Source organism: Thermobia domestica, chromosome 6 (genome assembly GCF_964235325.1).
Source record: "Thermobia domestica chromosome 6, izTheDome1.hap1.1, whole genome shotgun sequence".
NCBI classification, from domain to species: Eukaryota; Metazoa; Arthropoda; class Insecta; order Zygentoma; family Lepismatidae; genus Thermobia; species Thermobia domestica.
This window is the reverse complement of record NC_137459.1, coordinates 103,381,954-103,631,378: the sequence shown is the minus strand read 5'-3', so window position 1 is coordinate 103,631,378 and position 249,425 is coordinate 103,381,954. Positions and strand designations below refer to the sequence as shown.

Here is a 249,425-nt window from a genome sequence, read left to right as displayed (position 1 = left end):
CAATTAGTCATGTTAAACTTGGATAGCAAAAATTCGGAGGGATGAAAAGTATTATTATTTTAGCCTGTACATTTCTACTGAGGGACTAGAGAGGTGAAAAGTTCTAACAGAAAGGAGATAAATTTGGAGGGATTTGCGCCCTTAAATTGTAAAAACCAGTAAAAATGATCGATCCCCCCCCCAAATTTTACACTGCGATATTCCATCTCCCCTCATCCTCCCCAAAACACCCAGAAATTCGGGGGATTCACTGTACCACGTTTGCGCGCTCTATACCTCGCGCTTGCACACAGTTTTATGTTTTGACAAGTTTAAACTTACGTTAGTCATGTACTGTAATCCTTACCTTTCCCCATGACATCTTTATTGATCGTAGAGACAACTTGTTGGTTGCTAGGAGGGAATTATGTTTTTCCAAATTGTTGAAATTATGTAAGACGGTAGATATTTTTCTACTCTGGCGCTGTTCAAGTGAATTACAATACGCAAGTGGGAGTTGTGATTAATATCAAGCATTGATTTACTCTTTAATTATGCCACGCGAGTGGAAAAATCATCCCGATAGCTTCTCTTATGTTTGCAGGGAATTTACTTTAAAGGCGTAACGAAAACTCCTTTCTCCGCTTCTTAAAACTGCTTATAAATTTTACTATGATTACGAAGTAGTCCATCAGGATTGGGCTCCTAAAGTTTGCTGCACTACTTATTACAGTAGCTTGACAAAATGGCTCAAAAGATTCCGTAAATCAATGCCATTTGCTGTTCCCATGGTTTGACGCGAACTTCACTGTCATCTCTCAGATTCTTTTGTATGATTTCCACCATCGGGTCTCTAGCGAAAGTAAGCATACAATTCAGTATCCTAATATCCCTTCAGCTCTAAGACAAGTTCCTCACAATGAATCTTTGGCAGTTCCAGTGCCTCCAGAAACTTATACTTTGCAGCCAGAACCGGATTTGAAAGACCTGAAGCCAAAGCCTGGACAATCAAATGATGATATGCCCATCGATGATAAAATGTGTTCATCTGATTCAGCTCAACAACCACCTCACCTCATTACTCAGTCGGAATTGAATGATCTTATCAGGGATTTGGATTTACCTAGGAGTAAATCTCAACTTCTTGGATCTCGACTTCAGCAGTGGAATCTCTTGCAGGACCAGGCAGCCAACCCTGAAATTACTTTTTGCGGAAGGTGAAGGCTTACAAGTAAAGGGTCCAAATGGATTAATCGAGTTGCGGAATGAGACACAGTGCACCTGATAGAGGATGTGAAAATATGTGTATTTGCAAAGTTATAGCGGCTTAGCGCCATAAGAAACGGACGGGTTTGGGGCCAAATTTGGGAGAAGGGATATGCTATGTTAGAAATATATCAAATAAACTATTGAATCGTAAAAATATGGAAAGATAGACAATGCAAACGGTGGCCGTTTCACATATTGGCAAATCACAGGTTTCAAGATGGCCATGGAGGTTCGTGATCTACTCTGCCCATTCTTCTTTTGCCAATATGAATGAATTGTAATTTGTGTACACAAATAAGCCATTAGTAATACAAGTATACATTTTCCATAACTCATAATTTTCCACCTTAAATCTGGAATCGGGTTTATTTCCTGTTGGTAACTTTTTCGTGGTAAATCATCCGCAGCGGAATGATGTCCATCCTTCAACCAAGAAATAACTAGCTCGTCTACTTTGAGCTTGTCTAGCGGTGGGCCATTAACATTGACGAACAACAAGTTAGACAATGTTTGAGCACTTAGTCTATTTCTAATATCAGTATCTGTAAATTCATAAGGGGAAATCCCCATTCGCACTCTGTTGTGGAAATTGATAATACTCCTCATCGACAATCTGCTTGTTAGACTTAAGTCTGATAACGTTTTTTCTTGGTCTGTTTTGAAATACTCAGCAAGAAGTATAATCTCTCTATCACCATACATCTTTTCCATATCGACCATGTCAGTTGGCAATGTCGACTCATGGAGAACAGAAACTTCATCTACCGCGCCTTTAATAGGGAATCTTGTGAATAAATTATCAATTAAAGCCTGATAAACTGATGATTTCTTATTTGTTTATAAATTTAATTTTTGTAATTACACATGAAGGTTTGATGCCATTACCAAGTTCCCTCCCCCGTCTAGAAAGCGAAAGGGAACGAGGTTCCTGGAAAGTGTTGAGAGGTGAATGGTAATTTCCCTCCTTCTTCCCCTTCAATTACCACACTGATGTTTGCCATGTGCCAAATTACGATGAATTTCAATTAAATTATTATAGTATAATTATTTCCTTGTTGAATTATCGATACTTTTCAGTGGAAAAAAGGATGAAATTTGAAAGTTCCAAATCAAGGTAAGTAGACCAACGTAAAGGGGGAAAAAAAGTGTAAAATTTTCCATATAATTATACGTACAATCCAAACTTAAAATTTCCATGTAATTAAGCTTACAGTACAAATTTTCGTGTAATTAAGCCTATTTTTCTCAACTTTATGGGTTGATTGCCCTGTGCTGTAAGCGCTCCAAATAATAAACATAAGCTTCAGCAATTATTATAGTGGAAAGCAATGGGTATATGAAGCCAAGCACTGTATTTTTTTTGTTTGATTTTTTTCTTAAATAACATCGATCGTTTTCGATAATTTTTACAAACCAACTCTCTACCAATTTTCCATTTATAGAAAGTGGAATAAAGGAGAATTTATAAAAATGCTAGGACACATTCTGTTTATTTTCAATAAAGAGTTAATACACTCAGTTTCAGCTCCGTAAGTTTAACGGCGTGCGAGATACTCATTTTTTTCCGCAAAAATTCGGATCCTCACTACCTCCTTAGGATATTATGTATAATGAAAGCAATATAACATACCAGTTCGGATTAAGGCCTAACTATATACCAAAAGTAATTTCATTTGACTTTGCAATTTGACCGTGATGATCAGGTACACCTACTTATATTCAATTTTTATATAATAATTTATGTATTACAGTGATTCAAAAATGTATTTTTTCCAGTAGTTAGCTCCTCTAAAAACTCTCAGGTCTCGAAAGCGAAGTAGTAGTATAAGTCCTATTGATATTATTACAATTAAAAATATCAATATCCAAAAGTGTCTGAAGTTCATTTTTTTCACTTGGTTAGATATACTTACCTCAGGTAAGTAGACAGAAACAAGTGGAAAAGGAAGGGAAATGAAGGTCTTGAAAGTAAAACGAAGACAAATTTATCAGCCTTCAGAAGATACTGTCTACAATGCAGTGAGCAGAGTGGGTCGGTAGATCATACTGAGTCGGTGGGTCGCAGTGGGTCACATGCTGTTGACTCACTGACCCACTTAGAAAACTTGACCCAGTGACCCACTCCATCTCTGCATCGATCTCAAATGCTCAGTGATGTCCACGAACAGCAATATAGCGATTTATTCGCTGCACAAAATTGTGAGCAACAGCTTCAAGCTTGGCCATGTTGATGTTCCGGAATGCGGTTGTAATACTTTGTTTTACGTTCGAATTGTTGATTTGTTGATATAAACGAGATCGTTAATTCGGACCCAGAAAAAATAGTCAATACAAGTCAAGTCGGGAGCCCTCGGAGGAAATTGTGCTTTGGAACTTCTCTCGATCCAGATTTTCGGAAATAGAACTTTTTAACTCTTTCTTACAGATGGCAGCATTATGTGCTGGACAACCATCTATTTATTTCTTGGCTATGGAAGCTTTATATCTCTTCATTCTTACGCAAAAGGATATACTTTTCTTTTTAAGGAGAGGGGTAGATTATCCGCAGTTACACTTGGGAATATTAGCTTGTTTGTACTAACAATAGTGTGAGAGCATATTATTAGTCTAATTTATTGACACAAATATATTTTAGTCATCTCGAAATTACATAAAATAAATACAGGGTGAGTCAAAAGTCTTTGGACACCTGCGTAAGTTTGAAAATCGACGGGAAAAGTAAAAAAAAAAGTGATTATGGGAACAGAGGTTTGATGAGAGGCCGCAACTTTTGGAGTGTATGTCATTCATGACCGCCATCTTGAAATCCGTCATTTTGGATTCAAGTCATTTTTTTTTAAATAGGAAGGGGGGTGTATGACACATCAAATAACACTAGCTTGAGCTCAGAAATTTAGTGTTGTAATTTGTTTTTTCTATCTTGTACAGTTTAGAAGTTATTAATGTTCAAAGGGGGGAAATTACCTTGATACTGACCCAGTTCTCTCTTTGTTCCAGGTGACCTAAAATGGGTCTGACATGTGAACAGAAGATCGAAATCAACCTTACATCAGGGGAACCCAGCTACCGAACAATAGCAGCTGACTACAACAGACGGCACCCAGACAGAGAACCGGTATCGCACAGCACGGTGGCTCACGTGATCACCAAATTCCGGGAGACGGGCTCTGTTCAAGTTAGGGCACGTAGTGGGCGACCAAAGACTGCCACCATTGAGGAAACTGCAACGGCGGTTGTTGCGTCGTTTGTGAAAAGTCCTAAACGAAGTACCCGTCGTGTGTCCCTAGCATGTGCAATAAGCCAATCCTCCGTTGTCCGGATATTGCACGCCAATCAATGGCACCCTTACAAGCTGCACTGCAACATAAACTGAACGAGGATGGCTCTGATCGCCGGTTGGAGTTCTGCATGTGGGCTACTGAACAACACGAACTGGATACTGCGTTTGCCAAGGGCATACTGTTCAGCGACGAGGCGTATTTCACTTTGAACGGGGAGGTTGATCGACATAATTGTCGATACTGGTGTGACGCAAATCCGAACTGGGTTGATCCAAGTCGAGAACATAGTCCAGCGAAGGTGATGGTGTGGTGTGGCATATGGGAAACCCGCATCATTGGGCAATTTTTCATTTACAACACCTTAACTGCACCACAGTATCTGATACTGCTGCAGGACCTTGTGTTCCCTGCTACATTGAACGCTGACGGCATTTTCCCATTTTATTTTCAGCACGATGGAGCCCCTGCACACTATGGATTTGGTGTCCGTGAATGATTAAATGAACAACTGCCAGGGAAGTGGATTGCTCGCCGTGGTCCCGTGGAGTGGCCGCCCAGATCCCCTGACTTAACGCCCCTTGATTTTTATCTATGGGGACATCTTAAGCAGATAGTGTATGCTGAGACAAGCCGTGATTTGAGACACCTGGAGGAATGCATCCAACAAGCCTGTGACCAAATTTCAGGAGACATTCTCCTCCGTGTGCAGTCAGAGTGGTTGCGGCGACTACAGTTGTGCATTGCACGGGATGGACAACACGTAGAACATGTGTTGTAGCATTCAGTATCAAGGTAATTTCCCACTTTGAAGATTAATAACTTCTAAACTGTACAAGATAAAAAAAAATTACACCACTAAATTCCTGAGCTCTAGCCAGTGTTATTTGATGTGTCATACATCCCCTTCCCATTTAAAAAAAAAATGACTTGAATCCAAAATGGCGGATATCAAGATGGCGGCCATGAATGACATACGCTCCAAAAGTTGCGGCCTCTCATCAAACCTCTGTTCCCATCATCACTTTTTACTTTTCCCGTCGATTTTCAAAGTTATGCAGGTGTCCAAGGACTTTTGACTCACCGTGTATATTTTCTATTGAAGAATACAAGAGAAAATTTATTTATTTTATGTAATTTTGAGATGAGATGACTAAAATATCTTTGTGTCAGTATATTAGACCAATAATATGCTCTATTGTTAGTGAGGTCTAGTATCTTCATACCGCCATGGAAGGAAAGATGGAAGGAAAGCGAGGACTAGGAAGAAGAAGAACACAGTTGATTGATGATTTTAGAAACAGAAGAAAATATTGGGAGTTAAAAGAGGAAGTAGAAAATCGAAAAACATGGAAGAAACATTTCCAGGCCTAAATCTAAAATTGAAAAAAAAAAAAAGAAAATCTGAGGGGGCGCGTGTGGTCGATCGAGGGTGAGTCACTAAGCCACGGAAGGTTTATACAGCTCACAGATGACCAGAAGAACCCTAACAGAAGTAGTGTGACGTAGGTATGGGCTCGACCACTTTTCGCACGGGGGTTTCAAATGACACCACGGAATAGCACACTTACAACTTTACCCGGAGTGGCAGACGACATGTAAGTATAGACCACACCTCAAAAACCGATAATGGACTTGACCGTGTCGTTGACCTTTCCCCGCTGTCCCTGTTTTAGGGTTCTTCTCGTCATCTGAGCTGTACATGTCTCTTTATTCTTGCGAAAAAGGGTCGAAGGTCCGAAACGAAGGAGGGGGTGGGGGAGAGAAAAATTTTACCCTCTGTAACGCTTGGGAATATTATCCAGTTTGTATATACTAACAACATATTGAAAGCCTATTATTGGTCGAATATTCGACAAAACGTACACTTTTGTGGTCTTTGGAATTGACACAGAGGATTATATTTTCCCTTGAGGCGGCCTGCGCTTCCTTCTGGATCCGCCACTGGTGGGTATATAAGAGATAAGGTGGTAATATATCAAATGGTTATAATAGAGGAAATAGCTATAACTTGTCTAATATAAAGGTAACCAAGAAAGTTGTGCCGCTTTTTGTGGAGGTCTGTTCAATTGTTCCTCACACCGCGAGTTGAATGCAAATGGAGATAAGGCGAAGGTCAGTTGTTGGTGTGGGTATTATACAACATACTACCTGGTTGTGGCAGTTCAGTTGCACCGTGAACTTGCGTAAGGTCAGAGCGAACATGGGACCTCCACAGAGCGTCATAAGGGCATGTATGCTGTACGAGTTCCAACTGGGGTCAAACGCCGCTGCAGCGGGACGGAAGATATGCTAGGCCTTTGGTGAGGGTGTCTTGACTACGTGGACAGTGCAGCGGTGGTTGAACAAGTTTAAGGACGATGACAAAACATTCGAAGACGCACCACGTGCCGGAATACCAACGCATGTACAAAATGAAGATCTTCAGGCAGCAATTGAGGCGAACAGTGGCCAGACATGTGAGGAACTGGGCCTAAAATTCAGTGTGAGTGGAGAAACAATTCTACAGCATCTCCATCAACTTGGGAAGCACTACAAGTTGAGTCGATGGTCCCACATGATTTGACTGCGGGCCAGAAGGCAACACGAGCAGACACCTGTGTCTCTTTGCTGTCTCGTCTGAGGAAGCAACCATTTCTGGGCAAGGTGTTGTCATGTGATGAGAAGTGGGTCCTGTACAAAGCTCCACGGCGCCGTCGTGATTAGTTAGTTGCCGATTAGTTATTTCCACTTTTCCCCCTGTTCCTTTTATGTTTAGAAACAAATTTGTCTTTTCCTCATATTACCATCCGTTTATTTTGGGCCTCCGTTTATAATTCTCTCTCTCTCTCTCTCTCTCTCTCTCTCTCTCTCTATCTATCTATCTATCTATATATCTATATCTATCTATCTATCTATATATATATCTATATCTATCTATCTATCTATATATATATACAGGGTGGTCGTGCATGAATGTCGGAAAATTCGGGAGATGAATCTACAGGTAAAAACAAGCAAAAAATGTCATATGAACATTGGGTGAATGCGGCTTCGTTTGGACGCTAGAGGCGTCTGAAATGTCACCTTCCGAGGCGGCAATTTGCAATATCTCAAGAACGGAGAGAAATACGAATGTCGGGTCAAAACATATCAAAGGAAACCCCATCCGAAGAATCCAATTATGCATAAGTAATGGCGAAACAGTGGCGGCGCTAGAGGGGGGCACAAAGAAAGTGAATGAAACATGGAGAAAAGTGAACAATTTACACTGAAAAATTGTAGGAGGGGATGTTACTTGGAACATGCAACAGCAAATGTTAATGAACAAAGGCAACAACGGCTAGTCTGTAGGGACATTATGGGAGGCGGATTGTAGGAATACAGTATCTTTGTAATCGTGAGAAATATGAATGTCGGGTCAAAAGATATCAAAGGAAATCCCATCCGAAGAATCCAATTATGTATAAGTGATGGCGAAACAGTGGCGGCGCCAGGGGAAGCATAAAGAAAGTGAATGAAATGCGGAGAAAGGTAAACAATTTACACTGACAAACTGTAGGATCGGATGTTATATGGAACATGCAGCAACAAATGTTAATGAACAAAGGCAACAATGGCTACGCTGTAGGGACACTATGAGAGGTGGAATGTTGAAATACAGTATCATTTTAATGCAGAGAAATAGAAATGTCGGGTGAAAAGATATCAAAGGAAATCCCATCCGAAGAATCCAATTATGCACACGTACTGCAGAACAGTGGCGGCGCATGGGGGCTGCAAAGAAACTGTTAAACACTCTTAGTGATGAAACGTGCAGATCGTAAAAAACACGTATGGAAGATGAGACCCAGTGTACTGTAAAAACAAGAGGTATTGTACTTACCATGGTCATAACATAATGCCATTCTATAGCAGCTGTTCAATATGTCCTCCTTGTTCTTCGAGACAGACAGTTACACGATGGCGTAAGGATTCTCTGACTGGTGCCAATATCGCTGGCGTTTGCCGTAATGTGGCAAATGCAGTTCATACACGCTGGCGAAGATCTTGAACATCATGCAGGGGCCGTGTATACACGAGACTCTTCACGTAACCCCACAGGAAAAATTCTAGGGGATTCAGGTCGGGTGAACGTGGGGGCCATGCTTGTCTTCCACCATGACCTATCCACCTGCGTGGAAATGTTTTGTTCAGATATGCACGGATGGTGTGACATGAGTGGGCAGGGGCGCCATCATGCATAAACCACATACACTGTCGTGTCCTCAGTGGCACATCTTCAAGCAGAATAGGTAGGTTCTGAGTCAGAAACTGGAGATACGATATTGCGTTCAATCGCTGTGGTAAGAAGTGTGGTCCCACAACGTTGTCGCCAATAATACCAGCCCACACATGCAATTGGAAACGCTATTGATGTTTCGTCTCTACAATTGCATGCGGGTTGTTGAGTGCCCATCGATGGTCATTGTGGAAATTTGTGATACTATCCCGTGTGAATAATGCCTCATCCGAGAACAATACCTGTGTTAGAAAGGCTGGTGATACACGGCAGCGGCGGTATAACCAACGACAGAAACGTCGTCGCGTTTCATAGTCACCATCGTATAACGCATGCGTTCGTTGCACGTGGTATGGTCTGAGATTATTACTATGCAAGATGCTTAGCACAACTTGATGCGAAACGTGTTCCTGCCTTGCTATTCGTCGGGTACTAATACTCGGGTTCCGGGTCACATGTCAGAGTACCCTCTCTTCCAGTGGGGGTGTTCGAACACGTCGTCGTCTCGGAATGTCTGTGTGAGGAAGGAATGACCCAGTGTCCCGCAATCGCTGATGAATACGAATAAACATCCCCGGTGCTGGAATTTGTCGGTCTGGGTAGCGTTCCGCATATAACCTACGTGCTTCTTCTGCATTACCTTCCGCTAAGCCGTACATCAAATGCATATCTGCCATTTCGGCGTTAGTGTATACTACCCTATTCATTGTGGTGCATTACACGTAGCACTTCTCCGTCCCGCGCTTGTCAACATCAACACTGTTTCACACGACACAAAGTAAACCACATTCACATACACATGAATCACTGCCCTGCCTGTAGAGTTTACACTAAAACGCTTGTGCTGTTACTGTCATTGCCCCATTCAGTACGAATGAACTGTGCGCTGTCCTCTGCACCTTCGATGCGAACGCTGTCGTTACCAACGCTTTCACTACTCCTATAACTAACTCTACTACGCGACGCTCTGCACGCCCCCTTGTTCCACCTACTGTAGCTACGCGCCCTGTGTCATCGGACATGTATCATACAGTACACCTAGAGTTGTATTCCTTGTTTCCTGATTGCTTTCAAATAGTTGTGTTTTCACCAATTTCAACTTTTCTCCGCGTTTCATTCACTTTCGCTATGCTCCCCGTGGCGCCGCCACTGTTTCGCCATCACTTATACATAATTGGATTCTTTGGATGGGATTTCCTTTGATATCTTTTGACCCGACATTCATATTTCTCACCATTACAAAGATACTGTATTCCTACAATCCGCCTCCCATAATGTCCCTACAGACTAGCCGTTGTTGCCTTTGTTCATTAACATTTGCTGTTGCATGTTCCAAGTAACATCCCCTCCTACAATTTTTCAGTGTAAATTGTTCACTTTTCTCCATGTTTCATTCACTTCCTTTGTACCCCCTCTAGCGCCGCCACTGTTTCGCCATTACTTATGCATAATTGGATTCTTCGGATGGGGTTTCCTTTGATATGTTTTGACCCGACATTCGTATTTCTCTCCGTTCTTGAGATATTGCAAATTGCCGCCTCGGAAGGTGACATTTCAGACGCCTCTAGCGTCCAAACGAAGCCGCATTCACCCAATGTTCATATGACATTTTTTGCTTGTTTTTACCTGTAGATTCATCTCCCAAATTTTCCGACATTCATGCACGACCACCCTGTATATATATATATATATATATATATATATATATATATATATATATATGATACGCGCTACGATTACCAAGCAAAGCCTTCAGGGACAGAAATAGAAAGGATCATTTGCTTTAAGAGCTTGATGGGAACTTTCTAAAACGGCTTCTGCATTCAAGTACGAGGTTTTTGCGCCGTGTGCACCACTGTGGTAATTGAAGGTGGGAAAGTGGGGATATTCCCAGGCACCTCTGAACACGTCCCCGGAACCTCTTTCCTTTTGTGCTTTCTAGGGAAGGAACTTGGAAATGGTATGAAATCTTCATGTTTAATTACAAAAATTAAATTTATAAGCAAATAAGAAATCAAATCATCAGTTTTTCAACTTACTACTAAGGAATCTGTATCAAAATGGATTTTATTCCAAGAGGATAAAGTTTTAGTACAGTTAGTTATCCGAAACGCTGAAAAGTAACATCTCCTGAACAGTGAACAGGTTGAGATGTGTTGCACTATCTCAGGTTTAGTTCTGTGTTTCGTTAAAAACTATTTCACTGTGAACAATGGATATAAGATACAATGGATACTTTTTTTGTATAATGCACCTCTTTTAAACTAGAAGGTTAACTACTTTGAATAAATAATAATCATAATTGCAGTTATGCATATTGTAACTTAAATTTAACGTGGTGTTCTAGTGATTACACAAATTGTAATTATGAGCACACTTTATGGAGCGCTTTCACAGAGGGTACCCAAGCACCTTTATACGATATGTAGGGGAAACCGGGGTTGGTTGAAACATTTTTTACATTTGCCCACATAACTTTTGTAATATGTATTTGAAATTCACAAAAAATGAAACAAATTAAAGTTTGAAATCTTACCTCGGATTATGTACAGTTTCATCCTTTTATTAGTCCACATTACGGAGTAAAACACGATTTTCTTCAGGTCTACAAGTGTTACAAACAACCCGTTGTAACGCCCCTATCCAGGCCAAATCACTGCAACGCAGGAAATACGTCGAACGATCTAGCCAACAGAAAGGGCTTTGCGCGGACCAGATACATGCTCAAGGATTACTGGTGGAATGAAAATCCAGAGGTTTGGTAATATGGCAAAATCACAATAAAACAGTATAAATTCAATAAGAAACACAACAAATCAGATTTATAATTTTATTTACAATTAATAATACAGATTCAAAAAAAATATTCTCCTTCTTCCTGGTAAACTTTAGTCAAAAAAATTATTTTTAAAAAAGTAATTGTATTGAAATAATTATGTCAATTTCTTCTTGGATGAAATTTCAATTATCATTGGAAACAAAGCACACAAAGGCCAATCCAGGACCTGTCTCATTAAAGGTAACAAAATTCCATATTCAGTTTACAGACGTCGGAGGCCAGTCTAGGACCTCTTCCATTAAATGCAACAAATCCAGATTATCCACTAACGTTTGAGGCCAGTCCAGGACCTCACCTTCAGATCTAAATTTTACCTTTAAAGCTTCCGAACTATCAAGTTTAATTTATTTCTATCTTTTTTAGTAAAGATTTCCTTCCTGTATTTGTACTCTCTGATCAAGTCAAGAAACTATCAAAGCAGCTAATATTCCAACAAATAAATTAATAACTTCCTTAAATCCAGAAAAAAATATCGTTTTCAATAATTATATTACTTATATTCCGATGCCTGAGACTCGGAATATTAATTTCCAAACAAGTTATTTCCTCTCTAATTATTTTTAATCAAAAAATATTAATGTTTTTCTTTAACTTCACGCGTAATAATTCCAATAAAATAATTTTTGAAATCGCAGATTCTGGTGACCAAACCTGAAAAAGACAACATTCATATAACTGAGGTTTTGGGTCCAAACCCTCCACCTCGCTTCCCCTGGATTTTCAGTTGGAACAGGGACAACCGTAATGAATCCTTATTCTTTGATAATTAAGCAAGCCAATTACTCTCAATTTTGGAGGCAATAACACAACCCACACAAGACGTCACAAACATTGGACTTAAACAGGAACTAACTTAGTACAAAGTTTTAACACTCACCTCATTTTTTCCTTAGTAATATATTACCTCTCTGGAATAATTCCTGGCTTCAACTGGCTTTGGACTACTCCATGCAAACAAGAATAATTTTCATTTATGAGGAGAAAATAGCACAAAGAGAAATCACCGGGCCTGGGGACCACCGGAGTCCGAAATCCGATACACTTAATATCCCAAGAGGGAAAAGAATTAGTTACCTCTCATGCATACAGTTCCATTATTAATTAAAAAAATTAATATTTTTACAAATCACTCAAAAAAATTATTATATTTCGTCAAACCACTCTAGGGCAATAGCTGCTATATCAAACCAACAGCAATTAACATAAGCACACGAAAAATTGCTTACTTCTCACAATTCCAATACGTAATATATTAACTCGAACAACACTTCACTCCTCATAGAACAAATTATTCTTATTTTGCACTGTTCTTCAAAAAATAATATTGCGTCGAAAAATCCAATAATCTTTATCAACTGACTGGATTCCCATTTCACTACAATCCATTTTGACAAGCATGGAAAGCGAGACCACATAGAAACATGCAAGCACACAAAGCGAGGTCACAAGCAATCCAACAAGTACAAAATTCGTAACGAGCACAGCAATCCTCAGCCATGACCCGATCCACAGGGCAGCTTCCTTCCAAGTTACCACACAAAGGTGGGAGCTTGGAGAAGTCAGCTGCGGTCATGCGCAAAGAACCAAAGGTCACCACTAGTAATCCTAACTCGACCGTAAGGTCGCACGGGAGAACAAAACTCGACCGTAAGGTCGCACGGGAGAAATGAAATCTTTTTACATTTTATATTTTTCTTTTTTTTTAAAGTCTTGATAATGTAAATTAACAGTAGTTAATTTCCTTAGTGTTTTAAATACATAATACAAACAGCAACAAAGAATATTTTTTTTGAAAAGTGTAACGGTACGTTACAAACTCGGCGGCCAGGAAAAAGAAAAATTCTGACTCCGGAATTTTTCGTCAAATCACTCCTCCTCTGGCAAGCTACGAAACATAAAAGATACATTATAGTTATACATATTTACATATTGACATACATATCTTAAAATATATAACTCATTCAAGTTTTAATTATACACAATTTATTATTCAATTAATTTATCAATATTAAATTCATATTAAATCTGAGTTTCACTATGAATAACTATATCCAACATATGTAATTTAATTAATAGGAATGACTTTCACTTCACTAAATAAATAAAATTTTGATTACTATATTCAGAAGCTAAATAAGCCATCTTACGCCTGTTTGATTCCTTCATCTTCTGGCAAACGTCACATGTTGAAACAAACTCTTTAACTTCTTCCTTCATCTTCTCCCACGTGAATTTTCGCATCAGTTTTCTTAACGTTCTATATGTTCCAGAATGTCCACCCACCAGATTATCATTGTGGTGATATTCTATGAGAACTCTTCGTAATCTTTTCGGAATTACTATTTTAAATGGATTAAGAGCAGATTTTGTCCTTTTCATAAGAATCTTATTATTCAAATGATACCCTACTACTTGTTCTCCTTTTTCAATCTTCTCAATAATCATCTTCAGTTCTTCATCCTCCCTTTGTAGTTCGTCCAACGAATTCTCCACTATTGGTAATTTCCAATAGTTCGCAGCTCTCATATTTCCTTTGAACACAGCCAGGCCAACAGGTCCATCAATAATATTGAATTCGAATGGATCATACATCCTCGTTAAGAAATCTGCTACGGTATTGTCGGCTGATCTAATATGTTTGACTTTAAATGAAAATTGGCATAAGGTTTCAACCCAAGGTCCGTACTTCAACAGTCTCTTACTATTTCCCAAGATCCATATCAAAGCTTTGTTATCGGTCAGGACTTCAAATTCATTTACAAGATAATGCTTGTACCTGGATATCGTTTTCACAAGACTGATGAACTCGATTTCGTAAATGCTTCTATGCCTGTCAGCCTCTGACGGGCGTTTACTGAAATAGGCGACAGGTACCAAGTTCCCTTTATCGTTTTCTTGTGACACGCATCCAGCTACGCTTTTCCCTGATCCGTCGACATTAACAACAAAGCGCTTGTTTAAGTCCGGAATTTTTAAAACAACATTTTCTATCAAGATGTTCTTCAATTTATCAAGAATTCGCTGATGTTCTTGTTTCCATTCAAATTTTACCTTTGGTGATTTCAATGCACTTAATGGCCCCATCAACTCCTGGAATTCGGACGCGAATTTTGAATAGTAGTTGAATAAACCTAAAATTTTCATCAACCCTCTTCTATTTCTTGGCGGAGGTATGTTACGAATCGCAGAAACTCTACTGGGGTCGATTTCCATTTGATCTCCCTCAATTAGATAACCCAAATAGTTTATCTTTTTACAAAAGAAATGACATTTATCAGGTGACACTGTAATGTTGAATTCTTTAAATCTTTGTAATACCTTTTCCACTAGAATCATGTGTTCTCATAAACTACGTGACGCTATTAAAACATCAAAAAATAGTTTGACACCATCATCTATCATGTCACCAAGTACCTTCTCCATAGCCCGAGACAAAATATTACTACCTGTCTTTATCCCGACTGGTAACCGCGTATAACGATAACAGCCTTTAGGAGTAACTATGGTAGTTATATCCCTTGACTCTTTATCCAGTAAGCACTGGAAATATGCTCGGCGCAAGTCAATTTTTGTGTATACGGTCTTATCTGCAAGCCCCGTGAGACATTCCTCTAAATTAGGTGAAGGAAAAACATCATTAACAATAAGTGAATTCGCCCTAATGTAATTTCCTACAATTCTATGCGTATTGTTCTTGTTTCGCACCAAAAACAACTACTTGTGAAATTTGAATGATCAACCTCCTCAATTATTCCCTCGTCTAGTAACTCCTGAATTTGTTCATAGAAAATTCGTTCTTTGCCCTTTGGTATCGGAAAAGGTGTATCTTTAAATGGCTTGTGTTCTTTCAAATATAATCTAGCAACAAAATTCTTAATACACCCAACTTTGTCAGTTATTACATCCTTATACCTCTCCTTCAAAGAATCAATGAAAGCCATGATCTCCGGCTCAGTGAATTTCCAAGAATCATTTTCAATAATTTGGTTTTTCACCTGTATATGTTTATGGTCTTTCACCTGCACAGGAGTCTGTTCCTTTCCATCACTAGATTGTCTAATATACTCATCAATGTACTTCTTGTTTCGTTTAATAAGTTTATGGAAGTTCTCAGCTTGATCCAGGTCGATATCCGACGCCACTGAATCACTTTCACTTTTGGATGCACAACTTTGTTTTGTACTAGCGGTTAATCCATCACTCCTCTTAAGATCTTCTGCACAATTCACCAATTTGATTTCCGATACATTAATGACCTTCTTCCGGGAATCACGTGGTTTCCGACGTTTCTTTCTTGATTTAGGTTTATTTGCATCTTCAACAGTCTTTCCATCTTCAATCATCTCCTTAGAATTTAAGTTGTTGTCGCAACCCAAAGATTCTTCCTTGTTGTTAACAGCTAAACTATTAGATGATGTCAGTCCAACCACACATGGTAGATTCACACTGTCTGTCGCACTGGACTCCTTAATCTTGGACGGTGTCATAGCCTTTAATTTGGTTTGTTTCTTGTTGATCCTTTCCAAGGACATTTCACTTGGACCACCTCCATAATTTCCTGAATTATCAATTACTGATCCACAATCTATTCTTCGGTTTAGTCCATCAGTCTCCGATCATCTTGGTTCTTGAACTCCTAAGTCATGTCTTAATAGGTAGCCTTTGATCACCACTACTTCGAAGAGCTCCTTCACATCTCACCTCAATTGAATTCTCAGGTAGATCAGCCTTGACTTCAGAATCAAAGATCTAAGTTCCTTTAACTGCATTACACTCGGTGCACTTATTTCAAGCATCTTTAATTCAATGTCCCGATAGTCCAATTCACATTGAACCGCTAATGACTTTACCTAGAGACAAACCCATCCTCGCATATAAATAATGACGCCATGAATCCAGATAAAACTCCTAAATCCGCCTTTTCAGCAGGTGAATTCCCAAAAGATTTTTGGTCCTCAACGTTCTTTATATCTTTTAACTTACCGTTTGGTTGAACCAATCTCTTGTACTTTAACTTCAATCTTTTTAGTCCACCACGCAAATTCAAGCAATTCCTAAAGTAGTCAATAACCGAGTTCGTCGATCTCAAAAACGGTGTACCCAGTAAACACGAACAGGGTAACTCTTTAACCACCTTAAACCATACCCTCTCAAAATGACCTGAGATTTACGTTCACTAGAATTTCCATGTTCGTATAAAAATTAAGTCCTGATGGTGCATTAACCAACTTCTCTGGAGTAGATTTAATAAATCTCTCCAACCAACAAGCTTGAACCAAGTCTAAACGTATTATATTAAAGCTTGAGCCACCATCAATACAAATATGGGACAAACGTCCATGAATCCTCCCAACTACAAAAGAAGCCACAGTGTCAGACATCTCACATGGAATGGTTACTGCTGAATTTTTAATTTTCTTTGAATAATCAGACTTTTCAAAACGATCCTTGTATAATCCTCGAGCCTGAGACTTAACTTTCATCTGACTCTGAACATCAAATGAATTAGGTTGATCAAAATGTACATTAGTATTATGTTTTCCAGATTTTTCAAAATTTTTGGAATAACTAACATCAGGATTTTGGTTAAACATTACTAAATTCGATTTCCTTCTAGAAATGCCCATCTCATTATATTCCGTCTGATTTCTAAATTCTAAATCATACCTTTCAGCAATTTCCAATAACTCTAACCTAGACACTGGAACATAATTAACATTTTAAATTTATGATTTGGGTTCATCCCACTAATCATTACATTAACCATGTCGGACTCATTTACCCCGAATTGCAAAATATTCATAGCAATAAATACTGATTTGACATACTGATAAACCGATTCTGACAATCGCTGACGCCTATATATTTTCTCAGAAATAAATTGATGTAAACAAACTGGGGTAATAAACAGACCCACAAGCCTGCCTCTTAATTCGCTCCAACTCATTTGATTATTTAAGGCAAATAATATTTCTTTCAAAAAAGCTCCTTGACACTTTCCAATTAACAATGACAGAATCATATTAAGAGAGTAACTAGTGTCTAGTAAAGTCTCTTCAATTTTAGACAAACTATCAAATACAAGTACGCTATCGCTACCATCGGTTAACTTAACATCCTTAAATTTACATTCCAGAAAGTCGTTCGTTCTCTTAAAGGTATATTTCAACAAAAGATTATGTTCGAAATGCGAGTCTTCATTAATATTACCAAGAGTTGGCAACCCTGCATTTACATCACCCCGTAACGGAGGTTCTCTAGTGTAATATAAATGCCTATTATTATGACTTAACCTAGGTGTTAAATTTCTCATCAAAGAAACTCGCCTATAATAATCTCTCAAATTTAGATAACCAGATGGCGATGATAATCTATAAGGCTCTGACGATCTAAATTCAGATGGAACACATCGACCTAATTGTCCTGAATTATCAAAGGGCTCATTAAAATTCACCTGTCTGTGATCACGAGCATTTTCATTTATACTGCCAACATTAGCTACTCTACTAAAATTATTACCAAAATTCTGAGGGCTCACACCAGATTCTAAATCAACATTCAAGGTTGATGAGCGTCTTCTAGCAAAGCTATCATAAATGGGTGGAGTCAAAGACATATTCACCTGACCACAGTCAGACCTAGTCTCAAGGTCCATAAAACCGGTACGGTCAAGGGTTACAAATTCTAAATTCTGTTCAGGAATGTCAATAGATACATAATCCCTTGGACTACACATGATATTCAATAATAGATAAATAAATATTACTTCAAACATTTAACAACCAATTATCATCACAAATGTACCCACTAACTACTGACACTACAGTCGAACCAAACATAAGATCAAATGGAATCAACCTAACAACCACCTTCCTTGCTTACCTTTGCTAATAATGAAAATTTATTACAAGCATTTTTTTTATCAAATCACAAAGGCTGTATTACTTAAACTGATGACGAAAGATACTCAATAACACATTAAAAAAATTTCATATATCGAAAAAAGTTAATATTAAATTCAAAATTTATTATGACATCGCTAATAACTATATTAACCACAAATTAGACGCGTAATATAATTAAACTCTATATTCATATTACCAGACTTAAACAACACAAAGTTATTTTTTTTTAAACTTGGAACAACACAAAAGTTATTTTGAGAACTTGGAACAATACAAAAGTTGTTTTAATAACTTGGAACAACACAAAAGTTGTTTTGGAACTGGAACAACACAAAAGTTTTTTTTGGAACTTGGAACAACACAAAAGTTGTTTTGGAACTTGGAACAACACAAAAGTTGTTTTGGAACTTGGAACAACACAAAAGTTGTTTTGGAACTTGGAAGGAAGCCACAGATGTAACGCCCCTATCCAGGCCAAATCACTGCAACGCAGGAAATACGTCGAACGATCTAGCCAATAGAAAGGGCTTTGCGCGGACCAGATACATGCTCAAGAATTACTGGTGGAATGAAAATCCAGAGGTTTGGTAATATGACAAAATCACAATAAAACAGTATAAATTCAATAAGAAACACAACAAATCAGATTTATAATTTTATTTACAATTAATAATACAGATTCAAAAAAAAAAAATATTCTCCTTCTTCCTGGTAAACTTTAGTCAAAAAAATTATTTTTTAAAAAAAGTAATTGTATTGAAATAATTATGTCAATTTCTTCTTGGATGAAATTTCAATTATCATTGGAAACAAAGCACACAAAGGCCAATCCAGGACCTGTCTCATTAAAGGTAACAAAATTCCATATTCAGTTTACAGACGTCGGAGGCCAGTCTAGGACCTCTTCCATTAAATGCAACAAATCCAGATTATCCACTAACGTTTGAGGCCAGTCCAGGACCTCACCTTCAGATCTAAATTTTACCTTTAAAGCTTCCGAACTATCAAGTTTAATTTATTTCTATCTTTTTTAGTAAAGATTTCCTTCCTGTATTTGTACTCTCTGATCAAGTCAAGAAACTATCAAAGCAGCTAATATTCCAACAAATAAATTAATAACTTCCTTAAATCCAGAAAAAAATATCGTTTTCAATAATTATATTACTTATATTCCGATGCCTGAGACTCGGAATATTAATTTCCAAACAAGTTATTTCCTCTCTAATTATTTTTAATCAAAAAATATTAATGTTTTTCTTTAACTTCACGCGTAATAATTCCAATAAAATAATTTTTGAAATCGCAGATTCTGGTGACCAAACCTGAAAAAGACAACATTCATATAACTGAGGTTTTGGGTCCAAACCCTCCACCTCGCTTCCCCTGGATTTTCAGTTGGAACAGGGACAACCGTAATGAATCCTTATTCTTTGATAATTAAGCAAGCCAATTACTCTCAATTTTGGAGGCAATAACACAACCCACACAAGACGTCACAAACATTGGACTTAAACAGGAACTAACTTAGTACAAAGTTTTAACACTCACCTCATTTTTTCCTTAGTAATATATTACCTCTCTGGAATAATTCCTGGCTTCAACTGGCTTTGGACTACTCCATGCAAACAAGAATAATTTTCATTTATGAGGAGAAAATAGCACAAAGAGAAATCACCGGGCCTGGGGACCACCGGAGTCCGAAATCCGATACACTTAATATCCCAAGAGGGAAAAGAATTAGTTACCTCTCATGCATACAGTTCCATTATTAATTAAAAAAATAATATTTTTACAAATCACTCAAAAAAATTATTATATTTCGTCAAACCACTCTAGGGCAATAGCTGCTATATCAAACCAACAGCAATTAACATAAGCACACGAAAAATTGCTTACTTCTCACAATTCCAATACGTAATATATTAACTCGAACAACACTTCACTCCTCATAGCACAAATTATTCTTATTTTGCACTGTTCTTCAAAAAATAATAATATTGCGTCGAAAAATCCAATAATCTTTATCAACTGACTGGATTCCCATTTCACTACAATCCATTTTGACAAGCATGGAAAGCGAGACCACATAGAAACATGCAAGCACACAAAGCGAGGTCACAAGCAATCCAACAAGTACAAAATTCGTAACGAGCACAGCAATCCTCAGCCATGACCCGATCCACAGGGCAGCTTCCTTCCAAGTTACCACACAAAGGTGGGAGCTTGGAGAAGTCAGCTGCGGTCATGCGCAAAGAACCAAAGGTCACCACTAGTAATCCTAACTCGACCGTAAGGTCGCACGGGAGAACAAAACTCGACCGTAAGGTCGCACGGGAGAAAGGAAATCTTTTTACATTTTATATTTTTTTCTTTTTTTTAAGTCTTGATAATGTAAATTAACAGTAGTTAATTTCCTTATTGTTTTAAATACATAATACAAACAGCAACAAAGAATATTTTTTTTTTGAAAAGTGTAACGGTACGTTACACCGTTCACTGGCCAGGTTGAAACACACCGTGGGGTTGATTGAAACAATGGGAATATATTATTCTAAGTTTTATTTTAGCCTTTCTAAAATGTAATTAGCTATCATATAATGTGTATTCTATAGAAATTATGAAACAGATCAAAACTATGTTCATAGTCATACAGAAAATATGCTTGTGACAATGATAGAACATAGCACTGTAGTACTGCATTACTTGTTATTTAGCTTCGTGAAAACTGCATCCTTAATCATAGTCAGAATTGCAGTTCTGGCATACGAAAGGAACTGTTCCATCAGTGCACATTTCATGAGCCCAAAAATGGCATGATGTACATTTAACCCACTTTTCACGAGGTTTGCTGTTAGAATATGTATTCCAACAAAAAATACAAAAGTATTCATCTTCTGAACTGGAACTGGCGTCATGTTTTTTCTTTAATTTCTTGTTTGGAGGGAGTTTCTTTGATTTATTAAACAGTTTCTTTTTCGGCAGTACTAGTAAGCTTGTGCTTCTTCATGTTTGTAGTTTCTGAAATGACTAAATTATTTCAACCATACGAACTCAAATCATTTTTAAAAAAATAAGTTCATCGTTTACATAGCCTAAGCCTTGACTATATGGAAATATAAGCGAGATTGGATGACACACTAGAAAATTTGTGTTTTAACCAACCCTCTGCTGTCCGTCATGATAAGAATGAAAACAGTGACACACACAATTCGTTAAATCAAAATGTAAGCAATGCAAATTGTACATGATACTTCAAATCACTTCCTAAATACTACTTATATTTCCGTAACATTGTTGTTCTAAAATAATAAAAGAAAAATATCTTAAATGTTACTCAACACCTTCGAAAACATTTTTCATGATAAACTGTGAACGATCACTGCAACCTTCATGAAATTCGTACACAATGAAGACAGTTGACTAATGCTGCTGCACTAAGAAGACAGAGTTGCTAGGCCCTTTTCTTCGTAATTTTTCGCTACTGTTTCAACTAAGACGGTGTTTCAACCAGCCCCGGTCTACCCTATATTAGAAATACTGATTTTTTAGTCTTTTGTGAGGAAAATACTGTAAACTGGGAAATCATTACCTTTTCCACATTGTACAGGAGTATTTTTCTGTGAGTAAAGGTTCCTTTTGGAATGCGTTGAGAAATTAACACTTAGTCTGGAAGACAGTGGCGTATTTTGTGGACTACCGGGCCTACCGGCGTAGCCCTAGAATATTACAAAATAAAGTTATTATAATATAAACTAAATTATATTAATAATTTTATACTTAAGTATCTTCTTTCAATGATACAAGTTTCTGAGAACTGTATTATTTAGAAAGGTCCACTAACTTCTTTGCACGCAGCCTGTCTCGCGAATTTAAAAGGTCTTCGATATGACACCTCAGCAGAAACCCTCTCTAGCTACTACAGCAAGAATCGTATCAGAGCATTCTCCTTCGCTCCACCTCCGCCCACAGGTACGAAAGGGCTGCCAGGTAACAGCAGTTGCCTCTAGAGAAATCAGTTTCTTGGGCGTGAGCGAGCGAGTAAAGGGACATTATACGAGTAATGACAGTACATTTTGGAGGTGTCTGTGAGTTGTTTTGGGTATCATGAGTCTCGCTCCATAACGATTTGCGTTAACGCAACGAAAATTTTGTGTTTTACAGCAGTTTGCGAAGCTCTTACAAACTGAGGCTCCTTCTTTGCTAATCGCCTATTTCAGAGATCATTATCACTCGGACATCCTTCATTTACTCTGGTGAGTAGAGTTAGCACCTATCCAATAGGAAATGTAGCGATACTTCATGCTACAATTAAAGGTAGAAATGTGCGATCGTTTCTCTGTAAAACTAATAAGGTAATGTAAGTCTTGCTAGTGAATAGAAAATATTTATCTACTTGATAAAAGGGTGGTGCAAGTTTTTTTCTTATTTTGAAGACCGTATAACGTGGAAACTAAACTACTACTACTACTACTACTACTACTACTACTACTACTACTACTACTACTATAATAATAATAATAATAATAATAACGATAATAATAATAATAATAATAATAATAATAATAATAATAATAATAATAATAATAATAATAATAATAATAATAATGTAGGGTGTTACAAAGGTTAGTGGTAGCCCAAGCCATCAAAGCAGTATACGCCACTGCTGCAAATGTACTCTCTTAGTACAAGTATATTTTAGGCACACACTAACTCCCCCCCCACCTCGAAGTGCTTCAATTACCACACTGGTCTGCACTCACTCACACACACAAGCTCGGACAGTACTGAACCAGTCTGAATTTCTTTTGGGAACAAGGAAATTGTTGGGGGCGCAGACCCTGCATGTCTGTAGGCAGTCAGGGGCATTGACGGGAGCGGCTCATTCCCTTGCCTTCTCTAGTGTTGTCACATCCTATGTTTTTATTCTAGTCAATGTGTCTTTCTAACTTGCTTATTTCTGCTGTTCTTAGGGGCCTTGGGACCTCATTCCGTACCAGTTTCGGAAAATTTTGCGTACCGCAACGCAACACTAAAACTGTCAAAATTATTGTGGCTGCTGGTATGTCGATTATTGAAGACTAAATCCCAAATTTTGCGTTGCATTGTCGCAAACCGTTACAAGATGTTCCCGTTGGTCACAGTGGTTTGCGGAGCTGTGTTGCTTCTTTTCTTCTTACTGTTCTTCCATTCTCTTTAAATTTTACAAATGCTGGGTCAATCCAATGAGTCGTTCTTCGTGTTGTATTTTTAATGGTCAGAAGTGTATTGTGACTATTACGTTATTGACATGTGTATACCAAGTTGCATACATTTGATTTGTAAGGATGAATACAGGATAAAGATAGGTCTTATACTTAGTGTATTCTAATCATTTAGGGTTATTCCAAAGTTGTTGCACTCAGTTTCATAGGTATGAAGTTTTAATTGAACGGCTTGGTGGAAGATTTGAGTTGATTTTGAAATTAACGACCCTTTCAGCAGCGAGGCTATACAAGACGGGACCTACAGATTAACATGGAATCCGAACCACATGAGCTCCCGCCGGGTATCGAACCCTGGTTTTTCAAGCCAAAGGCGCGTACGCTAACCGCTTAGCCACGAAGGAGCTCAGGTTTGGTGGAAGATGGGAGTATTCCGCATATAAGGAGTGTATCGAAAAGCAGTTAGCAACATTGGGGTGTCGGTGTGCACTTGCGAGGCTGCATAGATGGCAAAACCTGGAAGCACCTGGTCAGTTGAAGTCTTGTAAACGGATAGCTGCGTGCTTGTTGCTGTGTTCCGAGTTGAATGGAAAATGTCGCGTGTGAAACGAGAAGTGAAGTGGGAAATCCTGCACAATTGGTGCACCGTCAAAGGCATAACATACAATCAGAGAGGAAAAAAGTGTGGGGTTCATCATACAACTGTGAAATCGGTCATTGAGAAATTCGTTGAACATTACAGCTTTGAAGATATGCCAAGATCCGGGTGAAAAAGGGTCCCAGAAACCCTGTACTCGACCGTGAAGTTGTGTGGTTGATACACCAAAATCCATCAATGTCTGTGCGGGATTTGGCTACCAAAGCGAGAACGTCCATAGGAATGATTCAGCGAATCAAGGCCAGACATAATTTGAAGACCTATAAGAAGCAAAAACGTGCGAAACAAACACCAAAGCAGAGACAAACGGTACAAACAAGAGCCCACAAGCTGTATGACAACATCGTAAAGTCACCAGAGCGATGTGTGTTGATGGACGATGAAACGTACGTAAAAGAGGACTCAAAAACACTTCCGGGACCCCAATATTATACTGCACGCAATGCTGAGGATGTATGTGCTGCACAGAGGTACGTTGACGTGGAAAAATTTAGGAAAAAAGTACTGGTATGGCAGACAATCTGCTCCTGTAGTTTGCGCTTCGGTATGTTTTATGCAGAGTCCACCATAAACACAGAAATGTACCGAAAGGAATGTCTGCAAAATAGACTGCTGCCATTGTATAAAAGGCATGCAATCCGCCCCTTGTTTTGGCCCGACTTAGCAACACCACACTATGCTAAGACGACAGTACGGTGGCTCAATGAACAGAACATCGAGTTTGTAGGGAAACGCATGAATCCACCAAACTGTCGACAACTCCGTCCAATCGAAAGATATTGGGCAATTGTCAAACGCAACTTCCGAAAGAATGATAAACCAGTGCGCAACATGGAGGACTTCAAGAGAAACTGGGCTGCAGCATCGAGGAAATGCACCGTCGAGACTGTGCAACGGTTAATGGCTGGAATTAAACAGAAACTACATTCATATGTACGACGGGACATGAAAGTTGTCTTTTCTTCGTCATGTAGATACATAGAGGTTCTCTATTAATAAAAATGTGGGTTTGCTTCACTTTTTATCATTTCTTCTGACTGTCCTGACATATGCAATGTTGCTAACTACTTTTCGATACACTCCTTAGAACTTTGTGAGGAAAAAAAGGGGTATAGGTTTCAGAACTACATGTTTCTATAAATATTAGATAACAAATTACAGAATTCTGTACCCGCGTACGCAAACATTGCGCAGTTTAACGAAATGCAAAACTTGCAAAAGTCAATTATAACTGTTATTTCTATCATTGCAAAGGACCAAGAGAGTAGTTCCCAATCTTTTTTGACTAACGACACACTTTATTCAGTGACCACGACATTTGACACACTTCTTTGATATTTTAAAGTAATAGTATAAATTATAAGAGTGTGAGACTATAAGTTTCTATAAAATAGTCACTATGTTGTACTGATCATTGTTCAAGGATGTTATAAAATAGAGGATCTGCCCATAAATATCTTCATAATGTAAACCCAATGAAGCCAAGAAAAAACCGAGCATCGTCTGAGCCGGCACATCTGATTGGCTACTCTCGTTTGCGCCATGATTGTTGGCTCTGTGATCTTAGTGGCGAGGAGTGGGCAGAGTAGGTGTGGCGAAGCTGTGACGTATGACTTCACGTTTTTCTTGTATGGGCAGATCCTCTATTTTATAATATCCTTGGTATTGTTGCTGCTGCCGAAGACGTTGACTTATGTTCCTCTCAAAATGGTTTTAACCAATTATTAAATGCTTCACGATTTTTAAATTCTAAAAATTTGTGACACACCCTGTGGAACTGTGTAACACATCAGTGTGTCGCGACACATCTTTTGGGATCACTGGTCCAAGGCGTAGCATATCTCACAGCAAAAAGGTTCAAATCACTTATAACAGATGACGTCAGCTTTCGCATGGGAAGTTCAACGCATAAGGAAATCAAGTCCGCTCTTTTCATTTTGAACTTATTTCATCTTTAAGATCTCTATCTAAAGCTCCTTTCAGAGCTTAAAATTTAATGTCAAATATTGTAAATTATGTATACCGTACAAACCTTGTCTCTTTTTCTCAACTTTGGTAATCGGACTTTGATTCCCTTGTGCTGTAAAATCTCCATATAATACATGAACATTTCTGTGGAGGAGTGGGATAGACCCTTCCTACATCATACAATTTTATCCTCATAACAAACATAAATGCTTAAAAACTATTGTCATTACGAGCTTTCTTCGCGGTTAAACATGTTTATTCTTGCTTCAGTCTTCCCAAGTATATACATATTCGAGCCAATTTAAATTCCTCCCCTAAATGCAAAAGCAGTCATAAATACAAGACGAATGTCAAAAAAGGCAGATTTTTTTTTTTAAATGCGGGATTGACAAGATTAATGAAGTTGAACAGGAGCATGCCCTCGTATTCTGTACTAGCAGCAGAGATAGAATCGTCCGAGTAAAGTTGCGTACGTGCGAGTATAAGTAAGGTGAAATGGCTGCCGTAATACAAAATCCCACCAAATGTGAAGTGAGATCTGTCATACAATTTCCGAACACCAAGCAGTGCAACTGACATCTATCGGGAATTGTGTTCCATTTACGGACCGACAGTAATTACTGAAGGGAACATAAAGCAATCGGCAGAGAATTTCGGGAAAAGAGTTCAAATGTTCATGACGATGAGTGTAGCGAAGGCCTAGTGTTCAGACGGACGATTTGGTGTAACGCGTTAACAAAAAGTGCGATCTAATAGTCGGTTCACAATAACTGAATTGGCCAAAGAGTTGCCAGAAGTGTCTGCAAAAACAGGGCATCGAATTGTGAGTGACAAGCTCGGTTACCACAAAAAACTCTGTGCCAGATGGGCGCCAAAAATGCTGAAACGTGTTCACAAAAAGTAAAGGATGACAGCTGCATGTAATTGTTTGGTCCGTTTGGGAGAGGATGTGGATGATCTTTTTTAATTGCATAGCGACGGGGCATGAAACTTGTATATTGTACGCCACTGGGGAATCAAAGCACTAGTCAATCCAGTGGCGACACTCTGGTTCTCCTAAAGTGAAGAAATTCAAACATCATGGCAGCCGTGGTTTGGGACCTAAAGAATGTGATTCTTGTATAATTCGTGAAACCAGGGCGAACAATTACTGCAGATATGTATTGTCAAACATGATAATCTGCGACGTGCCATCCAAAATCGGCGGACAGAAATGTCACAGTCTGGAATTATTTTGATCCATGACAAATCCCGCCCTCAATGGCAGATTATTACATAGAGGGTATAAGAAAGCTTGTGCCACGCTACTATGTTTGGAGCTTCATGGTGACAACGTCGATAAATAGCCACGATATTTACTTGTATATCAATCTTAATAAATTTCTTTTTCTATCATTTTCTTATTGAAAAAATGCCGACCCTTTGATTTTGATATGCGCCTCGTAATTTTACTGCTAGCAATTGATTTACAGCCCTCCATCGAATCGCGTTAATCTCCACCATAGCTATCACCATAACAACAACAACACAGATATGACGTCTGCTCTTAAATAGTTCTTTATTTCATAACAATCATGGATTTTTTGAACCTTCTCAGATGTACTTGCGTCACAAAGACATTTATTTCACAACAAATAGACACAAAAGAAGTACACAGGTAACTATAACATTTAAATCAAGAAAATGCACATTAAGTATTGTTCACAAAGTATGCCACAGCTACAATATCTAAACATGAAGCTCATTTATATCGTCAATCCAAATTTCTTACAGCGAGTGATCAGTCTGAACTAAACTGTTGCTTTAAATTCATCTTAGAATCATGAGACACAGAATGCGGGGAAGCAAGAGCGTCATTTCAGATTTGCTTGAGGTGGGCAAGACCCCCTTGATATAAGTAAAATTTCGCGTTTTTCACTGATTTTCTACTATTCTATTGATAAAATCTATATAAATCTCAAACTCAGGGGGGACAATTGCCCCTCCCTGCCCCCTAAATGACGCCCCTGCAGGGAAGTAAATGAAAAAGAGATGGAAACATGAATAAATTATTTGAAAGAGAAACTAGATTATATTAAATAAGTGTTTGTTCTAAAAAAAAAAAAAAAAAAAAAATCAGTACAAACTTGAGGTTTGGACTGATCTACAGATGTTAAAAGAATTTGATAGGAGGTTTTCAAATTAACTGTTTTAACTGATAATTTCGAGTGATTGTGTAAAGAAAGCTTAGAGAATCAATTGGTCTTATGTACAACCAGGACTACAAACGTTTAGCAAAATTTTAAATTTAGTTTATGAACTATATTTTTGAACTATCTCGTGGTGAAAAGATTATACAAAAAAATATATTTCACCATTTCCTGGTTGTTTTTTTTTCTAAGTCTCTAAGACTGTAAATTATCACTATACCACATACTTCACCGTAGTAAATATAATCCTGTTCAAAACAATCTGGCCAGTCATCTCGTTTTGAAAACCCTTGTATTCTTACCCACAATTGGAATTAAATTAAACAAATATGAATCTTCTTTGGGTAATGGAGGTATTTATTTGGAACAAAAGAACTAGAACTTCTTGTGTACGGTTGCTAGAATATAGTCTTGTAAAGCAAGGTGAGTGGCCATTTTGTAAAACAAGACTATACATGTAACGCAATTTTCTTTTTAATCTTGTATAATAGTTATAGTAGACTAAAAATTCATGCCCGTACTATAGACAATTTCCCCAGACTTCTTTTTACAGAAACTTCACATTCTTTCCTTTGAGCATTATACAGTACATTACAACAATTTGTGCCATAATGATTTCAAAATAAATATACACATTATTAATGATATCCACAACTACATTATTTCTACACATTTTAATTACAGTCATTACGTATGGACAAGGAAAAATATTTTCGTGCCGGAACAACTTATTCCTGTTGTGGTAAACATGAACCTTACGAGTAACAGAGTAATCATAACTTCACTGCTACGATCAACGTATGACAGATATTCACTCGAAATTCAGTGACTTTTTTATGTACGATATATTGAGATTCACTTTTAAAAGGACAGAATAAATTGTAATACTTAATGTACAAGAAGTGTTCACTTTAAAAAGGAAGGAAAAGTTAGGTCGTTATACACATTGTACTCTGCGTTTCGGTTTTAGTAATTTCCCTGGATATTGTGGAGTTCTTGTATGGAAGTTTCACAGTCGTAAATGTGAGATTCAGCTGTAGAGGAAGGGCTAGTCCTTCGAGTTGAATATGACTGAATGTTATTACAGGATAAGAATTGCGATGTTGACTGATTGTGACGGAAGTCAATCGACGAACTTATTCCTAGCTCATATAAACCTGCAATAACAGAAAATAAACAATTACATTCTAATTGAACACTATGCTACTTTGAAAAATACAGTGACTGCCGGTTTCACCATCGAATCATTTAATTTTTGAAGACACAATAACAAGAACTAATAAACGTTAGAGAAATTACAATATCTCGGCAAATTTTGAGCGATAATATGTCTGTGGTGAAACTAACAGTGAAACTTATTACGTTCTAAGCTACAGTCTTATCACTTAAAATTAAACTTTTTTCAATAATATTACATTGGTGACAAATATCCATACTTATAATGGAAGCTAACTTCTCTGTTGCATTTCATTTGTATCTTATGATTCAGTAGAGTACGCGGTATTTCAACAAAAGTGGGAGGGGGACAAGCTCCTAAGTTCATATCATTTCAAGTGTTACAAAGTAAACTAATTATAGAATTGTATTTATAAGAATAAAAATCTGTACAACAATACATTTAAGGCAGTGGCGGCTAATGCCAGTGTTGCGCAATGACGGAAGTTTCTGAAGAAAAAAAATATTAGCAATAGTAGTAAAGATGTGAAGAGTTTTACTTTCTATCACTCCCTTACATACCTTAATTAGTATTTTTGACAATTCTATAAATGCAAAATCCACTAATCCATTTAAAAAACACGAGGAGAAAAAATTCGTCAGAGAGTGTTTAATTTATGTTACGTTGCAGTGAGCATACAACGTCCAGTTTTTTACAGCACGGACAATTAAAGTTAATGTTAAGTATCCTTTTCCTTATTTCAAAACTTAAAGACTCTGATCGTTGCAGTGCTCGTGTAACGTGGCACGGTTCCATGTCGGTCCTGGCGTCCCCCACAAGGGACAAAAAATATTACGATATTATTCTTTCTTTACAACTTTAAAATCAGAGTGGCAACATTGAAAACTGTTTACAGGGGATGATCATAAATGAATTCAATGTTGCCAGTTTGATTTTAAAGTTGTAAAGCAAGAATAATATCGTCATATTTTGTCTCCTGTGGGGTCGCCGGGACCGACATGGTTAGCCAGAAGGCTGTTCGGGCTAGATAAGACCTCTGAATGTTATTTCACTATCAATTAACAAGTGGAGTTCAATGGAATTAGTGATACAAATTACAAAAAAAAAAAAAAAAAAAAAAAAAGATCGCAGAATTGCAAAATAGGAAAGAAACTATGTAGAATTGCAGAAAACAAATGAAAATAAACAAGCATTTACAAGTTCGTTATTAGCTTATATAGATAATGAAGGCTTATTGTACAGTAATTTTTGAACCAAATAATAAGACTATATATACTATCATATTTAAGAATTAGCAATATGATTCCTAATTTCCAAAGACTAAGCGAAATTCGTTGAACATTAACAATGCGTGATTTTGCTTCTGACAAGGAAAAATTCTAGTAAACCTTAGAACCTGAGTTAATGCATTGAAATATCATATTTCTGCTTTCCAAAATATCATCAGAACAGACGTTTAAGTTAAAAATTGTACAGCATCTCCCCTCTGTACATAGTATACATACATACATATATATATGAGTGGTCCTTAATTTTCGATTTCCGAATTTCTTTGCTCGCAACCCCTAAATTGATTCCATTTCGGACCAAATTAACCCCTGAAAAGATTGGCTCAATTGAAAATATTTAACTGACCCCCAAGCGACAAAAACTTCTACTTACGTTTACAGTATATATTATATGGCAAAAATTTGGAATAGACCCTTGTAACTTTGAAACGACTGGAGGGAAAGGTATAATATTTTGCATAGAGATAATAGAGGTAGATCTACATCTGAACCTGAGTAGTATTATGATGGCGGCCATTTTGGAGTCCGCCATCTTGGATTCAGACTAAAAATTTTAAATGGAAATGGCGTCATGTGACATATCATTTGGGGTATTTTTTCACCACTAACACACGTCTGCCTTTATTTTCCACTTATCTCTGATCTTTAGCACCTTTGGCACATTAATATACATGTGGATCATTTTCTGTAACGATACCGGAATGCGCTAGTGTTGAAAGTTTAAATGTGCGGGTACCCCAACTGCAAGTAGCATAGAATAAGTTTCTGGCTTGATGTGCTTTTGTTTGAAAGGTTTATCTAATCCTGGTTGTCCATCGACTAAAGCAATTATCGAACTGAAATAGAGGATGTTACGGATGATATCCGTGTCAGTATGCTGAAATTTATACAATAGATACACCAGAAACACCATAGAGATGGCTATGTTGTTTCTCTATTGAATTTCTGGTGAATCTGTTGTTGATTGTGAGATGGCTGTATTCTTCCTAGGTAGCACCCTTCCACAAGGGGTTTCATTTTGCGTTCCTGGAGTTGTAAGCCATGGTCGGTGGGTGGCAAAGGCTATTTCAATTGAACTGACGAGAAAAGAGAAGAATTGAATCAAGAGACTATGCATTTTCCTTGTGTGAATCTATTCATAAGCTTGGTTTCTTGCACCATTGGCTGTGAAAGTTCTGTATTACGATTACAAGTTTTTACAGAAATTAATCGAATACAAGAAAGTAGATCCAGAAATTAGTAATTGTGTTGTGTAAAAATCGCTAACCATTTATGGAAGCTGTCACCAGAAACTACGGCATTCGCATTCTTTGATGATGAACACGTGACGGAAAAATGGTTTCTAATATAACGGGGAGTACAGAAGAATATGATGCACAAAACGAAGTAAAACAATGCTTTATAAATATTGAAGAAGTCAACAGTTTCAAAGAAAAAGAATTCTCGCATTTCGTTTCCGCAGGTTCGAAGACATGCTTCTCAAGATTTTCTACAGATACAAATTGTCTAAAAACATGCCCATCTTCTTGGAAACAAGATACAATCTTTCAATGGGGGTTGGAAGTATTGAAAGTCATTATATTATGTTGGTGAACGATGTGGCAGAGAGAGGAGTGAAGCTGATACAAGAATACGGGAGCATTCTAACCAAGGCCTTGCAAGGACGAGAAAGAAAATATATGCTGCAGATTGTCAGTGAACACAGGAAAAATACCCAGGTGGTGGGAAAATTGGTTTAATCAGGCCGTAGAATTTGGGTAGTTATTCACAGCCTTCAGATTTTATTATTATTGTCATTTTAAACTTTTACTGTATTAATTATGTTTTGTTTATACGTACTTCATGTAAATAATTTCAACATAGGTTGGTGTGCATTGGGACGGAATTTGCTGTTATACAATAACATTTATAGTTGTTTTCTTCTTACTTTTTTGTAGCTCATATTAAATACTTCTGTAAAGTACGAGAAAAGATAATATTAAGGACATTAAACTGTTATATAAAGGTAATAACTATTACATGATCAGGGATAAGTGAAAAATAGCGACAGATGTGTATTTGTGGTAAAAAGCTATCCCAAAACCATATGTCGCATAACCTTATTTCTATATAAAATTTTGGGTCTGAATCCAAGATGGCGTACTACAAAATGACCACCATCACGCTACTACTCAGTTTGAAGTGTGAATCTATCTCCACTACCCCTGTCCAAAATATGATCATTTTCCCTTCATCCGTTTCAGAGATACAAGGGTCTATTCCAAACTTTTGCCATATACATGCAAAAGTTTATTTTAAAAAAGTATGTCGCTTGGACGTGGGTTAAATATTCTTCAGTTCAGACAATATTTTTCATGGATTAATTTGTTCCGACATGGAACCAATTTAGGAGTTGGGAGTAAAGAAATTCGAAAAAAAAATTCCATATAATTAAGGACCACCCTATATATATATATATATATATATATATATATATATATATATATATATATATATATATATATATATATATATATAATAAATGTGTCATATACATTTGATAACTTTCCATATGGAAGCACAGTGGCTTAGTTGTATAGCGCTTACGTCTAGCGGGTCGGGTCCCTTGTTCGATCCCCGATCAAATAAGTTTGTGGTGAACAACATCGTGTCCGTGGGTTTTCTCTAGGTACTACAGTTTCCCCCACAATCTCACTCCACCAATTTTGCCATCATCATATCTAAATCATCCGTCTCCCTTAGCCTAAAGGGCATAATCGTGATTCGTTACAGCTTCCATAAGATTTAACTTTCCATATTGTAAAATTCTTTCCTTTGTAGGGGTAGGTAGAGCTAGGTTGAGTAAATCAGAGTCCGGAATCGACTCCCACTACCGGTTTATTATAAAAAAAATCTTGTAATAAAATACAACAATATTTATAGAAATATTAAAATACAATATAACTTTCGTTAATGTGAGGTAGAGTAAAAGTAGGCCAAGATCTTATAACCTTAGGACAGGATCTCTATAGAACTCCTGGCAAGCTAGGTAGAGTGGTGTAGAAAACCCCAATGCTCCGAAGCAAGGTGTGATGAGGTTAAGAGTCAGAGTGCCCCGAAGCAGGCTAAGGAACTGAGGTTGGGGTCCCAACAGAGCTCCGAGCAAGCTAAGACGGCTGGAAGGGAAGCCTAAATTTCCGTAACAAACTAAAGGCTTTGAATTTGGGTTTCTCTAGAGCTCCAGGAAAGCTAGAAGAGGGGTGACTAGTCGCAGACTGGTGACTGTCCATTGAATCATCTTCGTTATATAGTTGCTCCGGGCGGCGGTGGCGCTGCTACACTCTTCTCGTCATGTGACTTGCAGGTGGTGCTGGTGGTCCGTCGTCTGGCTCGGTAATAATCCAATGTGAGGTTTAGTACTCCATATACATGTGGTTGTTGTTTACAACCAGGAGCATGTATTACGTTTATAAACACAAGCAAGTGGTACGTTACAATATATTAGTCCAGTCAATTTAGGTGAAAAAAGCGCTTAATATCAAACTAACTGTAAAAGAAATAAAGTAAGGTTTTTTAGACTTGGAATAATATCCCCAATAACATATCAAAAGTCTACAGAAATCCGAGCATGGGAAAGCAGCCATGTTGGCCGCCGTCTTGGATTTACTCTTAAAATCTATAAAATGCAATTATTGTTCCAATTAACTTCAAATCTCTATCGAAAATAAAGTTTTCGGAACTATGAACGCTATTTTAAGACATTTACGAACATTTTAACCAGTAACAATCTTGAAAAAGGCATTTGATATGTTTGTTGAGGTCGTTTTCTTGATTATAACTTAATACCCTGCAGTTTCTTTTTATTTCTTACCACTGTTAAAATTTATTCGTTTTCGTTTTGTTTCACGTGCTGATTATTTTGAGCTGTTTAATTATCATGGATGAGAATGTAATAGTGAAATGTGCCTTTGTGACAAAAAAAAAAAAAAAAAAGTTATCTGAGGAGCGAATAGTGACGTGTCGAGCAAAGAAAGTGAGTAAATCAACAAAGCAAGTGAATGAAGATGAAGTGATATACAAACTCAAGAACAGAGTGTTATTTTAAACCACTGAAAAAAAAACTTTACCAATAATAAACTTGAGAAAGGTTTTTGATATATTTGTTGAACTCTTTTCCTTCATCATAATCCTATGCAGTTGCTTATCATAAATATTGTTAACGATTTTTTCACCTATTGTTTTTTATAAGCTGATGTAATTATCATGGATAAAAGTGTAGATGTGAAACGTGTCCTTTGACAAGAACTTATCGGATGAACAAACTGTGACATTACGAAGCAAAGCAAGTGAGGGAATAAACAAAGCAAGTGAATCAAGAGGAAGTGATATACGAACTTAAGAAGGACAATCCGTTCATGTGAACTGTAGGATAACATGGTGTAATCCAAAGAACATTAAGGCTTTCAAAAGGAGAAAGTCATTTGTTGGTACTAGTAATGAACCTGTGCTTCCATCACAAGTGGGGAAGTTTCAATTCAATAAGCATTGTCTGTTTTGTGGACAGAAAGCCAAATTCGATGGTAGAAAGAGACGATATGATGTTTTCCCAGTTCGAACTCATGCATTGCATGCTACCATAATGAATGTATGAACCAGTAGGGACGATGAATGGAGTAAATAATTGTCTGCAAGACTTCTGTTTGCTAAGGATCTTCCAGCCGTAGATGCAGTTTACCACAATCAATGTAACGTAAACTTCAGAAACGGAAAAGCAATTCCAACGAGGTATGTGCCAAAAAGTGAAGCAACAAAAGATAAACTGCAACTGAAAGGCCGACCCCAGGAGGATGTAAGAATGAAAAGTTTCTTTGCTGTCATGCAAGACCTCAAAAATAATTATGAAGACCAAATGACCATATGCGACTTAGTGAAAAAAGTGGAAGCAAATCTGGAGTCTTCTGGTTCCGAATATCTCGCATATTCTGAACAGTATATGAAAGAGAAAGTCACAGAATTATTTGGGGATGATGTAATATTTACAAATATGAAAGGACGAGTAAATGTTGTAACACTTCGAGCAAATGCTTCTTCAATTCTTCAGCAATACTAATACTCCAAAAGGTGAGAATGAAGAAGATGAACAACATAGGATAATTGAAACACCTGAAAAATTAATTAGAAACGATGTGAAATCGTGAAACACCTAATGATCATTATCCACTGACTGAAGATATGGCTTCTGTAGACAAAGCAATGAATCTGTTGCCTGACTGTCTTCAAGCGTTTATGAAAACAGTAATTGGAGTAAAAAACTATAAAAAGTCGGCTTCTATAGGTCAAGCAATAATGCAAGCAATATAACCAAGATTCTTTGTAGCGCCTCTCCAATTGGGACTGGCAGTTCAAACGCGCCATCATTTTGGTTCAAGGATTTTGACAAGATTCTTTACACCAGCATAGTTTCTGCTTCTCCTATAGCGAAGTACAGAAGTATGAGAGGAGTGCAGCAACAACGTCACACTTTGATACATTGATAGATTCGCATCAGTTTGTTCAGTATTTTGCAGACAATATAGACCAGAACATTAACACACTAGATGGTCATAGCACCTTCCGTGGTATGAGCTCCATAGCAGTATACAGAGCAGTTCCCAAGAAAGTACTCACAACACACCATTTTTGTACTGCAAGAAGAATAAAATTTACACAGTATCAGACACCCAAATTACTTACAAAGTTCAAGTTCAAAGAGTTAGAATGCATGAGGTCTTCAGAAGAGCCTCTGAAACTACAGTCTGATACCCTTTGGAAACTATCACCATATGTAGCATATCCAAGACCAGGATGGCCTGGTTTTATGCACATGATTCATAAAGGTCACCAGCACCCAGACAAGTTATCAATTGTATTCTTGCCTATTATTGATGTAGAACCCCAAATATATCTTGTATATATTATACTCTTCTCTTTCTGAATGACCAAACAAATAGGAACAATTGCACATCAATCATAACATTCGATCAACTGTTGCGAAGGAAGGCTTTAAGCATTATTAAAAATGAAGCCGAAAGAAGTAATCCTTCTACTTTGAGGTTTACATACGGCTTTCTGGGATGTATAGGTTACATGATGATAAACTCTGGTTTGAAAGAAATTTTCCAGCAGATATATGGCAATAACGCAGTACTTCATATGCTTAGTGGGAAGGCTGTATCAAGAGCAAGAAGAGGACACAGGTTAGTAGATGCTGATTTGAACATATTATCAATATAAGATGTTTTGAAAATACCTTTGCCACATCAATGGATAACTCCTACCAGTCAGGAACAGTATGACACAAATCAGGAGCTGCCAGTTTCTGCAAGGGATGAGATGAATGATCTTATTGTCAGTGTTGGAGAAATATATAATAAAGTAATGTCTGATGATGGTGAAGATCAATATTTGGAAGATGGGTCAAGTACCTTATTACTAGATATAAATAGTAAACTAGAAAATGCAAGTACAAGGTGGTAAGCAGAACCGGTAGATTATGGGTGCAGTACATGAAAATGGTCGACATTTTAAAGAATTTCCTTCGGGGAGAGCGCACCGGCGACCGGAAACTACATTTGTTAACTCTAGAGAATGTGCTACCATACTTTTCTGCAGCAGAGCACAATTTGAAGCACAGTCTATGCACACCTTCAAAAAATTCCAGAGATTAAGAAGTATCACTAGATCGTGTACGGCAAGTTCCAAAAAGGTTTACATGTAGCTCGTCGTAGTAACGAGTATTGGGCATATTTTTTCAGTGATCTTATCATAGATCAGGCACTGATGAGAAGCATGAAATCTACAGGAGGGTTAACTAGAGGAAGAGGAATGCCAGAAGCACAGAGACAAGTATGGGTTCAATCCATGATTCCTTGTACAGAGGTCAACAATGCCATGCAACAATTCACTACTGTCTTGTACAATACCAGTGAACAACACAAAGGAGCTTCATACACCAGACAGACAAGGGACTGCTCAGATACCAAGAAAATCTTGACATTTCTATTAGATCGAAGCCCATTCATTCCTGACGAACCTTTGCGTAGTTTGGCATCAAGAGTGGTTCCTCATAGTAATGCCAACGTTGACAAAGCAAAACAAGTTGGTAATCTAATTGTTCAGTTCAGGCATTGTCAGAACATTTGGAACTATTCATTCAAACGAAATTTACAGGCTGTTACAATGGGATTGAAGAATGTTAAAAAGTACGTCAAGATGTCAATATTGACCCACAATTGCTATTCCAAAGACTTGCTTTTGTTTCTGAAAAACAGAACATAGATAAGAGGAGCATATTCAAGTATGAACTCTGCAGCTATCCAACATCTTTGTTTGTCGATTCAGTTCTTCCACAGGAAGCAAATAAATCGCTTCTGGCCAATACCATTTGGGCCAAGGTGGAGAAATGTCAAATGTCTGCAGCAGAAACACCACTTTCAGCACCCCTCGATGGAGGTGCTTTACTACATCGATTATCATGGTCAGTTGGTATGCTGTTCTCAGACATCTGTAATAGCTATACAAACTACGTTCTGGAAAGGTATGGTAAATCGGTTGTGATTATGTTTGATGGATATTTGGATGGTCCTTCCATTAAGGACGTAACTCATATTAGAAGGAGCGAAGGTAAAAGTTCCCCTAACGTTTTATTTTCTATGAACATGAAACCGATAATGAAAAAGATCTACTTCTGTCAAACAAAATGAATAAGCAGTGTTTTTTAATGATGCTTAGTGAAAACTTTGAAAGTATTGGATGCTAGACAATACATGCACGAGGAGATGCAGACCTTCTGCTCGCCCAGACAGCAGTTCATGCGTATGAACAAAATGATGTTGTTGTCATTGCAGACGACACTGATGTCCTGATACTCCTGTGTTTCTATGTTAAAATGGATAGTAAAAAAGTTTTCTTCAGACCAGAACCAAAAGCGTGGTGCAACCAACATCCGAGAATGGAACATTCAATCTACAAAGTCGTCATTAGGATTAAATGTCTGCAGTGGCTTGCTTTTTATTCACGCGATTTTGGGATGTGACACCACTTCACAATTGTTTGGGATTGGCAAAGGTCCAATGAAGATAATGAAAAATACATCATTTATGGAGCATGATGAAGTATTCAACAACGCAAACAGTCTGAAAGAAGACACAATTAATATCGGGGAACATGCTATTTGTGCCATGTATGGAGGAAAGACATCTGGTACCTTAGATGAACTCAGATACATAGGTTTCAGTACAAAGGTTATTAAAAATATGGTTCAAGCTGTTCAAGCCCAGTCACTTCCACCGACTTCAGCTGCTGCTAAATTCCATAGCTTACGGGTCTACTACCAAGTTCAGGATTGGAAAGGCAATACAACTCTTCTACCTGAGGATTGGGGTTGGCAGTTACAGGGTGGACAACTACTTCCAGTACTCACTGATCTTCCACCAGCACCACCAGCTCTGCTTGATATCATAAGATGAATGCAAGACAGATTGCAGTACAAGGTGCTCATGTAGAAAGCATGGTTTGGAATGTTCATCAGTTTACAGTGAATGTCATGGTATACTGTACTGCAACTCCAATACAGAAGATAGTGTATACAACGATGGTGTTTCTGATGGAGAGTGATAATGATGGAAGTGACAGCAGTGTCTTACTTGTGTTTTGTTAGTATTTTTAAAGAGTGTCTAGAAATTTAAACGAGTCTGTACAAGTTTAATCATCTCTTACAAACACTGATAATGTATCCTTATAATGTTCAGAACTTTACTACCTATAGACCTATTATTATCATTTTGTAATAAATTTAATATGAATAGAAACACGATCGGATGATTCCTGGTTTAAAAAACTATCCATTTGATGTATATTTCACGTAAATTGGAACAAAATTGGAAATTTATAGCGGCCAATACGGCTGCTTTCCCATGCTCGGATTTCTGTAGACTTTTAATATGTAGTTGGGAATATTATTACAAATCTAAGAAACCTTACTTTATTTCTTTTACAATTAGTTTGATGTTTTCACCTAAAATGACTGGACTATATGCATTGTGACAGGAAACGACACAATGCATTTGGGACTAGTTAGTAATGCTGTCTTTTTTGACATTCTTTGACTTTTGGTTCCTATTACATGCTGATCCTACATTTGGTAGGTTCCAAAGTTTGCTTTCTGGAACGTATGACTTTGACAAGCATTGTTTCGCATCATGTGGTATTATCTTCATAGTGCATTGCTTGCAACCAAGACAGATGATTTGGAATGTACTTTTCCTTTCGCGCATTCGTCTGTGGGTGCATATGTGGCATTCGTGATTCGTGCACCTCTCGAGTGTTTTGAATCAGAAGTTTTGCTTTTTACTTACTAGATTTACCTGCGTTTTGTGTGTTCTAATTCCTGACTTACAAATTCTGGATGAATACTATACCACGAATTCTGTAAATAATTAAAAAAAAGAGCCATTTTCCCAGCTGTCCCCTGAGAAATAACTTGCAATCAAGGAATTTGGAAGGCCATTGTCAGAGTCACAACGGACGTAGGTGAAGTTATGTTATAAATCTATATCGTTCGAAAGTTCACACAGTACACTTCATGTGTGAAATATCTCGCTTGAATGGGAGATGTAGGGGACGTGGCGACCATTTGAAGATCCGAACAAGGCACGCTCCGAAACACCAGAAAACTTGGATAACATAGAAAGCTATGATGCATTTTATTTTGGGATGTGGTATATATAGGTGCAAAAGGTAGCTGATACGAATCTCATATCAAATGTTTACAAATCAAAATGGCGGATCCAACATGGTAGACACCAATTACAAGAAAACAAGTTGTGGATCTGAAATTGGATATATAGATATTTGACGTCGCTATATATGAATAGGATACCAAACGTGTAAAATTCAACATGCGGGATCCAAGATGGCGGGCGAAATGTAAAACACTGCTATGGAACTGAAAGGTAATTGGCAGAGGTTTTAGCGGTTGCGGAGTATGAATTCAATGCTAAAGTGCGAAATGCAATATGACGGATCCAATATGGCGGACAAAAAGATCAAAAAATATCTACAAAACGGACATATGTGTATCGAGAGAGTCTAGGCTAGGTCTCGACCTCGCCTCGATTAGGAAAATCAAATCTCAGTCTCGGATTTGAGACGAGATCGCGACTAGTCTCGGTGTCGGTATAGTCTCTATTCATGAGAGTGAACATTTGTCATACATATGGTTCACAAGTGTACGTGGCATATTGTGATACAGGAAAGAAAGTTGTGGAAGCATAACGATGTTTCAAACTCCAACGAGCACTTTTCACTATCCTTGTTCGAATCTTCAGGTGGTATCTCCAAATAATCGCACGTACCCTACAAGCGTACCCTACGCCATTCATGCGAGATGTTAAAGATGTAAAGTATAGTCTTTGTGAGCTTTTCAACGATATATAACATGTTGATTCCCGCGTATCTCTTCTAGAGCAGGGGATAGAGGGGTAGGGTGTGAAATAATTCTTGTCTATGATTGATCACAAAACTTTCATGTGCGCTATGAAATCTGCTCTGCATTCTGTGCCTCAATTTTTGCATGATTATTTAGGAAAACACGCTCACTGTTTATTGTAAAATATCGCCTACCCCTACTTGCCCTGTTATGCACTGTAAACATTTTTATACTACATTTGTAAGAATCACATATTCCGTTCTGTACATATTTTCTGCACTTTTTGTCCGCCATATTGGATCCGTCATATTACATTTTGCACTTTTAACATTGAATTCGTACTCCGCAACCGCGAAAACCTCTACCTATCCCCTTTCGGTTCCATAGCAATGTTTTTCATTTTGTCCATTATTTTGAATTTTACACTTTTGGTATCCGATTCATATATAGCGACGTCAAATAACTCTATATATCCAATTTCGGACCCACAACTTGTTTTTTGTAATTTGTGTCCACCATGTTGGATGCGCCATATTGATTTGTAAAGATTTGACATCAGATTCGTATCAGCTTCCTTTTGCACCTATATATACCACGTCCCAAAATAAAATATATCATATCTTTCTATTTTATCCAAGTTTTGTGGTGTTTCGGAGCGTGCCTTGTTCGGATCTTCAAATGGTCGTCACGCCCCTAGAGGCCCCATTCAAGCGAGATATTTCACATGTGAGGAGTACTCGGGATGATCTTTTCAACGATATATAACATATGCATATCTCCGCGTACCACTTCACCTACTTCCCTTGTTAGTCATTGTGCAGAGCATCAAAACAAGCAATAAAGTCAAGTCCTCAAAACTGGACCGGCTTGTAAGGAGGATCAAAGTAAGAAAAGTGAGATGTTTGACCAACAATTGGCACTCCTGTGTTCCCGTGTCCAGCCACATCGAAGCGTTCAAGACCATTTGAGTTAATACCTGTATTGGAGTGTATGTGGAGGCGTCTGTCGCATAGAGAATCGGAAAGAAAGTTTGACGTCCATTGTTAGAACAAAAGTTGCTTCCGAAAGAGTAGTAAAAGAAAAACTTAAGGTTCTGCGGTAAGTATTTTTAGCTCAAATTGGACATTTTTTTTTTTGTTCATTAAGATAACCATTGTGCAACAATTGATGGAATTCAATGACGCCTCGTCTTTCTCTTTTGCTGCTCACAGCTAGTGATGTGAGGTGGAAAATTTTCCGTTATATTTTTTTCTGGAAAATTTTCCGCACTAATCAAATATCAGTGATCAAGTAACATTTCGTCATTAATCATGATATTGATTGGATTCATGTATAGAAATGTTAGAAAATGAAAGATCGTTTAAAGAATCTGAAAATTATCACGGCTCAGAAATTTCCAGTACTATGTAGGAACAAGCGAAACAATTTTTCATGAATCGAAAAATTTTCTGTCGTGTATGGAAAAATTGAAATACTTTATATGAGTCGGAAAAATTTTCATAATAGTAAAACAACATTTTGTGAATCGGGAAGTTTTATTGGTCTGTAGAAAGAAGTAAAAGAAATTTTCATGGATCGGAAAATTTTCGTTACGATGAAGAAACAAGTGGAAAAACTTTTCATAAGCCGGACAACTTTGAATATTATATACAGTGATGTTAGGGGGGGGGGGATTTTCCACTATACTTTCCACTGTAGAGGAAAGTTAGACACCAGCAAATTATAATTTTCCAATTAGCTTTCTGCAACCGGACTAATATTTGGAGTTGGCAAGTAAAAATTTACTTAATGTTTCTCTCGCTCGTTCTTTCTTTCTCTCTCTCTCTCTCTCTCTCTCTCTCTGTGTGTGTGTGTGTGTGTGTAAAGTGGAGGGAGCATAGATCGAGTTCTTAGAGTACAAATATCCCATCTCATTGCTTAGAATGTAACAAGAAAGCAAAAAAAAAAAAAAAAAAAAAAAAAAACACTTTGTGAATTTTTTTTATTTATTTCAAAAACAGAAGATTCCACTATTTTTCACATATAGGCATGTCTATGAAAATTTACTTATGAAGATTATTTTTGTAACAGAAAATAAGAAGAAATGCTTTGATTTTATTGTGTTTAATACTCGTAAATTATAACTTCAATATTGGAATTTTGTATAATCAATATCTTAAAGCAGATATTTTGTATTGTAAAACTACCATTAATATGTATAAAAGATGTATTAGAAATAATAACTATTCGATAGAACAAGTACATATATAACAAAAAAGAAAAATATTTTTTTATTTTGTAAATTAAAATGAAATTACTTGTTGCTTGTATAATGCAGTGCTAATAGCGAAGCTTTTTACGTTTCTTTTATTATTTTATTGGAAGAACAACTACAGAAGTCAGCCTGCTTATTAGTTATATTTTACTTTCTCTTCTAAATGAATATATAAATAAATAAATATTTATTTCCAGAAAATGTTCAGTATTTGTTTTCATGAGTTATTTAAAGTGGAATTTTGGGTACTCAAAATTTACAGCAGGTACTTTAAATTATATCTACTCTTCTATATATGTTGAAAGTATGTATATCCAGAAAATTAGTAAAGCTATGAGAAAACTTCATCTTTCGCGTATTAAACTGACGAAATATGATTTTGTAAGATCAAAGGTGAATTCTGAGGGAAGAACACATTGAAGTTTTTGAAATATTTTTGTAGAAATGAAGAATCGTTAGATTTTCACTTTATTAAACTTTTTTCAGACAATATTTATTACTAGCATAAATTTACCCGCTTCGCTCGGTTAAATTAAGAAAAAATAGTAACATGTTCCGTTAGTCATTCACTTTTTACTATCACTAAACGCTCTTTGGTATCGGTCAGTTTCGATGAATTTTATATATCCTCCTCCCCTCCCCATGTTGTGGGGTACGGCATCGGGAGTGTAATTGTTTACCTCAGCGACCCCGAAAACTGAATTTGACACTGATATTGGTCATTTTGATTATATATATATATATATATATATATATATATCCCTCCCTCCCCTCCCATAATTTTTGCAGGGCTGAATTTGGATTTAAATGGCATCAAAAGTGTCACTGTTCATCTCAGCGACCTCAACAACTATAGATTTGACACTAATATAGGTCATTTTTGATCATTTGTAAATGTCTTTCCCTTCCTTTAAGTTACACATCATCAAAGTGATATGACAAAAATCATCTCAGGTTTAAACTTCATCTAGGTTGAAAACTTGATCGAGATCGGTTCGGTGGTTCAAGAGGTATTACGTTTCATTTATTTTTATATATATCTCCCCCTCCTACCTCCTCCCATAAGTTCTGTCGTCAAAGTGAATAGATAAATACCATCCGAAGCCCGAACGTCATCTATGTTGAAAATTTGATCGAGATCAGTTGGGTGGTCCAAGAGCTATTAAGTTTTATTTATTTTTATATATCTGTCCCCTCCCCTCCTTCTTCCATAATGTCTAGCGTCAAAGTGATATGATAAATACTACCCCAGGCCCAAACTTTATCCATATTGAAAATATGATTAAGATCGGTCCTGTGGTTAAAGCGTGATGAAGTCACAAAGACAGTCACTTTTATTTTTATTCTTTTCACACACACACACACACACACATATATATATATATATATATATATATATATATATATATCCTCCCCTTCGTTGTACTGTAAAAGTGAAATGAAAAAACATCCCAGGCCCGAACCTTATCCATGTTGAAAGCTTGATCGAGATCGGTTGGGTGGTTCAAGAGTTATTAAGTTTTGTTTATTTTGGATGGCATTTAGTATCTCCCCCAACTCGTTTCATGGTTCCAGAACCGAGTTCCTTGTTTTTTTTCTAAATTGTGATAAAGGTAGAAATACAAGGGCTCTGGGGGCTTCTAACTCCTTTCGCTAGCTGTCCCTAGCTCAGCTATATTTTGTAAAGTAAGTAACACACTGTAAATCTTAAATGTGCAAGATTGGGGGAGATACTAAATATCAGCCATTTATTTTTATAGACTCCCCTCTTCCCTCCACTTCCCCTAAGTTTTACAGTTAAAGTGATATAATAAAAACCACCTCAAGTCGGAACCTCATCTGTCTTGAAAATTTGGTTAAGATCGGTCGGGTGGTTTAAACGTGATGAAGTCACAAAACAGTCATTTTTATGTTTACTTTTTTGACATATATATCCCCTTCCCCTTCGTTGTACTGTAAAAGTGAAGTGAAGAAATCATTCAAGGACCAAACCTTATCTATTTTGAAAGTTTGATCGAGATCGGTCTGGTGGTTCAAGAGTTATTAAGTTCTATTCATTTTCATATATTTCCCCTCCTCTCCTCCCCCTCCCCTAATATCTACTGTCAAAATATAATGATAAGAAACTCTTCAGGTTTGAACTTCATATATGTTGAAAATTTATTGAGATCGATCGGGTGGTTCAAAAGTTATTAATTCACGAACAAAGTCACTTTTATTTTTATATTATTGATTTTTGTATATCTCCCCCTCCATCCTTTTCCCTACGTTGCTCCGTCAAAGTGAAAATGATAAAAATCATGCCAGTCCCGAACCTCATCTACATTGAAAATTTGATCAAGATCGGTTGAGTGGTTCAAGAGATTAAGAGTCACAAACAGAGTCAGTTTCAATTTGATAATATAGATACATTTTACAACGAAACAACGATGTAGGAAGAAGTGGAGTATGTTTTTATAAATCGGAAAATTTACATCACTGCTCACAGCTGAATGTTATGCGAAAGGTTGTCTTGTAAACAGGATCGTTTATAGAAAGATGCCATAAAGTGGATCCCTAGAAAGCATTTGTTTCTCTTGTGAAACAAAAATATTTTCATTTAAAAAAATAATTCATTTTATACAATTTTGATCAATTGCATGGATTTGTAATTAAATACGTCAGGACTTATTGTTATTTTTAGCAGCAAACCATCCTTCTCTACCTTACAAAATGTGTACCAATTTTGCTGCACACACACACACACACACACACACACACACACACACACACACACACACACACACACACACACACACACACACACACACACACACACACACACACACACACACACACACATTTCGCACTTCATACTAGACAATAAATGGATAACGTATTTAATTTCATATTCCCCCTACCAGACTGATAGTTGTGAGTATGAGCTACGAAGATCCGTGGTGACAAGTTCATAGTGCCCGAGGAAAAAAGACATTCCTTTGTGGAAAGTACTTTGATTCAGAAAAACTTAAGAAGAAATGATCCAATGCAGCTCGTGTATCACGTGGTTCCATGAAGACTTTGTTGGTGTGAGAGGAATGGAAACATTCCTTTCTGGACAGTGCTTTGTTTCAGAAACACTTAGGAAGAAATCATTGTAGATACTAGGAAATGATTTCATTATAGATTGAGCTACTTATTACATCTTGCTTTCCATTTATTATTCATTTAGATTTTTTCGTCTTTCCATGCTGTTAGAAATAGGTTATGTTCCACTTAGCAGGACATATGATCCACTTTAGAAGTCAAATTGCTTTATTATTTATCTTCTGTACATGTTCAATTTTTTTTCATAATACATATATGTTTAATCAGAAACAAACAAAACTTCTTTTTTTTTTTTTTAAATAATATATCTTTCCATCATATGAGTATAAAATTTCCTTATTTGTATTGTTTTCTTCCGAGTTGCAGCCTGTTTTCTTAAAAGTGATCCGGTTTTGAGGACTTGACTATAGTTAATTCAAGAGTTTGTTCAAAAAATATATATACACAATAATAATGAATAGTTTTGTGGGTGTGAAATAAAGAATAAAGTTTTGCTTTCCGTGTCTATTGTTTGGTGGTGAAGAATTATGAATACAATCAGATATAACAGATTTAAATCATTTATGCTCAAACTTAATAAATAAATAAATAAATAAATAAACAAATAAATGAATAAATAAATAAATAAAAAGTACAGATCTTAGACTTTACATTTGATTTTGAAAGGAACATTAATGCAATAAGACATCAAATTGATAATAACAGAAGCAAGGGAATGGAATCTACTAAGAGAGAGAATCAAAAACAGGAAGAGTGACATACAAAATGGACCATAGACAGGGTCGGACCAGGCCAAATTTTCACCCTGGCAAAGTGAGTTTTTGGCGCCCTCTCCCCTAGTACTAGCCTATATTTTACATTTTATCGTAGTGTTTTTAATATTTTAAACCCATTTTTCAAAAAGACATTCATTACCTAGGAAAACTTCATAAAGTATATGGCCCGCTATAAACAATACCAACTCCGCCCCCCGCTTGGTCTAGTGGATAGCACGCCTGCTTTCTGTGGCCCGGCTCCAATTCCCGGAGGGTTACTGTTGAACGATAAAAGCTGTTCGGATTCCACTATAATCTGCGTCCACACCTCCTTCGGCCATTAAGGCATAACCGTGGAACGCTAAACTCAAGCAAACAAACAAACAATACTTACTCGCCCTCCACTCTTTATTCTACACACCATCTCTCCATTTGTCGATACAGCCCCCTTAGTACTATGCAGGGCCGTGCCGTGGAGGGGGGAGCGGGGCGACTGCCCCGGGAGCCGAGGTAAGGGGGCGAAAAATCGGGAGAAAAAGGGGCAAAAGAAAGGAAGAATTACTTGGAATATATGTATGGGGGCGCCGTCGTATACTCTCGTCCCGGGCGCTGATTTTCCACGGCACGGCCCCTTGTACAATGAAACTCTCTTCTTCCATGGTGAAATGGAAAAAGATTATGTAATTGCCGCTACTCTCGTACAAGAATATAAACCAAAAATGTCAGTAGAAAACACATTATAAAATTTACTTTTTGAGGCTCGTTTTGGCGCCCCTCTGACTCTGGCGCAACGGGCTGTCACCCGGGTTGCCCTGCCCTTGGTCCGCCCCTGACCATAGAAGCCAAAGAATTGTGCGATCTTATAGTTTGTGAACTTAAAATCCAGTTTAAATTCATAGGATATTTCATGGCAGCAATGTTGTTTGCACCAGATATGTTTCCACAGTATACTTTAAATTTTCCTAGATAAACTGTGAATAAAATGTGTTCAATTTAGAGATTTTTTAATAACACTAATCTCTGCCACGTACTGTCTTCAGTATATGCTGCAGATAAATTTCGGCCATTGTCAGGGATGTGGGTTTACTAGAATTAATTATTCGGAATAATCTAGGAAAACCATTTAGTGAATCTACAAAGCTTCTGAAATTGATATTGACTGTACCTATGACGTCAGCAGAAGGAGAAAAGTGTTTTTCTACATTAAATAGAATTAAAATACTTTTAAAGAACTCGATGTCCCAAGAAAGATTGTCAGCATAGGCATTAATCGAAAAGACTTCAATCAGCGAGTAATAGACAAATTGCTGCAATCAAAAGGAGAATAGGCTTTCTATTTAAATAAGCTGAGTGTTGGTTTAATGTTCTATTTTTTTAATTTATAGTTTTTTTTAACAAAATCTTATTTTCACATGTTACATAGTATTTACGTCCAAATGTTTTTGATTAGTGAATGAGTCCAATTTCTATATTATGTTTCCGATCGTTCGTACTACAACACCCGGGACCACAATTCCCTACCGCCACTGACTTCAGGTAAAATAGCAAAATAACTATACATATTTAACGATGCATATTGACTAACAAAAAAGTGCTCTTGATTTGTTCCAGTACAGAAAAAAAATATTACATAGCATAACCGAGCACATTCCAATACAGTTTGCGTCAACGCAACACAAAATTTGCGAATTAGGTTGCAATAATCGGCATAGCAACTATGAAGATTTTTTTTTTCATTTTTCTGTACGCAGAATTTTGTGAAGACTTGTAGCTACGGAATGACAACCAACGTCAGCAACAGAAGTGGCTCTTGAGGGTAGTGAAATTGGTAAAAATTTAGATTTTATCGACGCAGTCCACAAGAAGTTAACTGCTCACAGGTATGATGGTTCCTCATTTACGGTGCGATATATTAGTAATAGTCTGAAAACTAAACTTCAACCAAAGAAACCGACCACTATTTGTTCATTGCTACGAATATTTTGTATATTATTACTACTATTACCACCACTGCCAATAATAATAATAATAATAATAATAATAATAATAATAATAATAATAATAATAATAATAATAATAATAATAATAATAATAATACACAAGGTCAGTGGTAGAGGTAGACCACGTTGTCAAACCAATATACGCCGCTGATTTGAGCACTAACATTTAAGTATTTCTACACTAATATATTGTGACGATTTAATTGCAAGTTAAGTTGTATTGTTGCAATTTGATTATATTGACAATTGATAATGCTAATACAGAACATGAACACAATTCGCTGTTTATTATTACGACAAGTGCCGTAACCATATTTAGATTTGAGTATTTTATTTGTGGAACTGCATGTTGCTTGGTAGGCATATGAACAAAAGAAAAAAAAATACCAACTAAAGTTATTGATTGAGCACCATTTTAACCTTTAATGTACAGCATGCCTAAGGCAACAACTAGTACTAAAAATGATGGGCCGTATGCAGAGTCGTTTTGTAACGTGATTAGTGACATACTAAAGAGTACGACTAACATATGTTTCCTGCAGTAGTCAAGACTTTAGTATGACGCTAATAATGCGTCAAAACGACTCTGCATAAGGCGGCATGACTCTTAGAAGTAATGATGATTTAACTCCAAGTTTTGGACTTACTTTCTTTCATTGTTGATCATGCACTTGCTCATTTTCCTCGAAAACATTAGTTAATCATAATGAATTGGCTCTGTTAACGTTATTTATTTTTATGGTATTGGAGGAAATCTACTTTTTAGATAATGCTAATGAAGTTTACCAAACATTCTCGTAGAAGTTCTTTCCTCACTTATTATAAATTCTTCAACTTATGTCATTTTGTGATGGCTTTTATGATGAGCTGTGCCAGTATTTCGCGATCTGTAATGAGGTAATTGAAAATCGTTTCTTCCCTCTCTCATTCAAGACAAATATCTAGGGCTTTTCATGATTAATTTTCTGAGAAGAGAAAATACAACCTTCTAAATCTATTAAAATGACACATTAAATATTCCTCAACAAAAAGCAATCGCTTGTCAAAAAATGCTTTAAGTGACAGAGATTTGACGTTCTTGAAATATCATCTGCAGAAACTAATTATAGCGAGGCTGGCATCTTGGATAGAAAACCAATAAATTTTCATAAATATAGGGAAACTGGAATTTAATAAGCAGAATAGTGGTGGTGTTTTTTTTTTTCAGAGCGAATTCTAAAAGCGAGCTCTCTTATCAAAAAATGTTGGAAATGAAATATTTATTTTTATTTCCAACGATAAACTTGTAACATTTTATCCAAACTAGAGGGTTCAAAGTCTTAAAATGTGATTCAAAATTTAGTGAACTGTGTTAAATTTTATTTTGGAATAAATTTAAAATATTTTGCTCTAGAACTTGAATAATTTTTAATACATATAAAAATATAAAATTATTTCTATAAAGAACCGTTTAACACTTCGAAATTAATTTTGTCCAATAAAGCTCAAAGTGTTAGCGAGTTCTTTGTAGGAATAATTGTAATTTGTTTAGAAAAATCCACACTAGGAAATTCTTCAGTTGATTTTTTAAAAAGTTTTCACATGATCTCTTTCTTGAAGAAATTATGCCTTTTCTGAATTTATTGAGAGTTACGCATGTTCTTCCTCCTACACTTCTGTAAAGTACGCCCAAAGAAGCAATATGTTGCTTCCTATTTTCTACGACAATATTCTATTACACATTATTATAGAAAGGTATGGCAAAGAAAATGGCCGTTTGAGATAAATAAAATGGTCGTCGTAAGGACGAAACCTCTGCGTTTTGAAAGATGTACAGTTATTTCAAAAACGGCATGCAGTTGGAGAAAAACGATGTTGAAAATTTAAGTAGTGGTTTTTCGTACAAAAAACAATGTAATACAATGTAGCAGCATTTTATTCCGATATTGAATTGAAATGTTACCAGAAGGCTAAACAAACATGGCAAAGTCACAAATGCGTTTGATGCAAAAAGGGCGTAAATTCGCTTACGCCCTTATTACATCAAACTCCTCAATTAAAGTAAGTACAACACTTGGCTGTGTATAGAAATTTGAAATATGTTTCATATAAACGCACCGTTGAAAAATTGATACAAACTGCCTCTGCCTTTATTTCTTGTGCTTAGAAGTACAGTGCTATGAATGTGCTTAGAAGTCGAGTTGTGGTTCTATTTTACACTGAAAACAACAATGAAACATGGGAAAGGAATTTTGGACCGAAGTCTAGACACTATTTCAGCATTTGCCTTGAGAAATTGACAAAATAAAGAAACGTAGAAACCTGGAGAGACATCAGTAAGCTTGCCCAGCCGAAGAGTTCAAACATAGGAATGCCAAGTTTTAAAGTAGGAACACAAACGCTTCACCTACGCTGTTTAATAGTTCCACCTTCTATTCAGCGTGGTATTTTCTGCTGTAACATATGCTATTACTTAAATCTCTTGGTATATTGTAGACTGCCAGTTCTAACTACTACTACTACGACTACAAAAAAAGTCCGATCACAAACATAGTTTGTAGGAAACGAAACAGATTTCGTGTAGCACTTTTGTTGTGTGCTTTTCGCATACTTGTACTAACTAAAACCAGTTCTGAACCAAACTTAAGCAATGCTCTGCTTATCCATATCCTTTAGGATATAAAACGCAATAACTAAAAAAAACTGTATTAACTTTATCACAATTTAATAGATTGCTAATATCATAGCATTAAAATTAAGACATTCATTGTTGTAACTTTAATAACAAAAATTGAGAATCAGTATTTTCTGTTCAATTAAACTAAAAAAAATATATATATTTAAATATCTGTTAGAAAAATGAAATAGAGACTGATTAAAAGAGGAACAAAAAGTAAAGAATATTTTATCACGTTTTCATAAATTGGTGTATTATTATAAATGTTGCTAATACTATTTCCTACAACCAACGCAGAACACTTCTATTTACGATGGAGTGCAGAAAAATTCCTGGCTTCTCCTTCCGCCAAATAAAACCTTGAGTGCAGATTCATATGAAAGCTTACTACCTTGGTACATATTGGTACAGAAAGATATAGTTTCTTTCTGATTAGTATAACTATTTTTTTTTCAGACTTGAATCAGTTCATTGACGTACAGAGCCGTCTGTGACTACCGGACTTACCAGATAGATTAATACGCATTTTTGAGACAGTCTCAGTTGTGCGTTAGACTGTCTCAGCTATTGATGCACTTTTCTTTTACTAGTTTTCTGTCAATAGATGAAATGACCTGTTTTACACCGTTTCAAAGCTGAAAAATAATATTTTTAATGGTATGTCATACACAAGGTAAAAATAGTATGCCAACAGGTTAGGTAAATTTCACAGCTTTTTAATATCGGACTATCATGAAGTTTCTGTTTCTCCAGGAAAAGTCTGCAAAGAACATCACACTGAGAGATTACAAACACTGAGGGAGCAATGTACTTCCTACAGCACTACTAAAAGTTGGATAACTCGTTTCAGACTGGCCGTTTCACCATTGAAGATGAGGCCCGCACTGAGTACTCTCTAACCTCAAATGACTTGGCAACATGTGGTGTTTTCTATGAACTGATTCTTGAGGACAAGCGAGTTTCAGAAAGAGAAAATATCTTACGGATGCGTGTTGGGTTCATTATCGGCACAATATTAGACATGTGCAAGGTCTCAGTAAATGCTTGAACAGTGATAAGAAGGACCGGCTTACAGCATCAAACGTGGTCGTGACCCGTTTGTAGGCCAGTGCTGTGTATATTTTGCGTATATTTTGTGGGACTAGATCAGTAACTGAGGATGAAACCTGGCTTCATAACTTCATACCTATGATTCTGAAACCAAAGATCAGTAATTTTGTGCCACAGTCCGAGCCTCCGCGGCCAAAGGAATTTTGCACTCAGAGATCAGCAAATAAGATCATGGCTTGAATTTTCTGGGACAAAGGCGGCATTCTGCTGCTGGCTACCTGCCTCAGAATTCTCATATGACCGACAAGTGTTATGCTTGCCTATTGAGCCAGCTTCACAAGAAAATTAAGAGGAAACGCTGCGGAAAAGAGAAGAAAGTTGTCCAAAGAATTATTATCATTATTATTATTATTATTATTATTATTATTATTATTATTATTATTATTATTATTATTATTATTATTATTATTATTATTATTATTATTATTATTATAGCATTGCCAGGCTCTAACGTCTGGGGTTCCAATTTGCTTTTACTCATTTCACTGGCTCTCTGATTGCCATTTGTTCTCAAAATTGAAGAGATAATTCTGAATACATTTATGACATCCAACATGCTACGGGGACGTGGTTTCAGGTCCAACAAAACACTTATTTGTCAAGATTAGAAAATCTGCAACATCACTGCACTAAGTGCATCAATCTCAAGGGGAAATATGTTGAATAAATGTGTAATTTCATCCTTCTAGCTCTACTCTTTCTCTGCAAAGCCAGGAACTTGTCATCACCTTTTCGTACTTCCCGCAATCAAGCCCAAACATACCTAATGCACACATTGACAAAAAATTAAAGTAAATTGAAAATTGAATCAAATATATATAGTATAGGCCGACAAAAAGTATAGACCAACCTGGGTGCACAAATGCTTCCTTTCGGAGTTATAGGCTGCCTAAAACACGCAAAAATGAAATCTAAAGGTGTATAGCTCCAATACTATAGGACCTACCGTAGTCGGGTCGAAACTTCACTTAGAAACTAGTATATGCCCTATGCAAATATCCAAGTTTCAGAATCCTGCGGTACTTTTAAAACAATTTTTATAGAGGTAGTTAGTGAGTACTTCAAAATATATGCCCGTAGCGAAACTCCCTGTAGAGAAACTATTGCAAAAGTATCGAAGGATTCCGAAACATGGATATTTGGGTAGGGCACATATTATTTCCTAAGTGGTCTTGATCCGACTACGGTAGATCCCATGGTATTGAAGCTTTAGACCTTTAAATTTTATACCTCCGAAAGCAAGCATTTGTGCACCCAGGTTGATCTATACTTTTTGTCTTATCTTAATGTAAGGAATCACCTCCCAAACGTTGTCGGTGCTGTTTTGAAACATCCTGTTTATATATATATATATATATATATATATATATATATATATATATATATATATATATATATATATATATATATATATATATATATATATATATATATAGGGTGTTTAATAAGTAATGGTAATAAATTAAACTGTAGATAGTACACGCCAAAACTAACAAAAAAGTCTTAGTAAACATGTGTCCGCAAACGCTTCGTAACGGAGATAGGGGCTGTCGAAAGTGTGGGAAAATGAAGTTTAGAGATGAATATCTGAAAAGTATGAATCGGACAGGGGGCGGTCCAATGAATGACTATCGAAGTCAGACCTGCGCTATGCAGAAATGCATGGTTGATAACTCGTCTTAGGAATGTGCTCTGAAGTAGTTCACAACATGCACCACCACCTTTCTTCGATTGCCTCTCTCATTTCCTGCTGGTTATGCAACCACACACAGCACGTAAACGTTGCCCGCCATTTTGTATCTTTTCAAGCTTTCGACCTGTTACCACGACTTATGAATTACTGGTGGATAGACTCGCCCTCGATGTTCATCTCTAGCCCCCTATCCTTGGACAATTTTCCGGGAATCCCTTCGTTTCTTTGGGGAATCCCTTACGCGCGCATTGCAGAGTTATCAACCATGCATTTCTGCATAGCGCAGATCTGACTTCGATAATCATTCATTGGACCGCCCTCTGTCCGATTCATACTTTTTGAGATATTCGCCTCTAAACTTCATTTTCCCACACTTTCGACAGCCCCTATCTCCGTTACGAAGCGTTTGCGGGCACATGTTTACTAAGACTTTTTTGTTAGTTTTGGCGTGTACTATCTACGGTTTAATTTATGACCATTACTTATTAAACACTCTATATATATATATATATATATATATATATATATATATATATATATATATATATATATATATATATATATATATATATATATATATATAAAGTTGCGATCAAATTTTATATAAGAAATACATTCACACTGCTACTATACATTCATGACATACACTAATCAGCCAAATCATTATGATCACCCGCTACTTTTTGAACGAAGTCGTTGGGCTGAGTTAAGAATCACGGGGCACAGCAAAATTTCTTGCCAGACAATGACAAGGATTTTACTTAATTAAGCAGTATGGTGCTTGTGCATAGAATCAGGAAGGTCGGTGATATATCAGAGTTTGATAGGGGCCATATTGTGATGGCCACACGACTGGGAATGAGCGCTTTGAAAGCAGCGAGCCTTGTTTCGAAAACAACCAAACTTGTCGGGTGTTTGCAAGCTGCTGTTGTTAGTGTTTTCCAAAGGTGGGAAAATGATTTTAAAACCACCACCAAACGACAAACCTTGGGGCGACCACATCTCATAAAAAGATGTCAGATGTCGTAGGTTTTTGATGTTGGTAAAACATTATATGGTGCAAAAAGTGGCACAATTAACAGCATTCTTTAACAGTGGACAAAGCACAAGTGTGTCTGAGAACCCAACACACTGTGTACTGTTAGATATGAGCCTACCTAGCCGACGTTCCACACTCGTACCCGTGTTAGCCGCACGGCATCGTCTATTACGACTGGAATTGGAACTTGCTCATCGTCATTGTATCACCGAGCAATGGCACAATATTACATAATCCGATGAATCACTATACTGCCTTCATCACATTGATAGTCGGGACAGAATCCGTCATCTTCAGGGGAACATCTACACGAGACGTGCACAGTAGGATGACGATAGGCCGGGGGTGGCTGCACTAAAATTTGGGAAATCTTTAGACGCTCATCCGTGGACCCAGTAGTGCGTGTGGAGCAGGGGCGTTATGCAAGGCGTTATGCGTTGTCCTAGTTATGCAAGATTATATGTTATCTGAGCTACATCCAATTGTCAGGAGTTCAACCCTATCTCATGTCTAATTGACTTTTAAGGTCACGCTTCTTTCCGATTTTATATTGGTGGTGGAGACGTAACATTCTCAAATATCTTATTCACGATCGAACTCTGGATCTCAATTTGGGTAAAATAATATTATGACCTCAAACGATATGGATATTACATATTGTAACACAATGTTTCCTATTGATATTTGCGTGGTACACAATTTCAGCATTTTATATCTATCAATTTAAATGTTACAATTACTTTTCAATATAACGCCGTATGAGAACTGAAGGAATCTAACTCCAAAAGTGGAATTTTTGTTTTCTTTTATTATGAACATAATTCTGAAAGCCTCACTTGGTGTCATTTTAAAGTGTTATTGAACCTAACTTTGTCATACTTTGTCTGCTATGCAATAATTTGTTTACCATCTTATTAAAACAACATTTGTTTGAAAACAAAAGCGTTTTTTCTCTCTTATGTAAACCTAGGAAAATGGAGTTACGCTACTCTGGTTCTCGTAACACGATTAGTGTGGTCTACTCTGTATGTAATTTTGTTTTCTAATACTTGAATTAATTACCATCAATATCTTTCTTGGATGCTTGCCAGAGTGCAAATGTATTGTATATTTAAATTTATTATATATTCTTCCCCTCTCTGTCGTTTTTTCAGGCTCTAGCTGTCTCTACTGGTTTTTCGTTTGTTAGTATGTGTATTGTACGTGTTTGGGGAATGAGGGTTAAGTTCTCATGTGTTTGTTGTAGGCGTTTTCATTAGCAATAATATGCTAGTCTATATAGATATGATGGATTTCTAGCTTCTATCTTTTCGCCTTTATCTCTTTCGACCTCTATCTCGTGTTTCCAAAATATTATGTAGTTATTATACAATTTGCTAAACTTAATTGAACAAAGAATGCTCATTTCCCTTTTCATTGAAGTTTAGCGATCTTTGTACAAAGAATATGAGATATGAACCTACAGCTTAATTTGTAATTCAAATTAATGCATTTAATGCTCTCCAAGAAGAATCGAATTCGGATCCATGTGCACCAAAGATGATCGCCCTAACTACTATACAAGCGGGGAGAGAGGGGTAGATTTTACTTTTTGCTTCCAAAGTGCAGCGCTAGTTTCAATCCTAAGGCGCTAGATAATCTTTCCATAATGTATGTCCTTGGTCTGTTACTTTATTATTATTATTATTATTATTATTATTATTATTATTATTATTATTATTATTATTATTATTATTATTATTATTATTATTATTATTATTATTGTTTTTTGTATCCTTGTATCCCATAAGATATGTAGACACAGCAGAGCATACTGAATGGTTGCATACTGAATACATTACAGTAGAAATGTAAGTTAAAAGCACATAGGCAAAATCTTACATAAATCTTATTAGTTTGCTTCATCGCAAGGTGTTCAAACGGAAGTTTAAAAAAAGGCTCTACACAAAGGGTATGGTTAAAACACTTAGACAGAAGGTATGGATGAAAAGTAGTGACAACACTACTACAGAGTTGTTACCTGGATTTATTGGCAGAATAAATAGCAGCTACATTACTTAAATGTAGTTGTCCGCCAGATTGATTACCTTCTGTTACACCTGTGAAGGCATTGTATACCATCAACACTTCAATTGTTGATGTTTTCAAGGGTAGTCTTACAAAACAGATGACATAATGCTTCCCGCGAAATAGTTCTCTGACTTTGACGAAGAGATCGTAATCGCACGGACTTATATCCGAGGAATACGGTGAATAGGTAAATACTTTTCATCGCTAGTTACATATAAGGTCTTGCGCAGCGGTGAAATTGTCAGCAAGTCGCTTTCTCCTGAGCGCAAGAAGGTGGTGTTGCAAGAAATTTGCAGAAGTAGACTACATGGAGCACCTGCTCGTGACGTGCAGAGTGGTCCAGAATTACCGCATGGATGTCGTGTGTCATAATAAACATCATTTTGCAAATACACCTTGTCTTTGGTCAAGAAGGTTCACACTGTTTTTACTCATTGCATTGCCACTTGTAATGTTCTTCATATAAATGAGCGAGATTTCGTTCATAGCCAAAGGAAGTTATTACTTTTCCTCTTACAGCGATGCAGTAATGATGTGTAATTGCATAGCGTAGCAATTTTTTTTACCAAGGCGATTTAATGGAATACCCATCGAAGTGATATGTTTTGTAACACTATAATTATGGAGGATTTGGAACAGAGTTTTGTGGCGTATTCCTTTTCTCACGACTAGTCTGTACGCAATCCGTCAGTGATCCAACTTCAACACGGAAGGAGTTGCAGAACTATGTGGTTACCAGTTTAGGATTGTCCTCACTTGCACCCTTTCCTATCCGAAACACTTCCATCGATGATCACGATGTTTGCTTCGTCACCAAATGGCTCATGCAGTCTCTTAAAACAGTCATGTGCACTCCTAATTTTAATCCATATACGTTGTTTCGCTTTCGTAAACATCTGCTAGGAAGCTTGAAATCTTCGCCTTCATTTTAAGGCACTGCAGTATTTAACTGAATAACACCATTTTCTTTTTCTATATTTGTTCGTCTAACCTTCTGTTATCATCTACCAAACAACTGTCTATCTGTCTCACGCATCTCACGTGACAGCAGTGTTGCCACTATTTTTTTATCCAGCCCATTTATTTAAATGAAATCATTAAATACCTTCCAATGCCAGTAACGAGATTACTCACGACATAAAATGGATTTTATTAATAACGTATGTAGCACATACCTCTTCTTTGCCTACGCTGACGATCTGAGCTTCCACAACAAAGGGACGATACTACAGGTGCACAGACTTGATGAGTGCAAGACCGTACCATTAACCTCCTGAAGTTACTGGACATGAAACTGAAAAGTAAACAAATAAATGAAAAACTAATTAGCACAGGATTCGTCTATGTATTTCCCGTTGGAAGTAATTTTCTCTAAGAACATTCTTCATTTTTTGTCAATGTAGGAGACAGGTTACTAATAGGTTGCGAATGCTACTTTTTTAAAAGGAAGGATCATTTACGAATGACTTAAGTGAAACAAACAAGTAAAGTTTGCGGCTGAAATTTTTGACATATAATTGGTACGAATAGTGACTTAAAAGGCAGAGATAGACGAATTGGACAATGTTGAATTTAAAACTTTTTATCAAATACATAATAATAAAAATACTATCTTAAAAAGGCAGTCATTTAATGAGTTTCTAGCGATTTTTTCTTTTCTTTTTTTAACGCCGCACATCTAGACTTCTGTTTCCAACTTCATGTAACAAATGCTAGTAGAGGTCAGTAAACCATTATAGTCAACCAATACTCTTTGAGGAAAAAAATCTCTCAAAGGACAAGGAAAGAAACACGAAAGTTGAGGCTACCAAAATAAGTAAAATCATAAATTGCAATACATAGTAGAACTCGGCTTGTTTTCTCAGGGAAAGAGCTATTTGAGGTTTCTGGGACCCTCCAAATATACCTGTAAGAGGCATTGTTCCCAACAACTTATAATTGTATACTCATCGATACTTTGCAATCATTTAAGCTGCAATATAATTTGTAATCATATCAGAATGAGCAAAGCAGAAACGGAAAGTAAATATGTTCTGCAGGGAAAGGCAGCTAGAAGTGGTCCGGACATTATTATTGATTTTTTAAAAATATTCTTTTACTGTTTGTGGGGCTGCTGTTGTTTAAAGTTTTACTTTTATTGTTATATTACATTGCATTACAGTACGATAATCGCAACAATAGTAATATTGCAATTTGCAATTACAAAAAGATGTTGAAAGTGATGCCCTTCTTGGAGCAAACGAATGTCAAGATGAAAAGGTGTTGTTTGTAACCTGCCATAACTCATATGATGTTATCGTTAGAAATATTTGCTTTTAACTTGTCCAGTGTGTGCAGATTTTTTTTTGTATACATTATTCTTTAATGCCCCTACAGAAAAGAAATAACGTCGAAAGTTTCTGCAATCTGGGTAGCCACAAACTCTTTGATACTGTCATCTCGGACGATTCACGCACTCCACTCAACTTTGGTTTGTATGCACTATTGCACCATCTTAGGTGAAAACTTGCATAACTTCGTTTTATCTCACTTAGTTACTACACAAATAGATAAAGCAGTTGTTGCAGATAAGGATCTCAGTTGATAGTGCCAGTAAAGTAGAATAGACAAACTATCCTGTATGCCGACACAGCACACCAAACACCTATCTTACGATCATAAAGGGGGAATTCAAATGTTGGTCTGCGTTAGTATGGTCCAAATCCTGTTATTCTGGCTAGTAACACGGAAAGAAAGGTGAACACATGGACTAATGTGACATTCTTTCCAATAACTTATTATGAGCTTTAGTAGAAAAATAATAACTACTATAACAAGCCCTTTTACAAGGGGAGTTATTGAACAGTACATCGGTAGAGTACACGGTTACGCAGGAGAATATTAACTATTTAAATTAGTAAATTTAAATTATAACTCATAAAGTGCGCACCAGAATGATGCAGGTTTTCTGAATAAAAGATGGTGTTTGGATTTTGTACTTTTATTACATAAAGGATGATGATGAGTTAATGAAATGAAGTAATGGAGATCCGGGGATTTACTGAAATTTAATAACCGATTAACGCTTTGACCTGAAGGGTCCCGGTATAGATCGGCAATCTCATTAACTGAAGGCTAATAGCTGACAAGGAACTCCTTGAGTGCGAGGTCGTAAGTGCAATCTCTAGTAAGGCTCATTTGAAAGTGTAGTGTAAACAATGATGACAGGAAAAATATTAGCTGCTAATGACTCACCATGTACATCGGGAGGGCGACAGAAAATACGTCTTCGGGAGTTGCAGACATAACCCTTCTATGGGATGTATGTATTACACTTCACAAAATGGACATCGTCGTCATTCACGAAATATTCAAAACAGACCATTAACTTGCACCATAAACACCAAATGAAAAACGACGTGCCACAATGATCACAAACGCTCGCACAATCAAGATCGAAGGTGAACTCCTTGGAAGTTACAAACCGTTCAGGACGTTAAGCTAGGTATCCACTCCTGAAAAATGCATATAGAATCATATTCGTATAACGGATACCATCACATTCCATCAGTTCTTATCTCCCCGTTATACCAATACGATTCTGTATGCATTTTTCAAGAGTGGATGCCTAGCTGAACGTCCTGAAAGTTTGTAACTCCCAAGGAGTTCGCCTTCGATCTTGATGGTGCGAACGTTTGTAATCACTATGGTGCGTCATTTTTCATTTGGTGTTTACGGTCAAGTTAATGGTCTGTTTTGAATATTTCGTGGATGTCCACGATGTTCACTTTGTGAAGTGTAACACATACATCCCATAGAAGGTTAATGTTTGCAACTCCCGGAGACGTATTTTCTCTTGCCCTCCTGATGCGCATGGTGAGTCATTAGCAGTTAATATTTTTCCTGTCATCATTGTTCACACTACACTTTCAAATGAGCCTTACTAGAGATTGCACTGACGACCTCGCACTCAAGGGGGTCCTTGTGAGACTTTAAGAGATTAACATGCCAATGTAATGCTATATGTGGTAAATAGAGAATTGTCTTCCTTTTTCTTTAAAAAGAACCTTTTAGAGATCATTGAAAGATGGTATTGCTTACTCATGTGCGTTAGCTTGCTGATGTCCACGGACACAGGATCTAGGTGGCATTTTCACTAAATATTGTGATAACGACGCAGTTACTTGTGGAAGGGCTAGGAGTCGACTGCCCAAGTCCTTGGATTGAACTCGCCGGAAGGTCTTTGCTCTTTTTTCTCTGGGGCACTGCCTCACAGTCTCGACGTTCCAGTCGCTGATCGGCTCTTGACGCTGAAGACCCAGGTTAGTTCTCGCTGGTGCCCATCTCTGAAGTCTCCCTCTTAGGATCTGGGCTCTGAACCAGAAGTTTTCCGTGGACGTAGTCTGGAAATGGACGTTATTTGAGACATGGACTCTGGTCAACTTAGCTTCGTGGACTTCTGGGCGTCGAACTCTACAGCAATGATGATAGGCGTCGTGATCCATGGGCGTTATGCTGCGCGGAGTGACGTGAGTGGCCTCGAACACTTTGAGTGGCATACACTCAACATGAACTGACGATAATGGACCCCTGAACTTTTTAATCGCTAGATTTTATACAGAGTAGTTCCGTGTTTACTAGGCTGAATGTTCAATTCTAGCCAAGAGAAAGTATGCTTTTGTAGGACATCCGCATATCTGTTGTTGAATTTATAATGGTTGTGTTCTTTGAATAACTCATCTATTCTGAAATCACAATACTGTCCGGATGTTTTTCTCGTCTTTGGAAATGTACCACTTTCTTGATGATAAAATTATTTTTCATAAACGTATAATTCAGTCCATTCCGGCTGTATGTTCGCTACACTACGATGAGGTTGCGATAGAATATCTGACACGATCACACGAGTATAATTTAACATAGTTCCTAAAATTCTTATACTTCTGTACTTCTTCATTGAAATGTCTCAAATCTATTACACCTGTTCAGGTCCGCTACTAATTTTCTCCAAATAGCAGGGAAAGACACCAGAAAAATGATATTTTCATTTCATAATCCGTTAGCTATTTATTGTTTCCGTAAAATCAACTTTGAAATTTCGATATGTACGCATTTTTGTTTCACAGCTTGATGATGCCCTTCATGCTGGTCTAGTAGCTAGCGCGTGAGAATTTGGTGCACGTGGTCAGGAGTTGGATACTCGATACCCGGTGGGAGAGCACAAAAAATTAATTTCATAATCAGTCGCTTTCGTTGATCATTTCTCTGAGTCTAAAAAGCATAACCATAGGACGTTAAACTAAATAATTTAATTTAATTTATCTCTTGATGATAGTAAACTTGAACCGATGATGCCCTAGATTCTTTCTAATCTTACACATTCTCTCAATGCATTAAGTGACACAGTAGTTTGCAACCGCTCAATAATTGTCTATGACTTACTTGCATTGAGAGAATATTTTAGGAAAAGGTAACACCAGAAACCTAGCATGGATGTAATGAAGGATCTATGGGAGTATGTGATGTATACCCACCCAATATTTTTGTAGTTCAGCGTATAGTTACTTTAAATCAGGATTATGATTGAGGGTATACGTATGAGTGGAACGATCGGGAGTATATCTACTAAAATTTCTACCAGTACATAACTGAATCCCATGTAAAATATATAATAAATGCTAGCAAATGTACAAGGTAGTTGCAAAGTTGTTTTCCAAATATGTGAAGGAATAAAATAAAAGAAGATAGGTGACTTGGCAATCTTCATTGTACGTACAAATACTGTTCTAACTGTCTTTCACAAATTCCAATGCGCAAAGCACATCTCTTCAGCACTGATTTGCAAATATCATGACACACCAAGGATTGATATCGAATCTTGAGAATGGTTGGTCCGTTAGCCATTTCAAGTGATTCAAATTCTCTCGTTATCCAAAAAGAATCATCATCATCTCTTCTTTGACAATACACCACATGGTGTGAGATCACATGAATGTATTGTATTGTATTTATTTTCGTCCTTTTTCATACATTTAGCACTGTATTACAATGGATGTGGACATGTCATTTATATACAAACACAAAAGTAAAAAGAATTAATAATAATGTAAATTACATGCATTAAGTTACTAATTATGGTTACATTTTGGATGATATCATTATTACAAATAAAGTTGCAGTAAGTAATTATTACTTGCAGTGTATGTAGAAATTCTTCCATATATATCTAATTCTAAAGACAAGTAATAACAATGATTTAATTAGATCATAGATTTTTTCAGTTAGCTATTCATGTATTCCTCTACCGAGTAAAAGCAATGTTGTAATAAAAACTTCTTAAGTTCTTTTTTTTTTAATTTAGCAACAGAGTCCTGAGTCTTTATATTTTTTGAAAGTTTATTGTACAGCATGATACCCGTATATTTACACACTTTCTCCCATAATACAGTTGTATGTTCTATAATGGAAAGGTTTCGTTTGTTTCTTGTATCATAATTATGTTGTTGTTCTACTCGCGTAAGGATACCCTCCAGGTGTTTCTTTTCAAATATCAGTAAATTTAAGATATACAAACATGGTACTGGAAGTATACGAAGTTTTTTAAAATATTATTTGCAGTGATCTTTTGGTTTAACAGTTGCCATCATTCCTACTATTGGTTTCTGTATTGTAAAAATTACTTTGGATTTCTTTGAGTTTCCCCAAAATATAATGTCATATGTTAAATTTGACTGGAATAATCCAAAGTAAATTGTGTTTAAAGTAGAAACTTTTAACACGTTTTTAAGTACTTTAATTGCGGAAAAAAATATTAATTTCTTACTAAGCTTTGTTATATGCACATCCCAGGAAAGATTCTTATCTATCCAAATTCCTAAGAACTTTGTTGAATTTACGTAGTCTATTTAATTATTTTCAATTAACATATTCACGGGCTGTGCATGTTTGTTGCGCAGATGATGAAAATTGATTGCGTGCGTCTTTTCAATGTTTAATTTAAGTTTATTTTTTAGAATCCAGTGAGATATTTTATAGAGGATTTCGTTTGCACTACCTTTAACTTCCTCATTTGTTTTCCCTTTTACTATAATATTAGCATCATCTGCATAAAATGATAGTTCTGCTGGAGCAACATTACTTGGTAAGTCGTTAATGTATATAAAAAATAACGGACCTAATACGGATCCTTGTGGCACTCCACATGATTTCTTGTTTCTCTGATATATGGTATATAGTTTGGTTTGTTTCTGTGTTACTGTATTTAATTTCTACTACTTGCTGCCGATTTTCCAAATACGATTGAAACCATTTGCACGCAATGCCTCTTATTCCATACTCTTGAAACTTTGAAAGATTTTTATGTGACACTAAGTCAAATGCTTTGGAAAGATCGAGGAAGACACCTGTACATTTCTCCTTACTATCTAGACTTTTATGTACAATTTCTAGGAAATTATATATATTCCAGTTTCATGCTATTCGTCTGTTATTACATCATATTTGAGTAAAAAAGATGCTACTCGGACACTCATTGTGGTTTCTATAATTTCTGAGAAAGTTGAGAGAAGTGAAATAGGCCTATAATTTGTAACTGGATGTAGATATATTGTATTGTTGCAAATTTTTGAGAATATTTCCGAAGTGGGCAATGCTGGCCCATTATTGAATGTTTGTGATAAGTTGCTGTAATAATTATTAAATACGTCAACTATTATACAAGGATCTTTTATTACGTTGCCATTTTTAATTATATCTAAATTATCGTCAAAATTACGACAGTTTATATTTAATTCGCTCATCACTAGTTTCCACAACGCCTTCAACTTATTACCTCAATTGTTAATGATTGTGTCGTTGTATAACTTTTTAGCTGCTTTTAGCACTACTTTATATATGTTCTTGTACCTTTTGTAATATGTCTCTGTACATGGTGATATATTTCCTTGTGATTTAGCCTTGTTAAAAAGTCTCATTTTTTTGCTTGTTATTCTGATTCCTTGTGTTGCCCAGGGTTTTGACTCTTTTCTTGAAGTTACATATTTTACAACAGGGAATGCTAGATTGAAATAGAAAGTTATGGTGTCAATGAAGCAACTGAAAACTTCATTAACCTGGTTACACATATAGATCTCGTTCCAATTTTCTTCCCTGAGAAGGTGATTAAAATATTGTATATTTTCATTACTAAATTTTCTTTTGTAAGTTACGTTAGTTGCTCTTGTATAACAAAAAGTTTTATTGGGGGTTTTATGTATATCAAGTACTTGGACAAGGTGGTCTGACAAACCAGTGTTGAGGACTTCTACTGTGTTGTATTTAACATGTTTTTTTACTATGAACTGGTCAATTGCACATTCGGAGTATTTTGTAATACGTGTGGGAACTTTAACAATTGTGTCCATATTAATTGAATCTAGAAAATGATTTATCTCGTGTTTTATCGGCTGTAAAAAATCAATGTTGATATCAGCAACAATTATAACATTCTTCTTGATTTTTAGAAAATAGTTTAGTATGGCACCCATCTTATTTATAAAAAAGTTTTATATCACTGTCAAGAGTTCGATATACACATACAATTACAAGGTTATAATCTATAATTTCTAGTGCACAACTTTCAAATTGTTTTTCTACATTCAAATATTTAAACCTAGTGCATTCTTTCATTTTTAGGCCCCTTTTTGCATATATACAAGCCCCTCTCTATCTTTATTACTTTTGCAGTATCCTGTCCTTAGCTCAAATTGCGGAATGCTTAAGTATTCTAAATAACCTGATTGTAACCAGTGTTCTGTTATACAGATTAAATCTACTCCCACCAACTTGTCCGAGAGTAGTTCTTCTAATATGCTCTTTTTATAAAACGTAAACCCTTGTACATTTTGATGAAAAATAACTATGTTATTGCTATTACTTTTGTGATTGTATTTGTAATTACTATTATTGCTGTTACCAGGGGTGTAGCCCCTGGCTGTTACTCAATACTACATGTGCTCTTAAGCGTTTACCAGCTTCAGGATCTGCTACCATTAAAATCATTTGATAACACTTTTGGTATTCTTATCCGTTCTGGCATAATTTTATTACTTTCCAAGAGCTCTTCTTGAGCTCAGTTGCTTTTCGAGCTCAAGCTCGGTTCCACACACGAATCAGTAGTTGTCGAGAGTTTATTTTTGGCATTTATTTGTTGACATGGAATTTTACTATTTTTGAAATTTATGAGAAAATTTTCGCGTACTGTACAGTCCGCGGCATAAAATTTGTTACAAAAATTTTAAGTCCAAATGAATAACAAACTCTTGCACAGTTTTCTTATGCATTCCCGCAATACATGTATCAATCGATTAGTTGCTTCTAGTATTTATTCCAACTCCTCCCCGTCCTCCACCTCTCCTTGTCTAAAGCAGCGTGTGTGACGTAGTACACTCTTTCCATTCAGCTGAAAAAGAAGCAGGAATCAAGTTTACAACGTTATAGCTTTAAAACAGTCTTTTCCATTCGTTTGTTCTGAAATATTTTTAAGAGCCTAAATTAAAGGAAAGTCACACAATCTTCCCAGAGCTTTATAAATATCTTTAGTTTCATTCTTTTCTTTCTTTAAAGAGTGCAAGCTAGTAAGATGCTCCCTAAGAAATCTATGGAAATTGCCAAGAGCTCTAAAATATCTACGGACAGAAACGAGTTTTATTCAATGATTCATTTAATTTCTTTTCAGTAAGTGCAAGCATGTTTCAGGGGCGTCATTTGGGCAGGACAGGAGGATGTAATTTCCCCTCTCTTGAGCTTCATAAGTACGTATTTTTATCAAATGTATAGTAATACACTAATAAAAAGTGAAAATCTTATGTCGACGGAGAATCTCTTCCTTCTCCCCCCCCCCCCGAATAAAGTCTAAAAGACACTGGTTTTAACAACAAACCTATAGAGTTACGACAGCACATTGCTAAACAGCTTACATTTGGTTTCAAGAGTCGAAGATTTGATCTCAAGCCATATGACTTCCTGGGTGACATTGAGAGAGAGAGAGAGAGATTCAAGTATGGAGACAGAGAGGGATGATTTGTATACACAGATTTAGAATTGGGGAACAAATGATCGGACAGCATTCGTATTATGACGAAAATTCTGATTTTGTTAAAGATAAGAAGGGAAGTTTTCGAACTGCGAGGATCACATTAGGCAGTTGTCGAATTAATGTGGAATACTCTTTTTAGAGCATCAGATGATTACGAAAGGAGACAAAAATCTTCAGAACTGAGGAATTAAGATTTTAAAAAATCTGATTTCGGCGACGGGTTTCGAACCACGAACGTTGTGGTTATCGAACCATGACTTTATCCATTCTGCTACGGAGAACTGTATTACTGGTTTATATACGTTTCCCTTAGCTGCGTTGAAAGCTACCTTAAGGGGATATTCCAAAAGTTGACTCGGTGGATGCGCCGTTCAATTAGGACGTAAACCTCTTGTAACTTTGTTACAATGTGCAAAATGAACTTCCTCTTCTTCAGGAATCTTTTTAAAGCTTTCAAATTTGTTACTATTGTTTTAATTAAGTTACATGTGATAGAACCATCTGATAAAGTAGTGCCAAGCCCTGTGCGTCATTGTCTGTTAGGTGAATGGTTAATGTAAGTTACTTTTACGTGGATGGTCCGAGCTTCCAATCAAGACCATTCTTATTGATTATTTTATTTGAGCTACGCTCATACTGTATATTCCACAAGTTCAAGTTTGAAGTAATGTAGTCACAGCTAGTTTAATTCGAAATAATTTTCCAATATTATATTTGTTACTAAATTTACATGGCACTCCTCACTTGTTTGTAGCCCTGCATAAATGCAAAATTATTTTAAAAGTATATTTTACTTTCAAGTTTTATTGTTTTTTTAATTGTCCTTCAACTTTATTTTATAATTATTTTCTATTTCTTAATTATAACATATTTTCTATTTATATTATATTCTATGTTACACGTTTATTATTTATATTTTATGTCTTACCTTTGAAGAGGAGCTTTTGACAATTCAGAGCAGCAGGGACATACACAGGATGCAGGCCTTTGCAATCCAGAGCTTTTGCCCCCTTGAAATCACTACTTTTTTTTTTTTTTTTGTAAATTATATCTAATTTTAGAGATGATGATAGCAGGGGCGGATTCAGGGGAGTGCGTTCGGGCGATCACATCCCCCAGAATAGGGAACTTTTTATACTTTTTATTTTAAAAATAAAACATATCCTAAGTATTTTTCATCTTTGTATTATAAACTTAAATTAAAACCTAAAGTAGATAGGCTTTACTTTCTTAAGAAAGTTAATTCTGCAGAAGAGGTACTTCTCCTTTTCTAAATTTGTTTTTTTCTTTTCTTTTCTTTCTTTCTTTTCTTTTTTGCAATCCGATCTTACCTTGATTTGACTTCGAACGACCGCCCCTCCCAAACAATCATCGTTGATCCGCCCCTGGATGATAGACATTTTAGTAAAATATGCCCTCAATCGCTGAAATAAATTCCTGTCAAGCTTTCGATCGCTGAAATAAATTTCAGTCTACGGCCCTGCAAAACAGTGACGATTTTAGGGAGTGATCAGTTAGTAATGCCTCCCTGGAGCAACGACACTTCCCCGGAAGTCATATCTCCGATAATTCAGAATGCGATTTGTGCATTATCACTTTTCACTCTCAGTGTCTTGAAACGCACCAAAAAGGAACTGTTCTGAAGTATTTACTTGTTCTCCCTATGACCCCATTTCAATATGGCCAACCTTGGACATATACACATCTGAAATATCACCTTTTATGTCAGTGATCCCGAAAACTATCCATTCGACACAAATATAGGATATTTTCGATTCTTTATTCCTGTCACCCTCCCATTGTCAACTCGAAGCCAACCAAGGCTTATTTTGGACTTACGCTGCATCCACAGTGTCACTTTTCATCTTTGCACATGAATTCGACACTAATTTCGTTCGTATTTGACTACTTTTACATGTCACCTTCACCTCTTGGTAGGGATTTTTTCAGTATCTCGCCCCCACAACTATGGAGAAATTTCAACCAACTAAGTATAATTATAAATTATCATCTGAAACACAACAGTACGGGTGATCTTTTTCGCAGAGGAATTCGTTAACTACTTTTTCAATATCAATGTATTGGCATTTTTTGCTCTGCATGCTGGAGATTGCCAAAGAGCTAAACTTCATTCTGTACTATTGTGCTATGAATATAGTGGTTTAATTCACTGAATACTCGCTTAGATGATGCTCTCGTCACAGGAAAAGTGAGATACAGTTATAAAAGAAAAACGAAACGAAATATTTAAGTTTTACGTCCCACTTTATGCCGACTACGCTAATGGAGACAGTGATGGTGAGAAACGAATGAAATCGTTTGATGAAGAAAGTGGAAGGAAACTGGAGAAACCCGAAAAAACTCATGAACACGCTGTTTGTCCATAATAAAATTCATTCAGCGCGAGCTGGGATCTAACCAACAACTCCATGCACCATAGGTAAAGTTATAAAAGAATAGGCGTCTAAACAAATACGGAACACTACTATCAATGAGAGTTGTATAAGATTAGATTTTTATTTATTTCATTCTAAGTTGAAATTTCAATCAATCTTGATCTTCATTACTGTTCGAAATCCGGAACAACCAGTATTCCCTACTAGGGTAAAGATTAATTGATCGCCAACAGAAATCCAAAATCCTCTGTATAACCCCACGTTCCATTATTCCATATACACAATTAAGAGTCGAGCGTAACCTACCAGTTAATAAGTTTTCTTCTTCTTATTATTATTTTTAACACCTCAAAAATATAAGCTCATAATTGAACCACTGATTGGAAAAAGGGAATAAGTACATAAAAATATTTTTTCCACTTTTAAGCTTTTCTCACCAATTGCAGTGCTACAATACAAGATTCTTCTTCTTGTCTTAGAGTTTGTTAGTTCTTTTGCTTCAATTAATCAGTTATACACGTGTTAAAACAAATACAAATACGCCTCGGGAAGGTTTTTTTTAGCGTTTGTGAAAACTTAGGTCTGATGTACTTATTCCCTTTTGCTGGAAATAGTTGCTGCAAGGACGTGATAAATCTTTTCGGTAGACTTCACAGTCTATAGCTCCTTCACAACTTCCTTTTCATCTAAGGCTAAGTAGTTACATTTTAGACATTGAGGAAAAAGTGTGAAATTAATTAAAACCCTTCAAAGTGGAGTTACGAATCTTCAATGGACCCCATTTTGCTGTTGGCCTCGCTCAACGCACTCCCGTCACTGTTCAGGGTACACGATGGAATTTCTCCCTTTTAGGAATACTTTTTAAGACAGTAGTAGCTTTTTTACAGCTGTTTCAATTGAGTTGTATTTGCTAGAACTGTCGGTTAAGGAAACAAAAGATCCTATACTCAAACACAAATCACCTCTCTAGAAGCTCTAATGGAAAACGAAACGAATCGTCGTAAACATGTTACGTTCTTGAAGAGGAAAACAGCAAAACATTGATTGCACAAACGTATAATGGTATCATTTGCTTGCAAATTTAAAACTTATAGAAGTTGATGGCTTGTTAGGTGAGGGGTTAGTGAACAGGATTTTTGTACTGGTGGTCCAGGGTTCGAATCTCGTCCGTTCTTCTTACGTTTTGTTTCTTTAAGCTACACTGAGTTTGTTCATTCCAATTCTTTAAGCTTGAATTAAATCTAATACCAGTTAGTGAATTAAAAGTAGCTAACATTATTTTCAAATACGAGACGTTATTACATTCTTGTCACTAGCTCACAATACTCAACTTTGATATAAACTCTTGCAGCCTTCATTTAACTCATTTCTTGACGTGTTTTGTTACAAAACTCATGAATCGTGGCGAACAAAATTGCTTTACCAGATAATGGTGACTGCTTTGAAACCAAATGACAAGTATGAGAATTAAACGTATCATATCTGTAGTTTGGTGTGGAGAAGAAACCAAATAGCGAACGAAAGGTTTAAGAACAACCACGTTATTAATATAAACTATGCCAAAGATTATTGACTTATATGATTTAAAAAAATCGAAAGAAATTTTGAAAGAACGAAAAATACTAACTTAGAATTTTGTAACTGGAGGCAAGGAAATCTAATTTAAACATACTAAAACATACCATTTAGCGCATATAGAGCGTGGATCTGTGCTCAAGGCGCTAGCTAATAATCTGGAGGTTCTCAAGTCGGAACCATGTGTGAATATTTTGTTTAAATTTAGAATTTTTGGTGATCATTAGTCGGCGATGACACACGTTTAATTGTCTTAAGGTATTTGAATATTTTGATCTTTCAATATTTGAATGATCAAATCTTCAATAATAATAATAATACTAATACTACTACTACTACTACTAATAATAATAATAGTTATTATTATTATTATTATTAGCAAAGTAATTCAATAACACGTTAATATCTAATTATTTCTCGATAACTACTCGAACTTAAGACGTCGCCGAATCTAAGTCGCACCCCGACTTCGCTGGGCTAAATTAAAGAAAAATAGTAATATGTTATGGTTTTACTATTACTAAAGCACTCTTTGATATTGGTCATTTTCGATGATTTTATGTATCCCTCTCCCCTCTCCATGTTGGGGGCACGGTATGACAAAAATTATCCCAGGCCCGAATGTCATGTACGTTGAAAATTTGATCGAAATCTGTTGGATGGTTCAAGAGTTGTTCTGTTTATTTTTATATATTAATCTCCCCTTCTCTTATCCTCTCCTATGTTCTACCGTCAAAGTGAAAATATTAAAACAAAAGTTTCTAGACCCGAACGTCGTCTATCTTGAAAATTAGAACGAGATCGGTCAGGTGGTTCAAGAGTTGTTAAGTTTTATTCATTTTTATAGATATCTCCCTTCCCCTCCTCCTGCCCTACGTTCTACCATCAAAGGGATATGATAAAAACCACCCCAGGTCCGAACTTCATCTATGTTGATAATTTGATTAAGATCAGTTCGGTGGTTTAAGCGTGATGAAGTCACCAAGACAGCATGTTTATTTTTATTTTTTTACATAGTTCCCCCTTCCCCTCCCCTACATTGTGCCGTCAAGGCAAAAAATGAAAACATCCCAGGTCCGAACCTTATCTATATTGAATGTTTGATTGATTGGGATCAGTCGGATTGTTCAAGAGTTATTAAGTTTTATTCATTTTCATATATTTACCCTCCCCTCCTCTTCCGCAAGTTCTAATATCAAAATGAAATAACAAAAAGCTTCCCAGGTTTGAATTTCATCTAGGTTCAAAATGTGATTGAGAACGATCGGGTAATTCAAGAGTTATTCACCACCGAACATTGTCACTTTTATTTTTATATTTATAGCTGTTATGTATCTTCCCCCTCCTCTCCATCCTCTACGTTATTCCGTCAAAGTGAAATGGTAAAATCCATCCCTCGCGTTAATCGACACGAGGACATATAGCCTCATTGCTGACGTCCCCATTAATCCCCCTACTCATACCCTTTGTTTTAGTTAGTTTTAGTTAGTGTGTTTAAGTGTGTTAGTGTATTTAAGTTAGTTTTTTTGTCTTCAGTTGCAAATTTCTAAGTTATTTTTCTTTGTTTCAAAATTCTCGCATTTCTTGTATGATAATGCAAGTTAATAATCTTTGACTTGTTTTATATTAATAATCTGAGTTGTTCTTAAACCTTTGGTTTCCAATTTTGTTTTGTCTCTACACCAAACTACAGATATGACAAATTTAATTCTCATACTTTACATTTGATTTCAAAGCGGTCGCCATGAACTGCTTAAAAGCACTTTTTCCGTCACGAAACACCCAGCAGAGGGCGTACGATATCGTCTACAGCAATGAGAGGAAACTCCGCCTTGTTACGTGACGTCACATGAAGCACGTTCCGTTCAAACACCTAAGCAAAGCTATCATTTTGCTTCTGGTGTGAAAATGGCTCACTACGAAGCTTCTGTTAAAAGCAGCGTGATTGCTTTAATTGAGCATGCGGGCATGAACTATAGCGAGGCAGGCGCGAGATATGGCGTTAACCGTGCTACAGCACGGAGGTGGTGGAGGAGATATGAGGAAACAGAAGATGTAAGACGTAAAAGAGGAAGTAGGCGACAAAGAGTTTCCTCTGCCGAAGAAGACCAGAGTGTAATTGCCCAATGCCGTGAGCACCCTTTCATGTCTGCCCGACAGTTACGAGAGGAAACCAATTTCCCAGGCGATGTTACGACTGTCCGTCGTAGACTCAAATCCTTTGGTTTGAGATCATACAGGGCAGCTGTTAAGAAGCGACTAACAGAAGACCACATGGTTGACCGTCTGGCGTTTGCACAGTTAAATATTGCACGTGTGTGGGACGAGGTCGTTTTCACAGACGAAAAAATATTTTCCAGTGCAAACTTCGGGCCGAAGCGTGTTTACCGCCCCCCTGGAAAAGGTATGCCTCTGAATACGTTTCCCGTTCTGGTCGAATGAGACATGCAACTGTCCACTGTTGGGCATGGATATGCAAGGCTGCAAATTTCGGAGGAATCTACAGGATTCCTGGTCGCCTAAACGCCCACAAGTATGTGGAACATCTGGATGAAACGCTTCCGGAAATAAAAGCTCATGTAGGTGACGGCATATTATATTTGCAACAGGACAATAGCTCGATACATAATTCAAATGTGGTTCAGACATGGTTGCAGAGGCAAACTGATGTCAAAATAGTTGACTGGGTTCCTCATGGAGGAGATCTGAACCCTATTGAAAATATGTGGGCCTCTGTTGCAAGAACATTGCGGGAAACCTGGTCGAACAATCCTCCACGAACATCTAATTATCTTTGGGAGCGTGTTGAAGATGCGTGGTCGATCTGTTGCATCCAACGCTATATCTCTCGCATGGTGGATTCAATGCCACGGCGTATGGCAGCTGTAATCGAGTCCCAAGGGGACTATACACACTATTAATAAATGCTCGCCCACAACACCATCAGCCCTCTCGAGGGCTACCTAATTCGCCCCACTTATTAACACAATTTTATGAAATACATTACGCGACTCCAGTGAATTTAAGTGTCTCAGTATGTTCTGCATTAATAAAGAGGCTAACGTGCGACACTTGGTGGCCGAGTGGTACTATGTTTGCTATGTAAACGAAAACCGCCTGTAACAGTGGTTCGAATCTAGTGAAGAAGACCCCTACTTTTTATCACCAGGGATATTTGCAATACGCCTTCTGCTATGTCCGCCTTCGTACGGTCTATTATATGACACATAATGTGGACCGCCAGAAGTTTTTACTTAGTAAACAATTTATAAATATATGAACAAATACCTAGGTATATTAGAGTAACAATCGAATATAGTACTTTCGTCCGACTGACGTCGCTCTGTAAACGTTCATTGTATTACACCGGAAGATGAATTAAATAAAGACTGGAAAATTTGATATAAAAATTGATACGTAATAAGTTAAAGACAAAATATGTAATTATAATCTCATATTTGAAACTAATTTCGACTACAATTAATTCTCTACCTGCTTTCATAAATAATCCAAACCAAACTTCGAGGTTTGGAATGCACAAACTAAGTGTAGCTAAGAGAAAAAAGTAACAAGAAAAGCAGAGATTCGAACCCACGACCACCAGCGTAAGAATTCCTTTTACTAACCCTTCACCTATCAAACCATGACGTGAACATGACTTTTGTAAGTTATAAATTTGTATCCAAGAAACACCATTAAGCATATGTGCAACTACTGCTTTGCTCTTTTTCTCTTCAAAAGCGTAACATGTTTAGGACGATTCGTTTCGTTTTCCATTAGAGTTTCGAAAGAGATTATTTGTGTTTGAGTTTGGATCTTTAGTTTCCTTTAACCGACACTTCTAGCAAATACAACTTAATTCACACAGCAGTTCAAAAAAATCTCGTACTGCCTTAGAAAGTATTCCTAAAAGCAGAAGCTGCATCATGCATCCTGAACAGTGACGTAACTAACGGCAGTGCGTTGAGGGAGCCCAGAGTAAAACGGGGCCCATTGAAAATTCGTAATTCCACTATTTTTCCTCGATGTCTAAAATGAGACTACTTTAGCCTTACATGAAAAAGAAGCTGTGGAGGGGACTGCGACGTCTACTGAAAAGATTTATCACGTCCTTGCAGCAACAACTTTAAGTTTTCGAACAGTAATGAAGAACAAGATTGATTGAAATTTTAACTTAGAATGAAATAACTAAAAATCTAATCTTATATAACTCTCATTGATAGTAGTGTTCCGTATTTGTTTAGACGCCTATTCTTTTATAACTTTACCTATGGTGCATGGGGTCCTTGGTTCGATCCCAGCTCACGCCGAATGAACTTTATTATGGACATACACCGTGTGCATGAGTGTCCTCGGGTTTCTCCCGTTTCCTTCCACTTTTTTCATTAAACAATTTCATTTATTTCTCACCATTACTCTCTCCATTAGCATAGTCGGCATAATCGTGGGACGTAAAAATTAGATATTTCATTTCATTTTTCTTTTATAACTGTATATCACTTTTTCTGTGACGAGAGCAACATCTAAGCGAGTATTCAGTAAATTAAACCACTAAAACCTATATTCATTGCACAATAGTGCAGATGAAGTTTAGCCCTTTGGCAATCTTCAGCATGGACAGCAAAAAACGCCAATACATTGATATTGAAACAGTAGTTAACGAATTCCTCAGCGAAAAAGATCACCCGTACTGTTGTGTTTCAGATGATAATTTATAATTATACTTAGTTGGTTGAAATTTCTCCATAGTTGTGGGGGCGAGATACTGAAAAAATCCCTACCAAGAGGTGAAGGTGACAAGTAAAAGTAGTCAAATACGAACGAAATTAGTGTCGAATTCATATGCAAAGATGAAAAGTGACACTGTGGATGCTGCGTAAGTCCAAAATAAGCCTTGGTTGGCTTCGAGTTGACAATGGGAGGGTGACAGGAATAAAGAATCGAAAATATCCTATATTTGTGTTGAATGGATAGTTTTCGGGATCACTGACATAAAAGGTGATATTTCAAATGTGTATATGTCCAAGGTTGGCCATATTGAAATGGGGTCATAGGGAGAACAAGTAAATACTTCAGAACAGTTCCTTTTTGGTTCGCTTCAAGGCACTGAGAGTGAAAAGTGATAATGCACAAATCACATTCTGAATTATCGGAGATATGACTTCCGGGGAAGTTTCGTTGCTCCAGGGAGGCATTACTAACTGATCACTCCCTAAAATCGTCACTGTTTTGCAGGGCCGTAGACAGAAATTTATTTCAGCGATCGAAAGCTTGACAGGAATTTATTTCAGCGATTGAGGGCATATTTTACTAAAATGTCTATCATCCAGGGGCGGATCAACGATGATTGTTTGGGAGGGGCGGTCGTTCGAAGTAAAATCAAGGTAAGAGCGGATTGCAAAAAAGAAAAGAAAAAGGAAAGAAAGAAAAAAAGCAAAGAAAGAAAAGAAAAAAATAGAAAATGAGAAAGAGCTCTTCTGTAGAATTAACTTTCTTAAGAAAGTAAGGCCTATCTACTTTAGGTTTTAATTTACGTTTATAATACAAAGATGAAAAATACTTAGGATATGTTTTATTTTTAAAATAAAAAGTATAAAAAGTTCCCTATTCTGGGGGATGCTATCAACCCAAACACACTTCCCTGGATCCGCCCCTGCTATCACCATCTATAAAATTAGATGTATATACAAACAAAAAAGTAGTGATTTCGTGGGGTCAAAAGCTCTGGATTGCCAAGGCCTGCATCCTGTGTATGTCCCTGCTGCTCTGAATTGTCAAAAGCTCCTCTTCAAAGGTAAGACATAAAATGTAAATAATAAACGTGTAACATAGAATACAATATGAATAGAAAATATGTTATAATTAAGAAATAGAAAATAATTATAAAATAAATTTGAAGGACAATTTTAAGAAAATCAATAATACTTGAAAGTAAAATATACTTTTAAAACAATTTTGCATTTATGCAGGGCTACAAACAAGTGAGGAGTGCCATGTAAATTTAGTAACAAATATAATATTGGAAAATTATTTCGAATTAAACTAGCTGTGACTACATTACTTCAAACTTGAACTTGTGGAATATACAGTATGAGCGTAGCTCAAATAAAATAATCAATAAGAATGGTCTTGATTGGAAGCTCGGACCATCCACGTAAAAAGTAACTTACATTAACCATTCACCTAACAGACAATGACGCACAGGGCTTGGCGCTACTTTATCAGATGGTTCTATCAAATGTAACTTAATTAAAACAGTAGTAACAAATTTGAAAGCTTTAAAAAGATTCCTGAAGAAGAGGAAGTTCATTTTGCACATTGTAACTAAGTTACAAGAGGTTTACGTCCTAATTGAACGGCGCATCTACCGAGTCAACTTTTGGAATACCCCCTTAAGGTAGCTTTCAACGCAACTAAGGGAAACGTATGTGAACGAGTAATGGAATCCTCCGTAGCAGATGTACAAGGCCTATGTCCTTCTCCATCATCTGCATATTAAAATGCAGATGAGGGGCACATTTACCTATCAATATGTAAATAGAGTATATTGTGATAAAATTAATTGCTTGAATATTAGCATACTTTTTACATATATCAAGGTATTATGATTAAATTGTGTAAAACACTGGAGCGTAGTATGGGAATATTAATACAATATTGTATCATATTGTATTATATTTATTTGTGTTATTTTCGTTTATAGGCTTGTTATATTGTAATGAAATGTTTGCATCTAATTACTGGGTATTGGACAATGCATAGCATACATGGGGATGAAAGAAGAATGATATAAATATGCATAGAATGGATAAATAATTGAAGAAATAAGCATATTCGATGAGAATCATACATTGGATTTTGGCTGGAAGACAGAGCAAGCGCTCACAGAGAATTTTTTTTTCTTCCCGACTTCTCGTCGCCTTAGACTTCGAGATGTGGGGTCCTCACAACTCACCATGGAAAGAAATCACTAGTTGTGGGAATAAATAAAGCTCACAATACACAGGAAGGATTCTACAAACTTCCTTAGTGGTACCACTCTGGTTTGGAAACAGTGGGTAGAGACACACAGCTTCTATTGTGTAAAAAGTCATAAAATTTTTAGCTTCTACATGTGAGTTTTTAGATTTCTATAGGTGTGAGTTTGTGCGACGCTAGGCTCAAGCTTCGCTTCCGCCCCCACTTCCCCCATGACCAGTACGGGTCAGCAAGCGGACCTAGACTCCTTTCCCAAGATGCAACAGCAGTTTGAATGTTTACTCTATTTTGACTTATTGTTCTATGTTAATTATTAATATTATCGTATTACGCTCAAAAACGTTCTTGGAAATACCGTATAAAATTCCTGACTTATTTATCATCGTGTATCCCTTATCGAACAAGACACTTGGATCTTGTAATTGTAAAAAGTAAATATTAACAAAGATGTTTCCTCTATCCCTCTCCAAACAAACATGGATGCATTAGTAGCAGACAGTTTTGAAGGACAGCCACAGGAAATTGGGCTTACTGCTGCTTCTGATAGAGATGACAGTTCATGTATTTCATAACTATGTATTCTTTGTATATTTTCCTTTATTTTTATGTATAATAACATATGTTTCTCATATTAATACGTGAGTAACAAGTGAAGATAAACATAATTGTGTTGAAAACTCTCATAGACTTCTGCTGGGAGCAAAAGCTTTCGTGTTGACCGTCCTTGGAGTAAGGGCAGCACCTGTCAAAAGGGTGAAGGTGAAAATTGGCAACGGAAGGTAGCTGAACAAGTGTATTTGCAGATAGGACCACCCGGAATATAGCCAGAAGGCACACAACCTTTTGTCAAAGGACTCGAAAGGGAGCGAGTTTCTTCCTTTCCTGGTTTTGTGCTATTGATATACTTGTTTCTACAGAGAAACGGGTGAGTTCAACTTAGTATCTAGAGGTGAGAACATATAGCTTTTTGTCGTAAGGAAGTCATCTGACTTCGCTTACATAGTTGCTGATAACCCGGGAAAACGTGAGGACAGTGCCGGTCCCCGTGGATATTCCCGTGAATAACAGTACTACGCGAGTGTGTAGTGAACTCTACTTGTGCAAAACACCGTCAAGTGAAATTACAGAATGTGTGAAGCCATGCACATATCTTCTGTGTTGGTAAATAAGTTGTATAAAGTAACGACGAGTGGCAAATGGAACTAACAGTTAATTTTTTTTCTCTTTTCGTTCTCTAAGTGCTAACCGTCACTCAAAAGAGATTGCTAACTTTGACATTTGTCAAACACCCCACCGTTAATATTGGTGAAACAAATACTTCCAGTATGGGAGAAAACAAAATGTGCAATATCTCCAGTAGAAATATTGCCATAGGCCTGTAACGCTTTTACACAGTGCCTTTCCTTGGACATTTGAACAAGGAGTTCAAGCAGTTTAAATTGCTTGTTTGAAGGACATACTACATGTCTACTTCGTGAAACTTCACAAGCCAGTGTAACTAAGCTCATAAGGAACATTTCCCTTCACCGTGAAATGGAAATGCGGAAGGACCTTGTGATGTTCATCTAGAACTGTGTGCGTGACATCCTCATCTACAACAGAAACTGTGTTTCGACAGAACAAAGATATTATATCAGTTTAAATTCTGTTTGTTTCTTTATCATCGTGTTTATTTTAAATGATATCTAGTGTGAAATTATTCTCTCCTCTCAAAACTGTGTAGAGACCATAAACTCACTAAAATGAGGAGATAAGAAAGTTTGTATATAAATTGTTTTTCTTTTATCAAAGGTCAGACAGATCTTTATATCAAGTTTAGTCCCATCTACTTTTGTTATTTATAAAAATGAAATAGTGATATGAATATAAATATATATATATATATATATATATATATATATATATATATATATATATATATATATATTTGCAAAGTGTATGTGTGTGTGGTAGTGCACTACGGAAGAAGGAGTTAAAGTATCCAGTGTATTGGAGTGTAAGCTATTCATCTCTCATCTTTATGTCCTGTTCTATGAGAATAAAACTACCATCTCTAACCAGAATTCTTGGTCTACTCAATTTGCTGCAGGGTGAGTACCTAATACTAATCAAATGTTTGTTTTCAGGAGTGTGATATCAGGAGGCATTTTCCCTTGCCATATGTATGCCTGACCAGCTCTCTTTATGGGGCCCAGAGAGTATAATTGCCCATAGAACCAATAAACAGTCATGAGTATAGTGGGTTAGATAAACAGGCTGCTACCTGTTATTATTTTAAAGTAGATTTTTTTTATTTTTAACCTTTTTGATACTTAACAAACAACCCACTATAGTAGCTTTCGACCATGACTGTAGACCAGATAACCCTGAGATCTGTGGTTCGTAGTAAATAAAAATTTATTTATGCTCTACCGATTTACCAGTGGAAGTGGCGGCTCTTGCAGGAGAACACTATCATCTCCAAGAGGGAATAGATTATGCAGATGTTGGTAATTTGCATTTCATGTAAATTTCATGTTTAATTTGAATATTCCCAGTAACTCCACCTTATTTATTTTATTTTATTTGTGTTGGTGTTGTAGTAACCTTAGTTTCGGCTCAGGCTACCTGCACCTCACACAGAGTGGCAGTTCAGCGCTCGCAACGAGGCGAGTAACATCGTCTCTGCTGTCGCTCTAGTTTTGAGTGTTTGTTTACATCGCTATTTTTTTGTGTGTGAGAACTTGAAGTTTCAGTGTGACTTATTTTCAGTTTAAAAGTTCTAACTTTATAAGCATTTTCAGGGCATATTTATTTTGTTTATAGTTTGGTGACGTGTATCGTCGAATTAGGCTAGTTTTCGACGAAAGCATTTATCGTAGCATTTCTCGTAGCAGATGTGCTGCCAAAAATTTCGTATAATATTCTATGGCATCAAAAGTATATTGTGCTTTTACACGGTAGCATTTTGATAAGCATTTTGTCGTGACGTAGGAAACAAATCACTGCAGAAGAGCGCAATTATGGCTCCAAAACTAAAAACAGACATTTCAGTCACTATTTCTTCTAAAGCCCTTTTTCACATATGCTTATTATGATACAAAGGACTTTTAACGGTACAGTTATACTATACAGATCCATAGATTTTAAAATTTACAGAAGAAATTTCTAATATTTTAATAGAGTAGTGTATAAGTAATGGAAATATGGTGTGCACTTACATCTGAAATGCGTATTTACGTGGAAATATAGAAATTAAAGTCGAACCTGAAATGCACATAATCTTCAATAAGCTGCCATAAAATTTTGGCAAGTCTGTAATTTCCCCATTTTGTATCGAGAACAGAACCCAACCAACCCCTTCGGGGCTTCTAACCCGTTCCCACTACTACTACTAATACTACAACTCCTATTCCAACTACTACTACTCCCCTTCCTACTCCTACTCCTATTCCTACTACTACTACTACTACTAAAATACTACTACTACTATTACTATTACTGCACCTACTGCTACTGTTACTAAGTACTCCTACTTCTACTCTTACTACTACTTACTCCTCCTACTCCTCCTCCTACTACTACTACTAGTATTACTCGTCCTTCTCCTCCTCCTCCTACTACTACTACTACTCCTACTCCTACTACTACTACTTACTCCTCGTCCTCCTCCTCCTACTACTACTCCTACTCCTACTACTACTACTTACTCCTCGTCCTCCTCCTCCTCCTACTACTACTTATACTATGGATCCGTATAGTAAAACTACACGTTGCCACCTGTTAAAGTGAACCTGCACCGGAGAATGCAAGAGCACACATCAGAAATGATTGCTGAAGGTACAATAAATGAAACGAAAAGTTTTTTTAAAAATGAATTTCTGTGTGGATTCGTATAGTGAAACTGTACGCTTTTAACTTTGTACAAACAAGGATGTTCTTCATATTTTTTAATCAACATAATAATAGTATCCCTACTCCCTCATTTTTCTTTATTACAATTCAATTTCCCACACAAAACAAAGAGCATGGATATTTGACACACAATCTTTCGCTTCCTTTTAACACATCACGGCACTGCAATCGGAGCAGAAATTCTGTGGAAAATGCTACGAATTAGAGCAGGTTCTATCGACAAGAAATGCTATAGGATATGCCATGACATGGGAAATGCTATAGCATTTGCTACTTTACACGGTAGGATATCGATGATACGATTTTTGCTACGAGAAATGCTACGATAAATGCTTCCGTCTAAAACTAGCCTTACTGCCATGAGTTGCATACGAGCTAATACACTGCGCATCAACTTTGTTACGGTGAGTCAAAAGCCCACGTCTATTGCTGTTCATGAATGGATACGTAAGGTATTTAAGTTAACCCTTGATCAGGTGTTGTCCATTGAAATGGACTTTCTACGTAAGAACTTATATCTGAAATTAATTAACAAAGTGTTATGTGAACAAATCCTAGCTAGTACTAATGGAGTAGTGACCTACTCCGATAATAATGGGGAACATGTGTTGCCTATTGATTTGGCGGATAATTCTGTGGTGATAGTCAAGGTGTCCTTATGTCCCATGGAACTTAGTGACATGCAATTTACGCGTGTGCTCTCCCAATATGGTGATGTTACTAGTATTGTCGACGAACAATATTCAAAGGAACATGTTTATGCTACCCGAACGGGTCGTAAGTTTGTTAAAATGACTATTAAACGAAACATTCCTTCTTTTATCACGGTCTGTGGTTTACGTTTGTTTACCAGCTTTCCTGGTCGAATTCAAACTTGCGCCATCTGCAACTCCTCCGACCATTTTGTTGAGGGATGTCCCAAGAAGATGAATTCACGTCTTACTGTGCCATCTTCATCAACCAGTTCCATTTCTCCCATTGTGCAAGTACCTCATAATTTACCAGTGGATCCATCAGCTCCTGATACCGGTAGTTACAGTGTTTTTCCCGTGCTTCGTAAGAATGTTCTGGAATCGACTTCTTCAAATCCACCGAACGAATCAGACAACCAGCCAGCAGATCCCCACATTCACTCCGAATCGGCTCCTGCAGAACCTGTACCATCTAATACCATGGAAGTGGAAGAAACTCAGGATACTAAAATTATTCCAGCACCCATAACACCCAACACCGCGCCAGCTGTTTCAACAGTCGTCACATCAGTTTCTACGGTAAGTGATACTGGTTTAGTCGAAGAGACTTGTTCCGTCTCTCAAACCGTACCTTTAGCTGTTCCACCAGAATTCACTCTCAACTTAACATCACGCTCTTGCGGTAGTGACTCCACAAGTGACTCAGATACAAAAATTATTCATAGTGATAAACGCAAACTCAGTAAAGAAAAAGTACTCAGTAGTGTATGTAGTAAGGACTTGCGTCCTATACACGATCTTTCTGTCAATCATGCACGCCAAACGCGAGCTTTCACAAAAAAGTTGAAATCAGTGGTTAATTCCGAAAAAGGGGTACCTAAAATTGTAGTGGCATCATAATACTGTATTGTGGTACTTTTCTTTCTTCTTTCTGCAGTGATATTACCTACTATTTATCATGTGTTGTAAAGCTCGCTTATATTTCTTGTCTCTCCTCGTTTTTATGTTTACTTTCCGTTTAGCGACTGTTAATCTCAATAAGTTCACTTCTTTACTTAAGCACCATGCCCTAAGTGACTTTATACATCAAGAAGAAATCGATGTTTTGTTCGCTCAGGATGTCGCAGTCACGGAATTCCATTACCTACCCAATCATTCTCATGTTACCAGTGTTAGTGAAACAGCTTCAGGAACCGCCATTATTTACCGCAGCGATCTCAATTTTGTGGCACCTTTACAACATCCTAGTGAGCGTATTACCACCGGAGATTTACAAAATATTCGTTTGTGCAGTGTCTATGCTAAATCTGGTTCTTCGTATAAAAGAGAACGAAATAATTTCTTTGCTACTGAACTCCCCCCGGCTTTGTATAATGGTCACTCCCCGTGCATTCTTGCCGGGGATTATAACTGCACACTTTCTCCCCTCGATGCTTCTCCTCATTTCAGTGATTCGTCTGCTCTCCGTCAACTAATAACAACTTATGACTTAGTGGATGTGTGGCGCCATTTTCATCCTAATGAACCAGGACATACATTCTTCACGTCTGGATCGTCTTCCGCTCGATTGGACATATTCTATATAAGTAAATCTCTTCTTCATGGGGTTCGAGATGTACAAATTACACCCATCTGCTTTAGTGACCACCTGGCAGTTACAATGACCATTGATCTACCCGTCTCAAAATTTTTAAAACGAAGTGGCTTGTGCTATTTTAATACCTCCATCCTACAGGAGCCTGACTACATTCATCTTATTCACGAAGAATGGGCAGATCTTTTACACCGTCATCAATATTACAAAGGATCCCTAATGCATTTCTGGGAAAAGAGAGTCAAACCGAAGTTTCGAGTGATTACTCAACAATATTGTCGGAATCGGAATGCTTCATATTGTACTCACAAGTAAACCTTACGTTTGGGTGAATCGAGTTGCTGACTGAGACACATATGAGAAAGTAGTACTAAATGTGATCAGTATTTCAGTGAAGTTGTAGGTGCGAAGCTCCAGGGGTTTAGGAGATACAGCTACCAGAACATCGCATGGAAGTACAGGATAGTTTTCATACAGTTGGAGGTAAAAGCCCTGTAAGACCTCTTGTAACGACAAAAGGTGAATAACAAATATATGGGTACATATTAGGACTAGGGGGAAGTCATATAGTAAGGGTATACCTGACGGCGGCCATCTTGAAATCCGCCATTTTGAATTAAGGTTAAGTTTTTAAAATAGGAATAGGGTCATGTGATACATGATTTAAGGCGCAAATTTAATCAGAAGAACAATGGTGACGTTAATTTTGATTTACGCGCAATTGGTAAAAAGTTACAGCGAAATTAAATATTGTTGCAGCATATGTATTAGTCATTTACCCCACCTTGTAAATTTTGTGTTAATGATAATAATTAAATAAAAAATAGGTGGATAAATATTAGGTCTATGGTAAGAGTTGCCTTGATAACGGCCATGTTCAAATCCGCCATTTTGAATCAGACAAAAGTTTTAAACAAAACGCATAACAGTGACACCTTATTAATAGCAAATTTTACCATAAATCCAACGGTATAACCATTTTTGCTTTATCATTAACCAGCACAAAATTAAATGGGAATAGAGTAATGCAATAGATGACTTCGGGCTAGAAGTTAATCAGAAATACAATGGTGGCGTTACAATGTTAGTTGTTTGATGCTGTACTTGCATGCCATTTCGTTGGATCGCTCCAGAACCTGGACGTTGGATCGCTCCTTACGACTACTGCTTTGACGGAATTGTCAACGACAAATGTGTCAAGTGTAACTCGATTGCCTTTGTCAGGTGTGCTCACTGTGAGCAGAGCATTTGTGCAAGTCATGCACTCTTTTCTGAACTACATATTGATTGTACTAATTGAGGACTTTTCTGGAAGAAAGACCCAAGTTCAATTATCACTCAATTCCACTTTGGTCATTTTTGCTTAAATTATCAACTTGTTTATGCGATAACAAATGCTGGTTAATGATAAAGCAAAAATGGTTATACCGTTGGATTTATGGTAAAATTTGCTATTGAAAAGGTGTCAATATTATGCGTTTTGTTTAAAACTTTTGTCTGATTCAAAATGGCGGATTTGAACATGGCCGCCATCAAGGCAACTCTTACCATAGCCCTAATATTATCCACCTGTTTTTTATTTAATTATTATCATTAACAAAAAATTTACAAGGTGGGGTAAAGGACTAATACATATGCTGCAACAATATTTAATTTCCCTGTAACATTTTACCAATTGCGCGTAAATCAAAATTAACGTCACCATTGTTCTTCTGATTAAATTTGCGCCTTAAATCATGTATCACATGACCCTATTCCTATTTTAAAAACTTAACCTTAATTCAAAATGGTGGATTTCAAGATGGCCGCCGTTAGGTATACCCTTACTATATGACTTCCCCTAGTCCTAATATGTACCCATATATTTGTTATTCACATTTTGTCGTTACAAGAGGTCTTACAGGGCTTTTACCTCCAACTGTATGAAGACTATTCTGTACTTCCATGCGATGTTCTGGTAGCTGTATCTCCTAAACCCCTGGAGCTTCGCACCTACAACTTCACTGAAATACTGACCACATTTAGTACTACTTTCTCATATGTGTTTCAGTCAGGAACTCGATTCACCCAAACGTAAGGTTTACTTGTCAGTATCAATATTACACCACTCTCTTAAGAGACTACATGAAAGAACAACTTCAAGGTAGCAATTTTCGACCTCAAATTCAAGAAATTAAAGCCCAACTATTAGCCATGCACAAACGCCGGATCCAAGGTTTCACGACTCGCAGTAAAATACATCAATATGACGACTTAGAAACTCCCAGAATTGTACAAATCAACAAAGAACTCATGCGTGGAAAGCATAAATTTATATCTCAGCTTAAAGATGCCACCGGTCATGTGTATGTAGGTGAGCAAGTAATACATTGTGTCACAAATCATTATAAACAGCTGTATGCTAAGCCTACTTTCTTCTGTGACAGTCCTGAACTTCTCAACTATCTTCCTACAGTCTTACAGAAACAGGATCAAGAATATCTATCTAGTCCATTTACAGTAGAAGAGGTTAAATCAGCCATTGCTTCCGGCCGTCGAGGAAAATCTACGGGGATTGATTCCCTACCTCTAGAATTCTATATAACCTTTATCGATATTTTAGCACCCTTCCTTACGAACCTTTTCAATGAATATAGGCAGACTCTTGTTCTAGGTGAATCTCTCCGCACACGTCTTACATTTTTAGTACCTAAACATTCTCGCACTTACAGTGTTAATGATTTCAGATCTATTTCCCTTCTGTGTACGGATTTAAAAATTTTAACACGCTGTCTTAATGCACGAATAAAAGTGTTTAGTGACAAACTGCTAAATTCACATCAATATGGAATAGGCCAAACGAACCCAATCTATAAGGCTTTATCAAATCTTAGACATTTTATTTCCTACCACGAATCCACTGCTCCTTCACCCGTTGCTGTTTTAGCCACGGATTATTCTCAAACTTTTGATAGGATTAACCATGACTACTTATTCAAAGTCCTTGAGAAATATGGTTTTGGGTCCTCCTTTATTTCTCTTGTACGAGGAATTTATACGCATAGATTGTCAAAAATTAAAGTTAATGGTGGCTTAAGTAACCCAATAAACATTAATAATGGTATTTTGCAAGGTGACCCAATGTCAAGTTTATTATTCAGTTTGTCTCTTGCACCACTTATGTACGCGACTGAACGTTTACTCCCTGGTGTGTCTGTCTACAATACCAAACTAACTATACAAAGTTATATAGATGATTCCCACTATTGTTTACAAAATCCGGCCGACATGAATTGCCTACAACGTTTATTAACCTTGTATCAACAGGCTTCTGGAGCTCAACTCAATCACAGAAAAACAAAAATATTATGTATTCATCCAGAATACAATGCTTCATATAGCAACTACTATGATACGGTTCAAAGTGTCAAAATACTTGGTGTATGGTGGTACAATAATATCAACCAAACCGTAGAACAGTCATATCATCTTACAGCAAATAAAATCCGAAGTATTCTCATTACTCATAGACAGCGAAATATGAACATTTTTAGTAGAAACTTATTTCTCAAAACGTCTGTTTTTAGCATTTTCAGCCACATTGCACAGATTTTACCAATGCCAGTTAAAATATCTAACCAGTTAACCAGTCAAGCTTTGTTTTTCTTATGGCATTCCAAAATCTTACGCGTGGCTAAGAATCAACTCTACCTCCCCTCACGTGAAGGAGGCATAGGCTTTATGCACATAGAAGCACAGGCACGTGTCCTTCTTATGCACAGAAGTTGTAAGCTGGTCTGTGAGCACGAGACTTCGATTACGGCTGCTGTTATCAATGTCTGCTTCCACTGTTTAGACCTTCAGGCGCCAGTACACGTGTTTCCTTGGAGCTACAAATTTCCTCATTTACGTGATGTCATACTTGATGATATACGCCTTGCTAGCAAAAGATCCAATTGAAACTGCTTCGGTCAACAACTTTTACTGGAGCTATGTTCGCTTGTGGGTTACTAGTATACCGAATGTTGTCTTAAAGCACCCACACAAAAATTGGAATGCTATATGGAAAAACATCAACGCTTCCTTTCTCACCCACAACCAACGTACTACCTGGTATTTCATAGTCAATAATGTATACGAAACATTGGAAAAACTTCACAATATAGGTATTGTAAATAGTAATATATGCCCATACTGCAACAATCTTGATACACTAGCACATAAGTTTCATGCCTGTTCCAACGTTCCAATCATCTGGACGTATTTTTGTATTTTAATTAGTAAAATTTGTCGTCTTTCACCTCATAGCTTTACTGTAACAGAACTTATTTTGTGGCCTGCTTTTAATTATTTTCCGACATTTAAAAACAATGCTGTTATCTGGATTACTATACAGACAATTATGTTTCTTGTGCATACTAATCGGCCTTATCATATAGAATTATACAAGCAACATTTGCAATATCAGGTCAGCCTTCTCTCACCTGCACGAAAAAGGAAATTTTTTGCTAACTATTTAACTGTTTTTACAGAGTCTTTGTCCATGTATGTAATGTTATAAAAAAAATTAAAAAAAAAGAAAGAAAGATGAAAATCTGTAATACACTTTTGTCACATCAGCTCATGATAATGTAGAAATAAATCGTGGTAAATCTACTAATAATAATGTAACCTGCCTGCCCCGAGCAGACCCCTATGTATATATGCATTGTCTTTGTTGATTATGTCAGTTTTTTTCTTCTTTTTGTTTTTACTGTACCATATTTTTTTACAAATGTATTAATTCATTTTTTTAATTCTTAATATGTTCATGTACTTTGTTTGTTCTTCTCAATAAAGAAGGTTAAAAAAAGAATGGATAAAGTCATGGTTCGATAACCACAAGGTTCGTGGTTCGAAACCCGTCGCCGAAATCAGATTTTTTTAAAATCTTAATTCCTCAGTTCTGAAGATCTTTGTCTCCTTTCGTAATCATCTGATGCTCTAAAAAGAGTTCTCCACATTAATTCGACAACTGCCTAATGTGATCCTCGCAGTTCGAAAACTTCCCTTCTTATCTTTCACAAAATCAGAATTTTCGTCATAATACGAATGCTGTCCGATCATTTTTCCCCAATTCTAAATCTGTGTATACAAATCATCCCTCTCTGTCTCCATACTTGAATCTCTCTCTCTCTCTCAATGTCACCCAGGAAGTCATATGGCTTGAGATCAAATCTTCGACTCTTGAAACCAAATGTAAGCTGTTTAGCAATGTGCTATCGTAACTCTATATGTTTGTTGTTAAAACCAGTGTCTTTTAGACTTTATTCGGGGGGGGGAGAGAAGGAAGAGATTCTCCGTCGACATAAGATTTTCACTTTTTATTAGTGTATTACTATACATTTGATAAAAATACGTATTTATGAAGCTCAAGAGAGGGGAAATTACATCCTCCTGTCCTGCCCAAATGACGCCCCTGAAACATTTGCTTGCACTTACTGAAAAGAAATTAAATGAATCATTGAATAAAACTCGTTTCTGTCCGTAGATATTTTAGAGCTCTTGGCAATTTCCATAGATTTCTTAGGGAGCATCTTACTAGCTTGCACTCTTTAAAGAAAGAAAAGAATGAAACTAAAGATATTTATGAAGCTCTGGGAAGATTGTGTGACTTTCCTTTAATTTAGGCTCTTAAAAATATTTCAGAACAAACGAATGGAAAAGACTGTTTTAAAGCTATAACGTTGTAAACTTGATTCCTGCTTCTTTTTCAGCTGAATGGAAAGAGTGTACTACGTCACACACACTGCTTTAGACAAGGAGAGGTGGAGGACGGGGAGGAGTTGGAATAAATACTAGAAGCAACTAATCGATTGATACATGTATTGCGGGAATGCATAAGAAAACTGGGCAAGAGTTTGTTATTCATTTGGACTTAGAATTTTTGTAACAAATTTTATGGCGCGGACTGTACCATTTGTATCAATGATTATGGGTATTTCACTTCCACTAATTTTTACAGTAAGCTCTCGTATCATTACGCTAAGTTTCTCGCATATTTGTTTTTTTTTTACCTGTATTGCTTAAGTGCATACTATGCCTTGTGAAATACCTACGAGGAAAATCCTCAACATTTAGGTGATATACATGACTATACCGTTTACTTAAAGTGTTATGTTTTTTATTGAAGGTTTTTACCTCTTGGTTTACACAAGAAGAGCTAACAAGATCATAGCGATGTGCAGGACTTACAACTATCACGTTTGTGTGAGTTAGGTTTGATAATACTGAACAGAGATTGCTTATAGCGGCATCAGCTTCATTTCTAGCAATATCATTTGTCTCTCCGATAATAAAAAAGTACATCGTTCTTGGTTAGATTATTACTATTTGAAGCCACTGGCTCAACTACGTTATCTACTCTTGCTCCTGGTTTAACTAAACTAGTAATTTGTTTATCTACCAATTTGAAGTTTAAAATACCGGACAGTCACCTTGCATGACTCTCACCATGTATTACCACTTTCCACTTGGTACTTTTGAGTTCCCCGTCAAGATATCACTACCAAATTTTACACTTGCACTTCTTGTCTTTTCTTCACTGCTTGCCCTCAAACTATGTCGCTTTGCACTCTCAGTTTTGCCAGCGCCTTTATCATGAACGCTTGTGTGAGCACTACCATTTGTACATTTTTATTTAGTTTCACGTACTTGCTTGCAGCATCTAAATTTTCACTTACACTGATATCACCTGAACTTTTATGTACATTGCTTGTATAATTTTCACTAATTGCACTTGCACTATTCACATCTGATAGGTCGTGTAGAACTGTGAACCTGTTTTATGTGGGTATTTCCTGTCATACACCATGCGGACTGGTATTGTTGTTGCATTGTTTCTGAAAATTTAGTTTCTTGTTACTAATTGGGACAGCACTCTTCGATGTTTCTCGATGCTTAGAAGAAGTTTATTTGCTGTAATTTGTAGGTTGTTGTGTACTTATTTTGTTTCTATTTTGATTCCTCTTCTCTGCTACTACGTCACAATAAAGCGGTGCGCCCTTTTTTACACTAAGGAATTTATCTTTGTATTTGTCTTGTTGCTTTTGTCTACGAACATCCTCACATTTTTCATCTGTTAATACTGAAATAATTTTACGCAGTGAATGTATTTCTTCAATTAGTTCAGTTATTAGTTTACTCTGCGAAGATTTATCCCAGCATGTTAGATCGTCATTTGTTTTCACCTCACTGATTCGAGTTTTGCAGTAACTACAATTTTCTAATTTAATGTTATTAATGTCGGTTATACTATTACTGTTTCTATTTAAAGAACTGTTTCTTGACTCATCATCAGATACCTTATCATTACTAACTTGTTGATTTTCAGCCAAATTTTTGTTGTTACTTCCACCACTGCAAGCGCCACCATCTTTACTCTATTCAATCTGTCGTCGTCTATGGGGTGGCTAATCTGTAGTACCACGACAATAAATACGTTAATCGAAATATTGACACAAAACTCCTTCACAACCTCACCAAACGGATGCGGTGCTCTTTCGTGTTGCTATGTGAAATGTGAATGCAATGTTTTTGTAATAAGGATAATTTTCGAGATCTGGAATGACACATCTTGCAACATCTCAAGGTTATCAACGGTAAAGCTGTGGACTTTATCTGTAAGATTTATTTTATGTTGAATGTAATCTATTACATTAGTAGAAATTTAACATTGAATGCTGAAACATTGTTCAGTTTGATTTCTCAAAAGACTTTCTTTTCTTTCCAGCTATTATTTTGTCAATAGCTTACCAAACACTGACACCAGAATTTTGGATGCATTATCTTTTTCCATACCTTTTTCTCAACTTTCTCAGATTTCTTTGAATATTTTCCTTGACACCTTTCCAGTACTGAAAATTATTCAGGTAATAATTTACTATTGGCTCTAACTTTAAAAAAGTGCTTTTGATAAACGATAAAAGTAAACTGAATATACACGTACTGTGCCATGTTTAGATTGCTCATCTTGCAAAAGTTTCGTTGCTACTGGTATTGAACCCTCTTATTTCTTGGTAAACTGTTTCTTACTGCTGCAACTTGGTCACTTAGGCCACCAGGGTCTCATTGTTGCTTTCCAGAACTAGCCTCGCACGGACAGACCCAGCGACCCAGATATACCTAGTGACCCTGGCATAGTTGATGGCCCGAAAGTAACCAAAATATCAGCTCTATAATATTTCATAGCGCTTGTCCAGATCTCCCGAAATAACGACTTTTTTGTAAGTGAAGTGCAATTTTAGGGATGATGTTGCAAATTTTCTCATGCGCAAATGGAATCCATATCTATCGAAATGTGTAGATCTCAAGTTTTTTTCTTTTCCTGTCCAGTAAAAAATAAAGAGTATAAAGTTCCATAAAATCCTTCACCACATTCTCTATTCGCCACATCCTTGTTAAAAAACGAGAGACTCATAGAAATGAAGACTGAAAATAATTGGAAGGCTAAACCCACAACAACAAAGCATGAACAATTCATAAGAGTTTTACCTGAAAGGGATCAATGCTTAGCTGCTCCAAAACTCAATGATGATTTAAATGAAATACAGGATACTCAAGTGTTCAATACTACGACTGATTTTTTTTAGGTTCTTAGCGGATGTGTAGTTGCTACGAAACAAAAATTAATAGCCAAGTATGTGAAAAACAGATTAAGATAGGGAAAAATACACATAAGATAATTATAGACCAATAGAAGTAAGGTATGTTGAAGTTGATTTAAATTCCAGTTATTTTGTTGTAATAGAAGCAGGGTTGTTTTGTTTAAAACAAAATGTTTAAAACAAATGATTAAAACCTGTTTTAAACAATTGATTTTATTTAAAACAAATTTTGTATACGTTTTAAAAGTTTTGTTTTAAACACTTGTATTTTTTAAGACTTCTTTTAGACATATGTTTATTTTCATTTTATTTTTGTAAAAAAATGCTGCCAGAGAAAGAAAATTGTCAAAAGTGCTCCCGATTCAGAAAACTATTTTCTTTCCATGTGAATGTTTTGATTTCTCGTAGCTACAGCAGGGCAATGTGGTGACCCACAATTTATATTGTCTCTTTTCCCCCTTATTTTTAACGTATATTGTATTGTCTCAATGCTTCTCAGTTAACTTGGGAGAATGTCGTAGTCGAAGGTTTGAATACCTGCAGAACTGACAATAAAAAATGAATAAAGTAATTATCACGGAAAACAATTTTTTGTGTTGTATTCAGAAAACTAACAAAAAGTTATTTGCTAAATTTCAGTTTGGAAATTAAAATATAACATACATTCTTTGATACAATAAATGTTGGTTCTTGGTAACGATACAACTTGGAGTCGTTTAACATGAGTTTTAAGGGAATTAAAAACGACAAAATTTGGAGCAAATTTATTAAAGTAACTCAAACTCCGTCAGATAAGAAAACGACCATACTAGCTCGTTGCAAAACGTGTAAGAAAGAAATGGTTGCTTTAGTTCAAAGAATGGAGAATTATTATGAAAAATGGAATGCTGTGAAATACTGGAAACCCAGACAAATGAAAAAGTGTTGATTCGAAAACTGCTTCTTATGATTATAAGTCAGTGATGTGGTTGAGATGCAACTGGAAACTTCATGTAAGAATTAATTTTGTATCAACAATATCTTTTCATTATATTATGAAAATTTTATTTCGTCACTCTTCTCTACATCAGTACTAAATTTTCTTTAAAAAATTTACACTTTGGCATAGCTTGTATGAAAGGACCAGGCAAGAAAGCGCAAGATATGGCAGTCGCCCGCGTAACTAAACATTAAACCACAACACTTATTGTAACAACAGTGCCGAACCTCAGTATCTGGGACAATTTGATCTCAATTTGTTCGTTTGTTTGTATGTATGCACCACGCTACAGGGCGCAATCTTCGGTCATTAACATTAAATTTTGAGGGAAGAGGCACGAGACGTCGAAATTTGTTGTATAGATTTTGACTGTGATCCAACGTAAAATTTCAAAATTAGTAGTTGGGGTCCCACTTTAAACAAAACTTCCTATCTCATATAGCCTTGCTACTTATGTAAGACTGCAATCAATCAAATTAAACAAACCAATTTTATGCGTTTCGAACTAACTTGTGTTGCGGGATAAATTTGGCTCCAACTCAGCTTTTATAAAATATTTTTAGATATGGGTCATCCAGAGCACAAGGGATCCTTGTTCATTTTCAGAAAGGTTCGCTTTTGCTCAGCAAACGTAGTATCTTCGTAGCCAATTGTACGAAATAAATGAAACAAAAACCACGTGAAAGAGTGTGGACTAGGGTTTCATAGGACAACTGCTAGACCAGGGCATTGATGTAATGGGGAGGAGGGCTAATTTCCCCCTCCATGCTCATAAATTTAAAATATTAACATTATATTGTGAACGCTGTAGCATGGGAATGATTAACAAGTCAAGCTCCGAATGCCATAATCAATGATGCATAACTACGTTAAATTAATGCAGGGTGTGTCCAAAAGAATACGTCATACCAACGGAAAACGTCATATTTTCACACCCACGAATCCGAGATGAAAGAAGGAAAAACTACATGACAAGATGTAATGTAGAATTTTATATAATTGACGCTAGAGAAGGGCGTTCGTTTAGAGGTCATTGGCCCCTTACACCGAATTTCAGATTTTGGGGGCACTAATGCAGATTTAGAAACATTTTTGCTGAGCAAAGACCAATATACAAAATTTGAAGTCCTTACGGATTTTGATAATTTATAATATTTTTCCATTGGCTGTACGGAGCTATAGGCGCATATTGTTCTGTTGTAGTTTTTGGCCCAAGGATTCCAAAGGTGACTCTACTTTCAAGTTTCGGGCCTGCTTAAAATTCTGGAAGTTGGGCCTAAGGAACTTTCCAGTTTTAATCATCTGTATGTTTCTTCTCCGTATTAATTCGGTCTAAGGACCTCAAGCTTGTTCTGCTGTACTTTGCTTATCAAAAGATTTCTAAAACTGCCTTACGGCCCTCAATATCTGAAATTCAGGTTGGGGTGGGAAGGCTGCCCTCCTGTCTCACTGATGTTCCTGTCTAACTGCTGTCATATGAAACTATCCCACACCCTTTCGCATGGTTTTTGTTACATTTGGTTTCATAACTGCGAAAATATTACGTTTTGAAATACAATTCTTTTGCTGAGCAAAACTGAACTTTATTGAAAATGGATTTGTATCCATTGCTGTCTGAATGCCCCAAATATTACCTTTCTTTAATAAACTGTGGACTGAGAAAGCAATCAATTACATAGGCTTGCAGAAAATATTCTAAAGTTGGCATAACATGAAGTGTGCTTCAAACATTATTTTTCGAAAATTTATTATTTTACAATAATTTTATTAGCATCAGTGTTCTGAAATAGTAATCATTTTTTTAACAAAAATCTCACCTGCCTCCACGAGACGTGAGCTTAGCCCCTAAAGACATAATTAGAAAATTTTCAGAACTGGTAACTCCGAAATGACTTGCTTTAGGGCTTAAATAACCGCACAACCGTATTTCTGGTTAAATTCTAGCCTTAAAACATGTAACATGACTCCCGTTGCATTTGACATTTCGAATACCAAGCAAAGATATTCGCCATGATACTTGATAGCACCATCTGATGTGTCAGACCACTTCCAAGTTTCACCATTTTTCCTCAACCCGTTCTCAATACACACGGTTGGTGAGGACTTTTGTTTTACTATGTATATTGGTACATTGTGTGAAATCTCTATTAGGTAGATTTTAAAATCTAATTAAGAAGCTTATTACAACCAAGAAAGTACTTACGAGAGTCACTGGCAAGAGGGTGTAATAAAAGGGGGTCGTGATATAAAATAAGTTGAGATTTACTAACCTATACTGAAATATTCTGTACCCATCATACTGTAGTCTTAACAACAATAAAATAAATGAAAAGATTGGTTGTAAGAGCAAAAAAAGTCTTAATAAATACGTTATTACACGAGTTTGAAATAAGTTTAAAATCATGTTTTAAACTGTTCATAAAGTGTAAAACATGTTTTTTGTCTGTGTTTTAAAACATGTCTAAAACATTTTGAACACTTTTTTCATGTTTTAAACACATGTTTTGTTCTTTTTCAAAGAAAACTGTATTTTTTCCAATCCTGAATAGAAGGGTGTTTGTGCTCTATCGAGCAAACGAAAGGATATCTGTAATGTATGGTATCAACTACTAAGCACAAGGAATTGATCAATGATTTGAGAATGTTTTGGAGGCAATAAACCTGGCAGTCTGATAAAGATAGGCAGATTATTATAAAAATGATATTAAAAAATTTCTTGAAGACCATGCTAAACTCTCTGGGCAAAATATTACTGGCCCTAGTTTTGAATAGCAATAATATGATAACCTAAAGAATGCTTCTAAACAGTGTAGAGGATTACTAGAACACAAACAGGACAAATGATTTATACAAATCATGAAATAGCCATCACAATAACCCGAGTTACCTTGAATGGAATTTATAAGGGATGAAATAGAGAGAGGAGTGTAAAGTTTGTTTGTAATTACTGTCAAATAGTTGGGGGGACTACTCACAACTCGAATGGAAACAATTGAATTGCACTTTCTTTAACAAATTAATCAATAGAATATCAGAAATTTATGTCAGTCACTAAACATTAAGGTGACTATTCTGACAAGGCTAGAATTAAATTTCTCTGTTTGTAAGTTCATTTCCGAGTTTACTAATTTTCTTTAAGCATTGTTTTGCCATATGGAAAAGTGTTTTCTTTATTAATAACTAGCAGCGTTCACCCCGCTTCGCTGCGGTCACCCCGGAACGCAATAAACTTTGTTACTTAGATAATTTTTACTTTTTCGCTTTCAAGTGATTTATAGCGCCTGTTAGTTATGTTAACCCGCCGAGTCACAGGGTCATGCGGGTTGCATATAAATACGTTTATTTTTATACCTATGATGAACTAATAACAAAGGATTTCTACGTATGGACACCTGAATGATCAATTATCTCAAGACACTGGTAATTGAAAATTAAAGTGATATGATAAAAATCATCTAGGGTCCACATCCTAACAACCCCCCAAAAATGAAAGAAATCGGTTCAGCCGTATTAGCGTGATGAGCGGACAAAGGATTTTTTGTACGTATTGACACCTGATTGGTCAATTATCTCAAGACACTGGTAATTGAAAATTAAAGTGATATGATAAAAACCATCTAGGGTCCAAATCCTAACAACCCCCCAAAAATGAAAGAAATCGGTTCAGCCGTATTAGCGTGATGAGCGGACAAAGGATTTTGTGCGTTCTCTTTTATATATATAGATTTTCATGTTGATTTTTTCTTAATTGGTTTCCATTCTTAATGCATCCAAATTTTTAGACGTTAGTGTATATCTATCTATCTATCTATCTATCTATCTATATATCTATCTACAATATCATTTGTTATGATTGTATTCTATTACTTTACAGCAGCATGCAGATGGTTTGTTGTTTTTGTACGACAAGCATATTACTCTGTGGCAGAATGGAAATAAAATACATTTCTCTGCAAGCAAAGGTACAAAGGACGTAAGGATCTGAGTTAAATTACCTGGAGTTACCTTTTGGAAGGCTGTCTAGGTTTTTATGAACATTAAGTGTACAACCTGCCCAATATGAGCTCTGCAAAGTGATTTTTTTGAATTATAATAATTGGAAAATTTTATGTTTGTGTTTCTATTTTTAAAATATTGTTGATTATACTCCTATTGCACCCTGATCCACATTTTCAAGTTAGATACATTTTATTCTTTTGCTTCGTTAAAGAACATGTATTTTTATTTTAAAAATGAGATTTTTGTTCCATCTGGTAATCTCACATCTTTAGTGGAAACAATTATACGCAAGAAATACAAATTCAGCCATTAGGGAAAAAATACACAAATATACAATGCTTTATTTTTCTCGGATTTAAATAACTAGGTAATGTGCATCAAGAAGCAACATTTATTATGTAATAAGGACATGGAGCTAACGACGATAATGGTTTGTCAATGTCACTGGTATGTGACAAAATGACATTTGCTAAGAATGTAACGCTTGTGTGGCTACCTGTGCGTGGGAAATAATGAAATTTCTTTTCTTGGAATTTTAATTATATATATATATATATATATATATATATATATATATATATATAATTATAAAACCTAAGAAACCTTGAACCCAATCCAAAAAAAAAAAAATTCCTTCTTTTCATACTTTTACTTAATGCTATAAAAGTAAGTTGGAAAAGTTTCCCGAAGAAATCTACCTAGAATATTTGTGTCAAGAATGAGTACGCAGAATTGAAATAAATAAATAAAGTGAAGGGTAAGGGGAAAAAACAAGGAATGTCCATGTGCAGGCTTTTTCGGGTGCTTTGTCCTATCTGTTGGTGACTCTTGGTACTATTTGACTGTATATGCCATTCATGCGTAAATGTAGAAATATCCATGTAAAAAGGGGCAAAAAATTTGACTAACCCTATTCTTTTTACGCTGTTTTCAATATTAAAACGCCCTATTCTCGAAAATGCAATTTTGTGACATCCCTTCTTTTTTCTCCTTACCCTTCAAGTTATCGTGAAAATAAATTTGCAGATATGATACATATTTCTCGGAGACTGTACAAGATTCTAGTATTTGTTCATTTAAACCCACTGGTTGAAATTTAAATTATTTAAAATCGTTAATTAATGTATTCTCGTTAAATAACATCTATACAATTAAGTATTTGATTCTGTAGTAAACAGATTTCCGAAAATTTCAATTATTTTACCTCGATTTCAGAATATCATAGTTACAGTATTTTGCTAATGCAATTTGTTTTGAGAAAGCTCAGTAGTAAAGGACTAGTAGGATGGATTCTAGACCAAGAAATATTGGAAGTAGCGGAAAACATTGCGCTCATTTTTCTGCATTTGCATCATCATTACAACATTTTACAACTATCATTCGGTAAGGTAACTTCACTACTTGGTAACAACGAGCTGCGATCTATTGGCTGATAAAAACGAAATATATTATTTCGCTCTAATTACTTCAAGCGATATGGGTAAAAATAATCTGTCTCTCTAGGATGCTGGGACTTGATATGATGTACTTAAGTAAGGCAGAAATTACTTTAATAAGAGGTCCCGAACATTACCTTCTATTTACAATTCCTTTGTTTTATTAATGTTAAGACATTATTACAATTATAAATATGTTTGGGTTTAGTTGAATAGTTCAGAATAAAAACCACAACACCATTGTATTGTAAAGTTCCTAATGTTAATCTAGTTTTGTGGTAACTTAAGAAAAGCTTACCAAAGGGTTTACTTAAAATGTGCTTGGAAAATTATAAATGTTAGGTTGGTGCTAATGAAATACCCATTTAGGCGTCTGGTGAGAAACTCACGTCAGTAACACAAATACAGAGATGAACTTAGGGCACGCATTTAACGTCACAAATTATGTATACGTCCAGGAAAGGAATAGGGTCCATGTGGTTGGGGGTGTTTGGCTCTAATGAGTTAAATGTTATGGGTTGGGTATTTATAAAGTAGGATCGTTAGTATAAAAAATGTACACAAATTAAAGCCAAAAGTTTATAATAACCTAGGTGAATACACTGAAACATTCTTAGTGCAACAAATCACAAAAACGTAAACCATTGCTGTAGCTTGTACAATAACCAAATAAACTGTATAAAAGCTTACGCAGTAATTAGTCCGACCCGTCGTCACAGCGTTCTGCACTTTCAGACCAATAAGAAAAGTCAGTATAAATGATATAGGAGTCGTGAGGAAGTAAAGAAGGACCTGACGCTTATAAATATCTTTGATAACCCAAATACAAAAATACAGCGGACAACGTCCAACCACCCGTGCATCAACCTTGCATTCGCAATACCAACCACGAATTGGAGGTGAAACACCAGTGTTGTACTGAATCCATACGTTGTATATGTTGGAAGACGTATGTGATTGTAATTGGGCACGAACAATATCATCGCGCTCTTTGTGAACAAATAGTTGATAAAGACCGAATTCACTCAAATACTTCTCTGTATAAGACTTGGCTTGCTTAATTTGACACACCCCAGGCGTCATATCGCGCAACTTCTGAATGGTCTATGTTGGAAAGTCCGTTGAAGTGTCAGCGGACATGTTGTGCCAAGTACTCTTGCGTTTTACCAGTTATCGGATTCTACTAATATTTGTAAGTGATTAGGTTGGTTCACCAAGATTAACATTTGTTCGGCGATGATTTCGTTTTCCGTATCACTTGAGATCACAAAACATTGCACATAGCACAAATAATTCGAAGAAACTTGCCAATCATGGGGATCTATGTGTTCGACATTATCTGTCCTAGAGCTTTCCATCTTTGATTAAATTGTTGACAGCTTCGATCACCCACCTAATACATGTAACCAGTCATGACTCATTCGATTCATTTGCTGTATGCTGCTTTTTGCTTAGTAAGAAATGTTGCATTTTTGGAATAAGTCCCTCTAGACTCTTCAATATTTTGCACCACACACACATCTCTACAACTTCACACAACGTTACTACAGTACTTTCTGTTCGCCTATAATCACTGCATGGACCTGCTTTCTCTCACAAATGCACACTCCGTGCGATCAAATGCGGTTTCGTTTGGTCTTCAGAGTCAACTTTCTGCTACATGACGTCAGTGCAGCAACTACCAATTGATACGCTTTTTTCTTTTTTTTCTATGAGCGCAATCGTGATACACTTTGTTACTTATATATCTCATGTGTTGTTACATGCTTAGTATTATATAAATAGGAAAGTGTATCAACGTTGCGCTCATAGTTTAACAAGCATGAAACTAAAATAAATAAATAAATAAATAGTATTTTTTGTTGTTGCAAAAACCCTCCAATTACTCAAGTTTGGAACTCTAAAATAAACGTAAATATAGATAGCGTGAAACAAATATTTATTGCATCGTTACGTATGTATATTCTATATTTAACAGGGGTAGTTAGAATTGTTGTAGTACTAATTTATTTTTTAGGGATTTTTAGAGCCAAGAAAAACCTTATTGGACTCTCATCGTTTGTTAGGGAATAAAAAAGTCAGGAGCCAGTGCATTGTTGAACAGAGTCATATGAAAGTGCACCAAGAAGACTAAACAATTGTTCTTTACGAATTTAAACTGTGATGTTCTGTATATCAAACTGAGAAAAAAAAACAAACAATAACAATGCATTTGGGGCCGGAACGGCGAATGAACGCACCATTTGACATATTTCGTTCCAATATCACAGCATTGCAAAAGGAGCCCATGGGGACCGACCAACATCTTCGGATGAGCTCCTAATGAACATCATGGAAATTTGTTCGTGCCGTTGCAGATATGGTAGACATACACCGTACCCAGGTATACACAAGCATGCATCTTGTAATTGATTCGTTAAACAACATGGTCATTAAATTAAGCAGTTAAAATTTTATTATTTTTAAATTTAATCAATTAAATGTTTAGTAGTTAACTTTTAGTTGATAAATCGTTAAAAACTCGTAATGATTAAAATTTAATCCTTAATTTGTTTCTTAGAAACCAGGCGAAATTAATATTTCTGATTTCTATAATATTTTAATTTTACTGATTAATAGTCGCCAGTTTTTATTGAAAAGAGTAACTTTTAACATTAGCAAATCAATTTCCCCATGCCCTTAACTTTATCCATGAAATTTTGAATTAACTATCAGAACTCAAGACAATCTCAATGTATAATAGTGGCAATTGTAATATTTAATTTTAATTTTAGTCAATTAATTTTGAAGTTAATTCTAATTTTAACCATTACTGTTTTTCTCATAATAATATTTAATTTAACCAATTATATTTTTAAAGTTTTAATTTTTAATTTTAATCCTAACTTTCTTTATTGTAACTTCCAACTGTGACTAGAGTACGTTTGTTTTATCTTTGCACGCTTCCTGCCTAAGGGATGGATCTGTCTGCAACGCGTCCTTGCCACTTCGCAGTTTAAGTTGCGAGTTACATACGCTAGGAAACAACAAAAAGCCACACCACTCACAAATCGCTATAACACACTTGTTCACGTGTGGCAACTAAGCACTTCAAATACCCCCCTCATTTGATGGGCTGGCTGACAACTAACGTTACCTGCACGACAAAACCAATTAGACGTCTATTGGATTAAAACGTTTACGTGAGTGCTAGCAAAAAGTACTTTAAAAGCCAACCATGTGCTCTAGCGGGAAGTGTGCCAAGATAAAACAAACGTACTCTATTAACAGGGTATCGAAGCTATTGAACATCGCTGGGAAAAGTATATCTAACTAAAAGGAGATTATAATGAGAAATAAAGATAGTTTTCCCAAAATTTTTGTGTTCTCTTTGTTGGGTCGGGTACTTTTGGGACTACCATCGTATTAGCAATAAATGGTTGGATCTCTCAACGGTTACAATCCATAAAAAAGCTCCACACTAGCTGCAGAAAATTTGGAAAGAATGGGATTATCGAATGTATATGCGTAGGGTAACATGTTATTGAATACCCTTAAGTTCATTACAAACTTCACGAACATAAACTACGAACTTCATTCTGTCAAGTGGCGTGTTTTACTTTTCTCCCTTCAGTATTGATCAATATATAACTATACAAGATTAAACAATAATTTTCCCACACACTGTAATTTATAAGTTTCAGTTTTTCGTTACAAAGATACTGGAACATGTCTGGAAACAGAATTTTGTAATAACTAGAGGAGAAATTCTCTGTACAAAATATAAAATTACTTCCAATAAGAAATGGTGAAGCAGTTTAAGAGAATAGGCTATGAATTAACAGCTCGTATATTCAAACTTCTAGGTTGGTGATATTTCCTTTCTTGTGCTCACGCATTAGTTGTAAATCATTGTTAAAAAAAAATAAAAGTGGAGACTGCAAACTATTCCTTTCCTTCTTCAGCAATTTGTAGGAAATGAGGACCATAGCCCATCTTACATTGTTCTATTGCGAATTTAAATACGAATTTCCATATTTAGATTATTTTATCTTTTCCACATGCTTTCTATGCATGTAGTTCTGGTTTGTATCCTCAGTGGAGCATGCAAGGATAAAACGTAAGTCGTCTTCCATATTGCCTCGTGCTGGAAAATAATATTGAGCTGGAAAGGATAAAAAAATACAAATTTTCTTTCCTATTGATTTATAAAAGACTATAATTGAGAATTTAAAATTCCAGAACTAAAACAAAAATATTAAACACGATAAACTACTGTATTACTGCATCTGTAATATATCTATCTATCTATATAAAAGTGAAATCTACTAATTGACTCACTGATTCACTCCCCAAACGATCTCCGAAACTATTTTGCCTAGAACCTTGACATTTTGCACAAATGTTCCCTTTGGGTACTAAGCAGTAGATAAGACAGAATTTTGTGAAATACGGTCCTTAAAGGGAATAACGAGGCTTGAATAATATTTTTCTGGAGCCCCTTCGTGGCTAAGCGGTGAACGTACGCGCCTTTGGCGTGGGAGACCCGGGTTCTTATTACAAAAGTGCTTTTTTAGGCTTATATTATCTGAAATAGTAACAAAAAGTATGAGTCTTATGAAGGAAACTATTATGATTTAGGATGTTAATAAGTGGTTTTAAGTTTGCCTGTCATCGATTAACAATACTGTAATTTGACCTATCAACACATGCCAAGATGTTGGCTATTTTTTCTTTAGCCTGTACTGCAAACACAAAGCATGTCCTGAGAAATTAAGTACTTATCTGGTGGCAAATGGAAACAAGATGGTTATAAAGTGTTATATATATATATATATATATATATATATATATATATATATATATATATATATATATATATATATATATATATATATTAAAAAAATAGGACAAAAGCTATTCAATGTGCGTATAATAATGTCACTTGGATATGACGATTTAACCTTCATTATACAAGGATTATGTACATCATAATGTGTTAGATTAATAGTTATAATGGGGAGCTTCTACACTAGTGGTCCTAAGTTCGATTCATGGGGATAATATTTGTATCTTTTGCTTTCAGCAACACTGATTTTGAGCGTTCCACAAGTTCAAGTTTGAACTAAATGTAGTCACAGCCAGTTTTAGACGGAATTGTTTCCAAAATGAAATGAAATCTTTGAGTTTTACGTCCCACGGTTATGCCGGTTAGGCTAAAGGAGACGGTGATAATGAGAGATGAGTGAAATGGTGGAATGAAGAAAGTGGGAGGAAACGGGAGTACCCCGAGAAAACCCACGAGCACGATGTTTGTCCACCACAAAGTTCACTTGGCGGGGGCTGGGATCGAACCCGGGACCCCAAGCACCAGAGGTGAACGCTCTACCACTGAGCCACCGTGCCCCCGGAATTGTTTCCAAGTATGAGTTTTTTTGATACTTTTTTTTTTTGAAAGTGTGCCACCGACAAAGAATATGTTAATACACGATTATTTATTAAAAAGCATGAAAACATTATTTTTTTGAATACACAGTATTTTTCATTCCGTCGTTAATGTATAAATCCATATATTAATTCACTATGGGCGGGGGTATATTTTCGGCACTTTTCAACTTCCTTTTATCATATATTACTAAGTACAGGGCCTATCAGCGTATTTATCTCTCATGGCGCTAAGCATGTTAGTTTCAGAGTTGTTGCAGTTGTAAAAAGGCGGGTGTCCACTAAGAAGTTCACGCTTGGGTTTCGTTTTCTCTTCTTCTGAAAAACTAGGTTTTGGGACAACTGCCTGTGTGAACTAAGGCAGGAAATACGTTTTGTAGCTTCCTAACTGAAAGTGACCAGTTGAAAAATACTGTGGGTGTATTAAATGCGATTTTACCAAATAGCAATTTATCCGATTTTTTCTTTCTACCAGAATTGGACTAAGGATCAATGAAAGGAAAATGTATTACACTTTAATTTATTTTACAATTGGTATTGTAATGCTGATATAGTTTTAGAAATAAAATAACAGACAAAACTAAATAGTTGAAATATCCTGTGATATGTCGCATCAAATACATTTGTAGAAAAAAAAAAGGTTTAAAAACTTAATTCTTAACTGTAAGTGAATAATGTGCCATTAGGTTTAAAGTCTATAACTGATAATGTGCGAGCGACGACAGATGCTCGGTTTACAGGTACTATATCTTCTTACCGATTTTACAAATTCAGAGTAAGTTGTAATCTATCATTATATTGAAAAAAAAAAGTTTTCAAAACGTTTCTGTGATCAGTTAATATAAAAATCCTGAATAATTTACGTTCCATGCATATCTTTTTCTTTTATATCCAGTATATATTTCCTCGTAGAATTTGTATAAATATAAATTAGTGGTTGTTTAAATACGTGGGGAGATAGATTTAGCAGACAGGCGTAATGCAAATGTCCTTGGTGATAAGAAAGCATTCTCCACAGGATTCGAAATATCTTTCAGTTTTACGTCCCACGATTATGGCGGTTAGGCTAAAGGAGACGGTGATTATGAGAAATGAATGAAATGGTGGAATGAAGGAAGTGGGAGGAAGCGGGAGAACCCCGAGGAAACCCACGCACACGGTGTTTGTCCACTACAAAGTTCACTTCCCACAGGATTCGAACCATCGCTTCAATTTATTTCGGTTTGTCAAGTTCGTATTATACCATTCTATCACTAAGTCTCGCCCGTGATTCTGGTACTTATAGCAGAATACACTGAGACACAGACGCTCACTGGTGTAATGTATACTATTTGATTCAAAATTTGCTTACAAGTGGGAAGAATTGCATAGCTCTCGAGAGGGCTGGTTGTGATGTAGGCGAGCTTTCATTAATAACGTGTATAATCTCCTCGGGAATTGATGACAGCCGCTGTTTGCTGTGCCATTGAATCCACCAGTCGTGATTTATGGCATTATATGTAACAGGTTGATCACGCATCTTGAACATGCTCTCATAGCTCACCAGATTTTCGGTCAGGTCTACTAGAATGTTCTTGTAGGAGTGGTCCATATGATTTCAACAGGGTTCAGATCAGCTCTAAGAGACATCTTGACATCAGTTTGATTCTAAAGCTATGTGTGAGCCGATGTAAATATACACTGAACTATTGTCCTATTGGCAATAGATTATGAGGCCACTTTCATGAACTTTTCTCTCTGGAAGTACATTCGAAAGGTAATAAAGTATGCTTTTGGGTGATGTACAGATTATTGCAAATACGCCTAACGGAGGGAAGTAATAGAGAGAAAATTTAAAAATATGCCTATGTAATTCCTATATTTTTACAATTATATCCTGTTATTGAATGGAAACTGTCACTAGGACAACATTAAAAAAAAACTGGGCGAATACTACATTTTATGCCTAGGATGTTGTTAAAGATTCACGTTGTTGGTATGAACAGCAGTTGATAAAACATCATAATGTAACTGTACGCCGGTAAAAGTAATGTTGCTTGGACCTTGCGACTGCTTATTTCAATATGGTAATTTAACAAATATGGAAGGGAACGAAAAGACAGCTGAAGAAATTCATAAGAGACATAGGGAATGAAAAGAAAGACATTAGACTAGAGAATGAGATAGTGGCATGCAAGAAGATAAACTATCTAAGTATCAAAATAAAGAAGTCGGTAGAAGGCGAATTCATTACATGCTGATACCAGAAACAGTGTGCAGAGGGAGTATATTGCTACAAAAGAAATGATGTGAATAAGGGTACAAAGAGAAAACCCATAAAAAACGGAGGAAAGAACAGGAGACCTAAACACAGGAAGAATAGAAGAAACGAAATCTAAGGAAGTTTTCGACACAACCAAGGCATGGATATAATGAAGAGGATAGAGTAAGAAGAAACGTAGCAAAAGAGAAGAAGGAAGAGGAAGAAGGCAAGACCAAAAAATAGTTTGGTATATAGAGCCTAGGTAAAGAAACAGAGAAGATAAAGAAGATACTTCGGAAAGCAGACATTAGAACATACATGAAAGGAAGAAGCAGAAAAATTGAAGTAGTTAGGAAAACCAATAGTGGACAATGATCAAAGCGGAGTAATATATAAAGTGGATGCGCGGGGTGTAACAAAATTTATATAGGAGGGAAAAAGGATGGAAGAAAGGATAAAGCAGCACAAGGATGACGTAAGATTGAAAAGCGACAAGCAATATATAAGCATCAGAAAGAGACAATCTAGAGGGCAGGGTGGGTAGGAGCAGAGGTCATGGAAACATAAAACAGGAATTTGGTAAGAAAATGGGAAAAAGCCAGACAAATCATGAAGGCGAGAGATAAGATAATGAATTGGTATTTAGGATTTGTGATAAAGAAAGAATGTGAGATGATTTTACTTAAAGATGAAGAAAAGGAAGAAGAATGAAAGAGAATAAATGCACAAGAGTACATAAACAAGAATAATTAAAGGGCAAGAATGGATCGAGTAAAAATGTATATTTTTAATTGTACAAGTGAACAGTGTACTTGTACAAGTGTACAATTTCAGCTGAACAAGTGAAAGTGGAAAAACACAAGTGTCGTTTTTGAACGAAGAGGCGGAGCCTAATTAACAGTTTATCTCCGGAAGGAATATAAGAGGTGACCAACTTCCAAGAAGCCAAACGGAGTGGAAATCTGATGAAGACACCCTTAGTATGTTGAAATTGTTACGTGATTATGTCAGTGGTGCCCCCCCCCCTTATGTCTATGACGCACCCCCCAATTGTCTATCCGTAGGTGTTCTTCCATGAAAAAAATCTTCTTTTCGATTAATTTACCCCCCCCCTCATCACACATATTTATATAGATTTTAACCCCCCCAAATATTTCAATGACGCAGTTTGCGTCATAACCCCCCCTTGTGGGCACCCCTGATTATGTATATATATATATATATATATATCACAGTCTTGCTCAGTGTGTGGATGTGTTTATTTTGACAATATGGAAACAAGACGTGTTAGAATCGTTGTACGATAAATAAACTATATTTTTCTTATATTTTCTGTAACGTTATCTACAGTTGCAATATTAGGCTATTCAGTTAGACATGTTAAACATACATAAGAATTTTATGGAGCTTCTACCAATTTTGAAAATTCTCTTCTTGTTTCTTCAAGTGATCAACCACTTCAACGTTTCGCATATCAACTTCTTTTTACATGTTCAATCAAATGTAGCAGGTCTCATAACACATCTCTCAGTTACCTTGTTTAGTACCCATTTGTAGGCAAATTCGTATAGTGTATGCTGTCTTTGCGTGTTATTATGCATTTGATCCCCTTTGGGTAGAAAGTCATGCATAAAGCCCGATCAGTTCTTTTGGACTTCACTTTAATCAGTAAGACTCGTCTTAAATAGAGTGCAGGAGAGGAATACTCCAATTAATCTACCAGGTCCCTCATTGTAATAATTTAAAAATATTATCAACTATTTTCTCTTTAAAATCCTTACTATATTTCTGACGAAAGTTTTACGTAATTATTGGATAGATGGTTTATAACAAAATGATACTGTACTTGGCAATATTTCGATTTTTGAACATAAATATTTTAATTCTTGACAGATTTCTCACTTAAGACGATTGAAATAAACATTTTTTTAAAAAGTAATATTAAACAAAAAATAGAAAAAATAAAAGTAAAATGTTCCAACTAGAGTAAAGGCATTTTTTTTATCAGAAAAGTACTTAGTCTTTTGATAAGGAAAATATATATTTAGAAACTGATTATATGCATATGTCACATGAAAATTTTACATACATACGTTTCATATCAACAGACCTGGTAATAGTTACACAAAATTTGATTTAGATTTAGAAAATTATGTTGAAGAACACAATAAAATTCTGTATGGAAATGGTCAGATTAGAAAGTTTGTTCTAATGTAACTAAAAGTGCCATGAACATACGAGTTTGTTAAACCCTTTTTAGTCTTTTTCTCCATTCCATTGGGCATTTATTTTATCCAGTTATTTCTCATGGTTACAATAATATGTTTTAGTTGAAAACATCTAGTACCTTTGATATATACCAGATGTTACTGTTAATAGGATAACTTTATATCTGGCAACACTACAGTGGTCTATAAGAGTCTTGAATTGAAGCAGAATTGTTACAATGAAGGGTCGCGGAAAAAATGAGTTGAAGTAATCCAAATTTCTTGTGTTCTTTGTCCAATTATGACATCATTTTGATTGTTTTACATAGTTAAATAATCAAACCTTAGCAGCCTGTAAAAGTTTGCTTCAAATAGTATTATATAGTATGCCATATTTATCTGTTGAAAACTCTTGTTCATTGCAATGTATAAATGGACTCAACGGTAATTTATTGTCAGTTGCTAAAGCCTGGTCGTCCATTTATATGGTTTACATTTTTTGGATGTATTTTCTGAGTTCCATAAACAACAAGTAAAATGTATATTTTCGAAAATCATATAATTATTATTTATAACAACTAAATAATTCATATTTGAGTTGGTTTGTGTGGTTAGGTTGTCTTTCTTTTGTACAAATTTTGAATGATGAGATGAAGCAGATACCATTTTATACCGATTGATGACATGAAATATTTCTGATTTGTATTAATTTGAGAGTTTGTATTAGATTTAAGCTGCTGTTCACAACATATTTGAGTAAATAGTTAAAAAAAATAGTATACACAGTTTTTTTTATTAAAGAAAATATTCCAGTGAGAGGGATGGAAACTTCGGAGAAGTCACTAGTAATGTGATAGTACCCATGTCAATTTGGCTAATTACGAATCACTACAAACAGAAGAAACATTTTAGGGGATAGCAACCACCCTAGACTCATTTCTTCCTAAACGAAAGCACCACGGGCGAAGTGTATATGCATTTCACATGGACCTTTATTTCTTGTTTCCTTATTTCCTCATAATATGTATAAAGTAACTTTTTGAAACATCCGCTATATACCTTATTTAACCTCTCAATAAGGACAAAGGTTTTTCAGATATATGGAAAGAATCAATAATATGCCCAGTCTCGAAACCCGGCAATAAAAATAGTATAGAAAACTATCGTCCAGTAGCTATATTACCAACAATTGCAAAAGTATTTGAGAGTGTCATTTACGATCAAGTGATGCATCATGTTAAACCTGCAATTTCAATGTATCGACATGGCTTCCTACAGAAAAGATCCACGGCGACTAACTTAACTATAATTTCAGATATCATAACCTCCTCTTTAGATAACAATGGACGAGTAGATGTTATATATACGGATTTAAAAAATACATTTGACACTGTGATACTGTTAGTCATGATATATTAATTCAAATACTTGCCACGTTCAATTTTAGTCCCCAAATGATTTTTTTAATCTTACTTACGTGAACGTAGGCAATCCGTTTTGTATAAAGGATATAAAACTAAAAGTTTTCGCGTAAATTCTGGAGTTCCTCAGGGGTCTAATCTTAGGCCTCCATTGTTTTTATTGTTTATTAATGATCTGCCACGTTATATTAAAAAATCTCATAAAATACTTTTTGCAGATGATTTAAAAATATTCGTAGATGTGAAATGTATAGATGACTGTCTACTCTTGCAACAAGATATGACTAACTTACTAAAATGGTATACTAGCAATAGACTTACAGTAAATATTAATAAGTGTATAACCATGACATACAATAGACGTGAGAAATGTGTATCTTTACTTATACGATCAATGGAATAAGTTTAGAAAAATTAGATACAATTAGAGATTTAGGTGTGATATTTGACAAAAAATTAACCTTTTCGAACCATGTGGCAAATATTACTAAGGATGCACATAGAAATCTTGGGTTTCTTATCAGAACTACCAAAGAATTTACGAATGTTAACTCTCTGAAAATGCTTTACTTTTCTTACGTAAGATCCAAACTTGAATATGCCTCACTTATTTGGAACACTTCGTGAAAATACGTAGTCAAAAAATTGAGCAGATACAAAGCAAATTCATACGTTTTCTCACATACAAAAGGACAGGAGTTTATCCAAAATACGAATCATATGATAATTTACTTGGAAACTTTACACTTCAGACACTTGAACAAAGACAGATGTCGAACGACCTCATTTTCTTGCACAGACTTTTGCACAACAAAATAGACTGTACAGACATAATTGCAAAGATAATGATACAGGTTCCAACCCTCAAAACACGCAAGGGAAATAGTGGCCTGTTCTACTGCAGGAAGGCACTTACAAATGCACTGCATATGTCACCTACATGGAGAATTTGTGCTACATACAATAAAATCAGTAAGGATTATAAAGATGTAGATATATTTAATAGTTCTGAAAAGTTGTACAAAACAGTAATACTGCGTATTTTGTAAAAGAAAAATCAAGTAAACTGTATTATTTTAATTCAAGATTTTGTATTAAATTATGTAATTATGTATTAATCAATTTTAATTGTATCAATTTTAAAATTATGTATTATATGTAGACACTGTAATTGGGCAGTAATGGTTGTTGTGTCGATAAATAAATAAATAAATGAAATTTCTATTCTGTGCATCAGAAAACAACTGGATTAATATCAAGTTGATTAGTTTTACATAAATGCACTTAGGTGTTAAAAGGCAGAATGGGACGGGCGGCGTCAAAGATTTAAAATAAAGAATTAAAGAAAATTATTTTTTCATAACTTATTGCATTATAAGTTCTATTCTATGGAACGCAATTCAAAAATCAACATAGCAAAGGTACTATTTTCAAGAATGTTCTCACCTAGATGTTATTTACCTATCTGAAACAGTTAATTTTAGTCATAACTCGTAGTATTATACCTTCACCTATCTTGCATACAAAAAGAAGAAAAGCAGAAGAAATGCACAATTAAATGCCGATTAGCGGCAAGGTGACAGCGCCACAAATTTTCAGAGATAATGACTACAGAAAACTTAGCACTTTTCCATAACTAACTGCGTTATAGTTTCTGTTCTATTTCTTTCTATATATTCTAGTTCTTTCTATAACTCAAATGGAAGGAGTTTTCTTTCTTTAATTATCTTCACTTATGTTGTAATAAATTTTTATATCGGCAACTTTATGAATGCCCTCTATTATATTCCAGACGTTGATACAGCCACAAATTGCCAGGATATGGATGCCATGAAAAGAATATTATTAGTAACGAAAAAGCAACAGCAGAAGTAACAAATTGAATTGATTTTTGTAAAAGAAAAGGATATATAATTGAATAAGAAACCATTCGTTTCTGTACCGTAGATTTGAATACTCCAGAGAACAACTGGAATTTAATTCAATTATTAGCAAGTGAGATTTATCCAAATGACAATTTTCTATAATGCATGTGAGATTTTTGTGTAGATAATATGCTTGAAATTACCAACCTGTATGCCCTGCAGTTAGGTAAAAGTCATTCAAATTTACAAATAAAACATAAATTAGTTCTTTCATAGGGCTATATTTGATGACAAGTTATCTGAAATATCAAATTCCTCGTGATTGATTTCAGAGTTTTAGAATGGAAAAAGACAAGTCTCTAGATAAAAAAATGACAGGATACAGTAAGAATATCCACAATTATTACCAAATATGCTTTGTACATCTCTGTCTTGCTTAAGACCAACAGTGCTTCAAGAACTTCCGTAAGTATGAATTCACACCCCTTGAGTCAGTTTGTCAATTACAATAGAATGGATATTCTGTAAAATCTAAATAAACACATTTTCTCAGTATTATTTTTGCTCCTTTCTGTTATTTTCATTCGTTTTCATTTCCTCAAGTGTCGAAATGTTTTATTTTAGCAGCTAGAAGAGAAAGATCAAATCTGAAGGAGTAAATTTTATATCAGAAGTTAGTAGAAGAGAGGGAGATCTGGCAATGTAGTTCTGGAAAATAACATTTGAAGCAGAACAAAAGGACAAAAATTATCAATACATTATAAAATGGAAATAGTAACATTATTTTCATTTTATAGCCTATTCGTTCTTTCTATCTTTCCCTTTCCCAACTTCATACTCCATTTCCTGAAACTACATTTTCGGATTTGCCATTCTATTTCAAGCTTCCAATATAATTTTGTTTTTGTGTATAAAATTTGATAACAATTGGTCAACAGATAGAAGATACTCTTTATGTGTAACAACCATTTTTTGTCTCGACAATCAAATTGACAAAAGTAAGTCTTTATGTTACAATTGTCACAAGTATATAACGGCACAACAAAAACAATATAGCAAGATCACTGAGTCTCAGTAGTAGAGGGCTCCCTTCTTCGAAGAGATCTTTGGCTCGATGTAATGGACAGCAATAAGCGTGTGACTTTATAATGAACAACACTGAGTTCATGGACTTTTGTTTAGGATTGCCCTGTTTATTCCCACTTTACCTACATAATCACATTTACTATTTGACTCCATTACTCTACAGGACATAACTATGGGTACATTTTAATTTCAACTCTTTTCATGTCGTGACAGTATACTTACTTAGTTTCCACCTGATTAACAAAGTAAACGTAAGGTCCTTTACAATTATCATACACGCTTGTGACGCGAAAGACTCAGATTCGATTTTCGGTTGGAACTCATGTAAACATTTCAAACAAGGTTTAGAGTAAACATGACCCAACAAATCTAAAGTAAACTTGACCTACCACGATTACAATAAACGTAACGTAATAATATTTTAAACATAACTTATGCTTCTAATGAAGCTAGAACTTATGCTTCTAATGAAATGCTTCTATTAAGCTAGCAGAATACTTAATAATTTACGAATAAATTCACTATATCTTGTATGTCAAACTCAAACGCAACCAGCAGAATAATTTAAGAAGCGGAAATAAATGTATTTAAGGTCCAGAAAATAAGATATGGTAGGCAATTTGGTATAAGAACAGGGAAAATTTAGAGAGCCGGTATTACTGTGTCTCTGTCAAACTAGCATCAAATATGATATAGCATTCTTTGACAACTAGTTCATTGATCCAAATCTGTCATGTATATACACGCTTCCTATCAGAAACTTGGAAGTTTGCACATTTATAAGAAATCTGAATTAAACTTGGTATATTTTCTTTTATGAGGAATTTAACTAAACCAAAATATTCAAGATAATCTGTATTTTGATGAGAAAACTAGACACATAAATACAACATTAGTACAGCATAAACAGATAATTCTTTATATATATATATATATATATATATATATATATATATATATATATATATATATATATATATATATAACTTGCTTACTGAACTCACCTGTAAATGATGGGGTTCAGGCAGGAATGAACAAATGGAAGCAAATGGAACGTTACTCGCAAATTGTAAGTTGTGTCAGAGTAGTCCGCCAATCCATATTTGATTATGGTATCCATGATAAGTCTCGGACCCCAGCATATCATGAAGAGAAAAATGACTAAAATAAGCATCTTGATGACCTAAGAATGAAAAATACTCCTAAGAACAATATTTTAACAATAAATTATATCCTTAGCTATATGCATTTGCCATGTTTAGAAGAAAATTTAAGCCTAAATGTACAGGGTGTATCAAAAGTCCGGGACCATAGCAAGAAACTAGAAAGAGAGAAAAGTTGTTGGAAATAGGTGGTTTTCAATTTTAAATTGTGGTGGATTTTTTCCCAATCCCACCAGTCGTTTGGGCCGATCATTGATAAAACGCCCCATGCTAGATGAAAACCTAACGTTTCCACTTCAGCAGGCTTTTCGAACGGAACGTAAGGGAACGAAAATATTAAACGGGAAAAATGCATGTTGTTGTTGTGTGTGCGTGTGGGGGAAACCTAGAACGCCTCGAATCCATTTTCCAACAATGCTGTATTGTCGGTATGGTGAGAGGCTAAAGAAACAGCCTTCTGAACTTATAATACAGGGCAGACGTTGCTTTTTAAGCTAACACAGGGCACCTTACCAGTGTGACCCATGGTTTAATTAAAAAAAAGACACCATTTTATGTGTATTTAAAACCTCCTGTTTTCATTAACTTTCCTCTTGTTCTATATTATTGTATCTTACCTCATAAAGGAGTTGATTTATGACCCTGGACTTTTTGTAAACTCTGTATGTTTTAATTATGTTGACGAATACACATTTTCTTAACATAATTCAAACATAATTTTCTTAAAATACTTCGTTGTGCACCTCATACGTAATATTCATTTAGACAACTCATGTTAATACCTAAAGCTCGGTTGCAATAGGCATATTGACATAACACTGTTGTTGATGTGCGTGTGTGTCGTATACACACATTCACCCCATACATGCAGGGCGAACACGAAAGATGTGCACAAACTCCGGGAGGTGATTCGTGACATCAAAAGAAGATAGAAAGTTCTGTTGCATGTTGTCGAATTCCGCGTCGTGTACGAGTGACAGGAGTGCCAACTAGGAATCGAGAAACGAATCCTGAGAATTGGAACGGAACAAGAAGATATGCACGAACTGCGGGAAGTGATTCGTGCCATCAAAACTAGCTAAATTTTAGTATGAACAACAGCAAAATCGTGCATTAGACAGTTGCACAGACAGAGATAATTTGTACACATCTTTCTGTTCCGTTCCAATTGTCAGGATTCGATTGTCGATTGCAAGTTGGCACCTCTGTCACTCGTACACGAAGTGGAATTTGACAACATGTAAGAGGACTTTTGGTCTTCTTTTGATGTCACGAATCACCTCCTCCTGGAGTGTGCACATCTTTCAGGTTCATCAGAAACAAATCACGGGAGAGTTTCCTGCATCGGATTGTGATTTAAAATGCAAATTGGGTCTGGTATGACGACCGCAAAAGATCAGGACAATGGTTAAATCGTGATCAACGTCCAAGATTGTTTTTCTAAACTACTTGTCCACTCACAGAAGGTGCTGTTGCTGGTACATTGGTCTATGGTGAGAGTGATCCTCAATTTCTTTCTCAGGAAATGACCTATCATTTCTTTCTTTATCACTGCGGATCGTTACAGTACTGAACTCCACAAAATTCATCATAAACTTGTCTACAATCATACAGCAATGGTCAACAGATATGTCATGTTGCAGAACAAAGCTCGCCCACATGTGGTGCAAAGGACGGTCTAGGCTAATCATTGTTGCAATTTCCGGGATATGTCTCTCACTGATTACCATCCATCTTTTCCGGCATCTAGATCACTTTCTGGGAGGGAAGAAAGAAGACATCTTGATTCTTATATTGATATTTCATGATAATCTGGCAATGCAACGTGAGGCTGAGGACTTCTTAGCATCACAGATCCAGATTTGTTTCGCTACGGGATCCAATGGTTGATTTAACAATGACAAAAATGTGTGGTTGAAGGCAGACGGCTACTATTTTGTTTTGATTACCAAGTATTGAAGTTTTGATTTTTAAAGTCTTTGAAAATAACGTAGCTGGGGAGGATATTTCATTTACACTAACCTAATGCTACAATAACCGAATTATATATGAAAGGCAAGGAGGAATACAACGGTAAAAAACATTGATTTTATTGTTGGTTATAACTGTATTTCCTATACCCTTGATAATAAAATTACTATATAGCTTACTTTCAAACATGCATGTCGCCACTTACCTGCTTTCTTGCTTGTTTGACATCATCACAAACTCCTTGTCTCTGAGTTGCATCGAGCCTCTGTGAAATAGATCGAACGATTCCACTGACAGATTCTCTTTCAGGTGAGTGTTGAACTGATACTCTCATGTGGACAGATATACTACTTCTTGAGTCAAAGCGAGAGTTACTGAAAAAAAAAGCAGATCTACTCAGTTTCTTTTTCTTTTTTTTCTTTTTTCTTTTCTTTTCTTTTTTTTTTACGAAGAGGTAAGTGAACTAGCTTCCTATGTGTAGAATTTGTTCACAGACTACCTCAAATACATGTTATTATTTGATTATTTGTCGACGTTTTAACATTTTAAATCTCTGTAAGGTACAGCTGTAGTTCAGTGACGAGTTGCTGTTCAATTGTGCTATATAGTGATAGGACATGTAGTCATGTGCTGTGTTGTGCTGGCAGTTAGACGGGGGTTTGGTTTACTGCTTTCATGTGGTTTGATTTTGTGCAAGTGACTATATATTGTAGTATATCACGATGTCTCAACTTGTTAGGAAAATACTATGCAATGTCTATTTGACAAGGAGAAACGTAATAATCGCCCTTCGTCCAAAGCTATGTATAAATGGGTCGAAGTTTATTTAAATAGGACGGCAATGACATTATTGCTCTCCAACTTCACTCAGACAATTATGCTATGTTTGTGAAATTTAATGCTGATGCTAGATTATATCGTAACATTCACCCATAGTGACAGACCTACGTCCAATGTGCAACTCGTTAATGTGACAGAAACTGTTACCAGCGTAAGACTTATTAATTTACTTTTTGATAGATATTAACATCATTGTTCAAGTTTTTAATGAATATGGAACATTGAAACATATAACAAACGAGACTTGGTCTCAAATTCACCTGCTTTCAGAATCTAATGGACTCCGAACTGTGAACTTGTTATTAGGAAGCCGGTACCTTCCCGTTAGTCTTTAATGGCTCTCGAGGCTTGATATATGAAATACAGCCTGCCATTTTTTCTGTCGATCCTTAAGTCATAGAACTAGTGAATGTGACAATAAAAGAAGGAACTATCTGAATGACTCAAATATCCAAGAGGAGCTCCTCTGTGGCTAAGCGGTTAGAGTACGCGCCTTTGGCGTGGGAGACCCGGATTCGATTCCCGGCGGGAGCTCATGTGGTTCGGATTCCACGTTAATCAGTAGGTCCACGTCTCATATAGCCTCGCTGCTGAAAGGGACGCTAAACTAAAATCAACTCAAATATCCAGGACATCTGTCATCCGATTTACAGACTTTTGCCCCCATTCCCCGCCATATCTTGCGAACTACCATTGCCCTTACAAATGTTGCACGTAGGTACTCTCCCCCCCCCCAAAAAAAGGTGAACAATAACTTTGGAACAGATATATTGGTGAAGGAAAGGATAGAAATACTTTCCTTAAAATGTTGGTGGATGGAAGAGGAATAACACTATATTGCAATCATACAGTGGTAGTCAGGCCTGTAATATATACAGGCATTCAGTGTATCAAGGTACCGAGGGTAAAGAGTCCTTAGGCTAGTTTTAGACGGAACCATTTATCATGGCATTTCTCGTAGCAAAAATCGTATCATCGATATCCTACCGTGTAAAGTAGCAAATGCTATAGCATTTCACATGCCATGGCATATCCTATGGCATTCCTTGTCAATAGAACCTGCTCTATTTCGTAGTATTTTCCCCAGAATTTATGGTCCAATTGCAGCGCCGTGGTGTGTTAAAAGGAAGCGGAAGATTTTGTGCTAAATATCCATGCTCTTGTTCTGTGTGGGAAATTGAATTGTATTAAAGAAAAATGAGTTGGAGTAGGGATGCTATTATTATACTGATTGAAAAATTAGAGGAGCATCCTTGTTTGCACAAAGAACTTTTCGAAGGCTTCATTATCCATACGCACAGTATGCGAATTACCGGGGGAATGAGGGGGATTTTCTTTCCCAATCACATTTTGTTCTCCCCCAAAAAATCAACTGAAGTATCCCCACCAGGGATGCTCGCTTTCCCCCCAAACTATGCTTAGTATAACGCCGAAAGTTTACTGATTTTTGTCATTTCTTGTAAGTTTAATCTGCTAGTTGTGTGGAAGATCTCAATATGAGCGGAAGAATCAACATATGGTTATGATCGTGGTTATCGCTCGGAAAGCTACGGGTACAGGAGTGAGTACAACATTTAAACACGTTCAGAAAGGTTAGGCATGGTGTGTGCATGTCAGATAGTATATACATAGTTATTGTCGGTAGATTTATTGAATTAATCATATTTATGTGTGTCGGGGTCACGGGCCTCTCTGGCGAGGGGATAGGGGGGACGTGTCCCCCAATATTTTGGTGAGGAGATGAAATTGAGCAATGCTGGTCTATATGGAAAAAGTACAGAGATGTAGAATAAATGGATTTATATGTGTTGTTATATATGAGATATAACATAATAGTGACATTCCCCTTAAGAATGTCGGATATGTAGCTTATTTATCGCCCCCTCTCTTACTAATTACCAGAAACTTTAGTGTGGATCCTATATGAGAAACGGATACACGCTGGATTTTCCCGTTCACCTGCAAGTGTACATACTTGCACAGGTCCGCCATTGTGTTGAAAACAAAAACTACTCTCATCACTGAATATAATAACACTAGCCTGCGAATTTTAACTTTTGGATCATTGCATGAAGTATAGTATGCTACGTTTCGTATTTCGGGTGTACCGAATTCAGAACAAAAATCGGTTTAGTCATTGCACATCAGGTTTTCTTGCAAATTGCATATTAATATTGCCAATATCAATGTATCTAATGGTTTATTGCTATGCATAACACTACTACGAATACTGGTACACTTACTAATATAAACAACATTAATATCTTATATTTGTATTTCTAGTGCTGTATGCGACAGTAAGTTAACTCGTAACCACGTTATTAGAAACAAACAAGGCAAGAAAATGGGGGAAAAAGAAGCGATGTTTACGGATAAGCATTCACTATAAAACAGTAAGACTCTTAGAGCAAGCAAACGTAAACTCCATAATGTTTTTGAATTTGTGTTCTCATCTGCGCTATTTTAAACGAGGAAATAACGCACCCATAGGTCATGCATGACATGCCGCACAAAAAAATCCACAGTAGTGGGTTTTACGCCTCTTCTCTGAGAAAGTGCGTCTTGTCGCTGCACGCTTGTGACTAGTAGCAAAATCGTCTCTCTGCAACAACCAGCAGTAGTAGTCTGCAAATATGTTGCAATTTCACTTTCCTTGATAACAACGTTCGAGTTCCTTGAGGTCCTGATGAAATTTCTCTCCTTGTTCCTCACTCACGACTCCAAGATTGTCTGGAAAATAGTCCGAATGGGAAAACAGCATATGCACTTTCAAACTCATGTTACAACCCAATTCTTTAAAACACAGTAGCATTCTTTCCACCATGTCTTTATAGTTTGGATCCTTTCTGTTGCAAGAAAGTTTTTCGCTACATCTTGGAAAGCTTCCAATGCTGAACGCTCGTGCGGGTTCATGACATTTTCAAAATTTGTGTCACCAAAAAGTTTCCTAATATCTGCACCATCGAAGATGCCCTCTTTAATTTTTGCATACTAATGCCATGGAATTTTTGACACATATATTTGAAGTACTCGCCTTCAGTATCTAGAGCCTTTACAAATTGTTCCATTAAGTCAAGCTTAATGTGAAGGAGAGGTCACAGTACAATCATGTGTATTAACAAGACTTGTGCGTTGTAAGTTTTTCGAAACAACATTCCACTGCCTATCTGGCCATTCCTTTTTAGTCCAGTGGACTGCTCTTGCCCGACTGTCCCACTCACACAGAAAACATGGGAATTTTGTATAGCCTGACTGTTGACCCAACAGAAGACCGATGACCTTAGAATCCCCACATATTTGCCATTGAAATTCCTGGTACTTTATCTTGTTCAACATCAAATCAAGATTTTCGCAGCTTTTCCTCATGACAACAGAATAAGCAACTGGAATGTATGCTAACTTCTTTCCGTTGTGTAGGAGTACACACTTTAAACTCCACTTGGAAGAAACGGTGAAAAGTCTCCATTGGGATCGATCATCCTAATCCTAATTCTAGTACTAACTCCGGAATGTTGATGGAAAATACTGTATTATCTTCTCCAAAAGAAAGCAGCAAATTCTCGTTCACGATGCCTGTACCAACAGTACGTCGTCTTAGGCATCAAGGCCTTTAGTCGTGATCCTAGTGGTTCGGTAGATTCCTTTGTGAGACCAAGGTCACGAACTAAATCGTTTAAACCACTCTGTTCGAAAAGTATAGACTTTGTTGATTCTTGTGGGTCAAAGTCCGAATCGACATTGTTGCCACGAGGAGATTCGGAAAAGGCTTCGTTTAATTGGTCTGATGGCTGTGGAACAGGTATGTCTGGACCATGGGATGCTGGTAAACTGACGGATGGAATTGTAGTTGGATAAGCAATTTTAGCCCTGTTCCTACCGTTGAAACCTTTCACATTCAAAAAACAAAAGTAGCAATTGGTACTGTAGTCAGTAGACTCATGCCACACAGTGGAAATTCCAAACGGCAATGCTCGTCTTTCACCTTTCATCCATAGCCGCAGTTGTTCAATGCATGTTCGACCAAACTTATGTGGTGCCCACGACTTGTCCTGATCTCCCAATGCCATACCACAATACGCAAGATAAGCCTTTCGACCAAGGAAGTTATATTGCGCCGTTGTTTCATTGGCACGAATGTCCCACATATGTAACAGAATATATCTGGATTAGTCTTACAACCTCGCCGCTGCATTCCGAAAAGTCTGCAAACAAGCACTTCACTTTCGTCACTAAATACTAAGCACAAACAACGATATTAGGGACTTCAAAGCACTGAGCACAATTAAGTAGTTTACAACGAAAATACATAAATCATTCGCAGGAAAAGCAATATACTAAACAAAACAATGCCGCTATAAATATACCGCATTGACTTGATACCTAATCTTCCATTCCAAGCGCTGCTATCGGTTGAAGGAATTCCACTCGCTTTCCCTACGACTCTCTCGCTTAACAACAGCTGGACCCTTACTGGCTCAACGCGTGGGTGTGTAGCGGGTGAGCTTTAGTTCACATTTGTGTCGCGGCTCAAGACATTTTGGCAGCATTATAGACGTTACTACCATACCGTACCGCTAGGCGGACATGATAAGCTGTTGTTTAGCTACTGCTACAACATTGCAGCCATGAGAGTAATAGCTTTTCAGCCAATCAGGATGTTTAGTCCTCCTGGCTTGAGACGCATATGAATGAATAGGTAAAATAATTATCACGATTTTGTCACAAAATGTGATGTGATGAGACAAAACTAACCTCACTTTTAGGCTTAGGTGGCAATCACCACATCACAGAAATATATTGCACTTATGCAATAAAATCATCGCAGGCTAGTGTAATATTTCATTTGCCTTGCCACTACAGTCTCTCCCGATATATATCACAGAACATAGAATTCCAGCAAGTGACTCGAATACAGGTACTAAAGAAGCTGAGGTTAAAATATCAAAGTTTCGAAAAAAGCGTGCACATGAACCAAGTATTTAAAGTTGGAATACTGCAAATGATAGAGAATGATGAAATGGAAAGAGGTGATTGATTAAAAAAATAATCTCCAACTAACATCACTTAGAAGTACTATCTAAAAGAATATCGAATAACAGTTTGATTGGGAAACATATTGATTGTAGGAGGTAGAAGGACTAATGATGAAATGGTCGTTACCGCAGAATATGAATCGAAAATTAACATGATGCCAGAGAACATAAGGAAAGTCTCTGAACATAATATGAGATGAAAATAAATATGAAAAAGATTAAAGCAGTAATGGGTAGATGATGGAGGCTGTGATATACGTCTGAGCAAGGCAGTAGTTTAGGTGCCTATTACAATACCTACTTAGTGTTATTAACGTAGTTCTAAAATGTAAACTTTAAATAGAAACGACAGGTAAGATGATTGTGAAGAAAAGCATACTGTGTGAGTCACTGAATAAAGAGTTACAGAAAAGACTGGGATGAAGAGTATTGCGTTGTAAGAAGCAGAAACGTTGCATTACGATAAGATAGCACAAAATACTCGAGTTTTCGAAATTTGTACTTTGAGGTGAACTTAAAATTTGGAACAATGAACCAATGAGGTACATTGGGAATAATGAGTAAAAAGAATATAAATAGAAGTATTTAAGAATTTATTAAGATATCACCTTTAGTTTGTAAGCCCTGTTGGACTAATTGTATCCCCCCAATATAAATTATCTAATTCGCACACTGCATACGCAGGAAGTTCTTGAATGCAATAGGATCCTCAGGCTTCAGTTCTTTCTCTACCATAGAAAGAGCTGAAATATTATCATCCCTCCCCCCCGCAACAACAAATTCTTTGGCCACATACTTCTTTGTGGTTTTCCTTTTTTTAATATAACCGTCGAGAACTGTTGTTACAACCACTATAGCTTTAGATATTTCACACTTTATTTTCGGAGCCATAATTGCTCTCTTCTCCAGTGATTTATTTGCTACGTCCCGACAAGATGCTTATCAAAATGCTACCGTATAAAAGCAACATACGTATACTTTTGATGCCATAGAATATCGTACGCGATTTTTGGCAGCACATCTGCTACGATAAATGCTTCCGTTTAAAACTAGCCTTATACAACGTATTCTCAAGAATTGTTGTGTCTGCTTTCTGAACTTTTTCATAACATGTTACTCATTGATGAATTTAATTGCATGCTTCAAGAATGTAATTGTATTGGTACCCCATCTGATAGTCCTGCACTTCAGTCTTTCGTTACTCTGTCTTGGCTGGTTGACTGTGCTATTTACTGTAGAAACGACTATATATTTACTTAGGTGCACAGCAATGCGGGATTAAAAATCGACCGTTATTATGCTAATGAATAATTAGCTAGATTGCTTGTTAGTTATCATATTTGTATAACCTCATTTACATAACGACTAAAAACCTTCACAATTTATTAGATTCATGACTGTCAACATGACATTGTATAAACATTACAAAGTGTATCGAAAAAAATCATAGTCAGTAAATATAGGGAGGAGGTAGGAAAATGTCACCAATTATAGAATGACTGCTATTTAATTGTATTACAATACCGCAATAATAATAATAGGCCTAATAATAATAATAATAATAATAATAATAATAATAATAATAATAATAATAATAATAATACTTATCATCATCATCATCATCACCATGGGTTTTGTAACGGTGCTCAATACAAAAACTAACACCTACAAAGATGGTTTGCTTTTGGATTATATTTTCAATTTTTTATTAACTGGTATACTTTTACATTTAAAATGTCTCGTGAAGCCCACAACCCTGTGATAGGGGTAACTGTGGGGCAAGAGGAACATCCCACTTGATGTTCCTTCTGACGTTTCCCTATCTCACTTTTTTGGATCAAAGATCCAATATATTTCAGTCAGAAATTTTCTTGTACGTCTTATATCCGGAGAACTGCATATAGTGTATCCAAACCAAAACTACCGCTTAACTCAGTATGATGTGCTTATTCCGCAAAAAAAAAAAAAAAAAAAATCTCGATTTAGGGGCCGTTCAAAAATTTTGTGGACCCTGATCAAAAAAAATCCACGTCTTATATCTGAAGAACTACATATAGTATATCCAAACCAAAACTACCACTTAACTCAGTATGATGTGCTTATTCCGTAAAAAAATACGAAAACTGGATTTAGGGGCTATCCAAAATTTTTATGGCCCCTGTTCCAAAAAATCCGTTTTTCATTCAATTATAAATTTTCTTGTACGCCTTATATCTCGAGAACTACATATAGTGTAGCCAAACCAAAACTACCACTTAACTCAATATGGTGTGCTCATTCCGTAAAAAAAAATGTGAAATCTCGATTTAGGGTCCATTCAAAAATTTTGTGACCCCTGATCCTAAAAATCCAATATATTTAATTCAATCAAGTATTTTCTTGTACATCTTATATCTGGAGAACTGCATATAGTGTATGCAAATCAAAACTACCACTTAACTCAGTATGATGTGCTTATTCCGTAAAATATACGGAAACTCGATTTAGAGGCCGTTCAAAAATTTTGTGGCTCCTGACTCAACATCTAATTATTGACCAAGATCGCAATCTTTTGATCTATTTTTGGATCATTCCTAAAATTCTTATTGTTACATCTTTCTATCTTAAGGTTCTTCTTTACTTAAGTCTTATTTTGCGGCGAACATAGTACGTCTTTTGGCCACCAGATACTGCTTTTTTGTTTTTTTTTTTTTAAAAAAAGAAATTATTCTCACTACTAGCTACTCTGGTGAGAACAAGAAGAAACTTTGTAGCGCTGATTTTGAAACTCAATGAACAAAATCGAAGGGCTTATATAGAAATAGACATACGTGCGTAGAAGGAAAATTTCCTTCCTGCCCTTACAAAATTATGGCCTTCTTCTGAAATATTGACAACAGATGTGCAAAATATCCTCGTAGGTCGGGTCTCTGCGGCTACGACGTGTTTCTTTAAACAATATCCCAATGACAAGTCATAACTCCTGTTAACCTGATGTCCGCTAAATCACAGCTGAATTATCTATGGCTATGTATTAGCAACTGAATTTCTTCACTAAGTGTATGGCTACTCCAGGAAACGTTTCCGATGCGTTACCCCCCGCAGCGAATGCGACCTAGGTGGCTTCTCCATAATTTTACTTTCTCCAGCGTTATAAATCATACTGTGAGCAAGTCCTTACAGTCATACCCCTATTCTCATTCATGCGAATCACGAGAAATAACCCTATGTATTACATAGATTTTTCTGTGATTAACTAATTTTTCGGCATTTCCTTGTACTTTTGTATATTTTCTTTTGTTCGTAGACGCACATACTTTATAACAGCAGAGTTCCAATACTGTGTACAAAGCATCTTCCAAGCATCTGTTTCTTGCTAAAATCCCATTGCCTGGCAACAGGTATTTCCTTTTTTCTTTCCTTTACACATCCTTTACTGATTTCGAAACAGCAGGCGGTCTATTATTCCGAAACGCACCAAATACGCTCGAGCCAACGTATTCTGCGCGTTTTTATTACTTTCGCGTTTGCAGCCCATTGTGATTAGCCATCCACATTTAAATATATAGTCAGTGTATTCCAAGCGTACGCATGAGCCATTTAAACGCGTTCCGAACGCATCGAATAGCCATGCACTAAATTTGCTTAGTGTGTGATGTGCTTTATTTCGTTATTATCATTCATTTCTAATAGTTTCTTTTAGCTTAAAAGACACAAACGAAAGTCGTAAACCTCAAATATACAATATAATACTGTATTTTCTCAATTTTTAGAAAGAATATTGACTAAGTAAAGCAGCCCTGCCCCCTTTCTCTCTCTCTCTTTCTGAAAGGTGAAAGGATTGAACGTATTTAAGCTTCAAGCTAAGCAGCTCCAATGGCAAGACAAATTAGTTCAGGTCAACTTAACTTTGTAAACGGACTAGTAAACAATTGTTCCAAAGAACCCGGTCTGTTTTCTACAATGACTGACGACTAATCAGCCTAGATAAGACTATACATTTTTAACTCTTTTTGTCTTTCATAGGAGAGATTTAACCATATAGCCTTGTCTACAAAACTTAGTAAAGAAGAACTACACATTTATTTTTCTTTGTGGGAAATGGTTCCTTCTTTCTCAGTATGTTTCTTCATTTTCTACGATCTCTACAGTTCAAAGAATGTGTGTTTACCATCAAAATAATAATAGTAGTAATAACAAAAAGGTTATATCTTACAAATGTAGATATACTTACATTAAAACTTAGTTCTGCGTGGCCTGGTTACAGATTCACAGACTTGTGTGATATTATTATTATTATTATTATTATTATTATTATTATTATTATTATTATTATTATTATTATTATTATTATTATTATTAATTATTGTTCCGACTATTCGATATATTATTACTTTTCCATATATATTTGGATGTATGTGTATGAATGTATATTCCAGCGTAACTGCGGAACGTATGCAACTTTAATCAAACTTGGTACACATATGACTTTCAATCTAAAAAACATATATACGGTGACTGGTAATTTGATGCATTCCTTGCAAGGGGATATTCTACAAGTATTTTGAAACATTTTCACCTATATGAACCTAGAGTCGCAAATCAATAGTTTCTGAGTATTTTGCACATGTATGATTTCTTTGAAATTTGCTGGCTAGCGACAGGTGCGTGAGAAAGTTTTACTCTGACCCACTTTCACGCATTGTAGAGCGCTGAAATTTTGCATGTGTAATTCTGCCTTCCTATGTAGGTTATCTGGTAATGTACCGCTCATAACTCTGCACCTTTGCTGTGTTGAAGGTCCGAACATAAAGTAAGGTGTACTGGTTCAAATTTAATTGCTGCACCTCAGATATCAGCTGGGCAACATCGTAGAAGCACTTGCCCCTAGGAAATGACTGCGTGGTTGGGAAGAGTTGGAATAAAGATAGTGGGCGGTGAAGAGAAAACGCGAACTATGACGGATTTCATACCCAGAGTAGTGAATCTGTCTAGCTATCATTTGAGCAGTGAACGAGTGCGTTGTTTTTCAGGAGGCAAACACCTTTTGTCAGCATGCCACGCTCTGGGATTTTACAGAATCCCTCAACGCATGCAGCAGTGAGGCATAGTATATCCTGCTAATTGTGGTACATTTTGCTTGGAAAGCAAGCAATAATACTCCATGTTAATACCAAATAAACGTGATCATCACTTTGGTGGCTGAGATTTGAACACGAACTTCCATTGGTGGTGGTACGTCGGCACACTGTCATTGGTTTCGTTTACTATTTATTTACTTATTTGTATATTTATTTATGCAAGGGAACAACTCAAAGAAGGATTCGGAACTCCAACTCCGGGGTCACATTGGTCTTTTAGGTGGGTCTATAACACAGCAACATGCAGAGTTACGAGCTGAACATTACTAGACGACCTACACACGTATGCATAATTACACATGTAAAATTTCATTGTTGTACGGTATGTGGAAGCGATTCAGGGTAAAACTTTATCGTGCACCTGTCGTTAGCCAGCAAATTTCAAAGAAATCATACATGTGCAAAATACTCAGAAACTATTGATTTGCGACCCTAGGATCGTATAGGTAAAAATTTTCCAAAATACTTGCAAAATATATCCTTGCAATATTATATATATATATATATATATATATATATATATATATATATATATATATATATATATAGGATGTCCGAGGAGGAAGGGGCAATATTTTGGGAAATAGTAGTATGGATAATTCTAAGAAAAAAAAGTTCATATGAACATAGTTCCTAATCTCAAAGGTTGAGAGTTACAGGTTGTGAACCATTTTCGATTTTATGTTGCATATTGCTCACCTTGTATTTACTCTGTAGAGGGGAGACATAGCGAATTTGAAAGGTGATGGAATGGCTTTTCGAACGGTATGCAACATGTGGCAGCGGTATCTTTGGAACAAAAGCCATTTAGGGAAATTTCGGAAAGTTAAGGTTATTTAAAGACATTGGATGGCAACACTGATTCCCAAATATCCCTCAATAACTTTTCTTCCAAAGACACTACTTCTACATATTGCATATCTTTGGAAATACCATATCATTGTTTTTCAAATTCTTTATGTCTTACCTCTGTAGAGTAACTACAGGGTGAGCAATATGCAATGTAAAGTAGAAAATGGTTCACAATCTGTAGCTCTCAAACCGTTGAGATTAGGATCCATGTTCATATGAACTTTTTTGCTTAGAATCATCCATACTACCATTTTCCGTAGTACTGCCCTTTCCTCCTTGGACACCCATATATATATATATATATATATATATATATATATATATATATATATATATATATATATATATATATATATATATATATATATATATATATATATATATATATATATATAGTGTTTCAAAACAACACCGACAACGTTTAGGAGGTGATTCCTGACACCAAGATAAGACAAAATATATAGACGAACCTGGGTGCACAAATACTTCCTTTCGGAGTTATAGGCTGCCGAAAACATGAATAAATAAATTTTAAAGGTCTATAGCTCCAAAACTATGGGACCTACCGTAGTCGGGCCAAGACTCTACTTAGGAACTAATATGTGCCCTATTCAAATATCCATGTTTCACAGTACTGCGGTACTTCCGTAACAATTTTTATAGAGGTAGTTTGGCTACGGGCACATAATTTGAAGTATTCACCAACTGCCTCTATAAAAAAAAAAGTTTTGGAAATACCGCAGGATTCTGAAACTTGGACATTTGGATAGGGCACATACTAGTTTCTAAGTGAAGTCTTGATCCGACTACGGTAGGTCCCATAGTTTTGGAGCTATGGACCTTTAAAGATCATTTTTACGTTTTCGGCAGCCTATAACTCCGAAAGGAAGCATTTTTGCGCCCAGGTTGGTCTATACTTTTTGTCTTATCTTGGTGTCAGGAATCACCTCCCAAACATTGTCGGTGTTGTTTTGAAACAACCTATATATATATATATATATATATATATATATATATATATATATATATATATATATATATATATATATAGTAAGACACCCCAATGTGATAAGAAAGTATGGAAATTGGAAGAAGTAACATGTAAAAATAATGAAAAACGATTGATAGTAGTGTGGAATCCATAATTTTCTGGGTGGCTGAAATGACTAGTGACGCTCGGAATGGCATTTAAGACCAAGTTCATCCCATCGGCAGAGAATGCAGGGGAAAAGCGAAAAATAAGATGTCAAAAATTACTGAATTTTTTGTCGAATTCATCGTTTTCGGGTCGGGAAGACGTCTGACCGGTTTTTAATGACTTTTGCAAGAGAGTTCAGCTGAGTTATTTATTTATATCAATTTGATTAATGGCGTATTGTGTACGGGTAGGGTGTTTCAATATTTATGCTAAAAAGTAGAGTATCTTCTGTATTTTTATCGTTACACTTTCAATCTAAAAGGAAGGTGATTCTAATAATTCCGACAAACTTATTTACCCCATGAAGAGAACGGGCAATTTCAGATAAATTGGTATGTATATGCACATGTTATTATGTTTCATTATTAAATTAGTGACAGCGAACATTTGTACGGTTTCGTTCCTACAACCCTTTTAAGTTTTAATGTCAGGTTTCATATGTTTGATTATGATAATTTTACTTTCTACAATTGCGAGATTCCCAAATTCCGAAATCTCGAAATTCTGGAATTCGGAAATTGAATTAATGATTTCCTAATGCTATCTATCCCACCACACCTGGTTCTTATACAAGCTATGTCACAAAACCTTAAACTGAAAGTGTTTAAAGAAGTTCAATTATGTATGTTTCTCTAGATTAAAGTGTGGGTGGAAATGCAAATAAATTCAAAAGAGTAGAGCATACAACTTCACTCAAATTATCCAATAAATAGTGCATTTTACTTTGTATGACTGTGATAATGCTCTAGACCAGTGGTTTCCAACTTGTGGAACGTATTCTGGGGGGCATGATGAGCGAGCAAGAGGGAACGCAAGCTACGAAAGAAATAAAATATGAAATTATGAATAAAACGCAACTTGTAATATGTCTTTACATTTTAACTTTAGCAAATTCAAAACGCTAATACAACAACAACAACTACAATAATAATAATAATAATAATAATAATAATAATAATAATAATAATAATAATAATAATAATAATAATAATAATAATAATAATAATAATAATGATTCCATTAGTGGAGTAGTGATGGGACTCTTATGTGATAGCACAGAAATTGCAATATTGAATTATTGTGTTTTTGTTTGCTTGTGTATTTCAAATCTACGTAAGACAGCACGCTTACTGACTTCAGTCACAATTGTAATTGCTTGGTAATAATAATTTACGTCTTTTTCGGCACCAAGGCTATATGAGACTTGGGTCTACAGCTCAACGTCGGATCTCAACCACATGAACTACCACCGGGAACCAAACCCGAGTCTCCCGCGCCAAAGGACACGTACACTACCGCGAGGGAGCTCCGTGACAATGTAGGTGTATTACCATAAATTATTTATTTAACCGCTTCATTTTAAATAATTACAAATACATCACCGCTACACACTCATCGTCTTCAATTCCATTAATGATTTTATCTACCAACATTGCATAGGTCTACAAAAGAGAGTAAGAGCTCCTGTCTGATGAGGGATTAAAAAACGCAAAAAAAGAAGAAGAAAAAACTATAGACGACTCCTTTTTGTGTCTGATGCAATTACATTGGAAATAACAACACTGTTGTAGCAGCTTTTAGTCGCGTTGGTGAAATTCTCTTATTCGAGTGTTTGCAAGGAAACATGTTTTTTGTTTGTTTTTAACCAAAAACGCTCTAACACAAGTGAGATTCAAAACACGTGAACCCCTACAGATAATCGTATCGAGTTTCGTATACCGAAGGCACGGATGCTAAGAAGTAGTCCTGAGAGACATGTCGTAATCTGATTTCCTCGATCTTACAAAAAGCAGTAATTGATAGCTCAGTGATTTGTTTAAGTGAATTGCATGAAGACACTGAAAGTGTCCTATTCTTAGCTGCTGTTTTTTTTCAAGAAGACTAGATAGTTTACGATCAAAACACAATACAAGGAGCTAGGTTTGCATTGAGAGGAAGTTAAGCAGGCCAAAATTGTACATTTTGTTACTTATTTGCCTCGTTTCCACCAGTGGCGGATCTAGGCTAGGGCCGGGGGCCTAGGCCCCCTACTTTTTTCAGTGACAAAATAATTTGAGCTATTATTTATATATTTTTTAAAGTTTATATATACCCTTCATATATATGCCCTCCAGTTTTTACCTTCTAGATCCGCCATTGGTTTCCACCAAATATTGAAGAATTCATGAGCTTACCTGGCATTAAAATTGGAATCAAGATCAAGAGCTTAATTTCCAATGTGTAATCTTTATATATATATATATATATATATATATATATATATATATATATATATATATATATATATATATATATATATATATATATATATATATATATATATATATCGGGAGTTACATATATATCGGGTGTTCTAAAAATGGCGCCCATGGAACACATAGCACTATTCTACAAGTCGAAATAAAACAAAAGAACATATACATAATTGTATACCTTTCGGACCCTCGTCCATAGACAAGAATTGCACTATGTAGCCATGTCGCAAATAAAGAACCACAGAGAAAATCTACGAATCCATCTAATAGTTACATCGATTCTTTCCAGACGGATATTAAAGTCGAGACATGTTGACTAGCACCACATATTAGCGTAACAATTGTTGCGACTGTTTGATGGATTTGTAGTAGAGCAATGCTGAAGATTCCAAGGTAGTATGAGACGTTGCCACATAGTGAAACTTGATTCCCTATAACTGGTGTGGGAGGCCTCGGATGGTATGATTCCGTGCAATTTCCCACGGTGCTTATTATTGAGCAATTTCGCACTGTCTTCCTTATAGGATTAATCATTCTGCAGGTGTGGTGTATTTTCACACGGTCCACCTGTCAATCATGTGATTCATCCTGAAACCGCTTTCACTTAGGCGTGGGATGGGAGAACAGAACAAATGTCAACTAAATAAGAACAGAAAAAGGGCAGACACAAGTCAAAATAAATAGGAACAATTGAATTAATACTAGCTTCAAGTATTTTTCCAAATTGTACACCATACATGCAGATATAGGCACCACACATGATAAGACATTGGTTATACCATTCGCGTATGCATTGATGTCAGATAAAATAGAACGAACATACAAGGAACTGCTTACATTTCTTAAAATGTGGTCTGGCCAGAGCAAATCTCGAGTGCTGAAAGTGGATTTTGAGCTTGCTGCAATCAATGCATTGCATGCGGTGTTATCTAATTCACAGGTTTCTGACTGCTTCTACCATTTTAACCACAGCATCTGGTGGAAACTTTTTAGGACTTGTCGAGGGATTCCTCCACAGTGAAGATGTACGTCATCATGTTCGTATGTGTAGTGTCTTAGCATTAATATCATCAAGCAGGATCTATGAAGGTTGGCTCATGGGCATGGAGGACTGTCCGTCTGGCCAGAAAATCGAAGAGTTAAACGATTATTTCATTAGACAACGGATAGACATTCCAAACATTCAGAGAACTATAGAACTGCAATGTCAAAGAGACAGAACAAACAATTCAGAGGATGGTTGGCGCAATAAGTTAAACCGCAACATATCTAAGCGTACACCACGTATCTTGGAGCTTGCGAGTGTACTAAAAACATATGCAATGTCTAGTTTCATGCTTTTGGGAGACAGGGCTTAAAAATTGCAATCCGGAGAAGCGTAGAAAATCAACTTACATCCATCTTGACCACAGATAGTAATTAGTCATGGAGAAACTAGAAAATGGGGTGGACTTTAAACAAATGCTTGAAAAGCTCGAGTTTAAGGATGGGCACGAGTCTAGATAAAACTCGACTCGAATTCAAGTCAAGTTTCGGGTCGAGTCGAAGGTAATTTTCTCGAGTTGAGTTTGATAAATAGCTGGCATGCTCAGCTCGTTTTAACTCGTTTTGAAATCAGGACCTAATTAGACTGGAAAGTGAAACCATGAGATTTGAAGCAATAAAGTCGAATACTTTCAGTGTTATTCACGAGAGTGGACACTGCTCGCATCTCGTCTCGTCGTGATAACGAGACGACAATAGATTTTTATAAACGAGACATCCTCAAATATGAGCACTAATATAAGTATATACTGTAGTTCTTACCATCAAAAATGAGATCTGCAGTGTCGAATTGTTGAGCACAAGCAGAAGCCCAACCTGGGTAGTGATGTCAACCTGCTCTGCTTGGTCCAACTGAGCGAACAACTCTAGTCGACTCATTTGGGATGAACCATCGGCTTGGTTCAATTGAGCCGATGGCTTCAGCAGGCTGGGTTGAAAAGAATCCATCGGCTCGGTTTGACTCGGCTCAATTGAGCCCATGGCTCGAACCGGCTCGGTTGGAGTGAGTTATCAGCTCGGTTCGGTTCGGCTCAGGTGAGCCATCGGCTGGGTTCGGTTCGACTGAGCCGAGGGCTCGAGCCAGTTCGGTTAGATGAGTTGTAACCTCGGCTAACTTCTCGGTTCGGCTCGATAGTCAGTGAGTTGTGACCCGAGGCCTCAAGCCGTTGACAACCCTGAACTCGGTTTGAGTAGTTTTGAACATGTTTGCCCGACGCCCTATAACTTTTAACGACTTTTGGGTCCAGTCCGAATACTTGCTCCTCCAGAACTCAAACCGAAAAAAAATGAAATTTTTGAGTTTTACGTCCCACGGTTATGCCGGTTAGGCTAAAGGAGACGGTGATTATGAGTAATGAATGAAATGGTGGAATGAAGAAAGTGGGAGGAAACGGGAGAACCCCGAGAAAACCCACGCACACGGTGTTTGTCCACCACAAAGTTCACTTGGCGGGAGCAGGGTTTGAACCCGAGACCCCTAGCACCAGAGGTGAACGCTCTACCACTGAGCCACCGCGGAGAACTCAAACCGAGAACCTCGTGAACGATGTTCTTGCTTCCTACACTTCACGACTACCGAGGTCGGCAGTCAACTAGTTTTTGGTATTCAGATATAAACCGCCTGTCTTTCCTGTTTATATGCTGTGTTTTTATAATAATAATAATAATATAATAATAATAATAATAATAATAATAATAATAATAATAATAATAATAATAATAATAATAATAATAATAATAAAGTTGTAGCAGTAGTAATATCATTGATAATAATTATATTGTCTATGTAGAATACTTGAAGAGAGTACTTGAAACTACACAGGATTTGGCTCGATTTGGCCCAACTAGACTCGAAATTTGTCCTGAATTTGGGTCGAATTCAAGGAAATTTTTCGAGCCGAGTTCTGGTGTTGAGCTCGAAGATATATGTTTCGAGTCGAGTCAAATTCCAAAAAGCTAGCTACTACTTGCTCCTGCCCATTTCCAAAAGCTGGAATAATGAGCTATGGATTGACGATGTACAGAAGTATGAAAGTATAATATTTTCTCTTTATTTTGACTAAAAAGTAGGGTCCGTGGGTGCCACTTCTAGAACACACGATAAAATAATAATAATAATAATAATAATAATAATAATAATAATAATAATAATAATAATAATAATAATAATTATTATTATTATTATTATTATTATTATTATTATTATTATTATTATTATTATTATTATTATTATTATTATTATTATTATTATTATTAAGTATTCTGAATTTCGGCAGGTCCTGGAATTAATGAGATTTTTTTTTTCAATTTTAGATTAGGGCCTGGAAATGTTTCGTTTACGATCTTCAGCTTCTACTTTTAACTCAAAATATTTTCTCTTATTTTTCAGCTGTATTCTTCTTCCTATTTCTCGCTTCGTTTCTATCTTTCCGTCTATGGTGGTGTGAAGAACACAACTTCTTCGAAATATGTGTCCAAACCAGTTAGCCTTCCTACGAAAAATGCTGGATAGAAGTGTCCACTTCTCCGATCCGTTTTAAAACATCTTCGTTTGTTGCTCTCTCTCTGTCCATTATATATTTCCCATTTTCCTCGAACATCAGATTTTGAAGCTCTCCAAATATTTATTCTCTAAATTTGTCTGTGAACCATACAGTCCAATGCTCCATATATAGTATAGTTGATCAACTTCGTAAGTCCAATATTGAGCCTGCTAGTTAAGAGTGATCTTTTCTTGATGAATGCTTCTTTAGCTATGGCAGTTCCTGAGCTGGCCTGTTTGGTGCAGCAAGTGTCTCTCGTCAAAATACTTCCCAGATACTTGAAATTATCGACCTATTCAAGTTCTCTTTATTCTACTCTGATCCGTAAGGGCGTGTTTCCATGGGATATTCTCACGACATTCGACTTTTCGCTGTTGATTTCCATTCCATGTAGTTTTCCAGTGTCAACTATTTTGTCAATCATCTCCTGTAGTCCTTTTTTACCGTTCTAACTATAATAACCGTATCATCTGCATACCTGATCTTGTTAATGATCTGCCCCAGGGGTAAAATTGAGAGAATCGCTGCAGGACGCCGTCCCACGACCTTCAAAAGTAAGTACGGCATCCCCCCAGTTCCTAAAAAATTAAAATGGGCAAAGATAGAGAGGGGGACGGCGTGACGTCATACCGCTACCTACTGTCCCCCTACCTTTTCAGATCCACTTTTACCAATGATCTACCTTCCAACCTTGAAATCTTCAATTCATATTAACGATTATTTCATTAAACATTCACTGTAAATGTTAAATAATTGGAGCGCTATACTACATAACTGGCTGATTCCTTTTCCAATTTCCACAATATACGCTGCTGAAGTCGTCTGCTGTGAATTTTACTGGGCGCAGCCATATTGCTTACAAACAAACTTTTGGTAGGGTGGTTACTAAGGTAGTTTCAATGGTGTTGTATGTAGCACCAGTGAGTCTTGTGAAATATTCTCAATATAGTGTTGATGAACAACACAAATGTGTAGGCTGAAATGTCTGATTTAACGAATAGCGGTGAATATATTTACTCTATGCGTATATGAAGCGTATATTTATTATAAAATGAAACAAAATTATTCTACATTTTATTTAATGCAATCGCCCATAACTTGCTGGACAACAAGCGAGTGACAATTAGGCATGTATATGAGCGTCCCTTAATAATAATTTTATATTGAGTTTAATTAAAATTACTGAAAATTGTTATACTATATACTTTTGTCATATTGTTTGTTTAGCTTCAGTAAAAATATTTGATATGGAAAAAGTTGATTTTCTTTTTTATTAGGGGTCAGATATTCGGAGCGAAAGAGTATAGCGTTAGAATAACCAATATATTTTATAATATACAATTACGAATACTTGATTTCAGAAACCATCCCTCCGTGGAAATAGTTTCCTAATTTATTCTTCATTCTTTTGTTATCAGACATTCATTCCCTGCTTGGCTCTGATAAAGTTGAAATGCGCCATCAGAAATAATTATAAAAAAATTATAATTGTCTAACTATCGTATCTAATGTCCTAATCTTACCTGAATTATTATTTTCTTTGCGTCTGCCACGAACGGTGTACAGATTTGTAACATGCCAACATATACATATATTAAAACCCATAAGGAAAACACGTACCAACTTACGCTGAGTGGTCACTCCACGTAACACAGCATTTATTGTGATTCAGAGCATCTTGAAGCTCGAGCGCCGGTAAGCATGCATCTGTAGGGAGCAGGAGGATCAGTGAAGTTGGGCATGCGTGGAAAGAAAGACGGGTACGAAAAGCATACATCAACCTGGGCTAGTAATCACTACAAGTGGATTTGCATTTGAATTTCTTAGTAACCATGACACTTTTCTAACGCTGTTTTTATGTTCTCCGTCTACATAAATAATTTTCTTGCACAGAACTGTTTTCATAGATTAGCAAATTTTAGACATAAATTTTCAAAAAATGATCCCGTGTTCTTCATGTGCATTTTATGTGGATCGATAGGATGGAACAATTATAATTTATGTTAAACGAAATGAGACAAACTAACAAGTGCGGTTTAAACTTTGCTATATTGCTTGTACTATTATACTCTTACCAACAATCATATGCGGTAAGGTATGGTTAGGTTGGGTTAGCTTATGCCTACTTCAATGCGGTTTTCTCACATATACGTGTAACGCCGATGTACCAATTTTAAAATCATCCATTGGCTATAAATGTCAATTGTATCAAGAGTTTCAAAGTTTTACACATATATGTTACCCCAAGGGTAAAATTGTCATCTTACTTGCGCTGGTGAGGCTCGGAAAGAGCGGAGGCAGGCAAGTATTACACTCCATTCTGGGACAGGCACTGTTCGAATATTATTCTATGTATTTAAACGTGTGATTCAGTTATCAGTTTACTAAGAAATGATATTAGGGTGTTCTGAGTACTAATATATAAAACAGTTTGCCAAATTAGCCTAAAAATGTCATAAAGACAGAGCAAGGGAGCTTTCGGTAACACACACACACACACACACACACACACACACACACACACACACACATATATATATATATATATATATATATATATATATATATATATATATATATATATATATATATATATCAGGTTTTTTTTGTTTAAAACAAATTTTGTATAAGTCTTAAACATTTTTTAACCACGTGTGTTTTTTAAGACTTCTTTTATACATATGTTTATTTTTATTTTATTTTTGTAAAAAAAAATCTGCCAGAGAAAAAAATGTCAAAAGTGCTCCCCATTCAGAAAGCTATTTTCTTTCCATGTGAATGTTTTGATTTCTTGTAGCTACAGCAGGGCAATGTGGTGATCTACAATTTATTTTGTCTCTCTTTCCCCTTATTTTTAACGTATATTGTATTGTTTAAATGCTTCTCAGTTAACTTGCGAGAATGTCGTAGTCGAAGACTGGACTATTTGTAGAACTGATAATAAAAACAATAAATAAAATAATTGTTATGGAAAAAAATATGTGTTGTATTCAGAAAACAAACAAAAAGTTATTTGCTAAATTGCAGTTCTGAAATTAAAATATAACAGACATTCGCTGATACAATACTTGTTGGTTCTTAGTCACGGTACAACTTGCAGTCGTTTAACATGAGTTTTCCGGGAAGAAAAAACAACATAATTTGGAGCAAATTTATTACAGTAACTCAAACTCCGTCAGATAAGAAATCAACCATACTAGCTCGTTGCAAAACGTGTAAGAATGAAATGGTTGGTTTAGTTCAAAGAATGAAAAATTATGATGAAAAATGGAATGCTGTGAAAAAACTGGAAACCCAGACAAATGGTAAAAGTGTTGATTCGGAAACTGCTTCTTATGATTATAAGTCAGTGATGTGTTGAGATGCAACTGGAAACTTCATGTAAGAATTAATTTTGTATCAACAATATCTTTTCATTATACAGGTATTATGGAAATTTTATTTCGTCACTCTTCTCTACATCAGTACTAAATTTTCTTCAAATCTTTACACTTTGGCAGAGCTTGTGTGAAGGGACCAGGCGAGAAAGCGCAAGGTATGGCAGTCGCCCGCGTAAGTAACCATTAAACTGCGATACTTATTGTAACATAAGTGCCGAACCTCAGTATATAGGACAATTTGATCTCAATTTGTTCGTTTGTTTATATGTATGCACCACGTTACAGGGCGCAATTTTTGGTCTTTTAACATTAAATTTTGAGGGTAGAGGCACTAGACGTCGCAATTTGTTGTATAGCTTTTGACTGCGATTCAACGTAAAATTTGAAAATTAGTAGTTTGGATCCCACTTTTAAACAAAAATTCTTGTCTCATATAGCCTTGCTACTCATGCAAGACTGCAATCAATCAAATTAAACAAACTAATTTTATGCGTTTCGAACAAACTTAGGTTGCGGGATAAATTTGTCTCCAACTCAGTTTTTATAAAATGTTTTTAGATATGGGGCGTTCAGAGCACAAGGGATCCAAGTCCATTTTCAGAAAGGTTAGCTTTTGCTCAGTAAACGTTAGTATCTTTGTAGCCAAGGGTACGAAATAAATGGAACAAAAACCACGTGAAAGTGGTGTGAACTAGAGTTTCATAGCACAATTGCTAGACAAGGGCATTGATGGAATGGGGATGAGGGCTAATTTTTCCTTCCATGCTCATAAATTTAAAATATTAACATTATACTGTGTACGCTCTAGCATCGGAATGATTAACAAGTCAAACTCCGAATGTCATAATCAATGATGCATAATTACGTTAAATAAATGCAGGTTGTGTGCAAAAGAATACACCAACGAAAAACGTCATGTTTTCATAACCACGAATCCGAAATGAAAGAAAGGAAAACTACATGGCACGATGCACTAATGCAGATTTAGAAACATTTTTGCTGAGCAAAGACCAATATACAAAATTTGAAGTCCTTACGGATTTTGATAAATTATAATCCATTTCCACTGGCCGTACCCAGCTATAAGCCTATATTGTTCTGTTGTAGTTTTTGGCCGAAGGATTCCACAGGTGGCTCTGGAAATTAGGCCTAAGCAACTTTCCAGTTTTATTCATCTGTATGTTTGTTCTCCGTATTTATTCGGTGTAAGGACCTCAAGCTTGTTCTGTTGGACTTTGCTTATCAAAAGATTTCTAAAACTGCCTTACTGCCCTCAATATCTGAAATTCAGGTTGGGGTAGGGACGGTTGCCCACCTGTCCCACTGATGCCCCTGTCTAACTGTTGTCATATGAAACTATCCCACACTCATTCGCATAGTTTTAGTTACATTTGGTTTTATAACTGCGAAGATATTACGTTTTGAGATACAATTATTTTCTGAGCAAAACTGAACTTTATTGAAAATAGATTTGGATCCATTGTGGTCTGAATACCCCAAATATTACCTTTCTTTAATAAACTATTGACTGAAAAAGCAACCAATTACATAGGCTTGCAGAAAATATTCTAAAGTTAGCACAACATGAAGTGTGCTTCAAACATTATTTTTCGAAAATTTATTATTTTAAAATAATTTTATTAGCACCAGTGTTCTGAAATAGTAATCAATTTTATTAAATAAAAATCTCACCTGCCTCCATGAGACGTAAGCTTAGCCCCTAAAGACATAACTATAAAACTTTTAGAAGTGGTAACTCTGAAATGACTCGCTTTAGGGCTTAAATAACCACACAACCGTATTTCTGGTAAAATTCTAGACTTAAAACATGTAACATGACTCCCGTTGCATTTGAAATTTCGAATACCAATCAAAGATTTTCGCTACTTGATGACCATGATACTTGATAGCACCATCTGATGTGTCAGACCTCTTCCAAGTTTCAGCATTCTTCCTCAACCCGTTCTCAATACATACGGAGGGTGAGGACTTTTGTTTTACTATGCATATTGGAAGATTGTGTGAAATCTCTATTAGGTAGATTTTAAAATCTACTTAAGAAGCTTATTACAACCAAGAAAGTACTTACGAGAGCCACTGGCAAGAGGGTGTAATAAAAGTGGTCGTGATATAAAATAAGTTGAGAATTACTAATCTATACTGAAATATTCTGTGCACAATATAGTGTAGTCTTAACAAGAATAAAATAAATGAAAAGATTGGTTGTAAGAGCAAAAGAAGTCGTAATAAATACGTTATTACATGATTTTGAAATATGTTAAAATCATGTTTTAAACTGTTCATAAAATTTAAAGCATGTGTTTCTTTTGTGTGTGTTTTAAAACACGTTTAAAACATTTTGAACACTTTTTTCATGTTTTAAACACATGTTTTGTTCTTTTTCAAAGAAAAATCTATTTTTTTCAACCCTGAATAGAAGGGTGTTTGTGCTCTATTCAGCAAAAGAAAGGATATCTGTAATGTATGGAATGTCAATTACTAACCACAGCGAATTGAACAATGAGTTGAGAATATTTTGGAGGCAATAAACCTGGCAGTCTGATAAGGATAGGCAGATTATTATAAAAATGATATTTAAAATTTCTTCAAGACCATGCTAAACTCTCTGGACAAAATATTACTGGCCCTAGTTTTGAATAGCAATAATATAACGACCTAAAGAATGCTTCTAAGCGGTGTAGAGGATTACTCGAACACAAACAGAACAAATTATTAATACAAATCATGAAATAGCCATCACAATAACCGGACTTACCTTGAATGGAATTTATAAGGGATGAAATAGAGAGAGGAGTGTAAAGTCGGTTTGTAATTAGTGTCAAATAGTTGGGGGGACTACTTACAACGCGAATGGAAACAACTGGATTGCACTTTCTTTAACAAATTAATTAGTACAGGAATTTATGACAAAGCCACTAAACATTAAGGTGACTATTCTGAGAATTCTAGAATTTAATTTCTCTGTTTGAAAGTTCCTTTTCGAGTATACTAATTTTCTTTAAGCATTGTTTTGCCATATGAAAAGTGTTTTTTTTTCCTATTAATAATTTTCATGTTGATTTTTTCGTAATTTGTTTCCATTCTTAATGTTTCCAAACTTTTAGACGTTAGTGCATATCTATCTATCTATCTATCTATCTATCTATCTATCTATCTATCTATCTATCTATCTATCTATCTATCTATCTATCTATCTATCTATCTATCTACAATGTCATTTGTTATGATTGTATTCTATTACTTTACAGCAGCATGCAGATGGTTTGTTGGTTTTGTAAGACAAGCATATTACTCTGTAGCAGAATGGAAATAAAATATATATTTCTCTGTAAGCAAAGGTCCAAAGGACGTAAGGATCTGAGTTAAATATTCTGGAGTTACCCTTTGGAAGGCAGTGTAGGTTTTTGTGAACATTAAGTGTACAACGTGCCCAATATAAGCTCTGCAAAGTGTTTTTTTTGAATTATAATAATTGGAAAATTTTATGTTTTTTTTTTTTCATTTTTAAAATATTGTTGGTTAGACTCCTATTGCACCCAGATCCACATTTTCAAGTTAGATACATTTTATTCTTTTGCTTCAATAAAGAACATGTATTTTTATTTTTAAAAAATGAGATTGTTATTCCATCTGGTAATCTCACATCTTTAGTGGAAACAATTATACGCAAGAAATACAAATTCAGCAATTAGGAAAAAAAAAAAAACACAAATACGCAATGCATCGGATTTATATTCGTTACCCTTTGGAAGGCAGTGTACGTTTTTGTGAACATTAAGTGTACAACGTGCCCAATATAAGCTCTGCAAAGTGTTTTTTTGAATTATAATAATTGGAAAATTTTATGTTTGTTTTTTTTTTTCATTTTTAAAATATTGTTGGTTAGACTCCTATTGCACCCAGATCCACATTTTCAAGTTAGATACATTTTATTCTTTTGCTTCATTAAAGAACATGTATTTTTATTTTTAAAAAATGAGATTGTTATTCCATCTGGTAATCTCACATCTTTAGTGGAAACAATTATACGCAAGAAATACAAATTCAGCAATTAGGAAAAAAAAACACAAATACGCAATGCATCGGATTTATATAACTAGGTAATGGGCATCAAGAAATAAAATTTATTACTTAATAATAACATGAAACTAACGACGATAATGGTTTGTCAATGCCACTGGTTTGTGACAAAATGACATTTGCTAATAATGTATCGCTTGTGTGGCAACCTGTGTGAGGGAAATAATGAAACTTCTTTCCTTGACATTTTAATTATATAGTTATAAAAAATAAGATACCTTGAACCCAATCCAATTTTCTTTTTCTTTTTTCATACTTTTTCTTAATACTATAAAAGGAAGTTGAAAAAGTTTCGGGAAGAAATCTACCTAGAATATTTGTGTCAAGAATGAATGCACAGAATTGAAATAAATAAATGCAGTTATCGTCAAAATAAATTGGCAGATATGATACATATTTCTCGGAGACTGTACAAGATTCTAGTATTTCTTCATTTAAACCCACTGGCTGAAATTTAAATTATTTAAAATCGTAATTAATGTATTCTCGTTAAATAACATCTATACAATTAAGTAATTGATTCTGTACTAAACAGATTTCCGAAAATTTCAATGATTTTACCTCGAATTCAGAATATCATTGTTACAGTATTTTGCTAATGCAATTTGTTTTGAGAAAGCTCAGTAGTAAAGGACTAGTAGGATCGATTGTAGACCAAGAAATATTGGAAGTAGCGGAGAACATTGCGCTCATATTTCTGCATTCGTATCATCATTCCAACATTTTACAACTATCATTCGGTAAGGTTACTTCACTACTTGGTAACAACGAGCTGCGATCTATTGGCTGATAAAAAAGAAATATATTATTTTCCTGTAACTACTTCAAGCGGTATGGGTAAAAATAATCTGTCTCTCCAGGATGCTAGGACTTAACATGATGTACTTAAGTAAGGCAAAAATTACTTTAACAAGAGGTCCCGAACATTAACTTCTATTTACAAGTCCTTAGTTTTATTAATGTTAAGACATTATTACAATTATAAATATGTTTGAGTTTAGTTGAATAGTTGAGAACCAAAATATTAACACAATGGTGTTGTAAAGATCCTAGTGTTAATCTAATATTGTATGTTCTTGCAATTTTCAAATGGGAACGATATGTTTCGAATGCACTCTCGAAAAGGTGGGGGAAAATAAGATTACCCTACGAAACATTTGCCCGTACAACCTACCGTTTTCCGTGTTTCTTTCCAAAAACTGAAGGGGCGTGAAGTAGAGTATACGGACTTTAATAATTAAGATAATGTAAGCACCGTCACAGTTTCGGGAAGTGCAGAACACACGCTTTCCAGGGGGTCGAGTAATACCTCGTTGCAGAGGTCTCTGCAAATAATAAAATAATTCGAACACGATTTTCGAATCCACTAACTACTTTCAAAATGGCGACCATAACAAGATCGAAACTCTGAATTTATGGTTCGTCATGAAGAAACAAAACGTACTAGTGAAGTTCCCACTTGACCAAAAAAAGATCGGGCACGTAATAGTATCACAAAGAAGCAAGTTCCATTTGGCTACCCGTAAGCTTTTCACACTGTCCGGTTCAACGCAAGTTACGTCGCACAGGTGGATGTATGCCTAGCTCTTCTGCCAGTTTTAGTGTGCTTCCACTGACAACATGAATACGACACTCCAATCTTGGTCTCATTCACCGTTGTCTGTTACAAGACGTTGCGTTGTCGAAGCCATTGTGTGAAAAGTCTGGATTTGTTAACGTACATTCCTCGTGGTCGTGTGCATATCTGTCAGTTACTTTGCATTGGCAAATCGTGGCATGTAAGTTGAAATGCCTTTTACAAACGAAGAAGCATTTGATATGCTCATGGTTTTGGGTGAGTGCCAACGAAATAGTTCCGCTGCTGCTCGTGTGTATGCTGCTAGGTATCCCGATGGCGAACGTCTTTCAAGACATGTGTTTCGCAACCTTGCCGAACGTCTACGCAGAAATGGAAATGTTTAGCCTTCTAGCAGTCACAGGAATGAACGCATAGCTTGGCCTGTTCGAGATAATAGGTATGCTGATGTACTTGCATCCTTCCATGTTAATCTATCAGGCAAGTTGCTCTCGATTCTGGTGTCAGCGCAACTACGGTGTCAAGGATTTTGAAGGCTAACACATTTAATCCATACCATATGTCCTTGCATCAAGAGCTACATGGCAGTGATTTTCAAAACAGGCTTGACTTTTGCATGTAGTTTCAAGCTCAAATGCATGCAAATGCTCGATTCTTTGACGAAATAGTATTGCGGTCTGATGAGGCTAAATTTAAAAGTGATGGTCAGATAACCGCCATAAACCCACAGTGGATGAAAGAGGTTGATCAGCAACGTAGATGGTCTGTGAATGTGTGGTGTTGAATCATCGGCGGAAGAATAATTGGAGCTCATTTTTTGAAGCGAATCTTACAGCTGCTGTTTACCTTACATTTCTACAAGAACAATTGCCCATTCTTCTTGAAGACATCTTCTTACACATCAGGACACACATATGGCTACAACAAGATGGTTGCCCAACACATTTTTAACCGACAGCGAGGAATCAGTTGAATGCAATGTTTCGTGGTCGCTGGGTAGGTAGGGGTGGACCTGTGCCCTGGCTTTCTAGGTCACCAGACTTAATGTTTAGTTTATTATCTATGGAGACGACTTAAATAAATCGTTTATCAACATCACCCCACAACAAGGAACAACATGATGGAGCGTATAGTTGCTGCCTGCAGGCAGATTAGTGAGGAGGAAATCATTGCGGCATAGAATCATTTCAGTTACCGTGTGCACAAATGTATTGAGGCACATGGCAATCATTTCGAACATCTACTGTAAGTTGGTAAATGTGCATCGAAGTCAGTGCTTTACCTATTCTTTTCGTTTTCGTTCATCATTCGTTTCTCATCGTGTTTCGTTTTTCTTTTTATTTCACTTAAGACTAATGTACTATCTGTTGTCAAGCAACGTTGTGGCAATAATTTTCTGTACAATTAACGATCTTTTCAGTTGGCAAAGCAGCCGTTAAACACGCCAACGAATTCCTTATTGTGAGTGGAAATCCTTGCCAGTCCTAAGCTTCGGAAGGTTTGGGTACAAAACCTCGCGGCCAGAACCTCGCGGCGACAGCCTCGCGGACCAAAACCTCGCCTGGCCAAAACCTTGCCTCCCAAAACCTCGCGGCCCAAAATCTCACCGGGCCGAAACCTCGCCTGGCCAAACCCTCGCCGCCCAAAACGTCGCGGGCCAAAATCTCGCGGGGCCAAAACCTCGCCACCCAAAACCTCGCGCCCCAAAATATTGCCATACCCAAAATCTCGCCTGACCAAAACCTCGTTGTAATGTTTTCGCGACACAGAATCTCGCCTGGTCTAAATTAAGCGAGACGTAGTGTCTCCTGGGAAGAAATGTCGTCAGTATAAAACCTTTTCACGACGATTTCTTCAATGTAGAATGTTCTATATATTACTATATGTATATATTTAATAATAACACATAATTACATTAAAATAATGACAAGAAAAATTCTAATGCATGCTTTGGAAATCTCTCTCTATATAAAACTTAAATAACTATGTTTGTTACTTTTACCTCTTGAGCCATCCTACCGATCTCAATCAAATTTTCAACATAGATGAGGTTCGAGCCTAGGATGTCTTTTGTAATTTCACTTTGTCGGCGCAAAAAAAGGAGGGGGATATATATATATATACATACAGAGCCGTAGCTAGAGATTTCGGCGCCCGGGGCAAAGTAGAATTCAGCGCCCCTACTCTCACCACACCAAGCTTTTCCTTCCTTTCTTCTTTTTACTTATAAGAAAAGCAGCAGATATTGTTATACTACACTGAATTTTGGCGGCGAGTTTTTGGCCACGCGATGTTTTGGGTGGCGAGGTTTTGGCCCGGCGAGATTTTGGGCGGCGAGGTTTTGGCAACGCAAGGTTTTGGCCGGACGACATTTTGTCCCGCGAGGTTTTGGGCGGCGAGGTTCTGGCCGCGAGATTTTGTCCGTATCCCGCTTGGGAAATGTGTGAAGGGCGGTCAAAGTTACATTATTTTTTCATGACGAACCAGAAATTCATGGTTTCTATATTGTTATGGTCTCCATGTTGATAGTGGCTAGTGGATTTCAAAATTGTGTTCGAATTCTTTTAACATTTGCAGAGACCTTTGCAACGAGGTATCACTCGATCCCCCTTTCCATTGAAATTTTCGAGTTCTGACCTTACTTTGGACCGCCTTTTTTGGGGTCACGTAGTTTCTTCTTTCTTTAAAGACCCTGAGTCACCATGTGGCATATCATTGGAAAGCGCGTGTGTTGCACTTCTCGAAACTGTGACGGTGGTTACATTATCTTAATTAGTAAACTCCGTATAATCTTTTTCACGCACCTTCATTTTTTTGAAAAAAAAAAAAAAACAATTGGTACACGGAAAACGGTAGTACGGAAAAATGTTTCGTAGGGGAATCTTATTTTTACCTCACCTTTTCGAATATGCATTCGAAACATATCGTTCCTATTTGAAAATCGCAAGAACGGGGCATGTGCCCCCCATTACACCACGAAGGAGGGCTTTCGGGATTTTGTAAATAATTTCTACGGATTCTTTGGACCCACATTTGTGAGGAAGTTTTTTTTTTTATTTCAACTCGATAGCATGTACCGTTCTCGAGAGAAAAGTAGTGTCTGGATCGTTCTGGAACACCCTATACACACATATCTATATCTACAGGGTTGATATGTTTAAAACAAAATGTTTAAAACAAGTGTTTAAAACATGTTTAAAACGAGGGCTGTTGTTTTATTCAGTTTGTTTTAAACGTTTTAAACAAAATGTTTTAAACGTGTTTTTTTTCGATGGTGGTCGAACATGTTTAAAACAACTAAAATATCAGATTGAGTAAGTTAATTTAATTTTCTAACAAACAACCCATCCTCCGCAAGATTTGTGCATGGAGTAAATTACAAGCAGAGTTATATTCTTATTATAACAGCAATTACTGAATGAAATTCTGCACATCAATGTGCGCATAACTAAACCAACAGAAATGCAAATAAAGTATTTCAACATTTCTTAATTTCCAAGAATAACGGAGGTTAAATATACTATACACTATTCTAAGATCCAAATTCACAAATTCAAAACTTGCATATTTTTTGATCACTATCATTTCCATAATAATGAAGAGTTCCCACATCATAAGCTAGAAGAAATGCTCTGACAAATACAATACAACTCATAGAAAAGCGCAGTGACTAGCCTACAAGGAGCAAATGACATATTTTAACTAAACAGTTTACAAGATACATCTCTATCTGCAACATGGGTAGCTAATAATGATTAATGTCTACGGCATAACAACACAATTAACTCTAGACGCCCGTCATGGATTTTAACAAAATGGTAGACTCTCACGTTCGGGGCTCTGGTAACCTCCCTAATTATCACAGAGTCATGAGTTATACAGCATTGGAAAGCTTATAGACCACAAATTCCAATGAGGTAACATTCGTGAAATTCCCGCCGTATTCGTAGAAAAAGAACAGACATAAAAAATCATTAAAAATTTGAAAATATTGACTTTGCGGGACCCTGGCAACCCTTGCAGCCACCCTACGCTGACAAAATGATGAATGTGTATGCCACTTACTTGTGACAATGATGTAAGAAATGGTGGCCATTGCGTAATGAATTCGTTTTTTGTAGGAAATATTTTCAAAAAAAAAAAAATAATAATAAAATGTATATATATATATATGCGCAGAAAATATTCATTGAATTAAATATTCTCTCCCCTCCCTCACTAGTACCACGTCCATATGCAAATCATTTTTGCTGCACACATCATGTATACGAACAAGAATTATGCTTCTAGACCACTTGAGTGAAATATATCTTGTGTTATATGGGACCGTCCCGAAAATAAATGTAAATTAACCAAATTTGACCCCTTCTTCCTCTATAAACAACAAGTACACATACAGGTTACTATCATGTAGGGGACTACCTCATTGCTTCACATACCAATTTTTATGGATGTACCACAAAGGGGGGAGGAATACCCACCAAAACCTGATGAAAAAAAATTGATGAAAAATTAAAAAACGAACTTCATCCTCCCTTTCTCGGCCGTACATACGTACCCCCTATATACATAAAATGCAACTGACGGAAAGCTTCTTCCCTCAAAAATACTATGGTACCAAATCACTTTTCTAGTTAAATTAGAGGCTGAGCTGCTGTTGTTCGTTGTAAAAATAAATCTAATTTACGTCAAAAAACTGAAACTTCAAAAATTGGCTAACTTTGCCCCTTCCTTCTCCCCCATATAAGCAAGAAGTAGAAATACACGATATTACCATGTAGTTGCCTACTTCATTGCTTCACGTAACAATTTTTATGAATCTATCCCCCAAGAGGAGGAATGCCCCCCCAAAAAAAACTGTTAAAAAAAACACGATATTTACCCTCCTCCCATATACATAAAATGCACACCAACAAAGCTGCATCTTTCAGGAATAAATTGGTACCAAAACCATCTTCCAGCCTTAATTTGAGGTTTAAGACTGAACCATTGAGGGTTAGAGCCCTGACACAGCAGTTGCGTCAATGGGCGTTTAAAGATTAAGAATGCAGACGACCAGTAGAACGTAACACAAAGAAACTAAATTAGATATTCCGTGAACGGAGATCGGGAAAATCCCGATTTCTTTCTCCGGAATTGAACATTTAGGCGGATCGAGATTAGGGAAATTCCCGAAATTTGATCTAGCGGTTGAATATAGATGGCAAGCAATACCTAAGAGTGTAAAAATGTAATATATATGCGTATTTAGATTATTGTTTTAAACAAAATAAACATTTTAAACATGTTTTTTTGTTTAAAACAAAGTACTTTGTTTTAAACGTTTAAAACGTTTTAAACAAAAAAAACATGTTTTAAACATAAAAAACGTTCTTTTTTTTAAACATGTTTTTCAACCCTGTATATCTATATTTATCTATCTACCTATCTATCTATCTATCTATCTATCTATCTATCTATCTATCTATCTACATATATATATATATATATACAGGGTGTTTCAAAAAACACCGGCAATATTTGGGAGGAGATTTCTGACACCAAGATAAGCCAAAAGTATACAGCAACCTGGGTGCACAAGTGCTTCCTTTCGGAGTTATAAGACTATGGGACCTACCGTAGTCGGGTCAAGACTTCACTTAAGAACTAAAACATGAGCTATCTAAAAATACATGTTTCGGAATCCTTAACTACTCCCGCAATAATTTTTCTAGTGCGAGTTTGGCTACGGTCATATAATTTGAAATACTCTAACTACCTCTATAAAACTTGTTGCGGAAGTACCTTAGGATTCTGAAACTTGGATATTTGGATAGAGCACATATTGGTTCCTAAGTGAAGTCTTGACCCGACCATGATAGGTCCCATTATATATATATATATATATATATATATATATATATATATATATATATATATATATATATATATATAAATGTAATCAAGAAAGTTCTTTCGATTTTTGTGGAGGTCTGTGTTCAATTGTTCACACCCTGAGATGAATGCGAATGGAGATAAGGCGAATGTCAGTTGTTGATGTGGGTATATCCAACATATTACCTGGTTGTGGCAGTTCAGTTACACCGTGAACTTGCGTAAGGATGGAGTGAACATGGTACCTACACAAAGCGTTATAATGACGTGTATGCTGTACGAGTTCAGACTGGGATCAAACACGTGGAAGATATGCCAGGGCTTTGGTGAGTTTGTTGTGACTACGCAGACAGTGCAGCGGTGATTTAACAAGTTTAAGAAAGGTGACGAAACACTCAAAAACCCACCACGTGCCGGAAGACCAACGCATGCACAAAATAAAAATCTTCAGGCAGCAACTGAGGCGAACACTAGCCAGACAAGTAAGAAATTGTGACTACAATTCAGTGTGAGTGGAGAAACCATTCGGCAGCACCTTCATCAACTTGGGAAGCACTACAAGTTGGGTGGATGAGTCCCACATGATTTGACTCCGGGCCAGAAGGCAACGCGAGCAGACACCTGTGTTTCTTTGCTGTTTCGTCTGATGAAGGAGCCAAATGGGAAGGACGGGGTGTTGATATGTGATAAGAAGTAGGTCCTGTACGTAGCTCCAGGGCGCTGTCATTATTTGTTAGCATTCCATGAACTGTTTCCAAAACAGCCGAAACCAGCAGTGCACCAGAAGAAGGTTCTTCTGTGTGTTTGGTGGAATGCTCGTGGCAACGTACATCGGGAACTGATAACAGCTAGTCAGAGCATCAATGCAACTGTGTACTATCAATAGTTTAGTCGTGTTGAAGAAAAACTCAAACTTTGGAGCCAACACTTTTGAATCGCAGAGGGGTCCTGGTGTACACACCAACGCTAAGACCCACGCAGCTTGGATGACCCGGGACACCATTCCATGGCTTGGATGGGAAACACTATTACATCCCCCATACTCGCCGGACATTGCACCCGCCCGATTATCACCTGTTCCATTTCTTGGACGATCACCTTCGAGGACGCCAGTTCAAATCCCTAGTAGAGGTGCAAAATGCATTTGATACCTTCTTCGCTTAACGGTCTACCAAATTCAAAAAAACAGCTTAGATAAGTACCTCATCCAATATCATAGACGATTTTCAATAAATGTGAAGATCAGAATGTCGTTTGCGGTAATATGATATCTCAAATCATCCTTGAGATATGATAAAAACGGTTTAAGTTTACAACACATCTTGAGAGTATGTAATTCCGAGAACTTATTGTAATTACACCTACCAAAAAGTATTGTTGTAATGTTATAGAAGGAAAGTAAACGAAAGTATCTTTAATAAGTTATTACAAACAAGCCAACCTATCAAATAGCTCTAAGCATCATTATGATCATTATGCCTATTGGAAACTACGTATGTGATTGTATACTTATCTAAACACTTTTCCGAATTAAGTAAATATTTCAGTTTTACATCCCATGGTTATGCCAGCTAGACTAAAGAGGACAGTGATCATGAGAAATTAAGGAAATGATGGAATGAAGAAATAGGGAGGAAACAGGAGAACCCCGAGAAAATCCACGCATACGGTGTTTGTCCACAAGCAAGTTCACTTGGCGCGAGCTGGAATCGAACCAAGGATCCCATACACCACAAGTGAACGCTCTACCACTGAGCCACCTCGATACCCACTTTTTCAAATTAAAATCATTTGAAATAGAATGTTAAATATTGAATTCCTTTTAACTTTGTTCTTGCTTGCTCTAAATACACCATATGATATCCATAATAATAAACATTAAGTTACTTTGGTAGTATATTAAACCATCTGTCTCACTTGTGTTATTATTTTTGTAGAAGAACTCTTTAATAAAATTTAGTTCATTTTCAGTGTGTTTGTGATACTATACAGCCCTGTACTGCATGGAAAGTCTGGTGTTTATCTTCTCATTTTACATGCAAATTTGAAATATGTAATAACCATGATAGTAGTAAAAAAGGACTAAGTTTCTTTAAAAACTTTATGTGCGGTTGGAAACACTGTTAACCCTGTTGCATCACAGAGTATGCCAAACAATGTCCCCTTCCCGGTATTTGCGTGGTACTAAATTTCAGCGCGTCTTGTTAATTTAGTTTAAAACTTACAAGCGCGTATCAAAGTGAAAGGTTCCACCCTGTATACATATAATTCTGTTTTATTTCCGTTACTGACAAGCGCATCCATAGATTGTGAACATGTGATAGAATGTCTTCTCAAAGTCTAACATATATAAACATAATTAAAGAAGTTTCCGAGGGAGTAATATGTTTCTCTTCGTTTGACGTAAACTGCTTCAGATTTGCAACCAAACAGTTAAGAAAAGTTAAATAGAATTCTTCGCTTGTGTGGTTTACTAGAGTTGCAGGAGATTTATTTCTTTTCTGAAGTGAAATTTGAAGAAAAAAATGGAAGGAAAATTGAAGGAAGTTATCAAGAGGCCGATCATATCTCATAGTACTTCATCCCGTAATATATGAGATTTCTGAGTAATGCATTAGAATTTCTAGTGCTATTGGCCACGGTCCAATCTGTTTACTTCTTAAAGGTGATGTTAAGAAGTTATGGTATTCAATGAAAAGAAGAAGAGATAAAATAATTTGTAATAAGAAATAACCGTCATATTTTGCTTGAGGTATTCTTAAATTGTGGTGTGTATACTGCTATCCTTCTTGTGCAGATGAAACTTTTTCAATCTCACAAATTATAATAAATGCTCTCCCAGAGACTAGAAAGTGAAAATGGATGAACTTTTATATAGTTTAATCAACATGTTTACTGTTACAGACGTGTAGTAAACGGGAAATCGTCTTTTCCAGAGTAGTTTTTTGAAATAAACGAATTTAATCAATGTGCCTGTATGTTGGTTAAACAAGGCAACACAAATTTCTGAAATGTGTGCATACATATACTAGGCACATCCAGAAAGTAAGTTTCCCTAGGGCGATACGCTCAAATAAAACCTGGGATTAGCTTATGTATTTCGATGTCTTAAGTCAGCCACCTGGGAGAGGAAATAGCATATGACAGCAGTCTGCAGTTGTTCATGACTATCCTAGATGCATTCAGGACAGGAATTTCTTGAGGTGTAAGAAGACATGAATATCCCTTTGAGAAATCCGGGCTACATGGTGGGTAGAGAACTCATCAAAGTGGAAAAACTGCAGACGATCAGTTATCACCCGCCGTATAGGCCGGATTTTTCTCCAAGTGATTTTCATATCTTCTTTCTTCTCAAGACATTTCTATCTGGTAAGCATTTTGATAATGGTGAACGGATGTGAGAAATTTGCGCTCTGCCCCAAAGGAGGGAAAAATGCTTCAGCTATGTATTTGCAACGGGAGTTTTGCTCCCTATAGTTCAACTTGTTTTTGTATTGTGTGAAGTAGCTTCCCCTCACACTTGAACCAGGCTAGGGACTATCAGAAAAGAAAACAAAGGTGTTGTTCCTTTTTCTGTCGTCTTTAGAACCTCAAACAGGAACCTATTTCCCGTGTTATTTTTTTCTATTGTACCTTGAAAATATTACCAAGGGAACTCTTCCTCATGTTATTTATTTTTATTGTGCCTTGATTATATTATGTAGGAAACTCTGTCCTTTGTCATAGTTTGTTATTCTTTAGCGAGAAATTTCACTGCAGGAAAATAAAATTGCAAGACCACGTAATTGTTTTCCAATCTGAACCACATTTATTTCGTATACTGTACGTGGTACGAATATGAGATGATTATAATATTATCTCCTTCAGTACGTTGTTTTGTGATCGGCATGTCTACCATCACACTACCACCACCACTTTAGTATCGTGTATACCCTCCACGAACTGCAATACAGGCACGGATTCTTGCATGCATTCGATCATAGAGATGACGGGTACAGTCTTGCGATACATTCTATCATGCCTGCTCGATCCGGTCGCGTAAATCAGCAACAGTTGTAGGTGAACGTGGAGCAGTTGTCAGTTGTCGACCCATAATGTCCCATACATGTTCGATAGGATACAAGTCTGGGGAGCGTTCTGGTCAGTGAAGTTGGGAAACACCTTACTGAGCACGTTCTGTTGCACGGGCAGTATGTGGCCGGGCATTGTCTTGCCGAAAGTGTACAGGACCCTCCTGTCTCAAGAAAGGCAGTAAAACCGGTTCTACCACGTCTTGCACGTAAGACGTGCTTGTCAATGTCCCATTCGCAAATACTAAAGTTGAGCGAGAGTTGTATCTGATCGCGCTCCACACAATAACACCTGGGGACCACTATGTCTTGCACGCACGCACTGTGGGAGCAGACGCTCTCCAGGTCGACGTCGCACTAGCAGTCTACCATCACTTGCATAGAGAGACAATCGGCTTTCGTGGCTGAACACAACGGAACGCCATTCCTTCCTCCAGATGCTCCTTTGCTGACACCATTAAAACGAGTACGGCGATAATGTGGCATCAGTGGCAGACGGGCAATTGGTGTGTATGTCCGAAGTCCTGCCGCTAGTAATTTGTTGCCAATAGTGCGTGTGGAAACTTCAGGGCCCACATTTGCTCGAATGTTGGACGTGGTAGCTGTGCGGTCTGCCAATGCCGCCCTCACAAGAAGCCGATCTTTGCGCACGTTCGTGCTACGAGGACGTCCAGAACCTTTTCTGCGGATGTGGGAATGAGTTGCTATCCATCGCTGCCAACACCGCTGCACCACAGATGCATCACGGGCAACATGGTTGCTGATTCGAGGAAAGGACCAACCAGCCTCTCTAAGGCCTACAATACAACCCCGTTCAAACTCACTCATTTGACTGTATGGAGCACGATTGCGTCGTCGTGGCATGTTGTCTTGCTTGTGTTTACTGTGTGTCACTTTCATGCACCTGCTGATCTTCGGCCTCTGCCAATTCACAATACAGACTCGGCACAGGTGGCGTAAATGTCCTCTGTGGCACTGCCATCTGTTGGCCGAATCTGTTACACAGTTAATCATCTACCTCACTATCGCCAAAGAACTCAATAATGGAAGCACATCAATCTCCCTCATGTTTTACAGGGTGTTGCAATTTTATTTTAAGGTATTTATTCCTTGTCATATTCGTTACTCCGTGTTTACATTGCTTCTGAAACTGTTATAGCTTATTTTAATTTTAATAAATATGTATATACTCTGGTCAGAAAAGTATTAATTGTTTAAACTAATTATGTGAATATGATTTAATCTACACAAGGGTGCTTGGCTCTTCCCAGATATTTCTGTCCACAATCCTTGCGAGCTGTTTGGCTTTTCAGGACACAACATAGAGAAAAGTAAATGTAAAGTGAATGTAAAATCATTTCAGTAATATTGTCAAGAAAAATCATCTGTGTGCAATATGTTTACTTGCTGAAGTTACACTTCAAACACACTGTTGCGTTGACCCATTGTGTTCATTTGGCTTATAATTGAAGTTTATTTTCCCTTTATATAGCCCCAAGCTATCACAATCAGTCAATAATAGGGGCAGGCGCATGAGCTCAAACAGGTTCTTTCATCTAGCAGGGCGCAAACTTCCCGATGCAAGTTCGGTACATCGCGGGCGCATTTTTCCCACTTTTTGGGTAGGGCGCAAATTTCTCAGGCGCAAAATGCTCGACACCAGGTGAACAATTATTACGGATGGCTGCCATAGACTAGTTCAACTCCCAGACGGCTGATTTTAGGACATAGAAATACAAAAGTTGATTCCACGATAAGACAAATATCTGAATTCCAGTGGTGAATATGTTGAAAAAATAGTGCCACTTGTGTTGTATCTCCAGCAGTAAATGTTTCAAGGTCATTATGTCTTCTTTACTTTACTGCCCTAGGGAAACTTGTTTTATGTGCGCGCCTGATTTAAATTAGCAACAAATTATCATTTCGTAGAAGATGACTACTTGTTTGTTTGATAAGCAATCTATATTATTAATACTTCTAAAATCCAAAGAGTAAACTAGACTACGGAAGAAAACCAACAGATTTTATTTGTAAAGGTAGTGATGTTTCTATCCTTTACCAAAGAAGGCGTTTCCTGCACTGGGTCAAAGAAAACATAATCTTATCTCATGTCATCGATAGGGACTTGTTCAATGATTGGAATATGAAAATCTGTAACGTTGTCACGCTACATGAATCTTGTCATCATCATCATCATCATCATAGGTACTCTGCCTTTATTGGCAGATCACTTGCCGCAGCTGAGAAGCTTCCATGCTCCACGGTCCTCCGCTAACCTCTTCGTCTTCACGTATGATCTTTCTGTTTTTATATCATCCATTAATTGTAGTCTCCTTCGCCCCCTCCCTCTCTTTCCCGCCACCATCTTGTAGCTGTCATAAAAAAAGGAAAAAAAAAACCTTGCAACCCTACTATATTTCTCCATGTAAACATAATCTTGAAAGGGACATACAGCATTTTTTTCCATCTTGCAAGGAGTTGAACCACGTGCAACTTTGTGGGTCGTCTTGCTTGCTACCTGCTATCGCTCTCCCGATGAAATAAAGAAAAAACAGTTTCGCCGCTTCCGAAAGAACGGATTCTTTTGGACATGGAGAAGCGCACCAAAATACACGTTTTTAATGAGGGGGTTCAATATTTGTCCAGTAGAGTGCAAAGCTGCGTGGGTGAAGTAGTTTTCTTGCTTTCAGGAATTTGTAATATGTAAGCAGTAAATAGAAAGATCGGGTACTTGTATCTTTCTACCATCTCGCGATTTGATTAAGTATTTTAAAGATTTCAAAGGTCTAATTTCTAACAAAATCGATAAATGTGTTATCTTTATCTTTGCTGTTCACATACGCAAAACATTGTAGAAATATCATAAAACACAATAAAGAAAACTTTGTTCTTTCAGAACATGAAACTTTCAGACCCACATACTTACAGAGTATACAAACTCTGCTACATGTTGTTCCGTGGGTCATTGGATCCGTACAGGGCTCACACCCAAACGACCAGTGCTCGATTCTTCATTGTGCTTCATCTTTTTTCAATGATCAGATAGGACAACAGCCAAAAGAAAAATGTGTTATTACATATTTAGGTGTGATTCGAATTTTTGGAGTGATTATTATTATTATTTGTTAAGTAAAGAGGATGAAATATATTTTTGCAATCATAAGGTCCGTTCTAAATTTTTCTATTAATAAAAACTAGGAATAGGTTTAAAACTGAAAAATAAATTATCTTCCATTATAGTCAGTAAACAGCTATGATCAAGGAGAGGGATTTCAGTTATTTGGTGTGTGATCAGCGCATTGGCATCCAACGTCTTCATTTCTGGAACTAAGTACATATATATAGGACAATAAGCGAATGTTATTAGAATATTTGTTGAGATTTCTTTTCCTTCACTGCCTTTCGCCTGGTTAAAAAGTAGTTTGCAGTGCTTTGGAGCAGCTGCAGATGGGAACACGATAATGTCTGAGACATACCGGCGACTTTTTTGTGTGTGAAAATAAGACCTTCCTCATAAAGCAGTAAATAACTGCAGTAGCAATTGTCTACGTAAGTGATAAAGACATATCCAACTACAAGAAACTAATACAGTATATATATTCATTATTGTGTTTCTCTTTTAACAACTACTAGCTAGGGATGGCCAATTCCAGTATTTTTACTTTCCGGAATCCGGAAAGTAAAATCGGAAAAATTCCGAATTTTTTCTAAATTCCGGATTTTTTCCGAATGTCGGAATTTATCTGAATTCCGGAATTTTTCTGAATTCCGGAATTTTTCCGAAATCCGGATTTTTTTCCGAATTCCGATTTTTTTCCGAATTCCGGAATTTTTCCGAATTCCGGATTTTTTCTGAATTCCGGAATTTTTCCGAAATCCGGTATTTTTCCGATTTCCGGAAAGTAAATTTTTCGATTCCGGAAAACAAAATTTCCGGAATCCGGAAAATTTTGGCCATCCCTAGTTGAATCCATACTTTTCATGGTCGCTGGGGTGAGAAATGACATTTCCGATTCCGTTTACATCCAAATTTTGCCCCGCAATTTGTGGGAGGGAGATGGAGGGAGATGTATAACAATGATTAAAAATGAACGATGTCAGAGACAGGGCCGTACTACAATCCAGGGACCCACCGGCAAGGTACTTTCTAGAAGCTCACTCACATGTACGTACTGCCCCCTCCCCCGACAATAAAACGGAGTCCAGGAGTGTCACTCGGATCAAGTATGCAGAAAAGTCTTAAAATGCAGATTTAAAACTTGATTTCTTAGGCAGTAAAGTCTCCCCTGACACTGATTGATCTGAAATAATGCCTAATACACCATTCTTCTCTTGCAACTGTACAATCATCTGCATAACCTCCAATACTTCACATCTCCCCCCTGAAAAAAGACATTAGCGCACCTGTGCCACGAAGCCCTTATAGACGACCCTGGTGCATATACAAACACACATATGAATCATCAGAAGTAGTTTATAAGTTATACAAATGCAACACTTCTCCATTGTCCTGCATTAACAGTAGATTCCAGACTTTGTAAGGATGATAGAACGAATGATACTCTGATGTTTTTCTATCATCCTCAGAAGCAACACAACCTGAAAGTGTGCACACAGTATGAATCCTTGTAGAATATATATATATCCCCACTTTCACACAACTTTCACATAAGCGAAGTGGAATTGTTGTAATCGCAGACCTTGCAAAGATACCTTCATTTATCTCTTGTCTACAAAGTATCAAGATATTAAATTAACTCATTATTGAAAAAATTCTGTATCATCAGTGACATAAAAATGTATATTTCTCAGTTTTTTTAAATATGTTCTGTATAATTTACATTACAACAACTGTTTGTACACATCTGTGATCTAACCAACTTTTTTTTTTCAATGTATTATACTAATATTTGACTCATACATTTACATAATAACGTTAATGAAATACACGTAGGACAGGCCCATTACCACAGGTATAGAAAAGGACCCACAAAATTCTGATACTGGCAGTACGCACAATTTAAAGCAAATACATAGTACATTGTACTTATTTCGTAAAAGCCAAGACCCAAGGCCCCACAAAAGACTTATTTCACAATGAATCACATCCTTAGGAAAGGTTATACGTAGGTAGATCATTTTAAAGTAAGGTTTGAACGAATGAATTAAACATTTCTTTAAACATTTTTGGAGGAACAGTAAGAAAGCCGACTTAAATTTGCATCTGCACATGGCCCCTTACGATGCCCTTAACATGCTTTTTAACCCTTTCATGCATGAATTATGTTCTCATTAACATGTGATGATTATTTTTTTCTTACAAATTGTCCTTGATGGACTATGACATGTAAAACCGAAAATTTTGAAATTTGATATTTTCTTAGTAGAATTTAATTATTGTCTTTATCCCTCCACTTGAATGGACTTCATGCATTTTGGGTAAGATAATCATTTCTGAATTGTGAGATAAAGTTTGCAAAATTACACTAAAGATAAATGGAATAAACGTTATATTGTAGAAAACTTGCCAAAGTGATTTTGGTACAAGTAATAAGAGTTAAAAATCAACACATTCAACAAAATCGTACATGTAACTACTACTCTGTGCCCTTACCGAAATTTTCACCCCCCAAGCTTTCGGCGTCGTGGGTATATATTGGTTTATATTATGTCTACCCTTAAATGACATGATTTGCCCGTCAATGCATTCATACTCTTCATCATTCACAGCAAATTCGAATCTCTCCTTCAGTTTATTCAGTACATATCGTAACTTATAAAGTATGTCGTTCGCATCTCGTGGCTGTCAATTATCATAGAAATGAAGATATCTCCATATGAGGTCAAACCAGTTTACTGACATTACGTCAGCTACAACCTTACAATTTAAAACTTCATCATAAGACCAACACTGTCGTGTTCCTTGCCATTTTGATTCGCATACAGATTGTTCTGAAACAATGTCATTTACAACTACATCTGTAAATAACTGCGAAAACAAATCAATTTGTTCATTTCCTGTAATATTTACATTGTTATTTTTAAGAAATGTAGAAACATTCTGAGAAAACTTATTGCCATATTTTGACTACATCACTTTTGCTTGTTGTCGTCTTTGGTTTCTTCTATTCAGAGGAGGATCTTCAGTTTCTTTTTCTTCATTCGCTTATGCTGATTCACTTCTGTCATCCTCAATATACTGAGTAACATATGTTCAAAGTAGTTTGTGTGTACAGGTCTACGTGTTCCTGATTTCAATTTGATTTCAGGAAATATTGTCTTTTTCGGCAGGTATTCTGAACATACCAATTTTGTCTGGAGTAACGTGTTGGAGTCAAGTGTAGTGACATCAACTGGAAATCGAATCCAGATTTCACGCATATTTTAGTCAGAAGTCTTGAAGAGGCTCATTGGCTGCCATAGAGGCTCCAATTATATTTTTGTGAGTGGCAAGCACCACGTTTTGCAAAACCAATCTTATCTTCAATACATGCATGAAGTCCACTACAGTGGCCAGATTGTTGCAGACAAATGTGCTTCAAGTGCATGCTGTACACTACATGGGACATGTCTGTTTGGATGATTTTTGTAGATACAAGAACAAAACCAGATATCATAATGTCAGTTTGTTTCAGACATTGTAACAAAGAAAAGAAAAAGAAATATCACTTGCTTGGCACATCCTCCATAGGAGATATCAGCAGATATTTCAGAAGAACTCGACACACCTCTTTCTTGCCTGTTTCAAGTATGCATCAACGACGTCACACCCCTGCTTTCAGAATTTCACGCTAGTTGACAGAAAAATTCAGATCGTCAAGCCACCCAGGTAAGTTCTATTGAAAAATAATGCACTTGGGTTGCGGGTAGAGAGTTCCGATAGAACACAATCGTAACCAATCAGCAGTATCCACTCCAGTGGACGTTATGCACGAAAGGGATAAAATAGAGTGTGTCCATGAAGTCATAGTGCACTTTTGACCGGTCGCAGGAAATCAATTAAACAAGATGGAAATGTGAAATCTTCACCAAATAAAAGGAAAACTCTCCAAGTTTCATATCTATTTAGTGCAGTTCGGTGTGGCTTCCATTTGTTGCCCTACATACATCTAAACGATATTCAAGTTCTTCCCACACATGGATAAGGATGTCTGGTTTAACAGAGTGAGTAATGTCTATGATTGTTTTAAATTATTAATGCCGTTGATACTTTCAGTGTACGCATGTTGTTTCACATAACTCAAAATATAAAACACTAAGGGCTTCAGATCCGGGCATCGTGGTGGCCATGGCTTGACAGAACCCCTGTCTATCCACCGCTGGGGGAATGTGTCTCCAGAAACTCATTAACAATGTGTGCAGTGCGGAGTAGTGCCGTTATGTTGAAAGATGACACCTTTTGGAAATTGTGGCACAGCATACAATTCCAACATTTCAAGGTAGTTTGCCGCCACAGTTTCCTCCGCAAAGAAAAATGGGCCTATCACTTTATCATGCATCAGGCCACACGTTCAATTTAGGGGTGATACATTGGTACTCAACGCCGGCACGAGGATTTTCAGCAGTCTATATTCGGACATTATGGTGATGAACATGTCCACAGACATGGAATGTCGCTTCATCGCTAAACACAATCTTCTGCAGAGATCATTCATCCTTGTCGATCTCATGAATCATATCTTTAGCAAACGTGTATCGTTTGGATTTATTGATAGCGTGCAACAGTTGCACTTTGTAACCCGAAAAACGTAGACGTTTCTTGAACACTTAATGAACTGTAGTCTTGCTTAGATATAATTATCGAGCACTCACGCGCACAGACTTTTTAGGTAGCTACTCCGTATAGCCTCTAAGAGTCGTCACTTACCGATGGCCTACCATAATAGGGTTTGTCCAACAAACTGCCGGTATCCTTCAACTGCTTATCCCACCAAGTAATGCTATTCGTATGTGGTGGCGCTTCGTTGTACACCGTACAAGCCAAGCGTACCCGAAAGCTATTGGATGGTTTTGGATGGGAGGTGTTCGATCACCCATCATACAACCCGGATTTGGCGCCGAACGACTACCACCTCTTCCCAGCGATGAAGACATGGCTCATTACACAACGCTTAGATACTGACGCCGAATTGCATACTGGTTTAAGTAAGTGGTTGAAATCGCAGGCGGCAGATTTCTACCGCGATGGTATTCAAAACCTTCTGCCATGGTATGATAAGTGCCTTAAGTTGCATGGCGATTATGTGGAAAAATAGCTTAAGAGTGCATCTTTGAAATGTATACAATACAATTTGGTTTGTGTATTTTGTTACTTTTTTATTTCAAAACTTCTAATACTTTCTGGACAGCCCTCGTATTTAAAAAAATTATGCTTATACTTAGAATGGATCATATCCTTTAAAAATAATGAAAAAGAAAGTCACAAACAAAACAATGAGTGATTTTCACTGAATTAATGTTCAGGTGGGATGTTACAAAGCAAAGATTAAATCGAACGAATCAACTGTCCAGGTTTAACAACGGACCAAATTAACACCTTCCATGCTATTCACGTTGATCCTCATATTACAATTCTACTTGATGACATCGCTGTCGCTTATCGAATTTCTATTGATCCACATAGCCTTTTCTTCTTGGAACGCGTCAACTATTTTCATCTTTAACATTTGCAGTCATGTTGCAATGATAACAGTTATAAATTGTTAGTCTCTTGATGCGTTGATCCCCTTGACGTATTAGTACACACATCCCTCAAGAATAAAAGGCTGAACGGGACATAAATTCAATGAATCACATTGCATTCACGTAGGCGAATTCAAAGGTGCTTTCCAGCTTGTAATCGTTTTCAAACATTTGAATATTCAACCTAATTCTCAAGCGTTTCTATTGCCCTGGTGCGTTTGTAGAGGAAGATTAATTGCAGTTCCTTATAGTTTGGCCATTTAACAGTTGATGTTTTGATTGAGAAAAGTATATCTGGAATATTGATTACAATATCACAAGTTTTACAAACTGTTGATTTCACACACTTTGTAAAGATTCGCAATGTGTGAAAGTAAGATTGCTTTGTTCACTAAATTAAAAGTTCAAAAAATATCAGTAATTTAATTTAGTGGATATAGTAGTTTTGTTCAAAATGTAGAACTTCCTTTGAAGAAAAATACCATTCTATTCAGGAAGTTTTCTAAAATTCTACGTCCAGTTTTCTTGACGCTTACCAGAAAGGATCTTAGGTTGTTACTAATATGTACAGATTGTCCATATATTCCTCACCACTATTTATTTAAACTGTAAGAAACACACAGTCGATTGGCAAAGTTATAAGTAAAGTTGCCAATCAGAAAAGTCTACAATTTGGTGCTCACCGTTAAGATGTCCTTGCGATTACCTACATTTAAATGTGTTTTCAGAAACCCTATTCCATTATATATAGCGTTATTCATGGTGATTTTCCCAATTACAAACATTAATCTCATGTTTATTAACACACTCATAAACGAAAGCAAGAGCATACGAGGAGTTTGGGCAAGGGGTTCCAATTTTTAAGTTTATATTATTTTATTACGTATCGTAATATGATAAATGACTATTTTTCATAATACCTTGTATCTTGATGAAGGAGGGGTTAAAATCTTGAACCTTCCTTGCGTACGCCACTCCATAAAAATAATACTCGAAGAGAGAGAGAGAAAAAATACCCTTTAATCTGCATGTGCGCTAAGTAAAGGTAGTAACTTCCCGACCAAACCGATAAGCGTAGAAAACAACATGCGTTGAACCTAGAGAGCCATCTCTCAAACACGTTCTTACCCACGACTGTAGGGAAGAGACTGTCAACTGAAGAGTGTGAATACTGAACGACGTACTTGTGACCTTACGTACAGCGGTGGACACTTCTAAATGGTACACCTTAGCCGTAAATCTCCATATGGCTGTACCATTTAGAAGTATCCACCGCTGTACAACAGAATGCAATGTATAAGGAAAACTATTGGTGGAAGATGGGATCGAATCAGTGCATTACGCGAGAGAAGTGTGCAAGAAGTGAGAGCTATCGCAGCCACAATTAAGGAAGTAAAGAAGTGACTAGTTATAAGCTAAGAGTTTATTTGTCAATAGATAGAATAAGAAACACTTTATAAGAGAACTTGTTGCTTTCTTTTTAAATCCTGCAGACGGGTGTCCATCGACTTTCACAGATTCTGGTCTGCATAACATATGTAAATAATATCATTCGTACATGAATATTCCCAAAATACTTTGGTAGACAAACGGATGAGATACAGATGCATTGAAAGTAATCTTATCTGTTGCAACAGAACGAGATATTTTACTAGAGATGCAGTTCCTTTCGTAGAGTAATGGTCACCATGCTTTAAAAAATTAATATTACTGTTCTTTCTACTTCTTACACTGTAACATTCCCACGAACGCAAGTCGATACCGTAACTTCAATATAGTGATGCATATTATAAGCTCATTTTATTTTCAACTTTCTGTTTATTACACCAAAGCCTCGGTCACAGGGAAGAAAATATCGTATTATGGAAAAATAAATATATAATTTTCCTAATTATTCAGAGTCTGTAAAAACTTAAAGAATGGAATGTATTGCACCTGTTGTTCGTGAACAAGTACCACAGATAAAGTAAAGCTCTTTCACCTTCAGGTATTTACATGATGGAAAATATAATCTAACAATAATGAGCAGCTTAATTTAATCCCTCATATTCACACTGTCCTTGATAAGTTTATATAACATTTTTTTTTTCATCTTCATGTTACAAACAAAAATATAACAATGCTTAGCTGTTGAAGATAGAAAAAATAAATTTGGATAGGTACTGCAAATTAAGTAACGGTAAATTTTGCGTAAAACCCAAGGAAAGGGTTAATAAGTCATCGTTTTCTGCACAAAACTCCTGCGATCAGTTTGGAGGAAGTGTAAAACTTTTCACACCTCCTTTTGTGAAGCAAAAAATCAACAGCAAATGTTACCTTAGCAGCATCATTCAGTTTCCTGATTTTATTTTGAGTACTCAGATTCTGAGTAGCATCATAGTCAGTGCCCAAAGCGCAAATCATAATTTTGTTTGAAAATTTTATTACATTATTCATATTTTATGCAAGCGTTAGGATGTAAACCGTTGAGCATGCTGCACATTTCTTTTTTCATGTTCAGCTCAGAACCCAGATAACATAAAGTTTCCCCGAGTTAGATGAAAGGTACCACGTGCTCATGAACTACCATAATCTTGGAAGTTAGAACGGCATTAGCAGTTTTGCTCATTGCGCGTCTTTCAATGGGCGTTCTCACCTGAATCAGGAAAAAAAAGTGGATCTGAAAAGGTGGGAGGAAGGTAGGTGGCGGCATGACGTCACGCCGTTCCCCTGCCTATCTCTGCCCATTGTACTTTTTAGGAACTAGGGAACGCCCTACTATATTCTTTAGATGTGAGGGGATGGCGTCTCCCCGCCTTCCCCCGCACTTTTACCTCTGACTTGAATCAAGAGTTATCTAAGTCGTTTCACCCTTTTATCACTAACAGCATATAAATAATGGAAAGTGCTCCACGATTTGCTTTTCCCACGATACGAGACAAGAAGGATGACAATTATGTTCTCGTTTCCGAGGCGAGGCGGGAAATTCCAAGGATAACGTGACCAAAATTACACAGGTGTGTGTTAATTCGTCACTATGACGCTGTTGCCTGAGTTACGTTCATATGTTAACATTTGACGCATATCTGGTTATATTTTAGTTTCATCTGATTTTGCAGTAAATTGTTAAAATGGCAGAGTAAAATCAATTTGCATTTTTGCTTGTAGTACGGAATTATTTTACTAACTAACCATCGGTGCTGTTTTATGTACCCAGCAAGAGATGATGGTGTTAAAACAACTCAATTTGTCTACCGCTGTTAGCTTATTATTTCAAAAACAAGGCGAATTACCTCATCACGCGTGGCGATCAAATTCTAACTGCTGACAATAAAGTGATCAAACAGTAATGAAACGATTTGGCCCAATTTCGATCAATTTAGCCTCCATGGGGATACTGCCACCAATTAACTTAGCGAGGGTGAAACCTATTGATTCGACACTAATATAGGACATTTTCGATTATGTTTACATGTCACTATTTTAGGCATAACCAGGGCTATAATGGAGGCTGAAATTAAATTTAAATGGTATCTGAGTGACACTATTTATTTAAGCGACTCTAAAAACTATGGATTCGACTCTAATATCAGTCCTTGTCGATCATTTTTACATTTTTTGCTTCCAACTACCTCTTGGAATGCTACGGAGTTCTCATTTGCACTGGGGACTTAAACGGCATCAATACCGAATCAATAGTGTTTAGCGTCGTTATTAATGTTTGTCATTTTTGTTCAATTTTCTATGTAACTCCCACTCACCTCAACTTGATATGCAAGGGAGGCCTTATCCCTACAATACTGTTTTCCAGATTGTGTATATTATGTGTACCAACTTTGATTAAAATCGCTCGACATTCCAAAGTTATTCTGGAACAACAGACACGCACACACAGATTATATATATATATATATATATATATATATATATATATATATATATATATATATATATATATGCAGATACTAAATGAAATGCCCGATCTTCTGGGGAGATTAGGTGTATGGAGAATGTTTGAATCCCTTTATTCCCTTAGAATATTTATTTCAATGAAAGTGTAATAATAACATACAGAAGAAACTTTACTTTTGACACAAATATTGAAACACCCTACCCGTACACATTACGCCATTAACCAAATTGATGTGATTAAGAACCAAGATTGAAGTAGATACTATCTTCGAAAAGTCATATTAAACGAGTTAGACTTTTTCCCAACCCCAAAACTCCATAAATTTGATACAAATCTTAGTCACTTTTGACATTTTATTTTTTTTTATCTCTCGCCTCCAATCTCTGCTGATTGAGAAGAACCTGAACTTAAACAGCATTGGGAACGTCATTGTCCATTTCAGCAACCCGGAATATTATGTATTGTACACTAGCATCAGTTTTTTGCACTATTTTTACATGTCACTTCTTCCAACTTACTCCCGTTGGGTTGTCTTACTCCTACAGTATCTTTTTTCCAGGTTGGAAGTCATATGTGTATCAAATTTAGTTGAAATTGTTATGGAGTGACTTTGGAATATGTATAGATGTGCAAGGAACGCCTTCGGCATTACCCCTGGGAACTCCCAATTCAGCTGGCATGCCCATTCGTGCATAAACATGAGATAAAATGTCATTGCGATTGTAACCTAATAGCTCAACAAACCCAAACTATGGATTCGACATTAACAAGGGAAGTATCAATGAGCTTATATCGAAATCTACCTTAAAATTCCACTCAGAGGAAGGAAGTCCCACAGAAAGACCACACACAAAAAAACAGCTGCGTTTTCGAAGTGGAATTAACCAAAATTGCAGATTGAAACGTCGTGTATCCATATTGACAATTGCACAATACGTTCAGTACCACCCCTTGTAAACTGCCGGTTAATAATAAAAAGTCAATAACAACAATGTGGGTATGTACTATACCTCATGGGAAGTCGTACGGTAAGATGAACCTTGACGGCAGCCATCTTGAAATCCGCCATCTTGAATGCATGTCAAATTTTGTAAATAGGAATAGGGCAATCTGATACACGATTTTGGGCTAGAACTTAAGCACAAACACAATGGTAGAAATAGTTTTAAGATACGTGCATTTGGTAAAAAGTTACAGGCATATTTATTGTGTATGTTTCCACATGCACAACTCCCGAATGAAGCAGCTGTCCAAAAATAAGTTGTCGCTATTGCAATATAACTCCTACTCGATCGTACCACAATACATTTCAATGAGGGACGAAAGAAAAGCAGAAATGAGGCTCATCCATGGAATGAGAGAAACACAAATTCCGTTGACCAGGCACAACGCATAAGCACTTTGTTCTCACACTGCCCCTGACATTCGCGTGTCTGGTCTGGAGGCAATATTGCACTGGCACTTTGAACGCAGGAGGCCGCTCTTGTGTGTACCCAGTTCCATTCGGGAGTTGTGCTCACGGAAACACAAAATAAATTTTCCTGTAACTTTTTACCAAATTCACGTATCTTAAAACTATTTCTACCATTGTTTTTGTGCTTAAATTCTAGCCCAAAATCATGTATCATATTGCCCTATTCCTATTTACAAAATTTGACATGCATTGAAGATGGCGGATTTTAAGATGGTTGCTGTCAAGGTTCACCTTACCATACGACTTCCCCTTAGGTATGGTATGTAACCACGTTGTTGTTATTGACTTTTTATTATTAACAGGCATTTTACAAGGGGTAGTACTGAACGTATTGTGCAATTGTCAATATGGATACGCCACATTTCAATCTGCAATTTTGGTTAATTCCACTTCAAAAACGCAGCTGCTTTTTTGTGTGTGGTATTTCTGTAGGACTTCCTTCCTCTGAGTGAGATTTTACGGTAGGTTTCGATATGAGCTCATTGATACTTCCCTTGTAAGTGATTTGAGGTTTTCACCCCTTCTCACCCTCCATGCCAATAATGGCTAAACTTGTACTTTAATGCTATCTGGATAACGCTATCTTAATCTCAGCGATATCGAGAACTATGGGTTCGACTCTAATATCGGTCACTTTTGATTATTTCTACAAGACAACCACTTCCCACTTCGTGTGGGGTGCTAATAGGGTTACAAGTAGATTCAAATGTTATAGTTATTGTTGCCAATCAACTTAAGGACTCCGAAAACTAAGGATTCAATACAAATATCGGCCATTTTTAGTTATCTTTTTCATGTCGCCATTCGCTTCCTGGGGTACTAATGAGATCTTCGATTTAAACGGCATAACGATGTGTCACTATTCATCTCACCGACCCTAAGAATTATGGACTCTACACTAATATCAGTCGTTTTTGATCATCTTATATTTTTTTTATTTATTAACACAACAGGCATTACTGCCCAATTACAGTGTCTAAATATGAACTTAAACATATAATTTTAGAATATAACGTAAAATTAATATATATATATATATATATATATATATATATATATATATATATATATATATATATATATATATAATGAACCTGATGCTTGAACACAGAATATTAAATTAAAATAATATATTTCACCACTTTTTTTTTTTTTTTTTTTTTTTTACAGAACACTCAATACTATTAATCCAATGTTCTTGGGATTGCTGCCAGAGCGAGTGTTGCTGTGCTGATCTTTCGTTACCATACAGCGGCAACATCCTCTGTATAGTAACGAAAGCTCAGCACAGCAACACTCACTCTGGCAGCAATCCCGAGAACATTGGATTAATAGTAGACGCCAGCAAAGCTTCAAGATCACACTCAATACTAGTTTTTCGAATGACTTTTCTGAACAATGAAATATATCTACATCTTCATAATCTTTAATGATTTTATTGTATGTAGCACAAATTCTCCATCTATGTAACATATTCAGCGCATTTGTACGTGCCTTTCTGCAGTAGAATAGGCCACTATTTCCCTTGCGTGTTTTGAGGGATGGAACCTGTATCATTATTTTTGCAGTTATGTCTATACAATCTATTTTGTTGTGCAAAAGTCTGTGTAAGAAAATGAGGTCGTTCAACGTCCGTCTTTGTTCAAGTGTCTGAAGTGTAAAGTTATCAAGTAAATTATAATACGGTTTGTATTTAGGGTAAAGTCCTGTCTTTTGTACGTGAGGAAACGTATGAATTTGCTTGTATCTGCTCCACTTTTTGGCTACGTGTTTTCACAGAAGTGTTCCAAATAAGTGAGGCATATTCAATTTTGGATCTTATGTAAGAAAAATAAAGCAATTTTAAAGTGTTACCATTTTAAATTCTTTGGTCGTTCTGATAAGAAACCCAAGATTTCTATATGCATCTTTGGTAATATTTGCCACATGATGCGCAAAGCTTAATTTTTTGAAAATATAACACATAAATCTTTAATTGTATTTATTTTTTTTAAATTAATTCCATTGATCGAATAAGCGAAGTCATACGTTTTTTCACATCTACTGTATGTCATGGTATTGCACTTATTAATATTTACTTCAAGTTTATTGGTAGTACACCAGCTTAGTATATTAGTCAGGTCCTGTTGCAAGAGTAGACAGTCATCTATAGATTTCACATTTGCAAATATTTTTAAATCATCTGCAAAGAGTAATTTGAAGAGTTATGGATATAAAATGGCAGATCATTAATAAATAATAAAAACAAAAGTGGTCCAAAATTAGATCCTTGGGGGACTCCGGAATTTACATGAAAGCTTTTAGTTTTAAATTCTTTGTAGAGAACGGATTGTTTACGTTCACTCAAGTACAAATTGAAAAAAGTTATCATAGGGGGGCTAAAATTGAAAGTGGCCAGTTTCTGAATTAGTATGTCATGATCCACAGTATCAAATGCTTTATGAAAATCCGTATATATATATATATATATATATATATATATATATATATATATATATATATATATATATTACATCTACCTACTCATTATTATCGAAGGATGAAGTTATGAAATCTGAAATGATGGTGAAATTAGTTATCGTGGATCTCTTCTGTAGGAAGCCATGTTGATATATTGAGATTGAAGATTTAACATGATGCATGACCTGATCATAAATGACACTTTCAAATACCTTTGCAATTGTTGGTAATATAGCTACTGGACGATAGTTTTCTATGCTATTTTTGTTGCCGGGTTTTGGGACAGGGCAGATTATTGACTCTTTTCATATGTCCGGAAAAACATTTGTCCTTATTGAGAGGTTAAATAAGGTATATACCGGATATTTCAAAATATTACTACAATCCTTCACAATATAAGGTGGTATATTATCAGACCCAATTGCCTTATTCGGTTTCAGTTTCTTTATTATTGCATTCTCAATATCTCTTGTACTAATCTCCATGATATGAAATAAGTTCTGATATTCCCCATGTAGTTATTTTTTCTCATGTGAGTCAATACTATTTTTAGTTAAGAAGGAGGATTTATTGTAAATGGACTTCAAGTGTTGAGCAAAAGCTGCCGCAATTTCATCATTTTTAGTCAGACTCCGTCCGTCATACGTCATAGACTCAGAAGAAAGATGTCGGGATTTACTTTTAATGTAGGTCCAGAAGTGTTGTGGGTCTTAGGTTATATTATTTTCAGCATTAAATATAAAATCATTATGTGCTATTGCTATTTCACGCTTCACTTCTCTACGTAGTCTGCAGTACTCGTTATAATGATATTGGTTATTAGCCGTTCCCCTCCCCTTAAGCCATTTTATGCGATGTTGCCATTTAAGTTTTATTTTTTGTAGTATACTGTTACTAAGCCAGCAAGGGTTGTTTTTTTGCGTAGGCCTTTTCATGGGAATGCACTTCTCAAATATGTCATAAATTACTTTATAGAATTCTTTTACTGCTTCATTTGGATCCGTATATTCGTTTAGATATTGTCAATCTATTCTCGCTAATTCATTATAAAGATTTTCATAATTGTCTTTCTTAAAATTTAAACCAAATATGTTTCTTTTGTTTTTTATTCTAGATGATTTAACATGCGGTAAGCTTATACAAAGAGATGGGTGGTAATTATCTTCTTTAATTAATGAGCATGGTTCTCTTATTACTGTTACATTGGAAATATTACTTATTAATAAATCTAATGTTCTCCCTAAGCTATTTGTAACATTATTGAGTGATTCCATGTCATGATGTAACATAAAATGATAGAGAGTTTGGGATTTACTCGTTGACTGTAGAAAATTAAAGTTTGTACCAGTTAATTCAGGCAAATTCATATCACCTACAAGGAGAATAGTGCTACCTATTGTACAGTTACTTTCGATAAAATGAAAGAAATATTGGTATAATGAAGGATCTGAGTTTGATTCAAAATACACAACACAGATATAAAGAGGTTTGTAATTAACCCTAGTTTTCACTAGAATGACTTCTGGGATATGGTCAGTAACAGTCACTTGACTCCTTCCAGGTTCTGTACTGCCAGCAACACCCCTCCCCTTGTTTTACCACTTGTATTATAGTTCCTATCTTTACGATACACTAGGCATCTGTTATCGAAATACTCTGAATCAAAATAATCACAAGACAACCAGGTCTCTATTATTGCTACGATATCATAATCGTTCAACGAAATGTTGCTGGAAAACTCTCATGCTTTGTTCTTAGGTGATCTCGCATTCATACAATACATTAGAAAATTATCATTTTGTGTGTTTTCTAGAACACACTTACTACTCTCAATAGGTGAATTAAGGGGTCTCATGCCTACTAGAAGCTGAATTTAAAGGTAATCATAACTGGCTCCAATCAACTTGGGGAACTCAAAAATTATGTGTTCGATACTCTTTTTTAACACATTCGATTCGGAGCCCATTCCTGCGATATTTTCCCCTCAAGTCGGCAGGTTTTGAGGTATTTTTGATGTTTATAAAAATAATGTAAAAACGTTAGTGTAATGAAATATTTATTTTCTTGAAATATGAGCTTAATACTACAGAATACAACATTATCAACCTGTTTTCTCATTTTTATCAAAAAAGTCCGACAAGCAATATGGTTGATTATAAGTATGCACATATGAGCTTTTTGGTGCATTACAGCCCTTCAAATGTTACAAACCATCAATACAAACATTGGATACTTTGAAAGGCAGAAAAGTATAAGGTAAAATTATAGTACAAGACCGATTATTTCTATTTTTCGCCTGGAGTCGCACTTTTTGCATTCGCTCTTCTGTCGTGCTACCATTGCCAGAAAATGTATAAGAATATAAATAAATACGATTGTTGTACTTCAGAAAATTTTACAAAAAGAGACCCCCTTCCACTCACATAAATTCTTATTAAAGTTATCCTTATTGGTCAGTCAAGCTAATATATAAAAAAATACTGAACTTCCCTGCTATAGAAGCGCCAATAACATAATCTGGGGCAATATTTGAATCATCAATTTCAGATCCAGAATCAGCAGCAAACCCATCAAGCATATTCCATATTTCTTCTTTAGATAAATTTCCCATTTTGAGACAAAAATGCATATAATGACACGAAATTAATGGCTGCTGGCGAAGGGAGAATGTTACTAAACACGTGGTAAACGTTTGCCAATTGTTATCGCTCTAACTCGCTCTGCACCTGATGCATTGTCACCTTCATTTTCTTTACAAGTACCGTACTAAAAGATCACAAAATATGTATGAGAAATCGAAAGTCGTCTACGGATAGACATCCAGTGTTCAATTAACATCGGGGAGACGTGATCCGTCCACTGAGGGAAAGAAAAACATCATGGCTACGTGACGTGCTGAAATTCGAATGTATTAAATGATTTTTGTGTCTATTTCTCTCACCCACCTAAGAGTGCTAAGGGGGTCTTGCTACTACTGGGAGCTGACCTAGGACTCAAAAGGCACCGGAATTGCCACCAATCAGCTCATGGACTGCGGAAACTATGGATTCGACGGTAATATCAGTCGCTTTTCCATAATGTTTATATATTTTCTCCTCCTACTTCCTCCTAGGTGTGCTAGGGAGGTCCTACCTAAACAGTACTCTTTTTTCGACTGTTAGTAATACGATTGCTCCAGGCGTTCCAGAGTTATGCTGGAACGTACACATCCATTTTCATTTATATATAATAATAAATATTTTAAGTAAATATAATCCTATATATTTAACATTTTTTGCTTACATATTTATGCATTAGAAAATGGACAATGCTTTCTGTATTCCATTCATAGTTTTTTTTTTTTTTTTTTTTGTTTGGATGATGACATTTCAAAAATGATTTATTGCTTCGAACTCTGTGGGGAAAATGTTCAAAATTACTAGACATTTCAAATTCATTAAAACATGCGTTTTAATTTAAATAAAAGAATGGCTTCTACCTTTTCAACTTACCTAGAAACCTCCGTCATTGCAGACATTTTCTTCGTCGACGTCCATAGCTCATCAATGACACGCATATAGCAGAAGCTCATAAGAATTAGTGGAAGGATAAACATTGTTACCAGTTGAAATACTGCCACTCCAAAAGCCATGTTATCGTCGTCCGCGTCAAGACATTTGTACACCGTAACACTTGTGTGGTTGTTGTACCATACGCTGGCAAACGTATCCTAAAAGACAATATAATATCAAATAATAAGTACACGTATTTGTAAAATGCATTATTGTTAAATTCTTTTTATAGATCTTTTAGTGTTAAACTCGCTGTCATAAAATCTAATATGAATGGTGGAGAACTATAATGGTATAGGTGCATACATTTTATTTTTGAGAAAAAAATATGTTTAAAATTTGCTGATCCCACAATTTTCATTTTAAAAAGTGCATTGTAAACAACAACTTTATCTTTGGCAAATAACGTTATCCTGTTCAGATATAGCTATTTGGCCCACAAAATTTCTTGTGCATATTTGCCACTTAGGAACATATTTCAATTTTGACCAAAACGTGTTATACCGTTATGATTTTCACGCATTCATATACAGATGAATACAGTGGAGTCTCTTTAATTCGAAGTCCAAGAGACACGAAAAATAAAGTCGAACTATCCAAAATTCGAATTAACCAAAAAGCTCTCATTTTTAAGTAAAATCAAGGAAAAAAAATAACTTTACTGTGTATGAAAAACTAATTAACATGCAATGTATCATACCTTTAAAGCACCACATTTTTGTAAGAAATTAGAATAAGTGCCGTGATTCGACATTGTGCATAATGCACGCTCATAGATCACAAACGAATCTGTTTACTTTTCTATTACTGCTTTTAGTCCAATTAAAAAGGATTGTACAAATGTCTCGTGTAAGTCATTTCCTAGTGGAGGGCAGAGTTCAAGGTCGTTCATCCTTTTTGTAGAAGTGTAACGACGTTCACACTTCTGCAATGGTGATGGTCACATCCAGGTTATTGAGGAGGAAGAGAGATACATATGGTCCCTTTCCCACGGTCGCCTCTGGTTAAAATAACAGATAAACCAGTTGAAATTGCATTGTTCTGTTTGGAATCGGTCGAACACTGCAAATTTTTCCACTGTAACTACTTCGAATTATCCAAATAGGAGGTTCAAATGTTCGATTTACCCACGATTTTTTTAACCACTGCTTTTAATACAATTTTCTAGGAGGATAAACTTTTGTTCCCATTATCCAATAATTCGAATTATTTAAGTTCGAATTAAAAATAATCCGCTGTATATGATTTTTTTGTATGTTTTTTTGCTATACAAACCCCACAATTAAACCGTTTTAAACGCATTTTCAAAAATAGTTGCTGTCTATGCCTACCTTGAGCTGGGATTTTACTATGTCTGACTAAAATACATCTCCTAAGCGGAGAGAGAAGTGTTCAAAATTTATGACAAAAAAGTGGCGCACTTCAGGAGTTATTCATGCTAGGGAAATGAAACTTGGTATACATAGTAGCCTCAGTCTAAAGAGAGTCACTTGCTCACAAAGGGATGCCGCCCTCATGTGAGGTTTCTTTTCATACTGCCTTGTTTGTTTTTTCTCCATTGAAACGTAACTGACAGGAAATAAACTGAACCCAAATTGTTGCCAAATCTTTGTCAATGATCTTTTTCCTTTGATACAACCTCCCCCTCTACACACAGTTAGAGGCATGGATGGAAAAGAAAGAGAAAGAGAGAGAAAAGGGGGCGAGGGAAAGGAAGGCACAATATATGGCAACGTTTAGCTTTTTCTTCTTCCGAAGGGACTACACACGTTATGACGGCTTCTTTGTGCAAAATTCAGTCTCCCGACTGGCTATCGTCTGGGCGCGCCTTCTATACCTAGTAAGCATGTCATTAAAATAACGAACATGGATCCCAGCATTTTCGAAAAATCCGTTTCTAAGAGAGGAAGGGATCAATTTCTATATTTCAATGTTTCCTTTTATATTCATAAAACGGCAAAATAAGGAAATATTTGAACTGTTTAAATGAATTTGTTAAATTTTTAGTACATTGGTTGACTTGAATTTTCATAATTCCAATTTGATTGAAATGTTTATCTTAAAGGGGAAGGGAGAGTTTAAATTTAGAAAAAAAAAATATAGCAGCTGCATCGTTTGAAATGCATAGCGCTTGGATTGAACTGGGCTTTTATAATTTCATTTCGATTTAAATTCGTAACCGAAGATAGGAAGGAGGGTTCAAATATACCTTTGAAATATTTGCATAATCTTATTCTTCCCATGTAAAAGATGGGCATTTCAACTAGTCATTTATATGAACTATTTAGTTTAGCCTAATTGTCTTACAAATACTCTTAAGAAGCTTCGTTCCATTTATTATTATTATTTCGAGATTTTCATCATACCAGCGATCGAATCATCATCTTTAGAAAAGAAGAATCTTATATATAAGAAATTGGCAAAAGCAGCGAGACATTTACTTGGCAAAAGAAAATTAAGCGATGTCAAATCCTGAATAAAGAGAAAGAGTAGTATATTAGATGAAAATTATTTACTGCCATAATATTAGAGCATGTTTCTCTGTCTACAGAATTCAAAGGCTTGGGGATGAAACGTGCAAACACAACCTTAAATCTGTACCTCAACACAGTTCCGCATCTTCTTTCTTTCTTTCTTTGCTTTCTTCAGAACTTCATCTTGTAACTGCCATCTTAAAATGAGGCAGTGCGGTTTGCCAACTCATCGTGGGATGTATGGTTCATGTGATAGGGGTAGAAAGCTGAAGATGGGTGGGTGAAGACATGAACTTTACAAGTTTGTCGGTTCATCTACTTTCCTTCTACGCGTCACTGAAGCGAAGAATTAGATCTGGATGTTCTTTAGTTGTCTATGTGATATTTCCTTGTTTCACATGGGAGGTTACCACAAGGAAGAAGTTTAAATTTGGAAACTACTATGAATATAAGACACTTACCGAATATCAGAGCATGTCCTCAGCCATTTGTTTGTTTTATTATAGAGAAAGTTTGGCGTTTTATAGAAGATAGAAGAGTGTCTTAAGCAAGATCGTTACACAAATGATTTGAGTTTAATGTAAAAATGGTAAGACAACCCTTCAGCGTTTTTACAGCTGTTGGGTGTAAGGTGTAAAGTAGTTATACTGCTGCTCTATGTATTTTTTTACATGATTTTATGTTACTGTGCATTTATGCCATCAAGTACAATTTATTACGTAAAATGATCATTCAGGTTGGTATTTGATGCAATCGAAGAAAAATGATGAAATGTTTTAGTCGCTAAATATGATAACAATATCGAGAATTTCGAAATATGACTAAAACGTGTTATCACTTGTCTCAGATGCTCGATGTTTCTCGTATTTAATATTTTACTATTGAAGAAACATTGAAAACACTAGATATTATAGTAAAGAGATATTGAATTAAGTGAATGCACGCAGGATGGTTTTATATTCATTCCATTCTAGTTTGTTTATTTAATAAGCTAGAGTCCATGTTTATCATGGTAGTGTGACAGTAACATACCAACTAATGTTCTTTTCGTTCAACCTAGAAGACCCCATAGTACTTTAAGTGATAATGAAGTTAAATTATATCTAGTAAGGAATAAACACATTGACAACCACTTACTCATTATTAAATAGGAAAAAAAATAGTTTAGGAACTTCTAATTTGGTACAAATATTCTTCCTAAATACTGAGATGTGTATACGGTCATGTTCTGTGAAATTTTACTCATTTTGTAAACGAATTAATTCATTTTGTAAACAAATAAATTAGTATCTCGACTTATTTTCAAGCATATATCGAGATAAGAACTTATTTTTCTTGATTTTTAAACAATTTGTGATATTTTATTGCCGTATACGCCACCCTTACGATAAATAAAGAATTTTCTTAAGTAGAGACTTTCATTGTCCTTATTCTCTTTCAATGTAATTCTTTCTAAGATCATGTAGACTCTATGTGGCTGAGTTTCGACCTATGCGTCATAGTGAATTGATGAAATCTCTATTTATATACAGTACAGAGCGAAGTTTATACTCTAACAACAGCATATATTTTTTATAAATGTATGTTAAAATAGTTTTGAGTTTCTGTTTTCTGTTAAAATAAACGCTATCAAAGAAGAAGCAAGTGAAGAGTTGCAGCAAGACAGCATAGATTTGATAGCAATCTGTTCTGGCAACAAGATTATTGTGATTTCATATTTGTGCCAAGTATACAATTTGTATTCGCTATTTTTTCTTCTTGTATAAACAAATACATCTTTAGTTTGTATAAGAAATTTTAGTTTGCATAAGACATTTTGTGTTGATGCAGTGAATGTGGTCTATAAAATATGTTTTGCTCAAGAGTTTATATTACTATATAATTCCGCATCGAATTCATGCGCGTTATGAAATTTTACAGACAATTCATAAATGCTGAACCTACTGAATTCATTGTATTAAGTATTAAACCACTCAAAAGTCAATGACCAGTGAGAGGGCTTCTTGTTGAATCACAGCGGCTTTAATCGCTGTTATCTCTAGAATTATGCATGCCCGCTGCAAAGTCCCATTAGCTCGTGGTAATAACGCATATTTTTAGACTTCCAATCTATGCTAAGCATAAGTGTCGGAAATTTTATAGAACTGTTTTGTCCGTCTGTTGGTAGGCATAAGAAAAAGAAAGGTAAGAAATGTTCAGATGCTGGTTCCTTTTTCTAACCTATTCAGCGTCCAGAGCAATAGTTTCCATCCCCACCGTTACTCTTTATTCAAATCGGACGTTGTCATAGAACTAAAACTGTAAGAGATAGTGAGAAGCCGTTTTTTGCAAACGATTCAGTGTCTCAGAACAACACATCATGACAATCCACAACACTCTACTGAAACCGAAAGTGGTTTAAAGTTACTATTTGTTCCGGTTTCAATACCAGTTTCAACGTTTTTCACCATAGAACGAAAATGGAACAAATAGCGAGAAGCTGCTTTTTGTAAACGATTCAGTCTCTCAAAACAACATATCATAATTATCTACAACACTACCGAAACCGAAAGCGATTCAAATTTACTGTTACTACCGGGCTTCAAAACTGATTTTCGTAGAGCAAAAATGGTAAATGTTATCAAGATGCGGAATTTTGCAATTGACTCAGCGTTCGAAAAGTAGTTTTCATCTCATCTATTGAAACTCTATTGAAACCGGAAGTGGTTAAAATTGGCCATTCCTGGTTTCAACGTTTATCACCACGTAACAAACACGGTAGTGGATGGTGGGAAGTGTTTTATTATTATTATTATTATTATTATTATTATTATTATTATTATTATTATTATTATTATTATTATTATTATTATTATTATTATTATTATCATTATTATGATTATTATTTGCAAATAATTCAACATCTCAAGGCAAAATATCTTGAGTATCCACAACACTGCCGAAACCGGAATTGGTTAAGATTTACTAATATTTCCGGTTTCAATACTGATTTCCGTACAGCAAAAACGATAAGTACTATCAAGGTATGGATTTTTGCAGTCGATTCAGCTATCCATGAATATGTTTAATCTCATCCGTTGAAGATCTATTCAAAACGACAGTGGTTGAAATAGACGGTTTTTGGTTTCAAATTTTATCCCCATTGAATAAATGTAGTGAAAAAATAGCGGTAATGGCTTTATAATATGGATTCAGCGTCCGAGTAACAGATTCTGTCTTTGATCTTATTACTTCACTGCAAACTGTATTTATGAAGGCACTACTTTAAGTTTGAGTATTGAAGTTGGATAGTTTGGAAGTCTTAGTTTCATACGATTCTCAATTGTTTGTTTGTATTTGAGGTCCCATGAAGAAAAGAATAGATAATATGCCCTTTTATACTACCAAACAACGCCTGTTCTGTATAATAACATATGTTTGGTTTACATTTCATGTTTTATGAAGTAAACAATGGCTGGTACGCCCAGTTACATTGCATGCGAGAAATCAAACAGTAAGGACTATGGAACAAGTACATACTTACATTATGACGCAGTTTCAACAGATTATAATCCAAATAAAAACCTTTCGAAATAGAAACATAAACTTTTGTCCAAAGGCATAGGCCCTATCATTTAACATTGATATGCTATAAATGAGTAATGATTGTGAATTTTTATTAAAGTTGAGTGTCTTGCTTTTTCTCTGCAAATTCTTTTAGAATTTTGTCCAAGTTCAATGGACGCAGTTGCCAAACGGTTTAAACGTTCATGCTGAATTAATTATCTCAGCTAAGTTTTGTCCAGTTTCAACTTGGGAAGACTTCTTTCTTCAGATGCCAGAGTCACTGGGATAGTCAAGAAAAGCGTATATTGCAGTATATTATTGTATTATTTCACAACCGAGAGCAGATTACACTTTAGTTCGGAGCCCCCTTAGATGCGGGTTTTGATTCAATGTAACCGCCGTAATCGGATCAAGCATGACCATTTCCAACGTAATGGCAAAGATAAGAAGAGAAGGTATATGCATACCTTCCACCAGAGGAGAAATATGCAACATTATCCTTTACCATGAGAATGACGGTGATGAGACATATCCCTTAGATCACTAATACTTAATATATCATGAGAATATCACAAATTCGTTATACATTAACAATAATAACTACCCCAGATAACATTTGCTCATTTTGTTTGTTTATGATAGGATAATAGGCTTTTGTGGACACCTTAGGATTTAGAATTTAGATTTCTGGGCTTTCGGCACCTAAGGCCATTTAGCCCTTCACATTTTTGAGGGATGATCCCTCGGCGAGCACACAATCCGGGGAAAAGAGAAGGAAGAAAGGATTGGGGAAGGAAGGAAGCGGCTTGGGACCTATAAGTTAGGTACCACCCTGGCATTTGCCTGGTGTGAATGAGGAAAACCCAGGAAAACCTCATTCAGAGTGTCTGGCCTGAGAAAGCGTTGTACACTTTTTCGACCGAGTGGCCCCACTAGGAATCGAACCCGGGACCGCTCGCACCGAAGGCGAGAGCTCGTGGACACCTTGTAGAATCTACTTTGCTGTATCAGACAAAAAAAGGGGGTAGTAGTTTTATTGTCTACAAAAGCAAGAACCATCATCAGAAAAACTTGAAATTCTATTTTATTCAGTATATACTTGAACAATGGGGGAGCTTATGATCATTAATTATACCTTCCTGGATATAGCTTTAGTAACAAGTTCACATTGTCTTATAACTAGTCAATCATTTATAATCCCGTCGCTTTTTATACGGAATTGTAAGTGTAATAAAAAAATGGACGAGAACACAAAATAAACAAGACACACGAAACAAAAATCTGACAAGATATATAAGGAAATACATTCCAGCAGAAGTCATTTTACGCTTCTCACTGACTCAGACGAGAACGTTCACAGATCGTAAAACAAGGTATTCACTCCAGTTATGGCTCATCTTTCGTTTTATTAAGCCTTTAGTACTAACCATCACTCATCTCGCATAGAGCATAAAGTATCAATATAAATCGCTTTTAATGGCTCTGCAAATATATAGCATATTTTAGACAACTATTCATACAGATCAAATTTGTGTACGGTAGTTCATAGGAAAAGGATACATGTAGTATAAGAAATGGTGCAATACTGATTTAATTCAAACTGGGAAATTTATTTTACAATCTCAGGGGAAAAAATGGCAGAGTGAGAGAGCGTGAAAACACGAGGGGAACTCACGTTTCTCGCCTGTATGGTGCTGCACTCTTCAGAAACTGTCTCAATTAACTGAAAGCAAGAGGGAGTTGTGGATTCTGTTAGATTCAACTGTTTGCTCTGTGTTGGATCTCATAGAATAATCTTTTCTGTGCACCCTCACTTTAGTAGTTGTAATAGATACGAAAACTATTTTCAGAGGTAAAGTAATATAAAATTTAAATATAGATTGAAACATAAAGTTTTACTGGGATGTGCCCGCTGAGTAGTACAGTGCTTACCTCTGGTGCATCGGATTCCTGTTTTGATCTTAGGCCATGTGCGTTTGTGGTGGACAACACCGTATCTGTGAGTTTCCTCGGAATTCTCCTGTTTCCTCTCACATTTTCATTCTACCAATTGTTCTATTATTATTCACTTTTATTAATCATCCGTCTTCTTTAGCTTACAGGGCATAGGCGTGGGATGTAAAATAGAAAAGAAGGAAACAATACTCTTTAAAGTTAGTCAACAAAGGGCTATGGCTGTTAAGACTGCTTTAAGTGGTATGGTGATGGTCAGCAGATTGTCCCTATAGCCACGTTAGCTGATTTTCTAGACCGGAATTCGATACTTCTTAATTAAAAAAAAAAAGCTTATGAATTGTCTTATAATGTAAACTTAACACTAAACATTCTTATTCTGAGTTTCTATCTTTTAAGGATAAAGGATTGAACATAATATTATCCTAACATAACAATAATTGTTAAAAGACACTTTCGATCAACTTTTCTGAATTGCACATAACACGAGGTGTGCTGCCTTTCAGTTTGAGTTCTTGTTTATTCCTTATGCAATACACCAAATCATCAAATCACGACCGAGTCTTGAATCCCGTGCAGTTGATAGGTGCACAGTCCATCATGTAAGATAACTCTGACAATGTTCGCCATTTCCCATCACACAACCTCGCCTCTAAGAGAACTGGATTACGGGACCATGACATCGGCATTGTCATTTGTTGTATTTGAAGATCAACAATTATCTATATTATTTGGGAATATCGATCAAGGATTAGGGAGCAAATCAATCTACCTACCTACTTAACTAATTAGAAAAAAAAAGTTTGCTTGCACTGTATATGGGACCAAAAGCATATCTATGTGTAATCTGCAGTCAATAGGGAGTAAATATAGAATTTGGAAATACATTTTAGATTTCTAGGCTTTCCGCATTTATGGCCATTTAGCCCGTCACGTACGAGAGATGATGTCCTTCGGCGAGTACACTATCCGGGGAAAGGAGAGGAAGAAAGGATTGGGGAAGGAAGGAAGCAGCCTGGGACCTATAAGTTAGGTACCACTCCGGCATTTGCCTGGGTGAATGAGGAAAACCCAAGAGAACCTCATTCAGGATGGCTGGCCTGAAAAAGCATTATAAACATTTTCGACCGAGTGCCCCCCACCGGAAATCGAACCCGGGACCGCTCGCACCGAAGGCGAGAGCGTTAGCAACTACGTCACGCAGGGCCACGGAGTAAATATAATAGGGAATGAAAATTGCTTTGCTGATGTTCACATTGACGCAATTTATCTGGCATGTCAGAATAACATTCGCTATTCCATTGTAATATTGAATAATAATAATAATAATAATAATAATAATAATAATAATAATAATAATAATAATAATAATAATAATAATAATAATAATAATAAAGCGCTTAAAATGTTATGTTATTCAGACTTGCGGTTCCAGAGTTATGGAGGTCAAATCTTGTGTTATACTTTCGAAAAAGAAAAGAAAAAAAAAGAAAAGAAATCTTTCAGTTTAACGTCACACAAATATGCCCTTTAAACTACAGCAAACGGATGATTAAGACAAGTAAATGGTAATGGAATAACTGTGGAATGAGAGTGTAGGAGAAAACGGGAGTACCCCGATAAAATTCACAGACACGATGTTCTCCACCATAAACTTACTTAGCCGGGGATCGAACAAGGGACTCCACGCCCAAGAAGTAAGCGTTCTATCACTTTTTGTATTAGTTCTTATAGAAAGATTGTACACATTAGTACGAAGTACAAACCTAACACAGCTTCGTAAAGTAATAACGTAAGAACATAACATCCTAAAGGTATATGTCGGTAAAGACTGCAAAGTAAAAGTTCTAGTGCCAGACAATATAAAAGACCAGAGAGTGCTCAATATTGACGAGTACATTTCTGTATACTAAACGAAGGTAAAATATGACTATTAAATTGCAGTTAAGTTGTGGATATAGGTGATGCAAAACGGATATCAGTTGATGGAGCACTTCAAACATGTAAAAATGACGTAAAGTGCCAAAAGCCCTCCGAAAATCGCATGATAGGACTACCATGGGGAGGGATTAAAAATGTGCGTAGACAATCATATCACTAATCTTTGAGAGCACTGAATGTATATGGCGGTTGGGGTGGAGCACACTTTGTGCAAGGCTGATATGGGGTAAAGTCACTTTCTTAATACGAGATGCCAAGGGTTTCGTGAAAAGTTTATAGTCAGGGTTTTAACAGTACAATCGGTCGATAGTCTGCCACGCTCGAAGGTTTACGACTTTTGTGTAGTAAAGTGATGGTTTGCAGAGCCACCAAAAAAAAAAAAAAAAAGTATATAGAAGCGATAGGAAAGAACACCTTTTGTAAGGGTACCTTTGTTGACAATGGAAGGAGTTGCCTGAATTTCAGGAAGGGTGATGGGCATGACAAGAGAGCCAGTCAAACTTGTCAGTGTATTGTGACGAAAAGGAGTAGAAACTGGGCAAGGTCGGCGCGGAAGGTGAGGAATACAAATCAGAGTAATATTCCTAAAAATAATCATATAGACGGTTATGAACGGTAAGAGGATCGCCGATAGATGTGGTGACCTGAGAAATAAACTTGTTGTGGCTGTTGTCGACGGAAACGTTTGACATGATGGAACAATGATGAAAGCTGAGAATGAAATCTATCATCCGTTCTGTCTTCTGTGTGAACACTCAAAGACTGGATGTGTTACGCTCGCGTCAAGTTGTGCTTCACTCGCATAATCGCGACCATATTGGAAACACTACTTGATTGGTTCTACAACTCACAAAGGACATTATAATGAAAATCATGCAAGTCCAAATAGTTTTGGCGACGAACATTTCCTATGCCTTAAAAAAGTGTACGAATTTGCAAATTAAGATATTAACACTACCAGATAATAATGCTGGTATAGATCGTTCTCGTATGTAGTCATCGCGTCCCAATGCGCCGTAAATAAACACTGGATGTGGTTATCATATCAAATTTGACTATTTAATTTCCATAACATACAACTATACAGCTTGGATAGTAAGGTCGGAAATCCCAATATCATCTCTACGCCCGCGTGGTCGGTGAAGCAAGCTGGATATCAATGACGCAACTGGTAATCTCTCTGGGTAAGTAGCATCAGTTAAAGCGGGAAAACCACATCTTGTGAATTAGAACGAGAATTTGTAATTATTTTGATAACTAAGCCAAACGTCTTTCAGACTCAAATGCGTGATAAAATTAAGAAATGCTGTGGACGGATGAAATTACCCGTTTGTATCTTGCAGAAAGACGTTGAAATGCATGCCACCCACAAAAAGAACCGGGTATCGAGTAATAGGGAGCGAGTCAACCACTTTGCTGCTATAAACACGGAACTAGTCCCGTCTGGGACCAGATCAAGATCATTGAAAAAATTGGTCTAAATATGCACAGAAGAACTACAGCACACATCAGAGTGTCGAGATGCACACATTAACATAAGAATTTTGCGTAACAAGTAGTCAAGGAAACGAAGCTAACACACAATGAAAACTGGTCTTCGTAGCTCTAAATCACAAGATCAGCATTCTCACTATTCACAAGATCACAAGATCAGTGAAGGTCATTCTCACTATCTTGTATGTTTGTTTTACTCTTTTTACCTGCTTCACTGATAAAATGGGCGAATAACTGGTTACTTCCTTATTATGCACATTTACTGTCGAAGGCATCGGATTATGAAAGATTAGGTGCATAGTCACAATATGATTTGTCAGTAAGAGTGGTGTCGGGATCATGAAGAACGGCCGCCATATGAGTGAGATGTAGGTGGTGTGCCAAGTAGAAAGGCTGAACCCTAAGGGTAAAAACTCGACGTCATTCTCCTCACTTGAAACAGCATATTTCTCCTGAGTGGACAAAACAGTCGATGATTATGTTAAACGCAGAGGGCCTTTTGTAGAGTCGTTTTGACATATGATTAGCGTCATACTAAAGGCCTGACTACTGCAGGAAACATATGTTAGTCTAACTATTTAGTATGGAACTAATCACGCGTCAGGACGACTCTGCATAAGGTCAGAAAATCTTTCTCAATAGGGGAGGGCAAGGAGTAGCCGTGGGCTATTGTCCCTTAGAAACATCTCCAATACACAAGATTCAAAGGTTCCTGAGCGCTTAGGAGCATGAGAGTTTCCGACAGATTTTAGAAGTTGGCAAATATCAGTCATCACTGGGGTGTCTGCTACCAGGTGCGTGGGTCAGACAGACCATCCACGCTGCGGACAGATATTAAATGTTGGAGACTGCCGGAAGTATGACAAGTTTCCCATTGACTAGCATACGTGACACTCCTTTTAACAGTATTAAAATAAAGCCGCATTGAAATGTGTTTTTCAAGGTCATGGCAAAAATCATATTACTATTCAGAATACGTGTCGGAAAACAGCTTTCCAGACTTTATGGTCAAAACTTTTAATTTCACCATGGTGCCGTAGGACCTGAGACATTTGCTCATTAGGAAAGTCAAACGACATATTCATAACTTGAATTCACGTTCGTCTCCTTTAGCCTAACCGGCATAACCGTGGGACGTAAAACTCAAAGATTTCATTTTTTTAAAATTCACGTTAAGTTAACTTGACCATTCATGATGTACACATTAGTACTAGGCTGGCCAAATGTCTACACGTTAATTTGTGGACAGTAGCCAAAAACGTTTTGTGACTTTCAATGGATGTATGTAAATAATCCGATCAAGATCAAATTTGGAACGTGGATAGACCTTGACTTACTATGTAAGCGTATGAAATATTATGATGAGGACTTGCGGATCCCAAGTTCTAAGTGGTCGTATTTTGCGTCACATTATAGAAAAGAGAAACATACATCGAGCTCATCAGATCGAAATCAACTTTGAATGGTAATACAACTTCACATAGTATAAAAACATGTGAATAGCAATTAAATGCCAGTCTTGGACAGAATAACAACAATCTAATGAAGGACAATTTTTTACGACTATGCGTATTACAGTTGTCATGATCATAGTTAGTTCCAAAATTATTCTTGCCTGTCCAATATTTTTCAACACTCAGGTTTGAATTTCCACTAGGCCCTATTAAACCTGGAAGGGTGGCATTTTTGAAGCTCTTTTTTCTTCTTTTTTTTGCGTTACTCTCCATTTTGTCTTCAAAGAACACTTTTTACTTTTGTTCGTAGCATTTTTGTAACTCTAGCCTATGCACAATGTTGTGCTCCATTCCATCTTGGAAGAGAAAAAGGTAGTTCTATTCAATTACTAACGCACTGTACAGATCTTTTTCTCACATCATAAGCAGAAATTAGCGAAATAATGTACGTACAGCTGATGCATGGATCTACGGATTACATTGAAAGTTCACTGGTGCAAAATCCCATAAGAACAAAATATGCAAAATAGAATACATACTCGTATCGTTCGTCTAACTTTTAGATTGTTTTTCTATCACTGTCTCCTTACGTTCCTATTATTTGAATATAATTAAATCTTGTGCCAGCTGTGGTTCAGTTGTAGATCAGACACCTTTGGCACATGAGGGCCCTAGTTCGATTCCATAAGCCTTCTGCTAAGTAGGCTTTGTGGTGGACAAACACAGTGTGTGTGGATTTTCTCGGAGTTCTGCAGCTTCCACCCACTTTCGTTATTTTACAATTATTAGCCATCTCATTCACCACTGTCTCCCTTAGCCTCGGCGCATAATCGTAAGACGTTAAAAAATACTTGAGTTTTGTGTCCCATTTTCCTGCCTTGTAAGGTAAATGAGACGGGTGATTGATCAAAGTGAATGATTATGAAAGATTTAGTGGAATGCATATGTGGAAATAAAGGTGAAAATCCCGAGAAAGCACACAGACGCGATGTTGTCCAGCACAAATTCGCGTGGCTGCATCAAACCTGGAATATCTCACCGCAAACCTGAGCCTTTTACCACTGAATCATTGTGCTCCCTGTTGTTAAAATGAGAAAGCGAGTTTTTTTCTTCTTGATATTAACACATTTCAGATGCTTTCTTAAAATAATACTGCATGATTATATACACAAATTAAACATCCAACTTTCTTTCAGTGATTCTATTAGTGCCTGGAGAGAAAGGGAGAGAGAGAGAGAGAGAGAGAGAGAGAGAGAGAGAGAGATAAAGAAAGAAAACGAGCAAACTAGTAAGTTCTATAGCTTGCATATCCTTTACTATTTCTAAATGGAAGAATATATATATTTTCCGTTGAGAGTGAGATATTTCCAAGAGCAACACAAAAATTTTATTGAAGTTTCTGGGCTATTTCTTTCGCCAAGGATGAAAGCATTAGAGCAGAAGCTACTCATCTCTATCCCGAATGGAAACTCGTGCCCTGTTTAAATGTTAGCAAACAAAGACTGTCAGTTTCTTGCTTGGATTTTTCTTTGCGCCTGGTTGCAAGCAAAACGCAACACTGACGAGAAACGTCTGCTTGTAATCAGAACCACCATCGCCTTGTCAGAATATTATAGCATATCAAGCCTTGTTTATATGAAAGGCTCAAAACAGATGATATAATGACTGTTTTGGATATTTATCAACACTTTTTAGCATATCTGATCAAGCTTGGTAGACTCAAAGGTGGATGAAAGTAGTGGTTCCTGGCCTCTTCTATATGCAAGATAAGTTTGCTGGGTTGTACACTAAAATATGTCAAAAATAGAATATCGTATTATAATAGTGCGGAAAAGTTGCGAATTTGAATGCCAACAAAATGAATATATAGTTTCTCTCTAAAGAGAGAAAGAGAGAGAAAAAATCTTATATTTTATTTTCAGCTCCCTCAAAAGGCCTATTAAAATACTAAGAATATCAATTAGGTATTACTTTAACGCTGAAATTTTAAAGATTAAATTTTCCGACTTTGAATAAGGTAATAGCATTAAATTGCTTTATTACAATTCTTTAATTATAGTTAAAGTATTTTTAAAATTACAGTGGCACATTTAGAGTTCGCACGTGAATGAATTTCGGTGAAAAAAATGATTAAAAGATTACATACAGACGCATTTTTGTAATTAATGTATACACACAAGGCCATTTTTTTAAAACTCATTTTTTCTAGAGTGTGATTTTATATATTTTAATTTAAAATGAAAACATTAGCTTGTAACTCTTCGTTCATTTTGCAAAATTATTCTTGCTAAAATGACTCAGACATCACCATGTTAAGGGGACTGCAATTCGAGCTACATCTACACCCTATTCAAACACCCAACAATGCTGGACATGTTAAATTAAGTTGTTTTACCATTAACAGTCAAGGATGTCAACTTGAAATCAGATTTACGATCTAGTTTAGGTATTAAGGATAGCAATGTTGCTTTAATATATCCTCTATTATTTTGTATGCACACTTTTCTGGCAGACTCTGTCACAAATTGGATACATTTTTGAACTGTCTGAGTGTGACAGGAGAAGTTTCTAAATCCAAACTCAGTTTTATTTTTATTTTACATAAGTAATAAAACAATATATTCTGTTATCAAACGTTCCATCATCGGGCGGAATAACAAATTACATTTCGTTCAATCAGCTCAATATAGTCCTGGCTTCAATATATATATTAAAAGAAACATAAAATTTCTAACGAATTTCCCCTTCGTCTGTTGATTCCTAGCCTTCAGAATTTTCCTGTAACCCAACTTCCTTATGCGTTGTCTCACAGCCACGATAATCGCCAACAACATATTCTCAGGATGACAGAAGAACGAACTGATTGGTCCAGTCACTCTCGCTAGTTTACATATGCACCTGGTGTTATGAATGTTGATTTCTCAAACGAGTCCTGTGAACGACCTGAAGATACTAACTCATACATTGTGAAGATATATGTTGCTGTCTGGTTCAATATTAATCGTTCAAGCCGAGAACCTGAGTACGCACTCGCCAGTAAATGTCTACCCTATGGTTGGAGTTCCGAGCACGGACTCTCTAAATACAAAATATTAAAAAAAGAAAAAAAATCGGCATTGCTCTGCCAGCTATAGAGTTTTACTGCCAACAAGGTAGGCAAATATAGATCTATACGCCAGCTTAAAGGGTTAAAGGGTACCTACCAGTCAGTGAAGTACGTGCTTCCAAACAACGAGGCATGTGCTGAGGAACATTGGAAAAATAATCGATCCAGGGATTAAGAGAAATGTTCTTCTGTCATCCTGAAAACATGTTTAGGCGTTAATAGCGGCTCAGCGTCAATACATACGAGAGTAGTGTTACAGTAGGTTACTGAAAGCTAGGAATGATCAAAGGGGAATTTTTGTTCCTCTCTTAATACATTTTGGTGTAAAGGATCATTACGTTGACTAATTGGACGAATTAAATATAACTTGATAACAAAATATTTTACAGTTTATGGGAAAATAGAATTGAATTAGAATTTATAAATAACCCCTGTCACACTCAAACAATAAAAACATGTGTAAAGAAATGTTACAGAGTCCGTTGCGAAAGTGTGGGACAGGATTACATAAGTGGCTATAATAGAGAAACAGTGTACTCTTGATTCCTAAATTCGACTGGAAATCCGATCTCATCATGACTCCCTTATCTGATAATGACGGAACAACATAATTTAAGAGCTCTCTCGTGGCTATGTGGTTAGCGTACGCATCTTCAATGCAACAAACTTAGATTCGGTTCCCGATGGGAGCTCATGTGGTTCCGATATCACATTTAGCTGTAGGTTCGTGTCTCATACAGCCTGGATGCTAGAAAGGACGCTAAACTCCAACCATGAAATATAATTTAGCATCCTCTGAGTGGTTGAATGGGTTAAGCAAGGGTTGAATGGAAATTCAACTGCACCCACCTCCATGTGGTGAGAACAAAATAATTTTCCGAAATGTGTGCAGAGCTACACATTAATGCTTTGATTTCAAATTTAAAGATATAAAGTAACTTTCTGAAAAAAAAATAGCCTTTTATATATATTTAATATAAAAGTGTGCTTGTTTCGTAAAAACTGTCGAACAAAAATAAATTGGTCAACGAATTTGCAATATGCGCGAACTCTAAATGTACTGTACCACTGAGCTAAAAGAAGCTTTCTTATCGTTATTATAGAACTAAAATAAAGCAATTTTATGCTATTTGAAGTCAGAAAACTTAATCCTTAAAATTTGAACGTTAAGACAATATCATTGATATTTTTGGACTTTTTTTAAACTTTGGGAAGAAAGATTCCTTCTAGATTTTCAATATTTTCCCCTTAAGTAGCATGCAAATACTCAACTTTTCTGCACTATCAGAATTCGATATTCGGAAATTCTTTTTTTTTTTTTTTTTTTTTTTTTTTTTTTTACATATTCTAGTGTAGAACTCTTCCTCAAACTTTGGTTTTCATTTCATTTGAGCTTGCACCCCGTTCAGCAATGATACTACATGGTGCATGGTTCCATAGATTAACGTTGGGTCCAAACTACATAAGCTCTCTACAGGAATTGAACTACCAAAATTTTATTTTAAATAAAATGAGTAACTAATGAACAAAAGACAAAAATCAGCACTCGATGAAATTCATCACAGCTAATAACTTGGAATATTGGAGCGATATTCCTCTTAAACCATAAGTGCTTGACAAGAAGGGGCTTTGCTCAATTCGGCCTCTCATGGAACAAAAGAAAAGAGGTTTAATACTTTTCTCGTTGGATATCCAAATCTTTCAGGTGTAAGCACTTGACATTCTATATAAATGATCTCAGATGGGGCTTTAGTGAAGTGCGACTTCTAGGAGGTTAATCGAGGGTTTCCTCGCCGTTCACAACATCTCTGAAAATATTTGGTGAAGAAGTGTGAAATATTTTACAAGTTCTCTTTCAACTATAATGATGGTTAAGGTGTGAGTTCAAGAAATTAAACCGCTAGGATAAAAACAAAAGCCTAATTACAAACTCATTGTTTACAATGACTCTGAAACTTTTGGGCGTAGGAGTTGTACCAGGGCAGGATCCAGAGGAGGGGGGGCGATCGTATCGCCCTCCCCCCCGAGAAGAGGAAATTTTCTTATTTTATATATAAACAAAACCCATCCCAGAGTTTGGAGCTCTTAAAAGTAGCTCTAAGTAGCAGTATTACAACCCACCGCTCCCCAGAAGGCCGTCCTGGATCCGTCCCTGAGTTGTACAAATGTTCTACGTAAACCATAGGCTGTGAATAAGATGAAATCTCGCTAAATTCGACTCGTTATGTGGGAAAGGGAGTGTAAACTCATTTCGTTGTTCATAATATTTCTGAAACTTTTGTGCGAAAGAGCGAAATTTAGTACAAATATTGTCCTTAAACTATTAGCAGCGAATAAGAGACGGAGTTTGGCGAAATTCGATCTCCAAGAAAGAAAGAAAAGATAACTGATTATTTTTCGCTGTTCATCCAACCTCCGAAACTGTAGAATATATGAATTTGCAATTTTGTACACTCTCCATAAACTCATCTTTGTAGGCTATTGATAAGACAGGTTTTTGTAATATTCAACTCCGAAAATGGCAAGGCGATCTTGAATATTTCTTCTCAGTTTGCCAGATCTCGTAATTTTACAAACTTTTGAACTTGAAATTTTGTACGTGTGCTCTGTATGAGCTTGCTGTGTTGCAGCTATAGATAAGATGAAGTTCTGTGAAATTCTAGCTCTAATGTGGCAAGAGGGCTTGAACAATTTACCAGATATCCAAAACTTTTGTGTTGAGAATTCAAATTTTGTTCAAATGCTCCCCATACTCATTAGACTATCAGTATACATTTTCATTCTTTTCCTTTTCTTTATTTGCTTGTGAAATTCGATTCCTAAGGAGGACAGGTGTATTCACCGTTTTTCGGCACTCAGAAAATCTCCGAAACTCTTTGGCCTACTCGAATTTTGTATTTTGCTTGAACCCCAGGCAATATATAAGATAAAATTTTGCAAAATTGGGATCCTAAGCGGAAACGAGAGCTTGAATCCTTTTCCAACGTTCCTCATATCTCCCAAACTTTCGGAATAAAAACTTGAAATTTGGTGCATATTGCCTCCTTAAACCTTACCCAATAGATAAGACGGTGTTTCGCGAATTTAACATCTAAGGAGAAAGAAATAAGTTTAGCATTTCGTCGCCATTCATCAGATTTCCGTGGTTATTAGATGTGGGAACTTTAAATTTTACTCATATATCGTCCTTATTCACCAGAGTAGAGGCCAAAGAGATTACTTTTTGAAATTTCAGTTCTAAGGGTAAGTAGAAAGATGAAACGTATATGGTTTAAGACCAGTATTTGTACAATGTTTTAGGTTTCTACCTCCAGAATCTTTAGAAATCTTGTGAACAGCAAGAAATAATTTAAGTCTCCTCTCTATTTCATATGTTAAAGATTACATTAAAAAAGTCTTATGTATATACAACTTAGGATTGAAAGAGAACAGTTGTGTAAAATTTCAAGTTTCTACACCAAACATTTTTGTAGTGAGTTTCGTGGTACATTTTTTCTATATAAATGTAGCGAAATACATAGTGGATACAAAGTAATTTTCTTCAAAACAAGTATTGCTTCATATATGGGGGATTGAGACTTTGTGGCTACCCTGTATATTAACATGTGTAAATTGTTACAAACTTGGTACTAAATGTTGATCCTCATTGCAGCGAAAACTTCGTGCATTTTTTGCTCAGTATAATCGTAGCAATGTAATCATGTCACTTATTGGTTTCTCGGGTGCTCTACCTGTTTGTGGACATTAGCAGAAAGTTGTGCTAGACTCTATTTCGCTTCTTTACCAGGTTTCATTAGTATGTATAATGTTACTTTCCCTGATGCCTTTGCTTGCCTCATGTTCCTCATAGTATATGTAATATTTTCTCACAGCATGGGGGGTATCTATGTGTCCTTCTCATCTTCGTTTTCTTTAACTTTTGGTGTATCTTACCTAACATACAATTTTCACTAAGTTTCGAATAGTTTATCTTACATCAAACTCCAGGGTGTAATCTTCCGCTTCTTCCTCGGATCGATGAAAGTGCGACACTAATTACCACATGGTGATTTATTGTATATCGTTAGGCAAGGTGCAGGAGAGCTAGCATTTTTGTTTTTGTTTTATACTGTGTAAATATTATGATATTATGTATGGTTTATAGTTCACCCTACTGTTCACAGTAGTCAGTGTAGGAGGTTTATGCTCCTTCTCCAAATACCACGAAGTAATTTGTGTTACAATTACAAAATGCTTTGTTGGGAAGAAACTGAAACTTATCCATGATCTATAGAAACATAGTATGCTCAAGAAACTTCCACACTTTCTTTCGTATCAAATGAAGAAAAAAATCTCTTTTACCTTATTTCAGGTGCAAACCTATTTTTGACAGCTGTTTTAGCAAGAATCGAATTAGTGATATTCAATATTTTCATACGCTACGTTTAAGATATTTAATAATCTTTGGAACTGAATGAAGTAAGTATTCTTTCCTTGTAATCGACATGTCTCAGTTCAATTCCCATTGGAAAATATGTATTATTACTAGTGCAGATAAGAACCAACAACTGTAGAGGTGTGAATTGGCACGATAGCTTAAGGCTTAGAAGGAAAAGTTTAGTGAGATCATTATGCTTGCATACACTATAAGTTTCTAGTTTTCTTCTTTATCCACGAATTTCTAATTTATTGCTGCCTTTTTCCCTTCTCAACCAGAGGTTGGTCGGTAACATGGAAATTTTTAATCTTTTCTCTCCCTTGGGAGAGCTGTTTTATACTTTGATAAGGTATCTTCTTCGTAACTGTATCTAGAGATTATATCCTCGGTCTTCCTCTTCATGATTTTCCTTCTGCCTTTTCCTCTATCAACACGGCGATCCAATCGCAGTGCCGAATAAGATGGTCAAACATGCTGTTTCTTCTTTTTCCTATTATCTTCATGATCTGTCGTCCTTCATTTGCTTTCTTTAGTACATCTTCATTCCTTTTCCTTTCGGTCCATGATATACGCAGCATTCTACGGCAAGAAGATCACATTTCAAATGCTTCCAGCTTGGATATTTCAGCTTTTCTCAATGTCCACGTCTCTTATCCGTAAAGCGCAACGCCCCATACCAGAGTCTTAATAAATCGTTTACGAATATCCTACGACATATTTCTTGATGTTAGCAGTTCTCTTTTCCTACTGAATGCTTGTTTAGCCTGCGCTATTTCCATATTGTTTTACTTCAAAGCTTTTAAAATAAAGGATATTGGTTAACAATTCATTTATTCCATATCTCTTTGGAGGGTGTGTAACGATAATAAATATATGGCATGCTGGAAGGTTTTTAATAATTTAGCCACTCCAACAGATTATTGATACAACATTTTACTGTTCTGTCACATCGTCTCCTTCTTTTACGGAGCGTACTAAAATGTAATAAGATGTGTAAAGGGTATTGATTTGAGGCTGCGTTTTAAAAGATAAATAAAAGTAGCTGTAAGTAATTCAAACACATTTATGTGACAAAGAATATTTTTATGGTTAGTTGGAGTTCAGCGTTCATTTCAATGCCGAGGCTGTGTTAGCATTGTTTTTGTTGTTTGATTGGTAGATTTTTTCTGGAGCGAGGCTATAATAGAAACTAACGTGTAAAGTTAGGTGCAATCTAGGCCTACTACTTGTTTCTTTTTATCCGAGGAAAGTAGTCTATGCCGAAAATCGATATGTGGCCACGTGCAAAGAAAGTACATTCGTTTGCCACTATGTCACGAAAGCGTATACATTTATTTTGAAGCCTAATTACCACCACAAATTTGTTGTGTGTGGAACAAGCAATTCTGGAAAATGACGAACAGACAAATATATGAACTTGTTCACAAAAATACTCAAATGATTATACGTGTGGAAGTACGAGGCTCATATAAAAGAAAAACGATTAATTTGTAAGTGGGATGCAGCACTGATGAAATTGAGCATGTGCAGGAGCATGACCTAGTATTTTGTGCTTGCAAAAAAGACAGAATCGTACGAGTGGCCCACGTGCCGTGCCTACGTGCGAGTAGCAGTAAGGTGAAATGGTTGCCGTAACATAAAATCTCGGCAAATGTGAAGTGAGATCTGTTATACGAACGTCAAAAGACAGAATGTAGCTGACAAACAACGAGAATTGTGTGTCAGTTACGGATCAAGAGTAATGAGTGATAGGAAGGTCAGACAATGATGCAGAGAGTTTCGGGAAGGACGTTCAAATTTTCATGATGATGGGCGTAGCGGAAGTCCTAGTGTTTAGACGGACGATCTGGTGGAATGCGTTAATGAGAAAATGCGGCAAAATCCCCGGTTCACAATAATTAAACTCACTAAAGAGATTCCAGAAGTGACTGTGAAAACAGTGCATCGAAATTTGACTGACAAGCTGGTTTATCACAAACTGTGCGAGGTAGGTTTAAGAAAATAATGACAGACGCTCAGGGACAGCAAAGAATGACAACTGCATGTGATCTTTTGGCCCGCTGGGGGAGGTATGGGATGACATCCTTTCCGGGGGATGAAATATGAGTATCGTACGCCACTGAGTAGTAGAAGCAGCAACCAAGCAGAGTAATTCAAACAAACAAAATCATGCCAACCATGTTTTTGAACTGACGGGTGTGATTCTTGTGGAATTATTGTAACCAGGATGAACAATTATAGCAGATATGTATTACTAAACACTGAATAATCTGAACGTTCTGAACGTTCCATCCAAACTCAGTGGGAGGAATGCTACGATTTGGAAGCCTTCTTATCAATGACAGCGCCCACCCACAGACAACTACTCGTATTGTTAAGACAATTCAAATATTTCAATGGGAACTATTCAATCACCCTCTTACAGCCCCGATTTTATCCCAGTGATTTCTTTGGGTTTCTTCATCTGAAAACGTGGTTTGCATCGAAACGTTTCAACGACAATGAAGTGCTCAATACATCAGTTTTGGACTGATTCCGCTCTTGGGCGGCAGATAGTTACACAGCGAGTATACATTAAGCTTGTGCCATGCTACCAGAAATGTCTGGAGGTTCATGATAACTACGTCGAGAAATAGCCAAAAAATATGTACTTGTACATCAATCGCAACCTTCTCCTATCATTTTCATGTTTCTTTTAAAAAAAATATCGGCATTTTTCACATGCGCAATGTATTTTCTAATTCTTGTACTTGATTGAAGTATTCGTAGGGGGCACCATGGCTCACTGGTAGAGTGTATACGTCTGTTGCGTGGACTCCCTGGTTCAATTCTCGGCCAAGTAAGTTTTTGATGGACAACATCGTGTCCGTTAGCTTTCTCGGGGTACTACCTATCCTATATTCATCCTATATTCTCATACCACCAATTTTTCCATCATCATTGACTTGCCTTGTCTTCCGTCTTCTTTAGCTTAAAGAGCGTAATTATGGGACGTTAAACTGAAAGAATTTATTTCATTTTTATTGAGGTATTCGTGAGAATTATATACTAGTATAGAATTAAGTAAATTCTAAATAAAACCAACAAGCCATTTTACATTGAAAATGCTAACAATATGAGCTGGAAAGGAATTATTGGAAGGAAGTTAGCCAGGGTCAATATTTAAAGGTACCATTTATGTATCCCTTGTTAGACTAAGTAAAAATAGTATAAAATTATGAGTCAGGGCTGCCGGCTAAGGGAAGCAGGAAATGCTTAATTGTGATGCAAGGACACTAACCATTCAGATACTCATATCGATTACAACATCGATTTAATAAGCTTAGAATAGATTCTAAATATTAAAAATAAGGGGCTAGGAAAATAAATGAACATTTTACCATTTGTTTTATATGATCTCTGTTCCTTTTTATAATTTTACTTTAAAACACAACAATGTGATACTAAATGTAACTCTTTCAAAGTAAAAAAAATATCAGATTTCAATTATATTAAACTAACTTTATCTTACTTCACACAGTGCTTGTATTTTTGTAATTAATTATTTAGTCTATTAAGGAAGCGTTTTATGAATCTTATTATTAAGTAACACGACACAGGAATGAAAGCTAATACTGAAGTAAAACCACTTACAGGAAAAGAATAGTTTACTTTGCTCTGGTCTCAAAGCTGGGAATAAAGTGAAATTCAAGCATTAACCAAGTTTCCTCGTAGGATGGAACGAGTGCTCGAGGTCACCACAGAAGTTTTAAAAGCTACGTTAGTTGTATACTGTTTCATCTCGAGTACTGCAATTAGTGAAGGTAAAATTAAAGGAGTTTCTTAAGTTAAAATCCCCTTTAAGTCTGAATTTATTTTTCAGTTTCGGGTTCACCACTTGTACTTTGTTACTTACTGAACTTCTCTCTGCAGCTTGGATTAGTGTTACAGAAGTAGAATTTTTAAAAAAATGAAGAAATGTCCACGTAGTGACGAGAAACATTTCAGGTTTCTTCCATGTGATCAGTATTCGTCTTCATGATTCAAGTAGTGGATATATTTAGCGAAAGTCATCACCACATTCTATCTAATAATACATTTTCTATGTTGATTTCTAATTCCCACTTCATAGAAATAATAATTTTAAATATGCTTTTAGCTTGAGTTTGTATTTGATTAGAATTAGGAATTAGATTTCTGAGTTTTCAGCATCTAAAGTAATGTTAGCTCGTCACATATGAGGGATGATGTTTCTCGACGATCACACTACGCGAAGAATTGGGATGGAAGAAATGGAGAAGGAAGGAGTCGCGTGGGACCATTATGCACCATTATACCCGCATATATGCCATTGAACTTGGACCTTAAACCTCTAACATTTTGGTAATTAAATGAAAGGTCATGCTTATCATTAACAATCATTACAACAAATTTTTAACCTTCTCTCCTCGACTGTATGAGGGATGACGTCCCTCGGGGATCACACTATCTGCGGAAATGAAGAAAGAAAGGGTTGGGTGAGGAAGAAAGCGGCCTGGGACCTATGTTAGGCACCATCCCGGCATTTGCCTGGTGTAAGAGAAAACGGGGAAATCTCACTCAGGATGAATGTCCTGGAAAAACTTGTACCATCTTCCGACCGGATGTCTCCACCAGGAAACGAACTGGCACCAAAGAGTGTGTCTTCGAGTATTACCTTTTTATGTAACACCAAGGTTATGAAGGACAGAACCAATTATTAAAGTGGCCCGAATCATGACCAAGACTTGTATCTAGTGGAGTTGGCGGATAGGTTAACCGTGCCGTAAGATCAACCCTCAGAATATAGGTCATCCTACCACTCCTTACAGGACCACGAGAGCTGAATTACAGAACCACGCCACCGGCTCTAACAACAATAGGTAAGTTGTAATAAATTAACGAACATAATGAAAGATACTAATTAATGACGATGAAATAACTGTTAAAATCAGTATCCAGTGACGTAGAATCGTAGTTAAGGAGTCAGGTTAACAGTATTGCCAACCTAACATAAAATTATTATTATTATTATTATTATTATTATTATTATTATTATTATTATTATTATTATTATTATTATTATTATTATTATTATTATTATTTTCAAATTAGCACTAGGTAACTTATTACATGTTTTGAAACCACATGTCAGATGAAAACTTATTTTAAAATATCACATTTTTAATTCAGTGTTGCAAACTAAGGACACTACAATATTATAATTGTTCAAATTTTGGTGATCTCTACAACACTATTAACGCAAGTGAGATGCCCAAGTCAGTGTACGTCCAAAGTACTTTAGTGTCTAATTTTATCATATAATGGATTTCGAATGAACAGGAACAAAGTTACAGGGGTATTCAAAATTTGATTTTTTCAAAAGCCTTTATTTTTTTTTAAAAAAAAAGCTGCTTAGATAGTATTTCATTCAATCACAGAGAACATTTTTAATAGATCTAAAGATCATATTGCCGTTTACAGCAATTTGAAATCTCAAACAGTTGGTTACATTCGGCCGAAAAAGCGTATAAGCTTTTCCTGGCCAGCCATCATGAGTGAGGTTTTCCTGTGTTTTCCGCATTCACATCAGGCAAATGGCGAGATAGTACCTAACATACAGGTCCCAGGCCGCTTCCCTCCTCTCCCAATCCTTTCTTCCTTCATTTCCTCGGATAGTGTGATCGCCGAGGGACAACATCCCTTATACGTGACGGACTAAAATGGCCATGGCCATGCCGAAAGCCCAGAAATCTAATTCTTATTCTCCAAACCATTCTGGAGATGCGGTAAACACTGGTAAAGTTTGCAACACGGGTTGGATTACGTAACTACGAGAACTGGTTGTAATTACTCTTACCATAAACTATTGTCGGGATGTTATAAAAGCAATGAAGAATAACAATAATTTTATAAAGTTTTCACAAATACGCCATTTCAAGCTGTAGAACAATTCTGATTTTATATGTCCTGCCCTCTAAAGGAGAACAATTCATGTGCTTTCGTTCGCAGAGTTTCCGTGGGAGGAGCATGTACTACAAATTACCCATAGCAACGAGATTAGCTATATATGCGTGAATAGAAGAAAAATGGGTGTTTTTTATTTATTCTCTGGGATCTTTTACTTATTCTGCACGTTTTTCTTAAAAGAAAAAAAAACAATATATAACGCAAGTACTGTAGTATTAATTATTTCGGAACTATGGTGACTCGAAACTATAAACAAAAGCACCGGAAAAAATGTGAAATAATTCTTGATTTCAAGGATTGTTTGCGTCCCGTTGAGAAAGATGTGAGTAGAACATATTGTTTATTTTACACCTTCAACTTTAAAACAATGCTTATAGACAACGGATTCCACGAATAACTTTTTTTTAGCGACTTTTCACCCAAAATTTGAGTCATTTCAACTCACTTTTAGCGGCTTTTTGTGGCAAAATTTTGGCTCCACTGTCAGGTACTTTGGATATGTATTGCCCCGCCCGTCTCAATTGCATTATTACTGCTGCATAAGCTTCCAAATTTTGGTTATATTTCGATGTTTGTGATATTGTATCTTCCTTATGTTTGTGACACTGCATAACAAGTGTGGTATTGTTTTTTTATATGGTTTAACATGCAGAGTTGAGTCGACTTTTGGTTTAATGTCCCGCTCAGCAGCGAGGCTATATGAGACTTGGACCTACTGTTTAACATGGAATCTGAACAACATGAGCTTCCGCCGGGAATCGAACCCCGCTCTCCCACGCGTACGCTAACCGCTTAGCCATAGAGGAGCTCGGTTTAACATGTAGATTTGAAATAGGTAACAATCTGCTTGACGCAAAAAGATACATTTACGTAGCGTGAAAGCAATTTGCCAATTTAAAACTTTAGTGATGATTTAGTTGCAACTTAAAAACTGCATTGTTTCAATTTAATTATTTCAAAACGCGCCAAGCCCGTGGTCATATTTAGAATTGAACATTACTATTTGTGTAACCTCAACTTAAATAGTTGGTTTGCAAACTATATATATATATATATATATATATATATATATATATATATATATATATATATATAATAATTAAAGCTCTTAGTTAGGCACGATTCTAAACTATAGTTTACAGCAGTTAGAAGGCTTGGGGGGCAACAATCATTCTTGTTTTAAACAAGAATCGAAAATAGTTTTACACTTATTATTTTCGTCGTTTGAAAATCACTCAAAACATAGTCTTTTGGAGCCACTAACACTATTTATTCAGAAAGCAGACGATGTACGTAAGCACAACTGATGTTAAAAAATAGAATTATACATAGTCGCAATAATAAAATAAACAAAAAAGCAAAAAAAAAAAAAAAAAAAAAAATACATAAAATAGAAAAAAAAATAATTCTTTGCTATTCAAGATTGACCTTTAATTACTTCTTAAATAGTGTTTATTACGTTTTTGGCATGTTTAATGTATCTATTTAGAGCTCTGTACATATTTTTGGAACCAAAAGCCTGGACACAATAACAGTTTACAAGCTTATATGGTCAAGGCCTATTACCATCACATATTTGATTCAGATCCAATGAGTACGTTTTGTTTCTAAAAAAATGTGACCAAAAATTTGGCCGTCCATAATTGGGGACCAAAACATGCACAACATAGTACGTACATCACACGCTTATACATTAGGTCAAAGTTTACCATCCTGTCAAGATTTACCCTAATCGAATGAGTTTTGTATATGACATTTTCAACGAACTTAAAAAAGTTTGTTACTGGATTCTCTATGTCTATGTGTGAGTGTGTCTGTGTGTGTCTGTTATTTGTGCTTTTTTTAATTTTTAGTGCTCCATTCGATAGATCATCAAAACCTATATGAAAGAAGTGACTGAATTTTTCGAGTCACTCTTATCCTTCCCGAGGTATTGGCCAAAATATTTCCTATTTCAGAAAATTTAAGGAGCCATATCTCGGGAACCGTAAGTCACAGAGAGGTGATATTTTGAGAATTTTTCAATTTTGAGTCCTCTGTTTTGAGCATGTGTCTGCAAAACAACATATCGTAGAACGTTTTAACAGAACTCTTAAAGAAAACACGTGGAAAAATGTAATACTCAAGGAACTATAAATTGAAAGATACATTACAAGAATTGTTCAATGAGTATATATAATAAAGTATATACAGTGGCGTATTTATGGGGGGCTTCCGGGCTTAAGCCCCCACTGAAATCTTACTTACTATAGTAAAATAAATGAAATATCTTGCAGAATTTCCAGGCAAAGCCCCCTTCCCGAAAGTTAGCAAAGGCCTCCGAAACGAAATCGTAAATACTCCACTAGAACAATTGGTATAAAGTTTGTAGAAGTTAATAAGACAAATTAATTATTTTTCACTTCGTTCTGACAATGCTCTTGTAGCATTCTCAGCTGTTTTTTTTATATAGTTTTAGTACCAAGAATATGGTTTACTTAATTTTGTTCCTCTATTACAACATCAATTACCTCTTCCCGGTTTAATGTTAATCTTTATAGGGCAGAAAGCGGTTATATATACCGTGTAATGACTTTTTGGTATGAATTCAGTGTCTGAATAACAAATTCTATCTTTGATCTTATTGCTCTGTTGCAACCAATTGTTATAGATACAATACTTCAAGTTTGAGTATTGAATTTGAATAGTTTAGAAGTCTACCGTAGTTTTGCACTGTAAAACGAAACTCACTTCTTATTAATAGTATTCTTGTAAATTTTGTGTTATTGCTGGTTCATTTTTATTTTCTGGTTAATGAACTGTGTAACAATATAGAGTAGCTCATCGGGATAAAAAAGGGTGAAGGCAAGGAAATTTCAAGTAGTAAAGAAATACAAGTAGATTAAATGTATTTTATTATTCTGCTAAGAAAGTAGTGTTTTCAATGCTATCAAAGGGACATCAATTGCAACAAGGCGCTCTGAAAGAACCGCTGTAGCATTCAAAAGGACACTACATATAATCTTGTAAGAACTACTCGCAGTTTAATTTAAATATTTTGGAATAACTTAAGACTTACTCTAAAATTAATTTGATGTGTCGTCAGTAGCGATGAAATTTTACTGAAATTAACAAAATTCGTTTTATACAATTTTTCTCTGTTCGGTCCGCATTAACTCTCACAGATAGAAATGTGGCAACACTGATTAAAACTGTGCTAGATATTAATCTTTGTGAGTTCATAATTATATCAAAGCCTACAAACTTCGCTGTTGGGTCAAAGCCTGTAACATCCTTACTGACAAGTCTCATCCAACAAAATACTGGAAACACCTCAATGCCTTATGCGGCAAGCTTACAAAACGTCCTATCCTATTCTTATTAACGACCAGCCGGCTCCCACAGATAGAGATAAAGCTAATGCTTTCGCCAATCATCTCCAGCAGATCTCCACTCCAAATACTTCCGGAGCTGTTCCACACGCAGCAGATCGCCTAAATCTCTCTGCACTTTCATTACAACCAAACATTCAGCATCAACTACCTAACGATACGCCCATATCAGCCCCCATCACAGTTGATGACATTCATTTCGTTCCGCAGAAGAAACGCAACACTGCCCCAGGTCCAGATGACATCACATCCGACACATCAAAGAATGTCCGCACACATTGCTTCTCCTCTTAGTATCTATATATACATTCGTCTTACGAACTGGCTTCTTTCCACTGCCTTGGAAAATGTCCAAAACATTAACGTTTCTAAAACCCAATAAATCTCCTCAAGATATCAGCTCCTACAGGCCAATACAACTTACCTCTACTTTTAGTAAGATATTCGAACGCATCCTTGTCAAAAGGCTTCATCTCTATCTCACAGATAGGCATCTTCTTCCAGACACCCAAGCAGGATTTCGACCATCGTTTTCCATCAATGATCAATTATTACGTCTCACCAGTATCATCACGGAACACTTTAATTCCACCAAACCTTCATGTATAGTACTATTTGGTCTGGAAAAGGCCTTCGATAAGGTGTGGCACCATGGACTTATTTACAAATTACACGAACTCCGGCTCCCGATTGAACTCATCGGATTAGTCGTACACTTCCTTGCAGGCCGAATCATATATATCCATCCACTCCAGCCTCTCTCATCCATTTTTCTTACTCTCAGGTGTCCCTTAAAGATCCGCTTTTTCGCCGTTACTCTATCTTCTCTACGTTGCCGACATGCCACAGCTTCCTGACCACGTCTACAGTTTTCAGTACGCTGACGATAGAGCCTTTCTAGCACTTGGAACTACTATTCAGCAAATCAACGTTAAACTTCAAACTGCTATTACCAGTTTCCACACCTGGTGCACCCGCTGGCGCCTCACCATCAATGTCGCCAAATCTCATACTAACGTCTTCATACCTCCCAAACAGACCACTCGAGTGAGACGCATTCCACGTTGCCTTTCATTAACATTAGATTCTGTTTCACTTCATCCTAGCAAAACAGCTACGTATCTTCGCATTACTTTTGATTCACACCTAACCTGGAGCAAACATCTACTACAAGTCCCTAAGAAAGCTTACAATCGTTTAAATTTACTTAAAGGATTGACTGGAACAACATGGGTTCTAAACCCACATACCATTTTAAATACGTATAAAGTCTTACTTCGCCCAGTATTAACATATGGCTTCACTGCTTCGATGTCTGCTCCACTCAAATATTACCAAAAACTACTAATCTTGGAAATACACGCCTTTCCCATAGCCCATCGCATAAAGCTTCCAAGTCCGACACAAGATCTCTATCGCCTCATCACCTTTCCAAACCTTGTATTTTACATGGGAAAACTTCGCCAGACGTACATCACCAAGCGTTTCCAATCACAACATCCCCTTCTATACGACGCCATGCATTACATCACCCTTCATCCTTCCACTGTACGCTAGTATCACACTCTCCTTTCCTTATTACTTACTCTTTATCAGCACTCCTTACTGCCAAACGATACCCAACTTCTCTTTGTGAACGACTACATCATTCATGCTCATCTTCCTCATATCTTTCCGTCATTATCCGCACACTAACTCCTCATTTACATAACTTGGGCTTCATCCGTCCTTCACCACGGTCTAGAGTAGCCCCTAGACCAGAATAAAGTCTCATTCGTCTATTTAACATAACCTATGCGCACCGCACTTCACCTCATCGTGCATCCTCATTACATCTCTCTTTTATGATTATTGCCACTTTGCTTTATACATTTACTATACTTTTATGAACTTTCTCTCTCGTCTATTTGTTTAGCAAGGCACTCCCCTGCATATGATTGTATTCTTTTAATGTTATTAATGTTATTAAGTGCACTTCTCTGCTTCCTTTTCCTTTAAAATGTTAAAGAACGCAAAGTTCTTTAAATCCTTTCTTACAATAAAGTTTATGCAGCATTTCTTCGACCACCCATAATAAATATAATCCCGCCAATCCTTTCCATATCTCCTCCCTAAAGAGGGTGTAACCCTCTCCTTCTGGCTACCTTTCTAAAAAACCTTTGTGAACTTTCGATTTTCCTCAACTGACTCAGCATTTCGCCGATATCCGTTTGAAATACATACTCTCTCGTCTGCTAGTCTCACACCCATTTTTTCTTGATACTTTACAGGCTGATGCTGAAACTGACGCTCCGTATAGGTACTTGCACACACCATTAAATGGCCTTCTTACGTTGTATCTCAATACTGAGCATCCTACCGCTGACGAGCGCGATATTTTACATATTTATCATATACCAAATAATCTTCCTCATTTGTTTCCATCTTTGCACCATGTATAATTTCAGCACTAACATTGGGTTTTCCACATGTCACCATCAGTCTCAAGCCGCCCCGAGAAAGAAGAACTAATCTGCATTTGTCTTCTTAACACTGTGATTGTGGCGTGCATGCACTGCACTTCATCTTTCATCTGCATTATATCTATTCTTAAAAACACAACTCTATATTTATATACTCTTTTCTCAAAATAGACATACTAGAAAAAAGTGTTCCTACTTGCACCACTTATATCTATATCTATCTATCTATCTATCTATCTATCTATCTATCTATCTATCTATCTATCTATATATATATATATATATATATGTTTATTGTATATATAAATATATATACATTCTCTTTTTCTGCACTCATATTTAATGTTTTTCTACACGATTTCATGTTTAAATATTTTTTTCAACTCTTTCATTTCACAATTGCGCATAGTCCATCAACTAATGCAATAAAACTAATGTGTAATAACACCTGTGCCAAAGAGAGGGCGTAACCCTCTAATGGCTAGGGTTAGGAATATTATCCCCATGATATCAAATGATTAATAAAGAATTCCCTAAATCCCTAACCCTTTACTATTACAAATAATAATAATAATAATAATAATCTTTGTACGGTTTTTGGACGATAGTGTTTTACTCTGTGGTCTTCCTTCTCCTTCTGAATTTTTATCTTCATTTATGTGGGTCTATATAATTTTCACTTTTGTGACTCAACTGAAGAGAAAACTAATTTGAAATGGTTATAATACGCTTAATGAAAACAGTGTAGTGGCGCTTAATCATCTCAGTTTAATTTTGATCGTATATAACGTTCTTGACAAATAATTCTGGGTTAGAGAAGGTATTCGTTCTACCTGGCGTTGGACATTTAAATTGCAAATGAAGAGTCCTCTGCTAAAAGGTGGAATGTCAGGTTTGACTAATTTTTCAGAAAACGAAGTTCAAACGTTGCAAACACCTACATTAAGGATTACCTCCCTTTCCTCATAGAAGTGAACACATTTGTGACGTAAGATATTTGGGAAAGGGAAGCTTTTTGTAACCATCTATTATTTCTAGTTCATCACTAAGTACAAAGCAAAAATATAAAGAAAAAAGGATGTCAGTATACAAAGTAATTTGAGGTCAGTTTCAATGTTAAAGTATTTTTAATGATAATGTGTTTTTATGTAATATTCTATTGTACTTTCTCTCTTTCCCCCCACGTTCTCCCTTTCAAGTGAGGGATTTTCGAAAATGATGAGATACGTGTTCATTTCTTTTCAATTAAAAGTTCATGTAACGGATTTCACACCTCCAACTTAAGTTAATCGTTAATCGAGGACTTTCAAAACAAATATTATAGGAATTGTTCTTCTTTTCCCACTCAGTAGCGGAATTTATGCAAGCCCTGAAATAGATATTCTCTTATTTTTACTTAAGGGTTTATATACTGATTTTCACGTTACCAATTGAACCAAATTCTCACATTGGGGATTGGACACTTTTTCTATAAAGAAAGAGATTAGAATATGAATAGAATAGATATTAAGATCCTCCTTTGCTCCTTAAAAGAGGATCTTTCCAAAAGGCTGAAAGACGTGTTCTATAATTTTATGTAAGAGTTTATATAATAAATTTTACAACTCCAACTTAAGCAAATCGTCACAATAGGTACTTTGTGAACAGATATAGGGAAATTTCAATATTATAGTAATTACCCTTTGCTTCTTATTAATATAATTAAAATGAACACTGAAACACGTGTTCTCTTGTTTTTATTTTATACTGAATTTCACATTTCCACCTCAACTAAGTTAACACCTTGTGAATAAATACAGGGAAATTTCAATACTAATGAAATTCTCTCCTCTTTCCCCTTAGGAGCAAAGTTTTTGAAAATGCTGAAAGCTGAAACACACATTCCGTTGTTAGCACATGGCGTAATCATATGGGAAGTTATAGAGTAATTACAGTCCAGGCATATTCATGCTGTATTTTATTTCACGGTAACCACTGTCCGGAACTAAACCAAATTTGGTGAGCTAATAGTTCATGATCTAAGAAATAATGATCGATATATTTGGTGGAAAAGTCCGACCAGGTGGAAACTCACGAGGAAACCGATTCAAGGGTGACACGAAATTATGGACAGGTTCATGCGCAAACGAATTGCTTGTGTGTGCAATTAAACCTATTAGAGGCAAAAAACCTCGATCTCAATCGTTTCGGAGATATAGAGGAATAAAGGGAAGGCTTTTGCTCCGATATTTTGCGAATTTTTGAATATGTAGCGTTAGTACAAGTAAGAGTCTTTTAAAAATGAACAATTCCTTCATTCAGGAAACTGTAGTAATATATCGCCTTAGACATGAGGGTTACAAAACCGAAGAGTCCATAAAAAAATCTAGGGGAAGAATGTTTTGGACTGGGAAGGCGAAAATACTGGAGTTCCATTGTTACCTGAAATAGATGTGTCAGGTATCTATGCTCAGGTTTCTTGCTACGCTCAATCGAATAAAAGTATCACCAGTCAAATAAGATGAAAAATGTAAAAAATGGTGATCGTCCGAATTTTCCAAAATTCAAAATTTCTACAATTACTAACCGATCTGAACTGCATGTGATATACAGTATAAAAGGCGTGCCGGTTTTCGTTTTTATAAAGTTGAAGATACTATTTTTGTTTAATTATCCATATATTGCATTTTAATATATGCCACACAACTACACACTGTTACTTACGTTTGCAACAATATGTGTTTGATTCATATTACTTAATTTGTTTTTCTATAGCACTTTTGCACAGAATATAACATTGTATTTGTGTTCAGACAATAATGCCTCTGTTCTAGTGGCAATGTAATCAATACATTTTTATATCACATTTTCTTATTTTCTACGAACTAACGACATGATATATTAGCATGTAATATCATACAATTTTGTTCTTCGTTTCAATGGCGTTTTTTACTCCTTAAGCTCTTTCCGGCCCTCGGTAAAAGCTACGCCACTCACATAGACATTCAACCCCACTTTTATTCCACCCTACTGCATCTTCTTAACGTTTCAATGCAATTTTCAAACATATTCACTTGCAATATAGAAGAAAATTCGCAATACATCGGAGCACCAACCTTCCTCTTATTCCTCTATATCTCCGGGACGGTTGAGATCGAGGGTTTTTCCCTCTATGTATGATCAGTGTTTCCTTTTTTTCTTGCATGCAGTATGTAATAAGAAATTATATTATATACATAATTATTTATAATGTCAGTGATATATAGTGTTCATTGGGCAAAACACTCCAAACATTGAAGATTCATCTTAGTCTGAAGAAATTGTTATTCTTTGTGTTTCATTATCATTTGGCCATGAAACAAACGCATGAAAGATACACAATCCCTGTATACAACTATGTTCTGTTGGAAACGCATAGGATATGATGTTTTACTTTTTAAAAATTTCAACACTTCCGGTGAACTCCTGTAAATGTAAGAAAGAAATAACGCCCACGTTTTTTTCAAAATATTCATTTGGAACTGAACAATCTACGCAAAATTTGGAATCGACTAGCGAAAACGGCACGTTTCTAGCACTTGCGATTTTCAAGATCTCACTATCGAAAGGGTTGGATACAAACATATAAACTTTTCTTTGGAGACGACCATATAAACCTAGCATTTTAATATATAGAGTAGCTGAACCTGCACTTTCTACACAGCGTAGCATTCTCATATGAGCATCAATCTCCTTGTCATTCCTCGCAACATCTGTACATGTCCCTTTACAGACACAAGTGAAAGACGTCTTGATAAAAATCGGCAAGATGTATCATAACCCTTTCGGCATCCTTGGTTTTTGGGGTATTTTTTTAGACTTTCAGTCAAGCAGCTACTGCATCGTCACTATTTATTCTAGGATCATGGTTCATACCTCATTCTCTTTAGAATGGAGCTGGCTTTGAAGTGGTACCATAGTAGATATACCCCACTTGGGCTGAAATTTGATCCCCTCCCGTTCTTAGAATTCTGTGTCATTTCCTGGAATTCGGTGGCAAGTTTCGACAAGCCTTTAGTTGCTATGGTCATAGCCTTTTACGGCTACCAGAGAAGTGCGTGGGAAAATGTTGGTTTATCTGAACGTGTATGAGAACAGTTTGTTGTTGTTATGGTGATAGTCTTGGATGGCTTTATCGTCTTGGGTGGTCATACTCTTGGAGGGATCATAGTCCTATCAGTTATCATGATCGAAGCTTCATGATTGATTGATTGATTTTTGCTTTTCGTTAGCTAGATGCTCTTGGCCTTCATAGTCTTGGATGCTCATACTGATGGACGGATCAGAGTCCTATTAGTTATCATGATCGAAGCTTCCCAATTGATTGATTGATTGATTTTTGTCTTTTCGTTATGAATTTGAACCCCAAACCCCTCCACTCCCTCCTGCGAAGAACGTAAGGGAACGTTGTTACTATGCTCATACTCTTGGACGGCGAAGCTTCCCAATTGATTGATTGATTTTTGCTTTTCGTTATGTATTGAATAGCTAAATGCTCTTGGACGGATGAGAGTTCTATTAGTTATCATGATCGAAGCTTCCGAATTGATTGATTGATTTTTGTCTTTTCGTTATGGATTTGAACCCCTCAAACCCCTCCACTCCATTCCCTCCTGCGAAGAACGTAAGCGAACGTTGTTACTATGCTCATACTCTTGGGGCGGCTACCGGATCTTGATGAGAGTCCTTTTAGTTATCACGTTCGAAGCTTCCCAATTGATTGAATATCAAGTTCGAAGCTTCCCAATTGATTGATTGATTTTCGTCTTTTCGTTATGTATTGAATAGCGAAGAGCATACTTAATATCTTAAAATATTCAATGCTTTCTCATCGAGAATCGAACCTGTACACTAAACGCAAGACCAGTGCTTTACGATTTAGAGTTGAATTAATTCTTGCATGAAAAAAAAAAAAAGAATTTCATGTATTGGTTTTAGCGTAGCATATGATATGTACATTGTTCGAAGCTCTTCATTTCAAAGCACTATAATGCTTTCAAGTGTTCAATGCTCCCTTTCTCTCTCTTTCTCTCTCTCTCTTTCTATCATCGAGAATCGAACCCGGACCAAAGTGATATTAAAACATAAATAACAACCATAAAAATAAATTTAAAAAATACAGCATTACATTATTATTATTATTATTTTGGGAGTGAAAGTGAAGCAGACAACTAACCTTGATTGTAGCTTCGCTAACTTATGAAAAAAAGACTTTACACAAAATTCTACTTTGGTAGGGAGCTGGGATCGAATTTGGTACTTCATGATTTTAAAGTTGAACTAGTCCTTGCATGAAAAAAAAAGAATTTCACATCGTTTTCACGACAGAAAGGATTGAATTAATTAAAGTTATTTAAACTAATTAACATATATTTAAATGAATCTAAAAGTAATAAAAGAATTTCACGTATATAGCACAGCGTTTCACGACAGAAAGAAACGAAATAGAAATATTTAATGCTCTTTCACTAAGAATCGAACCAGAACCCTAATATATGCTTTTATTTTGAAAGTTCTCTCATCGGAATCGAACGCGAGACCAGTACTTCACGGAAAGGAACGAAATAGAAATATTTAATGTTCTTTCACTAAGAATCAAATCAGAACCCTAAATATGCTTTTATTTTGAAAGTTCTCTCATCGGAATCGAACGCGAGACTTCACGATTTAGAGTTGAATTAATCCTCGCATGAAAAAAAAGAATTTCATGGAGTAATCCACCGTGTGGTGAACACTCTATCACTGAATGTCAGTGCCTCGCATATAGATTAGATTTTATTTTTTTTTAAAAACTTTTCGTCTTATTTTTTTCTAGTCGTCTTGTATTGGGTAGCTAGATTCCCCCCCTCACCCCCGCAGACCTATCTTGTAATGCTAAGAATAGAAGTTCCCAGATTTTCTGCGAAGAGTTTGAGAAGTTTCTTACGAAACGTCTGGAAAATTTTCGTCTGGAACCTTCTCAGGAAATTGAGTTGATAAGATGATTGTTGTAGTTCATGGATGTTTTTTAAAGGTATTGGTAGCGGAAGCACTTCTCATAGCATATCATAATGTTTTAAAACGTAGGTTGAAAAAAATGTGTATGCTCAAATCAGCAGGGTTGATTGTATTGCATGTGAAAAGTATTATATGGATATTCACATGATGTTGTCTGCTATGTCAAGTAATTAAAATCACTTAAGTTGAAGCCGTGATGAAATATTGCGTTATAACATTCCCATAGCACAAAAGATTACGCCCCACGAAATGTCTGTAGGTTATGAACTATTTGTTTTATCTAATTTGGTCTTGGGATTCTCACGAATTCACTTGTAAGTGTTCATGGGAATAGAATTTGTTTGCAGACTGTTCTTTGATCGAATAGACCTTAGTTGCTCAGGGGAATATCGCATTGCATGAATCGTGAATATCGTATTTTCAAACGTATACAGCATTTGAGATTACATGTATGTTTGTTGTCGTCTTCACATACGAACATACTCACGTGCGACTGAAGATAGTGTAATCTGAATGCGAAAACGCTGAGTTTGTGTAATGAAAAATAAGTCTGTTAATAGATAAGATTTACTAAAGATGATATTTTGATACATCTATCAAATAATGTGTGTGAATAAGGAAATGAAATTGAATAAGGATATTAAATGTAGCAGGGGAGAGGTGGGGAGATTTTATTCGTTTGGAAAAGCTCATATGTTTCTTGAAAACAGTTATCATAATAAACTTGCTTTATTTTTGACTTCAGATATAAGTGATCGTATTGCTTTGCGATTGCGTTTACCTTTAATGTATATATGGGATTTATGAATTTTTTGTTCGTGTGTTTGTGAGAAATCCTATTTTCGCTGAGTACATTTAAACACGGTGGTAACAGTTATTCTTGCTGATGTAATTGAATATATTTGTTCTTCGATTAGGACACTTCCTGAGAAATGTAGAGACGAAAGACATGAAATTCTGATTAGGGCTTGTGAAATTTCGTAAGTCCCCTTTCTCAGATAGGTGAGTGCTTCGTCATGTCGTTACGGTGTAAGTTTACATTAAATCATTATTTTTAAAAAGAAAGAAGAAACGGTTGTATTGAAATGTAATATTTGAAATGTTTAAATTTCGTGTGACGTTTTTATTTGACGTCAAACGAATGTAGAATAAAACCATTGAACAGAGTGAAGTGTGTGAAGTAGACTTTTACGATTTGTGTTGTGCGCATCTGTGTACTAGAAGAGATTGTCAACATACTGAAGCTCTACGTTCTAGTAAGTTAAAACATAGTTGCTATTCTCTCTTTCTTTCTCTTTTAATCATCTCTAAGGTGTTACCTAATTTCTATAGATGGTGATTATTTGAATTTATTATACGTATTATCATTTAACGTTGTAATTCCGCATTTGAATTAGCTTTTCTTGTCTGTCTTAAAATATAATTTGAAATGGAGTCCCTTTTACATAAACATTCAGTTCATTTTCCTATACTTCAGGCTGATGGAACTTCAGCTACTTTGTTTACACAATCTAAGTATTACAAAGGGAATTATGGTGTCTTATGTTCCTTTAAAGAGTATGTACCATCATATTCAGAAAAGAAAGATAATGAAATTACAAATTTGTACACGCAAAACCCGTTATCAGCGATGGTTTTTGATTTATATTACTCCTGCTAGCATTGACTTCAAGGAAATGCTAGAGTTAGGAGGACATAGATATTTTTTATTCGTAGTGTCATCACTTATCAAAACTTGATGGTCATTACGTGATGCAACTTTATTTTTGCATTAAAGGTTCATATGAAAAATTTCAGATTTGTGCAATTTATCAAGGTGTGGGTAATCAGATACAGTGACAGGAATGATTAGTCAGATATAAGTGTAGGTACATCTTTAATAGTGTAATTCAAATTGCGGAGCTATTGTCAACATGTGAAGAAATGTGTAAGAATGCATCATGCATTATATCACAGAACACTGACCTATCTACCGTTTTATCAACCAAGCGATGATAAGAAAACGTTGCATTGAAGTGACAAAATGTCAGCGAACACCGGCTGACGTTTGTCTGTCTGTCTGTCTGTAGCATATGCTAGGAAGATGAATAGACCAATGAGTCATTGTGTCCCCCTAAATTTAGGAAAGGGATCGGACATAAGACTGGAAATTAGGATATATGTATATCACTAGTAACGGAACTTCTTGGTTTATTTTTAATAATAATAATAATAATAATAATAATAATAATAATAATAATAATAATAATAATAATAATAATAATAATAATAATAATAATAATAATAACTTCCAATTTTAAGTTTCATGGATATATTGACTAGACTGAAGAAGAAGACGGTGTTGATGAGAAATGAATGAAATGATAGAATGAAGAAAGTGGGAGGAAACGAAAGTACACCGAAAAAAACCCACGCAATTGTTGTTTGGCCAACACAGAAAGCTCACTTGACGCAGGGAGCAGGGGTTTGAAACCAGGGCCCCCTCAAACACCGGAGGTGAACGCTGTACCATTCAATCAACGTACACTCAAAAAGTGGGAGGAAACGGAAGAACTCCGAAGGAAATCCACGCATACGGTGTTTGTCTACCATAAAATTCATTTGTTGAAAGCAAAAGTTGAACACGGGGAAGGAGGGCTTCATGCTCAACTCGGGGACCTATGCACAAAAGATGAACGCTCTTGTTCACCACAAATTTCACTTGTTGTTAGCTAGGATCGAAATAGGGATCCCAATGCACCAGAAATATTCGTTCGAGTCAAATCATAGTTTTACGTCCAATTTTTATGTCTGTTAATCTAGTAATTTTGTCTACCAGAAAGTTCACTTGTTTGGGCTGGATTACAACCTGGATACACCATACATCAAAGATGAGCGCTGTACCATTGATCCACTAGGGCCCCCACCTGTGATGAGAGAGAGAGAGAGAGAGAGAGGTCAAATCATAGTTTGACAAGAGAACCAAAGAGAGAAAACTCTTAGATACAATGTTGTCTAACACACAAAGTGAGTTTTACGTTCCACGATTATAGACTGTTAAACTAATGATTTTTGAAAGACGGAACTTTATGATGTGAATGATGTAATAATAATCATAGCTTGTGTGTCTTAAATTTTTTAATAAAATGTCTACTTGTTTCACCGTTTGTCTATGTATCTGTAGTACGTAGAGTCCAGACGAAGCGAAGATATGTGCGTTTTAGCAAATGAAAATAGTATAATCTGTGTAGGTGGGACAAGTGAAAAGTGAGTTTTACGTCCTACGGTTACGTCTACTAGGCTAATGAAGGAGAGGTGATAATGAAAAATGAATGAAATGATGTAATGAAGAAAGTGAAAGGAAACTGATGAACTCCGAAGGGAAATCCACGCATACGATGTTTGTCCATCACAAAGTTCATAGGGTACGAACTGGGATCGAACGAGGGACCCCCCAGCACGTAAGGTGAACGCTCTATCATTAAGCCACCGTTCCCCTACGTCCTACGGTTACGTCTACTAGGCTCTTTTCGTTAAGTTGTAAAGGAAGCAGGGAATTTGTGGTCGCTAAAATTAATGACAAGTATATAGAAAAAAAAAGACGTGATTTGAACACGGGACCTCATGCACCAGAGGTAAACACTCTACCACTGAGGCACTGAAGTTAATTTCATAATTTTCTAATGTTAATAAGAGTGAAATCTAACGTTAAATACACATACATAAGTCAACGAACTGAGAGAGTTTCTGTATCTGCAATGTCTACTTGCAAAGAGCAGAAAAATAAGATAACAGAACATGTTTTGTATTTCAATGTTGTTCTCCAGCTATCGCGTCAACATTATCTTAGGTCATGGTTTCAGACAACACGAAGCGAAGATATGTATGTGTGTGTGTGTTTTAGGTAATATTAAAACAGTGTTTGAGATCTAAAACTTGACAAAACTAGTGTTGCTTATACATCTCGGATGCCGTTACCTATGTACACATGATGTTGATTGATTTTTGAGTTTAACGTTCCGTTCAGCAGCAAGGCTATATGCACCACAAAGTCCACACGACGAAAGTTAGGATCGAACCAGGGGCCCCCAATCACCGGAGGTGAACGCTTTACCACTGATCCACAGCACCCCACGATTTCAACATGGGCACAAATCTTCAAGTTAAAACAATTGTCTATTCTCAAATAAGAGAACATTTCTCCATTTCTTTAAGTTGATCTAGGAAGTTGAACTTTGTACAGTTTTCTCCATATTATAGTCTAAGCTGTGTGTGATATTACTTTAAAAGGACGAAAGTAGTTAAAATATTCCCTATTATTATCATCAATTTCTTCTAAAATGCTCAGAATCCCGTCATAGAATTCGTATACTAGCAAGGTACACAGGCGTGCATCAAGAATTTTTTTTTGTTGAGAGATGTCCAAGCTTTGGGCGACGGGGCTCAAACACTACAAGCCTCTGTGTAGTATTGAACACGTATTATTTTGCACTCGAAAAGACAATAAGTACTTGTAAAATACTTTCATCTATATTGTCATAAAAAATGATAGTATCAGATTGTTTTTATAAGAAAGAGTACACATGCAGTGTTATATGTTTTGAGGATACAGATGACGTGAAAAACGTCTCGACTGTACATAATGAACAGAATGTATTTCTAATCTATTACGAAGAGGTATTTTATGTATTACGTCCAACGGTTGAGGAAACGGGAGAACTCCGAAAAAAAACTCACGCACGTTGTGTGTGATTCGGATTCCACGTTAATCAGTAGATCCACGTCTCATATAGCCTCGCTGCTGAAAGGGACGCTGAACTAAAATCAACTCATCACCATCGCCTCCATTAGCATAGTCGACATAGAAAGACAGACAGCCCTTGTTGGCTTTATTGTTGGACTCTTCATTGATTAAAGTTTTCGAAAGTGTTGTATTTAATAAAGACACTTTGAAAACAGTAACATGACATCTAAGGGGTAATATTCATACACGTAAAATAATTTAAAATAAACAATATTAGTATCGATTCCATAGTTTTCGAAGGTGTTGTATTCAATAAAGACACTGAAAACAGTAACATGACATCTAAGAGATAAAAAGTGGTGGGCTCCCGGGCTGTGAAGTGCATGAAATATGGGGTTGTGAATTTAAAAAAACAATTGGCAGGAAATGAAGAGATGAAGAAGTATGTTAGTAATCAACCGTATACAAAGAAATCACCATTAAATCCTCGTGACGCTTTTTATGGAGGACGTTTGTATCATAAAGCACAAGAATCTGAAGGAGAAACCATACAATACAAAGATGTTATTTCGCTTTATTCATTTATCTCTAAGACTAAGAAGTTTCCAATTCGTCATCCTACTATCTATCTGCCTGAAGAATCAAATATTCCCACCATTGAAGAAGTTGAAGGATTAGTTAAACTAAGTATTCTACCTTCAAAAAATCTCGTACACCCAGTTCTTCCTTACAAGTCAAATGATAGTGTAGGAAACTTGAGTTCAACTCTTGACGGATTCCTAGATAATCTGTAGATTCATGTTTCGTATAGCCTCGAGATATTCTGATTCTTGTAGAATAGAATAAATTTTAAATGTAATACTTGTTCTTTGACATTACTTGTTGAAAGCAATACATATTCGCGTCAAATCACTTAGCGCACGTACTTTCTGTGTAGGAAACTTGAGTTCGACTCTTGACGGATTCCAAGATAATCTGTAGAATCATGTTTCGTATAGCCTCGAGATATTCTGAATCTTGTAGAATAGAATGAATTTTAAATGTAATATTTACCTGAATATAGTGATTAGCATTGTATTATATATTCGATAGCTAGTTATTTTAGTTACTATAACTGTTAGGAAATGTAGGGCTTTATTTGTTGCTCTTTAACATTACGGAAAGAAATCATAAACAGTTCCTTTATTATCCCACGTGATATTATCATCATGTTTCATTCTACGTAGTAGTAATTCAGCTCTTTCTTTTATTTTTTTTATTAAAATGTAAATTTCCAAACCTAACCATAAGAACAGAAACACGACTAAATGTAGAATGTTACACATGTTGATCGGGAAAACAATTGTGTACAATAAAGGAGAAGTTAACTTTGATTTTTCATGCTAAGTAAATATAGTTGTAGCATTTTGTTCAACAGCAAAGCTATACGAGTGAAAATTACTGTAGTATTTAAAGAGAAAACATATATATTATCAGTATAAGATAGGTGTATTTTTAAAGTTTAATTTATATTTTGTGATAATAAAATTTGTATCTTTTTATTTCAGGAAAAAGATGATGGCAAGCCCATGCACTAGTGCATTTACCGTTGAAGACTATTGTGAAGAAAAAATAAGAAAAAGGGGACAAAAAACGGCTTATTTTCTTTCATACGCGTGCCCAAATAATGAAAGGAAGCAAAAGTGGCACACATGTACTATATGTGTTAATTACACATTAATGAAACTTTATCAAGAAGAAAAAAAGAGAGAAAGTAATGAAAAACTAATTTGTGGGTTAAAATGGGACTTAGAGGGGAAGTGCATAAATGAAGTAAGAGAAGAAAAAGAAGAGGAAGAAAGCAACAAAAGAAGAAAAACAGAAGAAAAAGAAATGGTTGAGGGAGAGGTAATTTTTGGCCTCCCATAAAAAAAAGAAAAAACTTGTAAAAAGATGTATATAGACAAATAATAATTATAAAAAAAAAGAAAAAAGAAAGAAAGGAGAAAATGGCTTTGGATATAATTTAGTGTTTTAGTTTATAATTATTCCTTGACCTATCGACTAGTATTGGATATTTGTTGCTGACCGTAAAGATTTTTTCTTGTGTTTAACAATGGTTTCTAATTTTTAACTTTAAAGGTGTTTGTGTTTTTCAAAACAAATTTGAAGGGTAACCCATAGCGATAATTTTTCCCTCTTTGTGACTGTTTGCTCGTTGTTTTTTAAAAAGACAACTATAAGGCTGTGGCAATGGATTTTGCAGCGCTTAAGGTATTGTATTGAACTGTTTTAGGAAAATGAAAAGTAAAATAATTAACTAAATTTGGGCGTTCTAGGAAACATCTGGTTTAACTTGAATATTTCTTTTAGGCGACTGCATACTTTTAAAATAAAGGACATTTACTTGATTTTCTCCAAGAGTTGTGGGTTTGAAACAAATTTGACATTGGTTTTACATTAAAAGTATTCTAATCTTATTATTACTTTTAAATATAACTTATAAGAATTGTGTTGTTAGGTTTTTCCAATATATTATTTTTACTAAAATAATATCTTAGCAAAATTTCTAACATAATTTCACTGTAATTTTAACAGGACTTCAATGTAATTTTTAACAGGGTTTCACTATAATTTTAAAGATTCATGAAAATGAATGATAAAGAATAATTCAAAGCAAATGAATGATGATCATGTGATTGAAGAATCAGTGAAACTTTGTTACTTGTGAGTAAATTACTTTAAATTATTTTGTTCTTTATAAAAGAACGGCTGAATCTATTCAGTAATTTTTAACAGGGTTTCACTAATTTTAAAGATTCATGAAAATGAATGATAAAGAATAATTCAAAGCAAATGAATGATGATCATGTGATTGAAGAATCAGTGAAACTTTGTTACTTGTGAGTAAATTACTTTAAATTATTTTGTTCTTTATAAAAGAACGGCTGAATCTATTCATTTGAATAAATTTTGCTGTAAAGAAGAATGAGGAATTCTGAAACAACTAGAATCTTTTATTGATAAAATTTTATAATATCTTAGCAAAATTTCTAACATAATTTCACTGTAATTTTAACAGGACTTCAATGTAATTTTTAACAGGGTTTCACTATAATTTTAAAGATTCATGAAAATGAATGATAAAGAATAATTCAAAGCAAATGAATGATGATCATGTGATTGAAGAATCAGTGAAACTTTGTTACTTGTGAGTAAATTACTTTAAATTATTTTGTTCTTTATAAAAGAACGGCTGAATCTATTCAGTAATTTTTAACAGGGTTTCACTAATTTTAAAGATTCATGAAAATGAATGATAAAGAATAATTCAAAGCAAATGAATGATGATCATTTGATTGAAGAATCAGTGAAACTTTGTTACTTGTGAGTAAATTACTTTAAATTATTTTGTTCTTTATAAAAGAACGGCTGAATCTATTCATTTGAATAAATTTTGCTGTAAAGAAGAATGAGGAATTCTGAAACAACTAGAATCTTTTATTGATAAAATTTTAAAATTTTTAAAATCTCAACAATAGCTTGAGAAGCTTTCACAGGTTGCGCAAATGTATATTACAGATAAACAGTTTGTATGAGATGAGTACTATTTAGGATTTAGATTATGTCTATTTAGCCTGTTACGTTTGAGGGATAACGTTTTGATGAGTTCGGGGGAAATGGAAGGGACTTTCATATTATGCATTATTTGGACATCTGTCTGAACACAGAAAACTGTATTGAAGGTGAATGGAGTGAAAAAGCTGTTATAATTTTATGACCGCCGGGAATCGAAACCGAATCCGCTTGCAGCTTTGTATTGTTCTTCTACTCATAAATTCAATGGAATTCAGGATGCATGATGACTCAGTGATATAACGTTTATTCACGTTGTCATTCTATCAACTATTATTTTTTCGTCATTCATTTGTCTTAATCATATGGCCTTTTACCGAGAAAGGACATATTTGTGGGGGCATATCTTTATTTCTCCGGAGGTCTTTACATGATGTACAAACCTATTACATTTTAGGTTTGAGGAGTATGGTGGCTCAGTGGTAAAGGATTTACAATCAGTACTTCGTTTTTCAAAATGCTGAAGCTTCTTGGTATGTATCCTGCTGGAACTTAATGGCGATCCGTGCCTCAAATTTGTCATCATCACACCTTCAGTTAATTACTCTAAAAAAAAGAAAGATAACGAGTTTGGAATTTGCTAGATTCATGTTTCTCCAAGGCTGATGATGATGATGATGGTAATGTTAGGTGTTCAGTATAATTATAATAAGGGCATAAACACATCTCTCTTTGTTTCAGACAATTCTCATAGTTCGTGAAGAAAAAAATATTACTTTTAGATTTATTTGCCAACGAATGGAGAAACTTTTCGGTACGAAAAGACAAAAGTCGCAAATCGACAAGTACATTTTTCAAATTCGAAATGAAACAGAAACAGACGTGTAGATAAAAAATTATAAGCTTACTTGATCAGAGATCGAACTAGGGACCGCATGTATTGGGGGTTGCGGAACAATGCTCTACTATACTAAGTATTCATCTGAAAGAATACATCGTTGTTTTATCACTGAGCCACACACACACACACACACACACACACAAACTTTCACATATTTCTTACGTTCGAAACGTAAGAAAATATTTCAGTTTAACGTACCACGATTATGCTCATCATACAGATAGACAGAGAGAAAGATAAACACTTAGATATACCTACATTTATATTTCACAAGTATAGGGACAAATGTTTATGGGATGTCAAACAATCATTGCATGAGTAATATAGTTTAATCTTTCATTCCAGTGGGTAAAACTTAAAGATTTCCCATTAAACTTGTTGACTTAACTCATAGATTTCATTTCTTTTTTTCTCTCGTTCCACAATTTTTTATTCTATCATCATTACTTAAAGGTGAAGTGAATCGATGTTCCAGGTGGGCTCACCCAAGCACATACTACACACACACACACACACACACACACACACACACACATATATATATATATATATATATATATATATATATATATATATCATTTTAAGACATAATATGATTTAACATACAATTAAATGTACTGTACCTTTTATTATTCATTTAGCAGGGCTGAAGGTCAGTCTGTTACGAATCATCAAAACATTTGACAACGTTATCTTATCTGTTGCTCTTGAAACTAAACCGTTTTAAGATGGAGTTCACTGTACTAGCAAACAGAGAAAAGAAAGAGACTAGCAAAACAGACATTCACATATGTGTCTGTTTTTTTATGGTTTGACGAGTATGATGGCTCAGTGATAGAGGATTTACATCCAGTATTTTGGGGGTCCCTGATTCGATCGCGGTTCACACCGTGTGGACTTTCTGATAAATTCAAAAATCTACAAACACAACGTTCTTCATCGTAAACGTACGTTGTACTGTGATCGAAAAAAAGACGTCCGTACGGTTTCTTTTCAGATCATCCATTCTAAATGAAGTTTCTTAACTCCTAAAAGAGAAGTATCGGAATAACAACAACATTAGTATACTAATTTAAAAATCCTACCGTATTGATCGATCACAAAATACAAATTTTATGTGAAAATAATAAAAGATTTCAATTTCACTATATTATTATTATTATTATTATTAAATTCACTAGAATTAGTACTACATTGTTCAGTATAAATGAAAAGTATTTTCTGCTTCTTTATGAACAGAAGTCCACTTCATTGACACCCATCAACTTTAAAGTTCGTTTTCCGTCAAACTTGACTGTGTTTGTACACTATCCAATAAATCAGTCATAATTGAATCTATGAGTTTTTTGTTTATAGTCTGAAAACAAGCGGAATCAAATGTACAAGTTTTCTTTCCCATTCCGTTAAAATTTCACTTAAATCCAAATACAAGGTCTTTAGCAACACGATTCACTTATTCAAATGTTCCACTTTTTAGTACAATACACATTAATTTGGCTTTCATTAAATTAAGACCTTATGCACCATTTAATATGACAAGGAGGAGAAACAACCATGTTTCGTCTTGTTTATATATGTCCTATACACTTACGAATATGATATCAGCTCAGTAAATTCAAGATCGTGCATGTTACGTCCAAATAAATTAATATTAAACATATATTTCCATTTTTCCAAATACGATGCTAATGCATATGGAAGTTATACATAATAGCACATACGTAAATTATTTGTATAAATACATATTGTTTTGGTAACTTTAGAATATGTACATGTACTTTTTACAGTTATATACAAAGAAAAAGTATGTAATGGAACTTTATTCAAGTTTCACTTCAAATTGTACCATATTGAAAATTATGTTCCTTATTGCAACTTTTACTGGCATTTTTATGTATATCATCATTCGGAGCACTACGAAATACTTGTATATCAGGGCACTTTTCCTGTATTTGTTTAATAAAAGCATATCCCTTCTTAAAGTAAAGAAATGGACAATTAGGAAACCATTTCGCATGTTCTATCCATGGAACATCGTTATCAGTCCAATCTTTTAATCCACCAGCACAATAAAAGCATATAGTTTGGTCTCTTGTCTTCGTGTAAAAAAATCCAGCATCACTTAATTGATCCGGGCATTGTTTTGATGAAATAGGCCAGTGTTCGAATGTTCTTAAACGTAATTCCTTTGTACAATACTGATTATATTGAGGGGCAAAACATTTATGTGCACCACTATATGGTAATTCTGGCATTTGTTGAAGTGGTATCCTTTCAGATACAGAATTTGGTCGCAGTTCCATTCTTAAACTTCCACTATTCGTATTTTTCTAATCGGCTACTTCAATGAAATCTTGCTTACGTTTCTATGTTCAATTATGTTGGAAATCTATGGAAGTCAATATTATAAAGTAACTTATGATTTACACAGTCATGTTATTTCAGCAGATGATCAACAGAGACTAATGACACTATGCATACAAATATCTGTGCACACATGCATGATGCAAGAAGGGATGTCGATGAGGAAAACGTGTATCATCTTGTTTATTCATATACCATACACTTACGAAAGACCACGATCGTTTGGGATCCGGGTTCGATTCTCGATGATAAAGCATTCTTTTTTTCTTCGCAGAAAATCTGGGAACTTCTATTCTTAGTATTACAAGATGGGTCTGGTGGGGGTTAAGGTGGAGGGGGAATCTAGCTACCCAATACAAGACGACTAGAAAAAAATAAGACGAAAAGTTTTTAAAAAAAAAATAAAATCTAATCTGTATGCGAGGCACTGACATTCAGTGATAGAGTGTTCACCACACGGTGGATTACTCCATGAAATTCTTTTTTTTCATGCGAGGATTAATTCAACTCTAAATCGTGAAGTCTCGCGTTCGATTCCGATGAGAGAACTTTCAAAATAAAAGCATATTTAGGGTTCTGATTTGATTCTTAGTGAAAGAACATTAAATATTTCTATTTCGTTCCTTTCCGTGAAGTACTGGTCTCGCGTTCGATTCCGATGAGAGAACTTTCAAAATAAAAGCATATATTAGGGTTCTGGTTCGATTCTTAGTGAAAGAGCATTAAATATTTCTATTTCGTTTCTTTCTGTCGTGAAACGCTGTGCTATATACGTGAAATTCTTTTATTACTTTTAGATTCATTTAAATATATGTTAATTAGTTTAAATAACTTTAATTAATTCAATCCTTTCTGTCGTGAAAACGATGTGAAATTCTTTTTTTTTCATGCAAGGACTAGTTCAACTTTAAAATCATGAAGTACCAAATTCGATCCCAGCTCCCTACCAAAGTAGAATTTTGTGTAAAGTCTTTTTTTCATAAGTTAGCGAAGCTACAATCAAGGTTAGTTGTCTGCTTCACTTTCACTCCCAAAATAATAATAATAATAATGTAATGCTGTATTTTTTAAATTTATTTTTATGGTTGTTATTTATGTTTTAATATCACTTTGGTCCGGGTTCGATTCTCGATGATAGAAAGAGAGAGAGAGAAAGAGAGAGAAAGGGAGCATTGAACACTTGAAAGCATTATAGTGCTTTGAAATGAAGAGCTTCGAACAATGTACATATCATATGCTACGCTAAAACCAATACATGAAATTCTTTTTTTTTTTTCATGCAAGAATTAATTCAACTCTAAATCGTAAAGCACTGGTCTTGCGTTTAGTGTACAGGTTCGATTCTCGATGAGAAAGCATTGAATATTTTAAGATATTAAGTATGCTCTTCGCTATTCAATACATAACGAAAAGACGAAAATCAATCAATCAATTGGGAAGCTTGGAACTTGATATTCAATCAATTGGGAAGCTTCGAACGTGATAACTAAAAGGACTCTCATCAAGATCCGGTAGCCGCCCCAAGAGTATGAGCATAGTAACAACGTTCGCTTACGTTCTTCGCAGGAGGGAATGGAGTGGAGGGGTTTGAGGGGTTCAAATCCATAACGAAAAGACAAAAATCAATCAATCAATTCGGAAGCTTCGATCATGATAACTAATAGAACTCTCATCCGTCCAAGAGCATTTAGCTATTCAATACATAACGAAAAGCAAAAATCAATCAATCAATTGGGAAGCTTCGCCGTCCAAGAGTATGAGCATAGTAACAACGTTCCCTTACGTTCTTCGCAGGAGGGAGTGGAGGGGTTTGGGGTTCAAATTCATAACGAAAAGACAAAAATCAATCAATCAATCAATTGGGAAGCTTCGATCATGATAACTAATAGGACTCTGATCCGTCCATCAGTATGAGCATCCAAGACTATGAAGGCCAAGAGCATCTAGCTAACGAAAAGCAAAAATCAATCAATCAATCATGAAGCTTCGATCATGATAACTGATAGGACTATGATCCCTCCAAGAGTATGACCACCCAAGACGATAAAGCCATCCAAGACTATCACCATAACAACAACAAACTGTTCTCATACACGTTCAGATAAACCAACATTTTCCCACGCACTTCTCTGGTAGCCGTAAAAGGCTATGACCATAGCAACTAAAGGCTTGTCGAAACTTGCCACCGAATTCCAGGAAATGACACAGAATTCTAAGAACGGGAGGGGATCAAATTTCAGCCCAAGTGGGGTATATCTACTACCATCTACATGCTCATACCATATACCAGGAGAGGGGAAAGTGATGTCAAAGGGAAAATTTCGGAGGATTTTTTTTCACACTTTGGGCCCCTCTGGAACGGCCCTGTGTGAACGTAGAGATCTCAAAAAATCTGATAAATAGTACTTGATAGACTGAATGTGTGTGCAAAATTTCAAGTTTCTATCTTGAATACTAAGGGCGGGAGAAATTTTATCAAGAATCCCCACAATGCCCCAAATTACCGCAAAACACCATGATCTCAGGTAAAAAAATTTCCTGAGACATCTCTATTTACCCTAGGACTATAATCCGCCAATCATCCTCTTCAGAATAGAACTGCCTTTCAGGCGGTGCCATTCACATGTCTCCATCATGTATCTAAGGCGGGAAAATTCCAAAAAAGGGATTTTTTGGTCTAAATATCCCTTTTTCGACTTTTAGCCCCTCTGGACCCCTTCTCTTTTAACGCAGAGATCTGAAAAAAATCTAAAAAATACTACTAGGTGGGCTGAATGTTTATGCAGAATTTCAATCTTCTAGATGCAAAAGTAAGCCCGCCAAAATATATATATATATATATACCGACAATGTCACATATTCACGTATACAGAAGGATATTTTGTAAAAATTCCCTAAGACATCCCTAATTACCCTAGGATCATGGTTTGCACATCATTCTCTTCACAATAGAACTGTTTTTCAGGCGGTAGCATACAATAGAACTGTTTTTCAGGCGGTAGCATTCACATGTCTCCATCATGTATCTAAGGCGGGAAAATCCCGAAGAAAGGGATTTTTTGGTAAAAATATCCCTTTTTCAACATTTGCCCCTCTGGATCCCCCCTGTTTTAACGCAGAAATCTGAAAAAATGTGGTAAATACTACTCGATGGACTGAATGTTTGTGCAAAATTTCAATCTTCTAGTGCAAAAATAAGCCCGCGAAAAATAATGAACAAAGGCTTAATAAAAGGTAATATATATATTTTTTAGAATTATGACGTCATCATCTCCTCTGTCTCGACGCAGGAAGGTGTGAAACCATACGTAAGGTCTTCTACAATGCCTCTGGACTTGTAAAAAAAAAGGACGAAAAAGCTCAAATAGGAGAGTTATAACGCAATGTACCATGAAACACCCGTATGGTACAAATTGTACAATCTGCGGCAAAAAACCTGCAACACGAGCATATAAGTTTATTGTGAAATGACGAAGTCTTTTGCTCCAAAATAAGTGTGCACGAGAGGAGGCCGAGGTTTGTCCTGGCGTGATTCGTTCCACTTAGACGTTATGTTCATACCCTGTGCTGTTAGGCGTAGTTTCACAATAAACTTACATCCTCATGTTGCAGGTTTTTTGCCGCGGATTGTACCATCGGATGCAGACGCATCATTCTCATATGAGCACCAATCTCCTTGTCATTCCTCGCAACATCTGTGCATGTCCCTTTACAGTCACAAGTGAAATTCATCTTGATAAAAATCGGCAAAATGTATCATAAACATAAGGTTTTTTCCGACTCTTTTTTCAAACTCTCGCACCGTTTGCAAGATTTGAGCCTACTTCCGGTTGGAATTTCTAATTCATGTATGACCAGTGTTTTGTTTCTTCTTATATGCAGTATGTAACTAAGCAAAAACATTACACACACAATTAATTAAAATGACAGCGATATATGGTGGGCAAAACACTCCATTCGGCAAAACACTCCAAACAATATTCATTGGGCAAAAGACTCCAAATAATAAAGATTCAACTTACTGTTAGAGTGGAGAAATAGCTATCCTTCGTTTTTCATTATCATTTGGCCATGAAACAAACGCCTGAGAGGTATGCAACCCCCGTATAAAATTATGTGGTGTTGGAATGTATAATGTGTTGGATATGATGCTTTAGCTTTTTTCTGTTTTAATTTCAACATTTCCAGTGTTCCGGTAAAATGTAATAAAGAAATAATGGTCATGATTTTTAAATATTCAATTAGAACTGGACAATCTACACAAAATTTGCAATCGATCAGTGAAAACGTCATCTTTCTAGAGCCTGTAGTTTCTGAGATCTCATTGTCGAAAGGATTGGCCAGAAACATATAAACGCCCACAAACGTATAGTTTAATAGAACTCCACAGATAGCAGCACAATTCATTTGCATTGATTTTAGAAAATGCTTATTAAAATACAAAGGCTTTGAACAATAATTTAAAAAACATAAAGTTTATATGAAAAAAAGGTCTACTTAAATAATTTATTTAAAGTACACACAGCTTAAGATATTTGTTTCTGTTAAATTTGAAATAACAAATAACCGTAAATCAAAGGGTTGAAATCAAAGTTTATAGGTTGAAGCTCAGGCGCTTTTGTGGCTATTGTAGCATTTTAATAGATAGATAGATAGATAGAAGATAGATTAGAGTATGAAACATTCACCTCATTTTAAAAGCAAAAGGTACATTTCATCTTCCTGCATCAAACTCCTCATGTAACTAGTAAAGACAAATTATATGTTTAAACAATCTCTCCTTGATTTAATATCATGTCATCTAATTTGTTTCAGACATCATTAGTGATAAGGAAACGAAAATTTCATATCACTACATCTTTAGACATTACTGCTCATTCATTTATCACATATACAACTTACCTTATGACTAAGATATGCATAAATATATAAATCTGGCATTTCTTGCTTGCGTGTTGTAGAACAGCAGCAATCTCGTATGCCTCTAACAATACTCTGATTTCAGGATATTTGAAATAAACAAACGAATTTACTGTTGTTATCACACTTACAAACAAGTGAGCCAAATAAATTATACTTATAATGCACAGGGAATGGTGCAACTCTGCAAAATGTAAACAAATAGCACCACTAGTTAGTTTGCTTCTGAAAATTGAAACTACTGTTGGATAGTACTTAACGTAATTACAAGCTTTCACATCTCTTAGTATGATATTAATATTAACAAGGTAATATTTGATACGTAAACATATTCTTTTGTGTTGTTTGTTTCTTTTCTACAATGTCGGCCATTAATAATTTCACAGTACAGTATTTACGTGAAAAGCATGGTAAGAAATGTCCTATACTTGCTTTATGTGAATGACGTGGGATCTTAGCATTTTATCAACAGTTAATTCGAATGTAAAAGTTTTGTTAAATAAGTAAACATTCTAATTTTTTACCCTCTAACAAGCAAAATTCTAGTTTTGATCTAATTTGCTATAATTTATAAAATGATTATATTTCCCCCCCAGAAAATTACAGTATGATTGATTCCAACAAAGGTAACAGCATTTGAATACTTACTTTTGTGCTGATAACAGGAGAAGCCAATCCAAGAGCAAATACCCAAACCAAGACAAGAGCTTTCGTGCAGTTGCTCATCGTGCAGAGAGATCTGGATCTCATCGGATACACAATCACAAGATACCTGATAAATAAACAAAAAGAAATATATATATATTTGTTTTAAGCTTTCACGACGATAGTTCAACATTGTTCTCTATGGTTTTCAGGTAGTACGTCGTGTATATTTAAACAGACGATTGCTTTGCTGGTAAGATTGCCAGACTACTCAGTGTCAATATAACTAATACTGATCCTGAGCAGCCTGGTAATAATACCAGCGAAACGACCGTCGATTTAGAATTAAAAATACAGGACGTACTACCTGAAAACCATAGAGAGAAATAAAATGTTACATGTTTAGAAGAGATGTTAATTGTCCTATAATATTATAATTATTATATCCTCCTTCAACTATTGGTATGAAGCGTTAGGTTTAAACAGTACCACGTACTAGTGCGACTAACAAACTTATAATAGCATTCTTGATTCATAATATTACTACACTGTTATATATATATATATATATATATATATATATATATATATATATATATATATATATATATATATATATCTTAAATAACATGGTACTTCTTGTTAATGAAACACAGCAGAATCTTACACGTAAATTCTGAGGTTATGGACCTTACATTAAAGACGATGGATGATGCATGAAATAAATTATAACACACACACAAACATGTATATATATATATATATATATATATATATATATATATATATATATATATACAGAATGAAAACAGTTAGGTCATTGGTAGGAGGTTGTACACGCGATGATCAACAACGTTACACTCTCTACAAAGCGAGTTCTGCTCGTAAATGTTACGAGCTTGTAGGAGCAGTTGGTTACGTAGCAAATGAGTAATAAATGTTTCCTGCATTGCGTGGTACATCAAGTTAATTGTGGTGTTGCGGAGAGTGCCAGGGTGACGCAGGTGAGCTCATTTTATGCAATTAATGAAGTTTGAACGAGGAAGTATTGTGGATCTGAGAAAAGCGGAGTGCTCGTTTCGTACAATCGAATAACTAGTAGTACAAGAATATTTGCCGTGCACCAATACTGGCGTAATCGATTTGTGAAAGGTTTAAATATACTTCAGCCTTTTCGGACGGCAACGGCATATAGATGAAGGATACACATCTTAACATGCTTATCAGACAAGTTGTCTATGCGGGTCACGCGACAACCACATTATAAACTGCAAACAATGGAACAGAAACAATGCAAGGGGGAGCTTGAACGCAGAACCATGATAACGGGTGCTGCTGGCTAGTCTAACCCATATACTTTGAAACCGTGCACGCTGCCTAAAATGATGTAACAGAAACGACTAGATGGATTACTGATGCTTTATTATGTTTGTGATGAGAACCGGTTCTGTCTTGGCATCAGTGGTTGTCGACTTCGGGTGTGATACTGGCGAGACGAATAACATGTACCGTAATGAATATTGCAGTATCATACAGAACCAATCTCAAATACTGTTGTTTGACGAACTGTAACCTACAATAAACATCTACATCTGCTGTTCTTGCAAGAAACATTCACCATTACAGTATACATCCAGAATATTGTCAAAACCGTTCTATTGCCGTCCTATCACCATACGGGAAATTATCTCTTCTAACAGGACAATACCCATCGACACATTGCTCATATTGACAACACATTGTGGAAGCCTGTTGCTACCTTCCCTGGCTTGTACGATCTCCAGACCAAACCACATTAAGGATATATGAGACTCGATTGGCCGGTGTCTGCCGACCTGCAGCCCGTTGGCAAACCTTGATCAATTGTACTACTAGATGAGAGATGAGAGAAACATGGAACGCAGCTCTTTGGACGATACACGGGAAATTTACGACTGTTTCTACGCAGAATCGCAGACCTTAAGTGAAACCAGAAGAGCGTGTAAAAGTACTAGTATGATCTTGCGACAAAACTTACACATTATTTCCATGGAAGGATCCTGAGTACATGATCATGCGTAGCATATTACTGCTGGAGTATGCGTATAAAATTTCATTCACATGGATCCATGATTTCTGAGAGTTCATTTTTAATTTTCCACGAGTACCTAAATATAACTGTAATAACCTTCGGAACACAAAGATAGGTTCAAAATCATCCTGAAACTTAGAAAATTTCAATTTATATGTACAATACGTATTAACTATCACGCACACTCTTTGCATACACCAGAAATTCCATGTATTCTTTATTCACTAATTTAGAAGACTTCCGATGTTAAAAATGTGCATGTACTTGTTAATTTGAACATCTAAATGCTGTCGAGGTTGCGCGTTTGATCAAATGATCTTAAATGATTAAATTATTAAATGATCAGTATGGTTATGTTGATTTTTTAGTATACAAATATTAAATCGAGATTGGAATGATAAGATAGTAAGAAATGGGAGTGTGTTGAATAGCTCTTCAAATGTTTCGTTTAAAGAAAACGCGTGTTTTGTGCAAGGGTTCAAACTCAAAATATTGTAATCGAGAGGTAAAATGTCTGTTACTGAGCTGCTTGTTGACATTTAGATTTTTCTAATATTAGCTAGTGATTACAGATATCTTAAAATATAATTTTCATAGTAATAAGTGGTAAGAATTATAGTTAAACAGCAATATCTAATATCATCATATTTTGGTAGGTGCATATATAAGTTGCAAAACAAATATCATCTGCATGAAGTTATTTTAGTTAACCTGTTACGTATGAACTATTTCTCTCACACTGATAACAGACACGTGTTAATTAAAAAAGAAAGTGGTTCTTGTGTCCATATTTACAATTTCATTGATGTACATTTCTGCTGCTTTTAAAATGCAGTTTCAAATTATCGGGAACACAGCCTATGTACTAGCAGCATCATTTTATGACATTATTAGAAGAAAATATTCTATTTCAACGATGGAACTAAGACTTCAAAGAATGGTATTATTTGTAGATATATCTTCGAGCTTCCAATTTCAGAACAAATCCCATAGTGTAAAGTAGTTGTTTGTTTTTGAATGTTTTGAATGTTTTCCTTGTGAGCAAAGGAAAACATTCAAAATTGACTTCATGTAATGCATTGTATTGAACTGGTCTTGTGACAGGAGTATGAAATACAACAATTCCTGTTAACACAATATGCTTAAATGTTGCAATGACAATAGAGTGGTGTAGAACCAAAATGAACCAAACCCTATGAAGTAGAAAACGGGGAAACGTAGAGGTAAAGTTTCCACTCTTATGAGCTTTACTGAAAGCTTCACTTTTTTAACACGACAGTACACCACTTTATGAGTGATACAGCGCTTTCATTCTGCCAGCACAAACAATATGCCAACTAGAGTATCAGAAAATACCAATATCTCAAAATTAGTCGAAAGTGGAGTTGGTTCACTCTGGTTCTACACTATCCAATTGTTCCTTGAGGTGCTTTTATTCGGGTGCGTCTGAAACACACATAATTTGATACTAGTCTCATATGTACTAATTAGTAGATGAACATAGTTGATACCAGAATACAAGACGGTAAAAAAATACAGCGTTTCCAGATGGAATATACTCGTAACAATGTATAGTTAAGACATATAAGGAAGTAAGAATATACTGTTATGTTCGCTATTTAATTTAGTAATAAAAAAGCAGACATTCCCCAAAATTTGAAAATCAACCAGAGTATTCCATATCTTCAAAGCTGAGGATGAAAGAAAAATAGAAAATTATAGATCCACATCGATCTTATATACCCTCGTTAAATTGATTTTATGATATGCAAATGAATTTCTATCACATCAAATGCTTTATAACGACTTGTAAACACGGTTTTACGGCAGGTAGGTCTACAACAATAAATTTATCATTATTTATTCAAAATGTACATGAAACAATCTATAATAATAAAAGGTTAGATGCGACACATATTGACTGACGAAAATCATTTTATACTATAGACCATCAAGTATTAGCAATATTATCACAATACAGATTATCTAATGGTTTCATAAAATTAATAGCATCGTATCTTAGTGATATAATTCAATATTTAATGTACAATTTACCAGGAAAGGGCCCGAATGGGTACTTGAGTTGCCGAACGACATGTATCAGATATGAAAGAGGGTGTGAAACTATGTACACTCATGTCCAAAATTATTGTCGCATGTCTATAAATATGTTGTTGTAGGAATATAAATTGATAACGAATTCGCCCGGTATTTCTTATAATGTTAGTATGTGTATAATCGACAAAGACATACATGTGGCAAATTTCATGTCAAAAGAGCAGTAAATAAGAAGAATAAAACGAAAATAAACCTTTCTTGTCCATTTAGCAACATTTTGTTTTACTCATTCTAAATATCGTATTTATAATTCGTTTCGTATAAAATTTACCATAAATATACGTTTCCCGATTAGTATATTTATGACTCATAGTATCGGTATTAAAAGTACCCTGCAAAATTATCAAACAATATTCTTACAAGAAGACAGTTATAGATATGCGACAATCATTTTGGACATGAGTGTACATATGCAAATTTATAGCGGCTGAGGGCAACATGGAGAAGCATGAGAGCCGGAAGAAATATGGCCGACCATAGCGCTTAACAACACAGAAAGCTACGGAATTACTGGATGGCCACAGAAATGAAGGCCAAATGTTTAGTAGTAGATGCATTATAAGATCTGATATATGTTGGGGAATATGAACATCATGGCCGCCATATTGAAAGTGGCCACCTTAAATTTGGATTTACAATGTAAAAGGAAAAGTAGATCATGTGGCATATCAAACAGCACTGAAATTTTACTAGGAGTTCATTGGCATTAACCATTCTATAATAACTTTATTGACAGTTGACAAGCGACATGAAAGAAAGTCGTAAGGGGGTATTTGCACAAACGTCGAAATAACTTGTTTGCCGTTTGGTGCATTGGCAAGATACAAGACAAATGACCAGCTATATCTAAGTTCAAAAAACGACAAGTACCAGTATATTCTAATGAGCGTGTGGAAAATCGTATATGCTCTAAACCATCTGCAACATGCTGGCACAGGATGTGCATCTAGGAAAAGAATACAAAGAGTATTTGCACATGCAAAGAGTTGGTAATATTGCAATGTAAAAGATGAATAGCTGTCGTCACGTTAAAACACCCGAAACAAATGAGGGCTAGGAAATACAAATACAATTACAATGTGGTTCATCATATATAATCACATAAGCAAGTATACCGATAAAGGTGCATACCAATCTATGAAAGACAGTTGATGTGAAGAGTATCTATAAGATTGTGATGAAAGCACAAGAGCTGTTCACAGTGTCCACGCTTGAAAAAACAGGGATTATTGCTTGATGCTGCTGACAATCCGATGATGTTTCACAACCAAAACAAAAGGACATTGAAGTCTGGAATATTCCTGGATGCTCTTCAAGATATCCAGTCATGTAGAAGGCATGTTTGAAACTGGTAACCGGGGAGCACTAAACTGGAAGTACGTAAACGCTTGGAGACAGATGAAGTTCTCACGATGCTATACATGAAACCCATCAATATGTAACGCAGCATTCGTGATAAACCTCACGTTATGTTTGTATGTGCTAAAGAATCAACGTCGAGAGATTGAATACGTCCAATGCATTTAGGGGTCAGGCTCGTAGCCACCCCAACAGTGTACAGGGATGGCGATCCAACCATATTATATTTCATTTGCAAGCCTACCATGAAAATTTTAGAAGGGTCAGTAAAAAATTAGGAGTGGCCCGGCCTCCTGCGCCCCTCGTGGATACGGGCCTGGGGGTATCAGATTTTTGGGAAACTCAATATTATCCGGAACAGTGAATGTATCAGTTTATCATCTTCGTTACAAGACAACGAATAAACTAGCAGTAAGATACGATTCTCGTGCATATGTGGCCAAATACTTCCTGAAGAAAAAACTTCAAATCATCCTTGCACATCTTTACTGATCATCTAGCAAGTACCTTGATATTCGAAGGGATATCAGGCATCTCTGCAGGGAATTGACGATCTTTGCAGATCTTTCCCTTAGTCTCAAATATTCAGCATGTAAACACACTTTTCCGTTGGTCTGTATGCAAATCAGAGTACTCCAAGCTCTAGTTTTTGCGTCATACTAGTGAGACTCACAGAGTTTCTGTGCGTGCTTTTTGCATGTCACTTCTCAACTCACGATAGAGTTACTATAGAATGGCTAACACCTATGAACTCCTGGTAAAATTTCAGTGCTATTTGATATGCCATATAATCCACTTTCTCTTTTACATTGTGAATCCAAATTCAAGATGGCCGTTTTCAATATGGCAGCCATGATGTTTATATTCCACAACATATAGCAAATCTTATCATGCATCTACTACTAAACATTTGACCTTCATTTCAGTGGCCATGACGCTCGGAACGAGTAATCGTGTTGTTGAGCCCAACGGTCGGCCATATTTCTTCCGACTCTCATGCTTCTCCATGTTGCCCTCAGCCGCTATAAATTTGTATATGTACATTCTTTCACACCCTCTTTTATATCTGACACATGTCGTTCAGCAGCTCGAGTGTCCCATTCGAACCCTTCCCTGGTTAGGAAAATCATTTTAATATGTAATAAATTAGGCACTCCAAAAGACTCTAACTTAGGTCTATTGTTTTTTTATTCTTACACATATAAATAGTTCACCTAAGTTATTAAATTTCCGAAAGGTCTCATTTATACTGATGATGGAAAATTATGCAAGGGAGTAAACAATAATATGAGCGTAAGAGAGTTGCAGAAAGATTTGAATAATGCGTATCAATGGTCTTTAAAGAATCATTTGACGTTCAATATTCAAAAGCATTCCTCAATAGCTTTTACTACTAGCAACCAGTAGACTGTGATAGATTTTGACGTTATGATAAGTATCTAAGGCAGATGTTGACAGTAGAGGATCTTGGTGTAATACTATCATAATACGTCTTTTATGATTCGTATTAATAGTGTTATAGATGGGGCATATAAGGAACTCGGATTCATATAGAAACGATACAAAAAAATCTAAAATATTTCTGTTACATAAACATAACACAGATGTGTACAACGATCAATTAAGCTATATTGACTTATTACTAGAATGTAATGAATGTAGTTTAAAAATAAGACGTGCAATACAATACAGCTATTTTTATGAAAAAAATGTTAATAATATCATAGATGATCCAATCTTTCTGAAATAAAAAAGGAATTTAATGTAAAAAGGAAATGTAAGAACAAAAGAATGATTAAATTATGCCACACCAAAAACTTCAAGGTATATCAGTTCATCATCCTGAGCAGGCAAAATAATATCATCATGAAACAAATTCCAACACTAGATTGCAGTCTTCATCTTACAATGAAATTAGCAGCAAACAAAGAAGACCTTAACATTATGGAGATCTGAGGTTGGTATAAGCAAATATTTCATTTTCATGTATTCTATAGGTATACTAGCATATATTACCCGCTTCGCTGGGTTGAAATGAAAATTTAAATGCACAACTCATTATATCATGTGTTTACACAGAGAAAAATCCGTTCTCCGGACAGCGGTATATTGTATATACAAATATAAGGTATCCTCTTGCTTACTATGGAAATCAGTACGGAACATACGTTATTCGTATGCTACATACGCACTGCCCTTAGGTGTTACATCATGCCGTTGTAGGATGTCTCATCTAACAGATTTCCGTATATCACATGCATATACTTAAGTTACCTTCGTCAGCTATATGTTATATACGTCCATTTGTATGTGAGATCCTGACCGCCTACATTGTTTCATACGGAAAGTACGTATAGATTGAACACTTACGGAACGTATTATAAAACACGCGTTTTCAGTTATATGTCTGATGTACGTTAATTCCAAAAACTACAGGAATTAAACATGTAACCTATCTTTTTAAGTACGCCACCTACATTTTTTTTTCTCAGTGTAGTACGCGTGAAATATGCTGTTTTCGTTCTTAATGGCATCGATTTAAACAACATCAAAAAGATCATTGACCATCTCAGCGACCCCGAAAACCATGGATTCGACACTAATATTAGTCATTTTCGATCGCTTATATATATATATATATATATATATATATATATATATATATATATATATATATATATATATATATATATATATATATATATATATATATATATATATATTCTCCTTTCACTATGTTACGGTCCATGGCATCGGAAGTGTCACCGTTAATTTGATTGAGAAAGTTAAATTTGATTGAGATCGGTCGGATAGTTAAAGAGTTATTAAGTTACAAAAGTAGTCACTTTCAGTCTTATATAAATTGATTTTTGTATATATCTCCCCGTCCTTCCTCTCCCCTACGTTACTCCGTCAAATTTAAATCATAAAAACGATCCCAGACCTGCACCTCATCTATGTTGAAAATTTGATAAAGATCGGTAGAGTGGTTCAGGAGTTATTAAGTTTTATTTATTTCTTATCCCCCTCCCCTCCCTCAAACCCACAGTTCTACCATTAAAATGAAAAGCCTGAAACCAGCCCAGCCTCGAACCTCATCCATGTTACAAATTTGATCGAGATCAGTCGGGCGGTTCAGGAGATTTAGTCACAAACATAGTATTTTCAATTTTATATATATAGATAAGGATTAAGGTATTTTAAGTTATGCATTTGTAAGCACACACACACACACACACACACACACACATATATATATATATATATATATATATATATATATATATATATATATATATATATATATGCGTGTGTGTGTGTGTGTGTAAGTATATCTGCACATGTTAACATGTAAAAAAAAAAAAAGATCAAATTTTGAATGTATATTATTTGTAGAATGGAAAATGGAATTGCTCTATGTTGCATTATACCCAGCTTAGGTTTTGAAGTAAAATTGTGTTATTTAATGTTCTATTAATTAACATCGAGTAATTGGAGAAATACATTCTGTTCGAGGAAATAAATAAATAAATAAATAATCAGGTATAGTAAAATGACGACAATTTCTTCTTCTTCTTCTTGCTCTTCTCGTTTTCCAATTTATGTGGAGTCGACTTTTCTGATGAGTCTTTTCCATTAAGCCCTTTCTAGACATTCTCTCTCTGCTAGACCTGTCTCCCTGAAGTCATCCTTTACCATATAAGTTCATTTCATATGTTCATTTCCTTCCTGGCATCCTTCTACCTCTTTCCACATTCATTTCATATCATCACTCTTTTGAACACATATTTGTTTGCTCTTATTAGATAGTCAAATCACTGCAGTTTTCTTTCTTGATCTCTCTAGACATCTCTATAATCTTCATTGTTTCCTTTACTATCTCATCCTCCTATCTATACCTTCTTGTTATCCCTCAGATCAAGCGCAGCATCCTTTTTTCAGTATTCTTCTTTAATAGTTATCATTATATTTGACATGGGTGGTCCTTTGGATAACATGCTGCAACTGCCTTAACTTTAATTTTAGTGTAGCGAGCAATAATTCCCACCCGACATTTGAAAGTTTCTTCGGAAATATAGCGAACTTTTTAAATACTAAAATAGTATAAATACGGCGTTACATTACTTGTTATAATTTCTGTCAATAAGTAGGATAAATCTCCAGGACGAGTGATACATTTTACAATCCATTCAGCATCAATTACACTGTATTATGTGATGCATTGCACACACTGAGTAAGGCACTAAATAATCCATTTATTGAGCGGGCGAAGCATGAAAGTAAGGTATTAAAATGATATTAAGTGTTTACTATTTTCCAAATAAAATATGGTAAAACCAAATTTTATTTTATTGTATTCTGTCAATTGCGAAAATAAACCAAATAATTCATACATGTAAAACATATACCAAGTAAACACATTACAATTCTGATATTTTAAACGAATGCTTATTTACACTTCTTTGTCACTCCCAAAGCTTTCTATCTATATTTTAAATTATAACTTTTTTACTCATGGCATTCAGTAACTTAATTTAAAATTTGATCACAAAATGAAACTAATCTAAGCTGTTAGGTACACTTCAACATAATGTTAAACACAGAAAAAGATGTCGACCGTAATGTTCCCACGTCATTTATTTTTCCATTTCATTACATTTTATGTAAAAGAAGAGAATCTTAACGTACCCTAGCAAAATCACAAAGAGTTTAGATCCTGCGAAGCATTATTTGATTTATATTGTATGTGTAATATACGTTTCATTTGTTTGGGCTCTACGTGTATTACCATGTTAAATGATCTATGACATTGGAAGTTAAAATAATCTGTTCTTAACTCACGGACTGAAGTCTACCTAATGAAAATGAGTTTTTTTTTTCGCAACAGAGACAACCATATTTTACCCTCTGAACAACGAAATATCTTCTCGTTAACTGCCTTTTCAGCGAAAGTACTCCTGGTGTTTTTGTTCCCACGGTAAGAGATCGTACTTCACAATACGGAGACAAGATGGAAATCACACTATGAAAGCTCCATTTCATGCTCCTACCTCAGGAATAAATTACGACTGTGGGCATAAATTGTCAAATAACCAAAGAAAGTATGGAGATGATCTCCCTTTGCAAAAAAAAACTTTTTTTACATATCTTTTCCTTGATAGCACTTATCTGCATATTGTTTGTGAGTGAAGAAATACGAATTTCTTTGAAACGTCTTCATTTTTCCTCTTTCGTTTACAAAAGAGAAATTTCCACGTAATATATTGAAAAATAAATTATTATTAATCAGGCTTGTTACTACACTTTTCCTGATACGTTCTATACTACACTTTTTTTCCTGATACGTAAGATAACCATAAACACGATGACGAAATTTTTTAGATTATTACTAAGGACATGCATTTGTAAGATAGAGGATTATTATAGATACAGAGGTATCATAATTTAATAAGCTCTATAAAAGTAACTTGATTTACATAATTTTCAATTTTTTGTTTCGAGAATCCGAATTGGGAAGTTGTTGAGTTTAGTAATTATTCGAAAGAAAACAATTCATTCGTTAAGACTGATGGTGGAAGTTGCAAGTATACGGTGTTATATTTCAATGTGTTATTCAACTTGAAGTTGTACCGTGCTTCAGTGAAGATGCAGCGAGTGATGAAACCTCCGCTAAAAGATGATTCGAACCCGCTGAATTTAATCGTTTATTGTCCAATGATCAACTCATGCTCAAACATAGACACAAAATCTAAAGATCACTTTTAGCGTCCATACGCCGAGAAAATTTATGCTTAAGAGAAAAACCAATCGTTATCCGCGAAAAATGATACAATCGTTCAATCGACATCGAAGAGCAAGAGTAGAAAACTTTTTCTAAATTTTCTTACTCAGTTACCTTCAGCACAAGTATTATAAGAATATCTCGCGTATTATAAGAAAGGATGTCGAACGAACTATCACAACCTCCAAAACGCTAAGAGCGCTGCGTTCAATTCCTAGTTCTGGACACTCCTCTCCTGATGCCCAGCTCTTAGTGTGCAAACATGGACGTTGAGACCTTAAGACACTACGACTCGATGCCACTACAATGAAAAACTAACCAACTTGCTTCAATTACACTGCTGACTTTTGATACTCGGTTCTCCGGAATTTCTTGCGTTGCAATAGAGACTTGAATTTTCCACCATAGGGACTGCAATTAATTCTAACTGATGTTCAATGAATTAGTGTGACTGTGTTGTACTTACAGACTGGAGCACGAAACAAGACCAAAGACTGCACAGGAGTATACAAAACAATGTAAACGTACATTGTATTATTATTGGTGGCCATCTGCTCATTCTATGAGCTCGAGCTTGTTGCAATTATTCAATTCAGATTAGCCTTCTTAAAATCGCTAGGAACATCAATTATGCCCAATCGCTCGAGAGTCAACGCTTTGCCCCCGAGTTTTGGTTCACTCCACTAGGACTTATTTACTACCTAACTATGCATTTTGAGCTATTTAAGAGCAATTTTGATCAATCGAGTTCTGCTGGTTTTTACTATAAATCTCCTAACACGGTAGAGGTCTGCACAGGATTGGATCACTTCCGGCTCGGGTCGCAAATTTTTAATTGTATAATCATATTTTTCGGTTTTTTTTTCGGGCCTAACTTTGTAAATATACTGTACAACGATATTTATCAGACCGTTCTTTCTGGAGAACTTTCTGAAGCACGTCTACACTTGTAATTTGAGAGCCCACACTAGAAATCTTACTATCATTGTGCAATTGAGACTAAAGCTAACTGTGAAGTAGAGAGAAAAACTAAAAGTAACAGAAACAAACATGCTTAGCTTATCTGTGAGTAAAAGTTTGAGCAGCCAGAGTGTGGATTCCATTCTTTCTCTTCACGGCAATCGACAACGACTGCTTTGAGGACTATCAGAGTGGGTCCATCACACATCCATTTGCATAAAAATTTGCACACATTGACATTCTGTTTTAAATATTTGAAGTATTCATGTTTCTGTTTCATGATAATTTTTATAAATGAAATGAAATATTTAGTTTAACGTCCCACAATTACGCACCGAGGTTAAGCGAGACGGAATTTATATAAATGACCATTTTTTTTTTTTACAGAATTCATATAAGTTAGTAAGTGTAAACGATAACCTTTATTTCGTTATTCTCTCCGAATCATGTAAGCTTTTAAAATATAAAATTAAACTTGTAATTGTTGTAAATAATTGTGCGTTGTTGTAAACAATTTTGCGTTAATTATTAAGTTTCTGTAATTCGGGCTTATTTCAGGCTCATTTGTTTATCACACTAGTTCGGGCCGGGGTCGGGCCTAAAAGCTAAAACATATTTCGGACTCGGGTCACTCGTGTCGGTCGTCACATTATAAATTTACAGGCCGGGCCGCGCCCGGGCTGAAAATTCCGACCCGTGCAGACCTCTATAACACGGTACTGACAACGATTACATACACAGAATTTGTTGGGACATTTACTCCTCTCTGCATAAGGTAAAGAATTCCATAGGAGGTATAGCGCTTCACGTGGTGGAGCACCGGGTGGTGGTATGCTTAAAATGATTAAAATGAAGTATTTGTGGAAAATGATTGCTATTTTTTTTGCTTCTACATTTAAAACTATAGCGATAGCATTTGATAGTTGTAACTGAAACTAGTTTTTGCAATTACATAATTGAACTCTTTAGGACAAAAACCCGTCAAGTCCAAGAAGTGATAGTGTAATGGAGATAGCTTCACAAGGGTTTCTCTTCATCCGATTTTCTTCAAACTTGGCACATACAAACTAAAACGAAAATGAATCGACACGTATTTCTTTTTTGTTTCTTTCATAAAATAGGTTAAAGGGGGCAAAGGCCTCTTTCCGGAAAAGTACCCCTTGATTAAAAAGGCCACATTAAAAAAAAAAAAAAAACTGCCGATGCAAAAATGACTTCAAAGTAGGAAATACGTGTTTTTTCGTTTCTGCGGGAAAAAGGTTGCAGGGGGTTATTGCTCCCTTCGAAATGACAAATTTGCTGAGGCTAGTGCAGGCGTCCACAAAGTGTGACCGTGGGAAACCGTTCGGTAGATGGATAAATCGGCAACCAGGCATTAATATTTTTCTGCACAAGTTTTGAAATAATATTTTTGATCGCAGGGTCCCAGACGGGGTCCAACGCAAAATTTGAAAATGGCAAGAGGGATGAAGTAGCACAAGGTTTGAAAGTTGCTAAGTAAGGAAGATGAAGCACATGTGCTTGTACTCTGTGGAAGAAAAACACGGTAAGATGGGGAGACAAAATCCAGAGTTCATAAATGCCCAATAATAAACGACGTTCTGTCAATGCAAAGACAACCTGAAAGAACCCCAGTTAAACTAATTTGTAGCAAAAACTCCACATCCTGGCAATTGAATCATGGGGCAAAATGCTTTGTTTTTGGTGGCAAACACGTCACATTTGTAGCCTAGGAATTAGCTGGAATTAGTACAATGCAGTTTATCAGATTAAATGTGTTAAACGGGCAGTGAATAGGTATAGATACAGAGTGTGTTCCTGGTACAAGTTCGGAAGAGGAAAATGAGAAGCCGAGCACATTGAAAGATTGCAGCGAAGCTACCAAGTCAAGTGATATAACCAACAACTCGAATAATAGAAAGTGCACAAAAAAAAGAGAGAGAGAGAACCAAGCGAGGAAGAGAAAGTTATGAAGTCCAAGAAGGCGAGAGGAGAAGAACATGAAATTGAAAAGACACATATGTTCCGAAGAAAACTATTGAATGAGACTGCAAATGCAAAAAGCAGTGCTTTTCGAAACTAAGTGACGTGCAAAAGAACACATTACTAAAACAATTCTACGATATTGGCGATAAAAACATTCCTCGTTTGGAACATTTGGAAAATATTCCAGTCCCGCATATCACACCTGTTTTGTAGGCATAACAATATTAGCAGGAAAGATCATGCCTACGTCAAAGGTCTCTGTAATCAACTTTGGTATCTATGCATATTTTCATTTCCTTGGGACATTGCTTGTGCCTCCTGTCTCCTCTCAGATTTCTCTTTTTGAATAACACCAATTTGTTCACCGAGCTATTTAATTTTACTGCGTTCAATACCAATTTCGTCATTTCGTCCTCACAAAACACAAAACACCTCATGTTTTACCGCAGAAACACCAAATCCCCGTTCTTCCTCATTTCCGGTCATCTGTACCTAGGCACATTATTGTTTCTCTAGCGCCGAGCATTGTTAAATATGGTGTCCATTTGTTCATTTTATTCAGCTGCTGGAAGGTTTTCACTACCTTAATTTAATTTTCCCTAGACAGCAGTTATATAATTTTGACGCGTTCATGTTTTGTGAATATTTTACGTAGTTCTACCTTCTTTTTGATAGATATTGCATGACTAGTAATTTAGGTAAACTTTTTCATTCAAAGGAGGTGTTGATCCCTTATCTGTAATCCTTTTATCGTACACACAGAGAACAAATGTTAAGTGCTTTTAGGTGGGCTCTACGTTACCCTACTTCTGAAATGATGGAATAAATGCTTTTCTGTTTTTACATCTGTATCAACGTTTCAGATCTATAGGAGTGGCCATAGACGTTCCGATCAAGTTTGTTTTTACATGTAGATCCGCCATTCTATTGCACAGGAGTAGACAGTCAAGAATTCCTCCAGCTTCTTTCACTTTATAACAACTCTCAAACGATACGCAATTTGACCCATCTTGCTATTTGAAAATTATGAGTAGGACTCGTCTGAGAATCTGGGACATATTTTTTTCCCCTTGGTACATTTTGTATTTTTAAAATAATGAAATACGTGTTTCCTGTTTCACATCTGTCTCACCGTTTCACATTTATGAAGGTGGCCATTGACTTTTCAATGCAGATTGTGTTTCCATTTTGACCCACCGCCATGTTGCACAGGACTATTATAGGGAGTCGAGGCATATTCCATCTTTTATTTAACAACAGCTTTCATTCGATACGCTACTCGACCACAATTGCTATTTACAAATTTTGCGTTGAACTCCGTCTTGGACCCTGCGGGGAACCCTGTGGCCAAGAATTATATCCCAAAACGTGTGCACACGAATATAATCGGATTCGTGGTCGCCGATTTGTCCATCTAGCAAACGGTTTCCGAAAAAAATATATATGTGGTCAAACTTTGTGGAAGCCGGCACTAATCTCTGCAAATTTGTCATTCCGAAGGGGGCTATTCCTACTGCAACCCTTTTCTCGTAGAAACGACAAAACACATATTTCCTACTTTGAAGTCATCTTTGCATCGGCAGAGTTTCGTTTCTTTAATGTGGTCCTTTTAATCAAGGGGGCTTTTTTGCTCCCCTTAACCTATTTTCCGAAAGAGACAAAAGAATACGTGTCGATTTATTTTCGGGCTAGTATATAAGTGCCAAGTTTGAAGAAAATCGGATGACTAGAAATCCTTGTGAAGCTATCTTCTTTACAATTTTACTTCTTGGACTTGACGGGTTTTTGCCCCAAAGTCTTCAATTGTAATCAGTATTGCAAAGTTTGCCAGTGTTTAACGTGTCTCTGGAACGTTTGAAGATATCAAATTGCTGTAAATGGCATTACGATTGTTTTGTCTATTGAAAACGAAAGAAAGTGCTTCTGAAAAATTAAATTTTCAGTGTATTACGACATTGCTCCTACTTACTTGGAATGCGTTATATCATGGTCATAATATCAGACACTAAGTTGCTTTGGCTGTGAATCACCTCGTCCATCGCAGTTGCGTTATTACTATTGTAGTGCATTCCAAAATTTCGATATTTGTAATACTGTAGCATCCTTAGTTTGCAACAATGAATAAACATATGATATTATGAGTTTTCGTTTTACATGGAGATTTGAAATATATAACAATTTGACTTCTTTTTTTAAAAATACAACTTTATTTTGAGATGGTAACATTATGAATATGGTGGTTGCCGAATATACCAAACTACTCCCTCTTGATATTTGCTTGATATTTCAGATTTTTGTATCAATTAGTTTAGAAATTGATACAAGGAGAGGTCACTTTAAGTGGTCCACTAAGTATATATACAGGCTGCGTACGTGCAAGATGAGTGGGAAAGTAGGATTCGATTTACGCTAATTTTGACTTGCGTCTACTTTCAGGATATCAGAGAATCCTATCTTCTTTGGGGAATATTTTGGGCACGTAAAAACTCACCTTGGTTATGGCAGTTTAAAAACTAGATTGTATCACATCCTGTAAAGTTCTTCGCACCGCTTTCTCTTACGTCGTTGTTATTTGCGTTATGGCTCAATTTTCATTTTCCTAATATTTTGGCGGCTCATTACTCAAAAAGGACGCCTTATGCGTTATAAGCAGTACTTTGCAACTATATTATACCTTGAGGCACACACACACACACACACACACATATATATATATATATATATATATATATATATATATATATATATATATATATATATATATTAAAACTTTTAGAAGCGCTGAAATTTTATACCATGAAAATATCGGTAAAGGGACATCATTGCATACTTTGGGATACCACAAGATCATCAATGTTGCCCAATATAAAGTTGTATTTCTTTAAAGTAACATAACACACATTATTGCACATTGTAAAGGGCACTGGAGTACAGAGGTCTCACGCTGGACGGCTGAAGGCCGAAATAATTTACATAAGAAGACATATGCAAAATAAGAGACTATTTTAAATATTAAGCGAATGAAATTAACTAAATAAACAAATGCGGTAGAGCAAAAATGTTCGGTAGAGCACAATGATAAATTAATTATTTGAACAAAATGAATTTACTATAATTTTAATGAAGTGAACTGAGACTCTAAATTTCAGGCACTATGTGGTTTTAACTTCAGGTTTCTTGCCAATTTGCCCTGATGGCTTGCCGCAACTCCAAACAGCTGGAAAGAAAACATGTTACTAAAAATTTCATTACGTACCTTAGAGGTCCTCCTAGTGAAGAACGTGACACCATATCCATCGGAATAAATAAATTTGAATCCACACACACATGAAATGTAATGGTACACTTTCATTTTACATTCGAGAAAAAAATATTTAAATTTTTAGAATTTTTACTATTTTAGGCTTTTTAACTTGTGTCAATGCTCGTGCACTTTTTTTTTCTAAAATTCCACCAAGGTTATTTCTGGTCCTTAGCCGGTTCCTGAGTGTTCCAGAGGTTATTCCATGTGATGTTGATCCCACTGAGGTTTCGTCTCTTCCGTTTGATGAGACGGCTGCCTGGTCTGTTGAAGACAGTTGTCTGGAAGATCTCGAATAAAACACTGCTACTCAGTCGTCTTGCTGCGGGTAGCAAGTCCTTCTTGCAGCAGGAGGCTGTGGATTGGGGATATATTTGTGATCCCAATGTTGCCCAACATAAACTTAATTCTTCTGCGTATATATCTTTCATTTGTCACATTTTCAAAGATTGCGAGATTCCCTTCCTAACGCGATCCAGCCAGGGGTTAATTGGCTACATTTGGACTAGCTAATTTCCATCCCCTTTATAATGCAAAGGAAGATGACACTTATTTCGTCAACGAAACGGAACACTAACGTAAATGTCTAATGTGTTGATCATCTAAACGCAACATTCTCTGATCATTTCGTTTTCGTTGTCGTTTCGCATTTAACACAGAGGAAAATGTTTTGTTTCACAAAAACCTATATGATTATGTAGTGTGGACTAGTCTTGCCTTGCAGGCCACAAACACTGACTTTACTTTGAATCTAAATAAAGTTAATTTGTCTCGTTGTATTTGTTGAAAAGGTAAGGGTTTATTTATTTATTTATTTATTTATTTTGAATCATTTTACATGTCGAGGTTAAGGCTATATGTAGCCTTATCT

At 35.9% G+C, this 249,425-nt stretch overlaps 1 protein-coding gene across 1 annotated transcript; it reads right to left on the bottom strand.

The window, feature by feature from the left end:
• Positions 1 to 27,902: 27,902 nt before the first annotated feature.
• On the bottom strand, positions 27,903 to 231,100 carry LOC145687713 (galanin receptor 2b-like). Its single transcript, XM_081761166.1, has 6 exons — positions 230,981 to 231,100; positions 175,610 to 175,827; positions 117,930 to 118,098; positions 115,595 to 115,773; positions 59,300 to 59,418; positions 27,903 to 29,704 (listed from the first exon to the last, which is right to left on the bottom strand). The coding sequence occupies exons 1-6, from the start codon at positions 231,080 to 231,082 to the stop codon at positions 29,514 to 29,516; spliced, it is 978 nt and encodes a 325-aa protein (XP_081617292.1). The 5' UTR covers positions 231,083 to 231,100; the 3' UTR covers positions 27,903 to 29,513.
• Positions 231,101 to 249,425: the final 18,325 nt, after the last annotated feature.

Excerpts from the sequence above, each read along its gene's own strand:
- LOC145687713 (XM_081761166.1), bottom strand. The coding sequence starts at position 231,082 with ATGAGATCCAGATCTCTCTGCACGATGAGCAACTGCACGAAAGCTCTT. Across the intron at positions 175,828-230,980 it reads CTCCTGTTATCAGCACAAAA|GATACGTTTGCCAGCGTATG; the intron begins GTAAGTATTCAA and ends ATTGTCTTTTAG. Across the intron at positions 59,419-115,594 it reads CTGAACCCCATCATTTACAG|TTTCATGTCCAGTAACTTCA; the intron begins GTGAGTTCAGTA and ends TTTACTTTTCAG.